At 36.1% G+C, this 269,046-nt stretch overlaps 1 protein-coding gene across 1 annotated transcript; it reads right to left on the minus strand.

Annotated features, from left to right (window-relative positions):
- Window positions 1-649: 649 nt before the first annotated feature.
- Window positions 650-233,118, minus strand: LOC150099065 (uncharacterized). The gene is made up of 8 exons (XM_090405542.1): window positions 232,924-233,118; window positions 199,370-199,467; window positions 173,252-173,330; window positions 161,042-161,107; window positions 154,894-154,923; window positions 67,510-67,569; window positions 11,623-11,724; window positions 650-1,045 (listed from the first exon to the last, which is right to left on the minus strand). Exons 1-8 carry the CDS (start codon window positions 232,945-232,947, stop codon window positions 935-937), a joined length of 570 nt encoding a protein of 189 aa, XP_090261668.1. The 5' UTR covers window positions 232,948-233,118; the 3' UTR covers window positions 650-934.
- Between the last annotated feature and the right edge of the window lie 35,928 nt (window positions 233,119-269,046).

The raw sequence follows: 269,046 nt of genomic DNA on the forward strand, positions 1-269,046 counted from the left end.
TATCTTACTATGCGACCTTAATCTCCACAACTCCAACTGGCTCCCCTTTAACACCACTCAACGAGATGCAACGACCTAACACAGACTGTACATGTACCTACCCTGTATTTCTGATAACCACCTTCACTATCCTAATATTTTTGATCTCTTCTTAACCATTTCTCCTTCCATAGGAATCATTTCTCCCAAATGGAGAAAGGCACCAAGTGGGACACCTTTGGAATTTCTACTCTTTCGACTTGAGCAAATCACAGAAATTATCCTCAATGGCATGAAGCCTTTCACTCCCCATTCTACCAAAAATTCTTGTTCACTTTTCAACCTAAAGAGATGAAGAAACAGACAGCTTACTGAGGTGGATAAGGTGATTGGATACTTCATATTAAGTCTAAAGCAAAATAGATGATGTTTTAGCCTGTTAATGAGAGATTTAGGAAAATAAGCCACTGTTCAGTCATTTCTTATTAAATACATAAAAGTTATGTTGCTTGTATATTAAAGCATATATATATATATATATGAATGAAGCTATTAGGGTCTGTATTTGAAAGGAATACAAGAAATGTAAATACAAAACCATCATGAATTGTTTTCATAAATACTTCATTTTCCTCTGAATGTTTTTAAGTTCTGAGCATAAACCAAATAATTAAAGAAAGTGTTAAATAATTTATTAAGTGCCTCAAACATTTAATGGCAATGTACATAATGGAATATTTCTGTGTCTTGATGGTACATCTTGTAGTCACTATAACTACAGACTAAGCAGCCAGTCCATAAAATTAAAAGTAAAATAATTCTGACAGTCTAATACAGATAAAACAATAGATCTTTTAACTGGAACAATGTATCATGAAAATATTCTGTACAAGATGGCAAAACAATGGATAATTTATCCATGTTGAATTCATTACAAGAAAATATATGAAGGCATTTAAGGACTTTCACTGTTGCCATTCATCTTTGATTCATATGAATGCTTTCTTTTTTTACTCTTCTTTTTCTTCTTCTTCTCTTTCTTTACTTTATGCCTTTTTTGTAATCCCTACAGAAAAATCAAATATTAATTCAACTAATATTGCTGCAAAGTCTGTATATATATATATATATATTTTTTTTTTTTTTTACTATCACAATTGATTCATGCAATATACTTATATAACTTCACTGCTAAGTTAAATTATTAAATGACTCACCAGTAATTAAATAATCAAACTTTCATTTTCATATCAAAAATAGCAAGATAAAAATCACTCCATCCCCACCCCCCTCAGATTTTCAAGACTGCAGCAGGTCTGACTGCAAGGAGAGCAGCCTCTGGTCAATAGGGTAATGTAGGTAAAGTAGATCCACAAGACAGGTCAAGGTAGGTATGACAACACTGTCTAGACAAGCATCGAAGCCTTCAGGTGGAATATCTCAGCTGCAAGGCATGCCAGATAGCCCGTCTGGCATGACCATTTCAGCTGGCAACTAACAGCCACAGACCAGGGAAATTCAATTGTCTAATTAATCCATTGCACTTGGTGTCTGTGTATAACTATAGGTCTGATGTCACATGTAAGATGAGATATTGGTACTAGCTCAGTTGCCTCATGGCCTAGAGCTTGAATAGCATCTCCCAGATTACATGCAATTCCTCTGTAACACATAGGACATCTGAGAGATAACAGTGGCACTAACAAAGAGTCAGACAATTTTTAAATTAAAAATGTCTATTTCATTGGTGATTCAAGAAAGAATGATTTATACATCTGATACAAAAGAAAACATTTTAAAAAAAGTACAGGTAACCCTCGTATAACGTGGATGTTAGGTTCCAAAGAAATGCCGCATTATGCAAGACTTAGATCACATAGAAAAAGTAGGGTTATGTTCCGATATCGTTTTTTTTTAATTATATAAACAACAAAAATATATTTTTATTTAATTCAGGTAAGTTAAGAAAACAAATACATAGTATAAAATTATAAAAATTGTACGTAAACTTCATTGCACATAATACATAAACGTTTTAAGCAAAAATAAAGTGCATATTTTAATTGTCATCATTTTCTTCAAAACTAACATTTCATAGATGTTTTTTATTTATGAGTGGCTGGGCATCGTCATCACTTGAAATCTTTGGATATCATTTGTATAATTCTCATTGCATACTGCGACTGGTTATCAAGAAGTCAGTAATAAGACCTTGCTTACCACTATGCTGCAATTTTTTATTAAGTTCATAATACGGAGCTAAACAAATATCCAACTTCTAGTGAATTTTCCAGAGTGCTCCATTGGGGGATCATTATCTGTAATATACCTTCTTTACTTTCTTGCCAAGTCCAACCCTTCTGCTAATTTCTTTAACAGATTCATCAGAACTTTCCCTGCCATGTGGTTTGACTTCATCTATTAACTGTACCAGTTTCTCCTCATTTAAATCTATTTCCCTAATTTCGTTTTTCAACCATATCACAAAAGCTCTCTAAGTGGCCATTACTATAAAAATTTATTTTTTTATAAAAAAAAGCATTACATATTAATTATGTATATAACTCACCAGAAAATAAAATGCTCAGCTTGAGATTCATGCACTTTCCCAGCAAAAAATTAAGACAATTTTCAACCATAAACACTATGGTTGAAAATTGTAAAGGGTACTTGCACTTATAACTACATGCATGATAGCAGACACAAATTTAAAATTTGATTTTTAAGTCGCACAGTGAAAAAAACATATGAAAAGATAAAGGGTTACTACAATTTGTAGACCATGTTGTATGAGTACTGCATTATATGAGGGTTACCTGTATACCAAAACATTTTTCCTTCTCTGAATAGTGGCCAAGCTGATGGGAATGCACAGCGCAGTAGCAACCCCCCAGAGATGTCAATCCAGCTCTAAGACCAGCCATTGAATACAATCCTAGAGGATGCGTCAGGACGTCATCCCTACAATGCAAGAAAGTGCAGAGGATTGCATTGCAATGGCCACTGAGAGATGTTGCTGCAATGTGATTCCTGCCCATTGTTGTGAATGTTTAAGTGAAAGAATATCAATCAAGATTGTGGGTGATTGGCAGGAGTGAACATGGCTCTCATTGAGGCACACACTATCAGACACTGGATGGAGATCTAGTTCTGTTGGTCAAATAAGCTAGCCAATTTACAAAAATTCTGAAAATCCTGTCTGAAAGGTAGGTCTAGCATGCATCCTTTTAATGGCACAGTAGGAAATTCAGTGTACAGTGGCTCCTTGCCACTGCACACTGAATGTAGAGGAATGCTATCTAGCAGTGACATTGTTAGAACTGCAAGGAGGCTGTGTCCATTCAAACTCTAACACCCTGCCCCAGTACAGTAATTGTTGGAAACCTTCTCTTCTGACTAACAATGGTGGACTCATTGAACTGGGTTGGTGGTCTCAATGGCACAGACCCAATGACTCTACCGATAAGTTGCAAGAACGGTCTCCTTTAGGTTATAGAATAATATCTAGTGCATGCTTGACAGGTATGAGAATAGAGCAGAGCTTAAGGTGTGACTGGCTAAATCTACAGCAGCCCTGATATGGCATCAGTGAGGTGCGGAACTCCATTGCTGCACATATGGCTGAATATACTAAGGTCACATTGGAGTGGCAGGATGCACTACCCTTAAACCCATGCGTCACATACAGTGAGGAATGAACACCTATAGATCCTTACTGTGGGAGGATGATGACTGAACACCTGTAAATGAGAATTCCATCTAGCCACTGCAACGATACTATTTGTTTCTCACACATTAAAAGGCACTAGCTGGAGTTGCTTTTGCACTGTTACAGTACGATCACTCTGACAAATGAGGCCACTAGAGCAGAAGCATTAAGGTAGCCGATTAGACTATTCAGCAGCTTCTTCCTACTATGCGGTGTCATATGCAGACATCAAATTGTCTGCAGACGACCTAGGTACTGCTCTGAGTGTTGGGCTTAGAAAAGTAGCCACCAAATGCTAGGATTTCAGCCACCATCTATTCAGACTCATCCTCTACCTGAGAACTTGTCTCCACCTGGACCCAATAGTTCTAATTAAAGATCCTAATAAGCTCAGGGAATAGAAGTAAGAATAGATAAGCTAGCTAAGGATAGAATAGAGGGGTTCAAGGCATAATCAGATAAAGGTGCAACATTTGAGCCTCATCCGTGTCCTAGAGTTAGCAAGGTTATGAATAATCTGAATTAATAGGCTTGTTTGTTGTAAAGGCTTTATCATAGCTAGTAGTGACCATTCTATCCAACTGCGACCATATATCTTGATCTAAAGTACTAGAAATATCGTCATAAAATCTGATAACAATCTAAATCTATTTGGCTTAAAAGAAATCTGGTATGCTGTATCCTTTCACGTAGAAGTGCCAAAGATGTTTTAAAATAAATGTTTCGCTCATCTTGAATGGAATTGTTCTTTTAAAAATAGAAACTTTGGAATAATCTTGTTATCTCTACATATGATAATGTCTTTCTTTTTCTTCAAACTGTACAATGTTCTTTTTTACAGTTTGAAGAAAAAGAAAGACATTATCATACTGGAAAAAAGAACATTGTACAGTTTGAAGAAAAAGAAAGACATTATCATATTGAAGGGAGATAAGGGAAATTCAACATTGATTTTAAACACCAGTGATTACGAAGATAAGATTAACAGCTTATTGTCGGATACATCAACCTACCGTGTCCTGTCACAAACCTAACACTAAAGAACCACAATGATACCAATGATTTAATATGTCATATGGAGAACTGGTCTATAGACTTAAAATGAAGATTGAAATCCATGCATCCATTAATAGGCTTGTATTACTATTAATAATAAATATAGTGTGAGTATGACTGATAGTATATGCATGAACTGAAATCTTTAGGTTACTATAAGTATTGAGGGCTTCATGCTCTTAATGCAGGATGATGACCCTAAGTCTACGTTGTCTCTTAATGTCTCTAATTCAGAATCCCATCTACCCGCTGCTTTGCATGTTGATAGACAAGGTTGGTCAGAGTTGTTTCATACTGTTATGGAAACATTAAGGCACCCACTGAGACTATGTGGCTACTATTTCCTGTGCCTCTGCAGACACAAAATAATCTACAGATGGTTGATAAACCACCTGTGCATGAACTATGTGACAATCATCTTACTATATGTCTTTTTGTATACAATTTTAAATAAAAAACAGGTTATGTGAAACCATTCATGTAAAATTTTTGTCTTAGTATCGAAAGAATCTTCAGTACAATGATGCTAGACAACAGAACACAATTAAATTACATATAATGGAAACATTTTAAAAGCATCATATAGTCCAAGGAAGCCAATCAATTCCCTAATTAATTAAAATGGTGTATACAGTCAGTCCTCGATTTACAACAGTTATCCATTAACATGTTCACCGAATATCAATCCCCCCCCCCCTTGCAACCCATTAATCAGGGTGCTATTGCTGCCCTCAACACATTTAAGAAATGCTTTTTCTCAGCTTACTGAGGATGAGAAAACCCTGAAACTTTTGAAATCTTGCATTGTACAAAGAATGTAAATGCTGAACGAGATGAGAGCAGAATGTATGAATGGTATATATATGTATGAACTGGAAGAAGCTGCTCAAAATATATGATACAAGATTGACAATGTAGAGAAGTTAGTGTAAGAGCTCAAAAATCAAGACCCTGCTGAGCTAAAAGCAGAAAAAATGAGGGAAAAAAAGCAGAACATGAAGCCAATTCCTCTCCATCCCCCCAAAAAAATAATAATAAATAAAATAAAGTTTTGTGTAAAAATTGCATTCAATAAAGCAACAGCAATGAAAAATTACTTTTGCTCAGTATGTTTCCAACTAATTTCCATGAAGGACCCCAGTCTTGGTTTCTCCAGATCACAAAGATGCCAACTTTCTCTATCCTGAGCCAGTCTCCTTCATTCCCTCCTACTGGTGTTAATATTGGGCTCTCCCCCCTCCCCAATCTCTTAGGTGGGTTACCAGGTTTTCTTTTTATGCCAGTCTGTTATTCTTTTAAGTACATCTATTGTCTTTCACATGTGCTGCATGTTCTGCCCACTTGTTTTTGCTGTTACAGATAACGTCTGCATCTTAGAATCCAGATATTTTCTTTATTTCAATATGTCATATATGTTCCTTCTTACTTATATTTCAGACTCTTCTTTCTATGGTTCTTTGGATTGTTATTAGGCTTTGTTCTTCTTTTTCTGTTGCATTTCATGTCTCATTGCTTGTAGAAGAACACTGTTCAAAAGGTTTGATCTCATTTTGATATCTGGTTACAAGCTTTCAAAGCAGCCTTTTTTTGCATCTATTTATTTCATCTGATATATCATTGTCTGTTTTTATTGCTTATCCTAATTAACTGTAGCTCTCCACTCTGCCTGACTTTATCTTGCAATTTGATTTTGGTAGTCATTTTTCACCCACATTGTCTTGTCATGCTACAGTGACATGTAGCATGTCTTACTCCTCTCCAATTGATTATTTTACTATTAGAGCACAGAAGCACTGTATATTTGTGTTTAATCATTTATTACGGTACAATAATATTAAATAATAAAATGATGTTTGATTCTTTAGATATAATACACACGAGCGTGCACACAGTAATGAACATTTATCCACAACTGGGGGGCTGGTTGCCATGTAAGAGTCGGATAAATGATAGATTACTGCATATATTAAAATATATAAATTTTATATATTTATAAATAAACCACCTTTTTAAAATTAATGAAAGATTAATACAATAATATTTCCCTTGGAAGGATAACCAAAGACCATCAGATCTGTTTAAATTCGAAGGACATAAAAAAGGTGTCAAAACTCTCCTTACATGTGCTGTATAATATATGTGTGGTGGAACTGTGCTCCAGGAAATTGACGAAGACAAAGACTTGGGAGTGTTAATGGATAGGGAGTTAAAGTTTAGGGAACACATAGCAAAAGTGACTAAAGCAGCTCATCAGATTACTTGGTTACTGAAGAATACTTTGATGAGCAGAGACAAGCAGGTTATTGCTCCTCTCTATCGAGCCTTGATAAGACCCAATCTTGACTACTGCACACCAGTTTCTTGCTGATAAGGAGGTGGAGAGGATCCAGAGGCAAGTGACCAAGATGGTAGCAGGTCTATGGAATGAACCTTATGAGAACAAGTCAAAGATCTGGTTGATAGGCAGAAAAGGGATTTATGATTGAAATATACAAATTACTGAGGGGTTTTTACAAGATTAATTCAGAGGAAATTTTTCAGAACAGGTGTGGTGGTGGGAGAACTAGAAGCCATCCATGGAAACTGAGCAAGAGTGTTAGAATTAGGTTGCCAGTCTGTTGTAGGTGCCATGATTGTGAATGAGTTCAAAGCAAAGTAAGATAGATACTGTGCAAATGTTGGATAGTTCTTGACGTGGTGTTTAGGGCCTCCCTCAATGAGTCTAAGGATTCCTTGGAGTTGCCAGTAATAATAATGATAAAAGTGTTCCATAAGGAATCAGAATCATAGGACCCTTACATCAAATTTGCCTTTCCAAAAAAAAAATTTTCAGCAAGTCCTTTTTCACCAAAGCATTCAACAGTTCTAGGTTCCCAGTCTTTATATATCAGGTATCATCTATGTATCAGAAATCTCTCAGATTCCTCTTTATTATGTTGCTTCTCAATATTATGGTTTCCTTTCATCCTGTCAGGAAGATTTCAACTTTCCTTTCTTTCTTCATGTAATGACAAAGCTTGCTCCACTTAAAATTTTCAAGGTGTCCACCAGACCACCAACAACTGGAGATATTTTCTACTGTCAAGAATATAAATCTTACATCCAGTACCATGAACATAAAAACTAAAAAATTAATGTTCCTTATGAAACATTAATATAAAGAGTTCTGAGACCTTTTTACATTTCCGAATTTAAATAGATCCGATGGCTTTTGGTTATCCTCTCTCTATAGGAAATGTGTATAGTGTATCAATCTTTTATTAATTTCTAATTCATTATTTTCTTTCTTTCTATATTTAAAAGCAGGTTCTTCGCGCCCTCTTCCATTCCATTGAAATTTCTTCCGCATTAACTGGTAACAACCACTGATCAACTTAACTGGATCAATCATATTCCCCTCTTCTCCTACTGCACATTTCAAAGACCAGTTTTATCATCTTTGTGATCTTCTCTGAAGCAAAGGAATCAGGTTTTATGCATGGAGAGTGGTTGTTGAAAGGATTGCATTGCCTAAGAGTGTGGTGAATGTGGATACAATGAATGAGTTTAAGGCATGGTTTGATTAGCTTTGTGTGATAGTGCAATGAGCCTAACTCCATGGAGGTCCAGAGTTATAACAGTAAGAACAGTTGATTTTTCCTACCATCTACAATAAACAGACTCAGCTTTTACTCTAAATACAAAAATAAAGTAATGCATATCAGCATAAATAATTATAATATAAGAATATTATATAATAATTATAATATATAAATTATATTCTTGATTTAATCCTTTATCCAAGTGCAGGCAAACAAATTTTGCAAGTGGAGCATCTTCACGACTGGGCTACTTGTATATATGTATGCATAACCATCAATGCGCATAAGCATATCAATCATTTAATTATTAAAGCATGATAAATTACACATCAGTTCAACGTTACTAACTTTTGACATTCAATACTGAACTGATCTGAAGAGAATATCTTCAAGTTCTAGCCTTTTAAGCAGTGTGATACAATGGTAGCACACAATGAAAGTTAATCACTTGGTGACTGCCTTTGTATCACACACACACACACTGCTTGGAAAGAAGTCAATGGACACAACAGTGTGAGGAACTAACAGCCATGTCACCCACCTTAATAAGATGTAGGACCTCCTTTCATTATAACGATTGCAGCAATCCAACAGGCCATACTTTCCACTGGCGTATGATAACAATTGATGGGCATTTTGGACAATTCTTCCTGTAGGCATGTAATGAGGGCCTTAATTGTTGTGTGGCGGATGTCCCTTGACCTCACCCAATGCTCCAATTCATACCACAGGTGTTCAATAGGGTTGCGATCAGGGCTCTTTGGAGGCCAGTCAAGTATGGTGAAAGAGACAGTGGTCAGTTCCATAGAAATGCCACAAAGTAAAAAGTGTGGTGACAGAATACCCCCCCCCCCAAATTCATACCAGCTACAAACATGGCACGATGCAACTTGCCCATTGGGGGCTCTTCTGATTTCTCGAGAACAAATGGTGGTTTTTACACACACACACACACACGTTATGTAGATTTGATAAACAAAAGATAATGCATAATCACAGAGAATTAAGAATAATAAAATGTATTGTGGAATATGGTTAATGTTTGTGAATTTATCAAAATCGGCAGTCCTTACGTAATTCTCCGATATTAGATGGTTACTTTGATTAAGGAATATGTTTTGCATTATTCAGAATGTTCAGATACCTCTGAATTCGATGTTCGTGGCACCACAAACAGAGGTCCAAGGCCAAACCAAAAAAAAAAAAGAAAAAATCATCACACCACCACCTTCGAATTTCATAGTTGGGGATATGCACTCTGCTAAGAAAGGTTCACCAAACATCCACTACACCCATCCATCTGCTCGGTAGAGTGTGTAGCACGATTCACCATTCCATAACACAGCTTTCCAAGCTTCCACTTCCCACTGTGCATGCTCTTTGCACTACTGAAGACAATGCTGCATGTTAGTCAGGTAATGTGGGGCTTGCATATTGTGGTCCTATCATGGAAACCTGTGTTGTTAGCCTTAGTTCTGAATGTTTTTGTACAGATTCGTGTTCCAGTCAATGCCCGGAACTTTGCATTTGATGTGTTGACCGACAAACAACGGTTTTAATATATCCTTTGTAGCATCCTACGGTCACGTTCAATGATTGGGGTGGGCTGTCCTCAGTTGACTGCAAGTGCTATCCTGCACTTCCATCTCAGTATGGTATCACTGTTTGTTGACCCGAAATAACCTATTTGTCAATAATTTGCCACCTGCAGCATGGCATCCTATCACAATGTCCCTTTTTCAAGCCCTGTCAGTTCAGTTCTCACAGCCATTTCACCTAGACTCAGTTGCACCATATTCCTCAGATTCATACTAGCTACAAACATGGCATGATGTATTTATTGCCTATTGGGGGCTCTGCTGATTTCTCACAAATAAATGGTGGTTTTTACACCCACCCACATACACGTTATGTAGAATTTGATAAACAGGAGATTATGAATAATCAAATGTATTGTGAAATATGGTTAATGTTTGTGAATTTATCAATATCACCAGTCCTTATGTAATTATCCAATATTAAATGTTTACTTTGATTAAGGAATATATTTTGACCAGCAAGTAGGGATTGGTCACATCATGTCCTGATTATGTCATGTCATGAATTTACCAGCAGATAGGGGATGGTCATGTGATATTGCATTATGTACATGTATCATAAGCTTGTTATCACGTAAAAAACTGAACTATGAACTAAGCTGTTATTCACTGAATGAAATTACTGCAAGTGTTGTATTATTAAGGTTAAAGGACTTAATAAGAAAAAGTAAAAACATCACACATTGAAGAAAGAAAGAAAACATAATTTAACAAAAAATCAAAAATATGGCAAAGTTTGATTTAGGAATGCAAGCCAATAAAATGATGGAAGGATCTTGTGAAAGATTTCCTCCAGCACAGGAAGGTGATACTATAGGATTGCAAATACTAGATGTTGATAAAGTAGAGGTGATTCAAGGAACCTTTTGGCTGTAGCTCAAAACAATGATTTTTATGTGCTGGTAATGAAACATGGAAAATTATGTCAGTTATATGCCAGAAATCAGTTTATTGTTTGTCATGAAGTATTTATAAAGCCTATAAATAATAAAATAATAAGTTTATGAGAATGCACAGTAACAGAAATTGTATATCAAACAAATGTAGCTGTAAAAGTGAAAATGAACAGTGAAATTCAAAATATCAAACATGTTACCATGCTTAAATAAGTAATTTGAATTTTTCTAATTAAAAAATGTTTAAACAGATATCTGAAATTTTGATAAATATTCTTATTTTTATGCAATATAATTTTCAATATAGAACTATTTTTTTTATGTCAGTCCACTGAGTTAATAAATTTTTATTGATTATTTGACATTTTATTAAATATTTAATATTAGGCCTCCATATTTTTTACCTTATTTGGATATAATTGAATTAATAACTTCATCTTGAATTTCAAGCTTTTTTTTGATTTTTTTTTATATGTATCATACCTGGATAATATGATAACCAATAATGATTGGAAATTATGCATAATCACTGGCAACTTTGATAAATAGTAAGCTTTTGTTTTATTAGTCAGATTTTCCAAAATATTAGATAATTATTCGTAATCCCTGATGATTACGCGTAATATCTGAATTAATAAAATCTCTCTCTCTCTCTCTCTCTCACACACACACACACACAGATGCACGTAAAAGCTGAATATATTCACAAAAACTTGAAGGATTTCAAAGATAATTCATAGGTGATTCAGTAACAATCAAAAGTGCAAGTGAAGCTTATGAGATTGAAAATTTAGAAAACTTACACACTCTTCAGTTTTATTTAGCCCTTCGCCTGAATCTTCTGTATCTGAGGGTTTCCCCTTTTTTGACTTGTGTCTAGAGCTTTTAAGATGATTACTATCATCCTAATGAAGGACATCCATCCAAGATACATAGTGTATTTGAAAGAAATAAAGAAACATTAACAAATTGAGAAGCTGACATTTCTATTTTATTTAATTACAATAAACCAAAAAACAAAGAAAAACCTTCTGAGCTTCATATGTTCCATCACATCATGAGTGTTCTCTTTAAGAAAAGTCAATAATGAAAAAACGAATTATAATTTCAAAATTACTTTTAGTTTTCAACATAATCTACCTTAAGACTAATACATTTACTCCAATGATGCTCCAGCACCATTATTCCATCCCTATAGGGGTTCTTAGAAAGATCTGCAAAATATCCCTCTACAGCTGCAATCACCTCTTGATTCGAAGAAAAGTTTTAGAGGAAGAGTTTAATTTTGGGAAGAGATAGAACTCAGAGGGAGCCAAATTTGGGGAATAGGGTGCATGTTCCAACAATTCATAGTGCAGATCCCTTAATTTTTATATTGCCAAAACACCTTTGTGGGCAGGTGCATTGTCCTGATGAAAGATGATTTTTTTTTCTTTTGCAAACCGGGTCTTTTCTCGTGAATTTTTTCATCTAGCCTGGTTAAAGGATCGGAATAATTTTCCTCCGGTTATTGTTTTATCCTTTTCAAGATAATTAATAAACAAAATGCCTTTAGCATCCCAAAACACTGATGCCACGACCTTTGCTGCTGATGGAACAGACTTTGTCTTCTTTGGTGCTTAACAACCGGCTTCTGTCCACTATTTTGACTGCTGATTGGATTCTGGAGTGTAATGGTGAATCCAAGTCTCATCCATAGTAATAAATCAATGCACAAAATCAGTTTTATTCTTGTCAAAATGCTCCAAGCACTGTTCAAAGATTTTCATGTGAGTGCGTTTTTGATCTGCTGTGAGCAAACGTGGTACCCATCTTGCACAAAGCTTTTTCATTTGCAATACTTCATGCAAAATATATCCTACATGTTCTTTTGAAATGCCTATAGTCTCAGCGGTCATCCAATACCATATCATGCGATTAGTGATTTCTGGTGTTGTTACACTTTTTGGATGTCTTTCACATGGATCATCTTCAAGGCTGGTACAGCCATGTTTAAACTCGGCAGCACATTTCTTAATTGTCGAAAATGAAGGAAAAGAGTGCCCATAAACTTTAATGAACTTTGAATGAATTTCTTTTGGCATTAAACCTTCTTTTACAAAGAATTTTATATCTGCACGATACTCACAATTTTATCCATTTCAAGGGATATAGACAACACTTTTGTTTCAGATAGCTGTATAAAACAAACTACTTGATAGAATGACTTGCAATTTCACATGGATACTTATGATACATGTACCAACTTAGGAAAAAAAAAAAAAAATCTTGCTGATAGTGTTGCCATCTATGGTTGAGGCCGAGAACTTTTCAGACCACCCACGTATTTATTGCCAATGACCATTAAACTTTCAAAAAAAATAACAATAATAACAACACATACTTGTTATTGTAGGTATCTATGAGTTGGCCTTATATTACAGCTAAAGTAAGTATTTTTGTTGATATTATATGTTGTCTGGCTGATGTACCTATTTTGCCAAATTTTTGAATTCAAAATTTCCAAGAGGGAAAACTGATGCCCCAATCTAACTCTTTGGCTAATCACTTTTGACCATTATAAGCCTTGCAAAAGATTGTTCCTCACATCCTACAGAGAATTCAAACAGGTCTTACAAATGAAATAGAAATGCTGCATCACTCTCACAGCTGTGCTAAAGAGATGACTAACTGTAATGGGAGCAGGTATATACCAAATTTATAACATAGACCAGCTTATTTATTAAGATCTACAAGTCTAAACCACTGACATTAAAAAAACACTCTAATTTTCAATACTAACAGATTCAGGAAGATGGCAAAATATTCTGGTGGCTGTTGAAAAAGTTCAGAAATGGAGGAAAGAGCACTGTGAAAGAGTGCCGAAAAATTTTAAATGAAACAAGCAGTGACAACATAGTGGTAAAAAAACAATCAACAGGAATGCAATCAGGAATATATATCCATACTTGAAGTAGAAAATGCCATCAAAAGCCTGAAATTTGGAAAGGCAGCTGGAGTAGATGATATTTGACCAGAAATGCTCAAGTATGGAGGTATAAAAGACTTGCAGTGGCTGCACTGCATAGTTCAGAAGGCCTGGACAGAGGGACGAATTCCAGATGATTGGAGTAGAGCTCTCATACTACCCATACATAAAAAGGGAAATAAAACTGAATGTGAAATTACAGAGGTATTTCCCTACTGAGTGTTCCTGGTAAGATTTATGCAAGTATACTTGAGAATAGTTGAGAGAAGAACAAGCTGGATTCAAGCCAAATAGAAGCTGTCAGGATCAGATTTTCACTTTACAACGAATAGTTGAGAAATTAAATTGTGGTTTTGGATTGTACATCCTATCTTTGAATCCGCCATCTTGTTAGAACGTAGTTTCTTATTTAAATTATCCGGTTTTATTTGTTAGATGCTGAATGATACTGATCTGAATATAGAGAAATTTATATTATCCTGCGCCACCCTATATTCAGACTAGTCTATATAATATAGAGGAATCAATCATCAATTAACTTTTTCAATCTCACTTTATACAGGCCGAGGTTAATATTATCATTTAAGGCTTCCGCAAGGTCCGATATTTTTTATGACCGGTGCAACGAAGGAGAATCAGGCAAACACCAAATTAGAATCAATAAAACAAAACATTTAATGCGGGGTGATATAACATGTACAATAAGTATAACTTTGAAAACAAGATAATGCAAATCAACTTAGTTCAGGTATTCATAACAAACATAAAACATTAGGCATCAGACATCCAGCTGTCAATTCTAAATTCTTCCGAATAATTAAAATGGTTCACAAGGTTCAATGTTACAGAATCTTACAGTAAATACTCTTATAGTAGAACTCTCTAATTCTCTCTTAGTCAACAAACAAACACTTAATTCTATTATGAGGCAGTTATCACTTCAAGGGGGAAACACTTTAAAGCTCCATACTTCGGCTAATTTTAGTAGAATGCCACAGTTAATGTTATGATATATCAGGTGGAGCTAACTCTTATTTCTTCACGCTGAAATATAAAAAAAATGGACTGCTCTTACCAGGTTACATCCTTTGCACATCGGATTCACTATAGGCACACTTAAAACTGAAGTTAACTATCACTTTGAAGTAACACTATTCAAAGGGAATCTTCACTATATAACTGAATTATTAAACATAGAGCTTCACAAGTCTTGATGCACTCGTTTTAGGTAATCTACTTATTCCTTGTTTTCTTCTATGCATTAAATTCAGCCTTGCACTATTCTTCCTCAAAACAATTGGAATTCGTCGTAATTTTAGAATTCCGTATAAATATTCCTAATTGCCTATTAATTTCCTGGTTCCTATCTAATCTATTTACAGCATATCCAAATCCCTTTGCTGCCACCCGTTACTTTACTCCTTGCTGTCCTGAATGCTTCTCTCCTTCTTTCTTTCGTTTTCCAAAAAAATACCTTCAATCTTCCTGCCAAAATCTGGCTCTAGCCAGTTCAGCTCGTATCAACTCCTTCTCCCTTCGAATACCATAGCTCATGTTCCACGCACGTACTATCTAAAACTAACTCCGTTTCCTTGAAAACAGCCAATCAAATGCATTCAGAAGAATTACTTTCTCTTTCAGTAATGTTAATAAAAAAAAATATATCACAGTTCATATAATATACATTTAAATTTACTTACAGTTTCTTACAACATTTACACAGGAATTAATAAAATAAACTGAATGATATTTAAATATAAAGAGATAATAAGCTTCATTTCGGCGATATAAACATTATTTAAATTAAGGGGATTTTAATACAGAGTCCTATCAGTACCAATACATATTTTAGATTAATTAATTAAACAATAATAAACAGACTCCAAGTAATTATATGAATAATAATTTACAAGTAAGAGACTAACAAATGATATTTACAAGTCTTGCTTATAACATGGGGGATTATGTTAAACGTGAATGAAGAATTAAAACATACAAAATAATTTCATTCACAATTTAACAGTGAAAATATAAAAAAAGATCTGTATTTAACTCTTATTTCTTCACGCTGAAATATAAAAAAAATGGACTGCTCTTACCAGGTTACATCCTTTGCACATCGGATTCACTATAGGCACACTTAAAACTGAAGTTAACTATCACTTTGAAGTAACACTATTCAAAGGGAATCCTTTGAATAGTGTTACTGTTTTGTATTTGTATTTTGTAGTGTTAAGTTTTGTATATCTGGAAAAGGCATATGACAAGGTGCCAAGAGAAAAGCTATTCAAAACGCTAGTTATATGGTGTCAATGGGGCATTATATCACGCAATATTTCGTCTTTATTTGAGTTAAAAGTCAGCAGTTAGAATTGAAGGAAGTACAGGAAGATTGTTTAATGTTAAATTTGTCAGACAAGGATGTACATTATTCCCTCTGCTATTCATTATCTATATGGATCACATTATGAAGGAAAGTGTTATTAAACCTGATATCAAAACTGGACATGTTAATCCCAGCTCTTTACTTTATGCAGATGATGTTATACTTTTAATTGAATAACTGTTGTAATAGATATGGTATGAAGGTCAGCAATAACAAGACAAAGACAATGAAAATAGGTAGAAACATTGAAAATATCAACTACATTCGTGAATGGAGAACCTATAGAACAAGTAAAACATTTCAGCTACTTAGGCAAAATTTTTAGTGAAGATGGAATTAAATATGGAAATACAAACAGAATCAACAAATATGGAATAAGAGAATAATTAGTCAAAACACTAAATTAGCTGTATACACACACAGTATTCAAACCAGTTTTAATCTTATGGATCTGAGAGCCAGGTTAAAACACTTGAGAAGTGTTTTATTACGCAATAGACTAGAGACCACAGATATGAGAGTCCTGAGAAAGATTGGGGGCATGAATAGATTGCATCAATGGCAACATCATATTAAAAATGAGAATATTAGGAAAGAACTTGATATTGTTAGCATCCAGGAATTTGTTAGCAGAGCTAATCTCAGGTGATATGATCACTTAAACAAAATAGCAAAACAATTGTTCTCTACCAGGATGGTAGGAAAAAGACGTAGGAAGACCAAGATATATGTGGATTGATACACTAAAAATTGCCTTAGAAGACAGAAACATAAGATCTGATAACGTTGGAGTCTTGACAGATAACAAATTGATTTGGAAGAAAATTGTTGATAGGAAGATAGTAATGATGTAAGTTCTTCATGTAGTCCTATCATAATATCCTGTACACTGCTTGAGGGTACAGGTCAGGAATTTTATGAATGAAGACAGATTCTTTTTCTGAAAATACTGTTATACTTTCAGGAAAAAGAGGGATGACAGCAATCATAGATGTGCCTAACACTAATTATTGGGTGTCATTATCTCTTTCTTAAGCTAGAAGCTGATGGTATTAGCTTCTATCTTATGATATCAGAATACTTCCTAATATCACCTGGCAAATAATTCTGTTGCCACTTACTATGCCACATCTTGTGTGAAGGGAGTCGTTCATATTTTGACGTGAGGAGGCTGGCATGCTCCTGACATCATGAAAGATTGCATTAAAGTAACAATGAAATGGCAATGAAGATAAAAAAAAATAAACCTTCATAAAAAAACATCAAAAATTAATGCCACAAAAATACTTCCACGTTATTTCTCCGATGTTCATGACCTTAACACAAACGTAAATAATATATACCTCACCTGTTATTTATTACCACATCTCTACTGATGAATCTCAACAATTTCCATGCATCTTAACTATTCACATCACAAGTCCTTCTGTAAGGATTGAACATGTGTATTTGTCAAATCTTGCATTGCATGCCAGAGACTACTAAACCTAGAATCCCCTCTTTGTAATATAATCTTACTCAAAATTTCCTTGCTACATTTTGTTGCACTCCTTTGCTATCTTTAGTGCTCTAAAATTATGATTCCACATAATTTTAGAGCTGATTTTCTTTTTGAAACCCAATTTTCTGCAGTCTAATTAATACAACAATTTCTTCTGTCTTTAAGATTTCTAATGTTCCCAGCTCAAACTTTATTTTCTCTAACATCATCAATCAACCTGAAAGACATGCCCAAGTACTGCCTATTAGTAATGATCTAACATAAATTGTCCATTTCCCCACCATATTAAAAGATAATCTTCATCATTCTCAAATATCCTAGCTCCTTTCATAACCAAGTCTCCTTTGAAGTATGGCAGGAGATACCAGCTTTCCTCTTGATACCTCAACACTGCATTTACTTTGCTACAGTATGACCATCATCCAAGCCAATCTTGGTTGTGTTCTTCACATTGCAATGCACCAAAACAGGAGGGGCTTACTGATTTCAATGAGTGATTCCTGGATCACTCATTTGGATTTGGAATCACTGATTTCAAACACCTGCTACAGTAAATAACTTTTATATATCTATGAGTAACTGAAACAATCACTACTATAATGAGGACCTTCAAATTCCACTCCATTCAAAACACCTGAATAGAGCTATTTTCATGGATACTGCTTCACTAAACTGTGACTACCTATCCTCCACTTTTTTAAGCCTTTAACAAAACACAAGTGGCTGTTGGTCAACATCAATATACAGTTCAGTTTGAAACTAATCAAACCAACTTATTCTTCTCTTTCATTACATCTACCTGTATTCTTTTAAACACCCTTTCTATTTTCCTCATGCAGTTAAAGAAAGATATCAACATATTTTTCCTTCTCCCTAACCATTTGCTCAAATATGGAACTGTTATTGTAGTTTTCTTCTCTCATGGATGGAGTTGATATATTAAAAATTAAAAAATTGTATATTACCATCATCACAGAACTCCAGGGAAATGAAGACTCATCCATGGAGGTCACTTATTGCTCTGTGAAAGAAAAATAACTCGCCTTTCTTAACTGCACACAAACTTCCACGAATGTCTCCTTGTCCATTCCTCACCTTCCTTTTGATGAAAAATTTCATCAACCAGTATCGCATAACAGACTTCAAATTCCTTCTTCAACATGCTGCTTGAGGAAGTTGTCTTGCACTAGCTCAATAAATTCTCCTTCAATCTTGAGTTTTTCTCTGCTATCCCTATGACTCACCATGATAATCTGGCAATGGCCTAACTAGTCCCTATTTCACTGTCACTAGCAACTGAACTCTCAGGGCTGTAACGCTACTCCCACTACATATTTCATCCTGTTGGCCTTCATTTCACACCAGATAGCTTCCAACTTTTCATTATAGTTAGATTATGAAAAGTTATTATTGCTATTATTTGCTTTATGAGTTACTACCCTAACTGGATATCATCTGATATCATTAGTAGTATTCCCTCTTCTCTTCTATCATCATTCTCAAAATAAAAAAAACACCCTACATTCGATTCCAGTTACTACATCTAACTATAAGATCCAGGTTTCAGTAATGCTAACAATATTGTGCTACAACATACTCACCAAAGCAACAAACTCAATCTCTCTGTTCCTGATGTTCTAGTATTTGTGTTTAGATATAACTAGTTACTTTTTTTTTGTATACTCATGTCAATAAGTGAATGGCTACACTATATTTACATCCTTATTCTTACATTATATTTGACTACTTTATTATCATTGTTCAGTGACATTAACTTCCATGCTCAGCTGTCGCTTATTTTTCTTATCCTGTCTGAGTTTGCCAGGCATTTCTCAATTTTCTAATTTCCACGTCCATTGTCTAATAATTTGTTTTAACCCAGAAATTAAAATTTCGCATGTCCAAATATTTTCTATATCTTCATTGGTATCATTAACATCCATGTTGTAATGATTTTTGTTCAGTGAGGCAAAGGTTCTTGTCACTAGCATTAACATTAGTCTTTGCTTTATCGTTCTGACAAATTTTTGTTGCTATTTTCACACACACAGAGCCTTAAATTAATAATACACCTACAGCTATACTGGCAATTAAAAAAAATTATTCAAAACACATCAGTGCAGGGTGAAGAGAGATGTTTATCGATGTTTTTATTTGAAGAGTTGCAGGTTGTAATTTTTGGAATACTTCATGAGGAAGGCTGTTCCAGAGAACAGTGGCAAACAAACTCAAAGACAAAGAGGATAAGCAGGTTTGGTGTGTTTGAAGCTTCACAGTAAAGGAATTTTGTATAGAGGTGCAACAGAAAGTGGGGGAATGATTGTTGCCAGTTCAGCAAAGCAATGACCTGTAGAACAAACACAGTGCTGAAACACTGCATCTGTGAGATAGAGAATCTGTATGAACCGAATTCCTCTCCTCTGGTCAGCAAGATTTTTAGGGAAAAGAAACTAAAAAAAAAAAAAAGATGAAGTACTAAAAATATACTAAATAATCTAAGCAAACATGCAATAAAAAAAAAAAAAAAAAAATCACCTATCTTAACCCTTTCTGACCTGAATTTTTTTTTCCAAGTGAAAAAAATTTTTCTTTCTATTTATTTGATCTTTAGTTCTAAAAATGCAAGAGTATCAAGTATTTTTCTGAAAAATACATTTCAGGATAGGAATTCTGACCAACTGATTCCATATGGAATCATTATATTCTGGTAGCAAATATTCAACATCTGAGCTTATACTCTATAATCCAATATATGCATTCTACTAAGTCATAAAAACCGATATTAGTAAGATTTATACATATAATACATACCTGTTATTATATTAAAAGAATGGAACTACGACGCACGATACCAATTGGAATCATTCGGGCAGAAAGGGTTAAGAAGCATTAAACAATTTGTCCTTAATCAAAGCCTCAAACCCAATCAAATGAATATGATATATCTAATGAAATGAAATTTTATAACATTTATTATTATATATTATTGTTTATAATGAAGTTAAACCATGATTTGAAGATGCAGGTCAATTATATCTGCATGATGCTCACTGAGGTTACCTCAGTTAATGACAAGGACTGAAAAATTAACTGAGGTTCTAATTATGGTCCTCAATACTTTGGGGATTAAAGAACCAATAATATAAGAACCATGAAAATGGAAAAAAAAAAAGAAATGTGACTAGAGGTGATAGACAAGATGAGCAACACTGATGGAAGCAGAGCTTTTATAAAATACAAGGGCAAGGAGCATGTAGAAGGAGATGGTAATTTTTTTTTTTTTTTTAATTTCAGACAGGATATTATTTTAGACACTGTGTATGTTATAGAAATAAGCTCAAATCACTCTTTATTAATATTAATTGCTTTAATGATAATATATTATCATTAAAGGTCATCTTTAATAAAGAATGACAATGGGTGATCTCTAGAACTTCCCCATAAACACCATCCAATCACTGTTTGATAGCACTTGGAGAAAGCTCCCCCCCCTTCTTCAGTGAAAAACTTCATCACAGCGCATTACTCAATTTCTAACATTACAGCCACTTAGCATGCCAAGTGTTAGTCAAATGAGTGCCTCCAACTGAATGACACAAGCAGAGAGTTGAAACTGGAACACAAGCTCCCCATAGATGGTGCTATCTGTCACATCACACATGACATTTTAAAATTGGTGCAAATTTTGTATGTCAGGCTGGAAACTTTTGTAACCTAGCTTGTAATATTACAAGAACAATGACAGGCAAGAAAAGAATAAGAGAGATATTATTAAAGACAAACAAAGAAATAAAATAAACAATAATAAAAAGAAAATAGAAAGATGAGTAGAATACTTCAAAAAAGATAATGCATAGAGAAAAACCTGAAAAAGAATTCTAATACAGAAACAAAAGAAAAAATATTAAAAATAGACACCAAAGAAATTTAAAAAAAAGTGAAAAACAAAAAGCATTAAAAGAATCTAAAAATGGAAAATCAGCTGATATACAAATGAACTATTAAAAGCAGATATAGATTTAACTATAATTTACAAATGGAGAGACAAGAAATGAAATTGATTTCATCCTAACAGACTGCAAAAGAATTGGAAAAACCTACTGCGACATTCATTCAGACCACCGTACAATAAGAACCACCCTCAAAACACACAAAAAAAATGAACGCATACGAACACAGTCCAACCATGAAAAACGCTCAAAACAGATAAACCCAGAAGAATTTAGAAAAAATGTGGAAGAAACTGACTGGAAATTAAAAAATTACATTGATGAAGATTTAACAAACTTTAACAATCAATTAATGAACTGCAAAGAAAGAACCTCGTATGAACTTCCTCCTAAGACCAGGGAACGCCTATCAACAACAACAATAGAACTATTGAAGAAAAGAGAATTCTGAAAGATACAGGAAAAGACCGTCTAGAATATAAAATTATTTGTAAACAACTGAGGCAGAATATCAAAGACGACTATAACATATATAGAACAACAAAATTGGCAGAAACAGCTAGGCTCCGCAGTAGTCTAAAAAAAGTAGAAAAAGAAATAAATCTAAAGCAACCACTACAGTCAGCCTTCATAGACAATCAAGGAAACAGACACACAAACAGAGGTGAAATGGAAAAAATAGTAAAATCGTTTTATGAGAACCTTTACTCATCTAAACAAGTAATTACAGCTCTAGTACCAGACGAAAATTTGGAAATACCATCTGTCCTACCTGAAGAAGTAAAAATGGCCATCCACCATATGAAAAATGACCGATCACCAGGAATTGACGGTATAAAATCTGATGAATTAAAAATGGGTGGACAAATGCTCTTTAAAGCTTTAGCAGAAAGGTTTACCCGATATATACAATTAAGGAAAGTACCTACTGAATGGAAAACATCAAAGACCATAATTCTGCATAAAAAAAAGGTAAAGAAGACATCAGTAACTACAGACCCATCTGTCTATTAGCACACACACACATAAAATATTCACCAGAGTCATCCTAAACCGAATACAAACCTTCCTCAACGAACAGGCTGGTTTCAAAAAAGGCTTTTCAACAATAGATCACATTCAAACTATTACTCAGCTAACAGAGAGATGCAGAGAATACCAGATCCCACTTTGTCTTCTTTTTATAGATTTTAAAAAGGCATTTGACACTGTTGAGCATAATGCAGTATTCCAAGCTTTAATAAAATAAGGTGTAGAAAACGCATACATCCAACCCATAAAAGATATCTACAAAGAAGGCACAACAAATATCACCCTTTTCAATCACCCTTTTCAATCACCCAATTAAAATTAACTAAGTAGAGGAGTACGTCAGGGTGATGTCTTATCACCTAATCTCTTCACATCTACTCTGGACAGCATCATTCGAAAAATTGACATGAAAGATGGAATAAACATTGATGGTGAAATGTTAAATATCCTATTATTCGCCGATGATGTGGTATTAATATCTCACTCACCCAAACCCTTAGAATCAATGCTGAATAACAGAAGCCAAAACTGCCAAAAAATTGGATTGGAAATACATCAGGACAAAACAAGATGGATGAAAAATCTCACACCATCGAAAAAGTTGAAGAATACATCTACCTCGGCCAGTCCTTAAAAATGAATAATGAAATAGCAAGGAGAAAAGAGCTGCTTGAATAGCCTTCAACAAAATAAAATCAATAATTACCAACCAAAACATAGAAATAAGAGCCCATCTTTTCAATAGTCACATCTTATCAGCATTAACTTATGGAAGTGAAACATGGAACACAACTTTAAAAGAAGAACAAAGTTTAATAACAACCTAACGTGCAATAGAAAGAAGAATGTGCAATATAAACAAAATAGACCACATAAGATACACAGAAATCAGGAAGTCTGGACTCACGGACGTAATAAAAGCAATCTACAACAGCAAAAGAAGATGGGCAGGACATCTTGCCAGAATAAGAGACAACAGATGGACAGTCAGAGTTACAAACTGGTATCTGAGAGATACCAAAAGAAAACCTGGAAGACCAGCCTTAAGGTGGGAAGACCCAATGATTAAGAAAGTTGGAAGAAAATGGAGAAGAAAGGCCCAAGACAGGAATAGCTGGACTCTTTACGACTTGCAGTCATGGAGAAATCCTGACTGAAATCAGAGGTCCATCAATGTAATCAAGGTATAGATTTAACGGTGAATATACTCCATTTGTTACCCACATATGGATGCAGGAAGAGTTACCTGGTGAATGGAATATTGGGTTACTCGTCAAAATACCAAATCAAAAGGAGATTTAACTAATTACGATAATTTGCAGAGTAATATCATTATTACACATAAAAAGTAAAATACTAACATGAATAATATTAGAAAGAATAAAAAAAGAAAAGTAAAGAAAGAAACCAATCAAATGCTAAGAGAAACACAAGCAGAATTTAGAGCCAACGGATCATGTGTAGATCAAATAGCAACACTAAAAATAATAATAGAACAGTCAATAGAATGGCAGTCAAATCCTTGTATCAACTTTGTTGGTTTCAAAAAGCTTTTGACAGACAGAGAATATTGTGGTATACCATAATATGACATTATGGTATACCACAATGTCATATTATGGTATACCATGTAAAACAACAGCTTGTCTACATTTTATATGGTATACCATAATTTTAAATTTTACAATTTTAAAAAAAAATAATGAAAAATATAAAATCATACACAATGGAGAACTTTCAGAAACGTTTGAAATTTAAACAGGAGTTAGACAAGGCTGCATTCTCTCCCCAACAATATTTCTTATTGCTGTAGATTGCTTTATGAGAAATGCCATATAAAACAAAAAAAGGAATACAGTGGAATTTAATAGAACGGCAACATGACAAATGTTGTCGTTCTATTGTAGATGATATATGTTTACTAGCATATACACAACAACATATGAAGCCGAAAACAATGAAGCTCAATGACGAAGCCTTGACTGTTGGATTGAGAATAAATAAAATGAAAACAAAAATAATGTTTAAGTAAAATAATTTTTACGACGATAAAAAAAAATGAATAATGAAAAATAAGAAATGCCATATAAAACAAAAAAAGGAATACAGTGGAATTTAATAGAACGGCAACATGACCTGGATTTTGTAGATGATATATGTTTACTAGCATATACACAACAACATATAAAGCCAAAAACAATGAAGCTCAATGACAAAGCCTTGACTGTTGGATTGAGAATAAATAAAATGAAAACAAAAATTATGAAAATAAGCGCCTCTGTAGCGCAATTGGAAGAACGATGGTAGTTGCGCCCTTCGATTAGAAAAGGCCTGAGTTTGATTCCCGCCGTGATGGGAGGAATCTTTATATGGACTTTTTTTCAATTGAAGGTGAGTTAGCTGATCTCATACGAAGGTAGCAGGGTTTTTTCTCTCCCAAAAACTCGGGTTTTTCATCCCGCATACAGACAAATCGGCCCTATAGAACACATGCAATTTACAGACAAAAAATACTTGTGGTGGTGGTGGGCGCTGATGTATTTGATTGGATAGAGGTTCGGTAGTGATGGAGACAGAGAGTTGTACAGTGGGTGTCCTCTCGTGATGAGTCTTTGGACTCCTTGGAGGTGTCACAAATAATCATCATAATAATAAAAAATAAATAATAAACAAAAAGAAGATATAGTACTGGATGGTCAAATTTTAGAAACAGTGGAGAACTTTAATTACCTAGGATCAATAATAAATAAACAGGAAGGAACAGAGGAAGATATAAAATTTAAGATACAGAGAGCACAGATAATTTTAACGTGTTAGAGAAAATATGGAGATCAAAACAAATAGACTTAAAAAAACAAAATCAGATTATTTAATACAAATATCAAATCAGTTCTACTCTATGCATCAGAAACATGGACAATAACAAAAGGAATTAGGAAAAAAAAAAAACTGAAAGCTTTGTAAATAAATGTTTAACCACCCAATTGACCGTTGTGTGTATACAAGTCAAAGTTACCATGGATGCAAAGTGCATATTAAAATTGCTATTACATTGAAATGTATGAGGAGTAATGTATTTCATTCAATATTGACATCGAGGTGGTCAAGAAGAATTCTACAAATAAAATGACCAGAAAAGATATCCAATAGAGTTACAGCAAAAAACTAAACAAAAACCAATAATGTAAGATGTCATTCAGAAAAACAGGACGTCATACAAGCATTAGAGTGGAATCAGTAAAGAAAGACGAAGAGAGGTAGACCAAAGATGAGATGGCAGAGAGTAGAAAATCGAAAGATTGGAAAGACCTGGACACAGATAAAGAGAGAAGTGGTTGAGGCCCTATGCTCCCAATGGAGTGAACAGGGATAGGTAAGTAATTCTGATATGATGGTCAGTTTTGACACTACTACTACTACTCTTCTTACCAATTTCCTCTCAAATGACACCTTAACACTTTATAAAAAAAAGTGTTTTTCCTCTTGATATTATACATCTTTTCTCTTCTGCCAGCCATTCTAGATACATCTCTTAGAAGAACAAAATTTCCAAGCAGATAGAGGGACCAATAATGGATCTCTCCCCCTGCCATGTTTTTCATGGCAAGTTCTGAAAAGCATGCTCTTGAATAAGTCTCCTGTCTGGCTACGATATGTTAAATGATGTGGTCACTATTTGGCCTAGATACATTACTCTTTCCTCTTTCACCCTGATAGTCAACTTCCTAGAATCTGTTTTTCCTAATGGTAACGATTCTTTTTACATTATACAGGAAACCTACTTCACACAGGCAAATATATTCACCCTCCACACACACCCACTTCTCCTAAACAGTATAGTGTTATTAAAACTAAACAATAAAGCCATCAATCTTTGTTTCACTGAGGCCTTGTTTACTAGTGAATAGATCATTGTGTCATACCTTCTTATCTAATGGCTACTATTCCAACAGAATCAACAAAATGCTTAATCCTTCAATTCTCTACCTTCTCTTCAGAAAGATTATAGTAATGCTATTACCATTCCCTATGTGCACTACTTTCAGGTCCCACATGAAACTGGTAGCTTTATTTTCTATCCTAAAGATGAACTCCATCTCTCAGTTCCTGATGTGCATAGTTTTTCCTTGTTCCTGCAAGCTGGACAGAGTGGAAATCAGTTGCTGTCTACTTGGAAGAACATAAAAAATACATCATGATCATGACTACAGTCAACCAGGTCTAGCGGACTGTGCCTTGGACACCTCACACAGAATTAAATGGAAAACAGCACTATGCTCCATTGCAACAAGTTCAGAAAATACTTTTTTCTTTTATTTTTTAGAATCTGCAGCTGTCCTTAAAAACACTTTAATTTAACCTTTATTAATTTTAATCAAAAACACTGTTAATTTAACCTACAGAAAAGCATACAACAGGGATCACCTTAGAAAACTGGTGTAGCACATTATCAAGCAACAGTGACTATATGGCATTTAATGATGTTCAGTGAATAGATGATGATGCTGGCAAATTTTCAAGTTGTGATGGTTGTGAGTACATGCTATGTTTTTATATCATAAAGATATTCCTTTTATATTTTCAGTGCTATATATTGCTTTTGATATAAAAGCTTATCAAAAATGAACCTACATTCAGCACATATTTGGTAGAGATAAAAATTTAATGACTGGTGTATTAAATACAGAAAAATATCAATTCAACAGCCAACTTCTTATTTAATAAACTTCAAAAAGAGACATTTACACCCTCTGTCCAAAAAGAAACCGAACTTTTCACAGGAAATAAAACACAGGCCAATTATAATTATTCAAATCATTTATTTCAATGAATATACTTTCTCTTAGCTTCAATACAGCGCTTGGCATGGTTAATTCGTTAAATGAGTTTTTATATCGGCTTTTGGGATACTGTTGAGGGTCGTGGTTACTCCTGCTTGAACGTTTTCAATGGTATCGTATCGCTTTCCTTTCATCGGCAAATGAAGTCGGGGGAAGAGAAAGAAGTCACAGGGTGCTAAATCAGGTGAATACGGCAAGTGATCCAATGCACAAACTTGGTTTTTGCTCAAAAGCTGTCTCACAATGTTCGAACGATGAGATGGTGCATTATTGTGCAAAAGTGATCAGCTGCCTGCATTAATATTCATGCCATACACGACAATTCTCACTATCAATCGCTTCAAAACTTCGAGATAAAACTCACCACTGACCGTTTGGCTGAGCAGAATGAATTCTTTGTGGGTAATGCCCTTGGAATTGTAGAAACAAATCAGCACTGTTTTTACTTTTGACTTCTCCAAGCGACTTTTTTTCGGATGCCCCTTTTCTGGTGGTCTCCACTCAGCACTTTGTTTCGGGTTTATACTCAAAACACCACGTTTTGTCACCAGTGACAATCGTTTCAAGGAAGTTTGAGTCCTTATGAGCGGTTTTAATGAGGTCCTTGCAGTGTTCAACTCGATACACTTTTTGGTCATCAGTCAACTTGTGGGGGAACAAATCGTGAATTCAATTTATGAAGGAACTCTCAGTTAAAATGTTGTTTATTTTGGAATCCTCAATTCATCTTCAATCAATCTCATGGACGATTTCAGGTTTTCATTGATGAAATCACAAACGATTTGGATGTTAACTTCGCTCAGTCCAGTTTTTGGACATCCTCAAGCATTTCATGACCACTTTAAAATCGCTTAAACCAATCGTAAACTTGAGTATGGGATAAGCATTCATCCCCATATGCTTTTTGAAGCATTTGATGCATTTCAGTAAAACTTTTACTAAGTTTAACACAAAAGTCAATAGCAGATCTCTGTTTGAAACTCATTTTCTAACCGTTCGGCAAAAGACACTGTCACTCGGCTAATGAAACAAATGTCATAAACAGTTGACACAACACTAATAAAGGTTAACGCTTTCGACAACAAAAATATACAACAGGTGGCGCCACTAGTTTCTTCTAATTTCGAAAAGTTTGGTTTCTTTTTTGGAGAGAGGATGTATTTTCCACAGTTTCATCTAATTTCTGAAATATTTTGAGTAATGCTAACAAATCAAAATGTAAAGTCAACAGTGAAACACTCGCCTGGCTTGAACACAGCTACTGAACAATAAAGGCAATTATGAGGTATGATGTCAAACATGGCTCACTGCAATGGTTTGTAGGTATGTTTAATGCAAATTTAACTGGCGTGAGGGGTTGGGGGTGGAAAGAATGTATTCATTTTCTTGTTGGTGAAACTACCACACCACAAAACCCCATACTGCAGAGAGGTTGAAGAATTAAGAATTTTTGAATTTATTGTTCAGAAATTCAAAAGATTTAATAATTTTCCTTTCATTATTTTAATTTGTATTTAGTCATAATGATCATCAATTTCTTGATATGAATTCTCAAGTTGCATACAGAATACTATGACAGCATTACTACACGATTAAGTTCACATTCAAGCTGCTTAACTTGAATTCTTTTTGAAACTTTCTTAGACGTTTTTCTTTTCAATAGGATATTTATTCTTATCTTTCTTAGAACTAAGTGCTGAGCACTTCAATTTCAAAGACTGCTATATACTCTTGTATCTTCAAACATGGTGATGACATTATTGTCAACAATAATGTAGTCAATAAAACGTTTCTTTCTTATTGTGAATTATGTCCACACAATACTTCCCTAGTTCTCCTTTACCAGTTAAATTTCTTTTCTGTTGCTGATGTTGGCCACAATCTTATCTGTTAAACTTCAATAAGAATAAAACAAATTAACTTTTTTGTATTTAATTTAAAATGCAGGCTGACTTAGGTAAGTTTCTCCATAATATCATTTAAAAACACATAATCTTATTTTAGATATAGTCATAAAAGAAGAAAAACGTTTTGTGTCAAGTTAATATTTTGATATGATCAAAAATTTTACTTATCACCAAATAAGGAAAAAACAGTGCTAAAAGAGAAAATGCATAGTTTTAAAATCCTTTTTATACTTACTTACCTAGATATTAGCTGATTTGCCCTAAGTGAAAATAGCACTTGAAAAACTTGTGTTTGTTAACTTACAGTCAAAGCCACAAAGCATATTTCCAACAATAACATATTCTAAATTGTTACTTTTAAAAAAGTGAACTTGCAATTTTTCATAGATGGGTATATGTAGGCTATTGTTTGCTAACAACAAATCCTGAGCCTCACTGAAACGAATCTATTCTAAAGAAAATTAACTAAAGCAAGCTATTTACTATAACAAACTGTTATTATGGTTCAGTATAGCAACTGAATTTTAAAAAAAAAAAAAAAAACGTTGAAAGGGCATTTTATATATATATATATATATATGTTAAAGATACCAAGCTATTTTAAACCTGGTTTTACTCCATTTCTCAAGTAAAAACCAGGTTTAAAATAGCTTGGTATCTTTAACATTTATTATACCCAAGGTAAAATACTTTCTATATATATACAGGGTGTTCGGGATAAATTTGACATATCTATAATTAATTATATTTTTCCGTAAGTTACATGTATTAACACACACTTCTCTTCATTTAAAAGTTTGGACCCTTCTTCATTCATATACAAGATGTCAGAAAGGATGGATAGCTGGAACCCACCTGAATCATGGAAGAAAATAACTTGTATCATGATGATTCGTGCCCGCCATCAAAATAAGGATATTACGACTGCTGCCCAATGCTCCCTGAATACAGTAAAAACAATCAGGCATGAACTAGAGACTTGCAATGGTGACTACGAGGATGTAGCAAGAAGAAAGATCCCTAGCAGACGATCTGATTGCGTTCGTACAGCAGAATTCCTCGCAAATCTGCAGGAACAGGTGTTGAAGAACCCTGGCATTGGAATTCGGGCTTTGTTCGTGGAGTTGCTAACTGTAGTCAAGCCCTGGATAACAAGGGTAGCTAATGGTAGGCCGTATGTATGGCAGCAGGATTCGGCCCCTTGCCACACCTCTGGGAAAAGTCAAAAATGGTTGTCTGAAAATTTCTACGACTTCACCAGTCCAAATGTTTGGCCTCCAAACTCCTCAGACCTTAACCCCATGGATTATTTTGTATGGGGCGCAGTTGAAAAAGACACCAATCGCACTTCCAGTAATACAAAAGCCCAGTTAATGGATAAAATTAAAACAGTTTTTGCGGCCCTTCCCAGGGAGACTGTAGCATCAGCTTGTTCGAGGTTCCGAAGCAGAATTGAAGCTGTGATCGATGCTAATGGTGGTTATTTTGAGTAAATCTTGTTGATAGTATTGTAATTAACTCTACCTGTAATGTTTTTTTGTCAATTCATTAAATTTAATAGATACAAAGAAGATTTTCTTTTTCCTTACGAAACTGTCAAATTTATCCCGAACACCCTGTATATATATATATTCAGCAGAACTATGTACCATGAGAATGGTTCCTAATGAATGGAAGAAAAACAAGATAATTCCATTTTAGCAGGACAGAGCAAAAAAAAGCAGCAACCAGTTACAGATGTTGGAGAGATCTACATCCAGAGATCAGTAGACAGCATTTTTATTCTCTATAGAGGTTTTCTTAAATATCCTGCTTTGGCAATTGTATCTTGTTTTATAATAACATGACTGCACAGTTGGAAAAATATAATATACCACAATACTTTTCGTATTTTCTTAGGCAGTGCTTCCCAACTGGTGTGCCATGACAGTGGGAAATGTGTGCAAGACATGATGAACAAATTAATGCATCCAATCAACGTCATATAACATGAGTGTTCTTCACCACACCAAATACACTCCGTTTGCCACCTGCAATAAATTTGAAGTTCTGTTCATTGTTTCTTTGCCTGCAAGTTGTACAATTCTAATTATTTATTTCTTCTTATGAGAGGGTATTTAATATTTTATCTATCTATCTATCTATATATATATATATATATATATATATATATATATATATATATATATATATATATATATATATATATATATACACACATACATACAATGGGAAAGTTTCTGAAAGGCACTGATAAACTGCCTGGTTCACAATACAATGCAAAAAAGAAGTTTAAAAGCATAAGTAAGCAATACCTTGATGAATATTTGAAAAGTGATTTTGTGTGTGTTCTCATTAATATTCCTTTTCTCAAATGAAATATCTTATTTGCCTCAATTGTTGTCGAATGGATGCTTGAAGGTTATGATACAGTATAAACTTCACTGCATCTGAATGCAAAACATCCATCTTACACTGATAGATATATTTTTTTAAATAACTGCAAAATGCAGACAAAAAAAACAAAAAAAAAACTTCTTTCATGACATTGCCCATAACAATATCAGAATAAACTCAGGAAGCCGGTTTTGAGGTTGCCAAACTAATAACTAGAGCAAAAAACCTCACCAACAAGCTTGGTAACATTAACATTCATTAATGTTACCAAGCTTGCTTTGAAGTTGTAAAGACTGACCAAATGCAGCAAAAGAAATATCAAAGGTACCATTTTCAGATAATACTATCAGTAGATCAAATAATACTATCAGTAGGATTGATGGCATGTCATTTGATATGAAATTGTACTCATCCAGAGAATAATCATTTCAAAAATGTATTTTGCTATAGAGTCACAGATGTCAGTAATTTAGCTCAGTTACTAGCCCTTATCTGGTGAGTTGCATTTCTACACAGTTATTACTAGCCTGCTAGCAAGTTGCATCTCAACAAGTGTGGGCCATAATAAGACATTCCAGAAGAAAAATGGTTTGTTATGGTCCAAGCCTGTCAAGATGCAACTTGCATCCACATTCTGTTGTTAGGCTATTATGAAAAAATTTTATTATGAAGTTAAGAGTTTGCAAGAACCGGTACATGTAATGATTCTTCAGTGTGCCACACAAATATGTTTTAATTTGATTAGTGTGGTGTGATGCAAAAAAAAAAAAAACAGGTTGAGAAGGATTTCACAGGATTCCATGTGAAAGGTTGTTATAGAAACTCAAATGGGTGAGAATGAAAAATATGCCTGCTATGGATAAGACGGACAGGTATCAGAGAGTAATGTATGGAAGTGCCAAGTGTACAAGTTCTCTGCTTGGGCCATTGATGTTTATCTTAAACTCAGCCTGTTTTCATGTGCCAGTTCCTTATGCCTGATATCATCTTAGTTACCTGCTGATGCTGTTGCATCTTTTTAGCAGCATCAGCAGTACATAAATATTTTAAGTTGACAATCGTTCTGTGGGAAAATGACAATAAATATCAATTCAATGTTGCTAAGGGCAAGGTTATGCATTTTGGATTGAGCCATTGAGGGTAGAGTATTTTATTAATAGTAATTTGCTTTAATTTGAGATTTTTTATATCATTAAGAAAATTATTCTTCAACATTGACTATAGATAAATAGAAGAATGAAATTATTAGTGCCAATGATAAAAAATGAAAAGTTATCACTTTAGAGCAAAAACTTGAATTAAGAGACTTGAGTGTGGTGATAAGAAAGCAAACATTTTGGACTGAATGAGGCAACAGTGCGAACTCTTGCCTCATTCAAGTAAATGTTAGGTAATTATTAAACTCTCATTCAGAAAAACGGTGATAATGACCTCATTAACATTGACAAACAATGTGCATGTGAAGGATAAGATGATTATGATGCAGAACACAACGCACCAACAAAGGACATAACTTCAAAAGACTTTGAATCATTGATTCGAGCTATTGAAACTTTAAAACAATTCATGGATAACCCTAATCTTGATCACAAGTATCAAGTCAGCCAGAATACAAAGCTATGAGCTGTTACTGTGATCAGCATGAAGTACCTTGTTCAAATATTTTTCATAATTTTCTTTTAAATACATTTTATTATTTTTAAAACATTTCAAAATATTTTATTATCCTTTATAGTTAGTTAGCAATAAAAATGGTAAAAACAAATGTATTCAAGATTTCCAAAGCCTATGGATGAGTTATAATTTTTTTCATTGCTTATCATATTCAATTTACATGGTTTCACTTAGCTGAGTGTTTCCATTGATTGTTTTGATTGATTAATCTCATCCATACCTTTAGGACGGGTAGAGTCCCCTAATGAGAGATTCACGACAAATTTAATACTGCTGGTTCGTCATTCCTTGCTACATCCCCTAAAAGCAATATGCATGACTGTAATCCATGTGTGTTCATGGGACCAGTTTGTCAATTCTGGGGGGACGAAAATCCCGAGTTTCAAGGTGAAGAAACCCACTACCTCCATTTGAGACTGGCTAACTCACCTTTCACCGAAAGAGGCCAGATAAAGGTTCCTCACATCACTGACAGGAATCAAACCCAGGTCTTTCCAACCGAAGATTTCGTCTATACTGAGTGAGCTACGGAGGCTCCTGTACATACGACCCAGGACATTACTGCTATGTGGGGTCAAAGTGGTTGAGAAGAGAGAAGGAACCTTCTAATGCATTTCTTAACCAATGGAGAGTAATCCTTGGGAACACATGTGAGGTAGACTGGTCCAGGGGATGAGGTACAAAGAATAAAAGAGTCAAGATATTCAGTTGAATAAGAAATCTGATGTTGACCAACAGATGCTTGTATTTTAAAAAGCTTGATCAGTAAAGAATGATGGAAGCCAGAAAAACAGCAACCATGAAAATGATTATCATCATCACATCAACCTCCATAGAGGCAGCAGCCTCATCAAGGCAAGGCAGGTTCATTCAACCAACAACATATTTATCATATTGAATCTCAACGCTCCTTGCATTCACAATGCCTATAGAAAAGGCATAAGGTGGAAAGAGAACTAATGATGAAGTAGTTGGATTAAACTCGGTAGACAGGAATAATCAATTAAATAGACATCCTTCTGGATAATGTCAAGAACTCCAAATATAGGAGATGCATTCAAAAGTTGGGCAGATTAAAAATTTTGTATAGCTAGCTGCTGTAGAGGTAAGAATTTATATCTTGAGGAGAGAATGACACTAAGACTGGAAAGATGAGAAGGCTACGGATATGAGGGGGGGGGGGGGGGGGGAAGGATTACTAAGTGGAAATGTGGCTGAAGCAATCAAGGCCACAAAAGACCAATATTTGCTTCTTTTTTTCTTTTTTTTTTTGAAGGGAACTCCCACCTCTCGATATAAGACCTTCTAACTCATCATCATATAAAAGCATTTTATAAAGGTCCCTTGCATTCTAAATGAGATCTGAGTCTAGGTTTATCAAATCAAAGACCTTCAACAGCAATAGAAAAGATGCAAATAATTAAGAATGTATCAGGATAGTGAAATATTAAAGATGAGGATGGAGAGACCATAACAAACATTTATTATATTTGGTGATGAGTCATCGCTAGAAGCTGTCTAAATGCACTGTGACCAAAGGTATGAAGTAGATTTTTTGTAGAGAGTGATGGTCACTTAAACAAGTTGATAGAGTAGAGTGTGCACTGACACAAAGTTCCAAATGATGACTGGATTTGGCTGGAATTATGGAAGAAGTAAGGTCACAAGGCTAGTATATTATCTATTATTATTTATTTTCTTACAGCTTGTTTTGCACAGATAAAAATCCTAATTTCTGGGAGATTTGGTTTTGGGTTTAATGAAGCAAGGTCATACTAGGCCAAAGACGTCTCATCGGTACAAGGTGATAAATAAAAGAGCATAAGCAGGTATAAAAATCTGTGCAGAAAAATAAGGTGGATAAAAACATATGCAACAAAAAAAAAAAAAAAATCATAAATACAAAAATACCAGGGGATAAAAGCGTATGTACAATCAGTTGAACTGATAAAATTAATATAAATTAAAGATACCAAGAAATTATATCCTTTATCCAAGTGAGCAAACAAAAGTTTGTGCTTGAACTATTTTCAGGACTGGGGCAACTCGTATATAGAAGCTTATGACTTCACATCACTTGCCTTAGTATCCCATAATGCAAAGCACATATCCTTACGGGTATGCATAATGCTATGCATTACATATACTACCTATAGTGACCCTTCCCATAATGCATAGCATTATACATACCTGTAAGGATATGTGCTTTGCATTATGGGATACTTATGCAAATGATGTGAAGTCATAAGCTTCTATATACGAGTTGCCCCAGTCCTAGTTCAGGAGCAAACTTGTTTGCTTACACTTGGACAAAGGATTAAACCAAGTATATAACTCACATAGGCATGTCATCATCCCTCAGAAGGAGTGTGCGTGCGAGATGACCATGATCTATGCAGAGCTGAGCAAGAAATGCCTGTCTGAAAAGACAGGAATATCTGCTCAGATCCACTAGAAGATTCCACTAGAGCTTGTGATTGGGAACCATATATGTAGACTAGCACACCCTCACAAAAAGAAACAGAACTTTTCGAAAATAGAAGAAACTAGAGGCGCCACCTGTTGTAACTTTTTATTGTCGAAAGCAGCAACCTTCATTAGCGTTGTGTCAACTGTTTATGACATTTGTTTCATTAGAAGCTGAGTTACAGTGCCAAGAGTGAGAGTATGTTTTGACGAACGGTCAGAAAATGAGTTTCAAACAGAGAGTTGCTATCGACTTTTGTGCTAAACTTGGTAAAAGTTTTACTGAAATGCATCAAATGCTTCAAAAAGCATACGGTGATGAATGCTTATCCCGTACTCGTTTACGAGTGGTTTAAGCAATTTCAAAGTGGTCGTGAGACATTTGAGGACGATGAAAAGCTGGGCCGTCCAAAAACTGGACTGAACGAAGTTAACATCCAAAAAGTGCATGATTTCGTCGAAGAAAACCCGAAATCGTCCGTGAGATTGATTGAAGATGAATTGAGGATTCCAAAATAAACTGTGCACAACATTTTGACCAAGAGTTTGGACCTATGTAAATTGAATTCGCAATTTGTTCCCCACAAGTTGACTGACGACCAAAAAATGTATTGAATTGAACACTGCAAGGACCTCATTAAAACCACTCATAAGGACAAACTTCCTTGAAAAGATCGTCACTGGTGAATATGACGAAACGTAGTGTTTTGAGTATGAGCCCGAAACAAAGTGCTGAGTGGAGACCACCAGAAGAGGGACATCCAAAAAAAAGTCACTTGGAGAAGTCAAAAGTAAAGACAATGCTGATTTGTTTCGACGATTCCAGGGGCATTATCCACAAAGAATTCATTCTGCCTGGCCAAACGATCAATGGTGAGTTTTATCTCGAAGTTTTGAAGCGATTGATAGTGAGAATTCATTGCGTATGGCATGAATATCGTGATGCAGGCAGTTGGTCACTTTTGCACGATAATGCACCATCTCATCGTTCGAACATTGTGAGACAGTTTTTGAGCAAAAACCAAGTTTGTGTGTTGGATTACTCATTGCATTCACCTGATTTAGCACCTGTGACTTCTTTCTCTTCCCCCGACTTCATTTGCCGATGAAAGGAAGCAATATGACACCACTGAAAACGTTCAAGTGGCAGTAACCATGACTCTCAACAGTATCCTAAAAATCGATATAAAAAACTCATTTAACGAATTAATTGACCGTGCCAAATGCTGTATTGAAGCTGAGGGAGAGTATATTGATTGAAATAAATGATTTGAATAATTATAATTGGCCTGTGTTTTATTTTCTATCAAAAGTTCAGTTTCTTTTTGGACAGAGGGTGTATTCAAGTCTGTGTGCTCATAAGAGCTGTACATAACATTAGAAATGCAATATTTGGATGCAGATCTCTATGATGATAGCCTGCAGAAAGATGAGTGTTGGTAAACAAATTCTCCCACCATGGACAAAAAAATAGTTGGCCAGGGGGGATGGTTTATCAAGGATTTTATATTCATAGCATATAGTAGAGACAGCTGTTGATGTTGAAGCAACAACGTTGGTTCTTTTGCCACAACATACAGACAGCAAGCGATTGGTGAACTTTGAAATGCTCCAGATTGCTCCTGAAATGCTTCTTGCAGCTTGATAGTGAGGGTCCAGCCATCAGAGGATAGGTATATTCTCTCTGGCAAAAGCATAGACTTTGGAACAATAATCAATTTTGATGTAATAAAGTGCCTGATATAGTCAAAGCAAAGAACTTCTGTCAGCACTCCAAGAGGTGTAAGATAGGATGCAAAGGTTGTTTATCATTTTACAGTACTTATCTCACAAATGGTCAAATATTATTATCATCATGGAGTCAGAAGATTCATCATGGGAGATCCATTTATTCACATACTAGCCATCATTCACATAATACCTATTGTACTTCTCATTAAACTCATTCACTAATGAACACCCTCTGGCAATCCATTCCACCCAATCACCACCCTCCAAAACCTAGTTCTAACCTATACCTATTTCAGAACTGCTGTCTGCACAGTTGCAAAACAAAAATGAACCCTCTCACTGGAATAGACTACAAACAGCTATCATAACATCTGCTGTTAAAAATCACATCAATAAACAAGAAGAAAGAAAAAACCATGTATAACTGAAGAGATAATCAACCTTATCATTGAAAGAAGAACATGGAAAAGAGGAGCAAATGAAGAAGAAAAGTTAAGATATAAAACTTTGGATAAAAGAATCAAACAGTTATGTAAAAAATTGAAAGAAAACTGGATCAATAGGCAGTGCACTGAGATAGAAGAATTACAAAATAGGAAGAAAACCAGAGAAGCATTCCTGAAAGTGAAAGAACTTAATGGAAAAGCAAATCATACACAGTCTAATAACATCAAGGACAAAGATGAAACATACTCATTGATAAGGAAAAGATAAATGGAAGATGGATGGAGTACTTATCAGATCTCTATGATGATGATGATGTTACCATCATCATCATCATAGAGATCTGATTGTGAATCATCATAGATGATTCACAACACCTTAAGTTAAATGTAACAACAGATATCACTCTACCCACAAGAAAGGAGGTAGAACACGTAATTAAGAATCTTCCTAATAATAGATCCCATGGGTGTGATAATATTCCGGCTGAGCTGCTGAAAGCTTTGACTGGCAATTATAACTATTTAGTGGAATCCATTCAGGACAGTTATAAAACAATACAATTACCTGAAGTTTTACAACATCTATCTGCATACCAATTCCAAAGAAACATAATGCACAAAATTGCAAGGATTACAGAACTCTGAGCCTAATAACCCATGCATCTAAAATTATTTTAACCATTGTTAACAAACAAATTGAAAGAGCCATAAGCGGTGAAATGAGTAAACAACAGAAAGGCTAGCATTAATGGTTCCCATTCTGAAGAGGAATGGGAACCATTAATGCTATCCTGGAACTAAAAATACTAATAGAAAGATCACTTGAAAGAAATAGGAATATTTACAAATGCTTCACAGACTTTCAGAAGGCTTTTGACCGGATAAAACATAATAAAATGTTCAATATATCAGATAAATTAGACATAGAAGATCATGTGCTTAAGATTATAAAAATGATTTACACCAAACAGAAAATGCAACTGTTTAACGATGAGACTTCTGCAGTGAAAATAAAAAGAGAAGTTAGACAAGAATCCTTTCACCAAATCTATTTAATATCTATTATTATTACTATTATTACGGGCGACTCCATGGAGTCCTTAAACATCATGTCCACACAACTATTTGACATGCTCACAGTATCTATCATACCTTGCCTTGAACTCGCTCACTGTCATAGCACCCACAACAGACTCTGGCAGCTTATTCCACTCATTTACCACTCTAAAAGTAAAGAACCCAGCTCTAACACCCCTGCTAACCACATTCTTGCCCAGCTTCCATAGGTGTCCCCTTGTTCTCCCACCACCAGTCCTGATCTCAAAAATATCCTCTGAATTAATCCTATAGAAACCCTTTAGCAATCTGAATGTCTCAATCATATCTTCCCTTTTCTGCCTATCAACTAATTTCTGCAACCCACAAATCTTTAACCTGTTCTCATATGGTTCATTCCATAGACCTGCTATCATCTTAGTCACTCGCCTCTGGATCCTCTCCACCTCCTCCCCATCAAGAAGGAACCTAGGTGACCAAATCTGGGCACAGTAGTTGAGATGAGGTCTTATCAAGGCTCGGTACAGAGGTAAAATAACTTGCTTGTCTCTGCTCGTCAAGGTATTTTTCAACAACCAAGTGAGTTGATGAGCTGATTTAGCTACTTTTGCAATGTGTCCCCTAAACTTCATCTCCCTATCCACCAACACTCCCAAGTCCCTGGCCTCATCAATCTCCTGGAGTACAGTTCCACCAATGTGGTATACATTTTCACCCCAAAATGCATAATCTTACATTTTGTCACATTAAATTGACATCCATTCTCATTAGCCCAGAACTCCAATCTATCCAAGTCGTCCTGCAAGATTTTGACATCCTCTGCATTCACTATTGCTCTACCCAACTTTGCATCATCAGCGAACAAATGAACTGTTCCTCTTAGATCCCTCCCTATATCTTTAATGAACAAATTAAACAGCAGTGGTACAAGAACAGAACCCTGTGGCACACCACTAGTCACAGGCCATCTTTTGGACTCTACTCCTGAATAAACTGCTCCTTGATATCTCTCCATCACCAACCCTATATCCATTCCCATATGTTGTAGTTTACGGATTAGAATTTCATGTGGTATCCTGTCAAATGCCTTAGTCTTGGATCCTCCTTTATGCAGTGGAACTATTTTCCCCTCTTTCCACACCTTCGGGACTAAACCAGACCCGAGACTCAGATTAAACAACATGGTCAAGGGCACTGATAATTCTTTAGCCGCTTCACGCAAGACGTATGTTGTGACGTATGTATACTTCATGCCAGTATACATACCATCCAATCCCAGATGTATTCACATTAAGGTTCTGTAATAGACTATTCACCTCCACTTCATTCATCATCATCTTCTTCTTCTTCTGCAGCTTCTCCCACTTAAGTGGGGTCACTGTTTGTTATAAGTCTCCTCCACACCTTCCTGTCTTGGGCTGTCACCACATCCAAGTTCTTCATCTTCAAGTCCTCTTCTACCAGCTCCCTCCATCTCTTCTTTGGCCGCCCACGCTTCCGCCTTCCTTGCACATCCATCTGCATGACCTTTTTCCCACATATTCGTCCTACCTCCTCATCACATGACCAAACCATCTCAACCTTGCCTCCTGTATTTTTGCTCCTAAGTTCGTAACTTTCACTGTTCCCCTGACATAGTCATTTCTCAGATGATCCTTTCTGGTCACACCGCACATCCACCTAAGCATTCTCATCTCTGCTACTTCCATCCTGCTGATGTTATTTTTCCTCAGGGCCACAGTTTCTATAGCATACGTCATAGCTGGCCTCACTACTGTCCTATAAATTTTGCCTTTCAGATTGATCTGCACCCTCTTATCGCATAACACTCCAGCCATCTCCCTCCAGTTCCTCCAACCCGCTTGTATCCTGCATCCCACTTCCTTCTCAGCTCCTCCATCTTCTTCCACTGTTGAGCCTAAGTATCTAAAGTCTCTCACCTTCCTGATAACATTTCCTTCCAGCTCCAGATCTGTCTCCTGGCCACCGCCCACTGCGCAACACATATACTCTGTCTTACTTCGGCTCAGTCTCACACCTCTCTTCCAGTACTTTTCTCCATCTTTCCAGTTTAGTTTCCACTTCTTCTCTTGAATCTACACACAGCAAGATGTCATCTGCATACAACATTGTCCAAGGTGCATCTTCTCTTACCACCTCCATCACAATATTAAACAGAAACGGACTTAATGCTGACCCTTGATGCAAGCCAACTGTTACTTGAAAACTTTCTGTCTGTCCCAAACAGGTCTGAACACTTGTCTTCACATTTCTGTACATTTCCTGCACCAACCTGACATATTTCTCCGGCACCTTCTTCTCCCTCAGACACCTCCAGACTTCTCGCCTTGGCACTCTATCGTATGCTTTCTCCAGATCAATAAATACTAGATGTAGCTCCCTTTGTTTCTCTCGATATTTTTCCATCATCTGTCGTAACCCAAAGATAGCATCTGTTGTTGATCTACCAGGCATGAAGCCAAATTGTTCCTTTGCAATCTCCACCTCCTCCCTCAATCTACCATCAAGAACCCTTTCTAGGATCTTCATTGTGTGGGACATCAACTTTATTCCTCTGTAATTTTTACAGTCTTGTGTATCCCCTTTACCCTTGTAGATGGGAACAAGAGTACTCTCCCTCCATTCCTCGGGTATATTTTCCTGTTGGCAAACATTCATGAACAGGTCCCACAGCAGGTCAATTCCCTCTTCCCCCCCAGTGCCTTCCATGTCTCCACTGGAATTCTGTCGGGGCCCACCACTTTTCCATTCCTCATCCTCTTCATGGCCTCCGTCACTTCCATTCTACTGATGTTCTGCACCATCCCCTCAGAAGGCTGCCCATCTCCTCTGTGAGTTCTTGCATTTTCCTCATTCAAAAGTCCCTCAAAGTATATTTTCCATCTGTTTCTTATGTCCACATCCCTCCATAATACTCTTCCTTCAGCATCTTTAATCTGCCTCATATGTAAGATGTCCTTAGCTGCTTTATTTCTACATTTCGCTAGTTGGTAAATTTTCCTCTGTCCTTCCGTTGTTTCTAATTGATCATACAGATCTTGATATGCCATGGCCTTCACCTGTGCCACAACTCTCTTGGCTTCTTGCTCTCTCTCTTTGTACACCTCTCTGTCCTCTTCCACTCTTGACTCATCCCACTTCTGCTTTGCCTTCCTCTTAGCTGTCACTGCCACTTGTACATCATTATTCCACCACCAACCCTCCTTCTGCTTTCTAATCTTTCCAGATGTCTCACCAAGCACCTCGATTGCACAGCTCAGGATTACTTTTGAATTATGTTTCCACCAATCTTGTACACTTTCCAGTCCATCCGAAATCCTCTCTAACACTCTCTCCCTAAAACGATTCCTCACACTCTCCTCTTTTAAGCGAAACCACTTAATTGTCTTCATCCCATGGCAACCAGAAGTTCTTATCTTCGATCTTATTTTAAAGTCTGTGCACAGCAGTCGGTGTTGTTGTGCTACTTGATCTGTTGGAATTACTTTACAATTTGTCACAACCTTAAGATGTTTTCTTCTAGTCAAAATGTAGTCAATTTGTGAGCTGTTGTTACCACTTCTAAATGTTATCAAATGTTCTTCCCTCTTGAAGAAAAACGAGTTCACAATTGCCAGATCAAATGCTACTGCAAAGTCCACAACCCTCTCTCCTTCCTGGTTCATCATTCATCATAATTCCCATATAAACTAATGGTTCCTTCATTTTTTCAATGTCACCACCTGGATGATATACTTTTGCAAAGTGCTCGCTCAGTAACTCCACTATATCGACTGATTCAGTGACCTCCTTACCATCGTCATTCCTTAAAATCATTTTGCCGTGTACAGTTTTTTTTTTTTTTTTGCTTGCAGCATATTGAAAGAACTGTTTGGGATTCTCTTTAGCTTGCATAGTTAGTTTCCTTTCATAATCCGCTTTTGCTTTTTTTACCACACTCGTTACCCTTCTGGCCTGCACTTTATACCGTTCGTGTGCCTGCAGGTCACCTCTTTCTTTAAATTCCCTCCACAGTTGTTTCTTTTTTTGCAGCTCAAGCTTAATGGTGTTATTCATCCATTTAACCCCTACTTGTTTTACTATTCGGACACTAGGTATACAATCAGCCATAACCTCCTGTAAATGCTCCTTGACCACTTCCTATGCTCTATCAACATCTAACCCTTGCAGTTGTACATGCCATGGCATTGATCCAAGCAATCTCCTAAGCTTGTCGTACTTGCCACCACGGTAATTCCACATATACCCTGTCTTAATCGAAAATTCCACACCTTCAGCCAACTCCCAGGTCAAGACCCTATGATCACTCTCACCAATAGGTGGCAACATGGTCATATTAATTACAGTCAAATTCTCAGATGCTATTACCAGGTCAAGCACTCTCACACCCCTCCCTATTATTTTCAATTACATGCTGCTCAGATAGTTATCCTTTAATAATTGAATAAAATCCAATTCCTTCCTCACGTGTCCTCTCCTCTTCCAATCAATGTTACCATAGTTGAAATCCCCCACAATAATTAACCTCCTTCCACTCATTTCATCAATTTGTTTATGCATACTATCTCCACCAACTATTCCATCACCTGGTCTATAACAGCACCCAACTGCATATTTTGTTCTGCCAGTCTCAATCTCACACCAAATAGCCTCAAATGAGCTCTTTTCACTATCCTGTGATACAACTTCAATTCTCCTTGGCTGCAGTTCATCAGCTATCATCAATAACACCCCTCCCCCCATTTTATTCTCTCTGTCCCTCCTAAACACACTATAACCTACATTCTATCCCACTAACTATATCATCTTCCGTCAGCCATGTTTCACTAATGCCAATAACCTGTGGCCAGGAAGAGCCAATCAAGGCCAAAAATTCTTCCTTCTTGTTCCTAATACTCCTGGCATTAGTATACATGAAATGCAGTGGTCCCTTTGTCCCACCCCTATCTTAATGTGTTATTCTAACTATCCCATTCCGATTTTTTGTCCTTAGTACTGGCTCGGGTACATTATATACATTCTTACACTCAACTGTCTCACTGATGTCCGCATATCCACTTCCCTCCCTCCTTGGTAGTTTTAGTTTCCCTGGTTCTGCACATCCATTTTCACTTCATTCAGCAACACTTTTTCCAGTCTCTGCACACAAAATCCATTCAAATGCAGACCATCCATCTTGTATAAATCCATTCGCCCATCAAACTCATTCCACACCACACTGTCTGCATAACCTGCACATAATGTCATTTGCGATTATGGCCCTCCTAAACTCCTCTCCGTCATACCGCGGCAACAGACCCGCCATTCTAACCCTGTCACTCTTTTCTTTCGCTACCTTTAACAATACTTTCAAGTCCTCTCTCATAAAAAATTTATCTCTTTTCAATTCATTCGTACCCGCCACAACTACCAATTCTTTCACCCTCTGTTTTTGCGCACTAATACTCTCACTTACATCCTTAAATTTTGCACCCGTCTATAGTGAGACAGTGATGAAAAAGATTGAAAAACAAAAAATAGGAATTAGCATCAATGGTATAAAATACAACAATCTTAGATATGCTGATGATACCATTCTAATAGCAGAAAACAGAAACAAATTAATCAAATTACTGCAACTACTAATTGAAGAAGGTAAAGAATTTGGATTAGATATAAATGCAAAAAAAGACCAAATTTATGAAAATCTCAAAAGAAAGCAGATCTGAGCCAGAAATATTCATGAACAATATGAAAATTGAACATACAACAGAATACAAATATTTAGGCACCTACTTTACTGCAGATGGAAAGCAAGATAAAGAAATAAAAATAAAAACAGCCATAGCTAAAGATGCATTCTGGAAAAATAAATATCTGCTAAGAAGTTCTGTGAGTATCGAGACAAAGAAAAGAATGATAAGAACATTAGTGTGGCCAATTTTCACATATGGAAATGAGACCTGGATATTCAAGAAGAGAGTAAGGCAACAGATAATGGCCTTTGAAATGTGGTGCTATAGGAGAGCTCTGAAAATCCCATGGACAGAACATGTGACAAATACAGATGTCTTACAGAGAATGAAAACACAGAGATCTTTATTACAGGAAATGATCCAGAGAAAGATGAGATTGGCAGGATACGTACTGAGAGGTTCAGCAGGACAGAGGATACTAACAGTTTTAGAAAGAAAAATTATGGGAAAAGGATCAAGAGGTAAAAAAATGAAGGACATGGCTTGAAGATATAAGATCAGGGACAGGATCACATGGCTATGCAGAAACAAAAAGGAAACCCACCAACAGAGAGAACCGGGAAGACATGGTGCTGCACCCTCTCACTGAGGAAGCTACATGAAGAAGAAGAATACCTATAATAACTAGTTCTAACCACACTTTTACAAAAAAAAAAGTCTTCCTATAAAGTGTCAATCCTATAAAACCCCTTTAATAACTTAAATACCTCTTTCATGTCTCCTCTTTATCATCTATCAGCTAATTTCTGAAGCCAACAGACTGTCAATCTATTCTCATAGGGAGCATTCCACAGACCTGCAACAATCTTTGTCACTTGCCTCTTGATCCACCCCACAGCTTCATCACCACAGAATCCAAGATCCAGATCTGTGTGCAGTAGTCCAATATGTGGCCTTATTAAAGCCTTATACAGGGTAACAATAACCTCTCTATCCCTGCTTGTTAGTGTGTTCTTCAACAATCATGTAATTTGATGTGCTGTTTTGGTTACCTTTGCAATATGTCCTCTTAATTTCAACTCCCTGTCTACACCCAAGTCCCTGACGTCATCAGTTTCCTGTAGTTCAGTTCCATCAATATGGTACACAACTTCTGATCTCTTCCCAAAATGTGTAACCACACAAAATGCTTGGCCACATTAAGCTGGCAACCATTTACCTTTTCCCATAACACTAGTTTATTTAAGTCTTCCTGCAAGATCTCTGCATCATATTCATTTACCGATGCTCCTCCCAGTTAACATCATTAACAAACCCTAAATATATCCTGTCAAATCATTTCCTATATCATGGATATACAAATTAAACAACAGAACACCAAGTACTGAGCCCTGTGATCAGGCCCGCTGGTGGCATGTGCAAAGTGTGCAATATACACAGGTGCCACAGAAGAAAAGGGGCCTAAAATATGTCAAAAAATATGAGATAAGAATTTAAACGAACAACGAATGGTACCCCTTCAGATCTTCTCGAAAATGAACAAACAAATTCTAAAATTGTATCTTGGACCCGATTATATCACTGTAATTTTTTATTAAAATTTACGAAAATATACCTAAAATAGTTCTTTATTTTTTGATGTATCATAAATCAACTTATGATTAATTGTTGAGTTACGTGTAAAAAAATTTGTATAAGCAGGACTAATCCATAGGTAACATTATACTGTAAAGTTTTCATTTGTTTTTCATTTCCTGTTCGTTTTATTCACACTTTATTCAAAAAAAACTTTATTGGAAAGGCACCAAACATTAATTGCACACACAAGAAAAATACTAGGTGGCGGTGCTGCCCATGATGCACCACTACTCATTTGCTTTCTCCTGTCATCTACATTCTACTGTATACCCCTCCACCCCCAAGATTATAGGTACAGACTATGATTCCCCAGGAATATTAGTCCAAAAAACTTGGTGTTTGGTGCAACTAGTATTAAAGTTTGTCCTAGCCTAAGTTCTGGGTTGGGATGGAGCGGGGGGGAGAAAAGCACACAAACTCTCCTCTGCAGGGAAAATATGAACCCATTTGCAAGCACCCAGATTGAAAGATGATCAATGGATTGCTACAGCTATCTTTCTATGACCCTTTTATTATGTGAATGACAAGATGGTCAAGTCATTCACACAGAGGGCATTACTCAGTAAGAAGTTGTTCATTTATTGAAATCACCTTGATTGCAAAAAGCATGACACTCCAAACTGAACCTTGTAGGACTTCCTCCTCTTGGGTATATTGTCAGGAGAGCAGTTGCCACTGAGACTTGGTTGAATAAAAAGTTCTCGATAAAAAGAGGGAGATTCCCTCTAAACCCAAAATTTTGCAGGTCTTTCAATATTCTAAATTTCCAACAGTCTTGTATGTTTTTTCCACATCAAAAGAAACTGATACCAACTGTCTGTTGGTATCAGTTTCTTTTGATGTGGAAAATAAAATACTGTGTATTTTAGGAAGGCATCTTGAATGGATGCTTCCAGTCAGACTAGATGAGCTGTTGTTTAACAATATTTGTGGAAGCCAGATTATGTTCTGATAAAAAGGTTGTTTCTCTTCAGAAAACAACAGACCACCAATTTTTTCATAATTTTTACACAAGGAGATGGTCAGAGCAACTGGCTCATTCAGAATTTTAGATTCTCCTGTGGTTTTTGAAAGGCTATGATAATCACCATGTGTCAGGTATCTGGTAAAACATTCTTGCAGAAAATTTGGTTGAACAGTTATAACAAGTGATCTGTAGCAGATGGTGAGAGCTGTTTGATCATTTCATAGCGGATGCTATCTGGTTCAACAGCAGTTGGGCAAAATTTAGGCAAAGCAGTCTTTATTTCTTCTTTTGTGAAAGGCCTGTTGAACTTCAGTGCAGCCTGTTGAACTTCAGTGCAACTCGAGAGAATAAAAGGATACTGCTGATGTTTTAGCAAAAATCTGAGTGTCAGCAATTGTGCATTCATTATGTTTAAAGATAGAGAGCTGGTTGGTGGTATACCTGCCCTTCGTCTTCCAGATTTTATTCAAGACTTCGCTACCATTTGTTTTGGGAATTGCAGTTGCAGCTTGTATAACACACTGCCATACAACTCACTGCAATGCTAAAAGGAGATGAGATGACTGTTGCAGAATCAAATTCTGCAAGGGAAGAGAAGGTGAGCTGGTCAGCTTGATCGATTCTCGATCGTGATATCTGCAATGCAATGCATGATTGCCCATGCAGAAAAAGTGGATATCATGGGAAAATGATCCCCCCACACATAACCACAAATTAGTCATAACTTAAAGAGGGAAAAGAGCATGTGAGCAGACTATTAAGTGAATGGCAGTGAATGTTTGGGTAGGAAATGGAAGAAAGGCATTGCTTCCTATGTTTAAGAGGGAGAGGTTATTGTCAAGTATTATGCTCCACAAATACTCTTATATTAGTTTAGGCACTATCTCACAGATCACTGCATCCATTTAAATCCTCTATTAAAAGTAAAGGAGATAGTAACTGCAATATGATGTCATCAAGATCTTCCTGAAAGAGGTATCTGCAGCAGGAGGTAAGTAGATGCAGCATACTGTTATAAGAGATCTGACTGAATCAAATGGCAACTGCCTCTACATTTGTGTTCATTGGGACTTGCTGTAAGAGCACTGCTCACAAAGATAGTGACTTCTCCATGGGAAGGCCCATCCCCTGCCCTGTTCTTACGAATAACAGTTACAGTTCACAATGCCAGATCATCACTGGGTTTTGGGTATGTTTCCTGCAGGTAGGAGAATATTAGTTTATACTTCTACAAGAGAGAGAGTCTTAATGTCATTGATGTTTTGACAGGATCCATAATAATTCCATTGTAGAATGTTTTCATTGTTATTTCATTTTGGTGGTACATCTGACTTTCTATGTTGAGAGGTTTATTTTCATTGGGCTTGCATTGTTTTTTTTCTTTTTGATACATGACCTCCCCACAATTGAGGCATTTTAGTTTTCTCATGTAGTCTTTTTTTTTTCTCGACCTTTACTGGCAATGCACTAAAAGACAGTTTGAGAATGGCTAACTTCTGACAATTAAAGCAACACAATGGGAAGTTCTGAGTTTTATGAGGAGTAACTGCAATTGGTGTTCCTCTGATAGATCTTGCACAAAGGAGTTGCTTCGATTGTGTCTGACTATAGTTTCTACAAATATATACCTAAACAGAGCTTGACTAACTGATTTTGGAGATCCTCCCAAAACCTTTTGGGTGAAGAAGGGGTTTTTTCTGAGTTGATGTTCTTCAGTTGAGTGTAGTATTTAAAAGGTTAATTGCTGACTGTGTTTTTGCTTCTTTTATTTTGTTTTCAGCTGATGTTTCAATGGCTTCTGGAAATGGTCGGGTCCCCCTGAAAAACTTGATCAAAAATAATCATTCTCAAAGGGAGTTTTGATTTAGTGCCAGGGTTCCCCATGCAACCAACAGGTGCCTCACACGGAGAGATTTCTGGAAGGAAAAATTCTGTCACCTCCATATGAGACACACCTTCAAATGAAAAAGCTTACAAAGGTGTCTCTCATTGAAGACAAATGTTGTATCGTTCATTTGGAAGGGAAAATAATGCATGATTTTTATACCAAGCAGACAATGCTTTACTTCATATAGAATAACATATTTAGAAATAAGCAAGGACTCCAGAAGTCAAAAACCACTGTGCTAAGTTCTCATACCTTTAGCTCTATCAAACCTTGCTTTAAACACATTCAGTATTAGTGCACTCACCACCCATTGTAGCAATGCATTCCACTTACCAATCACCATGAAAGAAATTCTTTCTTGACAAGACCCTTAAACAGTTTTTTTAGGAATGCACATTTATTCTCTGTCACCACTATCTATCTGAAAGGCTTCGCTCACCAACAAATCTTAGGCATGTCATTTCTGTATTGCTCTCTTATCTTCTATATGTCCATATGATCATATCTATGCATGCACAATAATTCATATGTAGCATGATCAATTCCTTGTGCAATGGCAATATCATATCCTTATCCACACATTAATCTTTCTCTTAATGGCAGTCATTCTTGAGTGACTCAAAACTTTTAACCCTTGATTCATTATCACTCCCAAATCCCTTAATTCCAAATCCTCTCTCCAACAAGCAATTATTTAAATTTCTTAAAGAGGCAACCTCAAGCAATATCGTGATGTTAAGCAAACCCAAATTCATTTAGTATGCAGGAGGTTGACCACCTCGAAATGCTGGATACTGCTGACTCACTGAACATCCTAGTGTCTCATTCCATGTATCTCAATTCTGTTGAACAGCCTTCCCAATGAAGTATTTCTCAAAGACCTTCAAACTCTTTAAGAGGAATATCAACAGCTACTTTGCTCTTGACCCAATCTACATATTCCATTTATTTGCTATAGGCATTGCAGCTGCTCATAGTGAAATAGTAAAATTTGCAATAGTATGTCCTTTCATTGAAAGAGTTGGTTCAAATGCTGTTTGGGGCATGAAGAACATTAGGGCTTTTCAACTGAAGGCAAGTCAGCTGGTCTCATATGGAAGTAGCAGGTTTTTAACCCCTGGAATCCCAGAGAAAACATGCATTTAAATTATATTTCTAGGAAAGATTAAGTTCCTTCTTCACAACAGGCTGATAGGCCTGCCAAGTTAAAGGGAAGATGCACCATTAAGTGTACTCCACACATCATCACCTAATCAACATTAATCCAATTCCAAGTTAGACAAGAAAAAAGCAACTGTGCTATTGCTTTGAAAAAGTTATCTTTATGGATATCCTATTGTACAGATAAAAAAATGTACCACTGCAGCTATAGACCCAGAACTATTTCAGATTAATATAATAAACCAAATAAGCTCTTGGATGATAGTCTTTAAAAAAAAAAATGTCAGTATGAACTATGTTAAGCTACAAAATATGGCTTACCCTATCATTAATGTTCCTATCAATCTATGGATAACTATATGTAAGACATGACTTGTAGATTGTCAAAACATCTGATATTTCTTTCTTACCCTTTTGTCATTCTTATCCCTTGATGGCAAATCACCTCACATTAAAAATTCAAAATAATCAGATTTGTGACCTTAAACCTAATTGAATCACTGATCAATAATTGATCAATGGTTCGGTGATGAAGATTGTTTAAGATAATAGTGACCTATGCAGAGCCCAGCACACACAACTTCCTGAACAACGGTATGTGACAAAATAAACAGCAGCTGCTACTTATTTAAATGCTTATTTTCACATGTGAATTATTCTAAATTGATTGGAAATGCAAATCAGCTTAGACCTTCCTCCATATATTCTAAAATGGTTTTCATTTTACAATCTACTAAGCATATGTCATATGTCAAAATAAGCAATTAAACAAGTACAGGCAGCCTTCTGTTTACGCCTCACTTCCGTTCCTGAAAAAATGGGTATAAACCGAATCGGCGTAAAATGAACCCAATTTTAATGGGAGGTACAAAGTTATGTTCTGCGCAGTCAAAAAATATGCACATGAAGTATGTGTAACATATTATATTTAAGTCTTTGATAATATATACATATATATTTGTTAAAATAAAATTATTAATAACAAAAACAAAACAAAATTATATACAAAAAATATAAAACTGTAAACGAACACTGTTAATTTCTTTTTATTTTAAGTATCTATAATTTTACTCTATACTTTCTATATTTTTATATGGCGTTATTCTAATTTAGCTGTGCATGCTTTCTCTCTCTGAATCTTTCTTGTTTATGTTATTACGTACTATGTTTATCTACCCATCGCACTACCAGTCTTATACCTGAGATACCAGAAAATTTATTTAATTGAGACTGTTCCACTAATATCATTTAAGTAGCATAAAACACAATAATATGGCTGACAGATTTCTCTCTCTAACACAAATTCCTTCAATAAAACTTTACACAAACAGTCGTGGTCTATTCTTTTACTTAACTTTACGCTTCGGCTATATCACTTAGTTTCCCGCTCACAAGTGCAATTTATTTAGGAACAGTGCAGTTGTAAAAATAAACAAACAGGCAGCACTCTTTTAACAAAAAGAGCAAAACAATTTATTTACATTACTATGAAACATACAAGAATTTAAACATTAGGAAGATTGCTTTCTCTATCCATTTATAAAATCTTTAGCATAAATTAACACCTATTTACTTTAACACTAATTAACTTCTTTAATTCACAATCTTATTTACTCTCTGCTTACAAATTCAACTTATTAAACTTCTAATTTACTTGCAAAGAGGTTAGCTAACTCTCTGTTAAGTTATCTTTATAAATTTTATATCAACTTCCAATATGCCAATCGATTCTCTTAATGACAATTCTAACTACTATTGAACGATCTCTTAAAAGTCAATCTATAACCTACTATGAGGAAATATACAAAAGGTTTTAACTTACAAAAGACTCTGCATCGCACATTCAATCAAAAGTCTTTCACTACAGTCTTATGGCATTTCTTTCATTCTCAGATCTTGAGCTTCCTCAGGAATGTCTGGCTTCAGTAATATATCTCAACTACGACCAGCAAAAGGTTGTTCTCCCACGGTGAAAAAGAAAATCTTCCAAGCAAAGTTGCTTCGGGTAATTTACATTGCCTTCTCTCCTCTGCTTTGGCTCGCTGATAATGCCTGGACGACTGCCATCTCAAGTAGCTTGAACACTCCTACCTCTAAGAAACTGTAATTGCCGCCAACTGTCTCTTTTGACTCTCAAATGGGATCTCTTTCTCTTCTCGGCGACTGGAAGCTCTTCCAAAAACTGAAACTGCCGCCAACTCTCTGCTTCAGGAATTTACATCGGTTTTTCTCCTCTGGCTTGGGATCGCCGAAATGCCTGGACGACTGGAAGCTCTCTGGCGACTGAACGCCTTCTGGCGACTCGAACTGGGCAGCCTACTCTCTCTCTAGCGACTTCTGGATCCGAGAAGCTCTTTATGCTTGGCTCTGTCCCTTTTTATTATGCCTTCTCAGAGACCTCGCACGAAGTTTGTAACTCCCGAAGAATTCGGCATGATTCTTTCATCTTAAATTTCGTGTTCGGTCAGCTCTTTGTTCTCTTCTGAGCTTTCTGTTGATTGTAATTTGCTGGCCATCGGAAAGTTGTTTGAACCTTTCTGACTGACTATGGAGGTGTATACGTGCAGAGCTTGTAAGCCTTTCTCATACACACAAAGTTTATAAACAACCTTTCTTATGCCGCCACGTAGATATATTACATACAGCTCCAGCGGCAAAACATTGCCTTTGTTTTTAACACTCTAACATATTCTTATTAAAGTAGTATACACAATTAATTTCTAGAGAGTTATTTACAATAATATCTAATACAAAATATACAGAGACAAAGAAGGTTATTTTTTTACAACATTCTTATGGGACTTGACCTAAGCAAAAATCCATGTAATGTGTTTTGGAATATTTAAGCTACAATCGAGTTTTTACAAAAATTCGAAAAGATATTACATACTTCTATGTTGAAGTTCCTGGTTTCGATCACCTGCATTTTTTTTTGCAAAAAAAGTATCCAGGATTAACTGCCTAGATTTTCTTTTTCTTTCTTTAAGGTGTTCAGTGTAAGGTCGAATAGATGCGATTACACTCCTTTTTATGTTCACACTCCGTTCCCAATCGTGGTCCATTTCACTGAGTTTATCAGTCAATGTTCTCCATGCTTGCAAGGATACGCTGTAAATCGGCTGTTTTTATATCTCTCAGAGGACCTTCTTCGTTTTCTTTCTCTTCCTTTGGATAGTGACTTAATTGTTCGGTTAATTTTTTTATGTCTTCATTGGAAAGCAGTTTATCATGGCTCTCTAAGAGTTCTGTCATATCTCCACCTGTAATATCATCCAATCCCACCTCTCGCGCAAACTTGGTAACGTCTTCAATAACATTCTCCTCTTGCTCTAATTCCTTGAAGTTATGCATAAATGCTGGAAGAAGTTTTTGCCATGCTCCTTTTAAACACTTTGCTGACACTTCGTTCCAAGCTGCCTTGATGTTGTTAATGCCCTTCAAAATATTGAATGACTGCCAATAGTTTTTTCTGAAGTGTTCAAGACTCTTACCATTTCCATAAATGTTATATGGAGGTAATAGGCTTTGAAGATTGATATAATCCTCTGATCCATCGGTTGCAAAAGTGATGTTCTGTTTAGGGGAATGAAAACAACCTTGACATCCAATGATGTTCTTACTTCAGCAAGGTTTTGAGGATGTCTAGGTGCATTATCCAAGAGAAGCTTGGCTGGCAAATCATTTTCTTTACAAAAGCGAAGCACGGTAGGACAAAAATAATTTGTGTACCAATCTATAAAAACATCTTGTATAACCCAAGATTTCTTGTTCTATTTCCAATAGACTGGCAGCATGGATTTTAGACCCTTGAAGGTGCATGGTATCTGTGAATGCTATACCAACATTGATTTAAGCTTCAAAGTTCCGGAGACAGTTGCACCCAACAAAAGCGTGTCTATCTTTTGCAGCTTTAAAACCTGGAGCGGAATGTTCTTCACAGGAAATGAAGGTGCGTGATGGCAATTTTTTCTAGTAGAGCCCAGTCTCATCAACATTAAAAATGAGATCAGGAGGATAACTTCCTTGTTCTACATAGTCTTGAAATTCTTTAGGAAAAGCAGCCACTGCCGCAACATCTGCACTTGCCGCCTCACTACATAATTTGACACTATGAGACTTAAATCTCATGAACCAACCTTTGCTTCCTAAAAATGTTTCTTCGCCTCCATCTCTTTTTAAGATCCTCAAAAATTGTTTTTGCTTTCTCAGTTATAACAGCCTGCATCAGAGGAATGTTTTTCTGATTCAAGTCATCCACCCATAATGATAATTCTTCCATTTTTTCATGAAGTTTCTTCTTCTTATGGTGCTATCTTCTATCGAAAGTCAGCGACCATCTTGGCGAACAAACTGCGTTCTTGCATCAATCGGAGCAGTTGTGTGCTGCTCTTTCCTGTCCACGTCTTGATGTTGTCAAACCATGATATTCTTTTTCTTCCTCTAGTTCCTTTGCCATCAGTTCTTTCTACCAAAATAGTTTGTAGAAGTTGGTATTTGCTGTTTCTCATGATGTGGCCAAGATATGTTTTTCATTTCTTGATTATTTGTACAAGATCTTTAGCTTTGCCAATGGATTTTAAGACATCTTCATTGATAATTTTTTCTGTCCATGATATCTTTAGCATTCTTCTGTATAGCCACATCTCAAAGGCTTCAATTTTCTTGATGGTTGTTGCCTTCAGTGTTCATGTTTCAAATACATAGAGCAGAATAGACCACACCAAGCATCTCAGCATCTGACGTCCATGTTCAGGTCTTTATTACAGAATAATGTTCTCATTTTCATGAAAGACTGCCGTGCAACTTCAATCCTTGTCTTTATATCTATTTCAGTTAAGTCAGCAACCAAGATATTTATATCTTGACACTTGATCAATATTTTTCCCATTGAGTGTCAGTTTCATTGATGAGGTTGGATTTTGCTGATGACCATGTAATTTGTCTTGTTGATGTTTATATTTATTCCTATTCTTTGGCTTTCTATGTATACTCTGTCAATGAGTTTTTGGAGATCCATAATGTTATCTGCATATCGTAGGTTGTTAACAATCTTTCCATTTATTGCGATTTCCTCTGGACATTCTTCCAATGCCTTTTTAAAGGTTACCTCTGTGTATATGTTGAACAAGAGTGGTGAGAGCACGCATCCTTGTCTCACTCCTCTTTTGATGTTAATATCACTGATGGTAATGTTGTCTAATTGAATGGTACCTGACTGATTCCAATACAGATTTCTTATTAGTCTTATGTCTTGTTCGTCTAGCCCTATTTGTTGAAGAACTTCTATTAAGTTAGTGTGTCTGACTTTGTCGAATGCTTTTTCAAAATCTATGAAACACATAAAGACAGATTTCTTTTTTTCTATGCATTTCTGTATCAATATTTGGGCACAGAAAAGGGCCTCCCTAGTACCAAAACCATTCTGAAAGCCGAATTGCGTTTCAAGAGTTTCTTCACTTTTTCTATAAATACAATTCTGAATTACTTTCAAAAATATTTTTAATGTTTGGCTCAGACTAATAAGTCGGAAGTCGCCACAGGAATTCGCTTTAGGTTTCTTTGGGATAGTGATAAATGTAGATTTGAGCCAATCTGATGGAAATCCATCACTTTCATATATTTTATTAAATAGTTTTTCAAGAAGCTTGATGTTATCTGGTTTCTATTAATTTTAAAAATTCCATTTGCACACCATCTGATCCACTTGCTTTTCCTGTTTTACTTGATCTTATAGCATTCTCTATTTCACATTTCATAATTGCTGGTCCTTGATGTTATCTTTTATATTTATAGGCTTCTGTCTAGATGTTAAGTTGAAAAGTTCTGTTACATATTTTATCCAAATCTGTGCTTTATTCTCTTCTTCTAGAACTATTTTTCCACTTTTGTCTCTCAGAGATGCTGCTTGCTTTTTTCTGAGTTTTTCGGAAATTTCGTTGATTTTCTTATACAGATTGAAATTAACACATTTCTTCTGAAGCAGTTCAATCTCAGTACATAAATTCTTCATCCAATTTTCCTTGGCTTCTTTTATTTTTTTCTTGATGATGTTATGTGTTTCTGTATATCTGGCTAGGTCTTTGTTTTTGTACATTCTTCTTGTATCAATAAGAGAAAGAATCTCATTTATCATCCATTCCTGTTGTTTTACATTATTCACATAACCTACTTCTTCAATACTTGTTGTTACGATGGCATTCTTTAAGCTATTCCAAAGAGATTTCACTCTTTTATTTTCTTCTATGTTAATCTGTGTCTTGGCACTTTTATTTATCTTTGGATCTTTTAGTTTTTCCTACATCAATTTTCTTTTTCTTTTGTGATTTTTTAGCTGATTTTAATCTAAGATGTATTTCTGCAACTATGGGATTGTGGTCTGATGAGAAATCTGCTCCAGGATAAGTCCTTGCACTCTTTATACTACTGTGGAATCTTTTATTTATCAGTATGTAATCAATTTCATTTCTGACAATGTTATGTCGGTTATCTTGAGGCGATTTCCAACTGTACAGTCTTCTGGGTGGAAGTTTAAATCAGGTGTTTGCTATTGTTAGATCTTCTTCCTGACAGAACTGGACAAGGCGATCTCCTCTATCATTTCTGGTTTCTAAGCCATGTTCTCCAATAATTTCTCCATCACCCCCTCTGCCCACTTTTGCAATGAAGTCACCCATCACTATGTTTATATTAAGTTTCTTTGTTAGGTTTTTAATCTCTTTTAGGTGTTCGGTGTTCGTAAAACTCTTCAACATCTTTTTCACTTTTGCCAGCTGTGGGTGCATAAGCATGGATGATATTTATATTAACGCGGTTTCCCTTAAGATGTAACAGCATTATCCTTTCAGAAAATGGGATCCAGTTTATTACTGATTTATTGATTTCTTCATCTACTATTACAGCTACACCATGTCGATGTTTGTTCTCGTCATTCCCAGAGTAATACATCGTCATATTATCTTGTTGACACTTTCCAGATCCTGGCCATCTTGTCTCGCAAATTCCCAAAATCTGGAAGCCCAGCCTCTTCATTTCTCTTGTGGCATTTCTTAATTTGCCAGCTTCATATAGAGTTCTGACATTCCAAGTTGCAATTTTAAAAGTGGACACCATTTTGAGCTCAGAGATTCTTCACACCCCTGTCCCATTTAAGGGACACCGGGAACTCGGGGCCAATTGCAAGAGTTTGCACGCCATGGTGGTTGTTCTGGAGATAATGTAGAGCAGTAGTTTCCCCATTTGCTTTCTGCTCCACAGTATTACAGACGTAACATATACAATCATATTGCCATCTGTAAATCTCTGATCACAAGCTTTTCCGTCATCATTTGTCTTCAACCTTGTGTCAGTACTGACAATGCTGCTTCCCACTGTCAAGGGCAGTGGCCCCAGCAGGTGCTTATTTAATGGCGGCACTACTCACCATGTCACCGAGTTGTCATTGGGCTTTGTGAGGTTTTAAGTGAGACAGAGTTGCCACCTGCTCCCCCATGCCCTGATAGCTCAGCCGCTGTTGGTCCACGGCTGCTTATATTGCAGCTAGCCTCCATATCTGAAGGCTGTTCCCCGATCCGCCACCTGGGGATGCACCCGGTAGTAGTCAGCTCTGCCCCATAACACATCGTGAAGTTTATCCCTGTTATAACTTACATGTTTTGCATTTAGTACTGCTGTAGATTGTTGAGCAGACTGTTTTATTCTATCTGCATTTTTCATAATTGTAGTAACAGTCGATGTAGGTAAGTTCATACTTCTACAGACATTAGCACGTGTCTGCCCATGTTCCATTCTTCGAATCACTTTGATCTTCTTTTCAAGTGCGATTGATTTCCGTGCCTTCTTAACTCCAAGTTCTGCTAACTTTTCTGCACTTCTTTTATCAGACATGGTATGTAATTACGTACTTGATCAATTTAAATACGTATGTATGTAAAAAAAAAATTAAATAGAACAATTAGATAGATTCAACAGTAAAATGAGGTTTGATACATATACGTCATGATAGCTCGGTAAACACTCAAACACTAGAGTGCCTACTAGTGTCGTTTCTCAGTCAGACCACACTACAGTAAGAAAGTACACACAAGCATCCTGCGTTATTGTGAACAGCATAAATTGAACCATCATAAACCAAGGGCTGCCTGTATATGGTTGTTGTGTACCTTCTTACATATAAACATTTAGGTTAAATTAACAAAATTGCAGTCTTGTCTATGCAATAACTGAGGAGAGGAAATTTTCTTACACATTTTTCTGATTGAAAGCTGATGACTCACTTGCCTACCCATACATCCTATTCTGATGGAGTGCCAATAGTATATTATTAGAGGCATTTCCATGGAGCCTGAAGACTCATTGCTCATGCTAGCCACGATGCCCATAACACATCTTAAACTCCTTCACCCAAAAAGCACTCATAAGCACCTCTAGCAACCATCCACTATGCTCAAGCAAAAAGAGTCCTCACACTCTTACTAATCATGTGTTTACACAACCTCCAGGAGTGACTCCTTGTTCTCTCCTATTTAGCCACATAATAAAAATTTTTTTCAGCACCTACTCTATGAAACTTCTTTAGCAACTTATGCATTTCTATCATATTCTGCTCTTTTGCACCTATCAGCTAATCTTTGTAGACCCAGACTTCCACCATTCTCATATTTATTTATTCGTATGGAGTTTTCCTCCCTTTTTCCTTTGCAAGCAGGCAAACCTTGGCCAGTTTGCCTGCTTGCGGGATGAAAAACGCCCGATAAACTGCCCACACCTGGCTAACTTGGCTATGGCTGAGGAAGATCCTCAAATGCCTCACGTCTTCGATGGGAATCAAACCTGGAACACTCCTTCCCCAGTCATATGGTTGCAAAGCGCAAAAGCCACTAGGCTAACCACGCGGTACCATTCTCATAGGGAGTACTCTACAAGCCAAGCACAATATTGGATATGTACACGCAAATCCTTTCCACCACTTCCACATCCAAGAAGTCAAGATGATGAAATCTGTGCTGATTTTGTGACCTGATCAAGCCTTATAAAGAGGGTTAATAACTTCCTCATCCCTACTTGTCAGTGTATGTCGTATGTGTTGATAATACATAGCCTGCAATCTTCCAGTCTGTAGTGCATAACCTTTCCACATTAAACAACTGTTATCTACATGCTGTCAGTCTGTTTAAATCATCCTCTGGGATCACTACTGCTTTCCTGAGTTTAGCATGATCAGCAAACAACCAGTTATTCCTCTTCAAATCATTCTCAGTATCACTCATGTGCAAACTGAATAACAGCAGCCCAAATACAGAGCCCTATGGCACAACCACTGGTCACCTGCCTTTTGCTTGATTTACTCACCAGCTCCAAATCCATCCCCATTTGCAACAAAGTTTAGAGTTCCATGTGGTATACTGTCAAATGCTTTTTTCAGTCAACCAAATATGGTGTTGCCATTTCTCTAATCTACTCAATTTTCACTTTGTGATGTAAAGTGAGTAAATTATTAAGACATGACCATTCAGAAAGCTATGCTGTTTATCATAGAGTATCATACTCGTATCCACACTCATCTTCTCCTTGCATGTTAAGTCCAATGGCCTATCACAACCAAGTAACTCAGAGTGACTGCCATAACCTACTGAATATTCTTTGCTGTTTAATCTCTTGGAGGTGGGGGGGGGGTGAAAATCCTATGTTTCCAGAAAGGGAAAATCCTGCTGCCTTCATACAAGACTGGCTAACTCAACACTGGATGAAGGCAGCAGGATTTTCCCTTCCTGGAAACATAGCCACATAATAAAAAATTTCTTCGGCACCTACTCGATGAAACTTCATAGAGTAGGTGACTACTATATGAAACTTAATATAAAGGTTCATAATTAGATTTAATGGAAAGAACAAAGTTATAAACACAAGTTTAATAAGTTCCAATATGTCAGAGAGGTAGCTTCTGAAATACAATATAAAAATTGTAATAACACACACACACGTCACAGAATAAGTGAAAGTTGTCAGGCTCAAAGGCTGAATCCTAAGAGTGGAACTCTCTATACATGCCAGTAGCTAGCCTTGGTTTTTATAGGCTCTTAGGACATCACACTTGTAGTTTAACATCTTCCACTTACAAGGGGGAAGGGGGTCTGGAAAACTCTGATAAATATGTAGAACAAAAATGATATTAAAGCAACTGATGTAACCACAAGAAAGAATATTCAAAAATATAAGAACATAAGTTATCTTCATAACTCTGCTTCTAGTGATTTCTTGTGATTATATCAGTTGCTTTAATAGCATTTTTGTTCTAGGTGTTTATCAGAACTTTCCAGGCCACCATCCCACCTCGTATTATGTATGTGGGTGTGTTATTACAATTTTTATACTGTATCCCAGAAGATGTCTCTATAACATGAAACACTGGCATTATTAAACCAGAGTATAATTATTTCTTTGTACTGTTTCCATTAAACCTAATTAAATCAATACCTAAGCTTCAATATGCATTTCCATATAAAGGCTTTTTGCATCCTAGGTAGGATTTGATCACCAGTCTTTCTGAGGATGGAGTTCATTACAAACATAGCAATAGATGTTCATTTCTATTCTGCCATTAAGCAACTTTTCCAATATCAGAATTACTCCTGAGATGGTAATTGATCTATAATTTTCCAACTCTGTCTTGGAGCCTCCTTTATGTAATAAGACTATCTTGCACTCCTTCCATTTCTTAGGACTCTGCCAGTACTGAAATTAAACACCCTGGTTAGATGCATTGCATTGTCGTGTCTTGTACTTTCCTGTAATACAAACGCTGTTATCTAATTCCTCAAAACTGTATCCTGAACACCTTCGTTTACATATCTATATTTTCATACTGATTCCTGACACATCAGTCACCGCATTATTTCTACACTTAGACAATCAATACATTCACGAAATTATCACTCAGTTATTCAACTATTTCTTCTTCTATTGACTCCTTATTATCAGCCCTTCCTTTTACCTATAGGAAATGAACTATTTGCAATTTCCTTTGACCTATTTAGCTATATGCCCTTCATGATCTGATTTTGCCCTCTACACCATACTGGTCAGCCTTCTGTACTGCTTGACCTGCTTGCTACTGCCTGTGTTCACCTTTCTCCTCCTATATCCATTCAAAACATTTTCTTTTTTAACAGCTTCTGCTTAATGATAGTACTTATTCATTTAACTCCCACCTATCGTGGGTGAGGTTGATGGTCATTTTTTTAAAAATATTTTTATTAAATTTATATATTTTATTATTCTTATTTTCTTATGTCATAGCACTGCTGAAAACTACCTCCTGAGTTTGTCATAATCACCAGCTTTGTAGTAATAGATATACCTTTCTTAATTGAAAATTCCATGCATATGCTCTTGCGCCAACAAAATCCAAGGCAAACAACCTTACAGGTTCAATTACAACCTATAATACAATTAGAGTGTCTGTGAGGTTAGCCTAGTGGCTGCGCACTTCACAACCATATGCCTGGAGAAGGAGTGTCCTGGGTTCAATTCCTGTCAGTGACGTGAGGAGCTGAAGGATCTTCCTCAGCCATAGCCAAGTTCGACAGTCTTGGGCATGGACAGTAGGATTTTCCCCCCAGTTTATCATCCCGCAAAGCAGGCAAACCAGCCTTGAGAACTCAACTACGGACATAGGATACACCGGGGCATCGGACCTCAAACCATTCACTTATCCTGTGAACGGTTTGAGGTCCGATGATTAATAAACCCTCGACACCGCAAGGTAAAAGAGGGAAAAAAGAAGATGAGATGAGATACAATTAGTTATATAATGCAATTATGTGGGTGTATAATATTATGTAATTGTTAGATTCTACAGATGCTCTGAAAGCTAGGTTGCTTAGATTTTTAAAAAAATAGTGATATTAGATTAAAATTGAAAGAGTTGATAGTTTTGGCTGGAATGAATGATTTAAAAGGAGAAAAGTATGAGGGAGGCCGTGAAAGAATTACTAGAAGTAGCAAAAGAAAAGACTAATAAAGATAGAGTCTGTTGCCGTGGTATGACAGAATAAAGCTGAAAAGCAAGACCATAATAGCAAGACTCAATATGTAGGTTATGCAGGAGGAATAATGTGGAGTTTGTGGATGTGTGGAGTGAGTTTCACAGGCAAAAGGCCTTATACAAGAAAGATGGTTTGCATCTGAATGGATTTTGTGTTCAGGGTCTGGAAAAAGTGTTGAATGAAGTGAAAGTGGATGTGCAAAATCAGAGAAACTAGAGCTTGGGGGTGGGGGAGGTTGAGTGAATATGCAGATATCAGTGAGGCAGATGAGTGTAAGAATGTGCATAACTAGAATGGGATAGTTAGTATAAAATGCCAGGATAGTGTGGGTCCAAGGGTACTTTTTCACTTTATGTACACAAGTGCCAGGAGCATTCGAAACAGTTGGGAGGGGATAGCATTGGGTAGTTCATCCTAGCCAAAGGTTATTGGCATTAGTGAGACATAGCTGATAAAGATAAAGGCAGGTAATTATTATTGAGGATTTCAACTATGGGAACATAGATTGGAAGGAGAAAAGGACACATGGGACATGATATAGTTAGTAGGATAAGTGAAGGGTATAGTGTGTTCAGGGAGGATAGAGAGAAAAGAATGGAGAAGAAGTGTTATTGATGACAGACAATGAACTGTAACTAAAGAGAGTAGAAGTTAAGCTACAAGCTAGAGAAAATAGCACATTTGAGTGATGTGAGAGAAAGACCAGCAGAACAAAATATACAGTTGGATTCTATAAGGATAGCAGGCATCAGCAAATAAGCTTAATGAGTGGAGGGCAGGTAATTATTATGGGAGATTTCGACTATGGGAACATAGATTGGGAGGGGACACATGGGAGAAAGGAAATGGAATTTATGCAGTTACTAAGGAACAATTACCTGAAGCATGTGATGGAATGTACTAGAGGTTCATGTTGCATCTGAGATTTCCCTTTTACCATGTTTCCACCATCTGGTAAAAGCAATCATATGGTCTTCACCTGGAAGGCAGCTACATGTGTGAAATTTTCAGCTAGAAAGGGATATATGTGGAATTACAGGCCTGGTAAGTATGACAAGCTTAGGAGATTGCTTGGATCAGTGTCTGGCATGTAAACATGAGAGGGCTGGATGTTGACAATGCACAGGAAGTGGTAAAGGAGGGTTTGAGGAAAGTAATGCCAGGACTGTATACTTAGCATCAGGAGAGTAAATCAAATAGGAGTTATATGGATATCATCATTCAGCTACAGTTACAAAAAAAGAAAAAATTGTGGAGAGAATTCAAGGAGAAAGGTGATCAGCAGGCACATGACTAGTACAAAGCACACAGGCCAGAAGGGCAACCATTGTGGTAAAAAAGGCAAAAGCAGAGAATGAAAGGAAATTAGCAGTGCAGACCAAAGATAATCCCAGACAATTCTTTTCATATATCGCAAGTAAAAGGAAGAATGTTTATGGCAGAATGATTTTAATAAATGCCGATGGGAGGGGCTAATTGAATCAGCTGAAATAGTAGAATTACTAAGTGAACACTTTGCAAGAGTATATCATCCAGATGGAGACATTGCAGTAATGAGAGAGGCAAACATACATGGAAAGTGAGGTAAATGAAATGGAGGTGCATAACATACCAGCTCAAGTTTTATGTGCCGGTGCTAGGGAAATGTTGGTGCCTTTAACGACACTGTTTAATCTAAGTCTCAGCTCTGGATTAGTCCCAAGGGTGGAAAGAGGGGAAAATAAATCCATTGCATAAAGAAGGCTAGAAAACTGATGAAGCAAATTACCGACCAATTGGCATATCAGGAGTTGGCAAAGAATTGAAGAAGTTAGACAAAAGAAAAATACTGGAATGGATAGACAGAAATAGGATACTGTATGGGGGGCAACATGGTTTTGTGAAGGGTAAGTCATACATCAGTAACTTGCTCACATTTTATAATACAGTGACAGCTGAGCTGGATAAAGATAATGGATATACAGTGATACTGCTAGACTTTGCAAAAGCCTTTGACAGAATACAGCATGGAATTCTAATCCATAAACTGGGGAATATGTGGATGGATACAGGGTTGGTGGGGTGGTTGATGTAGAGATATCAGACAGTAGTTTATCCATCAACCACCCCACCAACCCTGTATCCATCCACAAAAGAAGGCCTGTGACTAGTTTCATACCACAGGACTCTGTTCTTGGGCTGCTGCTGTTTAATTTGTAAATTAATGATATAGAAAACAATCTAAGAGGAACTGTTCAGATGTTTGTTGATGATGCCAAACCAGGTAGAGCAATAGTTAATACAGATCAACTATTGATGTTAAAATTTTGCAGGACGATTTGGATAGACTGGCAGTCTGGGCAAAGGAGAGCGGATGTCAGTTTAATGTGGCGAAGTATAAGGTTATGCATTTTGGGGTGAAAAGATTACCAGCTGTATACCACATTGACGGAACTTATTCCAGGAAATTGACGAAGCCAGAGATTTCGGCATGTTGGTGGATAGGGAGTTGAAGTTTAGAAGGCACATAGCAAATGTGGCTAAAGCAGCCCATCAGATTACTTGGTTACTGGAGAATACTTTGACGAGCAGAAACAAGAAGGCATCTTCTGACTAGATGACCAGATCTACTGTGTGCAGATATGGTCACCTAGGTTTATTGGTGATGAGGAAGAGGCGAAGAGGATCCAGAGGCGAGTGACCAAGGTAGTAGCAGGTCTATGGAATGATCCTTATGAAAGAGCTGAAGATTTGTGGGTTACAGAAATTGGTTGACAAGTGGAAAAGTGGTAATATGATTAAGACACAAATTACCAAAGGGTTTTTACAAGATTCATGTAGAGGAAATTTTCAGTTTAGTGTAGGAGAACTAGGGGCCATCCTTGGAAACTGAGCAAGAGTGTTAGAACTAGATTTTTTGCTTGGAGATTGGCGAATGAGTGGAATAGGCTGTCAGTCTGTTGTGGGTGCCATGACTGTGAATGAGTTCAAAGCAAAGTATGATAGATACTGCACAAATGTTGATGAGGTTTAGGGCCTCCCTCGATAAGTCTAAGGCCTCCATGGAGTAGCCTATAATAATAATAATAATAATAATAATAATAACAGATTCTACCTTAAAAGTAGTAATTTCTCCCATATCTAAATCATTACCTTTCTTTCTTTCTTAGATCTAATTATACTTAGCAAAGTAACAGTTCCCAATCACAGGAAGGTTGCTACATTGGTCAAATCATGATCAAAATCATGACCCAATGAATACAATAATATGTTCCATTGATAGCTTATCACAAAAAGAATTGCAGCTTATTAAATCAAGATATCTCTCCCATATTTACAACAGTCATCTCATAAACATCAGTGGTCAACATTTACAAGCATCTAACAATATCCATAAACCTAAAGATGTTTATTACCTAAAGATTTAGGTAATAAACATCAGTGGTCAACATTTACAAGCATCTAACAATATCCATAAGTGTGTATTTTCTTTGCAGGAATGTGCAAAGTATCATGTTTGTGTGGGCTCCTGTATTTTAGTCCAATTTAAAGATCAGTGAGCGTCAGCCTAGAATTACTTTATACCTACAGACCATGTTGCTCAATTTTCCTGAGTAGATTTATAATTATTTTGTATAATTTTATAGATGTTAACTGATTTTATCTTGTATTATGGTTTAACATACTTCTTACCACATAAAGAAATTATATATAACCAAGAAATTTATTTTTGTTAATAAGATTCACAAATCTAACAGACTTTGAAGTAATATAACAATAAGAGAAACTTTCAGGGATCATATTTTATTAATAAAAATGTAAAAGAAGTGGTTATATTCTTCTCCTTTGTGCATGTTAGGCCTACTGGCCTGTTACAGGGCTATCTTAAGCTCTTCTAAGCCCCTTGCTTTTAATGCATACATCTCCTCAAGGAGATGTGCTTTGCATTAAGGGTAAATACTAAGAATAGTGATCAGAGCTTATTCCACCTTTACCAAGAGCTGCCTTAGACTTGCACTACGTGCGGAGTCGCCCAGACTTGTACTATTTGCAAGGGCAAACTTGAATTACTTGTCTGTTTGCTTACTTGGGAAATGGATTAAAACCAACTTTATATTTATATACATATAAAATAGCTTGTTATCTTTAACAGAAAATCTTCTAAGTCATACCTGTCCCAAGGATAGGTGACTAGCCCTATGCCTCCCAGTATATTCTATGGCTGTAGCTGCATGCGTTCATAGGGCCAGTTTGCCTGCTTGCAGGAGGAAAAACCCCAGGTAAACTGGAGGAAAAAATCCTGCTATCCACGCCCAAGACCAGCTAACTTGGCCATGTCTGAGAAAGATCCTTAAGCTCTCACGTCGGCGACGGGAATCAAACCAAGGACACTCCTTTCCCAGGAATATGGTTGCAAAGTGCATAGCCATATTCCTAAGAAATTCTTTATGTCTGTGCAGTTAGCCTTTGCATTGCAAAGGCTAACTGCACAGACAAAAGTAATGGACGTATAATATTCATCAATTAAACTGATTACTATTTCCCTTACAAAAAGGCAGAAGTAAAAAAATACTGCTTTGTCCTGTCCTCCTTCACTGTAACTTCCTGTCTCTCTAAATGACTCTGAGAAAGCCAGACGTTATGAAACTTATCATTTCAGAATGGTCAAAAAATTTAACTTGACTAATTTTGCTATAAGAAAAATTTTCAATAAAAAATAAATAAATAAATAAAAAAGAGGGAGGGGTGGAATTCTCTTGTTAGTGTTTAACAGCTATGCACTACAGTGCAACAGTTGTGATCTTCTGAATACACATTACGCCTAATAAAGGATATATTTGGAATAAAATACACTGTACTATATGTTAAATATAATCAGCAAAAGTTTTACTTAAGAAACCAATTAATATAATTTAGCATATAAAATTGTATTATCTGAATATAAACTTATCACCTACTCACCTCCTTCATATCTGCAAGTGAACAACTGCTCCTACTGGATGAAGAAGAAGTGCTAGATGACTTGAGAAAAAATGCTGTGTTATGACTTGTTAAAACTGTTGGCACTTATTTTAAGTACTCTATTAGTATTAAAATACTAATCAAGTATAATGGATAACTTACATAAACAGGAAAATTATAAAATTTTTGCTTAGGTATAAAAGAGCATCCAAATTCAATATAAAATGAACTGGAACATAAATGAAGGAAACATTATCAAAGGCCTAATGTAGCTTGAAAAATTCCATGTTTGACCTCTAGAGCTAGGCAAAAAATGCAAAAAAGAAATTTCAAAAAATAATATAATTTTATAAAAAATATAAAATGCATTTTATATATAAAATTAATAAAAATAGAAAAAATTCTTAGTTCACCTGCATTCCTAATGCACTAATAGGTTTACAAAAAACCTTTCATGGGTCTGTCACAAAAAACATAACAGAAATCATTGGTTTTGGTTCAAAAACAGTACAGTGTGATTGTACAAAAATCTTAATGTAATTTTCAAAAAATTCATTAACAGAGACACTAGAATTAACATAATCCATTAAATCTACTGAGTTTAGAGCAATGTGACAATGATTCCCAGCTCTCATTATATAATCTTTCCACCAGCAAACACTATTCATATGCAGTCCCTTTCCAAAGAGACTATTAATATTCCTATTCATAGAAGTGATAGCATTCAATGAATGAACTGTTTCAGTTCATGGTCCTCATACTGCAGATCAACCAAAGTGAGTGATAAAGCACTCATTGCATGACATAAATAGCAAGGAAAGCCACTGCAGAAGCCTGTCCTTCTTTGAACCTAAAAATGTAGAAAATCAAATGAAAACAAAGAAATCAACCAAAGTATCTTCATACAATATATTCAGATATGCCATTAACACAAAGAATAATGGCTACACAGATGATTTCTCTTGAGAGGCTGAAGAAGGAGAAGTCCTATAGTTTATGGTGTTTTTGATGATAGGCTTGCTGAAATTATTAAAAAAGGAAGTGGATTCAATGTACTATATTTCTTGCTGCAGTAAGGTGAAGTAAAGGAAGTGAACTTGATATGAGTTCTCATGGAACTCATATCAAGAATATGAGTTCATATTCTTGATATCAATAATTCATACTCATTCTGGCAAGACTAAAATGAGTATGAATATATGTTTATGAATGTGTGTGTGTATAAAAGGGTCATAAGGGGGGCAATCATCTTGATTGTAAGGGAGGTGGCACTCCCATTTTCCCTTATCTGCTATAAGATCTTTCCTATAAGGCCTTATTAGCTAACTCTTCTTATTTTATGATCCTTATGCTATTAGAGTACTGAAGGGCTACAGGGTCTTTCAACTTCTGACCTATATTTATGATCCCTCTAAAATCTACTCTTTAAAGTAGATTTTAGAGGGGTCATACAATATACCGTATTTGCCGGCATATAAAATGCACTTTTTTTCTTTGAAAATAGGTCTGAAAAACAGGGTGCGTCTTATACGCCGATACTCAGTTTTTTATTACTTTCATTTATGGAAATTTTCTCTGTTCCGAGTTATGCGATTTCTTTCTTGCTTCCTTGTGGTGTGGGAGAACATTCCAGTTACGTAGAATTCAGATGATGCGAATGTTGTTGCGGTTGTTGAATGGTGTTCAATTTCTGCATTTAAATTTTCTCTAAATTTCTTGGCAAATTATGGCTGAAAAATGTAGGCAGTGCTACAATATTGCATACAAGTCACGTGTGATTGCGTATGCTAAAGAACATGGAAACAGGGCTGCAGAGAGGCATTTCGGGTCACTCCCAACTGAGAAAATGATAAGAACTTGGCAGAATCAGGAAGAGGATCTGAAAAAAGCAATTCACAGTAAACATAACCTACAAAGTGGAACTGCAAAATGAACAGAACTTGAGGCACCACTGAATACTTGGATTTTAGACCACAGAAAAGCAGGACTTTTAGTGTCTACAAAAATAATTATTCATCAAGCGAAAGTGATAGCCACTAACAGAGGGATCGCCAACTTTACTGGATCTACATCATGGTGTTCAAGATTCATGAAAAGAAACCAGCTATGTATGCGGACTAAAACAAAAATATCACAAAAGATGCCAGCTGAATATGAAGAAAAAATTATTAAATTGCATCGATTCGTCATTAAGGCAAGGAAACTAGAAAATTTTGAGTGCTTACGCAAATAGGAAACATGGACGAGGTTCTGCTAATTTTTGATGTGCCTTCAAACAAAACTGTAAATTCCAAGGGTACAAAAGATGTTACTGTTAAAATTTTGGGGCACGAAAAAACTCACTACATGGTTGTTTTATCCTGCTGTGCTGATGGGACAAAATTGCCGCCACTATTGATTTTTAAAAGGAAGACGCTACCCAAAGAAAAACTGCTCAAAGGAGTGTTTGTACATGTTCACGCTAAAGGCTGGATAGATGGAGGAGGAATGAAGTTATGGATAGTATAATTTGGTCTAGGCACCCTGTTGAAGAAGCCTGCCCTGCTAGTATGGGATCAGTTTCGTTCTCAGAGAACAGAAGATGTTAAAAATAAACTCAAGGAATTGTAAACTCAGTTAGCTGTAATTCCAGGAGGTCTAACTAGTTGGCTTCAACCTTTAGATGTCTGTATTAATAAACCATTTAAGAGATTTATGAAGAAGTGGAACAGCTAGATGCAGTCTTCAGATTTTAAGGTTATGCCACCAGAAAGAAGGAAGAGGTCTAGCATTTCGCAAGTTTGTCAGTGGATCAAAGCTTCACGGCATGCTGTGAAAACTGAGACAGTGGTTAAATCATTTAAGAAGTGTGGTATTAGTAATGCACTGGATGGTACAGAGGACAATTTGTTTTATGAGAACTCAAATTCTGATTTAGAAGAGGTTTCAAGTGTCTCTTCATTAGCTCTGGAGATAAATTTCTGGGTTTTGATGAAGAAGTAGATTAAAAGGTGGGTACTCTTTCCTAGTTAGATTAGGTATTTGCTGAAAGTAGACCTACTTATTACTTTATAATTGAAATACTGTAAATTCATTATAATATTCAGTGATAAAGTTTTTTCTTAAAAAATGTGTTCAAAAAAGGGGATGCATCTTATATGCCAGTAAATACGGTACTCTATTCCTCCCATGGATTTAAATTTGGAAGAAGGCAAGTTCAGAAGCCTTAAGTTAGCAGTCCTACCACTGGACTATCCATTGCCAGGCTAGTAATCTGAAAAACACTAATTCACTTCTAAGCCAATAGAGAAAGGTATTCGAAATGAATCTATGGAAAATGACCTTGGAATGGAAAAGGTGAAACGAAAAGGGAAACAACGACAAAATATAATACATATAGTGAACCAGAATGCAAGAGGAATAGCAAATAAAGAAATAGAATTAGATCAAATATTAAATGATAGAAATTTTCAAATAGCAGTAATCACTGAAACAAAAAAGAAATTAAAAGGAACCATGAGAAATGAAAATTTTAATGTAATATATAGTGAAGTCAACAAAGACCAAAGAGCACAAGCAGGTGTTGTGATTTCGACTGATAATTCCCTTTCAAAACAGGTAAAATATTATAAATTAAGGAATGAATGAATAATAGGAGCTAGAATAAAAACAGGAGCCTCCATAACTCAGTCAGTATAGACAAAGCCCTTTGGTCGGAAAGACCTGGGTTTGATTACCGTCCATGACATAAGAAACCTTTATCTGGTCTCTTTCAATTAAAGGTGAGTTAGCAGGTCTCATATGGAGTAGAGGGTTTTTTCCCCTCCCAGAAACTTGGGTTTTTCGTCTCTCAAAACAGACAAATCAGCCAGTAGAACACACGCATTTGGGCAGTTGCTTTATCCTCATATTACAGTTAGGAAATCCAAGGATACTTCGAAGGCCATGGGTACTTAGAAGAAGGAAGAGAAGATGATAATATTGCATTTTATAATCAATTACAAAATATATATAGTAAAATGAATAAAAATGATTATGTAATATTAGCAGGAGACAAATATAGGAAAGAAGAAAATTAATAATAATATAGGAATATATGGAGAACAAACTCTAAACATTTAGGAATGGCAAAAAAACTGACTGACTTTATAGTTTATAATAATCTTAAAATAATGAACTCTTTCTATAAACATAAAGACATACATAAATATACTTGGACAGCAAGAGGATGGAAATCAATATTAAATTACTTTATCTTAAATGAAAAGTTTTCATTGTTTCTATGTCAAAGTTTTCTATGGATGTTAGAGTCCACAGAGGATATGAAATAAGTAGTGATCACTTCCAGTAAAACAAAATTAAGATTACCACCTAAATGGCTACAAATAACAAGAACAGAAAGAAAATTTAAAACATTTTTTTATAAAACTAGATTATTAAATGACATAAATATACAATGGCTATATGAACAATGAATTAACCAATATTTAAATAAAATAAAACAAAATGAAGGAATAGAAATAGAATGGCTTAATATAAAAATGATACTAAATACAGCAGCAAATGAAAATCCGTTTCAATATTTATTTAAGTGAAATAATAATAAAATGGAATAAAAATTTTCATCAAGGTATTAAACTTTCTCCTGCTGTGAACTTCAACACTCTCCTTTTTGCTGATAATCAAATAATATAATAATTACAAATTCTGAAGATAACTTACAGAAAGATATTTTAAATTTAAATGAAATATCCAAAGATTATGGAATGATAATATCAACACAAAAATCAAAAACGATGGCCTTTAAAGGGCAAGATTCAATAAGAACTAAAATAGTAATAGAAAACAAGATTTTGGAACAGGTGAATTCATTTAACTACCTAGGATGCATGATTACATATGAAAATAAACCTCCTGTAAAATTAAAGAACTTATTCAGATTATAACATATTATAATTAAAGAACGAAAGATCAACTCCCTCCTCTCTCGCTGCCTGGAGTTTACTAAGTACCCTGTTCCTGTAAGCTGGCATACTTTGGACAGACAGGCAGATCAGCATCCATTAGCCTGGATGAACACAAGTCTTACATATGCAAACATAACTATGGCCATTCAGGCTTGGCTGACCATGTTTTGGACACCACCCACAGAGTATCATGGAAGAAAACCACCATGCTCCACCACAGCAAATTGAAGAAAGAGAGACTTTTCTTAGAAGCAGCAGCAGCTCTCAGAAACCAACCAAACCTTAACAAATACGGTTGTATTAAGCTTCCGAAGATTTGGGAAACTCTCATCACCAGAGGTCCCACCTTACATTCCAGGCCACCTACTACCGCCCTTAGAGGGCGCTCCACCTAGATAGGACTTTAGTGTCACCCACGTGGTTGGGCTTAGTATTGTAAGATTTGTGTGTGCATGTTACATTAATTGTTTTTGTAATCCCTGTAGATGTCCTAGTGACTAGGACGAAATATAGGAAGTATTAAATTCTATTTTAATTCTTTTTGAGTGTTGTAAAATATCCATTAAGCCTTCAACATGAAGCTTATATGTCTCAATCATATCCCCCCCCCTTCTTCCTCCTATTCACGAGGCTCTGCAACTTACATTCTCTCAATCTGTCCTTGTACTCCACATTCCAAAGACCACTGACTACTTTTGTGAATCTTCTCTGTACCCTTTCCAACATATCCTCCTCACCATGAAAACCTGGCGACCAAATCTGTGCATAATAATCCACGAGAGACCTGATCAAGGCCTTATAAAATGGAATCATAACTTCTCTATTTCTGCATGTCAGGGTTCTCCACATCATTGCCATTCAATGTGATATCTTCACAACTTGTGCAATGTGGCCCCTAAATTTCAAGTCCTTGTCCAACATTACTCCTAGATCTCTCATCTCCTCTACTTCTGTTAAAGTTTCTCCACCAAGTGTATACTTTGCATCCCATTGTTGCTTACCAAATCTCAAAACCTTACACTTGGCAAGAGTGAACTGACGGTTCCACTTACCTGCCCATTCATGCAATCTAGTCAAGTCCTCTTGTAAGGCATTAACATCAGCCTGACTGTGCATTGCTCTCCCCAGTTTTGCATCATCTGCAAACAGCTGGATATCACTAGTTAAACCCAACCCAATATCATTAACATACAAATTGAACAACAATGGTCCCAAAACTGACCCCTGCAGCACATCACTGGTGACCTTTGTTTTTTGAGATACTGCACCCCATATACAACTTTCTGATACCTATCTGACAGCCAGTCACTGATCCAACACAGAAGTCTGTTATCCAATCCCATCTGTTTCAATTTATTTAACAGCTTATCATGTGGAAGTCTATCAAAAGCCTTTGCAAAATCCAAGTACACCACTGTATATGCATCTCCTCTGTCCAAGGTATTTGTCACCTTGTTATAGTACATAAGTTAGTGAAGCATGATCTCCCCTTAACAAACCCATGCTGATAACCACAGAGAATACTGCTGTTATCAACCCATTTCTGTATCCCACTTCTCACCATCTCTCCAGGACCTTCACCCCAACTCCAGATATACAGACTGGCCTATAATTTGAAGCTAAAGCCTTATCACTGCCTTTATGCAGTGGAACAATTTTACCTTCCTTCCACTCTCATGGAACCTGTGCTGTTGCAAAACTCTTATTAAACAGGCATGCCAATGCTACTGCCAGTTCCCTGGAACATTCCTTAAGATGTGTGGTGATATGTCATCAAATCCTATTGCCTTATTAACATCAAGGTCATTTATTTCCTTAAATACCTCCTGCTCACTGACAATTAAGCTATCCTCTCCAATATCCTCTACACTTAAGTTCCTCATGATTCCACCCTGATCAGGATGAAACACACTTATAAATTGATCACTGAATACCTCAACAATGTCTTCTGCAGCAGTTACCATTCTACCACTTTCATCCCTTAACTTCATCTTTCTACGATCATTCTTCCTTCTACTTGCCACATATTTATAAAACTCTCTGGGGTTTTTCTTAGCCTGATTTGCCAATTTCTGCTCATACTCTACTTTTGTTTTCCTTACTGAGTCACTCTCCTGGCTTGTTCTTTATATTCTTCATGTGACCGATTACCATTCATCTTGTACTTCCTCCAAAGTACTTTCTTTTTCCAGATTTCATGCTTAAGCTCCACATTCGTCCATTTTACACCTACCTTATTCAGCCTTTTGGCCTTTGGGATACATTCGGACATTGATACTGTTATGTATTTCTTTGTAAGTTCCAATGCAGCGTTTATTTCCTTGCTGCTCAACTTCTCGTTCCATGTTATAGCTCGAAGTTGTCTCCTAAGCTTGTCATAATCACCAGCCTTATAATTCCACATATATCCTTTCCTCGCAAAGGCCTGCATATGACTAGCCACAACACAGGTGATTACTTCATGATCACCTTCACCATCAGGAGGAAAATGTGAAACCCCTCTAACATCCTCTGATGAAATGATCAGACCTAGAACTCTTGATCCTCACGTGCCTTCCTTTACGTGCTGCCTGAGATAGTTATATCTCAAGAACTCGAGAAATTCATTTTCCTTATTCCGAAATGCTATCTCTTCATTCCAATCTATACCACCATAATTAAAATCACCCATAATAATCACCCTTCCTTTGTTCACTAATCCAAGTTGTTTATACATTTCTTCATCACCACCTTCCACATTCAAAGGCCTATAGCAACATCCAAAAAACTAAATATGTCTTCCTCTCAACCTACACGTTACACCATACTGTCTCATAACCATTGCCACTATTTCCTCCTTTCATGTCTACCTTATGTGGACTTAATTCCCCTGATATCATCAGCAGCACCCCCCCCTCCCTTTGTGCCCTTTCTATCCTCACGAAAAATACTCTACCCTTCCATTTCTATTCCAGTTACGATATCATCTTCATTCAACTATGTTTCACATATTCCAATGATTTGGGGGCAAATAAACTCAATCACTAAAACCATTTCATTCCCTTTATTTCTGATACTTCTGGCATTTGTAAACAAACACAACAGTTCATTTTTAGCTCTAGAGCCAGTCTTATCTAAGCCATATGATGGTTGTGATTTTCTCACTACACCTGCAAAATCACCTTTATCACTACTTACCACATATACCTGCTCAGTCTCCACTTCTCCACCCACTTTGCAATATACTCCATCTTCATACACACATTCACTGCCACTTTCAACATTCACTCTCTCTGCCATGTCTCCCTGTCCATCCGAGCCCCCCCCCCCCCGTTTCCCTGTTCCTATTGTATTCCCATTCTCTCTTCCTCTCTCACACTACTACTGTTTCCACTGCCAAGCACTGCTGACTCTTCAGTACCACTCTTTTGATTTTTCTCTTCATCTCTTCCTTCTGATCTCTGGCATGCATCACACACTGTACTTTCATCCAGCAACACTCACTCCAAAGCCATTTAAATTAAACCCATCATGTTTGCATAATTACATTCTTCCCTCAAACACATGCCATACATCCACAAACTCCTCACACTGCTCCGCCAAAATACCATTCATGATTTTGGCTCTCCGTCGCAACTCATCATCATCATACCTAGATAACACACCGACAACCTTTTCTACTACACTGTTATCTTTCACTCTTCTCAATAGCCTCCTGATATTTGTCCTCACATCCCTCTTATGTCCAGTTAGGTCATTAGTCCCTACAATCACAACTAACTCTCTCGCTCGTTTCTTCCTCATGTCCAACGGCTTAATTATCGTACTCATTCTCCCACCCAGATAGTCCATAAGGTCTGCTATCCGGGTGGGAGAATGCCTAACATCACTCAACATATTCTTAATTTTATTTTTCACTTCCAATATCTGTTTCATTAAATCTTGCATTTCAACAACTTCACTCTCTATCTATAGGTGAAACAGGAAACGGTACATTAAATTTAATAACTATAGTAAATCCGGCCTTTCTGATCAAGCACTGAATACTTTACATAGAATTGACTGGATATGCACCTGTTGTTTACAACACCACAAAGACATGGTATGAATGTTTTAAGGCCTAAAATTCCCAAGAATATGGAAGGCAAATATTCTACTGACATAACCTTTTTGTCTGAGCGTTAATTATAAATAGGATTCTAAGTAATCCAGGATCTCATTATTAAATTCCTGCCATGTACTCTCAAGGGGTATACAGAATATGATAGTACTACATGAAAAATTTACATCATTACTAACTTCCTATCTACAATTTTCCTCCAAATCAGTCTGTTACTTTGTCAAGACTCCAACATCATCAGATCTTATATTTCTATCGTCTAAGGCACTTTTTACCGTATCAATCCAACTTGTTTTCCTGTTTTGGTTGTTTTCCTGCCAACCTGGCAGAGAACACTTGATTTGCTAATCTTTCCTCACCCATTCTGTTTAAGTGACCATACTACCTGAGATTAGCTCTGCTGATGCAGAGCAAATCTCAGATAGCATGGTCACTTAAACAGACTTTACATTGTCAGCATTCCTGGATGCTGACAACGTAAAGTTCTTTCCTAATATCCTCGTTTTTAATATGATATTGCCATTGATGCCATCTGTTCACACCTTTAATCTTGCTCAGCACTCTCATATGTGTGGTCTCTAGTCTTTGGTCAAGTGTTTTACTTCTAACCCAGCTCTCAGATCCATAAGTTAAAACTGTTTGAACACTGTCTTGTATATACAGCTAATTTAGTGTTCCAACTAATTTCTCTCTTATTCCATATGAATTTATTCAATTGACTTCCTACCATACCAACTTTGTTGATTCTGTTGTCTATTTACATATTTAATTTACCATCTTCACAAAAAATCATGCCTAAGTAACTGAAATGTTTTACTTGTTTCACAGGTTCTCCATTCACAACACAGTTGATATTTTCAACAATTCTGCCTATTTTCATTGTTTTTGTCTTTTTATTGTTGACCTTCATGCCATATCTATTACAACAGTTATTCAATTTAGTCAGGGAATCTTGTAGATTTGTAGCGGATTTATTTAGAAGTATAACATCATCCGCATAAAGCAAAGAGCTGACATTAACATCTCCAATTTTGATATGTTTAATACCACTTTCCTTCATAATGTGATCCATATAGATAATGAATAACAGAGGGGATAATGTACATACTTGTCTCACACCAGATTTAATATTAAACCATCATCCTATACTTCCTTCAATTCTAACTGCTGACTTACAACTCAAATAAAGACTAAGCATTGCTTGATATAATGCCCCATTGACACCACATAACTGTAGCGTATTGAATAGCTTCTCTCTTGGCACCTTGTCATATGCCTTTTCCAGTTCGACAAAACTTAAATACAGATGTTTGTTTTATTCCAATGATTTTTCAACTATTTGTCATAAAGTGAAGCGCTGATCCTGACAGCCTCTATTTGGCTTGAATCCAGCTTGTTCTTCACCAAGCTTTTCTTCCACAATTCTTCTCAACCGTTTCTCAAGTATACTTGCATAAATCTTACCAGGAACACACTCAGTAGGAAAATACCTCTGTAATTCTCACATTCAATTTTATTTCCCTTTATATATTTGGGTACTATAAGAGCTCTAGTCCAATCATCGGGAATTTGTGCCTCTATCCAGGCCTTCTGAACTATGCAGTGCAGCCACTGTAAGACTTTTATACCACCATACTTCAGCATTTCTGGTCAAATATCATCTACTCCTGCCTTTCTACATTTCAAGCCTTTGATGGCTTTTTCTATTTCAAGTATGGATATGTATTACTGACTGCATGCCTGGTCAATATTTTTTATCAATGTGCTGTCATCACTGCTTGTTTCATTTAGCAATTTTTCGAAGTAATTACTCCATACTTCAAGGATATCTTTTTCTCCAGTTTTCATGTCACCTTTATCATCTCTAACTCCTTTTACTCTTTCCTCCGTTTCTAAGCTTTTTCAATAACCTCAATAATATTTTGTCACCTTCTTGATATTTATTTTCTATGCTCTTGCCAAATTATTCCAAGACTTTTGTTTAGCTTCTTTTATCCCCATTCTGTATTCTCTAAGAGCACAAGCCGACTTATTTGCCAGGAACTTTTGATATGCTTTCTTCTTTTCCTTCACTGCCTCTTTACTTCCTGTGTCCACCATGGAGTTCTGATTTTTCTATCCTTGCAGACAACCTCACCAGATGCCTCTCTGGCTGAATCAATGAAGGTTTTCTTCAAGGCTTGCCACTGAATCTCCAAGGTATGGTTTCTGTTCTCAAACACTTTCATTTTTTTTTTTTTCAATAATCTTTGTGTATTTTAGACTACAGTTCACATCTGAGAGCTGCTCAACTTTTATTCGCTTTAAAACTTTCTTACATGTTATTCTTTTCAATATGAAATTCGATTTTATCCTGCTCAAGACTAAATGGTGATCACTTCCAATTTTAAATCCTCTGTACACTCTGGTGTCCTGCACCAGTGGGAAAAAATCACTATCAACAATAACATAGTCAATGAGACTTTTCTTATTCCTTGCCTCTTTTCTCCATGTGAATTTGTTCACATTTTTATGTTGGAACATTGTGTTAGTAATAACTAGTTCAACATTTGAGCAGAAATCCAACAGGTATTTGCCATTATTATTAGCTTTGCTCTTTTCTCCAAATTTTCCCAAAATATTTTAATATGTCTGACAATCATTTCCTACTCTGCTATTTAGATCCCCAACAAGGACCAACTTTTCCTTTTTCATTGTGTCAGTTGCTTTCTCTAAAGCCTCAAGAAATTCCTCCATATCTGCCTTAGCAGAACCATGTATGGGACCATAGGCAAAAATAAGTCTCATTGTCCAGTTACCCATTCTCATATTTGTCCTCATCACTTATTTTGTGATGCTTGAGATACTTTGTGATACTTGAGACTGCCTGCCATTCAAGAAGACTAGCCTCGTATTTAGTGTTGAATACTACGGCTACTCCTTTTCTTTGATTGTCATTGCCTGAATATAACATTTTGTATTTATTGCTCAGAAAGATCTCACCAGTTTTTGTCTTTTTTTGCTTCAGTCACCCCTATTATGTCGATCTGGTACTTATCTAATTCCTCAGCTAGCTCCATTTCTTTGCCATTCAGGCTTCTTATGTTGATAGAACCGATCTTCATCTCTGGTGATGTTGAGTTGGGGTGTGTTTTCAGATATGTTCCAGTAGCTGACTTTTCGCTGTTCACCCTGGTTCCCTAGTGAAAACAACGGGGGCCTTGTTTAACCAGGCGATGCCCAGCCAGCATGAAATTTTTCTTTCAAACCGCAGTTCGAATTGCTGGAGGGTTCGGACTAAAGAGGTTCGGATTAGTGAGATACCACTGCATATATATATATGTGTGTGTGTGTGAGTGTGTGTGTGTATATACTCCAGATGATGACCTTATTATGAAGGTCAAAACGTCGCATCGTTGTAGTCTCCATAATTTGTCTGAAATGGAAACAATCTCTCTAGACAACAAAAATAATCCACCTTCCTACTGTTATACCTTCTACTTTCTGGCAAAATCTGTTCTACCAGGTAAAATGGCCCAAATGAATTATGTAATCATAAAAATCAAACTATATCAGCATGGATATCTTTCTTCTAAAGCTAAGTTAATGAACAAGGAAACAGTTCAAAAAAAAAATGCTGAGATTTTATTTCTAAAATCTAAGGTTTTTTTTTTTTTTTAATGTAAAAAAAGAGGATTTCAAGATGAAGGTATATAGTAAAATGGGAAGTTGTTTGGGCAAGCTTAGATAGGATAAAATAACCAAGCTAGGATGCAGTCTATTACACATCTGAGTGAAATGTCCTTGTTGTGAATCTTGAGATGACACAACCTAGGAGGATGTCCTTAAAAATCATAATCCCAACAAGAGACTTTCTAAGGTTTGTCTCTAATCTACCTTGTGGTGCATCATAGGGAAGTGGATAGTATATGGATTTCATGGAGCAATAATATAAGCTTCCTGTGGTTTTATTCCATAACTTGGACCACCAATGCTCTTCCTCTGGTTCAGTTTTAGAATGACAAAATTAATATTCTTTTTTGGATAGTATATGGTTTTAAGGTTACAATAAGTTCAGTTTAGAAAATGAATATTTAAACTGTACAAGGAATTTAAAATGTTTCAAACCAACCTATTAGGATGTAATGAGGAATATAACAGAAGCTTCATCAATGAAGCTAAAGATATCCATAACTCTTTTTATGGGGCAATGATATATTCAGGACTGGCAAATAAAATGAGCAACTTTTCCTGATGATAAATCAGTACAAAACACTGCCACTAATTTTTTGATGTTTAAGAAGATCAAGGGAAACAGTTGACTGATGGATCAAATTTCCATTTTAACTTATATTAGCACAAATTTACATCAGAAATAGAAAAAAAGAAGAATACTTCATTTTTTTTAAATCACTTTGATAACGGACTTTGGTTCAATTTCTTCAAAAAGAAATGGAAACTACTTGTTCTAAGTTGAAAGTTTATTTTTCACTTGGTTAGACTATAATGAATTTAGTTTAATCGTTTATCCAAGTGTGAGCAAACAAAGTTTGTGCCTGAAAGTATCTTCAGGACTGGGGTAAGGTTACAACACCAGGCAACTCGTTGCAAAGATGGACCAAGCTAACATCACTCCTCTCAGTATCTCCCATAATGCAAAACACATCTCCTTGCAGATATGTATAATTTTATGCATTAAGGGAAGGACCACTACCGAGACTAGTTTCAACCTTTATTGAGGTCTCTTCAGTGGGAGCCAGGCCCAGAAGTGGAGATACCAGGCAGAAGCAATAGCGAGGTCATCTGTATCTATAGGAGTTTCCACACGGTGTGCCACCTTTTTATTAAATTACTCTGGATTTAGAGAAAGATGTTGAAAGTTTATTTTTTCACTTGGTTAGACTACAATAAATTTATGTAAAAAACGTTTAATTTTCTTGACCAAAAAGCTCTGAACATCTTCAGGGTACATAACTGATGTAAGGCACTGAAGAGACCTTAACAGGAACCAAGGATTAATCTTACCCGTGATCTGGAAGACCCTTATTAGATCTCTTAACTCGCCAGAACTGAATTGCAGTGCCAATTATAGTACTTTCCTAAATAACAAATAGTGAAATCATGCACAATCTATGCATGTATTGTGTGCGCTCTGTTCTTTGTTTGATATAATTGGAATTAGTTGATTATAGTTTGTAACAGTTTTTTGCTTTTTAGTGCCTTACATCAGTTATGTACCCTGAAGATGCCAACAGCCTTAGTTGGTGAAACTAGTTGGTATAACATAGTTGTTTATTATATGCACTTGATCAATATAATCCCATTAAAAGTCGTTTCATACAATAAATTTAGTTTAATCCTTTATCCAAGTGTGAGCAAACACAGTTTGCACCTGAAAGTATCTACCTTTGTACTAACTTACCCCAGTCCTGAAGATACTTTCAGGCACAAACTTTGTTTGCTCACACTTGGATAAAGGATTAAACTAAATTTATTATAGTCAAACCAAGTGAAAAATAAACTTTCAACATCTTTCTATAAATCCAGAGTAATTTAATAAAAAGATGGCACACCGTTTGGCAACTCCTATAGGTAAAGATGACCTCGCTATTGCTTCTGCCTGGTATCTCCACTTCTGGGCCTGGCTCCCACTGAAGAGACCTCAATAAAGGTCAAAACTAGTCTGGGTAGTGGTCCTTCCCTTAATGCATAACATTATACATATCCGCAAGAAGATGTGTTTTGCATTATGGGAGATACTGAGATAGGAGTGATGCTAGCTTGCTCCACCTTTGCAACGAGTTGCCTGGTGTTGTACTACCTTACCCCAGTCCTGAAGATACTTTCAGGTGCAAACTTTGTTTGCTCACACTTGGATAAAGGATTAAACTAAATTTATTATACTACTTGTTCTATTGAATACTGCATTATGGTTGTCAAAAAATCTCATTCTTTTTGCAATAATTCTACTCAGCTCTTAATTATCAAGTTGGAATAACTGAGGTTTCTTTAGGGGGGAAAAAGTCAAAAGTCCTGTGCTAAGAGGTGGCAGCATATTTAACAAGTCCCAGTTATTACGACTAATGCTGCTTGATAACTGAGACAGAAAAAATAATCAGAAACAGGTTGCTCTTACCTTATATAATATTTCCTCGTTGAAATATTATATAAGGAATAGCAACGAAGCATTATTTATACTGTTGTGATCTCAAAAGCTCTGAGTTATATGTTTATTCCCACTGCTGGATGTACTGCTCCTCTATTATTTATGCCTTATTTTTATTTAATTGCTTTTTATATATATATATATATATATATATATATGTATATAAAATATGAAAAACCAGCCTGACTGGCTGAGTGGTTAGTGTATCTGCTCTCCAGCCAATAGGCTGCTGGTTCGAATCCTGCATAGGCATGGATGTTTGCGATTATCCTCTCCCAATATGGACTGGGTCACCATGGGAGTAGTAAACCCAAAACCTGCCACAATGGGAGAGGCCTTCACCCTGCAGTGGGTAGAAAAATAGGCTGTTAATTTTATTTATTTTTTAATATGAAAACCACTACTCTTGAGACCACTTTTTCAAACTGCTCTTCAGAACTCCAATAAGCAAGGTAGTTAAATTAAACTTTCCAAGAAATTATACTGTTGTTTAATTCAAGTGAAAGCAAGTATAAGCAAACAATGTTTGCATGTGAAGTATCTTCATGACTAGGCTACTTGTATATAGAGGCTAATGACTTCACATCAAGAGGTTACCTCTATATAAAAGTAGCCTAGTCATGAAGAGATACTTCACATGCAAACTTTGGATAAAGGATTAAACAAAAATAATTGCTTGGCAAGTTTAATTTATATGCAAGTGAAAAAAAAAAAAAAAAACTTTCTAAAAGCAAGGCAGTTGTCTCACACAATTCGTCTTCCACTTTAATCCTGCTCATGTCAATCAAGATTTTTTTTTTCAAGTTGTCAGGCCTTTAATACAATCAGATACTGCACTATTCACACTGATGATTCATATTATACCCATTTCTGTTTTGCTTGCAATGCTTACATTCCAGTTCATTCATAATGAGAATGTCCTTCGTATCTAGAGAAAAATTCTATAATAAATAATTTCTCTTGCTTACTTAAGTTATCCATTGTTTATTCTTTTTAAACTATTATTTCTATTAGTAAAAGAACAGAAATTATTAATACTGAAAATCAAAATTATGAGTCTAAAAGTATCACAAAAGTAATAACAAAAATAAACGAACTTATCTGCAACACCTGCTAATGCAAAACTTCCTACACTGTGGCAATCTTACAAAAAATGATCTGCAATGCCTTGTTTCGTATTGTAGCTACTATTGTGACATTGGAAGGAAAAAAGGTTAAAAGTTGACTGGTTTTTGCGGAGTAATGATCTCAAACTCCCGTGCAACTGGGATGTCACATGCAAGCCAGACTAGTGAATCCAATAAAAAAAACTGTAGACTATATGAAGAAACAGATGTTCAAAATACTTGACATTATCATAAACTGATGAGGAATATCACTAGGAAGGTAGAAAGTGTGATTATGTCTAAAGGAATACACATCTGAGGCATATATATATATATGCACAATTTAGATTTCTAAGAAATGTAGCACTATTCCAATACTTATTGATAGCTTAATTCGCTACCAACACAAACACCACACACTATAATGAATGTCAATGAAATCATCAGTGGGGAAAAAAAAAAAAAAAAAAAAAAAATTACATATATCTTATTGGCAGGCATTATGTGCTTCTGGAGGAGAGCGTTATGCAGCACATATACTGGTACAACAAATAAAAAACAATGATTGTAGAGTGTCCCATGGCTGGTCAGAAGTTTAAAGACCCCCCTTTCTCTTGTTTACCAATGTCTGCAGTCCACATACTCATAATCCACATCCTATAACCCTGATAATAATTGTTACTCTTCTTTGCACCTTCTAAATCCAAGAGACCGCATCTGTGCACAGTAATCCAGGTGCAATCAAAACAAAAGGCCTAGTAAAGAGAAAATAGCTTCCTTATCTTGATATGTCAATGTTGATTTCACATCACAATCATCTAATGGGTTGCAATCACAATTTTTGATAAGTAACCTTTGAACTTCAAATTTCTATCCACCATAATTCCAAGATCCCTTGCCTTCACAGCATAACTCCATCCACCAATATAACATGCCATTGGAAATTTCATCAAAGTGCATAAGTTTGTAAAGTTATGACCAGCTATTCAAATCATTCTGTTAAGTCCTGAATATCAATCAGTAGCATTCCTGATTGCTACTGATTTCTTTTAAAATCAGTTGTCTTATTGACAAATGATTTTCATATTTTTCTGTTTGTTCATTAATGAAAGATTACTTGTCCTTAAAGATTTGTGAAAAGGGGATTCCAGGGGGCTGAAAGCTGAAGATCTGTGTAGGCTCTAATCCAAAGGTTTCTTACTTTCTGAAGAAATTGGCCAAATGCTCATCTTCTTTTAAGGATAAGCGATTTCTTGATTTTCAAAAAAATATATTGTAACATTTACAGAATACCTCTCAAAAATACAAGTCAAACTTACATTCAAAGGATTAAGAATACCTCATGTCAAAACCAAATATATTTACATAATACTCTCTCTCAACTTGCTTTTCAAAAATTTTAAAACTCCTACTTCCATAATCAAATGTAGTTTAATAAATATTACCATTTCAGTCATAAATAATATAGGAAATAACTAATCTAAGTAATAAAAAATTTCTGCCTAATGTGAAAGATATTACCTTCCTTCACCTTTTGATATAAAAGTGTATCTAACAAAAACAATTTCAATAGCATTTATGTCATGTACAAACTAAGTGTCACAAATCTGAAGAATCCAATATATAAGAACATCTACATCTAGCTTACTTTGTTTAGTGGCACAAGGTCAACTAGGGTCATAGCGTGCTAATACATATCCCAGCAGTACACAAGGTAATACACACATAGCACAATACATAAAGGAGCATAAACAGGTATAAAAACAAATGTGAAAACATTCATCAAAACATATAAATAAACCAGGAGTTAAAAGCTTACATACACAAAGTTGAACAAATAAAATTAATATATAGAATATGTGCATAATTTGTGTAAGATGATAATGATTAACAAAAAATTTTAAAACAGAAATAATAATAATATTATTATTAAGACACACCTCCAGGGAGTCAGAAACTCATAGAGGGAGGCCATACTATTTGCACCAGCTGTCATACCTGTTCTTGAATTCATTCACGATACTGGCAAACACAAGAATCAATAGCAATCTATTCCAATCACGCACTACACTATGAGAAAAATCTAACCCCCCCCCCCCTTCTTGACAGCATTCATTCTCAATTTCCATGGATGCTCTTGCATCCTTTCCCAACCCTCCATAAAATGAAAAATTCCATCTATCAAAATTCTGTATAACACCTTCAGAAGTTTGTAAGTCTCAATCATATCAAACCCTCGTTCTCCTGTTTGCTAGTGTCTGCAGCCTGCAAATTCTCAATCTGCCTTCAAAATCCTGATATCATTTTTGGGTTCACGGACAATTCGTCGCTGACAATTCATCACAGGGAAAAATTCACTGCAGGAACTATTCTTCGTGGAAAGAATTAGTTGAAAACATTATTTGCTAGAAAATTGAAATAATACTGCATTGATAATATATAAAAAGTAAATGCAGTGCAAGATAAATTTCACAAAATATAGGTGTTTTTTTTTTAATCTATTTATGTATTATTTGTTTAGATTTCAATTAGATTTTCATAATATTTTTATTCTCATAATGAAAGTAATATATTTATTGATCGGTGAGTTTCCTAATTTCAGTTTTGTTGTAATTTTTATTCATTTTAACCTAGTTCAGAAATCCTGCTCGAATTCCATGACCAAACATGGAAACCACTCGAGCCACTTCAGGCCTCCAATAAACAGGGCTGTGGTCTCACATCAGACAATGATATTCATCTCTTACCTAAAAACAATTACAAACATCTATGTCCATTGCAAGTTTCGAATCTACAGCTCATTGGTGGGAGAGGGTACACTATCTGGTTGGTTGTTAATGACATATTTCTGATTGTAGTTTAAACGTTTCACGAGAGAAGTAATTAATTACTTATTTCACTTTGTGAGCATATATATATATATATATATATATATATATATATATATACAGGGTGTTCGGGATAAATTTGACAGTTTCGTAAGGAAAAAGAAAATCTTCTTTGTATCTATTAAATTTAATGAATTGACAAAAAAACATTACAGGCAGAGTTAATTACAATACTATCAACAAGATTTACTCAAAATAACCACCATTAGCATCGATCACAGCTTCAATTCTGCTTCGGAACCTCGAACAAGCTGATGCTACAGTCTCCCTGGGAAGGGCCGCAAAAACTGTTTTAATTTTATCCATTAACTGGGCTTTTGTATTACTGGAAGTGCGATTGGTGTCTTTTTCAACTGCGCCCCATACAAAATAATCCATGGGGTTAAGGTCTGGGGAGTTTGGAGGCCAAACATTTGGACTGGTGAAGTCGTAGAAATTTTCAGACAACCATTTTTGACTTTTCCCAGAGGTGTGGCAAGGGGCCGAATCCTGCTGCCATACATACGGCCTACCATTGGCTACCCTTGTTATCCAGGGCTTGACTACAGTTAGCAACTCCACGAACAAAGCCCGAATTCCAATGCCAGGGTTCTTCAACACCTGTTCCTGCAGATTTGCGAGGAATTCTGCTGTACGAATGCAATCAGATCGTCTGCTAGGGATCTTTCTTCTTGCTACATCCTCGTAGTCACCATTGCAAGTCTCTAGTTCATGCCCGATTGTTTTTACTGTATTCAGGGAGCATTGGGCAGCAGTCGTAATATCCTTATTTTGATGGCGGGCACGAATCATCATGATACAAGTTATTCTCTTCCATGATTCAGGTGGGTTCCAGCTATCCATCCTTTCTGACATCTTGTATATGAATGAAGAAGGGTCCAAACTTTTAAATGAAGAGAAGTGTGTGTTAATACATGTAACTTACGGAAAAATATAATTAATTATAAATATGTCAAATTTATCCCGAACACCCTGTATATATTTTTTTTTTCCAGTAAAGAAGACTAAATATAAAATTTCTTTTGTTATAAAATACTAGTATGGGAGGAAAAGGTAAAGACTGGTATTGCACCTGCAGATGGCAATTTAGCTTATGCTGATTTACATAATGATAATAGCAATTAAGCAACTTTATTATAATTTGTTTATGTATTATTTGTTTAGATAATACATAAACAAATGTATTATCTAAAATTTGTTTTCTTTAATATAATTACTCAAAAGTGAACCTATGATCTTAAACTAGCTCTATAAATATTCTTAATGTCAATATTCTTAAATATTGTGCCCGTTCTTAACTATTCTTAAATATTTTACTCTCCTTAATAATTATTCTAACTATTAATAGTTAGAATAATAAGTAAGAAAGAATATTAATAACTTTGTATGGAATAAAAAATTTCAGAAAGTTAAATATAATCGAAATATTAAATAATATATAAAATATTTCTTAAATTTTTTAAAAATATTTTTAAAAAATTTTCTTATATGGGAAATATTTCTTTTTCACATATATCCACGAAGAATTTTCCTCACGATTAATTTTCGGCAATGAGTTGTCCCGACACGTCAATTTTCACACATACTCCTTTGAACTCTCTCCACTATTTGAATTACCAAGGAAATCAGGAGACTAGACCAATAGTCCAAGTGAGGTCCTATCAAGGCCTAGCAAAATGACTTATCTTTACATGTCAATATTTGTTTTGGCATTGCCATTATTCTCCGAGTTGTGTTTACAATTTCTTGCTATATGACCCTTGAACCTCAACTTCCTGTCTACTAACACTCCAAGATCCCTAGCCTCATCAGTTTCTTCAAACATAATTCCCCCAATATAATACGACACTGGATATCTAATCACAAAAAAAGTGCATAACTTTATTATCATTATTATGGGAGACTCCAAGGAATCCTTAGACTCATCGAAGGAGGCCCTAAACATCATGTCATCAACTATTTGACATTCACACAGTATCTATCATACCTTGCCTTCAACTCATTCACTATCATAGCACCCACAACAGATTCAGGCAGCTTATTCCATTCATTCACTACTCTAAAAGTAAAAAAACCAGCTCTAACACCCTTACTAACCACACTCTTGCCCAGCTTCCATGGATGTTCCCTAGTCCTCCCACCACCAGTTCTGTTCTCAAAAATATCCTCTGAATTAATCCTATAGAAACCCTTCAGCAATTTGAGTCTCAATCATATCTCCCCTTTTCTGCCTATCAACCAATTCCTGCAACCCAAAAATCTTCAACCTGTCTTCATAAAGTTCATTCCATAGACCTGCTATCATCTTGGTCACTCGTCTCTGGATCCTCTCAACCTGCTCCCCATCAAGAAGAAACCTAGGTGACCAGATCTGGGCACAGTAATCAAGATGGGGGTTTTATCAAGGCTCAATACAAAGGAACAATAACTTGCTTTTCTCTGTTCGTCAAAGGATTCTTCAGCATTCAAGTAATTTGATGAGCTGATGTAGCCACTTTTGCGATGTGCCCCCTAAACTTCAACTCCCTATCCACCAACACTCCCAAGTCCCTGGCCTCATCAATCTCCTGGAGTACAGTTCCACCAATGTGATATACTGCTGCTAATCTTTTCACCCCAAAATGCACAACCTTACATTTTGCCACATTAAATTGACATCCATTCTCCTTAGCCCAGACCTCCAATCTATCCAAATCATCCTGCAAAATTTTGATATCTTCTGCATTCACTATTGCCCTACCCAACTTAGCATCATCAGCGAACAAATGAACCGTTCCTCTCAGATACTTCCCTATATCGTTAGTGAACAAATTAAACAACAGTGGTCCAAGAACAGAACCCTACGACACACCACTAGTCACAGGCCATCTTTTGGACTCTACTCCTGAGTCAACTACTCTCTGGTATCTCTCCATCAACCACACTCCTATCCATCACACCAACCTTATATCCATTCCCATATGTTGTAGTTTACGGATTAGAATTCCATGTGGTTTCCTCTCAAAGGCCTTAGCCAGGTCCAGGAGTATCACTGTAAACCCATTACACTTATCTAGTTCAGCCGTCACTGTGTTATAAAACCTGAGCAAGTTACTGAGGCATGATCTACCCTTCACATAACCATGCTCTCCCCCATACAGTATCTTATTTTCATCAATCCATTCCTGTATTTTTCCCTTAACTACTTACTCCAAGCCCTTGACAACGACTCCTGATATGCTGATTGGTCGGTAATTTGCAACAGTAGTCTTGGATCCTCCTTTATGCAGTGGAACTATTTTCCCCTCTTTCCCGCTTCGGGACTAAACCAGACCCGAGACTCAGATTAAACAATAACATCAAGGGCACTGACAATTCTTTAGCCGCTTCACTTAAGACCCATGCTGATATACCATCCAATCCCACAGATGTATTCACATTAAGGTTCTGTGATAGACTATTCACCTCCACATCATTCACCACAATTCTCATATAAACTAATGGTTCCTTCATTCCTTCAACGTCACACTGGATGATATACTCTTGCAAGTCTCACTCAGTAATTCCACTATATCGATTGATTCAGTGACGTCCCTACCATCGGCGTTCCTTAAAATCATGCTGCAGTGTACAGTTTTTCTTTTACTAGCAGCATATTGAAAGAACTATTTGGGATTCTCTTTAGCTTGCCTGGCTAATTTCCTTTCATAGTCCGTTTTTGCTTTTCTCACCACACTCATTACCCTTCTGGCTTGCACTTTATACAGTTCATGTGCCTGCAGGTCACCTTTCTCCTTAAATTCCTTCCACAGTTGTTTCTTTTTTTGCAACTCAAGATTAATGGTGTTATTCATCCATTTAACCCCTACTTGATTTACTATTCGGACACTAGGTATACAGTCAGCCATAACAAATGCTCCTTGACCACTTCACATGCCCTATCAGCATCCAGCCCTTGCAGTTTTACATGCCATGGCACTGAACCAAGCAATCTCCTAAGCTTGTCATACTTGCCAGCATGGTAATTCCAAATGTACCCTGTCTTAATCTAAAATTTCACACATTTAGCCACCTCCCAGTTCAAGGTTCAAGACCCTATGATCATTCTCACCAATAGGTGGCAACATGGTCATATTCATTACAGTCAAATTCTAAGATGCTACTACTAGGTCAAGCACTCTCGAACCCCTAGTATTTTTCATTACATGCTGTCTCAGATGGTTATCCCTCAGTAGTTGAATAAAATCCAGTTCCTTCCTCACATGTGTCCTCTCCTCCTTCCACTCATTTCATCAATTTGCCTATGCATACTATCTCCACCATCTATTCAATCACTTGGTCTATAGCAGCACCCAACTGTACATTTTGTTCCGTTAGTCTCAATCTCACACCAAATAGCCTCAAATGAGCTCTTTTCACTATTCTGCAATACAACTTATATTCTCTAATAAATTTAGTTTAATCGTTTATCCAAGTGTGTGCAAACAAAGTTTGTGCCTGAAAGTATCTTCAGGACTGGGGTAAACTGGTACAACACCAGGCGACTCCTTGCAAAGGTGAAGCAAGCTACCAACACTCCTATCTCAGTATCTCCCATAATGCAAAACACATCTCCTTGCGGATATGTATAATATTGTGCATTAGGGGAAGGGCCACTACCCAGACTAGTTTCGACCTTCATTGAGGTCTCTTCAGTGGGAGCCAGGCCCAAGTGGAGATACCAAGGCAGAAGCATTAGCAAGGTCATCTCCTCCTATAGGAGCTGCCAAACGGTGTGCCACCTTTTTATTAATTTACTCTGGATTTAGAGAAAGTTTATTTTTCACTTCGTCAGACTATAATAAATTTAGTTTAATCCTTTATCCAAGTGTGTGCAAACAAAGTTTGCGCATGACAGTATCTTCAGGACTGGGGTAAAGTGGTACAACACCGGCCGACTCCTTGCAAAGGCGGAGCAAGCTACCAACAATCTGACCAAGTGAAAAATAAACTTTCAACATCTTTCTCTAAATCCAGAGTAAATTAATAAAAAGGTGGCACACCATTTGGCAGCTCCTATAATAGGAGATGACCTTGCTAATGCTTCTGCCTTGGTATCTCCAGTTGGGCCTGGCTCCCACTGAAGATACCTCAATAAAGGTCGAAACTAGTCTGGGTAGTGGCACTTCCCTTAATGCATAACATTATACATATCCACAAGGAGATGTGTTTTGCATTATGGAGATACTGAGATAGGAGTGTTGGTAGCTTGCTCCACCTTTGCAAGGAGTCGCCCGGTGTTGTACCACTTTACCTCAGTCCTGAAGATACTTTCAGGTGCAAACTTTGTTTGCACACACTTGGATAAAGGATTAAACTAAATTTATTATAGTCTGACCAAGTGAAAAATAAACTTTCAACTTATATTCTCCTTGGTTGCAGTTCATCAGCTATCATCAATAACACTCCTCTCCCCATTTTATTCTCTCTGTCCCTCCTGAACACACTATACCCTACACATTCTATCCCACTAACTATATCATCTTCTGTCAGCCATGTTTCACTAATGCCAATAACCTGTGGCCAGGAAGAGCCAACCACGGCCAAAAATTCTTCCTTCTTATTCCTAATACTCCTGGCATTAGTATACATGAAATGCAGAGGTCCATTTGTCCCACCCCTATCTTGATGCATTATACTAACTATCCCATTCTGATTTCTTGTCCTTCGTACTGGCTAGGGCACATTATAAAGATTCTTACACTCAACTGCCTCACTGATGTCTGCATATCCACTTCCTCCCCTCCTCAATAGTTTTAGTTTCCCTGATTTTGCACATCCACTCTCACTTCACTCAGCAACACTTTTTCCAGTCTTCGCACACCAAATACATTCAAATGTAAGCCATCCATCTTGCACAAATCCTTTCGCCCATCAATCTTACTCCACACCACACCGTCTGCATAACTTGCACATAAAGTCATTTGCGATTATGGCCCTCCTCCTAAACTCTTCTCTGTCATACTGCAGCAACAGACTCACTATCCTAACTCTGTCACTCTTTTCTTTCACTACCTCTAATAATTCCTTCATGTCCTCTCTCATATCAAATTTATCTCCTTTCAAATCATTCGTTCCCGCTACAACTATCATTTCTTTCACCTTCTGCTTCTGTGCTCTAATACTCTCACTTACATCCTTAATTTTTGCACCCGATAAGTACGATTTAGTTAAACACTCATCTATCACACTTCTTACTAACGAGTCACCATACAACACTCTTTCCTTCATTTCTGAAACACTCCCAATCATACGCTTATTATTCCCATCATACACTTGCTTATTTCTGTTTGCTGAGGTGCTCGGGAAAGAGTTTTGCAGTCTCTCCAACTGCCGCTTTGCCCTATATATTACTCTGCGTAAATGCGCGATCTCACTCATTACAGCTAATTTCTCATTTTTTTCATCATTCAAACCATTTTCTCTCTCTGTATAATTACTTCCACTCTCTCTTTCAAAACTTTACATTTATTGTTAATTTGAATGTTAATAAATTAACAGTCATTTTCACATACCCACAATTCCAGTCTATTCATATCATTGTGCAAGTACTGCATATCAGTAGTACTCCTGATTACCCTACCTATCTTTGCATCATCAGCAAATAGCTGTACGTCACATGTCAAATACTTCCCAATGTTGTTAATAGACAGACTGAATAGCAATGGACAAAGGGCACTGATTCTCGAGGAACACCACTGGTTACCTTGAATCTTGCAGATTTACACCCACTTATATATCACTTTTTGATATCTGTCAGTCAATTTATAATAAATCCCATATTCTCCAATTTATGCAATAGCATTCCATGCTGTATTCTGTCAAAGCCTTAGCAAAATCCAAAAGTATCATGGCGTATCCATTCCCCTTGTCTAACTCAGTGGTAACATTATTATAGAATGTGTGCAAGTTGCTAAAACATGATCTTCCCTTAGCAAACCCATGCTATTCATTGCATAGTAGAGATTCTCTGTCAATCCATTTCTGAATGCAAACGCTAACCAACTTTTCCAAAATCTTCACCACCACTTCAGAGATACTGATTCGTTGATAGCTGGATACATTGGTCTTTGCACCACCCTTGTGCAATGGGATTACCATAAATTCTTTCCACTCTTGTGGAACCTTCCCTGTTCTGAGACTCAAATTATATAGCCTAGTCAAAGGAATAGCTAGTTCAGCTGAACATTCTTTTAGCATCCATGCTGATATCCCATCAGTTCCTATTGCAGAATTCTTATTTAGTGTGTGCAACAGCTGTAGTATTTCTTCCTCATCCACGAGTTTCCTCATACAGTGAAGAGGTAGCAGAGAGTTCGGTGTTGCATATACCATGTTGATAGATTTTAGCAAAATGGCTACTCATCAGCTGAAGAATCACTTTCGCATCAGTCACACAGCATACCATCTGCATTCAGTAGAGTAATCCTTTCAGATTCATCCTTTCTTTTACTTGAAGCATAACAATAGAATTCTTTTGGGTTGTCTTTATCTTGCAGAGCCAGTTTCTTTTCATACTTGGACTTAGTTTTCCTTACAACATTTGCAACTATTCTGGTCTGCTGCTTATAATTATAATAACTGACTTCATCCTTATGCACACGACATTCCTTCCACATCATCTTTTTCTTACAAATCTCTTGCTTAATTAGATTACCAATCCATTTCACTGCTAGTCTATTTATTCTTTGAACTCTAGGGACACATTCTGATATCACATCATTTAAGTATATTTTAAACACCTCCCATGCACCACTGTCGATATCCTTCCCATCCAATAACTGATACCATGGCACAGAACCCAGCATACACCTCAGGTAGTCATAACTTCCTGCTTTATAGTTCAGCATGTAACCTTTTCCAAATGGAACATTCATACACTTAGCCACTTCTCAAGTGAGTACTGCATCACTGTCACCAACCAAAGGCAGAACAGTTACACCTTTAACTGAACCCCCCCCGACATTATAATCAGATCTAATACTCTTTGACCTTGAGTTCCTTCTGTCACATGCTGCTTGTAACAGCTCGTTTTACAATCAGTATGAAAGTACAAGAACAAGATCTTGTACTTTCATAGCTACCCAATCAATGTTCAGATAATTCAAGTCCTCCATTATGATTACTCTTTTTGCACCCATCATTATTTATTTGTTGATGCATTGATTTGTCACTAGCAAACGATTCACCAGGTCTGTAACAACATCCCACTGTGACATATTAGATGAATCTGATAAAATCTGTGAGAGTGTATAGGGCTCATACAGATTATGAATATCACTAAATTAGTGACTGCGCTCACTGACAAAATGAGGGCAGTCGATTAAAATATAAATGATGGTCAGTCCAGTAAATCACAACTCACTCATAGGCACATCATCACCCCTCAAATTGGAAGGAGTGTGTAAGATGACTATGACCTATGCAGAGCGAAGCAAGAACAACTTCCTCTATAGACTGGACTGCCACAATTTGATTTCAGGCTTGATTTGGTCTCTTTATTCCATGACAACTAGCAGTGGGATAAAAGTTTCTTCTGATGATCTGGCCATAATCGGATAAGGAATAGCCAGATGCTGAAAGCTCAAGAAATGATCTGAGCTACTGGTGGTGTCTACAGGCTCATTTCCTTTAATACAAATGTAGCCTGGGATCCAATAGCAATGCATAGCCAAATGTAGCATAGCTTCCATACCTGAGAGAGGATATGTTGGATGCAAAACAGCAGCAGCTATTTCTGTAGCTCTAGACTTCTTATTGCCTGCAGGGGGCTCTATGAATCAGTAGATAATGCACCTTTGGTAGCATTGCAATCTTATTTGCAAAGCAGTTTAAAGCAAGCTCCATAGCATACAGCTCAACAATAAGTTATATTCTAGTGAGATCCTATTGAAGAGACTGATTTTGAACCATATGTGTAGACTGGTACAAAATCAGACTATTCCATTCTGTGTACTTGAAAGAGCTGCTGGTAGACAACAGGAAGGGTGCAGTATTTGGTTGGCATACACAAAGAAAACTTTGTATTGGTAGGTATGCATGAATGCAATGACAGTAGTCCAACAGCATCTGAGCGACATTATCTACCCTAAAATCGAGCGCTTGTAAGAGTGCTTTTGTTCACAAACCAAAAGTTCATAAGGCAAAATGATGAGAGTTGTACAGATTCTCCCACCATGGGCATAAAATAGTTGGACAAGTGGGATGGTCTAGCAGGGATTCTATTTTCATGGCATATAATAGAGGCAGCTGTTAATGTTGAAGCAACAAGGGTGGTTCTTTGCCTCAACATACAGACCAGGTATTGGTAAAGTTCAAAATGTTCCAGTTGCAGCTCTTAGTGGTAAATAGGATCAGTCATTGCAGGCTACTCTCTTAAACAGAGGGATAGACTTGGGACCCATAATCAAGTTTTGGTCTAATCAGTGCATGCTAAGCAAAGTGCATTTGTCAGCCCCACAAGACGTGGAAGATAGGGCACAAAGGATGTTCAATGATTTACAGCACATTATTATTATTGCACAGGCTCCTCCATGGAGTCCTAAGACTCACTGTGAAAGACCCAATGCATAAATAGAGGCAGCTGTTAATGTTGAAGTAACAAGGGTGGTTCTTTGCTTCAACATACAGACCAGGTATTGGTCAAGTTCAAAATGTTCCAGTTGCGGTTCTTGGTGTTAAATAGGATCCATTATGTTTAGCCCATATTGTCAGCCTATTTAAATCATCTTGCAAGCTCTCTACATCACCTTGACTAACTATTACCCTACCCAACTTTTCATCATCAGCAAACAACTAAATATATCCCTTCAAATTATTCCCTATATCATTTATGTACAAATGTAGACTGTAAGAGGATATTGGCCAGTGTGGTCAAAGATAATTCACAAGAATTTTTCTGCTATGTGGCAAGCAAGAGGAAAAATAATTATGACAAGCTGACTGGTAAATAGCTATGATAGCAAAGTGATCACTGCAAATGACATAGTGGAATTATTTAATGAACACTTCATCAGTGTATATCATAGTGGTGTGAATGATGCTGTGCAACATATAAAAGAGAGGGAGAGAGCAGTTAAGAGAATTAAAGGAGAAAGAATCAGATGTATCACATGATTGATTGCTTGGGTTAAATGTCAACAAAGCTGTGGGAATGGAAAACATATCAGTGCATATTTTTAAAGAATGTGCAAGAGAGTTTGCCATGCTCTTGACCTGGTTATTTAATGCAAGTCTTGGGGAAGGTTCCTAAGGAGTAGAAAGAAAGTAAAATAACACCTCTCCACAAACATGGTTCTAGAACAGATGTTTCCAATTATAGGCTGGTCTGTGTATCTACAGTTGTAATCAAAGTGTTGGAAAAACTGGTTAGAAATAGAATACAGGATTAGGTTGATGGATATAAGATTCCCTATGATGGTCAATATGGGTTTGTGAAGAGTAGGTCTTGTTTTAGCTATCATCTTATGTTTTATGATAAGGTGATGAAAATGTTTGATAAGTGAGATTCATATACAGTGATTTTATGTGCAAAGGCATTTGATAGATTATTACCACATGACAGATTGGTTTATCAGCTGCAGAACATGGGACTGTTGCAATAGACTGATTAGATGGATTGAAGATTGGTTTTCTAAATGATACTAGCAAGTTGTGTATGATGGAAAAGTGTCTCGGAAAAGGAAGGCGAACAGTGGCATCCCTCAGTGTTCTGTTCTTGGGACACTGTTGTTTAACTTATTTGTTAATGATATTTCATGTGGATTGACTGGAGATTTCTTGATGATGCAAAGTTAGATAGATTAACAACAGTACTGATGTTGTTAATCTATTAACTATTAATATTAATAAATGCAGGGATATAAATACATCTACATACTGTATTGGTGGAGCTGATTTCAGGAATTATATACTGTCTACCATCACCCTAAGATCCCATATCTTGGGTTGATAGTAGATCAAACTTTGTATTACTGCTAGGATAAAAAGCACACAGACAAAGTACAAAGTATGAAGGATAAGGTGGTGGTGGTGCCTCTGTATCAAGCATTGTTCATACCACACAGGAACTACTGCGCTCAAATTTGGTCACCTGGTTTTCATTGTGATGTGGAAACACTAGAGAAGATTCACAGACACATGACCAAAGTGATATTGGGACTCAGGTGTTGGTTATGCAGCGTAGTTAAGGGAATGTAGATTACAGAGTTTGATGGATAGGAGGAAAAGAGGAGATATAGAGAACTTCTAAAAAGAGTGGATAGTAAGATGGGAAAAATTAAAGGCCATCCCTAGAAGTTGTATCAAGATGTAGTAAAGAAGAGTATAAGGAATATGGATGGTGGGTTGTTTGTGAGTGAAACGCATTGCCAGAGTGCATTGTGAAGAAATGATTCAAGGTTCAATATGATAGTCATGTTACTGATTGAGTGGACCTCCCACAACGAATCTACTGACTCCATGCAGGTTACTGTAATAAGAATGAATATATTTCTAATTACTTGTCAACTTCGTTAAGATCAATTTATCTTTTGTGTTATCAATTTCATATGAAATGATCCTATGGCAAATGCATGCTGTGCATGTGTAGATTTAAGGAGAGAAGAAATATATCGATATTCTGTTTGAACAGCTGGAGAATAGCTATGCTATTGCAGATAATGGCAGAGGAATGAAAGAAAAGAGGAAAGTTAGATTGGTGAGTCTATGTTTGAACTGTAAGAGTGTGAACCAGCTATGTTTTTGTTAGCATGACTAGTTACATAACAGTCCAATCTAGTTAGCCCAGCACTTCCCTAGTAAAAGCCAGTTAGCTTTTATTTGCAAAGTATTTTTAAGGAGGTTTTCCCTGCAGCATCCCAAAGACACACAGTGTTCTAAAGTTATGCAGCAATTTTCAGATGTGTAGCGTTAACAGCAATACAGGTGAGAAATGTACTAGGTTTCTTGGGGTATATGCATCGCATCAGCATACCCAAGATACCAAGCATCCTTGGGGCGTATGAAACTTCATGTGAAAAAATACCTCATCATTTTGGTGTGGTAGTTATATAAACAATCACGCCACTACTCTTCCCAACAGTATGGCATCTCCAGAACTCTTACTCACTGAGCCAGGCTATTTGTTCAAATGACACCGCTCTTGAAACTGAGCTCAGGGACCTTTGCAACACCATTTGAGCGAATGGCTACATCCCATATAAAATAGATAAAATATTACCTGCACCCCATCCCTCCTACACCCAACACAGGATCACAGCAAAACCATTTCCATATGTTAAGGGTACATCAGAAAAAATAACCAAAGTTCTTTGCAAATATTATATTGATACCATTTCAAACGTTTCATTTAACTAGCTACTTTTATACACTCTCCTAAATATAATTCTCATGGAAAGGCTTAGATGTTGGTTATGCATTTTTACTAAATGATTTAAGGAAATTACAATGTAAACTAGGATATACATTAAAATAAATTTTAATATACTTCAATATTTCGGCAACGTCACGTTGCCATTTTCAAGAAACTTAAGAACAAGACACATGCACGCAGGTACAACAAACAGTAAGTGAGGAAGAAGCAGGAAGCTATTATTTCTCCTAAAGTCCTGATGGTGCCCCCTAGCGGGCAATGTTGGTATTCTTGGGCGATTGGGCTGAAGGTCTTCTGATGTAGTTTTCCCAAATTTGAGGCAGTCTCATGCAGCCTAACAACTAAACATTTGGCCAAAGCTCTCTCACACTATCCCTAAGGATAGTGTGAGAGATTAATCCTTAGAGCTAATCTAAGCTGAATTTCCTCCCGATATAGCCCTATTTCAGTTCACAATGAACTCAGGCTATTTTGTTTGGCAAGGAAAATTCTACAAACAAATAGAGGGGACAGCCATGGGTTCTTCACTCTCCCGGCCAACTTTTATATGGAGACTTTTGAAGAGAAAGCCTTAAACTCTGCCCCACAAAAACCAACCATTTGGCTTCGCTATGTTGATGATGTATTTGCTATTTCGCCATATGGCTCTGATGCACTCCTCTCCTTCCTAACACACTTAAACAACCAACATCCCAGAATCAAATTCACCCTGGAAGAGGAAAAAAAACAACTGCCTTCCTTTCTTAGACACACTAGTCACCCACCAGCCTGATGGAACCTTGGTTTTCTCAGTCTATAGAAAACCCACCCATACAGGCAGATACATTCACCAACAATCCCACCACCCTCCTCGCAACAATATGGAGTCATTAAGACACTACACAACAGGGCTAAACTTATCTGTTCAAATGACAATGCCCTAACCACAGAACTAAACCACATTCTCAACGCTTTCTCAGCCAATGGTTACCCCCCAAAAAATATTGAAACCAGTAAACCACAACCCCCCCCTCTCACACCAAGGATTACTCTAAATCCATCACCATATCCTATATCCGAGGCACCTCAGAAAAAATTACAAAAATCCTAAAAAAAACATGACTTGTTACAGACCATATAAAAGATTGACATCCCTCATCCGCTCTACTAAAGACCACCCTAGACCTACCTGGTGTATACCAGGTCCCTTGCAGCTGTCAGCTGTCCAACTTTGGCCAAACAGCAAATATCAGAATTTCAGAACACAAGGACAACATCTGGTTTCACCAATACAGCCACTCTGGTCTTGCTGATCATGTGCTGGATACCTGCCACAGAATATGGTGGAAGAAAGCCATGATAATACACCGTAGTAAATACAAATATGAAAGGCTTTTCATGGAATCAGCTTCAGCCCTAAGAAACAATCCAAACCTCAACAAATTTGGCTGCATGAGACTGCCTCATGGGAAACCTACATCAGAAGACCTTCAGCCCAATCGCCCAAGAATACCAACACTGCCCACTAGGGGGCACCATCAGGACTTTAGGAGAAATAATAGCTTCCTGCTTCTTCCTCACTTATTGTTTGTTGTGCCTGCGTGCACGTCTTGTTCTTAAGTTCCTTGAAAATGACAACGTGACGTTGCCGAAATATTGAAGTATATTAAAATTTATTTTAATGTATATCCTAGTTTACGTTGTAATTTCCTTAAATCATTTAGTAAAAATCTCCTAAATATAAACTACATCCTCTTAAACATCCAGGAGTGTTAAAGTTCCTTGTGCCTGCAAGTTAGTTCACTTTGGATAGACTGGTAGATCAACTAACATCCACCTTGAAGAACATAAAAATTACACCCAAGATCATCTGTATGGCAAGTTGGGATTGACAGACCATGTTCTGGATACTCCTTCACATAGGATTGGATGAAGAAAAACATTTTTATTACATAGCAGTCATTACAGGTCTGAGAGGCTATTCTTAGAATCAGCATCAGCTATAAAGCACTCTCCCAACCTCAACAAGTATAGCTGAATGAAATTACCAAAGATCTGGGAGATGATTATTTTAAGACCTAATAGCAAGACTTCTCTGAATTAACTCTGTAGTTATGTGATCCATAGAGAGCACCACTTAAGGACATTAGGTGTCAGTTACAATTTAAACTGTTTTTACAATTACTTGGTTTAGTGCTGTGTGCCTGTCACAATTTCATTGTGCTCTGATGATGCTAGTAGAAAACCAGCAAAATATTAGTGAGTTTAATAAATATATTTTTTTTGCTCTATACCATTAAGCTTTATTATGTATAATGAACAACACTTAAACCTTTCTGTATGAGTGCCATACAGAAATTGTTACATGTCAGATAGACTATTTTTAGTCAGCAGTGACTATGATGCATTCTCCTAACCTCAACACACTATCATGGCTGCATTAATCTGGGAAACATCTAAAGACCAACTTCAACACATCTATAATATAAGATAAGATGGCACCAAATTAGGACTTCATCTTTTGTCCATTACAATTTGAATTGTTTCATTACTCATTTTCACTTTTTATAGTAGTTGTGCTTCAGAACATAATTACTGTAACAAGTAGTTGTGCTCTGAAGATGCTAATTTGAAATCTAATGAAATACTGAACTGAAATAATGAAATGAACAGACTGCAATGTCAGACCAAAGTTGCAGCTGCTTTGGCAAGAAACCAGAAAGTTTAACTGTCATTTGGCCATAATATATAACAGTGTTTCATAGTATAAACAACACTAAGAAGGAAAATATATAATTAATTGATTGAATGTAATAATATTTTGCTGTGTTTCAACCCATTATTGTCAGAGCACAATCACAACTATGGCAACCAGACAGCTGTAGAAACAATTCATAATGTAACTGAAAAGAAATGATGTCCTAGCAAGGTATCTAATAAAGAGAACTTTAAATTATTTTTAAGATTTTTTTTACTGTGCTTTGTTAGGATTCCAAGTTTTCTTATGCAATATAAATATTATAAAATGTGCCCTCAAACTGTAGAAGTAAATCATATTTCCTGATGAAGCTGTCCACATCTGTAATGCACAGTGAAATAAGAAACTGCCACATTTGAACAATAACTATTGTCGTAATTTTTCTTACAATAGCTTATAACCTGGTGTCAAAGCAATGTTTCTTTTAAAAAGGTTACAGGGAAGTTTATTTTCCTAAGTTTAATTCCTCACTTTCTAAGCCAGAGCACATTGATGTGTTTATCTTAATGTCTTATGAGAAAGGGGGAAAGGGGATGAGCAATATTCAGCTTCAAACATTTGAAGCTGAATACTGCTCCCTCAACCTTTAAAAATGTTAATCAAGCCTCTAGTAGCCACAGAACTCTTTAAAAACACACCTACCCTGTGGGTGAGTGTGTGCGTGCACACGTGCCAGTGGTGGTTAGGATATCCTATCACCAAGGCTTTAACTTGTAGTAATCTGAAAGTGTCCACGCGGTTAGCCTAGTGGCTTTGCGTTTCACAACCATATGCCTGGGGAAGGAGTGTCCTAGGTTCGCTTCCCGTCAATGATGTGAGGAGCTCACGCAGGTTTTTTTCCGCCAGTTTATCTGGTGTTTTTTCATCCCGCAAGCAGGCAAACCGGTCCGAGGACACACATGGATTACAGTCAGGAATACTGACCCAGCCATAGGTCTGATTTGTCAGCCTACGCCAGTTTCGGAGCCCGGATAAAATTGAGGGGGGGATAGCCTAGATGGTACCGTGAACTCCCGTAAAAAGGAGGAACACTGTATCATCACATGGAATTTAATTTATTTATCTGAAAGTAAGGAGTTCAGCATCACTAAAGGATACATGGTTTTGCTAGTTCTTACTTAAAGCATCACAAGGAATTCAATTCCTTCTCTTAGTTTGGGAGTTCAAACCTCAACAAATTTTATCTGAACAAAACAGAATTACCAAGCTAGTATATAGCTTACTCTTATTACAATGTAAAACATTGTGAAGGTTCAGTTTGGTACTAAATTCAACTCAAAATTTTATTTGAACAAAAACAACTACGATCACTGAATTTGATACACAACTTCCATTTAATGCGACTTAAAGACCTGGGAGACCAAAACAAAATAACTATAATTATCCAAATGGTATACAACCTACTCTTATGGCAACTTAACATTCCCCACAAAACCTCCAAGGATTTATCTACACAGGGAAAAACTAGTTATCAAATTTGGTATATGGCTTCACTTATAACTTAATGCATAGTACATTTTTTTATTCTCTCCTCTATACACTGGTGTACAACTGAAATCATGCAATTTTATCTAAACAAAGAGAACATGATTACAAATTTGAAAAGACATCTGTCTCTTATGATTATTCCTGATATGTACTCTTGTAGGGGGTTTACAAGATGCTATGAGAGTAGCACATGATTAACTTTATATTATTGCTAGATTCCTTTCAACAATTTTGTTCAGAATTAATCTGTTAACTTTCAGATCTTAAACATCAAATTCCTTATATGTACCATAAGGGGTGTGATACTATGATAATATTGATACTATTATTAAGTTTACATTATTATTAACTTCCTATCAATAATTTTCTTCCAAATTAACCAGCTATTTGCCACAACTTCAATATTTGCAGATCTTATATTTCAGTCTTCTAGGGCACTGCCAAACTGCATAAATCAATACACTTGGTATTTATTCCAAGTCTTTTTCCATCCATCTTGGTATCAAAGCTCTGTTTTGCTAACTTTTCCACTCCCATTCTTTTCCTTAACACACATTTCTGAAAGATAACAATATTAAGTTCCTTTCAATGTATCTCATTTTTTATTTGATGCTGCCATTGATGTCATCTGATCGCTCCTCTAAGTTTTCTTAGAAACTCTGATATCTATGGTCTCTTTGATCAACTGCTTTATCTCTAACTTATCCCTCAGATCCATAAGTTAAAATTGGTTCAAACACTAAAATATTGTCATATCTCCAGGAGAGTTACCTAGAACTTGGCTGCATCCTGTGTCTTTTCCAAGCCATCAAATTCTACTAATTAATTTAACATTAATTAGTAGAATTTGTCTTTTAACATTCAGTTCAAGCAATGCTACTTACTTTAGATAAGCTCTGCACACAAATTCTTGAATGCTGTGTTAAGTTCCTTTCTAATATCTCATCTTCCTTTTACCCTCTTTTCCCTTGCAGTGTTGAGGGTTTATTAATCATCGGACCTTAAACCTTTCACAGGATAAGGTAGTCAGCCCTATGCCCTGTTGTATCCTATGTCCTGTGGTGTTGAATTCTCAATGCTTTGCAGGATGAAAAACCCCAGGATAAACTGGGGAAAAAACCTTACTGCTCACACCCAAGACCGGCTAACCTGGCTATGGCTGAGGAAGATCCTTCAGCTCCTCATGTCACCAATGGGAATCGAATCTAGGACTCTCCTTTCCCAGGCATATGGTTGCAAAGCGCACAGCCACTAAGCTAACCGCACAGACCCTTTCTAATATTTTGTGTTTAAATATGATTCTGACGTTGACAATATCTGTTAAATATCCTAATTTTTCTCAGAATTCTGATATCTACAACCTCTAGTCGTGGGCAAACGGTTTTATTTCTAACCCAATTCTCAGATCAAAAAAATTAAAACTGCTTTGAACACCATCTTGTGCACCACTATATTAGCATTTTAGCTCGTTTCTCTCTTACTGAATATAAATTTATTAAACTGGATGCCCACCACAGTAGCTTTCATAATTATATTATCTATTTCTAAATTTAATTCGCCTCTTTACTAAAAACTGTACTTATTTTACTTGTTCTACAAGTTCTCATTTTGGACTCTAATGACCAGGTATTGGCAGTGGTGCAACCTATCAACTGGAGGATTAGAATAAATGCCTTTCCTAGTGCTAGTGTGAAGGCCAAGGTGCCACACCAGACTTACTTCATTTTGGCTGGTAACCAACTTGAGGAAAATCATATTACTTGAAAGTCTACAAGGAAATTTTATCGAACAGCCCTTTTGGATAAAGACCCAGGACCAGATAACAGTTTCCAAAAATGGATAAAAGGAAAAAATAGAGTTGCTACCTTACCTACTATGGCTCATGTGTTAGGAGTCTAACACATGAACCATATGCAAAACTAAAGGAAATAAAAGCTGATTTAGCAGTAATCATTAATAAAAATAAAATAAAAGGAAGAAAAAAATCACAACATTATGTACAGATATATTGGGGAGTTGGAGGAGAATAGAAAGCTAGATCAAGATTAAAGATATGGATTTAAAAAAAAAAAAAAAGATTGGAAAGAAAATATATGAAGTTACAGCTTTTGGAGTGAAAGATTACTAAAAATGAAAAAAGAAAAAAGAGGTGAGCTAATAATTATAGGAGCATATGCACCAATAGAACGTGAAGAAGAATTTTATAAGCCATTACAGGATATATTAGACAAAATAAACCCAAACCAACCCAACTCCCAATGCTCTCAAACCAACCAAATCCTCTAAAACATGGTTCACAAAAATAGCTAGCTCAGTTTTCAGCTATCCACATTTGATGGTGTTCTTATGAAACAGCCAGCACAGATTTTGTATCTTGCTGGCTTACCACACACACACACAACAGTTTTTTGTTCCTTTCTTTATTATCAATTCTTTCAAAATCCAAAACTTATATAATGCATCTTTTCAGTCATTTTACATTATTGGTTTTTACGTTTATGTTATTTCTATACTTAGTTGTTGGTATCTCGTACTCATCACTTTTAATTGCATACTACCTCAGCTCTAATCAAGTCTTGTGCCAAATTTTTTACCATCTTTACCTCCAAAAACTTTTGCACAGGTATGTAAATTAACGTGTTTTGATTTAAACCTCACCTGATTATAACCTTTTTTAGCCTTATTACAAAGATACTTCTCCATAGCCAAAATTATCTTAGCTTTTTCTTTCCAACTTTAAAATAAAATGATTTTATACTAATGGCAGGTGAAAAAACACAAGAATGGGTAATGAATCAATACTGTCCATGATGGGTAATTGTGGAGAAAATTGTCTTAATAAAAATGAAAAAAGTAATAGATTTTACATCATACAATAATTAAGAATAATGAATAGTTTATAGACATAAAGATGCTCAAAAATTTACCTGGTTAGCCAGAGATCAAAAATCAAATTGACTACTTGATAGCCAATATAATAAATTTAGTTTAATCCTTTATCCAAGTGTGAGCAAATAAAGTTTGCGCCTGAAAGTATCTTCAGGACTTGGGTAAGGTGGTACAACACCAGGGCGACTCCTTGCAAAGGTGGAGAAAGCTACCAACACTCCTATCTCAGTATCTCCCATAATGCAAAACACATCTCCTTGCAGATATGTCTAATGTTACGCATTAAGGGAAGGGCCACTACCCAGACTAGTTTCGACCTTTATTGAGGTCTCTTCAGTGGGAGTCAGGCCAAGTGGAGATACCAGCCAGAAGCATTAGCAAGGCCATCTCTACCTATAGGAGTTGCCAAATGGTGTGCCACCTTTTTAATAAATTACTCTGGATTTGGAGAAAGATGTTGAAAGTTTATTTTTCACTTGGTTAGAATATAATAAATTTAGTTTAATCCTTTATCCAAGTATGAGCAAACAAAGTTTGTGCCTGAAAGTATCTTCAGGACTTTCAGGTTAGAAAAACAGGTATCAGATACCTGTTTTTCTAACCTTTCTTCATCCATTCTGTTCACATGACCATATTATCTTAGACTATCTCTACTCTCATTCTTGAATGCTAACAATAAAGTTCATTCCTAATATCTTCATTTTTATTATAATTTTTCTCAGAACTCTCATATCTATGGTCTTTGATAAGCTACTGCTAGTATTGTGGTTAATTGCTTTCTTATTCCATATAAATTTATTCAACTGGCACATCAGCTAAACAGCTTTGTTTGCTCCATTGTATATTTTCATACTTTACTATCTTTAACAAAAAGTTGTGCCTAAATAGTGGAAATAAATTACTTCTACGGGTTTTCCATTGAGAATGCACTCGAGATTTTTCATGTCGAAAGTTTTTTTTAACTTGGTTTTAGATGATAAATTACAAATGCCAAGAAATTTTGCATGTGAACTATCTTCACGACTGGGATCCTTGTATACAGAGGCTAATGATGTGTATAATGATATGCATTATACATGTCCCAAAGGGGGAGATGATTTGAATTATGGGATACCAAGGCAATTAATGTGAAGTCAGCTTCTATATACAAGTATCCCAGTTGGGAAGATACTTCGCATGCAAACTTTGTTTGCTTACACCTGGATAAAGGATTAAACCAAGAATATCATTTCTTGGTATCTTTAATTTATAGTCTAATGAAGTGAGAAAACTCTCAACATCTATCTCTGATCCAGAATATTTTAATAATAAGGTGTTACATTTTTTCACTACTTGTGAAAATTCTAAGACTTCTACATTACTTCAACCTCGATATCTCTTCTGGGTCTAGCTCCCACTGATGACATTTAAATATTTGTCTATGTGTTTACTTACCTCCTGGTGAGCAGAAAGGCTCTGCTTGGTAGTGAGTTTTACCACTGCTAAATTTCCTGTACTGGAGTAATGAGTTTAGTAGTGGTCCTTGAGGATCACTCAGTGAGATTTAGAGTGGCCTTGTAGATCACTCAGTCTATGGAGAGGTACCCCTGCACTTGAACACACACCTCAACAAATATCGAAACCAGTCCAGGTAGTGACCCATTCCATGATACATTGCATTATACACGTCCGAAAAGGGGCATGCTCTGCATTATAGGATACCGTGGCAATTGATGTGAAGTCATTAGCCTCTATATACAAGTAGCCCAGTCAAAAAGATACTTCTTTCACAAATTTTGTTTGCTTCCACTTGGATAAAGGATTAATCCAAGAATATAATTTCTTGGCATCTTTAATTTGAAGTGTTTCATGTTCCTGCCTAGTTTTAGTTTGTCTTTTTATTTCTGATTTATCAAATCATATCATTTGATAAATTTGATCATATCAAATTTATTACCGCAGTTATTCAATTTAGTCAGATAATCCTGGAGACTTGAACTGGATTTGTTTAGGAGTATATTATAAAGTAAATATGTAAGTCAATAATCTCCGCTTCTGATATCAGCTTTAATGCCACTTCACAATGCCAGCCTGGTTGCAAAGTGGTCAGCATAACTGCTCTCTGTCCAACAGGCTGCAGGTTAAGATCACACTGTGGGCATGGATGTTTATGAATGTCCTTAAAGGGGAAATGCATTTCATCAATGTGAGACAAATGCTCTGCTTATTTGAGGCCTGAAGTGGCTGAAAAACTTTCATGTTTGGTCTGTAGAGCAGGGGTTTCTGGACTATGTAAATAAAAAATGCAAAATATTAATATTTCCTTGTTGCTGTACACTATCTCATATTTCCAATCCCCATTCCTATAATTAAATCTTCCATCAGGATCATCTTCCTTTTACTTGCTCAACTAATTTGTCTAAATTTCACAATCAGTGCTCTCCACATTTCCTGGCCTATAACAGCATCCCATTAGATATGCTATACTATTCTGCTGATTTCAACTTCACAACAAACAGCATCAAAATCTTCACACATACTACTATTTTCCACTTCAACTCTTGAAGGACACAATTCCTCTGCTACCATTGACAATACTCCCCCTCCTCTCTTCATCTTCCTATCCTTTTGGCAAATTTTATATCCCACCATTTCAAGTCTTGACAATATATCATCTTCAGTCAACCAAGTTTCACTTATGCCAATTATCTTTGGGCTTACTGATTCAATCAATGCTACAAATTCAGTCCTTTCATTTCTGGTACTCCATACATTAGTATACAAGAATAAAATTCTCCACTCTTTGAGGCCATCCCATCAACACAAATACTTCATACTCTCTCTCTCTCTCTCTCTCTCTCTCACTGTAGCAGAGAGAGTATGAAGTACAAATACTTCATACTCTCTCTGCTACAGTGCACTTCTCGCTTCGTCTTGACCATGCCTTTTCTACTGATCCTGACTCTGATTTTCATTTATATTCATATCATCCCCACAGTTTTGTATTATTTGCTCTGATATAATCACTTCCTCACCATATATATATATATATATATACATCCTCTTCCCATTCTTCCACAACCTGCTTCTCAACCTCTCTCTGACTTAGTGGTACTAATTTCATATGAATCCTGTGTACTCTTAGTAAACAACAATCATTAAAAAAAAAACAAAAAAACATTCAAATGCATCCCATGTGCTTTGAACCATTCTAACTTTGCTTTGAATTCATTCCATACATTCACAAACTGAACACTCTGCCTGACCCAATTCAGCCATCTTGTTATTTAGTATCATTGCTCTCCTTAGTTCACTACTGTCTTATTTGGGCAACAAACTAACAATTTTCCCAATGACACTATTATCCTTCACCTCCTGCAACAACCAAATTCCTTTCCACATTCTTTGTCTAACAATCCAAGTTGTTTGTGCCCACCACCACCACTAATTCTGACACCTATTCCTTCCCTTCTATACGAAGCATCTGATATTCATTTTATTATACCAACTGGAAAATGTCTTATGCATCTTATTTTTTTTACCACACTTTTAATGATTGAATAACCATATAAAGCAACCCTATCATCTTTAGATACATGCTTTTTCCTATTAACCTTTTCATTTACTTCAGTTATTCTTTTCTTTAAAAGTTCAAATTCCTCCTCCATACTTTTAACCTGACTTTTGATTTTCACTAACTCTTGCTTCCATCCATTTTCTGATTATTCCTGGTAATACCATTCTCTTTTTGGAATGTCCTAACCTTTTGCACACTATAATACATTCCTTTTTATCATTTAATCTAACTCCATAAATCTTTCAATGCTTTGGGGCACACACATAAAACAATTATGACATCATATCCACTGTGAAAAGTCCAAGGAAAAACTTGATCTCTGAGTTGAGACTTTCCTTGTATCTTCTTTACTGCCACTGCTGCCATTTTTGTAACATTAACTACAACTAAAGCAAACACTGAACACAGAACAATAACTACAACCAATCTGGCTATCACACAAAAGCACTATTATACAAATCTACATGATATAATTAAGAAAAAAAAAACTTTTCATACCATGGTAACACAATTTAATGCCGATTTCCGTCATAGTGTAATCCACATAGATGATGAATAACTGGAAATGATACGTACCCTTTTCTTACACCTAATTTAACAAATCATCTTCCTGTATCCCCTTCAAATCTAGCTGCTGACCTTAAAACTCAAATACAGACTATACATTGCTCATCATAATGTCTCAGTTACATCAAACAACTGTAGTTTTCTGAACAGCTTTCATCTGGCACCTGGGCATATTATGCCTTTTCCAAATTTAAAATTACAGATCCTTGTTATAAACCCGTGATTGCTCAAATATTTGTCTGAAAGTGAAAATGTGATCCTGACCTCTATCTGGCCTGAACCCAGCTTTATTCTCCAAGTTTCACAATTTTTTTCAACCTTTTCTCAAGTGTATTTGTATAAATCTTACCTGGCACACTTAATAGGGAAATTCCTCCATGATTCTTGTATTCAGTTTTATTTTATTTTTATTTTTTTAACAGCTGATATTTACTTCAATCATCTAAAATTTGATCCTCTGAACAGACCTTCTGAATGCAGTGCAGCTGCTGTCAAACTTTTATATTTGACATATTTGAGCATTTCTGGTCAAATATATCCTCCAACTGCCTTTCCATATTTCACATTTTTGATGGATTTTTCTACCTCAAGTACATGTACTTATGCACTCCTGATTGCATTCCTCTTGAATATTTTCTACCACAGTGCTGTCAATGCTTATTTCATTTAGCAATCTTTCAAAATTTCAGACATCCAGAATATGAATCTTCAATTTACAAGTCACATTTATCATCTGATTCCTTTTACTCTTTTCCCCATTTCTATGCTTTTCTACGTCCTCCAGAATATTTTGCCACCTTCCTGATATCTATTTTCTATGTTCTTACCAAAGTCTTCCTTTGCTAAGAACATAGAACATTTTCTATAAAGCTCTAAACAATGACTTGTTTAGAGCTTTATAGCTTCATTTGATTACATTGTTCTCGGTATTGTTGCAGAGCACAAGGTGACTTACTTGCCAGGAACTTTCAATAAAACATCAAGAATAAAAGTTTGTTCTGCTGCATTATTTTGGAGTAAAGTAAGATATCTGTTCAATTTGTTTGCTGTTCAATTAGTATATGGGCATTTTACCACCGTTGCAGTTTTTTAGCTATAATTCCATAGATGGGTTTGCTCATGATCAAACTGAATAATCTCAGATGTATTTCTGTAATGTTAATAAAGACTGAAAGGGGATATGAGATAGGAACAATTTACTGACTCACTGTTAATTGTTTCATAACTGCAACTTAGAGCAAGTGCTGCTGAAACCAATAAACACATTTTTCTTATAATATAGCTCTAATTTTAAATACAAATATTAGACAGATTAAATTGTGTACAATATATTTTATAGTTCTCATCCTTTTATCTTATAATTATGATTTGTTGTTATATAGTAGGCCAATGTAAGAGAAACTTCACCATAATTTTTTTTTTTTTAATATAAAAAGGGACCATGATAGTTAAATGCAAAAGTGTAACAACACAAGCAGATAAAATATGTGATTACATAAACATTACATCTACCTAGAAAAATTAATCTCATTTTTTTTTTTTTTGGTTAATTTTTGCTTTATTACACTTAACTGAAGGTGCATTTTTTGTTTCCCAACAAATTTCATTCCAGGTAAATCAAATTATGAAACTTTTTTTTTTTTTTTTTTGCCTCGAATTAATTGCATATGTCCAAGTTTTAAGAGGTTCACTGCTGGTTCTAATTAAAGTTTTATTTACTGTTAATTCATAATCCTAGTTAAAAATTACTTCACAGAATATAAAGTAACTAAAATTACTTCACAGAATGTAAAGTAACTAGGAATGCTTAGTTTCTGCACTCATTCAGCAGTTATTCTACAGAAAACAAAAGACATTTTTAGCTATACCACAACAGGACATTTATAATAATTTAAAATGTTAGAATTTTAGAGTCTTCTGATCTTTTCACATGAGTTTCATCCTTTGAAGCCAGCTGAGTGATAATGTGTATTTATGCTAGTCTGTTAACCACTCTACATAGCAGGCAGTACTGGGTATACTGAAAACATGCTTGTAGTTTCCGTACTGCAATGACAACATTAAAAGTTTCATTATGTGCTAGTTTTTACTTCAATGTCAGGTAATTGACTTACATTTTATTCTCAAAGTTTAGTGACTGACAGTTAAGTGTGTGTGTATACATTCCTTCAAGAATAATGAATTTTTCAATTTTTTTAGTGCAAAAGTGAAATGCATTTTACTACTTTCCTTATATTGATTAGGAAATAATAATAATTCAAAGTAATGCAAAAACAGCTACCATAGCATTAATACTTGCTGGCTCTGTGCAAACTAACTATTATTACAGGCATTCTTAAGTCATAATATGGATATATGTTTTTGTTTTGTTTTTTTAAATATGTAAATATAATCAAGCAGATAACATTTTTCTCTTTCAAGATACTTCTGAAATCATTCAAAAGTACTTTTCATTGTTTATAGTGACTATGCCACTTCATAATTCTGTACTGAGAAAGTTAACAGAAGTTCTACAACACTGAAAAATGCAACTAGTCACAAAAAACAGAATTAAACTTTTACTGTTGAAATTACACATTAGGTTATTTATGGATCATCTTTCTTATAAACAATTTCTTCTTCTGCAGTTAAGCAAAAGAGCTTTATTATCATAGTTCACAAGAAGGATGTATATTATTTATTTGATAAATAAATTCAATGGCAAGTATGTCAAATTTGTAAGGTTGGAATCCCCCCCCCCCCACACACACACACAATTTTAGTAAAAATAAAAAGTGAGTAATATTGGATGGATAGGTACAAATAGCATGTTTATTTTTAATTTTTATATTTTTATTATTTTTTTTAATATCCAACATTGGAGAACGGCTCTACCTCCCTACCGGCCGAGTGGATGAAATAGTGAAGCCAAACTGCGCAGAATCGTATCCAGATTTAGCTTAACGTCTATAGACGTCATGGCTGGTTGGGGAGGTAATAAGAATAAATAATGCATATTAAAAAATTAAATTAATGGTGGTGTGTGTGTGGGGAGGATATATTCCTGAATTGTATGACTGTTTGGAATGCGAAATATTAGCTTCTTAAACTTAAATAGAGAATGCTTACATCAAATGAATACGCATACAAAGAACAATCATTCACTCATATTTGGTTAAGAAATATTTATTATTTTATAAACTTCTGACAATTACACAATTTAAAATGAATTTAATTTGCAAAATTAAATTGACATATACAGCAAGTTGCTAGTGATAACTCATTTGTACATTGTGATGAATAGGTGCAAACTGTTTTTTTGTTATTTCATCAAATGCAAGATGAAAGCAACATGAATTTTGCACCTAAGTTTTCTCTATATGTACATACATACATACATATAACATATTTTGATGTGTAAAAATTTTGTATTAATTTTAAGAAAAACTAAGATTTCATATTCCAAACAAAAGTACAGTTTGGGCATCATTACTTTTTTTCTTTCACTTTTTGTCAGTAACTTCATTTTTCTATAGGAATTTTAAATTAATAGTGTTTATGAGATCTGTGATGATGCGACCAACAGCACCGACAATGCGATGATAAAAGTCACATATATCATACATGATGGCAGCACTTTAGCACACTCATGCATAATGGGAATGTTTCATTCTAAGAATCTCTATTATTGCAGGGAACTCAACTATACACAGATACTGTTTCCCAAGCTATTTGGATAACACAGAGTTCACTGTATTTCTTTAATTTACATTTCTAAAAGAACAGTGTGTATCAATTTATGATAGCTATATATCACTGGGTCACAATACAATAAGGAAGTCAATATTAACACAGTGACACACTGACTCTGTGTCAGTCACTTTTCCCCTCCTCTCAGACTGACTAATGTTCCCTTCCTCTGTAACTGGAGGTGACCAAGTTGACTGACAACGCACTTTTTTATGTTATTTTAATGTATTCTTCATGCACTTAGTTCATTATGAAGATTTTAGGTAAAGGACATTATCATCATTATCTGAGACCACCAGGAAGTCAAGGACTTATCGAAGGAGGCTATAAATCATCCAAACCAGCTGTCATACCTTCACAATAGACACACTCACTACCTCCTAAAGGCAAACTATTCCACTCACCCACTGCTCTCTGGGAGAAAAACCTAACTCTTATCCCTTTCTTCACTGTGAACAAACTTAACTTACATGGATATCCCGTGTTCTCTTCCCACCTTTCATATAACGAAAAATTTCATTAGATGATATCCTTTAATGCCCAAACAAAAGTTTATAGACCTCTATCATATCACCCCTCTTTCTCCTGTTAACCAGAGTCTGTAATCCACATACTTGCAATCTGTCCTCATAATCTAAATCCCATAATCCAGATATAATCTTTGTAATACTTCTTTGCACCCTTTCCACGGCTTCTTTATACTCTCGGAACTTGGGAGACCAAATCTGCACACAATAATCCAGGTGTGGTCTTATCAAAGCTTTATAAAATGCAAAATGTGATTAATGTACAGACTGACAATAATGACTAAAGGACTGAACCCTGTAGTAAAGGACTGAGGCACACCACTGATCACCATAAATCTGGAAGATTCACACCCACTGTATACTACTTTTTGATATCTGTCTATCAACCATCCTCTGATCCAAGTCAACAGTTTATATTCCAATCCCATATTCTTTTTTTATGCAACAGCCTTTTGTGTGATATCCTATCAAATGCCTTAAAAAATCCAACATTATCATAGTGTATCAATTCCCTTTATCCAACTCGGCCATAACATTGTGATAAAATATGAGCAAATTGCAAAAACATGACCTTCCCTTATTAAACCCATGTTGCTACTTACATAGTATAGCATGTTTGTCTACTCGTTTTTGCACCATCCTTGTACAATGGAATTATAATACATTCCTTCCATTCCTGTGGTATCATTCCTGAGTTGAGACTCCAGTTATACAAACATATGAAAGGCTTAGCCAATTTGGCTGAACACTGCTTTAGCAAACAGGCTGATATTCCATCTGGTCCAAACCCAAAGCATATTTTTACACTCCTTCGCCACATACATAACCATGTTTGAAGACATTCATATCTTTATCACGTTTGCATACCATAGCTGAACTTTCACACACATTTTCCCCGTTCCTCCTTTGATGATCTAGAGTCTCTGACTCTCTGCATTGGGTCTCATACCAAGAAGTAATTTCTCCAGGCTCCTGATGCCAAATGAATTCAAGTATACAGGCCATCCCTCTTATACAAATCTTTTCTGCCATTAAACACACTCCACACATCTAAAAACTCGCATCCATTTCTTCTACACAGCCTGCGCTTGAAATAATTTGCTAACATCACCCTCCTCCTTAATTCAGTACTGTCATATCTGGGTAGATTAATTTAAGCTAATGGAACATTTTGAAATTTAAGCATTAATTCTGCATTTTCATAATTTCATACTCTTCTAGTTGTTCCTTTATCTCCTGTTATTGCTTGCATTTATGCAATTACATGTTGTCATTGTATGAGCATTTATATGTTTCCTCCCAATCCTTTGTGTTCTTTTGTTTTCCCATTATTTCCTTTATTCTGTTACCTTAAATTTCTTTTCTTCTATTTATCACAATATTTTTACTATTTTCTTGCTTTCCTTTGTTCTGTTTCTGGAGATTTTTTTATTTCTTGCAAATTATTTTGTTATATTTCTGATAATTTCCTTTATTAAATCTTTTGAATTTGTTATGCATTATTTCCTGTGATTTCATTTATTTATTATTAAGAGAGACCTCCAGAAAGTCAGGGAGAGGAACCACATACTATATGCACTAGTTGTCATACTTGTTCTTGAATTCATTTACATTGATTGCACACACAACATCCAATGGCAATCCATTCCAATCATGCACCACTAAAGGAAAAAAAATCTAGATCTTACCTTTTCTTGATGGCATTCATTCTCAGCTTCAAGGTTATCATCTCATCTATATCCCATCCTCCATAAAGTGAAAATTTTCATCAACTGAAATTTAAATCCTGTACGATCCTTTTAGCAGTTTGTAAGTCTTAATCATATCATATCCCTTTTTCACCTGTTTGCTAGTGCCTGCAGTCTACAAATTTTCAATCTATCTTCATAATCCACAATCATGATATCATTTTTAACACTCTCCTTGTATCAGAATCACCATGAAAACCACACCTATGCACAATAGTCCAAGAGAGGTCTTATCAAGGACTTGTAAAGAGGCAACATGACATCCTTATCTTCATATGTCAAAGTTTATTTCAACATTGCAATTATTCTCTGAGTTGAATTTGCAATCTCTGCCATAAGGTGCTTGAACTTCAACTTCCTATCTACTAAAACTCCAAGATTGGTTTCTTCTAGCATAATCCCACCAATATAATATGACATTGGATATCTAATCTCAGTGCATAACTTTACATTTAATAACATTGAACAGCCATTTTCCCATGCCCACAATTCCAGCCTATTCAAATCAATTTGCAAGCACTGCATATCACCTGCATTCCTGATTACCCTGCCTATCTTTGTATCTCAACAAATAGCTGTATGTCGCCTGTCAGATCCTTCCCAATGTCATTAATCTACAGATTGAATAACAGTGGCCTAAGGATTGATCCTTGTGGTACACCACAGGTTACCTTAAATTTTGCAGACTCACATCCTTCATATTCCACCTTTTGATATGTCAGTCAGGCATCCATTATATCCATTCTAATATTTTATAACCCAAACCCATATTCTCAAATTTATGCAGCAGTCTTCCATGCTGTATTGTCATAAGCCTTAGCAAAATCCAAAAGTATCGTGGTGTATCCATTTCCCTTGTATAACTCAATGTTAACATTATAGAATGTGGGCAAGTTACTAAAACATGCCCTTCCCTTAGTAAACCCAATGTTCATTGCAAAGTAGAGATTCTCTGTAAACCCATTTATGAATGTGAACCCTAACCAACTTTTCTAAAATATTCACCACTCCATAACTGTTCACCACTCCATAACTGGTAATTAGTTTATGGAATTAACAACGCACATAAAGTATATTAATTAAAGGCAACTTTAATGAATAACTTCTATATTTCGGCAACGTCACGTTGCCATCTTCAGGAACATAAAGATGTGGTATGTGCATGCAGGCACTAACAAAAGCAAATGAGGAAGAAAGCAGGAAACTAATATTGTTCCTAAAGTCCTAATGTGCCCTCTGGCAGGCTAATTTGGTTGTCTTGGCAGTTGAGCTGAAGTTCTCATAATGTAAGTCTCCCAAATTTGGGGTAGTTTCATGCACCCAAATTTGTTGAGGTTAGGAACGTTTTTTAGAGCTGCTGATGATTCCTTGAATAATCTTCCCTACTTTGGCCAAACAGGCCGGACAGCAAATATCAGGATTTCAGAACACAAAGACTACATCCGGTTTCACCAGTACAGCCGCTCTGGGCTGGCAGACCATGCCTTAGATACCCACCATAGAATTCGTTGGAAGAAAACAAAAATAATACACCGCAGCAAGTTTAAATACAAAAGATTATTCAAGGAATCATCAGCAGCTCTAAAACACGTTCCTAACCTCAACAAATTTGGGTGCATGAAACTACCCCAAATTTGGGAGACTTACATTATGAGAACTTCCGCCCAACTGCTAAGACAACCAAATTAGCCTGCCAGAGGGCACCATTAGGACTTTAGGAACAATATTAGTTTCCTGCTTTCTTCCTCATTTGCTTTTGTTAGTGCCTGCGTGCACATATCATATCTTTATGTTCCTGAAGATGGCGTGACATTGCCGAAATATAGAAGTTATTCATTAAAGTTGCCTTTAATTAATATACTTTATATGCGTTGTTAATTCCGTAAACTAATTACCAGTAATGTATGACCAACGTATAAGCCCTGCTACTAAAATTCACCACTCCAGAAATACTAACAGGTCGATAGTTGGATACATCAGTCTTTGCAGCACTTTTTGTGCAACGGGATTACCATACTTTCTTTCCACTCTAGTCTGTGGAATTTTCCCTGTTCTAAGGCTGAAATTATATTGCCTGGTCAAAGAAATAGCCAGTTCAGCTCAACTTTCTTTTAGCATCAGTAGTGATATCCCATCAGTCATCCCATTACTGAATTCTTATTCTAGTTGTGCAACAGCTCTAATACCTCCTCCTCCTCATTCACCTGAGTTTCTTCATTTAGTGAAGAGGTAGCAGTGGGTATAATGTTGCAATTTCTTGCAATTTAGTTCATATTTGTGATATCTTGTTATTTCTGGTGATTTCTTTTGTTTCACAAGAATGAAGTGCAAGGATAAGGATTCTTACTCTAAATTCACTAGAGCAAACCATGCATCATAAACTATGTTGTTAGTCCCTAGGGACTCACTATACCAATCATTTGGTGTTCTCCCTTTTTATATATGCATTTACATATATAAAAAGGGAAATTGTTTAATGAGTGCTACTTCAATCATCTAGAATTCAATTCTAACCAAGCCTTCTAAATTATGCAGTTTATCCACTGTAAAACTTTTATACCTTTGAGCATTTCTTTGTGTGTGTGTCTCCTACCAAAGAAAGGTTGTAAACCTATAGTACATCAACACCAAGGTGGGAATTTTTTTATAATTTTATAAAATTATTTTACTTTTTTTTCTCATAATTTTTTATAGTTTTAATTTTTAATTAATAGTCATAATTTTCCAAGCCATTTAACTGAAATGGCTTGGAAAAAAAGATGAAATCCATCTCCCAGCTAAAACAATCACATCTATGCACATGGTGTGATTCACTCCTACAGAACTGTTGACTGAAGGGAGAGGAAAAAGAGAGTACATTAACAAATGGGCTAATGAGGTTGTCTGCATTCCTCTCGTAACATTTTAATAATATTTTCTACCATTTTTTGGAAACTGCTTGTTTCATTGAACAGCCTTTCAAAGTAAATACTTCAGATTTCAAGAATGTTTTCAGTTTCAATTTTCGTATCACCTCTGATTCCATTTACAAGCTTTTTTAACAGACTCCAGCATCTTCTTGATATTTATTTTCTATATTCTTACCATACTTTTCCCATTACTTTCATTTAGCTAATTATAGCTTAGCTCTTACATTTTTCTCTGTATTCTCTCAGAATGTCTGCCTACTTATTTGCTATGAACTTTTGATATGGTATTTTCTTTTCCAAGATTGCTTCTTTAACTTCTTGCATTCACCATGGAGGTCTCATATTTCGATTCTTGCATATTTTGCCAAATGCAGCCTAGACGAATCAATCAACATTTTCTTCAGAGTGAGCCTCCAATGTTTAGATCTTGTTTTTCAACTTTTTTGTCATTTCTTTAGCAACATTTGTATAAGTGAGGTCAACAGTTCACCTATAAAAGCTGAGTGACTAATTCTTTTTAAACTTTTAAAAATATCAATATAACATGTCGTTGTTCTTGTCAGCCTGTAGAATCCCACTGCTTGGTAAAGGCCTTCCTCATGTTATTCCATTTGGCTCTATTTGGGGTTGTTCTCGACCAAGTTGGTCTGCTATTAGAATAAGTTCATCTCTCCATCTGGTCTTTTGTCTACCTCTACTTCTCTTTCCCTCTCCAGGTATCCAATAAGTGGTGAGTTTATCCCATGTATCATCTTGTTTTCTCATCAGGTGTCCTGCCTATTTCCATTTTAGGGATTTTATTGTTCTTATGATACTAGTGACTTTTGTTGTCTGACTTATTTCTAGGGCTCTTATTTTATCTATCCTTTTGATGTTTAACATACTTCTTTCCATTGCTCTTTGGCATGTTCTTAGATTGGTCACTTGTTTAGTTGTTAGTGATCATGTTTGTGATCCATAGGTTAGAATGGGTAGTATGATCATATTATGAAGTTTGCATTTCAGGCCGATTGGAAGGTCTCCCTTCATCCATTCTTAAATTCCAATAGCTCCTCCAAGCATTGGTGCTTCTGGCATCTGTTTCTGTTTTTTTTTTTCATCCTATTTTTAAATGATATTATCAGGTCTATTTATTTAAAATCTTCGTAACTTATTATTCTGTTTTCAACAGTTATTGAAATTTCTGTGTGGTTAGTCATTAGTACAGATTTGCTGTAGTTTATGTTTAATCTATATGCTTTACTTTTACTACTTAGATCTCTAATCCTTGTTTCCAGTTCTGGGCTGTTTTTGGAGAAGAATGTTATGTCATCAGCAAATCTAAGATTGCTTAATTTTTTTCCTAAGATGTTTAAACCATAACTATCCCAGTTAAGTTCTCTAAATAACATTTCCAACAATGAAGTGAATAGTTTGGGTGCTACCAGGTCTCCCTGTTTGACTTCTCTTCCTAGGGTCTGAAATTTGATTTCTGCTATAGGGATTTTGTACTACTATTATAAATATTTTTTTATATTCTGATATATTTATTTTCTATACCCTGATTTTGGAGTCCCAGGAACAGTGGCTTGTGTTCTATCGAGTGGAAGTCTATGAATGCTATGTATAGAGGCTTATTATATTCCTGATATTTTTCAATAATTTGGTTGATAGCATGTAGATGATCAATAGTTGAGAAACCTTTTCCAAATTCTGCTTGTTCGTATGGTTGGTTCTGATCTAGTTGGCTTGTAATTTTATTTTGGATAATCCTAATAAATATTTTATAGTTATGTGAGATGAGACTTATGGGTCTGCAGTTGCTTATATTTGATCTATCACCTTTCTTATGAAGTAGTATTATTTCTAAATTTAACCACTACCTTGATAGTGTTTCTGTATGTAGGATGCCATTGTATAGTTGGCAAATTTCTGGTAATAGTTCCATGAGTCCTATTTTGAAGAATTCCTCTGGAATTTGATCACCACCATGTGTGCTTTGCAATTTTTTTTGTTTGACTGCCTGTTCTATTTCTTCTTTGGTGATTACCAATATAGATCATCACACGTTCTATTTGTTTGGTTGTCTGTTAGACTATTTGCTTGATTACTTGAATATAATTTTTGGTAATATTTTGAGAATTTCGGATCTGTTATTTGTTTTATGACAAAATTCATCTACTAAGGAAGGTACCCAGGATTTGCCATTTTTTGTTGTTTTTAAAGATGTGCCTTTTTCTAGTGTTTGTTTGATTTTATTTATGTTGAAATTTCTTAGATCTTTTCTAATTTCTCTTTTGACTAATTTGTTTAGTTCAACAAACTATTTTGTTTTGTACTGATTGGAACCTTTTTTTTTTTCCCCTTTAGTAGTTCTCTTTGTTTTATTAAGTTTATGGTGTTGTCAGTTATTTCTCTTGGTGCTAATTAGTGGTTGGTATACTTGCTTCATTACTTCCTCAATATTATCGCAAAGCTCAAGTATTATATAACAAAAATAACACTATGAACAATACCAATCATTGAGACAACTCTTTTTAATTGTGCTTTCTCTTCATATGAATTCGTGCACATCTTTATGTTGCAATGTGCTTTAAGTAATCACCAGTTTATGTCTGAACAGAAATCCAAAAAGGATTTACCATTATTAGTTTTGCCCTTTTATCTTCATATTTGCATTTATCTTCATGTCTAGTGTTGAAGCTATCACTACTCTTTCCTTTCCTCGATCATTATTACCTGTATATATCATCATCATCCTATATTTATCATTTAGCAGGCTAACAGTTTTTCCTCTCAGTAACATCAATCATTACACATGAGGCATCTCTAATTCTTCTGCCAGTTCAACTTCTTTTCCAGTGATATTTATGTTGATGGCAATTTGAAGTTTGTTCTCCCACTGGCAAGACCTTTCATTGCTGCTCCAGTTTTCTGATGAAAACAACATGGGAGGCCTTGAACCATGTAACATCCCAGACAGCATGAAATTTCCCATGTTGTACCATCATGTTTGTTCTGGGTTTAAGACAATGCAGAAGATAATTTGATCAGCTAAGTCCTAAACTCGCAACTTATCCTCATTCATTGAATATCAAGTGGATACCTATTAACTGGGTGTGTGTTTAGCACCTTCAAAATGGCTTAACTGTGAAAAACATGTTATTTTTTTTTTGTTAGTAGCTTGCATTTATTAAAACAGTAAATTCATCAGTATTTTAATAACCTTATAGTAATAAACGATCATTAATTTCCTGTTTTATCTTTTATTACCGTATAATCAAGCACTAATCATATTTAGATGAATTCGTAATGGAACTTGTGGCAAGATAACATTTATTAGACACACATATTCACAAGAGTATAGTAATTTTATAAATATATAAAAATATAGTAATAAAATTACTATATTCTTGTGAATACATGTATCTAATAAACTAATCATGTTTATTAACACTTTTCAACTTCATAAATGCATTATTATTCCATCCAGATAACTAAACAGAAACAAATATCAATCTTCACACAATTATAACTGATGAGTAACCATCTTATGTGAACAGAAAAAATAACCATGTGGATGTGGGAAAAATGAACAAGCATAAATATATATACCTAAGATGAAAATAAATGGAGATTTTTTTGGGTTGTTGTTGTTAAATTATAAGTTTTCTGTAGTAATTTTTACAAGTGTTTGCCATTGGCATTCTGTATACACCAACTTACTATTCCAAGATCTGTGATTGGAGACATTTAAAAACTGCACCAGGAAACCAAAGTACAACATGTTTAGATATCAACTTACCCTCTAAAAGCAAAGTATGTTCCATATGTCATTCACAAAGGAGATAGATGACATCCACCTACTGCATCAAATGCAGCCATGCTATGTATGCCGAACATAGAGCAAAAATTTGTGTGGAATATGAAAAAAAAAAAAAATTAATAAAAATTCCTGTTTTTTTTAATATGTACTTGAAATAAAAATTATAAATAGAGAAATTTGAAAAAAAAAAAGTGATTTTCAAAAGAAAAAAAAAAAGTAGTACTTTTGAGAAGTGTTTCCTAAATGTGTTCTGCTGCAACATATTAACATTTTGGGATTAGTTTCACGGAAAAATTTCTTTTCAATATAATACTCAATTTTATCGTCTTTAAATCTAGATAGCAATCAATTCCAATTTCACATGTGTGTGTTGCTATCTTGAACTAATCTGAGGATATCACTATGAACACTACAAACCAAAGTGTGTTTTCTCCTTGTGAATTTATTAACATCTTCATGTTAAAACATGGTATCAGTAATGACAGGTATATGTCCCTGGAAGAAATTCAACAAATCGGCATAGCCTTTTTCTCAAAGTTTTCCATAACATTTCTGTAGGTTTGAAATTGGTTTCCTACCCTGCTGTTTACGTCTCTACCAAAAATGGTGTTTTTATGTGAACTACCCTCTGATAACTCCTCCCTCCCCATCTACTTCATTACTTGTACCTTCAGAGTAACTATAGGCACAAATAAATCACATTTTCTATCCATTTTGAAATTTGCCAAATGCTTCTATTTGAAACTACCTTCCTATTCAAGAAGCTTATCTTTGCATTTCGTGTTAAATGCTTCAGCTAATCTTCCTTTTTCTGATTACTGTTGTCTGAATAAATTACTTATAAGTCCATATGACACTTCTCTAATTCTTCTTCTAGATCATATCGTAATGAAAATTGATGTCTCTACCATCCACTGGCCAAGACTGCTAACTAAGAACCCAGTAGGATTCTGGGATCAAGTCTACTGCCACTACTATTTTGATTTTAGTAGTATCTATTATTTTAAGATGCCTAATTTAACTTAGTTGAATTTATTTCTACTCAGCATGTTTCTATTTGCCAAGAAACATTCAGTACCATCTTATAAAACCAATATTACTATTGGTTGTAATTTATTTATTTATTTATTTATTTATTTTTGTATGTAAATTGTGTGTATGTTCTACTGGCCAGATGTGCCTTGCTGTGGGAGGAAAAACCCTACCACATCTGTATGATATGAGCTAATTTGCCTTCAGATGAAAAGTTCTGATAAAGGTTGTTTGTCTGCTAGACAGGAATCGAACCAAGGCATCTCCAACCAAGGGGCTTCTTCTATACTGATTGAGCTACAGTCGCTTACTGCAAATAATAAGTGTTACTAATACAGTTAAATCCTTAGGTCATTATCAAAAATTGCAATATCTCTTCCCTGCAAACTAATTCATCTTACACATCACATGCTACCAATCAGCAAAGCCATAATAATGAAAAGCACATTCAAATAAAATACAATAAAAAATTATATGGAAAATCTGCTCTAGTGGCCAAATATGGAACTTTGAAAAACCATTACAGTGAGCACAGTACAGTGATTTCACATACTACCTCAAGACATTTCCCACATATCTGCCCAGGGTAGGATCCAAATACTGCAGCATGTTGGTTGGAGAATGAGTATGCTACCCACTAGCCTGACCAGGAAAGCATGTAACTACATTATTTTTTGATTAATAATAATAACTTGTTTATCATCCAATAATATAAAAGATGACAAATTTATTTACTAGTCACATTCTAAAATTTATGGACTTATTTATAATATTTTGCTGTTAAATTCAGTCCATATTTATGTGAATTCATTAAGATGTAAGTGAAATGAAAGAGGCATACAAGGCTATAATTTAACATTACTATTCCAAGACAGCAGTTACAAAAATGTTTAAAAAAACAAATTTAATAAATTCCAAAATAGATACAAATGAAAAGAGTAAAGAAATTTCTAACATTAGTAATTATTTTGTAAGTTTACAAACATGCAGAATTTAACTACTTATTAGTTTTTTGTTTTTTTTATTCCCATTAGAGGATAAAATATCTAATGATGTTAATTAAACAAAATCTGTCATCACTTTCTATATCACATGAGTTGCTATACAAATTGAGGGCCTGTTTTGTTTCTAAAAATGGCTTGCAAAAGCTGCTTAATTTATCATTGTTGCAATTCAGACAGTCCCCACTCATTTCATGCTGCCTAAAAGTACACATTCTTCATTCCTCCTCTCCATCCACTCAAAAATAGTTAAACCAAGCTAGGAAATAAAGGCCAAAAAGTTTCATATTAAAGATTTTAAACTGATTTTGGCCTATGGTAAGAGTAGATTTGTGTGCAGCACAGGTTATACACAAAGCTTTTTTTTTTTTTTAAGGAAGTTCTTGTTAGTATTAAAAAAGACATTTTATGATTTCACAGCACACAGAGGAAAATGACAATCATGACATTGATTTTTCCTCCTCTAAAAATATTTAATGCAGCAGTGAAGTTCCAAAGCTTATGCTCCGTTTGCAGCACAGAAAGTAACAAACCAATAACTTATCATAGATTACTGTAGTAGTTTAGGACAGAAAATCCAATGAAGTAATTTCTTCACATTTCTACAGCTTGTTCATAAAAATGCTTGTCAGCAGATTACTCATTACACCTTCCTATAAAAGATGGTGATCACATTATGGTTGACAATAACATTTTCAAATGGGGGTAAGATAGAAGTGTTTAAGGGATTAGAAAGGGAAATTACTTATCATTTAGTTTTGAACAGGATAACAATGAGATCATCTTGAAAAGAAAAATGTACAAAAGTCTTGAAAGCATCAAAGCCAAACAATTTTTAGTTATAAATCACACTCAAATATATAAATTTCACTAGGGGAAAAATTAACAGATTACAAAAGCAAGAACCAAAATGGCAAAAAACAGAAAGGATTTCGAGGATAGAAATGAAAAAAAAGTATTTGAAAAGTACATTGTCTTAAGGTATCTTTAAGAGAACATAGATAAAATCTTAAGAATGGTAAGTTCTATTAAAATAACTAAACTGCTATGGGCAATAAACAAATGATCAATATAACAGCTCAGAGATTGTCTTGATGGCAGCATAAAAGTGGCTGAAGTAGTTCATATTTACACAATCTTCAACACTTAAATGTCAAATTAATACATATAATCTTCATTTTTCATATGATTCTGTTATTAATGCCATTTGTTCATTCCCTTAATTTTTTCTCAAAACTCCAGTATCTGTGATTTCTTGTTTTTGCGAATTATTTTATTTCTAACAAAACTCCCAGATCCATAACTTAAAATTCCTTGAGCATTCTCATATGTTGCTAGTTTAGTGTTTTGGCTAATTCTCTCTTATTATATATAAATTTGTGCTGCCACTATAAAACAGACACTACAATATGCAAAGTTGGCTCCTCACCATACCAGCTTTTGTGTGTGTGTGTGTGTGTGTGTGTGGATCCCACCCACAAAAAGTTATTAGTAAACCTATAGTACATTTATACAGTGGGTCGGCTAAGGATTTTTTTCACTATTTTTTTTTAACAATTTTATATATTTTTATAATTTTTTAAAATATATTTTTACATAGTCCAGAAACTCAGCTCTAGTGACCAAATGCAAAACTTTTTCAAGCCACTTCAGGCCTCCAATAAGCAGGGCGGTGTGGTGGTCTCACACCAGGCAGTGAAATTCATCTCCTACCTAAAAAAGTTTTGCTTACTCTATCGTCTATTTCAATATATAATTTAACATATTCACTAAAAATTGTGTCTGAAGAGCTGAAATGTTTGGCATATTCAACAGGTGTTCCTTTAGGAAAGCAGTTGATATTTCCCTTGTTCCTGCTTATTTTCATAATTTTTCTTTTTATTAATGCTTTTCATGTCAAATTTCTTACAGCAATTATTTAGTTTAGTTCAAAAAAACTTGACTTGTATTTAGGAATATAACATCATTGCCAAAAAGTAAAGAGCAGAGTTCAACATTGGGAATTTTGATATCATGTTTAATGCCACTTTTCTTCAAAATGTGATCCATATAAATGATAAATAAGAGTGGAGATAGCATACAACCTTTTCTTACACTTGATTTTATATCAAACCATCTGTCTTTAACTGCAATTCTAACTTCTGACCAACAACTTTCATATAAACTATGTATTGTTCTGTGCAATGTCTCTACCCCATACAGGAATCTTGAATAACGTTTCTTTTGACACATGTCATACTCTATTTTCCAAATCTTTTAATTTTTTTTAAAAAATGGGAATGGCATATAAACATCAAATAGAATAATTAGTCAGTATTTAAAAAAAAAAAATAAATATGCAAAAATTAATATTCATCAGAGTAATTTATTAAGATTTTCCCCAAGTAATATGGTTGTGAAAATAAATGTTCCTTTTTTTGGGTAATTGTTTTTTTTCAAGTGAAATATAAGCTGCCAATATATAAATGAACAAATACTGATTTCTTGCACAAAATTAAACTTATTACTTATAGAATTTTTTCCCCTTGTACATGGACATCTTCAGCATGAAATATGGAAATGAAATTACAAACAGAGGGGCAAGGTTTAATTATATGCGAGTTCCTAACAAGATTTAGCAAAAAAGTTCAAAAAGTCATGGGAATTAGTATTGCAAGTGTTATGCAACACTAATTCCCACATTGGAAATAAATACAATCTACTGGATCCATTCAGATTAGCAGGTCTGGACCAATATGCTCTCCTATGGTGAGTAGATATTACCAGCTTGCAAGCATCTACCAACTAGACAAAGTGTTTTCATCAATGTTAAAAATATTGTTGTAACATTCACTGAACGTTTATGAAACAATAGAATGTCAAAAAATGACAAACAATAACAACTACAATGGTGATAATCAATAAATATGCCACCAGATTCTATGGTGGTGCATACTGGTGGCTTATGGTCACATGAACTCCACTGTCACACCAGTCAGCAGTGAATGCTCATTTGCATGTACAGTAAGTATTATATGGTGTTTTGTATAATAGCAGTCTGTGCAATTTGCATTTAAGTAGTATTTTTCCTTATATCCCAAAACAGATCCACCCAGCAGAATTCTAGTTTAGAAAACTTCTTGACAATAAAAATTAACAATATACAGACAGCCAATCTATTCCAACCAGAATGCATTATTAATAATTCAATTTTTCAATGTGACACATAAAGAACCAAGAAAGGAATAAAAATTAAAACCATACAGCCTTAGTATTGTAGAACTTGAATACAATAAACTATATACTCAGAAATTAATATTATTTCTTCTTATTCTCATTATGAATTTTGCCATTAAAAAATATTAGGAGTGAGGAGGATTCACTTCTGTTTGCAAGTAGTGTTTTGCATAAATTTGTAAATTTCTTCAGGTCAGTACAACATACGAGGGTGGTCTGAAAAGTTATCAGCCCAACAATGAAAAAATTAATTTATAATTTCAAAATTATTTTTATTTTTCAATATAATCTCCCTTAAGACTAATACATTTATTCCAGCAATGCACCAGCACCATTATCCCATCCCTGTAATGGTTCTCAGTAAGATCTGCAAAATACCCCTCTACAGCAACATCACCTCTTGATTCAAAGAAAAACGCTGACCAGCGAGGAAGAGTTTTAGTTTTGGGAAGCGACAGAACTTAGAGAGAGCCAAATCTGGAGAATAGGGTGGATATTCCAACAATTCATAGTGCAGATCCCTTAATTTTCCCATTGCCAAAACAACTTTGTGAGCAGGCACATTGTCCTGATGAAAGATGATTTTTTTTTCTTCTGCAAACCAGGTCTTTTCTCACAAATTTTTTTCGTATAGTCTGGTTAAAAGATTGGAATAATATTCCCCAGTTATTGTTTTACCCTTTTTAAGATAATTAATAAACAAAATGCCTTTAGCATCCCAAAACACCAATCCCATGACCTTTCCTGCTGATGGAACTGACTTTGTCTTCTTTGGTGCTGAACAACCGGCTTCTGTCCACTGTTTTGACTGCTGTTTGGATTCTGGTGTGTAATGGTGAACCAAAGTCTCATCCATAGTAATAAATCGATGCACAAAATCAGTTTTATTCTTGTTAAAATGCTCCAAGCACTGTTCAGAGATTTTCATGCGAGCACATTTTTGATCTGATGTGAGCAAACATGGCACCCATCTTGTGCAAAGCCTTTTCATTTGCAATTCTTCATGCAAAATATAGCCTATGCATTCTTTTGAAATGCCTATAGTCTCAGCAATTTCATGCACTTTGACTCACCGGTCATCCAATAGCATATGGTGTACTTGTTCAATGATTTCTGGTGTTGTTACACCTTTTGGACATCCTTCGTGTGGATCATCTTCAAGGCTGGTACAAACTCGGCAGCCCATTTCTTAATTGTCGATAATGAAGGAGAGGAGTTCCCATAAACTTCTATGAACTTTGAATGAATTTCTTTTGGCATTAAACCTTCTTTTACAAAGAATTTTATAACTGCAAGATACTCAATTTTATCTATTTCAAAGGATACAGACAATACTTTTGCTTCAGACTTCTGTATAAAACAAACTACTTGATAGAATGACTTGCAATTTCACATGGATGCTTATGGCAGATGCTTATTACCGATAGTGTTGCCATCTATGGTCGAGGTGACAACTTCTCAGACCACCCTCATACTATCTTACAGATATTACATTACTAATACATATTATAACAATTATAAGATTTCCTTGATGACAAAGCACTCAAAGCAAAGATGACTTACAGAGAATGATATAGTTTAAATACAACAGCAAAAACAAGGAATGATAATGGAATGCAAGTCCTCAGTAGTATAGTGGTTAGTATCCCTGCCTTTCATGTGGGAGACTGGTCTCAATTCTGGGATAGTTAGTATAAAATGGCAGAATAGTGATGGGCCTAAGGGGCTTTTGCACTTTATGTACACTAATGCCAGGAGCATTCAGAACAAGCAAGAAGAATTTTTGGCACTGGTTTATTCATCCTGGCCACAGGTTATTGGCATCAGTGAGACATGAATGACAGAAAATGGTATAGTTAGTGTGATAGAATGTGAAGGGTATAGAATATTCAGGGAGGATAAAGAGAAAAGAATGGGGAAGGAGTGTTATTGATGACAGCTGATGAACTGTAACAAAGCGAGTACAAGTTAAACTGCAGGCGACTGAAATTAGCACATTTGAAGCTATCTGGTATGAGATAGGGGCCAGCAGAACAAAATACAGTTGGATGTTTCTATAGACCATGAGATGGAAAGGATGATGGGGATAGTATGCATTGGCAAATAAGCTCAATGAGTGGAGGGCAAGTAATTATTATGGATGATTGTCTGTGGAAATACTAGTGGATGTAGATGGTGTTGGTGTAGTAGTGGTCAGTGGTGGAGACAGAGTTGTAGAGCAGGTGCCCTCCCTCGATGAGGTCTTTGGACTCCCTGGAGGTGTCAAATAATAATTTCAACTGTGAGAACAGAGATTGGCAAAAAGATGCATGGGAGAAAGGAAATGGAATTTATGCAATTACTAAGGAACAATTACCTGCAGCATCGTGATTGCTAGTTTTTTTTTTTTTTTTTTTTTTTTGAATGTTGAACCCATACATGATAGGTATAGTACATTAGATCTGTATATGGGTAGTGGGTTGGGAAAGGAGGAACTACTTTTACATTTGATTTAAAAGTCTGTATACTGTATTCCTTGGGAAACACATCAGGGGGAAGAATGTTCCACAATACAGCAGGGATGAAGAAGAAGAAAAAGAAACTTGCTCTGTGAATTTCAAGGTGCACTGTAAAGGGATGTTCAGCAGCAGATGCATGTGTTCCAATGGGCTTAGTAATAAGTGAGAGAATTATTGATGCTATTTCAAATGAACATCTGTCATGGAAATATTTATAGAATACACATATTGCAGAAACCAAATGTCTGTGCAAAACTGGGAGGAGTGAGTTGGTAAGAGATAGATCATTAATCAAATCTAACTGCTCTCCTCTGTATTCAGTCAAGCATTTTGAGGGAGCTCTTAAGGGCCCCACTCCAAATGTGAGAGCAGTATTCAGTAGCTGGGCAGATTTGTGATTTGCATAAGTTTAACAGCTGTTCAGAGATGAAGTAATGTCTTGAATGAAAGAGAAATCCCAGTTTTTTAGACGCTGAGAATGTGATGTGTTTATGCCAGGAGAGGCTTGATGTTAGGGTAATTCCAAGAAGAGAAATCTCATCTTGTCTGGAAATTTGATGTTGTCAAAAATAATACTGGGAGAAAATGGTTCTTTTTTGTAGGAAATAAGACAGAACTGGGTTTTACTAGCACTGAATTTGACGAGGCTATCTGAACCCCATTGGAGGATGGCTTGGAGATCAGAATTGAGTGCAGTGGTGGTTGATGTGCTGTAGGTTGAGGTGAGTAGTTTAGAGTAAGATTTATTAAATGAAAGGTAGGAGTACAACATGCTGTCATATGCAAAACTGTGTATTTGCAAAACTGTGTATTGGGCTGCAGGTCAACTGAAGTTAGAAGAAAGAGGGTTGGTGAGAGAAGAGAACCTGGTGGAACCCCAGCATTAGTTGAATAATGGGAGGATAAGGAACCATCTACCATCAAGACAGACAGCTGGCAATCCAAATACAGAAGTCTTGAGAAAGACCAAATGATGGAAGTTTGCTTAGTAAACCTTTGTGCAAGACCTGGGCAAAAACTTTGGAGATATAAGTGCAACCACTCGAGATTCACTAAACTTCTCCATTGCATTTGACCAGAGAATGGTGATATATGTGAGTAAAGCTGTTGATTGCCAATGATGGAATCCACACCGGTGGTTGTTTATTAGCTGGTTGCCTTCAAGGTAGTGTAGGAGTTGGGAATTGATGGATTACTCCATTACTTTAGACAGGACTAAGGCGAGTGAGATAAGGCAATAGTTTTTCGGCAGTGATTTGTTGCCCTTTTTTGGAATGGGTTGAATATAGGCCAATTTCCAGGTTTTTGGATGTAGGATACCAGTGAAGTAAGAGAATATATATATATATATATATATATATATATATATATAGACGACATAGGAGTCAGTTCTGGTGCTCGAACCTTCAGAACAATTGGAGGAATGCCATCAGGACCAGGAGGCTTTTTTGTATCTAATTTGGACAATATTTTTCTGATCACTTTCTGGCAAAAGAATATAAGGGACATTGTATGTTTGGCATCTGGAATGGTTGGGGGTGATTTACCATTGCCAGTTATGCATGCATTGGAAGCAAAGTGTGAAGCCAGGAGATTGGCTTTTCTGTGGGTGACGATGCAATAGAGCCATCTGGATATGATAGGTTGGGAATAGTGTTGGGCAAAAGTTATGACCAATTGCTTTGGCAAGAGACAAAAGGCTCGACTGCCATTTGGACAGGCTGCAAGTTTCCTGCTTTTTGCTCTTTGAAACTCTATCCTGAAAGCATTGATAGCTTCCTTGCCTCCATTTTGGGCTTGAGTATAAGTAGTAAATGAGGATGGAGTGCTTGGTGTGAGCCAGTTATTATTATGGTTGATTTCTGATTTGTATAGCCTTGTCTCATCTTTTCAAGAGCCAGGGTTTAATTAGGGGAACATCAGTTCAGGGTAGTGTGGGAAATGTATGTTTCCATGCCAGTGAGGTGATACATTCGGTGCATATGTTTGGACTGGAAGACTGGAAACAATAGTCCAACCATGGGAATGTACAGTGATATTGCTAAACTTTGCAAAAGCCTTTGACAGGATACCACATGGAATCCTAATCAATAAACTGCAGCATATAAAGATGGATATGAAGTTGGTATATTGGCTAAGAGGGTTGTTGATGGAGAGATATCAGAGAGTAGTTTATTCAGGAGTAGAGTCCAGAAGAAGAGCTGTGACTACTGGCATGCCACAAGGTTGTTTTCTTGGGCCACTGTTATTCAATTTGTATATTAATGATATAGGAAATGATCTGAGAGGAACTATTCAGTTGTTTGCCAATGATGCAAAAATTAGGTAAGCAATAATTAATACAGATGATGTTAAAATTTTGCAGGATGATTTGGACAGACTGGCAGTCTGGGCAAAGGAGAATGAATGCTAGTTTAATGTGGCAAAGTTATGCATTTTGGGGTGAAAAGTTACGAGTTATATACCACACTGATGGAACTGTACTCCAGAAAATAGATGGAACTAGAGATTTGGGAGAGGAACCAGAGGCAAGTGACCAAGATGGAAGAAAGTCTATGGAATGAATCTTACGGAAACAATTGGAGATTTGTGAGTTACAGAAATTAGTTGACAGGTGAAAAAGGTATGAATGATTGAAACATCCAAATTATTGAAGGATTTTTACAAGATTAATTGAGAGGAAATTTTTCAGGTCTGGTGGTAGGAGAACTAACAACCATCCTTGGAAACTGAGCAAGAGTGTAGTTAGCAAGCATCTTAGAACTAGATTTTTTGCTTGGACAGTTGTGAATGGGTGGAATAGGTTACCAGAGTCTGTTCTGGGTGCATGACTGTAAATAAGTTCAAATCAAAGTATGATGGATGCTGTGCAAATGTTGGATAGTGCTTGGCATGATGTTTAGGGCCTCCTTCGATGAGTCTAAGGAATCCATGGAATAATAATAATAAATACCAAGACAGAAGCACATGGTAAAAACAAAGCTAAGTACTTGCATGGAAACAAATTCAAAAATAGCAAGGAGTGAAGCAGCATTCAAGCTAAGAAGTGGTTATTCACTACAACAAGTATGAAAGAGTTGTCAGAGAAGAGAATATTGAACTCCTACATATGAAATATAGCATAGCACCATAGTTGGAAAAAGGCAAGCACGAGGCATTCGAGACAATCATTGTCTCGAAACAATGATGCAGAAGATTTGAAAAGATGAGCTGGACAGAGAAAGGAATGAATTAAGAAGTTTCAGAAAAATCAGGAAAGAAAAATTCTAAACAACAATGAGATATGAAGATCGAAATGAACTGAAGGCATGACTATCTGCTCATAACAATAACTGAAGGGAAAAAATAACGAGGAGACCACAAAGACACTGAAGAAATACATTTTCTCTAGCAACTGAAAGACAACATGCAGTGGTGACTGAATGGTCTTTTGATCTTTGAGTAGGTTGTCTACTCAAAGATCGAAACAAATCTAATTGGTTAGAATTACAACCAGAACAATAATGCTATGAGACAAGTATATGATCTGTTAATTGCTTATATATGTTGTTCTAGTGAGTTTGCTGGTTTAAAGGATAAAAAAAAATTATTTCCAAGAGTAAACTAGGTATCATATAGCAAACCTTACTTGTAGAAGTGTTTATACAAGTTCAATGTTACTCTTCAGAGTATTTGATGTAATTTTTATATTCCTTACTTCCAGACTGACAAAAAAAAGTCAGATAAACTACAGGTGCAAGAAATCATTAGCATTTCTTGGTGTTTTTGAGATCTCTTGCACCTGTACTTTATCCAACTTTTTATTGTCTTTTTTTTAATATAATAATAACTTCATTAAAGTAAGTTTATCCTACAAATGAGGAAGCATTTCAGATATAATGTAATATATCTCAAATGGCAAAGCCTTCCTAACATGAATAGATATGATGGATTATGTTTTCCATTTGTGATGGAATGTACAAACATGGGACATGGAATCTTAATGGTAAGATGTTCACCTTGTCATAATTTATATTTATGATATTAATGCAAAGAATTGTTATTCTTCCCATTAATATATAAATAAAATCTTGCTGTTCATGCTAAGATTTTCACTGCGTATGCTACGATGCTATTATCATCGTAGTTATCGTTATAGTAAAATATATCAGTGCTGTATCAATAGATGCTATTGTCATCGTAGTTATCATTATAGTAAAATATATCAGTGCTGTATCAATGGATGCTATTGTCATCATAGTTATCGTTATAGTAAAATATATCAGTGCTCTATCAGTGGACTCGACGGGTTCTCCTACCTCTCAATGCGACCCATCAACACGAACAGTGCAGCATGCTCTTCGTGAGATGGGATTTTTCAGGTGAACTGTGAAGAGGAAGCCTTTCATCTCAGAGGCAAATGCTCAGCAGAGCCTGCAGTGGTGTCAAGAGCATCAGCACTGGGCCAGTGAACCAGTGGGCAAAAGTGATGTGCAGTGATGAGAGTTGCTTTACTCTCTACCAAATGGGTCTGGAAGCATCCTCACAAAGTTATGACCAAGACTTTCTAGTGTCCACAGTGAAGAACTGTAATAGTGGAGTCATGGTATGGATAATGTTCTGTTTTGCAGGTGCGAGGCCCATATGTGTGGTGTGATGTGAGTACGAGATTCAATACCTCTAAGTACCAGGACAATGCGCCGTGCCATGCTGTACATACAACACAAAGGTAGTTCACAGAGATCATCTGGAGCGTACATAAGTATACAGAACAAGCTGAGTTACATCATTAACTGTAAGCTAGAGAAACAATGATTTGATCACATGTTATTCTACTGACATGACCTCTGGTGAAAAAATAAAAAATAAAATAAAATAAAATAAAATAAATAAATAAATAAATAAAATAAAAATAAAATAAATAATAAATAAATAATAAAATAAAATAAAAATTAATTTTTATATCAAGCTAAATTCTATTTTTACAATGACAGGGATAAACATTCTTTTAGATGGTTTTCTTTCAGAAACAATTGGTGTCCTATTTTTAGTATTACAATTCTTATTTTTTGATTTACAATACTGGATTTTCTACAGTCCTGTTTATAGTTGTTCTTGGTGAGGAAGGTCGAATATATACCTTCCAAATGTTTGGGATTTTTAAACCATCATTGTTGTTCAGATTGGGGTGGTTGCTGATAATCTCCCAGGCTTCCTTGAATTTCCGTTCATACCATGTTCTAGTGTGATGTAGACAGCTGGTGGTTTTCCAGTCAATTCTGTGTAAGGTATTCAGGGCATGATCAGAAAGGCCAGCTTCACCATAATTATTATATTTAATGTGTCGTTTATGTTCTTTTTGTCTAATAGGAATAGTGCATCCTGTTTCTCCTATATATGGTATGTTGCAAGTACAATAGATCCGGTATACTCCAGGGCGAGCTAGTGGAGGGAGTGGGTCTTTGGATGAGTTGAGTAAGTTTTTTAATTTTGCAGAAGGTTTAAAGGTGGCTTTGAGGTTGTACTTTTGTAGTACTCTGTTTTTTTTTCTGATATTCCTTTAATATAGGGAATGGTTATAGTTTTACTGTAGTCTGGTTTTTCTTTGTTTTTTATTGTGGTTTTGTAGAGAATTTTATTTATAGTATTTTGGCTGTTTCCGTTTTTTTGTAGGTTATTACTGATAATTTTAAACTCGTCTTTCAGTGCCTGTTCACTGGAACAAATCGTCTGAGCTCTGTTTTTTAGCGTGTTGATGACACCTAGTTTTTGTGTTGGGTAGTGGTATGAGTTTATGTGTCGGTTTTCGGTAAACAGTGAAAGAAAGATTGCCCGAGGGAAGACGTGTGACAAGTATATCTAGAAATGGAAGTGTGTTGTGTTTTTCAATTTCAATTGTGAACTGTATGCGTTTGTGTTGTTTGTTTAGGTGGCTAAGGAATGTGTCTAATGTCTGGCGGCCATGGGACCAGATCGCGAAAACATCGTCAACGTTTCATTTTTATTTATTTTATTTTATTTTTTTATTTTTTCACCAGAGGTCACGTCAGTAGAATAACATGTGATCAAATCATTGTTTCTCTAGCTTACAGTTAATGATGTAACTCAGCTTGTTCTGTATACTTATGTACGCTCCAGATGATGATCTTGATGTGAAGATCGAAACGTTGGGATAATAAAAAAAGTTTTTTTAACATGGTTGTAAATTCCATAAAATTTTTAAAATGAATGCTGATCACCGTGTAACCCTAAAAGAAAGGAGTAGTTCACAGAGGTTGGCATTAACCTGTTGACTTGGCCAACCCAGAGTACCAATTTGAACCCGATTGAAGTGATGTGGGATGTTCTGAAGCAGTGTATACGTCTGTGTGCACTGCTTCAGAATATCCATCACCATCACAAATCACCAACTGTTGGAGCATTTGAAAGCTGAATGACAATGTATCCCCCACTAGATCAGTCTCAGCAACTTGTAGACAACCTTCCATGATGTGTTGTAGCACTTAATGCTGCAAAGGGTGGCCCTACATGTTATTGACTGCATCCATCATGTATGGCCTGCCAGACAAGTAGTGTCAGGCTACTTTTGGCAGGGCAGTGTACATATGTGTGTGCATGTGTAAAATACACACGCGCGCACACAGTCTTGACATAAATACTGTTACAACTTACGTATACCCCAAAATGCCAAAAGAACTGCATGAGCCCAGTTCTGTTAGTGGTGCTGTGCACAGTCAACATTTGAGTGTTTTATCAATAGATAGTTCTCTAGCTGTACAGGTTAACATGCAGTGGGGAATTTATGAGAATCATGTAGCTGTAATAGCACTTCACAAGGTTGGAATGCAGCCACCTACCATTTTCAGCAAGCTAAAAAAACACTTGGGATCAGTGCTGTTTGTATTTGGACTATTAACCGTTTATGACACTACAAAGGACATATCTGACTACCTAAGAACAGGTCGACCATGATGCATTAGGGCCAAACAGCTTGTGAGGGCTGTGCTGCAAAGGCATGCCTCTGCTGTAATCCTAGGAGAATGCAAGTGATGTCGCAAGAACATTTTGCAGAGAATGATGGCACATGTACAAACTGATGACCCAGGGGTGAGAGCCTATCGTTGTACTGAACACTTTCTAACACCACAACTTATGCGACAGAAGGTGATAAAATCAAAGGCACTTCCAGCAGTATGTAAACAACAGACACAGAGATATCCTCTTCACAGATGAGATTTTCATCATTGAAAAATTCATTTAACAGCCAAAACAATCGGGAATATGCCCATGGTTGCACAGCATGCACCATAGCACCCAGGATTCAGAAAGGTCATCACCCCACATCATTAATGGTTTGGCGAGAGGGTCGCCATATGAGAGATATCCAAATTGCATTTCTGTGAGAAAGGAGTCAAAACCTCTGCCAAAGTATATCAAGACTTTGGCAGAGGTTTTTTGCTGGAACCTGTGGTACAGTCCCTGAACAACACTTTATTTCACGGTAGGCAGTAGACTTTCAAATAGGACTCAGCCCCTTCACAGAAGGCAAGAACCACACAACAGTGGTTGGAGGCAAATGTGCCCAACCACATATCACCAACTGAGTGGCCATCTGGAAGTGCCGATCTGAATCCATTGAGCTTCAAATTGTGATCAGAGCTTGAGAGAGTAGCCTGCAAGAAATGACACCCCAGGATTGACAGCCTTAAGGTAGATTTGGAACAAGCAGTTGCAGTGTTTCCATTGGATGTTGTACATGCCACCATCGATATGTGGCCTCACAGACTTCAGCTGGGCATGAAGGCAAATGGGGGACATTTTGAACATTGGGTGCTGTTATACGTGTGGTTTCTATGTGATGAAAGTTGTAAATAATTTACTGATAGATTTAAGGTTTATGCACTGTTCAAGTTGTAACAGTATTTATAGCTAGACTAGGTGTGTGTGTGTGTGTGTGTGTGTAATATTTAAGCACCATCATAGCACATTGGAAGAACATGACATTGCATCCTTTGACAGGAAAAGACCTCAATTCGATCCTTGCTGTCACGAGAGGAATCTTTATATAGACTTTTTCAATTGAAGATGAGTTAAACGATCGCATATAGACGTAGCAGGGATTTTTTTTCCCTAGAAAACTGGTTTTTCATCTTGCATAGGCAAACTGGCCTCGAGTATACACACAATTTACAGACAAAAAATACCACTGAAGATGGTGTGCAGCCGGTGGAACTGTTTGATGGCAGTGTAGTCATGAGTAGTTGGAAGATTAAAAAATTCCAAATTTTAAATTGGCTAATAATTCTACTGATTCTTGTAAGACTTTTCAGAATCAGTAGCAGATTTAAAAAAACCAACCTAATCTTAATAAATATGATTCTGTTAAACTTCCCAAGATTTGGGAAACTTTACTTCTTAGGTCTCCCACCCAACAACTAAGACTAGCCAACAGCACCTATAGAGGGTGCCCTTTATAACACTGTATTTTTGTGTGTGTTATTACAATTTTAACATTGGATTCCTGAAGATGTCTCTGTGACAGAGACGAAATATTGAAACAATTAAACCTGCTGTTTAATTATTTCTCTTTGTACTGTAGTTATTCCATTAAATTGTATTATATAGCTATTTCAATATTTATACTTATGTCATGCAGTATAAGAATTATTCTTCACAAAAAATGCATAGGAGCTGCTATTCAATCAACAATAGTTCTTCCCAAAATTAAACAGAAAATCCTGTGAGAATGTCCCATTTGCAAATAATATGTCAATTCATTTCATTTGACTATTATGCCTGTATACTTAATAAAACATAATGATTAATTTATTCTTTACAGCATTTATTTCCAATCAAAGTATGGAAATCAAAATGCTCACAGTGAACTTTTGTCAGTCACATAGGACACTTCATGTCTAGGCTTGTTAATAATCTTCTTAACAATATCCCTTTCTTAGATGTCAATAATTCCTTTGTGTTTACTAAAAGATTTGTATTTCTATATTTTTCATCAGTATACTCTTGTTTCACGTCTACTATCTATATTCTTGTGTCACATTTACTATCTATACATGGCAAGAATAAAATTAATGTTGTGCAGAAATAATATTCTCTTTTGGATTCTTTCTGCCATAATGTTTTAAATAAGAGGAAGCATTAACACACTTTGCTCCAAATCATTCAAATATAATTCCTGGACAATTTTATATTATGAATTACAATATTAGAATACTTCCAAATACAATACTGATATTAACAATAAAACTCATTACAACATTTATACATTGAAATTATGTTTAAGTTTAATTATAATTTTTATAATTATAATTAAATTATAATTTAAGAACAAAATGATATACATTGTACTTAAAAACAGAGTAATAAAATTTAGTTTTCATGAATAATCAATCGTGTATTTATTTTGAATATGTATTCAAGATATGCAGAACCTGCTATCCACATTTCAAGGTTTTGATGATTTTTTTCCTACTTTAAGTATTGACATGTTCTCATTATTAAATTCCTCTTTGGTATTTTCTAGCAATTTTCTATCATTTCATACTTCATTGAATAATTTTTCAAATTACTCTATGCATCAAAAATATCCCTTTCTTCAGATGTTTCTTTGATTCCTTGCTTAATTACCTAAATTTTCTTAGCCTTTAAAACATTTTACCATCTTCATAATATATAATATCTTCCACAGATGGCTTTCAGAGCGAACTTAACATCTGGAGAAGTTAAGTTTGCTATAGTGAACTTATTTTAGAACAGCATTCTGCTTATGAGAGTGTTAGTTAGGACTTTTCATTAGTTCATTATAGTGATGGATTTGTGTTTTCTATAGTGAAACTGACTGTATATTCTTTCCAAGAGTTTTCTGTGACTTGTTTGGCTATTTTTACACGTAGATTTCCTATACATTTTTCTTTATGTTCTCTAAGAACATACACTGGCTTATCAGCCAAGAAATTTCCATATTCTCTCTCTCTTTATAGGAACTTTCACCATAAAATTCTTATTTTTCTTTCTCAGAAAACAACTTTACTACATGCTTTCCTGGCTGAGGTAATCAATGTTTTCTTCAGATTCTGTTACTCAGTCTCCAAGATTTGGCTCTTCTATCCACACTCTTCTTCAGCTTTCCTTAATATTTGCATATCTGAGTTAATATCTGGGTGTTTTTCCCCAGGGATTCTTTTCAAACCCCTTAGTGACCGAATGTTGAAGAGTGACCAAGCATTGAAGAGAATAACAATGAATATCATTCTTATCCTCTTCAACACCAGGCACATGCTATTTGAAATCCCCTATACAAAATCTTCTGTCTTGGACAGAAGATTCTCTCCACATGAATTTTTATGCACAAATTTATGTTGAAACATAGTGTTTAGTAATGATCAGTCCAAGTTCTGAGCAAAAATAAATTCAGCAAGTACTTGCCCATTATTAATAGTGCTGCTATTTTCTTCCAAAACATTTCTATATGTCACAATTTCCTTTCCTATTCTGCTATTTCAATCTTTGACAAGGACCAACTATTCTTTATGTCAGTTGCATGACAAAAATTATCCTGCTACTTCCATTCTATGGACTACAAATGAAATTGCTTGACTTTCATGTTTACCTTCCTTTCTATGTAATATCATCTGTTTTAGTCTTGATGCTGCTGAGATGAAGACTAAAACAGATGATATTAGTCTTCATCTGTTTCAGTCTTCATCTCAGCAGCATCAATAATGTTGATATGGTATGTTTCCAGTTCTGCTAGTTTCACTTCTTTTATGCCAATACTTCTTACAGTAATGATGCCTACCTTCAGTTCTGCTTGAGGTAGGAACCATTCAGCAGAATATTGAATTTGTTCCAGTTTTCACTGTTCAGCATGGCATAAACAGAAGATTGTCAGAATTAACAGGGCAATATTCTTATCAAGATGGCATTTACTCATGTTGGCATCATTTTTGTAGTGATTTAAGCTAATATGTGATGCAATTTGGCCAGCTAATTCTGAAAATGCTAGCCCATCCTTATTCATTTAGTAACCAGGTTGATGCTGAATTAAGAGAATCAGAAGCCTTCATTGGTATTCCATATTCTCTGATGTGGAGATCTCCTCAGTGTAAATGTTTGTATCAGATGGCTAGAAACAACAATCCACCCAAGAAAATAAAACGTACAAATTATATCCTCCTGTTTGGTATTCTTATGACAGAAAACATGTGGATGAGAATGTTTGTGAAGCAATACTTGACCAAAGAAAATCAATTAATCAATTATAGATTGTGACCTGAATTGTCTAGAGGACAAAATACCAACGGTATACTTAGAAGGGTCATTGGTTAGACACACATCAAGAACATTAGAATTAGGAGAGTTGTCATTTTTATCAGGTACTCTCATAGCCACTTGAACAATGGAAGTGCTTCTGTAGCTCAGTTGGTATAGAAAAATCCCTTTGGTTGGAAAAACCTGGATTCAAATCCTGTATAGGACACAAAGAACCTTTATCAGAACTTTTCAACTGAAAGGGAGTTAGCTGGTCTCATACAGAGGTAGAGGGTGTTTTCCTCCCCTCAGAACAGGCAAACTGGCCATTAGAACACATGAAGTTAACATACATAATACACTGTCTGTAGGAAATAACCCTGCCGAGGAGGCAAGAAACCAATGGACAAATAGTTCATTGGTTTATAGAGACAACAAATGAATTCTGGTAAACTGGGAAGTGACCTGGATAGTTGAATTTCTTTTAAGAAAAGTAGATGTGATTTGGCAGAATGGAAATTAAATCCTGCATCTCTCCATTTCGATATACAGGGGCTGGAAAAAATAATTTGTTATACACACATATTTCTTTATTAATATGGTATTGGGCCACTTGCCTTCAGTACAGCCTGAATTCTTCTTGGAATGGACTCAAGTTTTGAATAGTATCTGGTGGAATTTTGTACTATTCTTCTTGAAAAACATCAAGTTGTTTTAAAGACATTGGAAGTTGGAATCTGTTTCTTATTCTAGTCTCCAAAATTGACCACAGCGGTTCAATAATATTCAAATCTAGTGATTGTGCTGGCCAGAGAAGATGCTGAAGTTCACCTTCATGCTTTTCAAACCACAACTGTACAGTACACACTGTATGAATGGGGACATCATCATCTTGGAATACTGCATTGTTGTTTGGAAATAATGTTTGGATCACGGGATGCTCGATTACCCAAAATGTCCAAATAATCCCTTACAGTAATTCTACCATGAAAAGTAATAATGGAACCAACAGCATACCACGATACTGCTGCCCAGACCATCGTAGAACCACCCCCATTCTTTACTGTTGGAAACCACACATTCTAGATTGTAGGCTTCCTTGAGTATTGTCCAAACATAAACTCATCCAAACATAAACTGGAAATGTGTGATATGGTCAGATGAGGCAACCTTCAAGCTGTGTCCTAGAAGGTTGACTCATCTGACCATATCACACAATTTCCAGTTTTCTAATGTCCAGGTTTGACATTAGAGTTGTTACACCATATGAGCATTCTTCACAGTCTCTCATTTTATGTTTTTATTTAACACAAATTATCACTCAGTACAATCACTAATGTGCTTGCATGAGAACTGCAAAATGTAAACAAAAAAAAAAAAAAAAAAACAAGAACATTCAGTGCTGTCTCCTCAAGTTTTTTCAATGTAGCCTACACAAACAAATTTTATTCCTAAATATATTAGTGTTTCCATTATTTTGTCCAACCCTTGTAACTCTGAAAACATTACTCATATTACATGACAAAAGAAGTAACAGAAAGTAAACAAGAATTTGTTCTGGAGTCCTACTGTAATTTTTGGCCACTTCAACCACTAATAAGCAAAGTAGCATTAAACTGGGTGCTTAGAAATTAGTTCACTCCCAGATAGTTCCTTTCAGACCAATGGTTTTCTGCATGCTCATTAGCCAAAAGCTCTGCACAAATCCAGCATTTAAGGGAATTTTCCACTGTTTGTTATGGTGACCCAGCACAGTGCACAGGTTGCTATGGGAACCACACAACTTGCATGCCTTGCCACTTCTCAATTATATGGTGAAATGAAGCATGAATGAATGTAGTGTTACATATTGCAATGGTAATAGTGATATTTTAAGTGAATTAAACCTGTGAGCATAATCAACTGTGCTTATGCAGAGTTAATTATGCTCAAAGTATATAAATATGTAATATATACATGAAAACACAAGGTAAAAGTATTATTTATTAAATATACTGCCATATATTTCCATCTGAAATGAACAGACCATTGTCAGCGGCTTAACCCTTTCAGGACCATGGGACATATGTGTCCCCACATAAAATTTTAATTTATTTGTAACCTTTATGTCCATTGGGACATGTGTCCCATGAAATTCTATAAAACCTATAATTTTTTCCTACATAATGATGATGTTTTATGTTAAATAGATACCTAATAAAGTCATTTTAATACCTAAAAACTTTGTATTACTTCATAAGTCCTTCTGTTCCTGAAAGGATTAAAAGCAGTTGTTACAAGGTAGAATGCAAACAACTGATTTATTCAAAACAGAATGAGCTACGTGATGTTAAATCACCAAATCACCAACAGTGCTATGCTTTAACTTAAGAAAAGGTTAATCATAACAGTGTAAAAATAAATTATACACACACGTGGCCGAGTATATATATATATATGGCCGAGTGGTTAACGTATCTGCTCTCCAGCCAAGAGGCTGCAGGTTCAAATCCCACATGGGCATGGATGTTTGTGATTATCCACTCTCCCAATATGGACTGGGTCACCATGGGAGTATTAGACCCGAAACCTCCCACAATGGGAGAGGCCTTCATCCTGCAGTGGTAGAAATATAGGCTGCACACACATATATATAATACTTTTAATATCATACTCCTCAACAGATCATCAGATAGATGTAGTATCCAGTTGGTTTCTTAAGACCTTATGTCTATATAAAAGACCATCCTTGATTTTAATAGTAATTGAAAAAAAAAAAAAAGTATGAGTATTATATTATAAGTTATATCATATATATGCAATTTATTTTTACACTGTTATGACTAACCTTTTCTTCAGTTAAAGCATAGCGCTATTGGTAATTTAACATCACGCGGCTCATTCTATTTCAAATAAATTAACTGTTTCATTCTACCTTGTAACAAATGTTTTATAAGCCAATGACAGTGGTTTGTTAATTTCAGACTGAAATAATATGGCAGTATATTTAATAAATAATACTTTTACCTTATGTTTTCGTGTATATATTGTACAGAACTATGGCACAAGTCTCTCTATAAACAAGAAAGTATATAAAAGAAAGTAAAATATGGCTAGCAGTATGGAAAGTTGGTACAAAGATGGCAAAAAAGAAGTCATTCAAGACCATCAGTTTAGAAAGAAATAAAAAACAAGAACAAAGGCTGAATTTTATTACACTTTTATTATTCTATTTGATTTTTCTAGTTTATTTATATACATTAATAACATAGTTTTCTATGTTAATGGTTGCTTAAATAAAATAACAGGCAGACCTCCACATAACCTTTTAATGAATGCATAGAACAAATCAGGACTTCTGACCTAGCATCCAATCCTCATCTTCTCATGGTGTATCCCAGAAATAGGTTACACCAAAATATGAAATGATGGTACAACATGAGAGAATTTTATGCTGGTGGGGTATCGCACAGTCAAACAAGGACACCTTACGCACACACTGCTTTAGTCAGAAAACCAGGGAGAATAACAAATAAGCCAACTACTGGAACTAACTCCAGCTCAACATCTGCAGAGTTCAAGATTGTACCATCAGCAAAAGAAGCATGAATGGAAAAGAAATGTAGCTAGCAGAAGAACAAGATAAGTACCAGATTGACATAGTACTGAAGCAAAGGAGACAAAAACAAGTAGGATTCTTCTAAGCAACAAATGCAAGATGTGATATTTATGCAACAATGATCAAGTAAAATGAGTAACTATAGTATTCAACACTAAATATGAGCATAATCTTGAATGATAAGCGATATCAATTATCGATTTGGACAAATATCAGAATAGGAAACTCGACAATGCAATTTATTTGTGCCTATGATCCCACAGAAGATTCTACTAAGGAAGAAGAGGAAGAGAGGAATATCTAGAGGCATCAAAGAAGACAGGTAAAAGATAAAGTTGGTCCACGTTGGAAATCTAAACAGCAAAGTTGGAAATGATCAGCAAACATACAGAAATGCTTTATAAAAATCTGGAAAAAAAGAGCAAACCTAATAATAGCAACTGATTGATTTCTAAGCAACATTCCAAAATAAATATGTACACAAATTGACATGGAGAAAAAACACAAGAAATACTTCACTATGTTATTTTTGACAGTGTTGTCTTCATGCTAATTCAGAATACAAGAGTATACACAGAGGATTGATAAGTGATCACCATTTAATTTTGAGAGAACCATAAAACAAAATATTATATTGAAATATTTTGTTTTATGGTTCTTATAAAATATTTATAAGAGTTTTAAAAAGAATCAAAGTTGGACACCTTTTATGGATGAACTACAGACTCAAATACACAAATATTATTAAAGAAAGGATGAAAGATCATTAAAACAAGAAACAAAGATTGGAGATTCAGTGACAAACACTAAAGAAAACATGAATGTTTCAGTCAGAAAGACATATGGCGAGATTGTTTGCAAGGACTGAAAAATTCAATACTACATTGTGGATTCACAAAAAAGCATATCAAAAGTTCCTGGCAAGAAAGTCAGTATGTGCTCTGAGAGGGGAAAAAAAAAATCTCAGGAAGCAAAATGTGTCATCATCATCAAATTCTGCCGTGTACCCTCAAGGGGTGTACAGGATATGATAGTACTACATGAAAAATATTACATCATTACTAACTTCCTATCTACAATTTTCCTATAAATCAGTCTGTTGCTTGTCAAGACTCCAACATTATCAGATCTTATATTTCTATCATCTAAGGCACTTTGTACCGTATCAATCCACCTATATCTTGGTCTTCCTCTGGGTCGTTTTGCTGCCAACCTGGCAGAGAACACTTGTTTTACTAATCTTTCTTCGCCCATTCTGTTTAAGTGATCATACCACCTGAGATTAACTCTGCTAATGCATTCCTGGATGCTGACAATGTCAAGTTCTTTCCTAATATCCTCGTTTTTAATATGATATTGCCATTGATATCATCTGTTCACGCCTATAATCTTTCTCAGAACTCTCATATCTGCAGTCAATAGTCTTTGGTCAAGTGTTTTACTTCTCACCCAGCTCTCAGATCCATAAGTTAAAACTAGTTTGAACACTGCCTTGTATACAGCTAATTTAGTGTTCCGACTAATTTCTCTCTTATTCCATATGAATTTATTCAATTGACTTCCCACCATACCAGCTTTGCTGATTCTGTTGTCTATTACTATATTTAATTTACCATCTTCAGTAAAAATCGTGCCTAAGTAGCCGAAATGTTTTACTTCTTCCACAGGGTCTCCATTCACAACACAGTTAACATTTTCAATGATTCTGCCTATTTTCATTGTCTTTGTCTTTTTAATGCTGACCTTCATACCATGTCTATTACAACAGCTATTCAATTTAGTCAGAGAATCTTGCAGACTTGAAGCGGATTTATTTAGAAGTATAACATCATCTGCATAAAGCAAAGAGCTGACATTAACATTTCCAATTTTGATATCATGTTTAATACCACTTTCCTTCATAATGTGATCCATATAGATAATGAATAACAGAGGGGATAATGTACATCCTTGTCTCACACCAGATTTAACATTAAACCATCTTCCTGTACTTCCTTCAATTCTAACTGCTGACTTATAACTCAAATAAAGACTAAGTATTGCTTGATATAATGCCCCATTGACACCATATAACTGCAGCGTATTGAATAGCTTCTCTCTTCGCACCTTGTCATATGCCTTTTCCAAATCGACAAAACTTAAATACAGATCTCTGTTATATTTCCATACATTCTCGACTATTTGTCGTAAAATGAAGATCTGATACTGACAGTCTCTGTTTGGCCTGAATCCAGCTTGTTCTTCCCCAAGCTTTTCTTCCACAATTCTTCTCAACCATTTCTCAAGTATACTTGCATAGATCTTGCCAGGAACACTCAGTAGGGAAATACCTCTGTAATTCTCACATTCAGTTTTATTTCCCTTTTTATATATGGGTACTATGAGAGCCCTACTCCAATCATCGGGAATTCGTCCCTCTGTCCAGGCTTTCTGAACTATGCAGTGCAGCCACTGCAAGACTCTTATACCACCATACTTCAACATTTCCAGTTGAATATCATCTACTCCTGCTGCCTTTCCACATTTCAACCCTTTGATGGTTTTTTTCTACTTCAAGTATGAAAAACACTGACTGCATGCCCGGTCAGTGTTCTTTACCAGTGTGCTGTCATCACTGCTTGTTTCATTTAGCAGTTTTTCAAAGTAATTACCCCATACTTCAAGGATATCTTTTTCTCCCATCTTCATATCACCTTTATCATCTCTAACTCCTTTTACAGCAATCTTTCCTCCATTCCTAAGCTTCTTCAACAACCTCCGGAATATTTTCCCACCCTCTTGATATTTATTTTCTATATTCTTGCCAAAGTCCTCCCATGACTTTTGTTTAGGTAGTTTTACACAGTGTTTAGCATTCTTGCATTTGTCTCTGTATTCTCTAAGAGCACAAGCTGACTTATTTGCCAGGAACTTTTGATATGCTTTCTTCTTTTCCTTCACTGCCTCTTTAACTTCCTGTGTCCACCAGGGAGTTCTGATTTTTTTATCCTTGCATACAACCTCACCACATGCTTCTCTGGCAGAATCAATCAATGTTTTCTTCAGAGCTTACCACTGAATCTCCAAGGTTTGATTCCTGTTCTCAAACTCTTTCATTTTTTCTTCAACATCTTTGTGCATTTTAGTCTACAGGTCACATCTGCGAGATGCTCAACTTTTATTCGCTTTAAAACTTTCTTGCATGTTATTCTTTTCAATATGAAATTCAATTTTATCCTGCTCAAGACTAAATAGTGATCACTTCCAATTTCAAATCCTCTGTACACTCTGGTATCCTGCACCAGGGAGAAAACATCACTATCAACAATAACATAGTCAATGAGACTTTTCTTATTCTTTGCCTCTTCTCTCCATGTGAATTTGTGCACATTTTTATGTTGGAACATGGTGTTAGTAATAACCAGTCCATGTCCTGAGCAGAAATCCAACAGATATTTGCCAATATTATTAGCTTTGCTCTTTTCTCCAAATTTTCCCAAAATATTTTTGTATGTCTCACAATCATTTCCTACTCTGCTATTTAGATCCCCAACAAGGACCAACTTCTCCTTTTTCATTGTGTCAGTTGCTTTTTCTAAAGCCTCAAAAAATTCCTCCACTTCTACCTTAGTAGAACCTTCTGTGGGACCATAGGCACAAATAAGTCTCATTGTCCAGTTCCCTATTCACATATTTGCCCACGTTACTCTAATTGAGACTGACCGCCATTCAAGAAATTATCCTCGTATTTTGTGTTGAATACTATGGCTACTCCTTTTCCTTGATTGTCACTGCCTGAATATAACATTTTGTATTTATTGCTCAAAAAGATCTCACCAGTTTTTGTCTTTTTTGTTTCAGTCATCCCTATTATGTCGATCTGGTACTTATCTAATTCCTCAGCTAGCTCCATTTCTTTGCCATTCAGGCTTCTTATGTTGATAGTACCGATCTTCATCTCTGGTGATGTTGAGTTGGGGTTTGTATTCAGATTTGTTCCAGTAGCTGAATTTTTGCTGTTCGCCCTGGTTCCCTGGTGAAAACAACGGGGGCCTTGTTTAACCGGGCGACGCCCCAGCCGGCATGAAATTTTGTCATGTTGTACCATCATTTTTTATTTTGGTTTAACCAATAAGAATACAATTTGGTCGGCTAAATCCCAGATTGCCAGCCCATCCTCGTTCGTTCAGTATCCAAGTAGATACCCAACAGGATGCACCACGAGAATGTGAGGATTGGACATTAGGTCAGAAGCCCTGGTTGGTTCTCCGCATTCCTTTAAAGGCTATGTGGAGGTCTCCTCTCAGTTATACAGCTTTGATCCTTAAGCACCCTGCAAAAAACTAGCTCAAAAAATTCATGGGAAGCTTTTGGTTAGAATAAAGAAAATAAATATTAACAAGGCTATAAATATTCTGTAGGCTTTTGAAAAACTGCAAAAATGGAAGAAAGAATACTGTAAAAGGAATCAGATATGATAATGTGACATGAAAACTAAAGATATTCTAGACGTCTGGAGTAATTACTTTCAAAGATTGCTGAATGAAACAAGCTGTGACAACACATAGGTAGTCAAGTGGAATGCAATGAGAAATACATATCAATACTTGAAGATAAAGCCATCAAAAACCTGTAATGTATTTGACCAGAAATGCTCAAATACAAAGGTAATATAAAAGGCTTTACAGTGGATACACTGCATAATTCAGATAACCTGGTCAGAAGGTTGAATTCCACATGACTGGAGCAAAGTTTTCATGCTATCTATCTATAAAAAAGAGAAATGAAACCAAAAGTGAGAATTACACAGGAATATCCATATTGAATGTTGCTGGTAAGATTTAGGAAAGTATACCTGAAATAAGGAAAAACTATAAAGGGAAACTTGGAGAAGAACAATGTGGGTTCAGACCAAACAGAGATTCAGATTTTCACTCTAACACAAATATTTTAGATATCATAGGGATATAGCAAGGATCTACAGTTTTCTAGATCTGGAAAAGGCATATGTGGTGCCTAGAGAAAACTGTTCAAAACAGTGATAGGACATTATGCCAAGCGACACACAGCCTATATCTGAGTTGCAAGTTAGCAGTTAGAATTGGAGGAGGTAGAGGAATGAGGTGATGTTATACTTCTAAATAAATCAAGCATAAATCTGCTGGATTCCCAGACTAAACTGAATAACTGCTATAATAAATTTGGTAAGAAAATCAGCAACATAAAGACCAAAAGAATAGAATCAGGAAGAAATGCTGACAACTGCATCCTGAATAAGAATAAAAAAAAAACCTATGGAACAATAAAATATTTCAGTTTTTAGGCACAACTGTTAGTGAACATGGCAACACATAAAGGAAGTATGAAAACATCTAAAAGAATTGCAAAGCTAGTATGGTAGAAAGTCAAGTAAATAAATTTATATGGAATAAGAGAAAAATTAGTCAAAATATTTAGATAAATACAAGATAGTGTTTAAACCAATTTTAACTTATGAATCGGAAAGCTGGGTCAGAAATCAAACACTTGATTAGACTGGAGACAACAGATATGAGAGAGTTCTGAACAAGATTAGGAGAGCGAACAGCTGGCAACCATTACAGCATCGTATTAAAGAGAATATTAGAAAGAAATTAATCTTGTTAGTATTCTGAAGTGTTTGAGCAATGCTAATCTCATGTGCTATTGTATGGTCACTGGAACAGAATGGAAGATTTGATTTTTATGGCACAAAGACATCAAAGGTCATACTGCGCCAAAACACAGGTTACAGCAGTGCATATAGTAAAGGTTTAGTAGGATAATCACAAACACCCATGTCCTTGGCAGAATTCGAATCTGCAGCTCCTTGGCTGGAGAGTGAATACACTATTCACATGGCCACCAAAGCCAGCAGAATGGGAGAGGAAAGATGAATAAAACAATCTTCTTTTTTTTTTTTTTTTTTTTTTTGCCAATACAATGGGAAAAAGACCCACAGAACAACCAGGATCAAAGTGGATTGATATAGTAAGAAGTGCCTCAGATGACCAAAATGCTAGATTCGACAATGTCTTGGACAGATAGCAGATTAATTGAGGGGGGGAGGGATTGCTATTCATAAGTTAGTAATGATATAAAGTTTTCATGTAGTACTATCACAATATCCTATATACTTTGTGAGGGTACACATCAGGAATGTGATTATGATGTGCTATTTTTTTCCCCATTTTAATTTTCAGGATGTTTTTTTTTCTTTGTGAAATGGAAAAGAAAATGGTATCTGATCCTCTATGACAGATGGAGATCAAAAATGTCCAAAAGAAAAATGGTATTTTTTAATTATGATGATCTCTGATAGCAGCCAAGCAACATGCTGTGTGCGCAAATACCACTGTAGGAATGGATGTTTATGAATGTCTTTAAAGTACATGATACTGTGCGCTTTGATTAAATTAAGAAATTTTGTCTCTTAGTTAGGCTTTACTGATCTTAAAGTATTTGACTACGTAGTGAATATGTAATATTCAGCAACATAATGAATGATATCCTTCTTAGGAAGTCAAATCATACTCTCTGTGCAAATGCCTTCCCATCTACATATAAAAATGTACACTATATTCCATTTAAAATAATTAGCTAGTGTAGAGAAGGCTATGCTGATGACAAGTCAGGTACTTTGGCAGTGGATTTCGTGACTAGCAGATATGTTGCTATCACTACCAATTATGCAAGTATACTTTTATTTTATTTTTTTTAAAGTGTTAGAGTGGGGGAGATTTGATAAGATGACTTTTTAAACGTGCACAGCATCAATTTTCCAAAAACACAGGTCTGAGCAAATACCACAGGCTATGTGACCATTTCATTAATACCAGTCTGCAGGATTTTTTTCTGCCTGCTATTCCAATATGACAAGGAAATGAACAAAGGAACTATTTGAGGGTGGTGCTATTCAAATCTGTTTAATTCCAAGGTGATGATTTCTGATCCCTTAGTCTTCAAATTAAGATTCACTTAATATATGATGTCCTATGTTTTTTTTTTCTTAAATATATCACCATTTAAAAATGACTAACTACTAACTGAAGAAAACTAGTCTTCACAGAAATGAGAACTCAAATAAGTTTTAATAAATAAAATCTCAATCTTATGTTGTTTTTTCTCTTCCTCCCTTACTAAATTTTATTTCAATTTATATTTCAGAAATAATAAGATAATTTCTGTTAAGCTCTTACTTTTTTCCAATTGGTAAAATTACTTTTAATTAATTTTATGGTTATAGTTTATAATGGTAAGATATACCCTGGGATACAAATCTGAGCGCATTATAAAAAATTAATTTCTACTGACCAGCATTGCAATACTTGAAGTATGTGCAATATAGTTCTTTATATAAGTTAGTTCTTAAAAGTAGGTTTTCTATAAGACATGTACTATGAAAGACCTTGCCAATGTATGGATTTTATATTTACTCCTTTATATTTACTGGACTACCAAGGATACACTTGTAGTGGATTACTAAAATTTGGGAAATTTCTATATCTGCAAGAAAACTTTGTAATTCTATCACTATAAGTTTATGAAACATCTCATGTTATTGGTCAAACACTGTAGTTTGAACAGCATTAAGAGAGTTGCAGTGCATCTTGCATTTCTCCTCCCCCCTTTGTACTTTTTTTCCCTTCCATAATCATAATTCTAATACAAAGACTTTATACAGTTAATATGAATAAATAAATCACTGAAAAAGATAATGCACTTTTTGATTTTAGCAAATACAAAAAGAAATTCAGAACACAATATGTTCTGAATTATTTAAATTAAATTACTATACCATGATATTGCTAGTCTGCAAAGGCATTTGACAGGATACCAATTATGTAAGCTGAAGCAAATACAGATGGACACCAAGCAAGTAACATATGTAATAATAATAATATATTGAACTCTACCCTATTCTACTTTTCTAATGTCTGTCCATCAGACATTAGAAAAATAGAATATGGTAAAGCTCAACAGAGGTCACCTGGAACGTGTCAAAGTATAAGTTATGCAATTTGAAATGAAAAACAACAACAACTGAATATTGCACAGATGAAACAACACATGAAATTGATGAGGATGGTGATTTCAGAGTAATAGTGAACAGAGAGATTAAGTTCAGAAGACATATTGCAAAAGTAGGTAAAATAACTGAAAGGATCACTTGGGTGTTAAGAAACACACTGAACAAGCAGGAATAAGGAGATTTTCATTCCTCTTTATAAGGCTTTGATATGACCACATCTTGGCTAATGCACACATACTTAGTCATCTGGGTTTCTTGGGATATGGAAGCAATGAGGATTCACAGAAAACTGAACAAAATGATAACTAGCCTGGAGAGTGCTCCAAATGAGGATGGGTATGAACCTATAGTATGAAAGTCTGCAGAGTTAATAGGTGGAAAAGAGAGAGAGAAAGATGGTAGAAACATAAGTTACTAAAAGGGGTTTACAGAAGAGGCCACCCATAAAAATTATATACGAGTGCAAATAACAAAAATGACTAGTTTAAGATCTGTAAATAAGTAGAATAAGTTGCTAAAAGCAGTTGTGGGTGCATTGTAAGTGAATGACTTAACAAGGAGCAATATAATGGGAATTGAGTCAATAATGGTTAGTGTAGGCCTGCAATGGTGAGTGAATCTGGACTCCATAGATATACCTATGTAGGTAATAATATTTGCTTGCACCTTAGATGTCTGTAAAACAGCTAAAAGTTGAATTAAGAACTTGACACTGATTAGTACATGTGAACTGCTTTAAGATCTCTGCTTAATAAAAATAAAAGCAAATTTTTCTAAAGGAGACAGCAACATATTTATAAGAACATAATTCAATATTCAAATCAGTTAATGAGAATAAGATTGTGCACAGAAATCATACTTTTGCAAACCATGTTCAAACACTAATTAAATAAAATAATCTAACATCTTCTAAGCAAAACTCAAAAAATTTAGACTAAAAAAAACAAAAAACATACGATTAATACTGTGACAAACCATAACAAATACATTAATAGGACAGCAAGGTTATTTAGAGTAGTCTGTGCAACATTTATATTAAATTAAAAAGATAAAATTGGGTTGTAATCTTTGCAGCAATAGGAACAAATGATTCTGATCAGGACCCGCTGCTTTTTTAAAATTATATATATGGTGTTGCAAGCCACTCTGACTAAACAATCTTGCTAGTCTGAAAAACATATATCATTCTTTAAAAAAAATGAGTTTACAATAGCATTTAAGAAGTTTTCTTACCCTTTCCTTTCTCTTCTTTGATTTTTTTGTCTGGGGGAAGAGAAAAAAATGAATATATCACTAAAAATCATTTTTCGAGACTGCAAAACTTGTTACACTTTACATATTTATTAATTATTTTTATATTTATCCCACACACAAAAGACAGAAGAGCCTATAGCAAGTGGGTGCCATGTGAGGGCAGGGTTAGGAACAGAGTAATCTGTTGATATTCTTCTTAAAACTGTTGAAGATTACAGTCCTTTGAAATGACTGTTCCACAGAATTGAGGTGAAACGAATGAAAGATGACTGCGAGTAGTAGGTTCGGTAAGTATGCAGTTCGAATGTAAAAGGATGTTTAATAGCTGTAATAAGAGTTCATGTAGATCAGGCAGAAATAGGAAGCATAATGGATACTAGTTCTGCTGAACAATGGCCATAGAAATACCCACTGAAGAGACATAATGCAGAAACTGATCTTCTATGAGAAAGTGGCTGAAGAATCTGTGAGAGAAGTGTCGTTTATCAACCAGACTGCTGTTAGATCTGAAATAGGCGACTTCAATTTTACATGATGTCACCATTCCAGAATCTAACAATCAACAAAAAAAAATATATGTATACTTATCTTTTAGCGCAGTGTAATAACCATGTTTTTTTTGTAACAACATCTTGTATGATAAACTGTGAATTATGTGAATTTAAATTAATGTATCTATATGTCTAGCATGAATGTAAGTCAGCAAGAAGGGGCAGATATGAGAGAAATCATTAGTGAAATATTATAAATGAAAGAATGTGTATTATTCAGCAACATAGGGCAAAGATCGCCCTAATACTATAAGAGCAGCGTAAACACCCGCAGGCATCACATCTGAGAAGACATCATGACGCAAACGTTCCCGGAAACAAGAAGTCCCGTATGTTGATCGGTTAAGTCACCCAGCCTGAGACCAATGGGTGAGACGATAAGAGAAATTCAAACTTGGAAAGGTGGTGTTCTAGGGGAGCGTATAAAACCCACGACACGGAAGTAAATCACCCCCGTTTTTTCTTGTTCCTGCATTTCTCTTCGTGTGCTCCAAGAGTTCATCGCAGTTCAGCTCTCATTTTTGAGGGCTGACTTACGAAAAGTTCCGGCATGACACCACAGCAGATTTCAGCAAGATCAACCGTAGGCCGTCAATGAGAAGGTCATCGACGTAAAACCTTAGCAGAGAGATAGCGCCCAGCTCAGGCGAGCACGTGTAACCCACGTGGCGATAAGATTGAGACAACCAGAGTCGTAACAAAGAAGGAAGGACAGAAGAAAACCGATAAAGAATAGATAAGTACTCTCACTTGTTCTAGCCCCTTATGAGAATTGACTAACAGTGTTAAGAGAATGCCTCTTAAAATTTGTAATGGAAGAAAGAGTGAAGAACTAAGATTTATGTAAATGACTATGCTTTTGAAATGAACTTTAAGAACTTTCAGTTAGATAGAGATTCTGTCGTAATTAATCCGAGAGAGATTATTTATGTGCTAAAATGCCTAAATGTCCAATTGAGCTGTAATTAAGAATGTATTATATGTTGAGTTATTGAATTTGCTAACATTTTGAAATCAATGCATAATGGTTTTAAGAGTGAGAGAGTGAAAGAATGGTAGAAGTTTAAATTAGATTTGATAACCACTTTAACTTGTATGGCATTATATAATGAGTTTAATAAATATTTTGATTCCTTACTTACATGTGTTTCTGATCATGATGACTGACCCTTCATAAAACATCCAACCTGTGATCGTGTGTGTGTGCGGGGATACCCCAATTGAAAATAGTAGGGCATGACTGCAAATAAAATAAGCCAGAGAACCCAAGGCTTCTAAGAATTCAATTAACATTATTAGTGGCACCTGATATTCTATGATTACCCTAAAGGCTGAGTTTATCTCTAACCTTAAGGCCCAGGCTGGTGCAGAAAAAAAAAAAATTTTGCCTGAGTGACCAAGATAACTCATGGAATTCAGGGAACAGGTAATTTCTGGTGGCCCTTAAACGGTTAAATTACGTAAGAAAAGGTATAAGAGAAGCGAGACTTAACGTTAAGATTAATATTAATGAAGATCACATAACAATGGCGCAACTGACTTAGCAAAGAGGTACATGCGATAGAATTTGATGTAGCGGCTGAAGTAGGAAAGGATACAGTTAAATATATTGCTTCGATATATCAATATCAGAGATATACGACGCAACACTGCTCTTTTCTGAACAGCATCAAGAATTTTTAGGGAAGTTTTAGGTGCACCGTCCCATACATGAGAGCAGTATTCCAAAGTTGATCAGATTTGGGATTTATACAGAGTAAGTAACTGTTGAACAGAGAAGTATCATCTTGACTAGACAAGGATGTCAAGTTTTTTGGAAGCTGCTGATGTGCCAAGAAACATTTGGAGTAAGAGTCAGTCTGAGAAGAGAAATTTGAAATTGACTGTTGAGCTTAGCATTATAAAAAGCAAGCAGAGAAGATCTGAAGCTTTTTTATGGGAAACAAAACTGCATTTTGTAAGCATTGAAGTTGACCAGGTTGTTTTCACCCCTGTCAAGAATATTTTCACCCTGTGGAGATTGGTGTTTAGAGCACTTGTTATAGGTGATCTTGAAGCTTCAGATGTCTGAAGTTCATATGCCTCACGTTGAGAAACACTGTCATATGAGTAGGATGAGTAAAGTCTGCTATCATCAGCAAAATTATGAATAGGACTTGCAGTCACAATGAGAGCAGGTCATTTTTATAAGTATTGGAAGAAGGTGAGTGAAATGAAGGAGGCCTGATGGACACTGACATGGACAGGAAAGTCTGAGGAGAGAATGCAATCCACCATTACACACAGGGATTGACCTGAAAATGGATCTGGTGATCCATTTACACAAGAACGAAGGCAGTCCAAATGATGGTAACTTGTTGAGAAGCCCTCGATGCCAGACCTATTAAAAGCCTTGCAGATGTAAAGAGCAACATGTCGGGTTATACTGTTCAATTTAATAAACCTGTTTTATGTTTAGAAATGTGGTCTCACTAACAGAAATTAAATGAAGATTTGCTAAATTGTAGAAATATTTGCATTCCTACCAGATTCATTTTCCTGCCTTGTTGATCAGCAGCTTGATTAGCTAATCTTAGATGGCCGCAGCCGAATCTCAACATTTTAACCGATTTGAACATGCTTTTTCTGTATATACAACCAATTTCCAAAAAAAGGCGATAAATGATTTACCATCAAGCTATCGACATTTTAATGATTTTAACATACTTTTTCTGTATATACAACCAGTTTCCAAACTGGTTGTATATACATCCACACACCAGGTTTCTCTAAACCTTCCCATGAAATGTGTCCAAATGTGAGTGATATAGGCCACGAGATCTTCTGTGGATCTGGAGTGGCAAAATCCATACTGGTGGCCACTAATTGAATAGTAGTTCTCAAAATGTTTAAAATGACTTAAAACACCTTGAGAATCTTCTACATTACTTTAGAAAAAACTGATGTGAGTACAATTGTCGATAGCTTGATGGTAAATCATTTATCACCTTTTTTTGGAAACTGGTTGTATATACAGAAAAAGTATGTTAAAATCAGAGATGCAAGTTGTTCAAGTTTGTGGAGTGATCCCCTTGAACCAAAATTTCAGGGAGAATTAAGATTCGGCTGCGGCCATCTAAGATTAGCTAATCAAGCTGCAGATCAACAAGGCAGGAAAATGAATCTGGTAGGAATTCGAATATTTCTACAATTTAGCAAATCTTCATTTAATTTCTGCTAGTGAGACCACATTTCTAAACATAAAACAGGTTTATTAAATTGAACAATATAACCCAACAAGTTTTGTAAATCATCAGGGTTACATCATCAGAAGTGCAAAACATGTATAAAAGACTATCAGAAATTAAGTACACATGCAGATGTTATCAGAAGTTCAAAACGAGCATATGCAAGCACTGACCAGAAAAAACTGGTGTGTTAATTACGATGTACATGTCGGAACAATGCTAGTTATTTCTGTTATGTACCAGGTTCGAAGTTATTAGATTTTTGATGAAGCAGATCAAAAACTTGTGTAGAATTAAACCTTGGTTTTAATAACAAGCCATAGTTTAATCTGGGGATACGGAGCATTTCTGAGGATTCTTTAAACTTTCTTGTAAAACAATTATAATCCATACATATGTCATTCTGTTTCTTGCCCAACTACTTGGTAGCTAGTTAAAATAACATTCCACTATGTTTAACACCTGATGTAACATCAAACTGTCTCCTGGTGCCTCCTCCTATTCTAACCGCTGCCTAAAAATTCAAATACAGTCTATATATTGCTCAATATAATGTCTCAGTTACATCATACAACTGTAGCATTCTGAACAGTTTTCTCTTGGCACATGGGCATATGCCTATTCAGATTTAAACTTAAATACATATCCTTGTTATATTCCCATGATTTCTCAACTGTCTAAAAGTGAAAATCTGATCCTGACACCCTCTATTTGGCCTGAATCCAGCAAGTTCTTCTTGCATGCTTGCATAACTCTTACCTGGAACACTCAATAAGAAAATTCCTCTATAATTCTCATCCCTTTTTTCATAGATAGGTATTATGAGCTCTCTACTCCAATCACCTGAACTTCCAAACAGACGTTCTGAATTATACAATGCAGCCATTGTCGAACTTTTATACCTCCATAGTTCAGCATTTCTAGTAAAATACCATCTACTCCAACTCTACATTTCAAGTTTTTGATTTTTTTTTTTTTCCTACCACATGTATTGATATGTCTTCCTGATTGCATTCCTCTGAAATATTTTCTACCACTTCTTGCTTCTAGTTTCATTTAACAATCTTTCAAATTACTTCTGATTCTGATTAAGCTAATCTTGGAAACAACTTTGAAACATGCCTCTCTTGAAGAATCATTCAATATTTTATTTAGTCTACACTGAATCTCCATGGTTTGGTTCTTGTTTTCAAACTTTTTCATTTTTCTTGAATAAAATTTATTTTTGAATCTACAGTTCACCTCTTTCTTTGTTTCAAATTTATCCTGCTAAAAATTAAATGACAGTCGTTTCAAATCCCTATCATGAACTATTGTGAACTCTTGGTATCAACAACAACATACTCAATGAAACTTATTTCTCGTGTCTTCTTTCCATGTGAATTTGTGCCCATTTTTATGTTAGAACATGTTTTTAATAATGACTAGCCCATGTTCTGAAAAAAAATCCAGCACTTAACACAATTTATTAGCTTTGATCTTTTCTTCAAATTTTCTCAAAACGTAAAGATTTTTGTATGTCTAGCCACCATTTCCTACTCTGCCATTCAGATCTCCAATATGGATCAACTTTTCTATCTTTAATTGTGTCAGTGGCCTTATCTAATGCCTTGAAAAATTCCTCTTCATTAAGAATCCTCTATGGGAACATAAGCACAAATAAGTTTTACTGTACAATTTCTTATTTAGAAGACATTTATCTCCCAAATCAGCTGAGTGGTAATGGATCCACTCTACAACCAACAGGTTCAAATCTTGCTGTGAATACTGATGTTTGTGATTGTCTTTGGGCAGATGAATTTGATTCCTCATTCCTGGTGTAGGATCACTACCTTCTTTAATGAATGAATGAAGTGGAAAGAAATAATGCTATGTTTTGTCTCTAGAGCACGATTTCCAAATTACATTCAAAAAAAGAAAATATATATCTACCCTATGTATATAATGATAAGCCTTTTTATTAAACGTTTTTATGTAATCGAGTCATCAGAATTCAAGGAGAACCAGCCTACCAGCCCGAAATTCGGGCTGGTAGGCTGGTTCTCCTTGAATTTCTTGAGTTTCTCGACACTCAGGGGCTACCCTGGATGTTGAGTCTTCGAAATTCGAGTAATCAGAATTCAAGGAGAACCGGCCTACCAGTTAGGAACACTGGGGGAGGCCTAGTAAATTAATAAAAACAGGAAAAAAAAATCCTTAATTCATCCACAATACTAATGTAATATAGGTATATAACTTTCTGTAGTGGGAGTCACATAAAAACATTATAGTACAATGAAAGAGTTAAAATAATAACATTCTAAATCTACATAATGAATAAAAAGGATGCTAATTAATTATGACACAAACCACATTTTCCCTGGAAGATTCTCCCATTACTTTTTCTCTATTTCTCCTGAGGTCTTCTCTGAACCGCTATAAACAAAATAAAAAAAGTCTGACTAAATAGCTGGATAAATACACTTAGATACTATGCAGAGAGAGAGAGAATGCTATCAGAAAAATAAAAATTAAGCAAAAAAATTCAGTTAGTTTATTCTTTACTAAGAATCTGAATGTTGGAAAGGAAATAATAGTTTTTTTGTTGTTGTTATCAACAACATACCTAGTTTGCTAAGGAAGGAAAAACAAGTTCTTGCCTATTTGCATTGCAACACTTTTAGCATTTTATCAACTTCATGACCTTTGTATTCATATTTGTTTTGATGTGTCTAGCCCTGAAGAAGCCACACCACCATTTCTCTTTTAGATGGCAAAACTAGTTGATGTAATTTGTTTATTTAGGTAACAACTAATAAATTCCTGTTTTCTATGTATCATTTTTAGTCATAAAACATCATTTCTTTAAAATAAATCAGTTTTTCAATCTACTGGTTACGTTTCATTTATATATATATCTATATATAGATATATACACACACACACATACAATATATGTGCACCCAGAGACTACATTATAAACAGATGTGACCATATATTTTTTATAACTGAAACTTTGACACCGGTCATTACAATATTGTGCTATTATATACCATGTTTCGTACTACAATAAAACTTTTTTTGCTTAGTGCATGCATTATAGTGTCTGTTGAGGGAGAAGAGGGGTAGTTTTTCATCATGCAAGGTTTCATTCCATCTGTCTCCAATTTACATTAATTATCACTGCAAAATTGCTAATGACTTTATGTGCAGATTATGCAGGAAGAGTAGTGTGGAATTTGTGGATGTGTGGAGTGAGTTCGATGGGCGAAAGGATTTGCATAAGATGGATGGTTTACATTTGAATGGATTTGGTGTACAGACTTGAAAAGGTGTTGTTGAATGAAGTGGGTGTGCAGAATCAGGAAAACTAGAGTTATTAAGGGGGGGGGGAGTAGAATATGCAGACTTTAGGGAGACAGTTGAGTGTATGAATGTGTGTAATATGCCCGAGTGAGTACGAAGGACATCAAATCAGAATGGGATAGTTAGTATAAGGCATTAAAATAGGGATGGGACACATGGGCTTCTGCAATTCATGTATACTTGGAACATTTTACATGGAACATTTTGAGCAAACGTGCTCTTGATTCCTCTCCTTTAAAACCCAAAGTCTGGCTTAGATACATTGACGATATTTTCGCTATCTGGCCCCATGGTCACCAGACAGACACTTTCCTCAGTCACCTAAAGAAACAACACAAACTCATACAATCCACAATTGAGATTGAAAAGCAGAACACACTTCCGTTCCTAGATACACTTGTCACACATCTTCCATCTGGCAGTCTTTCCTTCACTGTTTACCAGAAACCAACACATACTGACTAATAAACACACAAAAACTCCTACCACCACCCAACACAAAAACTAGGGGGCAATAATACACTAAAAAATGGGGCTTTGAAGATTTGCTCCAATGAACAAGCATTTAAAGATGAATTAAAAGTTATCAGCAATACCTTCCTAAAAAATGGTTACAGCCAACCTTAAAGCCACCTTTAAACCTCCTGCAAAATTAAAGAACTTACTCAACTCATCCAAGGATCCACTCCCTCTGCTGGCCCACCCTGGAGCATGCCATATTCATTGCACCTGTAATTTGCCCTAAATAAGGGAAACAGGACGCACAATTCCTATCAGAAAAAAGGAACACAAATGACACATTAAACATAATAACTGTGGTCAAGCTGGTCTTTCTGATCATGCCCTGACCACTTTACGTAGAACTGACTGGAAAAGCACCTGTTGTTTACATCACACCAAAACATGGTATGAATGTAAATTTAAGGAGGCCTGTGAGATTCTTATCAATCCCTAATCTTAACAATAATCATCATCATCATCATCATATGTATAGAGGATTTAGGCCTAGCATGGCCTGTTCCGGCCTTAGAAGTCATCGTTGAACTGCTTAACAATAATAATAGTCTAAAAATCCTAAGCATATAGAAAGCACATATTCTACCCCCATTTAACCTTTCACCCTAAGAGTTAATTATAAATAGGACCATAGGTAATCCAAGATCCCAAACCTAATATAACAATTGTCATATCTTTAGAGGTACCTGTGGCATAGTATATTTAATAATAAAACACGTAAAAACCAGAGTAATAACTTTTAATTAATAAAGGTACAAATATTTCATACTGAAATTAACAGTACATCTTCAGTGTCATACAAACAGTTAAAAAAATGGAATACAAAGTAAAGAACAGTCGGTGGATCACCAATTAACATAGTTGTAGCGTGCTAGGAGATTAATTACTAAATATTATTAAATAATCCTTTAAAGATAATTAATTTTTATTGATGGTTGCATAAAATAAAAGTCTCCCAGATTTTTGAGAGAGTGAGACAGTCATTTCGATTTAGATTCGGCCGATGTAAAATAGCTTCACAACTTTCTTTAAAGAGGCGTTCATATTTGAACCTGCATCTATGGAGGAGAAGAGCTTTATCCCACTGGATATTATGAGTAGTGTCAATGCTGTGTTGTGCTAGACCAGACTTATGAGGTTTCATGTATTCAATATAATATTGATGTTATTTAATTCTTTTTTCCACAGAACGGCCTGTTTGTCCAAAATAAAATCAAATGGTTACAACCCCAATCAAATCCAGCAGATAATCGAGTCCTATGATCCAATACCTCAGGTTTTGTCAACAGACCGCAGAGTTCCAATCCCTTACATTCCAGGCATCTCAGAACCGATAGGCAGAATTTTGAAGAAGTATCATCTGATTCCCATGTACACATTCCTATCAACAAAATTTCTTATTTATTGCCTTCTACAAAAGATAAACTGTCACCTCTATCTTTGGCGAGTGTTTACCAAATACCATGTGAATGCAATGTATCTTATCTTGGACAAACAGGCCGTTCTGTGGAAAAAAGAATTAAGGAACATCAATATTATATTGAATACATGAAACCTCATAAGTCTAGTCTAGCACAACATCGCATTGACACTACTCATAATACCCAGTGGGATAAAGCTCTTCTCCTCCATAGATGTAGGTTCAAATATGAACGCCTCTTTAAAGAAAGTTGTGAAGCTATTTTACATCGGCCGAATCTAAATCGAAATGACTGTCTCACTCTCTCAAAAATCTCGGAGACTCTTATTTTATGCGACCATCAGTAAAAATTAATTATCTTTAAAGGATTATTTAATAATATTTAGTAATTAATCTCCTAGCATGCTGCAACTATATTAATTGGTGATCCACCGACTGTTCTTTACTTTGTATTCCATTTTTTTAACTGTTTGTATGACACTGAAGATGTACTGTTAATTTCAGCATGAAATATTTGTACCTTTATTAACTAAAAGTTATTACTGTGGTTTTTAGGTGTTTAATTATTAAATAACAATTGTCATGTTAAATTAGGACATCATTTTCACTGTAACAAAACTATCTATATGAAAGAATGTTTCTCTGATGTTGTCATAAACAGAATATAGCTTTGATTTAGTTAATTTATTTTCTTTCATTTATTTATTGTTTTTTTTTAATTTTTATTTTCACTAGAGGTCAGGCCAGTAGAATAACCATTGATCAAATCAGTCTTTTCAATATACTATGTGAAATGTAATTTAGCTTGTCTCTGTATACATATGTGTATACTCCAGATGATGACCTTAATATGAAGGTCGAAACACCGGGAAATTAATATAATTATTTATAACACAGTTGTAGAGTCCATAATTTTTGTAAAATGTATGCTGATCACTGTGTAACACTAAAGAAAAGGATCCTGGTACACATGGAGAAATAATGAATGGATTATAAATGTATTAGAAGGGAACATACCAGGAAAGAGAAGAAGAGGCCAGCTGAAATATACATTCTTAGAGGAGGTGTTTAGATTATCTGGAAAAGGTTACTACTAAAGAGGAAAGCCAGAAATAGGATGACCTGGAAGAGAGAAAAACTCTCCATAGCAACTGGGACTGACCCTTAAAATGAAGAGGACAGCTGACTGACACATGAAAAAATGGTATATAGAAGGTGTCAGACTGGAAGATTTAAGGTTACCAGAAGTGTACCATAGGGATCAGTCCTTGGTCCACTGTTATTTTTCCACTGAATGACACTGAGAAGGATTTGGCAGGTGACATCTAGCTGTTTGCTGATGATGCATAGATAGGCAGGTAATCAGGAAAGAAGCTAATACGCATTACTTGAATGAATTGAATATGATGGAACTATGAGCAAAGCCTCCGTAGCTCATCAGTATAGATGAAACCCATTGGTCAGAAAGACCTGGGTTCGATTCCTGTCAGTGATGTGAGGAACCTTTATCTGGTCTCTTTCAACTAAACGTGAGTTAGCCGGTCTCATAGAGAGGTAGGAGGTTTTTTCACCCGGAAACTCGGGTTTTTCGTCCACAAAACAGGCAAACTGGTCCAGCGAAGAACACGCAAGGATTGCAATCATAGATACGTTTCGGCCATATGCTGGTCCCGAGCCGGGATAAAATGGGGGTGGGGTGGGGGGGACAATGGTGAACTATACAACTGTAGGTGACTTTGTGGGCAATGCCTACAAAGTCACCTACAGTCAAAAATGTGGAACTACAAGGGGGGGTGATGATTATGAAGAACTCATGAGACAGCTTGCGGGTGTAGCGCAGAATGAGGAGTTAGCTGGAAAAGAGATCAATGCAGCATGGGGGATTTTCAAAAACTATCTAGTAGATGCAATGTCTAAATGTATTCCAAGGGTGAGAAGGTTAAATAAAGGAGGTGTGAGATGGATGAATAAAGAGATTAAGCATGTGATACAGAGAAAAAGGGCATTGTGGAGGCAGCATAAGAGAAGTGGAAATAATCAATTTCTGAGGTCTACAAAGACCAGGCAAGGAGGGTGACTTGGTTGGTGAGAGTAGCTAAAGAGAGGTATGAAAAGCAGTTAGCTAATGAAGCTAAAAAGAATCCTAGGGAGTTCTTTCGATATGTAGCCAGCAAAAGAAAGAATGATTATGGAAGGATGACATTGATTGGAGAAAATGGTATAAAGACAGCTGTTGCAGAATGTGTGGTGGATTTTATGAACTGCTCAATACTTAATGAGCAGTTCATAAAGATCTTTCAATCTTGTGTATGTGACTTCATGGAGAGATTGAGAGCAGATGATGATAGGGAGGAGAGACTGACTGTAGGTGAGCAAGAGGTGTTTGGGGAGTTGAGTAAACTAGATGTAAATAAGGCTGTGGGACTTAATAATATATCACCACGTAGTCTGAAGGAATGTGCCAGGGAGTTGACACCTGCCTTGACATATTTTTTTAATATGAGTCTTGCACTTGGTCAAGTTCCTAAGGAGTGGAAGGAGGGCAAGATTGTGCCACTTCATAAAGGAGGTGATCGAACTCAAGCATCAAACTATAGGCTATCTCTGTGTCAGGTGTTGTGGTTAAGTTGTTGGAGAAGCCTGTGAGAACTAGGATCCAGAGTTAGGTTGACAACAATGGTATTATCTTTGATGGATAGCATGGATTTTCTAAAGGGAGGTCATGTTTTAGTAATCTACTTACTTATTACAATAAAGTGACTGCTTCCTTGGACAGAGGAGAAGGATACACAGTAATATACTTGGATTTCGCAAAGGCTTTTGATAGAGTACCTCATGATAAGTTGACAAACTAGAGCAGATGGGGTTGGATATTAGATTAGCGCATTGGATTGGAGACTGGCTATCTGATAGGTATCAACAAGTTGTGTATGTTGGTGCGATATCCAGGAAAAGGAAAGTCACTAGTGGAGTGCCTCAGGGGTTTGTTTTAGCACCATTACTGTTTAACTTGTATATTAATGATATTGGCGAAGATTTGGATGGAGATATTCAGTTGTTTGCAGATGATGCAAAGTTGGGACGAACCATAAAGAGTAGTGAAGATGTTGTGGCATTACAAGAAGATTTGAATAAATTGAGTGATTGGGCATGGAAATGGGGATGCGAGTTCAATGTTGGAAAATGTAAGGTTTTAAAATTTGGAAAACAAAGATGGGATGCAAAATTTATGCTTGGTGAGAATATATTGTTGGAGGTAGAGGAAATAAGAGATCTGGGGGTGATAGTGGATAAGGATCTAAAATTTAGAGGACACAATGCCAAAATTGTGAAGACAACACAAAGGCTTCTGGGAATGATGTGGAGGACACTGACTTGTAGAAATAGGGAGATTCTTGTTCCGTTGTATAAGGCTTTGATTAGGCCACACATGAACTATTGTGCCCAGATTTGGTCACCGGGTTTTCAGAAAGGATGAAGAGATGTTGGAAAGGGTCCAAAGGTGACTGACTGACTGTCGAGTAGAAGGAAAGATTGAGAAGATGTAATTTGCAGAGTCTGGTGGACAGGAGGAAGAGGGGAGATATGATAGAGACCTACAAGTTGGTAAGGGGTTGTTTTAGGATCAATGCTGGAGAAGTTTTACAGCAAATTGTGAGAGATCAGGGGAGAACCAGAGGTCATCCCTAAAAACTGTATAAAGAGGGTGCAAGTATTCTGAAGCAGGTTTTTTTCGTGCAGAGTTGTGAATGATTGGAATGCCTTGCCTGAGAGTGTGGTGTCTGCAAGGAGTTTGAGTGTGTTTAAGACACGGTATGATGAGATGTGTGTGTATGATAAAAGGACCTCCCAGATGAGTCTTTGACTCCATGAGGTCTTGGGGTAATAATAATAATAAAATTACTGAAGGGAAAAACCAGTCAGGAACTGTGAGCATATGAAAATGGCTGTCAGTTCAAGGTTAGTAAATGTAAAGTTATGCACTTTGATGTGATGAGATATCCAATGTCATATTATATTGTTGAGATTATGCTAAAAGAAACCAATCAGGCTAGAGATCTTTATCTAGGTTATCTTTATCTTTATTTGCTACATAGCCCTTGCTACAAGGGCTATGTAGCAAAGATTGCAAATACAACTCAGAGGATACTTGTAATGCTGAAACAAAACCTGACATGCAAGTGTAAGGAATTCATGTTGCCCTTCACAACGCCTTGATACACCCTGACTTGTACTATTGTACACAGGTCTAGTCTCTTAATTCCCATGATTGCAAAGGACTGATGATGTCAGTAGAGGAATACAGATTACGAAGAAAGAGTGAGAATTTGGACTACAGACAGTAGTAAACAGGAGAAAGAGAAGTGATATAATTGAGACTTCAACTTCTGAAAGGGTCATACAGGATACCAGTAGCTGGAATATTTAATTTTAAGGATACTCAGGAGAGGATGAGAGGTAGATTTTTCTCTTATAGTGATGTGTGATTGGAATAGATTATCTCTGGAGCTTGTGAGTGCAGGCAGCATGAATGAATGAATTCAAGAAATGACACCTGTTACAGGTGATATGTGGCTTCCCTTAATGAGTTCCAAACTCCCAGGATTATTATAATGTTGACAGAAGCTCTATGAGTAGCCATTTTTAAATCAATGGAAATAACAGCAGTTAAAATGATTGTTGAAAATTTCACAAGTATTCCCATAAGCAATGCATTTGTAGAGAATACTCGAATCAGTATGGCATGGGAATAGAAAACTTATGCATCAAACTCTTAAGTAAAAGATGTGCACTCATGTGAACTTTAATATCGAATTCAAATAATTCATCGACAAGGATTGTGATTTGTACGGATCTTAATTGATCCATACAAATCACAATCCTTGCAGGTTATGCAAGGCCGCCAACATAGATATCAAAATATAATATTTACTTTTAATAGTCAGTTTTGTTTATTGAAATAAAAATAATTCAGTGTTTCTCTTATATACTTTATATGTTATATCTCTTTGGTGTGGATGTGTTTTGTTTATCGAAATAAAAATTTTTTTTAAAAAATTAAGAAATTTTTTGTTACACTCCCTCCCCCAGCCTGGAATTAAATCTCCAGCCAACACTATAGAAAAAGTTGGTAAGTTGGGAACCCTACGCAGAAGAAACTAAAAAAAAAACTGGAAAAGAATTTTGGGAATAAAGGGAGAAATTAGCGAAGAACAAACTGAGTTCAAGTAAAACAGGGGTTTGGATAAAATTTTTACTTTAAGCCAAATAATCAAGAAATAATGGAATCTCTGTAGTAATGGAACCACACCTACAAAATGGAATTTTTGTAGATGTGGAAAAGAGACAACAGTACTAAGAGAAAAGCTGTTCAAAACTACAATTATATAATGTAAATGGAACATTATATAAAACAATATTTAGCTATCTATATATACTGCTTTTTTGTATAAATCATCCTATTAAAGTAAATTAGGTACAGGAAGGAATTGGACTGGTGTGGTATTAACAAAAGATCGCACGAACCAAAGACAAAGGCAAGCCAACAATTGAGTTAAAATGCTAATTCTCTTCAACCGAATTCCATAATATCTGAAACACATTCACTATTTATTTCTTAGTTTTAACCCGTTCACGACAGGGTGGTGTCAAGCAAAACCATACATTGCACGGGCAACATATGGTTTTGCTTGAGTCTATACAGCAGTTTCTGTTGGAGGAGAGATGTGATTAATCAGTTAGCTGTTTTTAACCCAGTTGTCTCTGCACTATTTGTTAAGAAATATATTACACAGATTGCAAATGTCTCTGTTCCTTATTCAGTGATACAATAAAACTACTTGTTTTTCGCAATTTGAGTAGGAGAATTCATATATAATATATAATTTATTGAGAAATATATATGTTTAAAATGATTCTTTTATTCTTAATAATGATTCCACGTTAATGATGCACAGCTGAAAATTGCTTTTATAAAACTGTTTTTATACAGATGAGTTAATGGCTATGTTTACTGTTTCCCACAGGTTTCTAACAGTATCATGAGACTGGATACAAAGAAAGAAAGAAATCTGTAACATCCATTGTCATTCCATTCTTGCTTCATGCAACTGAGCATTATTTCCGTGTTCATTCTGATGATGTGATGAGATACTCTTCACATTTTATATTAAATGTTCCCCAACTGAGAGGCTGCAGGTTTAATCCTGCCATAGACATGGATGTTAGCGAGTGTCTTTAAGCAGGGAGATGAATATCTTCACCTGGAGTGGGACCACTTTCCCACTTGTTGGAGGCCTGAAGTGGCTTGAAAGAGTTCCATGTTTGGTCTCTAGAGCAGGGTTTCCAGATGATGTAAAAATAAATAAAAATCACAAAAAAATATATACAATTCATAAAAATAGAAAAAATCCTTAGTCCACCCATGCTACTAATGTACTAGAGGCTTACACAAAAACCTTTAGTGGGTGGGACCTACATGAAAAAGTGATTAATAATCAAATTCCTGACATGTGCCTCAGGGGCTGTACGGGATGCGATAGTACATGAAAAAGTTACATCATTACTAGGGATGTGCTGAAGCACTGAATACCAAATATCTGGCCAAAGAATACTGAATTAAATTTTATAAACAATATTTTAAAAAAAAAATACACATTAAAAAAAAATTTAATGTGTATTTTTCTTCTTTCAAAACATTTGTTTATTGAATATAATTCGCAATGCTTAAAATTTAATTATGCTTCGGCCAAATTCCAAAATGAAGAAATATTAAAATGTGTAATAATACTTCATCTAACTATTAATTTTTCAGGAAATAACAATGTTTACTAAAATATTAATTTTAGTAAAGATTGCCTTTATCTGCCTTTTATTGGTTTTTTTGAGTGAAGTTTCACTGGCCTGACAGCTGTTTCGAACTGCTAGTTTTCATCAGAGATCAGACAAAAACCTTAAAATAACAAGAATTCTCATTCAATACCAGAGCAATTCTTTTTTAGAGAATTGTATTTTTCATAAGGAAACAGTAGTCAGTGCTTAAGAGTAATTATCAAAGAGCCAAAATGTATTCATCAATTCATATTTCACTTGGTACTTAAGAAACTTGGAAAGTTTTAAGTAGAGCAAGCTAAGGCAACTCCAATTCTGAAGGATTGCATTCTCATAAGCTATGTTCATTATTCTAAACTCTCCAAGTTTATATATGTATATATATATTCGGCTACAAAATAAGCATGTATCTTTAATATCTTCTATTTCTGTTTATTTTATATTACCAAAATGAAGACTTTTAGGATCTTCTATGATAAAAAAAGGGAAACAAAATTTTTATTTCTCTAAATATAACACCTGTCAAATTTTTAAAGCATAAAACAAAAATACTTCGATATGAAGTAAGTGAGATACTGTAATGGAGGATATTATGGATCTACCCATATTTTATAGCCAAATGTACAAAAGAAATTAAGAAAACCTTTGAAAATTTACAGAGGATTTGTAAGAACATAATCTTCTCATAAGTTTTATAATAATTTTTCAAAATTACAAAAATTTTTTCTACATTTCTTACTTTCCAATACAACATAAAAATATTGCACTTATTGTTTCAAATAGCAAAAATATTAACAGAATTTATTTTATATGTAAAATAGAGAATAATTATGAATTTAATAATCTAAATGAATTCACAATAAATTATGACATAGAAAAATGAATTTTTCAGCATTTTGTGGAGCACCTAGTGACAAAAGAAATTTTCTGAGAAATTGTAATACAGAATAAGTTTACTCATTAGCCTTGGAAACCTTTCTATTTGAACAGTTGTGCAATATAAGGAGAGGCTTTTCCCACTTGGTTGTGTTTGTTATGACACAAGTAATAGGAATTTTTTGTGTTTCATAAAAAATTCAGCTAGCCAAATACAAATCTTTCTACTGATTCAGCCAAAGCCAAATATCTGAAAAACATGATCAATTGCCCGAATACTGAATATTCAATGCATCCCTAATCATTACTAACTTCTTATTAAAAATTAATTAATCCAAATTAATCTGCTATCTGTCAAGACTCCAATATTATTAGATCTTATATTTCTGTTTTCTAAAGCACTTCCTACTATATTAATCCACCTAAATTTTGGTTTTCTGGGATTTTTTTTGCTGCCATCCTGGCAAAGAACACTTGTTTGGCTAACCTTCCCCATTCTATTCTGTTTAAATGACCATTCCACCTCAGATTAGTTCTGCTAACACATTCTTGAATGCTATTAATTTCAAGTTCTTTCCTAATATTCTCAATTTTAAATAAAATGCTGCCATTCATGCCATCTGTTCACTCCCTCAATATTTCTCAGAACTCTCATTTTTGTAGATCAGCAAGTATTTTATTTCAAACCCAGCTCTCATATTTATAAGCTGAACTACAGCTATATAATAATATAGTTAGTCAAGTGCTTTGACTAATTTCTCTCTTCTTCACATAGTCATTCGACTCCCTACTCCTACCATTCCAGCTTCGCTAATGCTGTTGTCTATTTCCATATTTAATTTTGCTATCTTCTAAATCTGATTCTTCACTAAAAATTGTGCCTAAACAGCCAAAATGTTTTACTTGTTCTATAGGTATTTACATAATTTACATAATTTAAGGGTATACTTTAATTGTTAACGTAATGCTCACCAATTAATGGCCCAGTTGGTCACGTAGATACAGTACAAGCTCCCCAACTAATGGGCTATTAGTTTGAATAATCCTATCATTGCATGGATGTTTGTGCATAGGCATGAGACCAAAACCTTGCTTACATGTGGCATGAAGTACGTTGAAACATTATAGGTTTGGTCTGTACAATAGGTTTTCCGATTATATAATCTTCAGCTCACCTATGGCACTAATACCAAGTACTACAGATGCTTTCATTGTAGAATTCACATAAAAACAACAAAAATTGAAATTAGTTGGAAGCTCATTAGCAATTATCTTCACTCTATAAATATTTACTGAACAATTCCCATATAGTTTCATGATAGCAGAAATATTTTGAAAGAAAATATGGCATAAATTATAATAGTCTACTATTTCTTGAATCCTGCATATTTACAAAACAAAAAAAAATTATTATGATGATGTTGTATATATCAGAATTTAGTTTCTTAATGAAACCATTAAGAAACTAAAACAATGAAAACAAAGAGATTTATAATATTTCTGTTACACAAAACATCTTATAATTAGAAAAACAAAAAATATTAGAAATTTTCAATCCTCAGTTTCATTACCTCATTCATTTTCTCTTCCCAAGCAGCCAAAGTGCTTGAGCCTTCCTTTTTCTTGCGAAGAATCTCTTTAACTTCTTCCCTAAAAGTGCAGGAAATTAACTATTAGAATAGGATGGTTTTCAAATCCTGTAAGTTATAAAAACTACAGTAGAAGAAAAAATTGGTGCAAATTTTAATCTTATAATTAAAATTTAGATTTAAGGTTAGTGAAATTAACCATACAAAAATCAGTTATGATTATTTTAAGTCAAGACAAAGCTAAATCATTTAGGAAAGTTTTAAATGTAAAATGTGTGTGATGTTCAATACCCAATAATAAAGTGCTGATGTTCAATACCCAGTTGCATTTTTATAGGAGAGGATTGGAGAAGTAACCAAATTTCTAGGATTTCAAAAAAAAAAAAATGTAACTGATGTACATGAGTCTTAACTCACCTACAGTTGAAAATTTCTCATGAAAATGTCTCGTGTTGTACATGGGATCAGAGCCAGGTCTTTATAACCAGTTTTCAACCCAAAGTTATTCTTTCAAACATACACTAAATAATGTGCATATATCAAAAATCAGTAAACCGCTACATTTTACTTAATGATACTATTATTAGTACAGTTACTTTCTTTTATTTTCTCTACATATCTGTGCCTAGTCATTTCACATCATAATCTCCATGGATAAAAAAAAAAAAAAAAAAAAAAAAAGATTCAAATCCCATTTGTAATCACAGGAATTCTTTATATATGGTTTTATATTTGAATCATCAAAAAATTTCTCATATGTGTCCTCAGAGAAGTGTACAGGATACCATTACTACCATAAGAAAAGTTTACATCATTACTAACTTCCTACTGAAAAGTTTCCAGCAAATTAGTCTTATCAATCAGGACTCCGTTATTGTCAGATATCATATTTTGGTCATCTAAGACCCTATCAACTGCATCAAACCATGTATGCTAAGTATTCTAATAATAATGGTCTTCCTCAGAGTCTTTCCTGTCATCTTGTCATTAAAAAAAACCTATTTTGTTAGCCAATAATACTCTCTCATTCTGTTTAAGTAACCAAACCACCTAAGAGCAGCTCTTATCACACATTCTGAAATACAAAGTTAAGTTCATCTTCATTTTTAATATGATTTTGCCATTATTACCATTATCCAGTCTTTGATCAACTGTTAAATATCTTAATCCAGCCAGATTCTGGGTTAAGATATTTGATATATACATAATCAAAACTCGGGTGCTTAAGGGTCAAAGCTGTATAACTGAGAGGAGACCTAAACATAGCCTTTAAAGGAATGCGGAGACCCGACCAGGGCTTCTGACCTAATGTCCAATCCTCACCTTCTTGTGATGCACCGTGTTGGGTATCTACTCGGATACTGAATGAACGAGGATGGGCTGGCAATTTGGGATTTAGCCGACTAAAGTGTATTCTTATTGGTTAATCAAAATAAAAAATGATGGTACGACATGACAAAATTTCATGCCGGCTGGGGCATCGCCCGGTTAAACAAGGCCCCTGTTGTTTTCGCCAGGGAACCAGGGCGAACAGCGAAAAGTAAGCTACTGGAACAAATCTGAAAACAAACCCCAACTCAACATCACCAGAGTTAAAGATCGGTGATGTTGACATAAGAAGCCTCAATGGCAAAGAAATGGAGCTAGCTGAGGAATTAGATAAGTACCAGATCGACAAAACAGGGGTGACTGAAACAAAAATGACAAAAACTGGTAAGATCTTTTTGAGCAATAAATACAAAATGTTATATTCAGGCAATGACAATCAAGGAAAAGAAGGAGTAGCCATAGTATTCAACACAAAATACGAGGCTAATCTTCTTGAATGGCAGTCAGTCTCAAGTAGAGTAACGTGGGCAAATATGAGAATGGGGAACTGGACAATGAGACTTATTTGTGCCTATGGTCCCACAGAAGGTTCTACTAAGGTAGAAGTGGAGGAATTTTTTGATGCTTTAGAAAAAGCACCTGACACAATGAAAAAGGAACAGTTGGTCCTTGTTGGGGATCTAAATAGCAGAGTAGGAAATGATTGTGAGACATACAAAAATATTTTGGGAAAATTTGGAGAAAAGAGCAAAGCTAATAATAATGGCAAATATCTGTTGGACTGGTCATTACTAACACCATGTTCCAACATAAAAATGTGCACAAATTCACATGGAGAGAAGAGGCTAGGAATAAGAAAAGTCTCATTGACTATGTTATTGTTAATAGTGATGTTTTCTCCCTGGTGCAGGACACCAGAGTGTACAGAGGATTTGAAATTGGAAGTGATCACTATTTAGTCTTGAGCAGGATAAAATTGAATTTCATATTGAAAAGAATAACATGTAAGAAAGTTTTAAAGCGAATAAAAGTTGAGCAGCTCTCAGATGTGAACTGTAGACTAAAATACAGAAAGATTATTGAAAAGAAAATGAAAAAGTTTGAGAACAGGAATCAAACCTTGGAGATTCAGTGGCAAACTCTGAAGAAAACATTGATTGATTCTGCCAGAGAGGCATGTGGTGAGGTTGTGTGCAAGGATAAAAAAATCAGAACTCCCTGGTGGACACAGGAAGTTAAAGAGGCAGTGAAGGAAAAGAAGAAAGCATATCAAAAGTTCCTGGCAAATAAGTCAGCTTGTGTTCTTAGAGAATACAGAGACAAATGCAAGAATGCTAAACACTGTCATGGGAGGACTTTGGCAAGAATATAGAAAATAAATATCAAGGAGGTGGTAAGATATTCTGGAGGTTGTTGAAGAAGCTTAGAAATGGAGGAAAGGGTGCTGTAAAAGGAGTTAGAGATGAGAAAAGTGACATGAAAACAGGAGAAAAAGATATCCTTGAAGTATGGAGTAATTACTTCGAAAAATTACTAAATGAAACAAGCAGTGAGAGCACAGTGGTAAAAAACACTCAACAGGCATACAGTCAGGAATACATATCCATACTTGAAGTAGAAAAAGCCATCAAAGGGTTGAAATGTGGAAAGGCAGCAGGAGTAGATGATATTCGACTAGAAATGCTGAAGTATGGTGGTATAAGAGTCTGAACTATGCAGTGGCTGCACTGCATAGTTCAGAAAGCCTGGACAGAGGGACGAATTCCCGATGATTGGAGTAGGGCTCTCATAGTACCCATATATAAAAAGGGAAATAAAACTGAATGTGAGAATTACAGAGGTATTTCCCTACTGAGTGTTCCTGGCAAGATCTATGCAAGTATACTTCAGAAATGGTTGAGAAGAATTGTGGAAGAAAAGCTTGGTGAAGAACAAGCTGGATTCCGGCCAAACAGAGACTGTCAGAATCATATCTTCACTTTACGACAAATAGTCGAGAAAGCATTGGAATATAACAGAGATCTGTATTTAAGTTTTGTCGATTTCGAAAAGGCATATGACAAGGTGCCAAGAGAAGCTATTCAATACGCTACAGTTATATGGTGTCAATGGGGCATTATATCAAGCAATACTTAGTCTTTATTTGAGTTATAAGTCAGCAGTTAGAATTGAAGGAAGTACAGGAAGATGGTTTAATGTTAAATCTGGTGTGAGACAAGGATGTACATTATCCCCTCTGTTATTCATTATCTATATGGATCACATTATGAAGGAAAGTGGTATTAAACATGATATCAAAATTGGAGATGTTAATGTCAGCTCTTTGCTTTATGCAGATGATGTTATACTTCTAAATAAATCCGCTACAAGTCTGCAAGATTCTCTGACTAAATTGAATAGCTGTTGTAATAGATATGGTATGAAGGTCAGCAATAAAAAGACAAAGACAATGAAAATAGGCAGAATCATTGAAAATATTAACTGTGTTGTGAATGGAGAACCTGTGGATCAAATGAAACATTTCAGGTACTTAAGCACGATTTTTACTGAAGATGGTGAATTAAATATAGAAATAGACAACAGAATCAGCAAATCTGGTATGGTAGGAAGTCAATTAAATAAATTCATATGAAATAAGAGAGAAATTAGTTGGAACACTAAATTAGCTGTATACAAGACAGTGTTGAAACCAGTTTTAACTTATGGATCTGAGAGCTGGGTCAGAAGTAAAACACTTGACCAAAGACTAGAGACCGCAGATATGAGAGTCCTTAGAAAGATTATAGGTGTGAACAGATGGCATCGATGGCAATATCATATTAAAAATGAGGATATTAGGAAAGAACTTGACATTGTCATCATCCAGGAATGCGTTAGCAGAGCTAATCTCAGGTGGTATGGTCACTTCAACAGAATGGGCGAAGAAAGATTAGCAAAACAAGTGTTCTCTGCCAGGTTGGTAGCAAAACGACCCAGAGGAAGACCAAGATATAGGTGGATTGATACAGTACAAAGTGCCTTAGACGATAGAAAAAGAAGATCTGATAATGTTGGAGGAAAATTGTAGATAGGAAGTTAGTAATGATGTAAATTTTTCATGTATTACTATCATATCCTGTACACCCCTTGAGGGTACATGACAGGAATTTGATGATGATGATAATCAAAACTGGTTTGAACACTGTCTTGCATACTGCTACATTATTATTGTGAGCATTTCTTCTTATTCTATAAAAATCTACTGATTCCCAATCATACCAGCTTTTTTTAATTCTGTTTATTCTCATATTTAATTTGTCATCTTCACTAAAAACTGTGCCAAAATAGCTTAAATATATTTGTTCCATATGCTCTCCATTAAGGATGCAATTAATGTTTTCAATATTGTTGCCTATTTTTGAAATCTGCTATTTTATTGCTGATTTTCATACCAAGTTCATTACAGTAATTAGGAAATCCTGCAAACTTATACTAGATTTATTTAGAAGATTAACATCATAGGCATAAAGTAAAAAGCTGAAATTAACATCTCCAATTTTTATATGAGGTTTAATGCTACTTTCCTTCATAATGTGATCCATGTAAATGAATAATAATCAAGATAATTTTCGCCCATGTCTCATACCTGATTTAACATCCAACTGTCTTCCTGTATCTCCTTCAAATCTAACTGCTAACTAAAAATCAAATGTAGTATGTATCGTTCAATATATGTCCAATTTACACCCAATGACCATAGCATTTTTAATAGCTTTTCTCCTAGCACCTTGTCAATGTCTTTTCCCAATTTAAACTTAACAGAACTTGTTGTATTCTTATAATTTTTAAACTATTTATCAAAAGTAAAACTCTAATCCTGATCACCACTATTTGTCTTGAATACCACTTGTTCATCAAGTTTGCCCTTCCATAATTATTTTTAAATTCTTCTCAAATAAGTTTGGATAAGTCTTTCCTAGAACACCAATACAGAATTCCTCTATAATTCTCACATTGTGTTTAATTTCTCTTTATTTATAGATGGGAAATATGCGAGTTCTAATCATCATTCAGTATTCAACCCTATGAGCAGGCATTCTGAATTATGTAGTGTAGCAACTATAAAACTTTTATATATTTTGATAATTGAGTATTCTTTGTTGAATATCATATACTCCAGATTAGTGTAATAACAGTAAATTAGTTTATCAGTAAATGGTGCAAAAATCTTTTAAAAACTGACTGATAATTTGGTGTTTTCTACCAGTATTTCAATAAATGAAAAACATGTTTAATGCACATTGAAATATTGTTGTTGAATAATTTTGTAATATATGATTCCTTGCTTGAATAAACCACTTGGACCTTAATGAGTCATCAGTTTCAATAATGAAATACTGTGAGTTGGCATAATCAAAAGAAATGTAAAAAATGTTTTGCAATTTCTCCCAATAAGGTACCGCTTATGAACTTTTTTTCATAGCATAGATCCTTATCTCTAGCACTTCAATTCTTATCTCTAAATTCCTATTATACATTGTTTCCTTATTTAGCACATATTCCATTCATCCTCACCGTTGCACTGGAGTATCAGGAATATAGAATGCTGTAAATAGGGAATGTCAACCTTTATGTGCATGAAGTCTGGAATGGACAAGATGGCAGAAGAATCAACACTGACTGATCAATGGCATCAAGAGCATGACAGCAAGATGTGCGACACATCGAGGGCACACTCCTGACATCTAAGGGACTTGTGGCCAGCTGCTGTGGAAGAGATTGGAGCCTCACCACGTATTTATCCATTGTCAACCATGAAACACACAATGTCACAATATGAAGTTAGAGATGTGGTTGAGACCCCTGCAACCATCAGCTCTTATAGCTACAGGGAAGAAGAGCTTAAAACCAGGAATTGTAAGTCAAGAACTACTACGGTAGTTTGGGATATTATATAGATAATATCCCAAACCCTCCAGGGAGGATATTCTCAGATGTCCCTTTGTCTGAAAACCAGGAGCAATCTCTTGCTCCTGGTTTTCAGACAAATAAGACAAATAAATAAGGAAACATTGGATAATAGGAATTTCGAGATAAGAATTGAAGTGATAGAGATAAGGATCTATGCTATGAAAAAAAGTAATATGGAACATCAGAACACTCTACAAGGCAGGCAAATTAGACAACCTATTCCAGGAATTAGAAATGATGAAGGCTGATATTGCACGTATCAGTGAAGTAAGGTGGACAGATACAGGCATAATAAGAGGGAAAAAAATCACACTATAATCTACTCTGGCAGTGACTTACACCTTAATGGAGTAGCACTCGTCCTAAGTAATAGAATTGCAAAATCGCTACATGGATATTGGCCCATAAATGACAGAATCATAACAGCCAAAATAATTGCACAACCATTCAACCTGTATATTATCCAAGCATATGCACTAACCCAAGACCACCCAGATGAAGAGTTGGAACAATTTTATGAAGACATCCAAACTGCAATCTCTTGTGCTAAGTCAGATGATATTATTATAATGATGAGCAACCTAAATGCACATGTGAGCTCAGAAAAAAATCTCATTTTGCATGGGAAACCAGGGGCTTGGAATCAGAGATGAAAGGGGTGAAAGATTAGTTCAATTCTGTGAAACCAATGACCTAATAATTGCCAACACGCTGTTTAAACATCCTCCCAGAAGACTATATACATGGAAAAATCCCTGGGGACATCTATAGAAACCAAATTGATTATATAATAATAAGCAAAAGATTCCAAAATGCAATAACACAAACAAAAACATATCCTAAAGCAGACATAGGATCGGACCACAACCCAGTGATTGCAAAAATCAAAATAAAACTTAAGATACCAAACCAACCATTCATAAGAGAAACTTATAATTCAGACTCACTTAACAACCAAGAAGTTAAAGACTGCTTTATAAAAGAATTCACAAAATCCCTTAACAAGTCTGACACCACAACTCACATAGAAAATAGAACACCAATTGATGAAATTAACATGAACTGGCAAACATTCAAGAATAGCATCAATGAAGCAGACAAAAATACACTCCCACAATTAAAAAGGAAAAGCAATAAACCTTGGATAAATGAAAAAATATTAACGTTGATGAAACAAAGAAAAAAGTTAAAAAGCAAACCTGAATATAAAAGCATGAATAAAGAAATAAAAGAATGCAGGAAAGCCAAAGAGGAATGGATTAAGAATAAATGTATATACATAGAAAACCTTGATAGAAAACACAGAAGCAGAGAAATGTATGAAAAGATCAGAGAAATGACAAGCAATACAAATACAGTAAATCATGCAAGTGTCATTAGAGACTCAAGAAACCATATTCTAATGGATAAAAAAGAAATCATGGAAAGATGGACTGAATACAAGGAAATTATACGAACAACAAAGAAATGATATTCCTGAACAGACTGATTTAGAAGGACTATCCATTTTACTCTGTGAAGTTGAAAATGCCATCAGAAAACCACATAAAGCTGCAGGAATAGATAATATTTTGGCAGAATGGTTGAGGGCTCTCGATGAAGGAAGACTGAAATTTCTAACAAAATTATGCAATAAAATATGCGAGACTGGATTTCTACCCAAAGACATTAATCACTCAATTTTCATTCCAATTCCCAAAAAAACAAAAGCTACAAGATGTGAAGGGTTCAGGACAATCAGCCTCATCAGTCAAGTATCAAAAGTCCTCCTATACATTATTCTTGAAAGAAATAAAAGAAAAATAAACATAGAAATAAATGCTACACAAAGTGGCTTCAAGGAAAATGTAGGTACAAGAGAAGGCATTTTCAACGTCAGAACCATCATCGAAAGATATCTAGAAAAACAAAAAGATGTGTACCTCTGCTTCATAGATTACAAAAAGGCATTCGACAATGCTCAACATGAACAATTTAATTGAAATCCTTTCAAAAATAGGCATGGATGGAAAAGACATCAGACTAATAACTAATCTTTACTGGGAACAGACTGCATCTTTGAGAATAAGTAGAGATACCTCAGAAGAATTCATAGTTCAGAAAGGTGTGAGACAAGGCTGTGTCTTTTCTCCAATTCTCTTTCACCTGTACACAGAAGAAATATTTAATAAAATTAGTAACCTCAAAGGAATCACTGTAGGGGGCAGAAATATTAATAACCTAAGATATGCAGATGACACAGTTCTTCTAGCTGAAAACAAATATGACCTCAAAACTCTTATAGATGAAACCCTCAAGTATAGCAAACAGTATGGCCTCAGTTTCAACTTTAAAAAGACAAAAATCATGATAATTTCAAGAGAAACAGAAATACCAAAAATATGCATCAATATAAAAAGAAATAAATTAGAACAGGTGCAAACATGCATATACCTTGAACATTTGATCACAGAGAATGGCAGGACAGAAGATGAAATTAAAAAAAGGATTGAAATTGCAAGATCAACTTTCAACAGAATAGAAAATCTACTGACATCTAGAGAATTAAATCTGAAAACAAGACTAATAATCTCCAAATGCTACATATGGTTTATATTATTACACAGAGTAGAGACATGGACACTCTCCAATCTGAATGTAAAAAAACTGGAGGCCTTTGAAATGTGGATGCTGCGAAGAATTATGAGGATATCATGGAAAGACAAATGAAGAAGTACTAGAGATGGTAGGCATAAACAGGAGCCTGATGAAAGAAATTAAAAAGAGAAAAGTCAACTATTTTGGACATATTCTGAGACATAACTGCCTACAAAGGACACTTCTTGAAGGAACTGTTGAGGTAAAGAGAAGAAGAGGAAGATAAAGACTGGAGTGGATGAAAAATATAGAAGACTGGGCTATCTCATATGAGGAATGCAGCAGAGAGGTGCAGAATAGGACATGGTGGAGACACATGGTAGTCAATCTCCTAGAGGGAGAAGACACCTGACAGGACAGGACACTTTCATCATCATCAAATTCCTGCCATGTACCCTCAAGGAGTGAGTGTACAGGATATGCTAGTACTACATGAAAAATTTACATCATTATAACTTTCTATCTACAATTTTCCTCCAAATCAGTCTGCTACTTGTCAAGACTCCAACATTATCAGATCTTATATTTCTATCATCAAAAGGACTTTTTACATTTTATCAATCCACATATATCTTGGTCATCCTCGTTTTCCTGCAAACCTAGCAGAGAACACTTGTTTTGCTAATCTTTCCTCACCCATTCTGTTTAAGTGACCATACCACCTGAGATATGCTTTGGTAACACATTCCTCGATCATGACAATGTCAAGTTCTTTCCTAATATCCTCATTTTTAATATGATATTGCCATTGATGCCATCTGTTCATGCCCCTAATCTTTCTCAGGACTCTCATATCTGCAGTCTCTTTTCTTTGGTCAAGAAAGTCTCTTTTCTTCTGACCCAGCACTCAGATCCATAAGTTAAAATTGGCTTGAAATACTGTCTTGTATACAGCTAATTTAGTATTTTGGCTAATTTCTCTCTTATTCCATATAAATTTATTCATTTGACTTCCTACCATACCAGCTTTGTTGATTCTGTTGTCTATTTACATATTTAATTTACCATCTTCACTAAAAATCGTGCCTAAGTAGCTGAAATGTTTTACTTGTTCCACAGGTTCTCCATTCACAATACAGTTAATATTTTCAATGTTTCTGCCTATTTTCATTCTTTGTCTTTTTAATGCTGACCTTCATACCATATCTATTACAACAGTTATTCACGTTTGTCAGGGAATCTTGCAGACTTGTAGCAGATTTATTTAGAAATATAACATCATCTGCATAACCATCGAAACCGGTCTGGATAGTGGCCCTTCCCTTAATACATAGCATTATACATGTCAGCAAGGAGATGTGCTTTGCATTATGGGTGATACTGAGACAAGGAGTGATGAGAGCTTGGTCCACCTTTACCATGAGTTGACTTAGTCCTGAAGATACTTCAGGCGCAAACTTGTTTGCTTACACTCGGATAAAGGATTAAACTAAATTTATTATAGTCTAACCAAGTGGGAAAAAACTTCCAATATCTTGAATCTACTAGTTACAAAATAATTCTACTTGCCCAAGGCTAAATTTGTTTCTTTTTTTTTTTCTCTTTTTTTTTTTTTTTTTTTTTTTTTTAATAGCACAACCTATATAAACTGTGCAATTGTTAATTTACTAAGGGTCTATTGTATGTATATAAATATACATTTTCCCCTTTTACATTTGACAAATATTCCCCTTAAACAAAACAGGTGTTTTCCCCAGGCATTATATATTTGGTTAACAGTGTCACATACATGAAAACTTTTTTGTTTTTATATATTTTATTAAAAAAGCATACATAGCATATATATAAACATAGCATATAAAATAAATCTGTATTAAAATAGTAGTGACCCTTTTACTAACTCACACACACATTCATAACCTTAAAGCATTGGGTCTTCTGGCATTAAATACAAGATATCAGCAAAGGTAGAAGTTAATATATCTTAGACTCTAAAAAAAAAAAAGACATTCACAAAAATCTTGGCAAATATTGCTCTGAAATATAAAAGCACAATTTTCTCAACATTCCTTAAGTTCATTAATGAAAACAGCAGCAACAAATGCAGACAATCACACAGGAAAAATGACAACTCATTCTTGTGTACTCAACATATGCAGTTAGCACTTAAAACAAGTACTAAAAGTATCAAGTATTCTTCATAAAACTCAGTACAGAAATAGAAAACAACACATATGGAATGTTCCAGCATTTTTAACTTGACAACTGTCAGTTCCACACAAATAATAGCTTTTTATCAAATCTTCACTCAAAAAAATCCAAAATCACAACAGTGAAGATATATAAACTTTTCAATAGGAGCTTGAACATAAGGAATCCAATAAATACAGCCATTCATTCCTTATACTTTTCCTTATTATTATTAAACCTCCATGGAGTCAAAAGACTCATTGGGAACAATGTGTCTCTGTGGGACAGGAGGTCCCACTGTCTCTCTCACACACAGAGTTTATCATAACATGCATTAAATATGATCACCATCTATGCACTCACAACACTCCTAGGTAATGCATTCCTATCACTCACCACTCTCCATGCAAAAAAACCTGCTCCTCACACCCTTCTTATACAACTTCCAGGGATGACCTCTTGCTCCCTACCTGTCTTCATCCATTCTATGCAAAACCTGCCCCACATTAATCTGGCAATAACCCCATAACTTATGTCTCAATCATATCCCCCCCCCTCCTCCTCGTATCCACCAATTTCTGCAAACTACATTTTCTCAAATTAGTCTTCATACTCAATTCTAGTCCAGAAATAATCTTAGTCTATTGTCTCTGACCTTTTCCAATATATCTTCATCTTTTTGTGTGTTCAACTCTCCCTTATTATATTCTTCCATGTGTTTTCATTTTTTATGCCTCTTTCTACATATATATATATATAAAATCTCTCTTCTCTCTCATGTGTGTACATCATCTTTCTGTTTTTCATATCACAGTCAAACATATGCCGTATTCTTTCAATTGTGACTGTGTGAAATGATGTCACAATAGCCAGGTATAACAAACAGTAAAGAGAAGTTTTTTCAGTAATGGCAGACTGGATATAATAAATTTAGTTTAATCCTTTATCCAAGTGTGAGCAAACAAAGTTTGCGTCTGAAAGTATCTTCAGGACTGGGGTAAGGTAGTACAACACCGGGCAACTCGTTGCAAAGGTGGAGCAAGCTAACATCATTCCTATCTCAGTATCTCCCATAATGCAAAACACATCACCTTGCAGATATGTATAATGTTATGCATTAAGGGAAAGGCCACTACCCAGACCAGTTTCGACCTTTACTGAGGTCTCTTCAGTGGGAGCCAGGCCCAGAAGTGGAGATACCAGGCAGAAGCATTAGCAAGGTCATCTCTACCTATAGGAATTGCCAAACGGTGTGCCACCTTTTTATTAAATTACTCTAGATTTAGAGAAAGATGTTGAAAGTCTATTTTTCACTTGGTTAGACTATAATAAATTTAATTTAATCCTTTATCCAAGTGTGAGCAAACAAAGTTTGTGCCTGAAAGTATCTTCAGGACTGGGGGGTAAGGTAGTACAGCACCAGGCAAGACAGGAGTTTATCCAGTTTGCTGAATGAACTTTCAGCAGACTGGATATGTTTGTTTGCAAAGCCCATCAAACTGTGCCTTAAACTCATTCAATGTACCTGCATTCACCACAATGTTAGGCAATGCATTCCACTCACCACCATGCAAAGAACTTGCTCCTTATATAGCTTCCAGGAATGTCAACTTGTTCTATCCCCTTCTCCCATTCTATGAAAATTTTTTCCACATTAACTCGATAACAACCCTTTACCAATTTAAATGTCTTGATTATATTCCTCTCTCTCTCTGTCCTATTCACAAGGCTTTGCAAACAACATTCCCTCAATCCATCGTCATATCCCACAACCCAAAGACCAGTTACCATCTTAGTCAGTCTTCCCTGAAACCTTTCCAGTATATCCTCATCACCATGAAAATCCACAGGACCAAATCTGTGCACATTAATCCATATGAGCCCTGATCAAGGCCTTATACAATGGAACCAGATCCTCTATTCCTGCATTGAGGTCCTCTGTATCATTGCCATAATATGATGTGATGACTTCCCAAATTGTGCAATGTGACCTCAACTTCAGATCCCTAACCAACACCACTCCAAGGTCTCTTTTCTCCTGAACTTCTTCCGAAAGTTCTCCACAAGTGTATACTTTGCATCCCGTTGTTGCCTACTAAATTTCAGAACCTCACATTTTGCAGCATTGAACTGACAGTTTAATATTGTAGCCTACTCATATAATCTATTGATTCCTCATCACTCTCTCCAGTTTTGCATCATTTGCAAACAAATGTATATAACTAGTTATGCTTATCCCAATATCATTAATATACAAATTAAATAACAATGATCTCAAAACAGATCCCTATGGCACACCGCTAGTGACTTTCTTCTTTCAAGATATGCCCTCCTCTATATTCAACCTGCTGATACCTAACTGATAGCTAGTCAACTATCCAACTCACTAGTTTATTATCCATCTCCATCTGCTTCAGTTTACTTAACTTATGATGTGGCAATCTATCAAAAGCCTCTGCAAAATCTAATTATACTACAGTATATGCATCTCTTTTGTCTAATGCAGGGGTTCTCAACCTTTTCCAGTGGTATACCACTATATTTAATTCAAGATATTAGATGTACCAGTAAGGCGGTGGCTCACGTACCACCAGTGGTACGCGTACCATAGGTTGAGAATCCCTGGTCTAATGCATTCATCACCTTATCATAGTATACATAAGTTGGTAAAACACAACCTTCCTTTAACAAACCCATGCTGACAAGCACAAAGAATCCCACTGTGATCAACCCACTTTTGTATCCTATTTATTATCAACATCTCCAATATTTAACTACAACTCAGATATATAGCTCAGCTTGTAATTTGTAGCCTTATCATCACCTTTGTGAAGTGGAACAATTTTCATTTCCTTTCACTCCTTTGGGACTTGTACTATTGCAAGACTCTTGTTAAACAGGTAGGCCAAAACTGATGCTAACTCCTAGGAACATTCCCTTAAGACATGTGGTGATATGTCATCAAGTCCTATTGCCTTATTGATATCTAGCTTACTTAACCCTTCATAATACCTCTTGCTTGCTCACCATTAAGTCTCCTCTGAATTCATTCTCTACACTTGAACTTCTGATTTCACACTGAGGACGAAATACCCTGATGAACTGCTCACTGAATACATCAACTATGTCTTCTGCAGTATTACAATCTCCCATTTTCATCTATTAACATAATCTTTCCATACATATTCATTCTTCTTTCTACTACTTTTCACATATTGAAAAAACTCACGGGGGGCTCTTGGCCTGATTTACTAATTTCAGCTCGTATTGCACTTTTGTTGCCCTTACCAACTGAGTCACTCTCCTGGCTGACTCTTTATACAACTGATTATTACCATTATTCATCTTCTACTTCTTCCAAAGTACCTTCTTCTTTCATACTTAATCCTCTCATTTATCCATTTTCCTTATTCAGCCTTTTGACCTTCAGAATATATTCACACATTAAAGCAGCATTTATTTCCTTACCACTCAACTCCTCATTCCATGTTATAGCTCCAAGCTGTCTCCTAAGCTTATCATAATCACCAGCCTTGTACTTCCACATATATCCTTCCTCACAAAAGGCTTCATATGACTATCCACAACCCAGGTTATCACTTGTGCAATGTGATAACCTGCAAAGTTGTCTCTGAAGAACTCTAGAAATTCATTTTCCATATTCCAAAATGCTATCTCTTCATTCCAATCTATAATGCCATAATTAAAATCACCCTTTCCTTGTTCGCTAACCAAAGTTGCTTATACATTTCTTCATCACCACCTATCCCTGGCCTGTAGCAAAACCCACTAAAATATCCCATTCTATCAACCTCCAGCTCACAAAACCATTGTCACACTTTCCCTCTTTCATATCTACCTTATGTGGACATAATTCCTCTGCTATCATCAGCAGCACTCCCCCCCCCCTCTCTTCTTGTCCCTTCTATCAAAAATCACCATACCCTTCCATTGCTATTCCCATTAAGATATCACCTTTATGCAACATGTTTCACTTATTCCAGCAATTTAGTGGTGAATAAACTCAATCTGTGAAGCAAATCCATCTCCCTTATTTCTGATATCCCTGGCATTTCTAAATAAACACATCAATTCACGATTAGCTCTATAACCAGCCCTACTCAAGCGACTTGTTAGTTGTGATTTCCCCACCACATCTGCTCTTGCCCAATGAATGCAATGACTTGATTAAAAATTTGTTTATTGGAAAACGATAACAATACTTTAATATAAATGTATTTATAATATGAAAAACACTTGTTTTGCTATGAAAAACTTACCTATTTTCTAGCACACTTTGAAAATTAAAATTATCAGTAGTATTATTATAACATGAATTAAAAAAAAAATACAAATATGTGGATCGCTGTGAACACAGTATATCAATAAAACAGCTGCAAACCCAAGTCAGCTGGCTTTAACAGAACTGAGATTAATGAATTAAAACTTTGAATCATTATATGTAAGCAAATGATTATATCATAAACTCAGTATGAAGAAGTGTGCAAGATTTAGTGTTTTCAAGCAAAGCACCATACGTAAAACATGTAATGGCAGCTCATTTTTCACACTTCATGAATGAAATGAAAACCAGAAGTGTGATGCATAGGAATGTCAGCGATAAACAACAAACTAAAGGACATTTTTCTCCAGTTGAGCATATGTGCTTGCCTGATTTAACCTTTGCCCAGAGAGAGAACAAAGATGCCAACTCAGAAGACAACTAGAAGAAAAATGCCAAAATGTAGACAACGGTTGGATGATAGACTACAAACAAACCAAATTAGTGCAAAAACCAAGTGACTCCACTAGTAGCCACCAAGGAGACTAGTATGCAGGTACTGCATAGGAAACGTGCAAGACCCTTGCACGCAAATTCATGCCTCACAGAACCTTGCATATCTACTTCACCAACATTCGTGGCCTCAATTCCAACCTTAATAGCATTCACTACCATCTGCAGTCTCATCTCAACCTCCCTAACTATACACTATTTAACTCCTTTCGACCCAAGTGTGGCACATCTGTGCATATATCCACTCTGACATACTCTACCAGAGAGAACCTAACCTAGAATCATCCAACTTCGACTTTCTTTGGCTAAAGCTATCCCTCCCCAACTCAGTCAAATTCATCTGCTGTCTCTATCGCTCTCCTAATACCACCAATCATTCTGAGCTCTTTCATTTCCTCTTCCTAAAAGTGGATTTTCTCCAGTCCCATTCTCCTAACAGTGAAATCATCCTCCTAGGAGATTTTAATGTCCACAACACCAACTAGCTTTCCTCTTCCAGTTGTACAGATCCTGCAGGCAGAGATGCTGAAACATTTGCCATGACTAATGACCTTACACAAATTGTTCAAAAGTCGACCAGAATACCAGATAACTTGAACCACTCCCCAAATATCCTAGATCTCTTCCTTACTAATGACCCCTCCAAATATGCAGTGAATGTAGTGAGCCCCCTTGGGTAATTCTGACCACAACCTAGTGCTCATCTTTTCCCCCATGCTACAACACTTACAATCACTTCCACACAAGAGTAGTTTGGTATCATAACAGTGCCAAATGGGACAGTCTCCGAAACTAGTATGCTACGTTCCCATGATTGGATTATTGTTTCCAATCTTCCAGTCCAAACATATGCACCAAACATATCACCAAAGTAATCTTCACTGGCATGAAAAACATACATTCCCCACACTACTCTGATCTTCCGTCCCCTAACTAAACCCTGGTTCTCCAAAAGATGTGATAAGGCGGTACAAATGAAAAATCAGGCATAACATAACTGGCTCAAATCAAGAACCCCATCCTCCTTCAATGCCTATACTGAAGCCCAAACAGATGCAAGAAAATTATCAATGCTTCTAAAACAGAATCTGAAGGCAAAAAAGCAGGAAGCTTGCAGCCTGTCCAAATGGCAGCCATGCCTTTTGGTCTCTTGCCAAGGCAATTGGTCGTAATTTTTGCCCTACACTACTCCCACCTCTATCTTACCCAGATGGCTCAATTGCAACATCACCCAGAAAAAGCTAACCTCCTGGCTTCACACTTTGCCTCCAATGCACACGTAACTGACAATGGCAAATGCCCTCCAGTCATTCCAACTGCCCAACATGCAATGTCCCCCACATCCTTTTGCCAAAAAGATATCATAAACCTGTTATTTAAATTAAGCACAAAAAAGTCTCCTTGCCCTGATGGCATTCCTCCAATTGTCCTGAAAGTCTGTGCAAGATAACTGACTCCTATCCTATGCTGTCTGTACACACTCTCTTACTCCACTAGTATATATCCCAAAGCCTGGAAACTGGCCCACATTCGACCCATTCCTAAAATGGATGACAAATCACTACCATCTAACTACCGCCTTATCTCATTCACTTCAGTCCTATCTAAAGTGATGGAGAAAACCATCAACTCTCAACTCCTACTCTACCTTGAAGGTGCCCAACTATTAAGCGACCACCAGTACGGATTCCGTCGAAGCCGATCAACAGGAGATCTACTCTCATACATCACCCATCGCAGGACAAATGCCATGGAAAAATTCGGCGAATTCCATGTAGTTGCACTTGATATCTCTAAAGCCTTTAACTGGGTCTGGCTTACTAAACAAACTCCCATCATTTAGACTGTCTCAAGACTTCTGCAGATGGATTACCAGCTTCTTGTCTGGACGAACACTATGTGTGATGGTAGATGGTTCCCTATCCTCTCACCATCCAACTAATGCTGGGGTCCCACAAGGTTCAGTTCTATCACCGACCCTCTTCCTTCTATATATCAATGACCTACTTCAGTTGACCTCTAACCCAATACACAGTTTTTCAGATGACAGCACATTACACTCCTCCCTCTCATTTGACAAACCCTACTCTACACAACCCACTTCAACCCACAGAACATCAACTACTGCCCTTAATTCTGACCTCCAAGCCATCCTCCAATGGGGCTCAGATAACCTCGTCAACTTCAACGCTAGCAAAACCCAATTCTGTCTTATTTCTCACAAAAAAGAACCATTTTCCCCCAACATTGTTTTTGATAACACTCAAATTCCCAGACAAGATGAGATCTCTCTTCTCGGAATTACCCTGACATCAAGCCTCTCCTGGCACAAACACATCGCAACCATTGCATCCTCAGCTTCCAAAAAACTAGGTTTTCTCTTTTGCTCAAGACGCTACTTCACCTCTAAACAGCTGTTAACATTATACAAATCACAAATCTGCCCAGCTATCGAATACTGCTCTCACATTTGGAGTGGGGCTCCTAAAAGCTCCCTCAAAATACTTGACTCAATACAGAGGAGAGCAATTACATTGATAAATGAACCATCCCTCACCAACTCACTCCCCTCACTTTCACATAGACACTTGGTCTCTGCGATTTGTATATTCTATAAATATTTCCATGGAAAATGTTTATTTTTTTAACAGTATATATTAGAACCCAGAATAATAAGTAAATAATTAATTATTAACTTATTGCCGATATTCTGCTGGTGTTATAACCAGCATCTTCAGAGCACAAAAGCACAGTTTGTCACAGTTTATACCATGTTGTTATAGTCTCGCGTATTGTGACAAACTGTGTTTTTGTGCTCTGAAGATGCTGGTTATAACACCAGCGAAATATCAGCAATAAGTTAATAAATAATTATTTACGTATTATTCTGGGTTCTAATATATACCGTTAAAAAATAAACATGTACGACGAACACATGTCTGTCCACACATTCCATGGAATATGTTCATCCAAAACAGCATCAGTAATTCCCCCACTCTGTACTAAGCCCATTGAAACATGTACAGCTGCTGCCCAACATCCTTTTCACAGTACACCTTGAAACCCACAGAACAAGTTTCTTTCCTCCTCCTCCTTCATCCCTGCTACTGCGATACTGTGGAATAGTCTTCCCCCTGACGTATTTCCCAAGGAATACAACATACAGGCTTTTAAATCAAATGTAAACAAGTTTCTTCTTTCCCAACCCACTACCCATATACGGTACTAACGTACTATAGGTTGACCAGCCAACCTCTCGTATATGGGCCCAACATATATATATATATATATATATATATATATATAAAAAAAAAAAAAAAAAAAGGAAAGGGGATTTTTGTAACGTGCAGATATTTAGGAAGTCTTTCATAAAGAAAGAAAACTGTTTAACTTTTATTAATTGTTATGCCAATATAATCACGACAGAACAACTATTGCGAAAAGAACATATGCCAGTTCAAGTTTTTAATGACTCTTCGTTTTTTCATAGTCTTTCTTAAAGAAAAAAAAAATAGTTCTGAATCTTAAAGGAGATAAAAGAATAGAAGCAAGCAAGTTGATCTTATGACTTTTAGAGAAAACCAACAAAATAAAATTGCAAGTATTTTTGCGATTCTTTAAAAGGGCATTATGTAGTGTTTGAAAGGATTTCGAATTGAAAAGTTTTATTTCCAGCCATCTAGAAGTAAAATTTCTTTAATATATTCGTCAGTAGCCACCTGTCATTAGTAACTTGAGAGTGAATAAGATGTTTTAAAATGGGGGGGGGGGTGTAAATTATGCAATGAAAATAATATAATTTTAATGCATTTAGAACAAGACTCTCACTCACTGCTTATCTCTGATCACTTGCTACAGGTAAGTGGATTTCTGAAGTCCCGACAATGACAAACTTTTTTTCTTCTTTTTTTGTATCAGATACCTTCTTATAAAGAGAAAAAACCACTTCTACCACTTCTTTCTGAGTAGTTTTCCTGCAAGAAAATTGTAAGTCTCAAATGTCCAATTCTCCGTTTTGATATTTGCCCCATCATGCTACTTGATATTCCCTGCATTTCAAGATCATCCTCAATGTTTGGTGTTGAATACTATAGCTATTCCTTCTTTTTCCTGATCACCACTGCCTGAATATATGATCTTTTATTTGTTATTAAGAAGACTCTCAACTATTTCTGTCTTCTTTGTTTCCAAATATCAACCTCGTACTTCCTTAATTCGTCTACTATTCCAACTTCTTTTCCATCTTGCAGTGATGATGCCTCACTTGAATTCTCGTGATGCCGAGTTGGAGTTTGTTCTACCACATGATCTTCACCATTCACCTTTGTTCCTTGAAAAAAAATAAAAAGCACAACCTTGAAATGCCAACATGGGTATGAAATTCCATCATGTTGTATCACTATTTTTGTTTTGGTTCATTTTTTTCTATTTTATTTTCATTTGAAGACCTGTGCATTATAATCTTTGAGAAAACACTGGTGAGAGGCTGTTCTGCAGTGCAGCAGCAAAAGGAATTAAGGAGGAGGCAAAGAAACTTGTTTTGTGAGTTTGGAATTGAACTATGTAGGGATGCTAGGTGGTAGCTATATATATTTCAATGAATCTGGTAAAGAGAGAGAGAGTGCTGATGCAAGTTCTGATGAACCCTTACCATGAAAATATTTACAGAAGATGACATAGTAGAAATTAAATGCCTATGTGAAAGTGTGTGAAGCGAACTGGTAAAAGACTAGGATCATTAATCAATATGACTGCTGTCTTTTATATTGAGTTAAATATTTTTAGAGAGCTATTGGGGAATTACCCAAAATGTGGAGGCAATACAGCAATCCCTCGATTAATGCATCTCCTATTAGTGCATCATTTTTTTTCTATACCCAAATTCAATTAATTTGCCTCTAAAATTATTAGTGTGCATCTATACAGTACTACACTAGATCCATGTACAGTGCACTATGTTCCAAATTTACTGCCAAAATTTATGTCGTCTGCTAATTACGTAGCATTTTGCTGATCATATCTCATGCCTCCTTTTCAACTGTTTCCTTACTTTTTTTTATTTTAAAGTATTTCCCCAACCTTTAATCATGAGTAAAAGAATTAGTGGGAAAAAAAGTGAAAGTGTGAAAAAGATTCGAAAAGTAACTTAATTGGAAGAAAAACTTGAAATCAAAGAAAAATGAACAAGGCGAGTCCAGGGCAACGATAGGACAAGAACACAATTTTAAGCAAAAGCTGCTGAATACAAAAAGAAAGGTAAGGCTTCTTCAAGTTCATCATGGAGGAGACTACTCGAAATCAAAGTATTATAATGATTGAATTAGATATTTCATTCTACATGGATCAAAGACTGTAACCAAAAACAGATCCCGCTAAGAACTGACCTTGTTAAATCAAAAGCATTAAGTCTCTTTACAACCTTGAAAGAAAGGGCTATCAATGATGGAAAAGAAGAATTCCACACTAGTGCTAGGTGGTTTGAGCGTTTCAAAAAGAAAAATAGCCTACATAATGTTCGAATCACAGGCAAAGTAGCAAGTGCAGGTAAGGAGGCAGCCACAAATAATCCAGAGATTTTGAAGAATATTGTGGAAGGAGCTGTGATCAACAAATATTTATAATGTCGATGAAACACCCCTTTTTTGGAAGAAGCAAATGCCTTACAAAAATTTTGGAGAGCCACATTTGGAGATAATTCTATGACGTTAGTAGAATTCTAGAAGAAATTTAATGTTAAATCTGATATTGAAAATATTCATCAATCATGGAATGAAATTACTGCTAGCAATATGCAAGCAGTTTGGAAGCACATTCTTCCACGTTGTGCAAATGATTTTAGAGGCTTTTCAAATGAAATGGATAATGTTGTTGAGGAAATTGCCAACATTGGGCATGAACTGGGTTTTGATGAGATTGACAATGCTAATGTCCAAGAGTTAATTAAATCTCACTCTGAAGAATTGAGTAAGTCTGACCTGCTAAATTTAGATGCACAGTGGGAAGATCCTGAAGAATATGAATAAACTTTAACCACTGACAATCAGCCAAAAGACTTCACATACACAATTTGAAAATATTTTTTGCACAATCAAAGTTTTTAAGCAGCAGTGCTTTGAGGATGACCCTGATGAAGAGAAAAGCCAGTAAAATTTGCAGAAGAGTAGAAAAGGCAATAGGGCCATACCATCAGTTGTATGAAAAAAAAAAAAAAAAAAAAAAAAAAAGAAACAGAATGCCCGCCAAACTAAGTTAGCTCAATTCTTTGTTAAGAAGTAGAATAGTAAATTTATATTTTGAATATGTTTTATTGTCTTTCAGCTTCATAGTTTTCCTTTAACTAGGCCCTGAGACATACCCTAATTCTTTTATGAAAAAATTAAGGGTCAAAAAAAGAAATTTGAGGAACGAAGTATACTTTTCCCCATAGGTTATTATATTTGATTAGTGCGTTTTTGATTAATGTGCCCATTTTAAAGAACGCATTAATTGAGGGATTGCTGTATTCAGAATTATACATAATTTAATAGAACGAATACAGCACAGATAAATAATTCAACACAAGTTCAATCATTCCTATATTTCGTCTCTGTCACAGAGACATCTTCTGGGATACAATATTAAAACCTACAATAACACACACAAAAACACACAAAACAGCAAGTGAAAGAACTTTGACTAGAAGCAAAATGTCCTATGATGAGAACACTATGAGCACTGATGGCGACTCTTAGCCGTTGGTGAGGAAGAAGGTCTGAGAATTAATGTTTCCTAAATTTTGGAAAGTTTAACAGAACCGTATTCAAAAACTCTTCCTCCACACTATTTCTCCAATGAGTATAACCTCCAGCTGTTTAAATAATTGATCACAACATATCCCTTCTTATACCTGCTAATCATTTATCCACACACACTGCATTGTTGTTATAGGTTTGCAACATGTCATATATAAAATTAATGTAAAAACAAAATAGGAACAATCACATATGTAGAGTTGATGTAAAAAGATAATATTAACCATCAAATATGATGACAAGGAGAGCAAACGGAAAAATGGGGATAATCTTGAATGGCAAGCAATATCAAGTAGAGTGATGTGGGCTAATCCCGTATTTACTCGAATATAACTTGCACTTTTTTCCCCAAAATTAAATTTAAAAAATCTTGGTGTGAGATATATGCAGGGATTTTCAAAAACTAAAGTTTTTCAGGAAAAAACTAAATCGACATTTATAATCAAATCCTCAATATTCATTATAATTTAAAATTGCTCAATTATTTATAAAATTAATGCATTTAAATTTTAATTATCAACGTTATTTAAGTGATCAGCCACCCACCTTCATCACATGATATATTTGAATATTTTTTTTAGCTATAATGCTTCTGCAATTAAATTAATTATTTCTGGCAAAATCACGTCCCAAGCTCTCAAAATCCAGTTGCATAGCAGTTCTAATGATGGTCTCTTAATCTTAACATCCCTGAGCAATCCAAGATCAAGCAGAAGTCAATGCTCTCACTCCCACATTTCCTCTACTGGTTCCTTCCATCTCTATATATATATGATTTGCACAGTATTAACAAAAGATCATGTGACTGCAAAAAGGCCCACCGACGATTGTTGAGTTGAAATGCTGATTCTCTTAAACCAAATTCCAAAATATCTGAAACTGTCATAACATTCACTATCTATTTCTTAAAGTTTGAAACTTTTTTGTGTGCAAACTATATACAAAACTTTTTAATTTTTTTTTTTTTTTTTTTTTTATAAAGTAAAATCAGGGATGCAAGATATATGTGAGGGCGAGTTATATTCGAGTAAATACAGTATCAGAATGGAGAACTGGACAACAAGACTTATTCGTGCTTCTGGTCCCAAAGAAGGTTCTACAAAAGAAGAATTGGAGGAATTTTTCGAGGTATTAGAGAAAGCAGCTGACACAATGAAAAAGAAGTCAGTCCAGGTTGGAGATCTAAACAGCAGAGTAGGAAATGATTACCAGACATATAAGAACGTTTTGGGAAAATTTGGAGAAAAGGGGAAAGCTAATAATAATAGTAAGCATGTGCTAGATTTCTTCTAAGGACATGGACTAGTATTTACTAACACCATGTTCCAACATAAAAGTGTGAACAAATTCACATGGAGAGAAGTTGCAAGAAATAAGAAAAGTCTCATGGTCTATGTTGCTGTCAATAGTGATATTTTCCCACCGGTTCAAGACACAAGAGTATACAGAGAATTTGAAATAGGAAGTTATCACCATTTAGTGTTGAGCAGAATAAAATTGAACTTCATTTTGAAAAGATGGGTTTGTAAGAAAGTTTTGAAACAAATCAAAATTGGACAGCTATCAGATGTGAACTATAGTCTCAAATAGACAAACATTATTCAAGAAAAGCTGAAAGAGTTTGAAAACAAGAACCAAACCTTGAAAATTCAGTGGCAAAAAAAAAGGCATGTGATAAGGTGCCAAGAGGAAAGTGTTCAAAATGCTCCAGTTACATGGTGTAAATGGGACATTATATCAAGCAATACATAGTCTCTATTTGAGTTTAAATGAGCAGTTAGAACTGAAGGAGGTACAGGAAGATGGTTTGATGTTAAGTCAGGTGTGTGCAACAAGGGTGTGTGTACATTATCTCCACTGTTATTCATCATCTATACAGATCACATTATGAAGGAAAGTGGTATTAAACCTGATATCAAAATTAGATATGGTTAATCTCAGCTCTTTATTTTATGCAGATGATGTTATACTCCTAAATAAATCCAGGACAAGTCTGCAGGATTCCTTGACCAACCTAAATAACTGCTGTAATAAATTTGGTATGAAAATCAGCATTAAAAAAGACAAAGACAATGAAAGTACGCAGAAACATTGAAAACATCAACTGCATCTTGAATGGAAGATTTTTAATAAAGATGGCAAATTAAATTTGGAAATAGCAGAATTACAAAGCTGGTACAGTAGGACGTCAAGTGAATAAATTTATATGGAATAAGAGAGAGATTAGTCAAAACACTAAACTAGCTGTATATAATACAATGTTCAAACCAATTTTAACTTATAGATCTGATGGCTGGGTTAGAAATAAACCTCTCAATCAAAGACTGAAGACCACAGATATGAGAGTCCTAGAAATATTAGGGAACTGAATAGATGGAAGACCAAGATGTATGTGGATTGATACAATAAAAAGTGTCTTAGGAGACAGAAATATAAGATCTGATAATATTGGAATGTTAACAAATAACAGGCTAATATGAAGGAAAATTGTTAATAGGAAGTTAGTAATGATGTAACTTTTCATGTAGTACTATAATAAGATCTTGTACACCAATGAGGTTATATGTCACGAATTTGAAGAGATTGCCTGCATATAATAAATGCAATGTCACACTCCTAAATAAATCCCAGTGCAAATCTTCAATACTTTGAACTAAATAAATGCTGTAACACACTAAGTACGAAAATAATAAATAAAGATAAAAAGAAGCAGGGAAAACAATGACATTCTCAATAGAGAACCTACAGAAAAATAAAATAGCCAGCTATTCAAGTACAAATTCTTAGTGAAGATGTAAAATTAAAATTTGGAAATAAACAATGCTTACATCTAATCATTATTTTAAAGCCGAATACGAAACTCCAAATCTAAGAGTTTCATGCCTTTCTTAGGCATGAAACTCTTAGATTTCAATCTTCATATTCGGCTTTAAAATAATGAGGGATTTATTATCCCCTTAACTTAATTTACATCGCCGAAAAAAATAGCCTCTTGGCTCTTTATTGAATGCTTACATCTATTTCTGTTCTTTGAAACAGTTCCTCCACACTATGTCTCCAATGAATATAACCTCCAGCTGATTAAATAACTCATCACAACATATCCCTTCTTTTACTCTCTAATCATTTGTCTACACACACACACACAGCACTGTGTTTATAAGTTTGCAACAAGTCATATGTAGAGTTAATGTAAAAAATGTAAAAACAAAATATGAACAATCAAATGTGATGATAAGGAGAACAAACAGAAAAATGGCAACAGTACAACTCATAAGTCAAATGTTAATGAGTTCAGTTGTAAATGAACTATCTAATCTATTCATATTTGGTCTTTAATACCACAGCAACTGTTTTTTTTTTTTATAAGTATCATTTCATACGGTAACACAAAAACAACTCAAACAGATATTAAGATTTATATTTTAAACTAGTCCTTGAAAGGAACCTAAATTAAAACTGCCTTACCAAGTAGGTCTTTCTCTGCTGAGGTAGTCTCTAATTGTAGGCCCACTAACTGGAGGAGGTCCACGAGCACGTGCCATAGCGATGGGATTCATGAAAGCCTAAGAAAGGAGAGAAGAAAAAGTTAACCATGTAAGAGTTCCCAATGGTAATGAAGCATGTTTCCCTCCTCCCCACACACCAAATAAATATTTATATTACAAAAACAGAAGGAGAAATAAGAAATGCACATGTAATGCATAAAAAAAAAAATTAAATATTATTATGATGATTCATCTCTATAGAGTACTAAGACTCAGTGTGGGTGGCCTACCTTAACTATTATTCAAATACCTATCATTCTTCTCCTTAAACTCATTCACAATGATGCACTTACAATCTCTTCCAACAATCGATTTGAACTCATTCATCACTTTCAAGCAAAAAATCTCATCCCTCATATCTTAGGCTTTCATGAATCCCATGTTAATAACACTCTTACTTAACTTTTTCTCCTTTTTCTCTGTCACACAGTGAAAATTTTTTTTTACATATATTCTACTCCTTCAGTAACTTAAATGTTTCTGTCATGTCCTCTTATACTTATTGAACATTTGTTGAAAATTAGAACCTTAAACCTCTTCTCACAAGAAGTCCACAAATCTGATACCATCTTGATCACTTATCTCTAAATCCTCTTCACCACTTCCTCATCATTTCATCTCATCTTCCTTTTATCCTGTGGTGTTGAGGGTTTTATTAATCATCAGACCTCAAACCGTTCACAGGATAAGGTCGTCAGCCCTATGCCCCGGTGTATCCTATGTCCTGTAGTGTTGAGTTCTCAAAAATCCACAAATAAAAATGCAGGAAACAAAATATACATTCTAAAAGTCTATCTTAGGTTATATCAGTCAGTATACATAAATCAAATACTGAAAATGTTAAAATAGTGTATAGTATGACCATCATAAATGCTTTAAGTCGACATAGCAATAGCATCAGAATGGGCAGCATTGTTCAATACAGAGAATTATGTACTGCCAGTAAAGAAGAATGTCATTACAAAGATTCATCATTCTTAGCATGTCAAGTATGATGTTTTGAATCAGTGTATCAATGTTCTGTTTGACATACTTGTTTGTTAACATCCTATTTGATCATACCAATAGTGTGTAATCAGAGGTTAAAAGGTTTGTGAAAATGCCAGCAAATCAAATGGTTTATAGATAATTAGATTATTCAACTGTGTAATAAACCAATCAAAATACATCTGCAAGTAACTTCGTTGCTTCACCAATTCAATGATGAAACCCTATTAAGTGCAAGAGCCTTACGCTTATACACTTAGATGATTCTCATCATCTAACATGGGACCCCCGTCCCCACCTGCTTACTAGAAACCTGAAGTCATGTGAATAGGTTTAATCTCTGGCCTTGTAGATTAATTAACCATTAGCCTGCCCATGATACTAATGTATTATGGATTTGTAACCTTTTGTGGGTGAGATACAGATTTTAAAAAAATAAATAAAATAAACTTCCATGTACTAAATACTTTCATGAGATGTGGAGGATAATTCTCATTTCTTGAAAAACCTACTTTCTTTACACTAAAAAGTATAATGTGTCTGCTGGCCTATATTACACATTCATCACTCAAAAATACTTTACTGCTTGAAGACAACGTGAAAAATGTCTAAAACAAATTTTTAAAAACCTTGTCTTCTATGGATATCAAGATCACACAGCTCATTTACAAACTCAGTAAGATGGTAAGAATCAAAGTGCACATTTTTCTCTAAAGGAGAAATTGAATATTAGGATTTAATTTGATATTTTCAGTTATGTGGAACATTTTTCTCTTGATTTATAGAATAAAGATGCCAAGAAGTTATATTCTTGGTTTAATCCTTTATCCAATTGTAAGCAAACATAGTTTTCACATGAAATCACTTCACAACTAGGCTACTTCTATATAGCAGATAATTGGGTAGTGGCCCTTCCCATAATGCAAAACATTATACATGTCTGTAAAGATATGTGCATTACATTATGAGATACACATATCCTTACAGACATTTATAATGTTTTGCATTATGAGAAGGGCCACTACCCAGACTGGTTTCAACCTTAAGTGAGGTTTCATCAGTGGAAGCCAGACCCAGAAGTGATAGCAAGGTTGAAGTAATGCAGAAGTCATATTTCCATATACACGTAGTCAAAAGATGTCACACTTTATTACAAAAATACTCTGGATTAGAGATAGATGTTGAAAGTTTTTCCACTTGCTTATACTTCACTTTGTTTGCTTACACTTGGATAAAGGATTAAACCAAGAATACAACTTCTTGGCATTTTTAATTTATAGTATAACAAAGCAGAAAAAATTTCAACATCTATTTCTAATCCAGAGTATTTTAGTAATAAGGTTTGACATCTTTTCACTACTTGTATATGGAAATACGACTTCTGGGTCTGGTCCTGCTGATGAGACTTAACTAAAGGTTGAAACTGGGTAGTAGATCTTTCCATAATGAAAGCATTATACGTGTGAATAAGGATATATGCATTATATCATGGGATACCAAGGCAATTAATGTGAACTCATTAGTTGGTTGATAGTTTATAGTTTGGCACAAAAACTATGAAGGTCATACTGTGCCATACTAAAAGGTTACAACATTAGCATTTAGAGAAAATTGTAAACAATGTCTGTACAAGAATCTAGTTTCACAAAGCAGCGTCTCCAGGTAAACAGAACTGCTGCAGAGGGCACAGCAACACACAAGGTCAGAGGTTATTACAGTAGTGCAAAAATAGTTAAATATAAATTAATACATAATATATGAAACACTATTCAAGAAATTCAAGAAAGAGAGACTATTCTTAGAAGCAGCAGCTCTCAAAAATCAACCAAATCTTAATAAATACAGCTGAATTAAGCTTCTGAAGATTTGGGAAACACTCATCACCAGAGGTCCCACCTTACATTAAGGGGCCACCTACAACCACCACTAGAGGGCACTCCACCTATATAGGACTTTAGTGTCGCCCACGTGATTGGGCTTAGTATTGTATGATATTCGTGTTCTTGTTACATTAGTTGTTTTTGTAATCCCCGAAGATGTCCTGGTGACTAGGACGAAATATAGGAAGTATTAAACCTATGTTAATTCCTTTCTGAGAGCTGTATACATTACATTAAGCCTCCAACATGATGAAACACTAAGCCAAGGAATGCAGTATCTACAGTATATGTAAAATTATAATAGATGCCTTTATAGCAGTACAAAAATAGGCAAAAAGGGATAATTATACAATATGCATGGATGAAAATTAAATTTAGCAATACATCATCATCATCATCAAATTCCTGCCATGCACCCTCAAGGGGTGTACAGGATATAACAGTACTACATGAAAAAATTACATCATTACTAACTTCCTATCTACAATTTTCCTCCAAATCAGTCTGTTACTTGTCAAGACTCCAACATTATCAGATCTTATATTTCTATCGTCTAAGGCACTTTGTACCATATCAATCCACCTATATCTTGGTCTTCCTCTGGGTCGTTTTCTTGCCAACCTGGCAGAGATCACTTGTTTTGCTAATCTTTCCTCTCCCATTCTATTTAAGTGACCATACCACCTGAGATTAGCTCTGCTAATGCATTCCTGGATGCTGACAATGTCAAGTTCTTTCCTAATATCCTCATTTTTAATATGATATTTCCATTCATGCCATCTGTTCACGCCTCTAATCTTTCTCAGGACTCTCATATCTGCGGTCTCTAGTCTTTGGTCAAGTGTTTTACTTCTGACCCAGCTCTCAGATCCATAAGTTAAAACTGGTTTGAACACTGTCTTGTATACAGCTAATTTAATGTTCTGACTAATTTCTCCCTTATTCCATATGAATTTATTCAATTGACTTCCCACCATACCAGCTTTGCTGATTCTGTTGTCTATTTCTATATTTAATTTACCATCTTCAGTAAAACTTGTGCCTAAGTAGCTGAAATGTTTTACTTGTTCCACAGGTTCTCCATTCACAACACAGTTGACATTTTCAATGATTCTGCCTATTTTCATTGTCTTTGTCTTTTTATTGCTGACCTTCATACCATATCTATTACAACAGCTATTCAATTTAGACAGAGAGTCTTGCAGACTTGTAGCGGATTTATTTAGAAGTATAACATCATCCGCATAAAGCAAAGAGCTGACATTAACATTCCAATTTTGATATAAGGTTTAATACCACTTTCCTTCATAATGTGATCCATATAGATAATGAATAACAGAGGGGATAATGTACATCCTTATCTCACACCAGATTTAACATTAAACCATCTTCCTGTACTTCCTTCAATTCTAACTGCTGACTTACAACTCAAATAAAGACTAAGTATTGCTTGATATAATGCCCCATTGACACCATATAACTGCGGCGTATTGAATAGCTTCTCTCTTGGCACCTTGTCATATGCCTTTTCCAAATCGACAAAACTTAAATACAGATCTTTGTTATATTCCCATGCTTTCTCGACTATTTGTCGTAAAGTGAAGATCTGATCCTGACAGCCTCTATTTGGCCTGAATCCAGCTTGTTCTTCACCAAGCTTTTCTTCCACAGTTCTTCTCAACCGTTTCTCAAGTATACTTGAGAAACGGTTGAGAAGAGAGTCCAGAGACGAGTGACCAAGATGATAGCAGGTCTGTGGAATGAACCTTATGAGAATAGGTTGAAGATTTGTGGGTTGCAGAAATTGGACGATAGGCGAAGGAGGGGTGATATGATTGAGACATTCAAATTACTGAAGGGTTTTTATAAGATTGATCCAGAAGACATTTTTGAAAATATGACTGGTGGTGGGAGGACTAGGGGCCATGCATGGAAGCTGGGCAAGAACGTGGTTGACAAGGGTGTTAGAGCTAGGTTCTTTACTTGGAGAGTGGTAAATGAGTGGAATAAGCTTCCAGAGTCTGTTGTGGGTGCTACGACCGTGAATGAGTTCAAGGCAAGGTATGATAGATACTGTGTGAATGTTGAATAGTTGTTCTTGACATGATGTTAGGGCCTCCCTCGATGAGTCTGTCGACTCCTTGGAGTTTCCCGGAACAACAATAATAATAATAATAATAATAATACTTGCATAGATCTTGCAAGGAACACTCAGTAGGGAAATACCTCTGTAATTCTCACATTCAGTTTTATTTCTCTTTTTATACATGGGTACTATGAGAGCTCTACTTCAATCATCGGGAATTCGTCCCTCTGTCCAGGCTTTCTGAACTATGCAGTGCAGCCACTGTAAGACTTTTATACCACCATACTTCAGCATTTCTGGTCGAATATCATCTACTCCTGCTGCCTTTCCACATTTCAAGCCATTCATGGCATTTTCTACTTCAGGTATGGATATGTATTCCTGACTGCATGCCTGGTCAGTGTTTTTTATCACTGTGCTGTCATCGCTGCTTGTTTCATTTAGCAGTTTTTCAAAGTAATTACTCCATACTTCAAGGATATCTTTTTCTCCTGTTTTCATGTCACCTTTATCATTTCTAACTCCTTTTACAGCACTCTTTCCTCCATTCCTAAGCTTCTTTGACAACCTCCAGAATATTTTGCCACCTTCTTGATATTTATTTTCTATATTCTTGCCAAAGTCCTCCCATGACTTTTGTTTAGCTAGTTTTACACACTGTTTAGCTTTCTTACATTTGTCTCTGTATTCTGTAAGAGTGAAAGCTGACTTATTTGCCAGGAACTTTTGATATGCTTTCATCTTTTCCTTCACTGCCTCTTTAACTTCCTGTGTCCACCAGGGAGTTCTGATTTTTCTATCCTTACACACAACCTCACCACATGCCTCTCTGGCAGAATCAATCAATGTTTTCTTCAGAGTTTGCCACTGAATCTCCAAGGTTTGATTCCTGTTCTCAAACTCTTTTATTTTATTTTCAATAATCTTTCTGTATTTTAGTCTACAGTTCACATCTGAGAGCTGCTCAACTTTAATTCGCTTTAAAACTTTCTTACATGTTATTCTTTTCAATATGAAATTCAATTTTATCCTGCTCAAGACTAAATAGTGATCGCTTCAATTTCAAATCCTCTGTACACTCTGGTGTCCTGCACCAGGGAGAAAACATCACTATCAACAATAACATAGTCAATGAGACTTTTCTTATTCCTAGCCTCTTCTCTCCATGTGAATTTGTGCACATTTTTATGTTGGAACATGGTGTTAGTAATAACCAGTCCATGTCCTGAGCAGAAATCCAACAGATATTTGCCATTATTATTAGCTTTGCTCTTTTCTCCAAATTTTCCTGAAATATTTTTGTATGTCTCACAATCATTTCCTACTCTGCTATTTAGATCCCCAACAAGGACCAACTTTTCATTTTTCATTGTGTCAGTTGCTTTTTCTAAAGCCTCAAAAAATTCCTCCACTTCTACCTTAGTAGAACCTTCTGTGGGACCATAGGCACAAATAAGTCTCATTGTCCAGTTCCCCATTCTCATATTTGCCCACATTACTCTACTTGAGACTGACTGCCATTCAAGAAGATTAGCCTCGTATTTTGTGTTGAATACTATGGCTACTCCTGCTTTTCCTTGATTGTCATTGTCTGAATATAACATTTTGTATTTATTGCTCAGAAAGATCTCACCAGTTTTGGTCTTTTTTGTTTCAGTCACCCCTATTATATCGATCTGGTACTTATCTAATTCCTCAGCTAGCTCCATTTCTTTGCCATTCAGGCTTCTTACGTTGATAGTACCGATCTTTAACTCTGGTGATGTTGAGTTGAGGTTTGTTTTCAGATTTGTTCCAGTAGCTTACTTTTCGCTGTTCGCCCTGGTTCCCTGGCGAAAACAACGGGGGCCTTGTTTAGCCGGGCGACGCCCCAGCCGGCATGAAATTTTGTCATGTTGTACCATCATTTTTTATTTTGGTTTAACCAATAAGAATACAATTTGGTCGGCTAAATCCCAAATTGCCAGCCCATCCTCGTTCATTCAGTGTCAAAGTAGATACCCAACAGGGTGCACCACGAGAAGGTGGGGATTGGACATTAGGTCAGAAGCCCTGGTCGGTTCTCCGCATTCCTTTAAAGGCTATGTGGAGGTCTCCTCTCAGTTATACAGCTTTGACCCTTAAGCACCCCTTAGCACCATTTAGCAATACATATAAACAGAATTACTAGAAAGTACACAAATAGGCAAGATGTCCTACAGCACTACATGATTATTCGAAAAATATAGTAGTAAATGTGAACTCATTAGCTTTCTATATACAAGTAGCCCAGCCATGAAGTTACTTCACAGTTACATCCTTTATCCAAGTGTAAGCACTTTGTTTGCTTACACTTGGATAAAGGATTAAACCAATAATATAACTTCCTGGCATCTTTAATTTATAGTACAATCAAGTGGAAAAAAATTTCAATATCTTTCTCTTGATTTCTTTGCTTAATCACTCAAGATGAAGGATTACATCACTAACTATTTATTCTTTGTAGCATGTACAGCTTTCTATAATGAAAGCATTATACGTGTGAATAAGGATATATGCATTACATCATGGGATACCAAGGCAATTAATGTCAACTCATTAGCTTCTATATACAAGTAGCCCAGCCATGAAGTGACTTCACATGCAAGCTTTGTTTGCTTACACTTGGATAAAGGTATTCAAGATACCAAGTAATTTTATATGAACTTGGTTTTTAATCCTATTTCCAAAGTGAGCAAACAGACAAGTAAGTCAAGTTTGCACCTGCACGTAGTGCAAGTTTGAGGCAACTCATGGTAAAGGTGGATTAAGCTCTGATCACTTTCCTTAGTATTTTTCCCTTAATGTCAAGCACATCCCCTTGCGGAGATGTATGCTGCTATGTATTAAAGGCAATGGTCACTACCCATACCGGTTTCAACCTTTATTGAGGTCTCGTCAGTGGGAGCCAGACCTGACAATGCTAAGGTTGAAGTAAAGCAGAGCTTATGAATTTTACCTAAACAAGTTGCCACAAGGTGCTTTGACCTTTTTAAATAAAATCTCAGGATGAGAGATAGATGTAGAAAGTTTTTTTAACTTGAGTATATTATGTATTCTAATGGAAATCCTCTTTTTTTCAGGCTATAATTGTAACATCATCAGCATATGCTGTCAGGGTTATGGTTTGGTAGGAAAGTTTAGGACGGGATGCCCTAAGCAGCATGCTTAATCTACACAAAAAGGGCTGAACGGCAATTGTGTAAAGGGGACCAGAAAGTGGACAGCCTTATTTAATACCTCTGCTGTATGGTACAGTTATAGTAAGTCTGCTGTTTATTTTCATGCAAAAGTGTGCTTTGGCATACAACATCTTAATAGCGTGAATGATGCCTGATCCAAAGTCAAAGGCTTTCAAGCAGCTGAATAGGTATAGGTGTTCAATGCAGTCAAACGCTTTTACTTGGTCTAGTCTTACAAGACCCATTGTTTCACTGTTGTTGTTGGCTATGCTTATGAGGTGTAGGTTTTCGTGGATAGATCATCCAGGGATGGAATAGCTCTGATGCCTATTTATTATTTCATTCAGGGCGGGTTTTAATTTGTTAGCAATGGCTTTTGATATAATTTTACAGTCGGTGTTTATGATGGAGATGGGTCTCCAGTTTCCCAATTTCGTCGCGTCTCCTTTCTTCGGAATAAGTTTAATGACAAATGTTGCCATATTAGGTGGGAAGACATTGTTATTGGCGTTGACATATACTCTGTAGAGGATAGGTCCAAGCTGTTCCCAGAAAGACTGGTAATACTCAGTGGTGAGCCCGTCTATACCAGGAGATTTATCTCTAGATAAGGAGGTGCAGGCAGTTGTCAAATCGTGTAGTATGATTGGGAGTTCTATGTTACGCCTAGTTGCTGGTGAGAGCCTTTTCACAACGGAGAGAATTATATTCGTGGCATCCACAGATGTTGAATTTGCTTGGTATAAATTCTCATAGTACAGCAAGGTATGTAAGAGGATTTTGTCATGATTTTCTATGATGTTTCCACTATCTGTTGTTATAGCAGATATAGTGGTGCACTCTTGTTGTTTTTTCCAGTGAGAAGAAATATTTTGTGGGTGCATCTGCAAAGTTAATGTGTTTGCATCATGCTCTTATTAGTGCTCCTCTTGCAGAGTGCTCTAGGTGTGAGCATATGGTGACTTCTAGGGATTGGTATTCCTCAGATTCCGGATGATGCAATTGCTGCTGTTGTTGCAGATTTTTAAGGACTGAATGCTTATTCAAATTCCTCTGGTAACTATATTTTTGGGTAAATACCCTAAGTTTGGATTTAAAGAGTGACCACTACTCGGAAATTGATTGGGAAGTAGGTATATCACTGAAGAAAGTTTTGATGTAGACTTTGGAGGTTCTGAGATATTCTGTATCCAGTAGTAGGCTGTTGTTAAATATCCAGTATGCTCCTCCTTTGTGTCCAGGAATGCAAATGCTCAGAAGGATGGAATCATGGTCTGATGCATGAGATGGATGGTATGTGACTCTTCTGACGTAGGGTATCGTGTGCATAGATGTGTAGTATCTATCGAGCTGTATTTGGCCCTCCAGGAGAACACTTTCTCATGTGGGTGCAAGTGTCTGAAGGTATCAGTCAGCTCGTAGTCATTTATTATATCCTGGAGAAGCTGAGCTAGTGAGTGTCGATGTTCTTGGCATTGTTGTCTGTTCATTGCAGGATCCAGAGTGCAGTTGAAATTCCCTGCCAGTACGAGGTGGTTTCAGACAAACTCTAGTACCTGAACTGCAAGCTGTTCGCTTTGTGGCATGTATATATTAATAATATGTATTTCCTTTCCTGTCTGAGTTGTAATGAATGCATATATTGCACACCCAGAAAAGGTATCGATTATTCCTAATTTTAAGGGGCTGTTTTAATGAATTCCAATGCTGACTCCTGATCCATGAAGTTGTATGGCAGGACAGTGTTGCATGGTATAAGGCCAGTTCTTCCAGTGTTGATCTGAAGCATTGCTGTTGCAATGGAAGTTAGTTTCCTGCAGCATAACTATTTCTGGCCAGTGGGCAAGGACATCAAGACAGATAGATACTATGAGGTCTCTATGCTAATCATCTGGAATTCAACTTTACCTCTTTGTCATTTTGCCTCTTTAGAAGGCCTTGGTAAGACCTCACTTGGACTACTGTGCGGAAGTCTGATCTCCGTTATGATTCTGATATATAGGAGAGTATTCCTATATATCAGAATCATAGGACTGTATTCCACAATTCTGATATTAAAAATGATATCAGAATTATGGAATACAGATTGAAAATTTATAGACTGCAGACACTAGCAAACAGCAGAAAGAGGGATATGATTGAGTCTTACAAACTTCTGAAAGGGTCATACAAGATTTCAATTGATGTAATTTTTCAGTTTATGGAGGGTGGGGAAAGGACAAGAGGGCATCCTTGGAAGCTGAGGATGAATGCTGCTAAGGGGATGAGGGCTAGATTTTTATCTCATGGGATGTGTGTGATTGGAATGGATTGCCAATGGATGTTGTGAGTGCAAGCAGTGTGAATAAATTCAAGAATAAGTATGATAGCTGGTGCTTATAGTATGTGGCCTCTCTTGACGAGTACCTGACTCCCTGGAGGTCATCATGATCAAATTCCTGATATATACCTTCAAGGGGTGTACAGGATATGATAGTACCACATGAAAAATGACATCATTACTAACTTCCTATCTACAATTTTTCTCCAAATCAGTCTGTTACCTGTAAGATTCCAACATTATCAGATTTTATATTTCTATAGTCTAAGGCACTTTGTACTGTATCAATCCACCTATAGCTTGGTATTCCTCTAGGTCGTTTTCCTGTCAACCTGGCAGAGAACACTTGTTTTGCTAATCTTTCCTCTCCCATTCTATTTATGTGACCATACCACCTGAGATTAGCTCTGCTAATGCATTCCTGAATGCAGACAATGTCAAGTTCTTTCCTAATATACTCGTTTTTAATATGATACTGCCATTGATACCATCTGTTCATGCCCCTAATCTTTCTTAGGACTCTCATATCTGCAGTCTCTAGTCTTTGGTCAAGTGTTTTACTTCTGACCCAGCTCTCAGATCCATAAGTTAAAACTAGTTTGAACACTGTCTTGTATACAGCTAATTTAGTGTTCCAACTAATTTCTCTCTTATTCCATATGAATTTATTCAGTTGACTTCCTACCATACCAGCTTTATTGATTCTGTTGTCTATTTCCATATTTAATTTACCATCTTCACTAAAAATCGTGCCTAAGTAGGTGAAATGTTTTACTTGTTCAGTAGGTTCTCCATTTACAATGCAGTTGATATTTTCAATGTTTCTGCCTATTTTCAAGTCCGCACTGTTAGCCTAGTGGCTGTGTGCATCACAACCATATGCCTGGGGAAGGAGTGTCCTAGGTTCGATTGCTGTCGGAGACGTGAGGAGCTGAAGGATCTTCCTCAGCCATAGCCAAGTTAGCCAGTCTTGGATGTGGACAGTAGAGTTTTTTCCCCAGTTTATCCTGGGGTTTTTCATCCTGCAAAATGGGCAAACCGGCATTTTGCCTATTTTGCAGGATGAGGTTTGAGGCCCGATGATTAATAAACCCTCGACACTGCAAGGTAAGAGAAAGATGAGATGAGACTAGCCCTTTTGAATTAAGCAGTACAGAAATTTTGGAATGGCTACCACTGCAAAATGTTTATACCTCCATATTTGAGTATTTCTGGTCGAATATCTACTCTAGCTGCCTTTCCAAATTTCAAATTTTTACTAGCTTCTTTACATTCCTGTTGAAAATTTTCTACTACTGTTCTGTTATTGCCTGGTTTAATAATCTTTTATATTACTCCAGACATCTAGGAAATCCTTATCTTTAGTTTTCATGTGACCTTTATCATCTCTGATCCCTTTTACAGTACTCTTTCCCTCATTTTTAAGCCTTTTCAATAACTTCCAGAACATTTTGCCATCTTCCTGATATTTACCTACTATATTCTTATCGAAATCTTCCCATTACTTGATTAACTACTTTTACACATCACTTTGCTCTTACATTTTTCTCTGTATTCTTTTAAGACATTTGCCGATTTATTTACTAGGCACTTTCGGGATGCTTTCTTCTTCTTCTTCACAAGTGCTTCTTTAACTTCTTGTGTTCACAGTGGTGTTTTTATTTTTCTATTCTTGCAAAACTTCACCACATGCCTCTTTGGGTTTGTTTTCAAACTGTTTCATTTTTTCTTCAATAATGTCTGTATAGTTGAGTCTACAGTGTACATGTAAAAGCAGCTCAACTTTAATTCTTTTCAATACTGTTCTTTTCATTATAATAAATTTAGTTTAATCTTTATCCAAGTGTGAGCAAACAAAGTTTGCACCTGAAAGTATCTTCAGGACTGGGGTAAGGTGGTACAACACCGGGCAACTCGTTGCAAAGGTGGAGCAAGCTAACATCACTCCTATCTCAGTATCTCCCATAATGCAAAACACATCTCCTTGCAGATATGTATAATGTTATGCATTAAGGGAAGGGCCACTACCCAGACTAGTTTCGACCTTTATTGAAGTCTCTTCAGTGGGAGCCAGGCCCAAGTGGAGATACCAGGCAGAAGCATTAGCAAGGTCATCTCTACCTATAGGAGTTGCCAAATGGTGTGCCACCTTTTTATTAAATTACTCCGGTGTTGTACCACCTTACCCCAGTCCTGAAGATACTTTCAGGTGCAAACTTTGTTTGCTCACACTTGGATAAAGGATTAAACTAAATTTATTATAGTCTAACTAAGTGAAAATTAAACTTTCAACATCTTTCTCTAAATCCAGAGTAATTTAATAAAAAGGTGGCACACCATTTGGGAACTCCTATAGGTAAAGATGACCTTGCTACTGCTTCTGCCTGGTATCTCCACTTGGGCCTGGTTCCCACTGAAGAGACCTAAATAAAGGTCGAAACTAGTCTGGATAGTGACCCTTCCCTTAATGCATAACATTATACATATCCGCAAGGAGATGTACTTTGCATTATGGGAGATACTGAGATAGGAGTGATGTTAGCTTTCTCCGCCTTTGCAACGAGTTTCCCAGTGCTGTACCACCTTACCCCAGTCCTGAAGATACTTTCAGGCGCAAACTTTGTTTGCTCATACTTAGATAAAGGATTAAACTAAATTTATTATAGTCTAACCAAGTGAAAAATAAACTTTCAACACTGTTTATCCTACTTAAAACTAAGTGATGATCAATTGCAAATCCTCTGTACAGTCTTGTATCTTGAACCAGCATGAAAATATCACAGTCCACAATGACAATTAATAAGGCTTTTCTTATTTCTTGTCTTCTCTCCACATAAACTTGTGCATATCCTTATGTCTGAACATCATATTAGTAATGGCTAGTCAATATTCTGAGCAGAAATCCAGGTTTGGATTTAGAGAAAGATGATGAAAGTTTATTTTTCACTTGGTTAGACTATAATAAATTTAGTTTAATCCTTTATCCAAGTGTGAGCAAACAAAGTTTGCACCTTAAAGTATCTTCAGGACTGGGGTAAGGTGGTACAACTTTTAGCCTTGTCCTTTTCTTCATATTTTCTCAAAATATTTCTATATGCCTGATTAGATTCACTTTCTACTGTGCTGTTTAGTCCATTTTCTTTATGTCAGCTGCTTGCTGTAGTGATTCAAAAAATTCTTCCACTTATTCCTTAGGAGAACCTTCAGTAGCACCATAAGTACAAATAAGTTTCATTGCCATTTCCCCATTTTAAAGTTTACCCACATAAATCTACTTGAAACTTCCTTCCAATAAAGAAGTTTATCTTCATAATTGGAGTTGAACGCTATTGCTACTCCTTCCTTTTCTTAATCATTATTTCATGAATATAACATCCTATACTTATTACTCAGTAAGATCTCACATGTTTTTGCCTTTTTTGTATCAGTAATGTTAATTTTGTTCACACGATATGTTTCCAATTCTTCTGCAAGTTTGACGTCCTTTCCATTAATACTTCCTTATACTGATGGTTCTTATTTTCAGTTCTTCTGATGGTGGATTTATTCTTCATCTTCTAGATGCTAAGTTGGAATTTGTTCCAGGAGCAGACTTTTTTGATTTCCATATGTCACTTAATACCAGTCCTTGGTTTTTATTCATTGATTTATGTGAATGGATGGTGGTAAATAATCCTTCGGAAGTATGGAATAAAAATTTTCTTTTACATAATGAACAATTGAAATATTTGCATGGTTCGTATTATAAGTATGGTTTGGCCAGACCAATTTTTTTATTTTTTATTTTTTTTTTTATGCTCGACATCTGCAGCGTTCCTTGTTTCCCAACTCAAATCCACTGTCTGTCCTATTTAGGCAAAACCACAAGAACATGGAACTCTACACGGTCTTGTCATAAATACTGTTACAACTTCCACACTGCCCACAGGAATTGCATAAGCCCATTCTGCTAGTGGTATTGTGCACAGCCAACATTCGTGTGTCTATCAGTAGCGATCTAGCTGTACAGAAACTCATAATCTTCCCACATGCAGTGGGAAGATTATGAATACTATGTAGCTGTAATAGCACTTCACTAGGTTGGAATACAGCTACCTGTTATTTTCAACATGCTAAAAACACTCAGGATCAGTAGGATGTTTGCATATTGGATTATTAACCATTATAACAATACAGAATACATATCTGACCACCAAATAACAGGTCAATCACTGTGTTAGGAAGCAACAATTTGTGAGGCCTGTGAAGGCATGCCTCTGCCGTAATTCTGTGAGAATGCAGAAAGGGATGTCACAAAAGATGAACGTTTCACAGAGAATGATGTCGTGTCTATCATCGTTCTATGGAAAACTTCCAAACACCACAACTTATGCAGCAGAGAGTAATAAAATCAAAGGCACTTCTCTGGTGGCATGAACAACTGACACAAAGATGAGAAGGTTTTCACCACTAAAGAGTCACTTAACCACCAAAACGATCAGATATATGCCCGAGATGGTCGCACATCACTTGGCATAGCATCCAGGATTCAGAGATCATCACTCCGTGCCATGATGGTTTAGTGCGTGGGAGGAGATGACATATTAGGGTATCCAAGTTGCATTTCTGTGAGAAAGTGGTCAAAACCCCACCAAAGTGTATTAAGACATCATGCTGAAACCTGTGATAAGGTCCTGAAGAACACCTTGTTTCATTGTAGGCAGTGGACCTTTCAACAGGACTCAGCCCCTGCACACAAGGCAAGGACCACACAATAGTGGTTAGAGGCAAATGTGTCCGACCACAAAGTACTAATTGGTTCGCTATCTGGAAGTCCTGATCTGAATTTGTTGGACTTCAAATTGTGGTCAGAGCTTGAGAAAGTAGCCTGCATGAAATGATACTCCAGCATTGCCAGCCTAAGGTGAATTTGGAGCAAACAGTGGCAGTGTTTCCATTGGATGCTGTGCATGCCGCCATCGATATGTGGCCTCACAGACTTCAGTGTGCATGAAAGCAAAAAGGGGACATTTCGAATATTGAGCTGCTATATGCATGTTATACAAGTTTTTAATGATTTACTGATATAAAGGTTTATGCACTGTTCACGTAACAGTATTTATAGTTATACTAGGTATGCATGCCTGGGTATTTGTAGAAAGATGTGGTATCTTTAGATCACAGGAGGCTGTGAATAGTTTGAATTGGTTTAAAAGTTTTGATGTCGTGAACTATGAAAAGAGATGATATTTTAATCAGTAGGCTGCCAATATATGGAATTGTTTCGCGTCTCTATATTCTGGCTATTGAGAGAGGAAGGATTTGAAAATAAAATCTGCCAAATGTTACTGTCTTATTTGAACAATATCTCCAATCCAATTTATTTTCAGTGGAATATATATATTTTTTTTAATATTTATCCCACACACAAGAGGTACAAGAACCTATAGCACACCAGTGCCATGTGTGAGGTGTAGATAAGGGCTGAGAGAGGAGAAACCTATTGACATTCTTTTTAAAGAACTGTAGGTTGAAAGTGTTGGGAAACACATCACGATGGAATAAATGAGGAAGAGGAGAAGTAGTTTCAATGAGTTTGCAGTTGTACTATAAAGGGATGTTGGACAGGCTTCTCTTGTTTTAACAGACCCAACAGCAAGTGGAAGAGTGATGATTTTCAATTCACTGGAACAGTGACTATGGAAGTACTTGTAGAAGAGAGACAGAGCTGAAACATTGTGTCTGTGAGATAGAGGATGAAACGAGCCTGTGAGAGGAAGGGTCATCTATGAGCTAAATTGCTCTCCTCTGGAACGCATCAAGAATTTTTAAGGCGGTTATAGGGGTACCACACCAAATATGTGCACAGTATTCTAAGGATGGGCAGATCTGGGATTTATATGGGTTAGTGTAAGCTGGATGGGTGTAAAATAGCTTCTTGAGTAGAAAAGAATGCCTAGCTTTTTGGAAGCTGAGGAAGATATCAATGTGATGTTTTGTTTTATGAGCAATAATTTGGACTTGCAATGGGCAGCTCCCTCTCCTCCTTCATGAGTATATGAGTATAAAATGTAAATGAGTATAAAACCATTGGTTTGGTGGAGAGATGTGGATGATATTTATTATTTGGAAATATGACCTCCCAAGTCTGCAACAATTTCTTCATTCCCTTAACTCTTACAAACCTATGAAATTTACATTAGGATTTTTAAAAAATGGAAAACTTCCTTTGCTTGATTTTCTCATCACTAAAATGTCCGACATTGGTGGTACTGTTCAGGTATATCATAAGTTTGCACATACAGGATGTTATCTTCAAACTCGTCCCTTCATCATTATCCTCAAAAATTAGACAGAATCCAGACCCTAAAGCATTAAGCAGTTTCTATTATAAAAAATGAGGAACCAACTCAAGAATGAACTTCAGACTCAAAATTTTTCTTATTCTCAATGGTTATTGCAAATAAAAAAATAAATAAATAAAAAAGTTAACAGATTTTATTTGCCAACAATCACCTTCTGTCATTAACTGCAGACAGCTTATGCATAACACATGATTTTGCATTTGTTAACATGAATTCATTTTTCCTTGTAACCATTTTTCAGCATTTAGTTAACTTTGTAATCTATTTATACATTTTTACTGTTTATTAAGGGCCTGTTGGTAGTGAAGAAGCACTGTCAATGATGTTGATAGAGGAACATGTCCCCATGACTTTGATGGTATTGAGATGGGGACATTAGTTTGATGGCTGACTTATAACAGACTGGATAAAAGTTTTCCTCCATGATATTGGATAGATACCAGATGAGTAGGACAGCTTGTAAGTGCAATATAAGAAAGATATTAATTAATTCTGGGGCACAAGCTCTTAGTACAAATGAAAGATATTATCTTGATCAGAGGACTTATTAGTGTCATGGCAAATAAGAATTTTTCAGATGCTGTTCTGAGGGAAGCATACTCAGGTGGTTTGTGGAATAGTAAGGGGAAATTTACCTCCATTGTCTAAATAACTGTTGGGGAAGAACACTGATGCAAAGAACCTTTATATGTCCTTTTTTCCATTAGTATGATAAAGAGAGAGAGAGGTGTGGAAACATTGTAGGGCACAATTTTTCCCAACAGCATGGCAAAGGACCAGGCTCAAGTGCCATTTTAGCAAGAGACAAGTTAGTGCATTTGACCCTTAAAAAATTTTGGCTGGAACCAATGACCTGAGAAGTGAGAAATATTGTATGAGGGAAGATGTGAAAGAGTTATTGGAAGAAGCGAAAAGAGTGGGGGAGGGAGAGTGAAGTTTGTGAGTCTGCTGCCACACTACTAAACAGACGAACTGAGGAGGGTGATAACTAATTAAGTTATAATACAGGTTGTGCAGAAAGAATGATATAGAGTTTATGGACCTATGACCTCAGTTTAACAGACAGAAAAATTTGTACAATGCAGATGGACTGCACTTAACCCAGCATTAGTAAGGTGGGAAAATGTAACAAAAGTGGTAAGGTGGGGTCCCACTTGCTTGCACACAACAGCCTGTCATCTATGGCGTCGAGTAGTGGGTTACGGGAAGGGAAGCTATACTGAGGCATGACTCACTGCCATGCATTGTTAAAAAGTTATAGTCAATTTAAAATCTTTGGGGTCTGTGACACTCCACCTTACTAACACTGGGTTAAATGAATTTCAAGTCAGTGTATAGAGAGCTTTGTTCACTGAGTGTGTGAAAGGGCAGAGTCACAAAAAATTAAGGAAATTACAGTAGATGCAGATGAGTGTGTGTGTGTGAAGGCATCTATGAAGAAAATGAACGTGTGAATGAACAAAAAATGCAGAATCTAGTCTCTCAGGCAACAATATTGAATGGAGTAGTCAATTCAAGATGGATGCAAAAGTGGTTGGGGGGGGGGGCCTAAGGGGATGCTACAGTTTCTATATACTAATGCTAGAAGCATCAGGAATAAGAGGGAAGAATTTTTGGCATTTATTATTGCAACCTTGCCTAACGTTATAGGCATAAGTGAGACTTTCTAACAGAAGATGATATAGTTAGAGGAATAGAATGTGATGAATTTAGTATTTTCAGGGAGGATAGAATAGATAAGATGGGATAGGGAAGGGAACTGCTGATGACAGGAGATCAATTGCAGCCAACAACAGTAGGAGTCAGTCAGGCGGATGGCAGTTTTTTTTGAGTCAATCGAGTGTCAGATTGAGACCAATGGGTCAAAATATAAAACTGGTTGCTGTTATAGACCAAGGGATGCCAAGGATGATGGGGAAGTGCATCAACAGATTAGTACAACGAATGTAAGTCGAGTAATTATTATGGGGGAACTTCAACCTCGGAGACAGACTCAATGGAAGAAAAATAACATGGCAGGAAGGAAGGAAGGAAATGGAATTTATACACTTACTGAGAAATAATTACTTGAAGAATGTGACAGAGGGGATTTTTCTTTTTCTTTTTTGCAGATCATACTTAATGATACTACTCATCCATCTAACTCCTGTGTGATTTACCTTCCTGACCTTGAGTATACACATTGTGATATTGCTTCCTCCAGATACCCACTGCCTATTTCCCCATGCACTGTGAACATTTTTCCCTTATAAATCTTTATGTCATGGTACTGCTTCAAGCTGCCTCCTAACTGTATCCTAATCACCTGCTTGTAATTCCACATATACCCTTTATTAACTTGAATTTACACATCTTTTGCTACATCCCAAGTCAAGACCATATAATCTCTTACCAATTTGGAAACAATGCTGCCACCTTAGATATGGACAAGTTTTCTGATTTTGTTACCAGATCCAACACTCTTACATCCCAAGTCCCCTCCATCACATGCTGCTTCAAGCTACAGACAGGTCTTCTGAACCGATAACAAGATCCTACACTCTCGGGATACAATCGGTATCTCAGGAGTGGTGGTACAAGAAAAGTTGGTCAAAAAGAGAATTCAGAAATGGGTGAATAAGAATATACTCTATAATGGACAGCATGGCTTTGTGAGGGGTCAGTTATGCCTTAGTAATCTACTAACTTTTTAAAAGAATGACTGCTGAGTTGGATAAAGGGAATGGATACATGATGATATTGCTGGGCAAAAGTATTTGACAGGATCTACATGGATCTGTTATGCAAACTGCAACAAATGAGAATGGATATGAAACTGGTGATATGGATAAAAAAGTGGCTGATGGACTGATACCAAAAAGTAGTATATGGATGAACAGAATCCATCAGAAGGTAGGTGACGAGTGGTATACTGTAGGGCTCTGCACTTGGACCACTACTGTTCAATTTATATATAAATGATATAATAAATAATCTGAATGGAGATATTTAGTTGTTTGTTTATGATGCAAAGTTGGGTAGGATAATAGTTAATCAGAGTGATGTAGAAAGCTTGCAGGATTATTTAAATAGGCTGACAGTATGGTCAAAACACAATACATGTCAATTTAATGTGGAAAAGTGTAAAGTTATGCATTTTAGGATACAAAGATTACAGCTGTGTATCACATTCAGAGAACTATAATCCAGGAAATTGATGAAGCCAGGGATTTCAGAGTAGTAGATAGAGTGTTGAAGTTCAGAGGGCATATTGCTAAAGTAGTCAGGGTAGCTCACAGGATTATTTGGTTATTGAAGAATATACTAACAAGCAGAGATAAGGGAGTTATCATTCCACTTTATAAAGCCTCGACACAACCACATCCGAATTACTGTGGTCAAGTCTGTTCACCTGGGTTTCTTGGGAATGAGGAAGTAGTGGAGAGGATCCAGAGGCAAGTGACCAAGATAGTAAGTAGTCTGTGGAATGCTCCCTATGAGAATAGGTTGAAGGTTTGTGGATTGCAAAAGTTAGTTCTTCAAGAATAGTGAATGGATAGGATGGGTTGCTGAGTCAGTTGCAAGTTTTTCTATGGTAACAGTTTCAAGGAGAGATACAATAGATATTGTGCTGATAGCTTGGGTCTTCCCCAGTGAGTCTTAAAAGTCCATGGAGGTTCCAGTGCAATAATAATAATAATATAAAAAATCTGCTTTAGATTTCCTGATTTTTGCAGTTTTTATGAGCTGTAGTGTAAGTTGAGTGAGGAGCTAGAGTCTTTAGTTTAGACTGCTATGGCACATTTATTGGAAAACCAATGCTTGAATAAGAGTCAAGCATTTTCAGTAGAATGGGGAAATCCCAAACGTCATCCCAATTAGCACCAGTGTAGGGCCAAAGAATACAAGGTTGAAATTGGCTGGGAGAAGGAGAAGAAGGATTAACTGCAGAAAAGGACAAAAGTTATATCACACTTGCCAAGAGGAAAGCTAACATCAACAGTGCATTTGGAGGGAAAACTAGATAAGAAAAGGTCCATGGTGTTGGGAGAATGATGAAAATTATCTGAAATTCTGATGGGTTGATAAACAACTTGTGTCAAATTGTTACTTACACCAAACAGTTTGGATTCTTTTCCAGATAGGCCTAAAAAGATGGAGAAGAGAAGTCAGTCTAAACTGTGGATGCTGAATCACCAAGAAAGATTAACTCACTGTTAGGGTAATCATACTATTATTATTATTATTCAGGCTTCCATGGAGTCAAAAGACTCATTGTGGAAGGACCTTCCTAGGAAACACAAAGTCTATCAAGACTCATTGAGGGGAGGTCCCCCCCAAGAAACACAAAGTCTATTATACCACTCCTTAAACTGATTGACCATTCTTGCTCGCACCACTCTATTAGGCAATGCATTCCATGATTCAACCACCCTCCATGCAAAGAAACCACTTCTCACCCTCTTGCTCACAGTTTCCTTTCGTAACTTCCAGGAATAGCCTCTTGTCATCACTCCTTCCCGATGTTCAACCAAGCAAAAGAACTCCCCAGTGTCAACCCTGTAACCACCTCTCAACAGTTTAAAACTCTCAATCATATCACTTCTCCTTCTTCTATCCACAAACTCTGCAGTCCACACTCCCTCAGCCAATCTTCATAACTAACATTGTACAGTCCTGAAACCATCTTTGTTATCTGCCTTTGTACCCTTTCCACAGTTAATTTATCCCCTTCATATCCTGGAGACCAAATATGAGAACAATAGTATAAGTATGGTCTGATCAGGGTCTTATACAACAGAATGATAACTCTTTTATCTCTGCAGGTCAGCGTCCTTCTCATTATTGCAGCAATCCTCTGTGTTACCTTCACCACCATTGCAATATCTCCCCTAAATTTCAGGTTTCTATCAATCATCAACCCCAGATCTCATCTCCCCTACTTCCTCCAGTATAGCTCCTCCAATAGAGTATGCAGCATCCCAAACCTCAAGACCTTACATTTTGCTGCATTAAACTGACACCCCCATTCATTTGCCATCTATCTAGCTTATTCAAATCCTCTTGCTGGGATACCAAATCTGCACTATTACTAATAACCCTTCCCAGCTTCACATCATCTGCAAACAACTGAATATCCCCCTGCAATCCACTGACAATATCATTGATATAAAGGTTAAACAATATAGGTCCCAGTACTGTAGGACCCCACTTGTAACCCTCTGCCTCCTTGAAACAGCCCCACCATACACAACTCTCTGATACCTATCGGACAGCCAATCCTGAATCCAGTTGACCAACCTGACATCCAAACCCATGTGCTGCAAGTTAAATATCAGCTTACCATGTGGCACCCTGTGAAATGCCTTCGCTAAATCCAAGAAAATGGCAGTATATGCCTTTCCCTCATCTACTGCTCTTGTAACTTTATTATTAAAAGCTAGCATATTGCTAAAACAAGAGTGCCCCTTCACAAATCTATGTTGACTCTCACAGATAACATTATCCTCATCTGCCCAATGCTGTATACAGTCCCTCACTACTTTCTCCAAGATCTTGACAACTACTGATGACACACAAACTGGCCTATAATTATACACTTCCAGTCTGCTACCGCCCTTATGCAATGACACTATCTTACCTTCCTTCCATTCCCTGGGCACTTTTCCTGTAGCCAGACTTTCATTGAAAAGCCTGGTCAAAGGAGCTGTCAGTTCTTTAGCACATTCTCTCAAAACTCATGGTGAAATACCATCCAGTCCCACAGCTTTAATGACATCCAGAGTACTCAGTATTTGAAACACGCTCTCCTCCTGCACCTCTAAACCTCGAACCTGCCCTATCCCTCTAGTATTAAAATTTACTCTTCCAGGATGAAATACTCTAATAAAGTGTTCATTGAACAATTCCACTAAGTCATCAGCATCAGTCACTCTATTCCCATTTTTATCAGACAATGTCATTCTTCCACAATCATTTCTCCTCCTACTGGCCACATAGTTAAAAAAATTCCCTAGGATTTTCTTTAGATTTTAGGGCCAATCTCTTCTCATATTCCAGTTTTACCTTCCTTACCATACTAGTCATTCTCATGGCCCGTGTCTTATAATCTTCATGCATCTGCTCTTCACCTGTCTCCTTATATCTCTTCCATAGCCACTTTTTCGTATGCAATTCCTCTTTAATATTGTTTGTCATCCACTTTACTCCAAATTGTGTCCTCTTATTCACTTGTGGAATACAGCTTACTATTGCTGCTAACAAATATTCTTTCACAATGTCCCAAGCACTAATGATATCCCAGCCTTCCAATTCCTCCCTCCATGAAACTTCTCCAAGTTGACATCTAAGACTATTATAATCACCTGCCATATAATTCCACATACGTTCCCGTGTCTTTGATACTCTTCTATGTCTATTCACCTTCCAAGTCAAAATCACATGGCCACCCTCTCCAACTGGTGGGAGAGATGTCATCTCGGTTATTATCAACTCTTCTGATACCATGACCAAATCCAAAACTCTTGAACCTCTTATTCCCTCCATTACATGTTGCTTAAGACATTTGTCCCTCAAGAATTCTAGAAATTCTATTCCTTTATTGCTACATGCATCTTCCTCTCCCCAATTTATACTGCTGTAGTTAAAATCTCCCATAACAATCATTCTTCTTGCACTTGCCAAGCTCAACTGTCTAAACATCTCCTGGTCCCCAGCCTCTGTGCTCCTTGGTTTGTATCAACACCCAACTAAATATCCTGTCTTCCCAACCTCTGCCTCACACCATATGCTTTCAAAATCATTAGTGTCACTGCCTTCCAAAGCCTCCACTCTTAAGAGGACATAACTCATCACTTATCATAAGCAGTACTCTACCACCACGCTTTCCCTTCATATCCTGCGAAAAATGCTGTAACCAGGCTGATGCTATCAGTGCCATCAATTCCTCTCCTTTATTCTGGATACTCCTGGCATTAGTATAAAGCATAAAAATGCCACTGTTTCTATACCCAGCATTATCCACTCTAAATTCCACTGGGTTAAGCGTTACCTGATGTCTTCCCCCTTCTCCCAAGTACCCATTCCCACAAGAGGCACTCCTGCTACCATCTACCCTGGGCATTCTAGTTTCACTGCATTGCCACACCGACTCGTTCAGAACAGCAATCTCTCCAGATACCTATTTCCTTCCTCATTCAAATGCAAGCAATCTCTCACATACAATTCCTTTCTGTCCTCAAATGCCCTCCATGCATCCACATATTCCAATCCTCTCTTCTGACACATTCTAGCTATTATGTAATTCAATATTACTGCTCTTCTGCTCAGCTCGTCACTATCATACCTAGGTAACACACACAGTATCTTTCCTCTCGGGGTCTTCTTTCATACAACCTCTAACAAGAATCTCATATCTCTCGCTGCCCAATTTACATTACCTCTCAAGTCATTTGTTCCTACCATCACAATCACCTCATCCACCCTTTCACCCCTCTTAATTGCCATAGCCACACTTTCTATCATTCCTCCTGGCAAACACTACTCATGCATCCTATCTTGAACACCACGTATCACTGAGTCCCCATACATTACACCTCTTACCACCCTGTTCCTCGATTGCTCCTATGCATCCCTCTCTCTCTCTCACTCTCTCCTCTAACACTTTCTCTCTGTGTTCCCCTACTTACTCTGGTTTTAGTGCTCCTTGCATTCTTCTCATTCCCTCTTTCCTCTTCTATCATTCCCATAATTCTCTCTCATTCCCTCTCTTCTGCTGTTCCTATTCTCTCCTCTTCTATCATTCCCATAATTCTCTCTCATTCCCTCTCTTCCATTGTTCCTATTCTCTCCTCTTCTATCATTCCCATAATTCTCTCTCATTCCCTCTCTTCTACTGTTCCTATTCTCTCCTCTTCTACCATTCCCATAACTCTCTCTTCGACTATTCCTATTCTCTCCTCTATCATTCCCATAACTCTCTCTCACTCCTACTCTGGTTTGCCTTGCATTCGTCTCTTCCATTCAATCATTCCACTTCAATCATTCCCATAACTTTCTCTCATTCCCTCTTTCTACGGTTTCCAATTCTCTCCTCTTCTACCATTCCCATAACTCTCTCTCATTCCCTCTCTTCTACTGTTCCTATTCTCTCCACTTTGATCATTCCCATAATTCTCTCTCATTCCCTCTCTTCTACTGTTTCCTATTCTCTCCTCTTCTACCATTCCCATAACTCTCTCTCATTCCCTCTCTTCTACTGTTTCCTATTCTCTCCTCTTCTACCATTCCCATAACTCTCTCTCATTCCCTCTCTTCTACTATTCCTATTCTCTCCTCTATCATTCCCATAACTCTCTCTCACTCCTACTCTGATTTGCCTTGCATTCGTCTCTTCCATTCGCCCACTTCGATCATTCCCATAACTTTCTCTCATTCCCTCTCTTCTACGGTTTCCTATTCTCTCCTCTATTACCATTCCCATAACTCTCTCTCATTCCCTCTCTTCTACTATTCCTATTCTCTCCTCTATCATTCCCATAACTCTCTCTCACTCCTACTCTGATTTGCCTTGCATTCGTCTCTTCCATTTGCCCAATCTCATCTTTCACATTTCTCATCTCATTCCCTAGACCTTGACAGCACACTGTTTCTCAAACTTCTGATATATGCATACCCCTTCTTAAATTTTCATTATTACCAAGTACCGCCTTATCAAATATTAAATAAATAAAGTGTGTTTCATTGTAAATGTCTATTTTATTTGAATTTATGTGTTCATTTAAACAAAAAATATGATTTATTTTTAATAGAACAAAATTTGGAATAGGTTCCTCTTCATTTCCCATCCATGAAAATCCACATTTCAAGTAATTTATATCATACGAAGATTTTCATTTTCTTCTTAGGTGGTTCTCTACAGATGTCAGATGAAACACCCTTATCAATTTCATTTAATCCAGATGCAATATCAACGTTTTCTTGTTGCTTACACCTATTTGTATTTGCTATATTGCTCTCTTCTGTGGTTTATAAATCCAATCTTTAACCAATGATCCATACTTAAGAATTTGAAAGCTAAAAAAATTACCATAAATTTATCTACTCGAATATAACTCACACTTTTTTCCCAAAATTAAAGCTAAAAAATCGTGGTGCGAGATATATGCAGGGATTTTCGGAAACTAAAGTTTTCAGGAAAAAAACTGCAAATGGTGCAACTTAGCAAGAAGCTTCTACTCGCTATCGCTACTTTAGGCATCGAGAACAGTTTCCTTGTGTGCATCAAAGTCATCTACCCAAATAGCTTCATCTTCTTTCCCATTATTTCAAGCAAAAATTACCAGTAATTTACAAGACTTGAGATATATAGAGCAGCTATGAAGAAGTGCATATGATTGGTGCGGTATTAACAAAAGATCGCACAAACCAAAGACAAATTAGAAATTTGAAATGCTAATTCTCTTCAACCGAATTGCATAATATTTGAAACACATTCACTATATATTTCTTAGTTTTAACACGTTCACGACGGGGTGGTGTCAACCGGCAACATATGGTTTTGCTTGAGAAACTGAATCTATACAGCAGTTTCTGTTGGAGGGGGAGATGTGATTCATTAGTTAGTGCTGTTTTTATCTCAGTTGTCTCTAATTGCACGATTTGTTGAGAAATATAACGATTCCATGCATTAACGATGCATAGTCGAAAATTGCCATATCCCCCTGAAGACCTTTCGCATCCCCCCCCCTGGGGTACGCATACCATACTTTGAGAAACACTGCCCTAGACATTCCACCTGATCTTTCAGCTCATCTATCTCTCTCCACAAGTCAGCCACTCTATTTGCCATTCATTCTCCCAACTGAGACCATCTCCAAAAACTTCACAATCCTTCAACCTTTCCACACTTCCTACTCTCATTATTTTATATTTTTCTCGCCCTCTATCATACCACTCATCTCTCTACATGAAGAATCTCCTGCCTCTGACTCAATGAGGTCAGTTATAGTCTCAACGAGTCAGTCATCTCTGACTCACCAAGTTCCTCCCATTGCCTGCCTTTTGCTAGATAGTTATTTTAATTTTAACTTAGTATAAAAGTGATCTGTTCTTACTTGACAGCCTCTGTTTACACTAATATCAAAAGGCCTTACAAGAAGACTTGAATAAACTAAGTGAATGGGCACGGAAATGGGGATACGAGTTCAATGTTGCAAAATTTGAGAAACAAGATGGGATGTAGAATTTTTGCTTGGTGAAGATATATTGTTGGAGGTGGAGGAATGTCGAGTATGAGGAAAGATTGAGAAGATGCAACTTGCTGAGTCTGGTGGACAGGAGGAAGAGGGGAGATATGATAGAGACCTACAAGTTGGTAAGGGGTTGTTTTAGGATCAATGCTGGAGAAGTTTTACAGCAAATTGTGCGAGATCAGGGTAGAACCAGAGGTCATCCCTGAAAACTGTATAAAGAGAGTGTGAGTAGGGGAGTGAGAGGCAGGTTTTTTTCGTGCAGAGTTGTGAATGATTGGAATGCCTTGCCTGAGAGTGTGGTGTCTGCAAGGAGTTTGAGTGTGTTTAAGACACGGTATGATGAGATGTGTGTGTGATAAAAGGACCTCCCAGATGAGTCTTTGACTCCATGAGGTCTTGGGGTAATAATAATAATAATAGAATCCACGAAAAGAGTCACTAACTTCATGAAGGTCGGATGTTAATAATAATAAAACTATGCCTTTTTCATTAAAAAAAAATATTATATATATATATATATTTTAAAGGGGTGCTTAAGGGTCAAAGCTGTATAACTTAGAGGAAATTCCACGCAGCCTTTAGAGGAATGCGGAGAACCGACCAGGGCTTCTGACCTAATGTCCAATCTTCAACATATCGTGGTGCACCCTGTTGGGTATCCACTTGGATACTGAACGAAAGAGGATGGGCTGGCAATTTGGAATTTAGCCGAGCAACTTGTAATCTTATTGGTTAATCCAAAATAAAAAATGATGGTACAACATGACAAAATTTCATGCCGGCTAGGGCATCACCCGGTTAAACAAGACACCCATTGTTTTCGCCAGGGAACCAGGGTGAACAGCGAAAAGTCAGCTACTGGAACAAATCTGAAAACAAACCCCAACTCAACATCACCAGAGTTAAAGATCGGTACTATCAACGTTAGAAGCCTGAATGGCAAAGAAATGGAGCTAGTTAAAGAATTAGATAAGTAGCAGATCGACATAATAGGGATGACAGAAACAAAAAAGACAAAAAACTGGCGAGATCTTTCTGAGCAATAAATACAAAATGTTATATTCAGGCAATGACAATCAAGGAAAAGAAGGTGTAGCCATAGTATTCAACACAAAATATGAGGCTAAATCTTCTTGAATGGCAGGCAGTCTCAAGTAGAGTGATGTGCGCAAATATCAGAATGGGGAACTGGACAATGAGACTTATTTGTGCCTATGGTCCCACAGAAGGTTCTACTAAGGTAGAAGTGGAGGAATTTTTTGAGGCTTTAGAAAAAGCAACTGACACAATGAAAAATGAAAAGTTGGTCCTTGTTGGGGATCTAAATAGCAGAGTAGGAAATGATTGTGAGACATACAAAAATATTTCAGGGAAATTTGGAGAAAAGAGCAAAGCTAATAATAATGGCAAATATCTGTTGGATTTCTGCTCAGGACATGGACTGGTTATTACTAACACCATGTTCCAACATAAAAATGTGCACAAATTCACATGGAGAGAGGAGGCTAGGAATAAGAAAAGTCTCATTGACTATGTTATTGTTGATAGTGATGTTTTATCCCTGGTGCAGGACACCAGAGTCTACAGAGGATTTGAAATTAGAAGTGATCACTATTTAGTCTTGAGCAGGATAAAATTTGATTTCATATTGAAAAGAATAACATTTAAGAAAGTTTTAAAGCGAATAAAAGTTGAGCAGCTTTCAGATGTGAACTGTAGACTAAAATACACAAAGATTATTGAATATTATTGAAAAGAAGAAAGCATATCAAAAGTTCCTGTCAAATAAGTCAGCTTGTGCTCTTAGAGAATATAGAGACAAATGCAAGAATGATAAATACTGTGTAAAACTAGCTAAACAAAAGTCATGGGAGGACTTTGGCAAGAATATAGAAAATAAATATCAAGAAGGTGGCAAAATATTCTGGAGGTTGTTGAAGAAGCTTAGGAATGGAGGAAAGAGTGCTGTAAAAAGAGTTAGAGATGATAAAGGTGACATGAAAATGGGAGAAAAAGATATCCTTGAAGTATATGGAGTAATTACTTTGAAAAACTGCTAAATGAAACAAGCAGTGATGACAGCACACTGGTAAAAAACACTGACCAGGCATGCAGTCACGAATACATATCCATACTTGAAGTAGAAAAAGCGATCAAAGGCTTGAAATGTGGAAAGGCAGCAGGAGTAGATGATATTCGACCAGAAATGCTGAAGTATGGTGGTATAAGAGTCTTACAGTGGCTGCACTGCATAGTTCAGAAAGCCAGGACAGAGGGACGAATTCCCGATGATTGGAGTAGAGCTCTCATAGTACCCATATATAAAAAGGGGAAAAAAATGATTGTGAGAATTACAGAGGTATTTCCCTACTGAGTGTTACTGGCAAGATCTATGCAAGTATACTTGAGAAAAGGTTGAGAAGAACTGTGGAAGAAAAGCTTGGTAAAGAACAAACTGGATTCAGGCCAAACATAGGCTGTCAGGATCAGATCTTCACTTTACGACAAATAGTTGAGAAAGCATGGGAATATAACAAAGATCTGTATTTAAGTTTTGTCGATCTGGAAAAGGCATATGAAAAGGTTCCAAGAGAGAGAAGCTATTCAATACGCTACAGTTATATGGTGTCAATGGGGCATTATATCCAGCAATACTTAGCCTGTATTTGAGTTGTAAGTCAGCAGTTAGAATTGAAGGAAGTATGGTTTAATGTTAAATTTGGTGTGAGACAAGGATGTACATTATCCCCTCTGTTATTCATTATCTATATATTGATCACATTATGAAGGAATGTGGTATTAAACATGATATCTGAATTGGAGATGTTAATGTCAGCTCTTTGCTTTATGCGGGCGATGTTATACTTCTAAATAAATCTGCTACAAGTCTGCAAGATTCTCTGACTAAATTGAATAGCTGTTGTAATAGATATGGTATGAAGGTCAGCATTAAAAAGACAAAGACAATGAAAATAGGTAGAATTGTTGAAAATGTCAACTGCGTTGTGAACAGGGAACCTGTGGAATAAGTAAAACATTTCATCTACTTAGGCACAATGTTTACTGAAGATGGTAAATTAAATAAAGAAATAGACAACAGAATCAACAAAGCCGGTATGGTGGGAAGTCAATTGAATAAATTCATATGGAATAAGAGAGAAATTAGTCAGAACACTAAATTAGCTGTATACAAGAGAGTTTTCAAACCAATTTTAACTTATGAATCTGAGAGCTGGATCAGAAGTAAAATGATTGATCAAAATTGATCAAAGACTGGAGACCACAGATATCAGAGTCCGGAGAAAGATTACAGGCATGAACAGATAGCATCAATGGCAATATCATATTAAAAACAGGGATATTAAGAAAGAACTTGACATTGTCAGCATCTAGGAATGCGTTAGCAGAGCTACTCTCAGGTGGTATGGTCACTTAAACAGAATGGACAAAGAAAAATTAGCAAAACAAGTGTTCTCTGCCAGGTTGGTAGGAAAAAGACCCACAGAAAGACCAAGATATAGGTGGATTGATATGGTACAATGTGCCTTAGACAATAGAAATATAAGATCTGATAATGATAATATTGAAGTCTTGACAAGTAACAGACTAATTTGGAGGAAAATTGTAGATAGGAAGTTAGTAATGATGTAAATTTTTCATGTAGTACTCTCATATCCTGTACACCCCTTGAGGGCACATGTCAGGAATTTGATGATGATGATGACGATGTATTCCAAAGGAATGTGCCAAGGAGTTGACACCGACCTTGAACATATGTTTTTAATACGAGTCTTGCGCCAGGTCAAGTTCCTAAGGAGTGCAAGATTGAGCCACTATATAAAGGAGGTGATAGTACTCAAGCATCAAACTATAGGCCTATCTGTGTATCAGGTGTTATAGTTAAGTTGTTGGAGAAGCTTGTAAGAACTAGGATTCAGAATTGGGTTGACAACAATGGTATTATCTTTCATGAACAGCATGGATTTACTACAGGGAGGTCATGTTTTAGTAATCTACTTACTTATTACAATAAGGTGACTACTTCCATGGACAGAGGAGAAGGATATACAGTAATATACTTATATTTTGCAAAGGCTTTTGACAGATTACCGCATGATAAGTTGATAGTAAAACTGGAGTGGATGGGGTTGGATATTAAATTGGTGCATTAGATTGGGCTATCTGATAGGAATCAACAAGTTGTGTATGGGGGAGCAATATCCAGGAAAAGGAAAGTTACTAGTGGTGTGCCTCAGAGGTCTGTTTTGGGGCCATTTCTGTTTAACTTTTATATTAATGATATTGGTGAAGATTTGGATGGAAATATTCAGTTGTTTTGCAGATGATGCAAAGTTGGGATGACCCATATAGAGTAGAGAAGATGTTGTGGCCTTACAAGAAGACTTGAATAAATTGAGTGATTGGGCACAGGAATGGGAATGCGAGTTCAATGTTGGAAAATGTAAGGTTTTAAAATTTGGAAAACAAAAATGGGATGCAGAATTTATGCTTCGTGGGGATACATTGTTGGAGGTGGAGGAAATGAGAGATCTGAGGGTAACAGTGGATAAGGATCTGAAATTTAGGGGGACACATAGCCAGAATTATGAAGACAACACAAAGGCTTCTGGGAATGATGTGGAGGACACTGACTTGTAGAAGTAGGGAGATTCTTGTTCCATTGTATAAGGCTTTGATTAGGCCACACATGGACTATTGTGACCAGATTTGGTCACGCAATTTTCAGAAGGATGAGATGTTGGAATGGGTCCAGTGGCGACTGACTAAGGTAGTTTCTAACCTCTGGAATTTCGTGTATGAGGAAAGATTGAGAAGATGCAACTTGCAGAGTCTGGTGGAGGAGGAAAAGGGGAGATATGATACAGACCTACAAGTTGGTAAAGGGTTGATATAGGATCAATGATGGAGAGGTTCTAGAGAAAATAGTGGGAGATCAGGGGAGAACCAGAGGACATCCCTGGAAACTCTATAAAGAGGGTCTGAGTAGGGGAGTGAGAAGCCTTGATAGGACCTCACTTGCCTAATGCATGCAAGTCTGGTCTCCTGGCTTCCATAGTAATTCTGATACAGTGGAGAGTACAAAGGAGAGTGAAATACAAATTATGAAAACAGATTGAAAATTTGTCGACTGCAGACACTAGCAAACAGGAGAAAGAGGGATATGATTGAGACTAACAAACTTCTGAAAGGGTTATATAAGATTTCAGTATATGGAATTTTCATTTTATACAGGATGGAAAAGGAACAAGAGTAGAGTCTTGGAAGTTGAGAAGGAATGCTATCAAGAAGGAAGTGAGGGGTTACATTTTTCTCTCACAGTGGTCATGACTGGAAGGGATTGCCACTGGATGTGGTGTATACAAGTAGTGTGAATGAATTCAAGAACAGTTATGAGAGCTGGCACAGATAGTATAGCTTCCCTTGATGAGTTCATGACTCCCTGGAGGTCTGTCTTAATGTTTTGTAACTGTTCATAGATTCAATCATTGCTTTCTCTTCCCACTTCTGAAACATATAATGCTATTTTATATGGTTATTCCCCCACAATCAGTCCTTGGAGGTATCACATAATAATAATATTTCTATTCACAATTTTACAAAGTTACTCAAGGCTTGGAGAATTACTTGATGAACAAAATCCTTAGTATGAACAATTTCTGAGACCTAGAATAGACTTTCTGCATTTTCAACTCCATAACAGTCATATTATAATGATGATAATCAATTTCACTAGATCATCTAGGGAATGATAGAACTTTTTACACTTTGCACCTCCAATAAGCAGGGAAGTGGCCTCACAATAGGCAATACAATTCACCTTCAAACTGAACATTTACAAACATTTTACACATGGTAGGATTCAAATTAGTCCAACAGCATGTTGGTTTGAAAGTCGGTATGCTATCCACCAGGTCAGCATAGTTATCTAAATGTGACTATCAAAATAAAAACACTGCTCTTTCTTTTTGAATGTGACTCATGCATGGCAATGATGTGATTCACATTTCTAATGTGATAACACATTAGAATTCTGTTGCCCAAATGCGCGACTATCCAAATGTGTGGCTACTGATGTAAAAAAAAAAAAAAAAAAGCTCATCTGAGCGTATAATAAAAGCGGTGTTTATATTTTTAGAAAATTTGTTGGCATTTAAGGAGTTCGTAATATAATTATTTGAAAACTTCAAAATATTCATCATTCAAAGATGGTGATAATCATGTCCTAAGAATTAAAAAAAAAAAAAAAACTGATAGCAAATTCAAATCTATTACTGTTCAGCAACTAGTTACAAACATTTGTTCAAATTTCAAATGAGGTCTGCAAATTTTTTGAAGTGACAATTTAGCTAAAACATATGAGTGAGGTAGGATATGTCGCATTTAAAAATAAACGTTTCACTTACGTATCGTGTATCCCTTTTGCCCATTGCACAGTTCAATACTTTTCATAAAGACAGATTTACAATTAAAAGCACCTTTAATTCTGAAAAATAATTTCTAAAAAAAATTCCCACAAATAGCTATTGCAAATAAAATAAATACCACTCAAATAATACATTCTAAACGAATCCACAATCCATCAGTTAGCACCTATACACAACCTGCACAAACACAAGCGACACCTTACGTTCATCATCATTATCATTATCAGCCATTGCAGATCCGCTGCTGGATGAAGGCCTTTCCAAGAGTACTCCAAAACTGTCTGTCCATGGCTCTCCTTTTCCATGTCACTCCTGCAAATCTGATGATATCATCAAACCACAGTGATTTGGGTCGGCGTCACGGTCGTTTTTCCTCTCGTAGAATCCAACCCAGTACTTACCCCTTTTGTCCATCGTTGATCTTGTCTTCGAGCAATACGCGATCACATTGATTCAGATGTTTCACTCTTCCTATGATGTCAGAGACTTTGGTTTGATTTCTAATCCATGTATTCCTTTTGTGATTTAATCTTCTGATACCAAGCATAGTTGAGTGTAAGAATGTGTATAATATGCCCGAGCTAGTACGAAGGACAACAAATCAGAATGGGACAGTTAGTATAAGGCATCAAAATAGGAGTGGGACTAACGAGCTTCTGCATTTCATGTATACTAATGCCAGGAGTATTAGGAACAAGAAAGAAGAATTTTTGGCCTTGATTGGCTCTTCCTGCCTACAGATTATTGGCATTAGTGAAACATGGCTGACAGAAGATGATATAGCTAGTGGGATTGAATGTGAAGGGTATAGTGTGTTCAGGGGACAGAGAGATAAAACGGGGGGAGGAGCATTATTGATGAAAACTGATGAACTGCAGCCAAGGAGAATAGAAGTTGAACTGTAGGATAGAGAAAATAGCACATTTGAGGCTATTTGGTATGAGATTGAGACTAGCAGAACAAAATATACAGTTGGGTGCTGCTATTGACAGGTGATGGAATAGATGATGGAGACAGTATGCATAAGCAAATAGAAGAAATGAGTGGAAGGAGGGTGATTATTATGGGGGATCTCAACTATGGTGATATTGATTGGAAAGAGGAGAGGTCACATGGGAGGAGGAAGGAATTGGATTTTATGCAGTTATTAAGGGATAACAATCTGAGACAGCATGTAATAGAAAACACTAGGGATTGGAGAGCGCTTAACCTAGTAATTGCATCTGAGAATTTGACTGTAATGAATATGACCATGTTTCCACCAATTGGTGAGAGTGATCACAAGGTCTTGACCTGTGAGGTGGCTAAATGTGTGGAATTTTCAATTAAGACAGGATACATGTGGAATTACCTGGCTGGTAAGTATGACAAGCTTAGGAGAATGCTTGGTTCAGTGCCATGGCATGTAAGCAAGGGCTGGTAGTGCATGGGAACTGGTTAAGGGAGGTAATGGCAGAGTGTATACCTAGAATCCGAATAGTAAATCAAGTAGGGATTAACTAAATCTGCAAAAAAGAAACAACTGTGGAGGGAATTTAAGGAGAAATGTGACCTGCAGGCACACGAACGGTATAATGCTCAGGCGAGAAGGGGTACGAGTATGGTAAGAAAAGCAAAAGCTGATTATGAAAGATAATTAGCCATTAGATAATTGACCAAAGCGAATACGGGTCTTACGTGAAGCGGCTAAAGAATTGTGAGTGCCCTTGACCATTTTGTTTAATTTGAGTCTCCGGTCTGAGTTAGTCCCGAGGGGGATGGAGAGAGGGGCAAATATTTCCACTGCATAAAGGAGGTTCCAAGACTGCTGTTACAAATTACCGACCGATTAGCATTTCAGGAGTCGTTGTCAAGGTCTTGGAGAAAGTACTCAACAAAAAAATACAGGAATGGATAGATGAAAATGGGATACTGTATGGGGGAAAGCATGGTTTTGTGAAGGGTAGATCATGCCTCAGTAACTTGCTGACGTTTTATAACACAGTGAAGGCTGAACTGGATAAGGGAATGGGTTAACAGTGATACAGCTGGTATTTGAGTGCCTTCGTAGCGCAATTAGAACAACGATGGTACAATGCGCCCTTCGATTGGAAGAGGCCTGAGTTCGATTACCATCGTGACGGGAGATATCTTTATATGGACTTTTTCAATTGAAGGTTAGTTAGCCGATCTCATACGGAGGTAGCAGGTTTTTTTCTCCCGGAAACTCGGGTTTTTCATCCCGCATACAGATAAATCGGTCCTTCAGAAAGCAATTTACAGACAAAAAATACTTCTTGTTGTTGTGGTGGTAGTGGTGGTGGGCGGTGGATGGCGCTGATGTAGTTGATTGATAGTGGTGGAGACGGAGAGTTGTACAGTGGGTGTCCTCCCGCGATGATTCTTCGTACTCCTTGGAGGTGCCACGAATAATAATAATAATGTAGGGGTTGTGAGATGGATAGGAGGGTGGTTGATGGAGAGATATCAGTGAGTAGTTTATTCAGGAGTAGAGTTCAAAAGAAGGCTAGTGGTGTGCCGCAGGATTCTGTTCTTGGACCACTACTATTTAATTTGTTCATTAACGATATAGGAAAAGATCTGAGAAGAACTGTTCATTTGTTTGCTGATGACGATGATGCAAAGTTTGGTAGGACAATAGAAAATGCACATGATGTCAAAATTTTGCAGGATGATTTGGATAGATTGGGGTACTGGGCTAAGGAGAATGGATGTCGATTTAATGTGGCAAAATGTAAGGTTATGCATTTCGGGGTGAAAAGTTTAGCAGCAGTATACCACATTGGTGGAACTGTACTCCAGGAGATTGAAGAGGCCAGGGATTTGGGAGTGTTAGTGGATAGGGAGTTGAAGTTAAGGGGCACATCGCAAAAGTGGCAAAATCAGCTCATCAAATCACTTGGTTGCCGAAAAACACTTTAACGAGCAGAGACAAACAGGTTATTGTTCCTCTATATCGAGCCTTGATAAGACTACTGTGCCCAGATATGGGCGCCAGTGTTTCTTCTCGATGGGGAGGAGGAGGAGGAGGAGGAGAGGATCCAGAGACGAGTGACCAAGATAATAGTAGGACTATGGAATGAACCTTATGAGAACAGGTTGAAGATTTGTGGGCTGCAGAAATTAGTTCATAGGTGGGAAAGGGGTGATATGATTCAGACATTCAAATTACTGAAGGGTTTCTATACGAGTAATTCAGAGGATATTTTTTAGGACAGGACTGATGGTGGTGGTGGTGGGAGGACTATGGATCATCCATGCAAACTGGGCAAGAGTGTGGTTAGCAGAGGTGTTAGAGCTAGGTTTTTTACTTGAAAAGTGTTGAATGAGTGGAATAAGCTGCCAGAGTCTACTGTGCATGTCATGACTGTGAATGATTTCAAGGCAAGGTATGATAGATACTGTGTGAATGTCCAATAGTTGTTCTTGACATGATGTTAGGGCCTCCCTCGATGAGTCTAAGGACTCCTTGGATTTGCCCGTAATAATAATAATGATAATAATAATATTTCTTCTTTCCATAGTAAATGGTGTTGTTCTAAATTTTTGTATTTCCTTTGCATTCAGTGTACATGTTTCACAGCCATATGTCAGTATAGGATGAATACATTGGTTAAAAATCTTTCTCTTCAGACATAATGGTAGTTGCTTTTTGAATATTGAATGTAATTTTCCAAATGCTTTCCACCCAAGCATCGTGCGCCTTTTAATTTTGTTAAATTGATATCTGTTGTCCTAGGTATATGTAATTATCTACTTGTTTAATTTGCTCATTATTGATTTTTATTATTTTTGGTTGGACCTAGCTATTGAACATAACTTGGGTCTTCCTTAGTTTATCTTTAGGCCAGCTGTTTTGCTAGCACTTTGGAGTTCATGGATACAAGTCTGTAATTGATGCATAGTTGAAGTAAAGACAACTATATCATCTGGAAAGCGTAAATGGCTTAAATATCGTCTTATATTATCTTAAATATCTATTTATCTTCAGACTTTCCCTTCCCAATCAAGAAGTTTGAACATTTCTTCTAGGCACGCTGTGAAAAATTTTGGAAATATTGTGTCACCCTGTCTTATACCGCTCTGTATTCCCACAGCAGATATGTTTCCATTGAAATGAATTGCTGCTGTGGCACTGGTGTATGCTGATTTGGTGGTTCTGATGTATGGCTCCTCCACTTGTTGGTTTTGTAATGCTTTAAGTATTGCACAAGTTTTAAATGAATCAATGGCTTTCTCATAGTCAATAAAACCAAGTCCTAGTGGTAATTGATATTCATTACACCGTTAAATAATCTACTGTACAACTTGAATATGGTTCGTTGTACTAAAGTGCCTTCGAAAGCCAGCCCGTTCTTTTGGTTGTGCTAGATCTAGAGTCGCAGGAAGCTTGTGAGCTAAGACTTTTGTAAACATTTTGTAAACCACTGATAGTAGACTGAGAGGTCAGTAGTTCGTCAAGTCTTCTATCTCATCTTTTTATGTATTAGTTTTAGGTTGGCTTTCTTCAATGTTAATGCTACATCAATTATCTTTAATCTTCTTCTTTAGAAGACCCAAGATAAATATGTAAGAGTTTTAGATTATTTTTCGACCTGTTTTTAGAAATTTCAGCTATAACTCCATCCTCACCTGCAACTTTTCCATTTTGCAAGCTTTGGATGCTCTCATAACTTTTGCTAGAATCTGTAGTACTTCAGCTGTATTCTTCTTCGTTTAATTCATCATCCTGATGTAATCATCAACTTTACGTTATATAGAACGAAATGGGAAGATTAATGAAAGCGCTATTTTCACCATGCAGGTGAATTGACGGTTTCATAGCATGCCAAATAATAGTTGTTTTGTATTACGACCTGAATAACTAAAGCTATGGGTATCTTATGCATGTTGATTAAGTGCTTCCCTTTGAGCGATTTTCAGCAAGATAAAAACCGAAAGAAGTGGAAATAAGTGAAAGTGATAGAATTATGATAAATTACACAGAGTGCATAAACTTTTTTCTGAGCATTTTTAGGTGGTTCCTGAGTTAGTCGATCTTTGGCACAAGCAAGTAATTTCAATACCGCATCTCAAAACAACCCACCTTAAAACTAAAATTCTTTTACAAATATAATCCCTATATATATATTAGGATTTATGGCCATCCTTGCCTTCACTTGCTTGCTGTAATCTTTCGGGAAGGCTTGATTCAGTCACATCCTAGGATTGGCTTAATTAGTAAGAGTTGAAGAACAGAGACCATCTGCCCATAGTAATTCAAAAAAATAAAAAATAAAAAAGATATGAGTGAAAAGGAGCTCCATTTACTCTAACTGGAACAATATGAGTTACGGGTTACAGACGTAGCAATTTGTTTAGCATCAATATGTTTTTCGTAAACACAATCGCTTTGTTTATCTACGAAGGATTTCTTATTCCCGTCGATGTTTCATGTGCACCAAGTACATTGAATTTTAGTTCCGGTATCATTTTGTTTATCTCAGGACTAAACCCCGATGAAAGGGCATCGTGAATTAGATTCCAATCGTCGACTAAAGAAACTTTTATTAAGCCTTTTTTCCCTACCGGTTACCGAGTTAGTCGATCTCTGGCATGAGCAAACGAGTTTTTTCTCCTGAAAACTCGGGTTTTTCGTCCTGTGAACTCAAGAAAATCGACTGTAGAACCCAATCTATTTCACAATAAAAATGTTGAGTTCTGAATCACGAGATGGCAGCACTTGTTAGCCGTCTCTTCACTGCATGCCGCTAAAAACAGTGATAGCCTTGCGCCAGCTATCTGGGACTGCCTACCAGTAGAGATTGAAATGTCCACTCATTCTCCAAAAGTTAGATAGAGCTTTAAAAAACTGCCTCGGCTACTCCCTATAACGGAATAAAAAGCGTGAGCTGATTTTTTTTACATTATTTTGCTTAAAACATCATGTCAAATAAATTAGAGCTGATCATATTTTTGAAAGTGTACCTTTACTTGAATTCTGGAATCTTTTATTAAGCATCATCATTTTTATCATCAAAATCTTTCTTAATTCCACTTTTGGAGAAATTTCTCTTCATATTTCATCCAAGATCTTGTGCATTTCTTCATCATAAATGTCCATAACATCTTGATATCTCACAGGTTTCCAATAACCAGTTCTTGGCGTGCAGTCTGTTGTTCTATTTGTCCATCTGTTGTGAGACATTCTCATCACATGTCCTACCCAGAGCCATTTGTTGCCTTTTATTAGTAATGCAATGTCCATTGCCTTCGTTTGCTTCCTAATTCAAATATTATTTTTATCTAACCGGTTTATGCCCAAACTGGCGATTTCCATATTTCTTTGTGTTGTTTTCAATTTACGTAGGTTTTTTAGTCAAACTGCTAGTTTTGTTATTATTATTTGACACCTCCAGGGAGTCCCAAGGCTCTTCGAGGGAGGGAAACTACTCAACGACTCTCCGTCTCCATCACTCAACCTCATCCACAAACCACCTCATCTACACCAACGCCCTCTACTGTCCACCATCACCACTATTATTTTTACAGACAATCACAAATATCTATGCCCACAGCGGGATTAGAACCCGAATGGATACGCTAACCACTCGGCCAACCAGGCTGGCAACATAAGTCATTCTTGGTTGCACAGACTGGTTGCAGATTTTTCTTTTAATGAAGTTCAGTAAATTGTTTATAATGGTTAAAAACTTTCAATCCTACTGTAATTCTAGTTGAAATTTCATTATCAAATTTATGGTTGTTTGTAATCCTTTGTCCAAAATATTTGTGTGAACTCACTATTTCATTGTCTTTGATTTATTTCAATATGTTTCCGTTCTGGAGTATTTCCTCTAATATTTTATTTTTGATTTATCCACATTTATTTGCAGGCCCATCTTCAGACTTACTTTATTTAATTTAATAATCCTGGGATCTATTTCTTTTGGTGATGTTGATATTAGCACGATATCATCAGCGAATAATATATTAAGTATTATAAGTGTTATTAGTATTACTAAAGTAGTACTTAGCATATTTTCGAAAGTGTATCTTTGGCTTGCGTTCTAGAATCGTTTATTAATATTATTATTACTATTAATATAAAGTCTGATGATATTGATATGAATATTAATACTATTATTAATATTATTACGCGACACCTTCAAGAAATGTAAGAATTCATCGTGGGAGGGCATATTACTCCATTAAGCACAACTCCTTATCTCTCCTACTTAATCCTCCAATTACAGATCTACGATCAACTCATAACGCAGTCTACCACCCACCACCAAAACTGGTATTATTTTAATTAATTGATTAATTAATTTTTTCTATGAAATATAAGTTCTCTTCGCGAATTTTTTTTTTTTTTTTTTTTTTTTTTTTTTTTTTTTTTTTTTTTTTGTTTTGGACGAAAAACCAGAGTTTAGGGAGAATACCCCTGCAACCTTTGTATGAGATCAGATAACTCACGTTCAACTAAGCGTCTCCATAGTGCAATTGGAAGAACAACGGTACATTGCGCCCTTCGATTGGAATAGGTCTAAGTTCGATTCTCGTCGCGACGGGAGGAATCTTTATCTGGACGATTTCAATCGAAGGTGAGTTTGCTGATCTCATACGGAGGCAGCAGGGTTTTTTCTCCCGGAAACTCGGGTATTTCATCCCCTTCAGAACACACGCAATTTACAGACAAAAAAAAATAGTTGTGGTGGATGTGGGCGGTAGATGGCGTTGATGGAGATGATTCGTAGTAGAGGTTCGGTATAGTGGTTGAGATTGTTGTAGGTGTCCTCCTGCGATGAGTCTTCGGACTCCTTGGAGGTGTCAGGAATAATAATAATAATAATAACTGAATCTGTCTATTTAGAGATTCCCCTCGTCACGAAAAGAATCGATCTGAGGTCTTTTTCAATCTAAGGAAGTAATATCCTATTTTTTCTTCAAATTGCGCGACGAAGGCGCTTATCATCAACGATTTCTCAAAGAGCATTGAATCCTATTTCTAAATGAATCTTAGTAGCAACATACGTGATAAGAAACAAGATCTGATGGTTTCAAATTGGTGATTGGTAACTGTGTTTTTCAATACATTTTTCACAAAAACGTAATTGTATGGTCATGGAGGATAAATTAATTGGCTGAAGACCTTTTTGCTGATGTTTTTCACTACTAAGTTTAAAAGTGCTCCAACAGCAATTATGCAGAATTTTTTTATAATTTTCTGCTGACATCTATTAGGGTTTCCACTCATATCCGATGCGGTATGGTATCCAGGACTTCACAAATTATTTTGTCTAGTTTAAGTTTTTGTAAATAGTCTTCTAGAATGGTTAATAATCTTTCTTTGGTAGCCTCCTCTATTAGATAGAGGAGATTAAAATCGAAAAAAAAGTACAAGAATCGAAAGGCTTGTATGTTGCAATTCTTTCTTTTCTACATTAGTCACATCAGGGAATTTTCGAAAACAATCGAGTAATATTTAGAATATCGTAACCCACTAAAACTTATATGATGCTTCATTTCTACTATTCATTTAATTCACACTTTCTCCCCTAAATAATATGTAATTCTTTGATGTTCATGTTCATGTTCTTAAATGTTTTGCACTAATAGATACTATTTCTAGAAATTTTCCATGTTACTCCTCTAATTAATATTAATTTATATGGATATTTCGCCTACTTTTCTTTAAGATTTTTAAAAGGGGTACTCTTAAAAAAAGTAGACAAAATAGCCGTAAAAATTAATAATTTTTCACTAATGTTATGAAAGTTTGTGAGGGTTCCTGCCAAGTATAGAAAAAAATCCCATTTTGTGCTCATAACGTTTCTTGGATGACGTCTGGAAATTAATATAATTGTCTATAACATGGTTGTAGAGTCCATAATTTGTTTTAGAGTCCACAAACGAATGTGGTCTCTTCTCACAGCAATAGAGGGCTCACAGCGATGTTTCATACTGTTTATAATTGTGTCCAGGAGCTTAGTTGGTAATAACAGCCGTTTCTCCTGCAAGGTTCTCTCAGTCTCTCGAGGTTCTGAGGAGTTGAGGGCAGTAACACCTCTATTTAGAGTATTCCAGATATCAATAGGTTAGAGGTCAGGAGACCTGACTGGATAGACCATGTGTGTTAGTCTCTTTTAAATGTGTTGGCCCATGTGCTTCACTCAATGAGGACGACCATTATCATCTTTTAGGATAAATTTTTTTCCTAATGCATCTGCATACGTGTGAATATATGGTTCCAGCATCTCTTAATTTGGGTGTAGGCATGGCTGTTTTACCTACACCTAAACTCTGGAGACTGAGGAGGGATAAGTTGAATCTGTCGCTAATTGTAACTAACATTAATTATAAACTGCATCAGATATCCGGTGAAGAGAATCAGACAAGTGCAGCCATCTAGTGATCTCTGATGCAGTATATTATTTGTCTGAAATAGTGTGGATTCTATGATCGATTTATTTCAGTTTAAGGGACGAAAAACCCGCTTGACTTACCTGATATCCAGTGATTCGGAAACCTGCCAATGAATGGGTCTGAAAAAACCATACACTCTGCACCCAGAATCGAACTCAGAATGGCCTAGTGCTATGGATGCAAACGCCACTTCTCCAGGGCTACACACGTTTTGTTATATATATATTATTTAATCTTTTTTAAATATTACTTATATATTATCTTCCTCTTTTCGTTTTCAAAAAAAAAAAAAAAAAAGGAAGATAAAAAAATCCAATGTAATCTATGCATTTTTTGGCAATACATACAGAGATGAACTCAATTACATTTTACACAATATGCTGAAGAGACAATGATGGTGGTGGTGGTGGGCGGTAGATGGCGTTGATGGATATGATGCGTAGTAGAGGTTCAGTGTAGTGGTTGAGACATCGCGGAAGGACACCATAGGTGTCCTCCCGCTAAGAGTCTTCGGACTCCTTGGAGGTATCAGAAATAATAATAATAATAATAATAATAATAATAATAATAATAATGATTTGACAAACGGTTATTTTACTGGCCTGAACTCTAGTGATAATAAAATAAAATTACAATAAATAAATAAAATAAAATAAAATAACTACATCAACACTGTATTCTATTTAAGACAATATCAGAGAGACATTCTTTCACATAGGTATTTTTTTAGAGTAAAAATGATGTCTTAAATTAACATGACAATTGTTATATTAGATTTAAGATCCTGGATTACCTATGGTCCTATTTCTAATTAGCTGTTAGGGGAAAAGTTTAAGTGGGTAGAATATGTGCCCTCCATATTCGTGGGATTTTTAGACCATCGTTATTGTTAAGAATAGGTTGGTTGAATGCTACATTCTAGAATACCACAGAAATAACAACTTAATATATATATATATACATATCATGAAATTCGCCACTCACATATACGATGGTTTATATGCACTTGTTTATATGAAAAAGGTATGGAAGTGTTATGGCAAATTATTAACGGAATTTATGAGGGACAAGAATTGCCAGAGGAGTTTAGAAGATCAATTTTTATTCCCATTCCAAAAAAAAAGACAGGAGTTTTAGACTAACAATTTTAGAACGATAAGTCTTATAACTCACACAGCAAAAATTCTGGTGCAAATAATTTTAAAGAGAATTAGGAATAAAATAGAAAAAGAAATGAATGAGGAACAGTTTGGATTCCGAATCAACAGAGGAACTAGAGAGGCTATAACTTGTCTAAGAATTATTGGGGGGGAGGAACACTAAACCATGGTGGAAAGCAGTTTTTGGGATTTCTAGATTTTGAAAAGGCATTTGATACAGTGAAACTTAAAAATCTTTTTGACGTTCTAGAAAATATTGATATTGACTGCTATGACTTGAAAATTTTAAAGAGATTATATTGGTCATAAACAGCGTCAGCATGTGAAATGGAAAGGAAACAAGAGAATTCCTGGTGAAGAGAGGAGTTAGACAAGGATGCAAGTTACAACCATCATTGTTTAACCTTTATAGTGAACAAATGCTTAAAGAGGCACTTGAGGATGTAGAAGAAGGAATAAAAATAAATGGAAGAATAATTAATAACTTAAGATATGCGGAGGATGTAGTGGTGATGACAGAAAGTGAAAATGGATTAAAACAAATTGTTCAAATAATTGAAAACTCTTGTAAAGAGTACGGACTGAGAATTAACACAAAGAAGACCAAGATAATGATAATAGGCAGAAAAATGGGAGATAATGTAAAGATAAGATGTGGAGGAAAGATTTTAGAAGTGGAAAGATTTCAGTATTTAGGTAGCTGGATCTCAGAGAAAGGAACTTCAGAGTTGTACATTAGAAATACAATAGGCAAAGCTAAATCGGTATTTATAGAAATGAAGAGAATTTTAATAAACAAGAACACTAAAATAGATGTTAGAATTGGAATAGTAAAAGCAACAGTTTGGAGTGTTGCAAGTTATGGAAGTGAGTCATAGACACTCAGAAAGAGAGATATGGAAAGAATTAATGCATTGGAAATGTGGTGTTCTAGAAAGATGGAAAAGATTAGCTATATAGAGAGAATATCAAATCAAGAAGTTTTAAGACGAGTTGGGATGGACAGAACACTGCTCAAGAATATTATGCAAAGAAAGACCAGATTTTCAGGACATCTTCTGAGAGGTTCTTTGGGACACCGGACAAGAACTATATTACAAGGGAAAGTTGAGGGGAAGAGAAGACGTGGAAGACCAACTAGAGAGTGGTTCAATGACATCATGGAATGGACTGGTTTAAGAATGACGGAAGCGACAGACAGAGAGAAATGGAGAAGAGCTGCTCATCTGCTGCAACCCTCTTGCTAGAGGATGCTATGGGAGGACGACAACAACCGTGTATATATGTATATATATATATATATATATAAATCAGCTAATGCCTTTTTATTTTCCCGTATAGGGAGTAGTCGAGGCCGTTTTTTCCCCTATCTAACTTTTGGAGACCGAGTGGGCAGTTCAATCTCCACTGGTAGCCAATCAGAAATAGCTGGCCCAAGGCTATCACTAATTTTAATATCTGAAAATAGTGTGGGTTCGACGGCCGATTTTCTCGAGTTTCCAGGAGGAAAAACCCACTAGCTAGTGCCAGCGATCGACTAACTCTGGAACCTGTCGAGAAAAGGCTTAGAAAAAGTTCCTCTAGCCGGCGTCTAGATTCGAACGCTTTTCATCGTGCGATCAAGTGCTGTAGAAACGCCACTTCTACTGAGCTACACCCTATACAGGAATAAAAAGGCGTTAACCTCCAGCCGTAGCAATTAACAAGTTTTGTCTGAAAGTTATTTAAAGTCACCCCACTTCTATAACCTATCGATGAAGGTCATTATACGTTTTCTACCCTAATAATGAATATTTGCTTTCTTTTTATTTATTAGGAATTCGCATTCTTCTTATTCTGCTTTTATCATGAATTCTCTTTCTTTTTTTATTATGCTTTTTAATAGAGACTGATTTAGCCAAATGCAGCCGACTGGTATCATATACGATATAAGAAGAATTTATAGAATCTCAATTTCTCATTAGTCACGACTGATCACAACCATCTGATACTCATAAGTATCATACCGTTCGTCTATATTTATTCAATCTGTTCCGAATACCGTCAATTTTTTCAACATCCAGCAATAACATAGGGAGCGAAATGTTTAGTCTATCAGACGTCGACACACCTAGGCAAATATTTACATGCTACTTCACAAGACCATCCTACCCAAAAATTGGAATATTCAAATCTTTAGCCTCTCTAGCGGGGCAGTGCGAATTTTGTCCTTAGGACATGCAATGCATCTAGTACAATAGATTCTGCTTACATTTTTTTAACTGCCTGGTCACAACAACAACAAAAAAACCTCAGTAAACTTCTAAAAAAGAATATTCCCTGCTTGACTATATATATACCATATCCTTACTGTACATCACTGGTACAACAGATAAACTGGTCTCACTCCTGAAACACAAAACCTGGACTGTTTAGAACTCTCTAGACAAAGTCTCTGCTTTATTCGAACAAATTATCCCTGAGATATTTTACTCTCGCGTCTTCCCAGGTGTCTACAGTATCACTGTCAATGTGATATTCAGTATTTTGGAACAACAAACCAGACCATCTCTACCAGAAGAAAAAAACAAAAAATATATTCTGTATGAACATCCAAAGGTGAACTATTCCCACTTGCCTTAGATGATCATTTCATCAGGTGAAAAAAAAAGCTACTTTATAAATCCTGGTTTAAATCACAGACTTTCCTAGAAGGGACTCATGTGCAACAAATCCATTTGAACTGTAATGCATGGTGTAATTCTGCATAAATTTTGGGGCACTCCATATCAGCCCATCGTTTGGCAATACCCAAAACATTACTGTAGAGGGCGCTACTGTTGTCACAAATGCACATAACTGTTCTTGTTCTGGAAGCCACTGTAAGGTCTCTGTTAAGAGTGCTAACGAAACGTCAGGTTGTAATATGTAATTCATTTATTAAAATTTGTTGTGAAGTGAAAATGACTACTTAGCTGCAGCAGTTGCCTGATTTTTTTAAAAAATACACAGCAAAGTCATTTAGCCTGCTGTACATAATTACCTAAATCTGATTCTCTTGAGATTTTAGGTTGATTTAATAATTGCTGTTTATTTTGGTTATACATATCACCATTATCATATCAAATTTCAGGACGCATATCAAATTTCTGATATGCGTCCTGAATATTCCATAATACATGCAAAGTTTCTATTATTACTCATTTCCAATTGACAATTTTCCTACAAATTAGTGTCTGTAAGCATTCCAATATTGTCAAGCATATATTTCAGTCTTCTAAGGCACTTCGATCTGTACCAATTCTCCTTGATGTTGGTTTTTTTAGTCATACAAACCTGTTTTGTAAACATTTCCTTTCCCATTCCAGTTGTCACCATATCAGAGTTCATATCATACATTCCTACAATGTTAGCGATGTCAAGTTCCTTCGAAAAAAAAAAGGATTAAGTATTCCTGTAAGCTCTCTGGTCAATTTATATTATGAACTTTCATAGTTTCTACATTCGGTTTTGAAATAATGCTGGATCTAATATCCATTGTTATGTAACTTTGCATCGCAGAAATGAAGCCTTTTGCCTCTTTATTTTATATTTATTATTATTATTTAAATTAAGGGGATATTAAATCCCACATTATTTCAAAGCCGAATAAGAAATTCAAAGATCGGAATCAAAAAGTTTCATGCCGAATATAGTAAACTATAAAAATTTCGGCGGATTGTAGCGTGAGCTAAAACACATAGTTCAACACGTTGTCCACAGGCTTTGTCGGCTTTAAAATAATGTGGGATTTAATTTCCCCTTAATTTAAATAATGTTACATCGCCGAAGTGAAGCCTATTGGCTCTTTTATTTAAGTAAGTATTATTATTGTTATTGTGACGCCTCTAGGAAGTCCAAGAACTCATCGTCAGGGGGGGGGGGGGGCACTCTACTCTATTTCGCTTAATACATCTCATCCTCTCCATTACTACTTCATTTTCCAACCACGACACTGCTACCATCAACGCCATCTATTGCCCATTATTTATATTATTTTTTTGAAAAAAGTATCGGTTATTTTAAAATTATTGACAGTACAAAAGATAGTTCTTGACTATTGGTATTCATGCAAATTTCTCCATATTTTTCTAAGACATTTGGGAGTGGATTATATCCAACTCTAGAATTAAGATGTCCTGCTATTAACATAGTCATTTTTATTACATTTATTTAACTGTTTTTTGTAGTTTTTCATAATTTTTTTGGAAGTCTCTTCCTTCTTCTTCAGCATATATTCCTATATTTAAGTAGCTTCTATTTGTTTTTAACTGTTATAATACGATCATTTACAGAACCACTTTCATAATCTATTTTTCCATTTATTATCAATTAAAACAAGCTCTGATATGTTGGTCCACTCCAGTATATAGTATAGTAAAACCATCTATATCTTTTGTTCCCTTTAATTTCTTTTTTGTTTCTGTTATCATGGCTATATTAATATTTTTAGTTGTTTTACCACTTCTAATTCCTTTGTTGTTATGCTTCGCACATTCATGTGGCTACTTTTCAAATGCCCGAGATTCCTAATTGTTTACCTTTGTTCTCTCTTGGTCAATTTCCGTTGTTTCAGTCTGATGAATTTTCTAATTTCAGCGTCTGAGTGATAGAAATTTTTTATTTGGTTAGGTAACCAGCCTTATGCAAAACCCCCAACTTGGAGGACCAGGGTATCTCTGTTAGTCTTCCCCCTACCTCTCAATCTGTCCAAGCTAGTGAGGCCCTACCAGTAGCTTAGCTACTGCTGGAATAACTCTTGAGGTCATTGGTGTGCACAAGCCTCCTTACTGCATCAAGGTGGAGATGCTATTAAGGACTATAGTATTCAAAAAGTATATACATATATGCCACATATCACTTACACACAGCAGCCATCACACAGTTCCTTAAATTCATTCATCCTACCTGTACTCACAACATTAAAAGCTGGACATTTTAAACATGCTCTATGAGAAAAAAAAAAATCCAAACTTTTATCTCCTTTTCTTGACTGCATTCATTATCAACTTCTATGGATGCAATTTTGTGTACTTCCCACCCTTCATAATAAAATGAAAAATTCCATCTTATAGCATCCTATATTATTATTACTATTACTATTATTACGGGCAACTCCAGGGAGTCATTAGACTCATCGAGGGAGGCCCTAAATCATATTCATCACAACTATTCGACATTCATACAGTATCTATCTTACCTCGCCTTAAACTCATTCACTGTCACAGCATCCACCACAGACTCAGGGAGTGCATTCCACTCATTCACTACTCTAAAAGTAAAGAACCCAGCTCTAACACCTTTACTAACCACACTTTTGTCCAGTTTCCATGGATGTCCCCTAGTCCTCCCACAACCAGCCCTGTTCTCAAAAATATCTTCTAAATTAATTTTATAGAAACCCTTCAGTAATTTGAATGTCTCAATCATATCTCCCCTCTGCCTATCAACCAATTTTTGCAACCCACAAATCCTCAACCTGTTCTCATACGATTCATTCCACAGACCTGCTATCATCTTGGTCACTCGCCTCTGGATCCTCTCCACCTCCTCCCCATCAAGAAGAAACCTAGGTGACCAAATCTGAGCACAGTAGTCTAGATGGGGTCTTATCAAGGCTCGATAGAGAGGAACAATAACCTGCTTGTCTCTGCTTGTCAACGTATTCTTCAGCAACCAAGTGATTTGATGAGCTGATTTGGCCACTTTTGCGATGTGTCTCCTAAATTTCAATTCCTTATCCACCAACACTCCTAAATCTCGTGCCTCATCAATTTCCTGGAGCACGGTTCCACCAATGCAGTAAACTGCCGCCAATCTTTTCACCCCAAAATGCATAACCTTACATTTTGCCACATTAAATTGACATCCATTCTCCCTAGCCCAGACCTCCAATCTATCCAAATCATCCTGCAAAATTCTGACGTCATCTGCATTCACTATTGCCCTACCCAACTTCGCATCATCCGCAAACAAATGAACTGTTCCTCTCAGATCCTTTCCTATATCATTTATGAACAAATTAAACAGCAGTGGTCCAAGAACAGATCCTTGTATCACACCACTAGTCACAGGCCGTCTTGTGGACTCTACTCCTGAGTAAACCACTCTGATATCTCTCCGTCAACCACCCTCCAATCCATCTCACCAACCCTATGTCCATTCCCATATGCTGCAATTTACTGATTAGAATTCCATGTGGTATCCTGTCAAAGGTCTTAGCAAGGTCCAGTAGAATCACTGTAAACCCATTACCCTTATCCAGTTCAGCCGTCACTGTGTTATAATACGTGAGCAAGTTACTGAGGCATGACCTATCCTTCACAAAACCATGCTGTCCCCGATACAGTATCCCATTTTCTTCTATCCAATCTTGTATTTTCCTCTTGACTATTTTCTCTAAGACCTTGATAATGATTCCTGTCATGCTGATTGGCCGTAATTTTCAACAGCAGCCTTGGAACCACCTTTGTGCAGTGGAACTATTTTCCCCTCTTTCCACCCCCCTTGGGACTGACCCAGTCCTGAGGCTCAAATTAAAAAAATGGTCAAGGGCACTGACAATTCTTTGGCAGCTTCACGTACGACACGAGCTGGTATACCATCCAATCCCACAGATGTATTGACATTGAGGTTCTGTAATAGACTAGTTACCTTTACTTCATTCATCACAATTCCAGTATAAGCTGTTGGTTCTACCATTTCTGCAAAGTCACCACCTGGATGATATATTCTTGCAAAGTGCTCGCTCAGTAATTCCACAACATCGACTGATTCGGTTACCTCCCTACCCTCAGCATTTTTTAAGATCATTCTACCATGAGCATTTTTCCTTTTACTTGCAACATATTGAAAAAACTGTTTGGGATTCTCTTTAGCCTGCATGGCCAATTTCCTTTCGTAATCTGCTTTTGCTTTTCTTACCACCCTTGTTACCATCCTGGCCTGAGCTTTATACTGTTCCTGCACCTGATGGTCACCCTTCTCCTTAAATTACCTCCACAATTGTTTCTTTTTTTGCAGCTCAAGCTTAATAGTGTTATTCATCCATTTAACCCCTACTTGATTTATTATTCGGACTCTTGGTATACAGTCAACCATTGCCTCCTGCAAATAGTTCTTAACCACCTCCCATGCACTATCAACATCCAACCCTTGCAGTTTTACATACCATGGCATTAAGCCAAGCACACACCTAAGCTTGTCATACTTACCAGCCCGGTAATTCCACATGTACCCTGTCTTAATTGTAAATTCGACTCCTTTAGCCACCTCCCAAGTCATGACCTTATGGTCCCTCTCACCAATTGGTGGCAACATGGTCATGTTCGTTACAGCTACATTCTCAGTTGCAATTACTAGGTCCAGCACGCTCTGCCCCCTGGTATTTTCCAATACATGTTGCCGTAGATAGTTGTCCCTTAATAACTGCATAAAATCCAATTCCTTCCTCCCATATGCCCTCTCTTCTTTCCAGTCAATGTTACCATAATTGAAATCACTCATAATAATTACCCTCCTTCCACTCATTTCTTATATTTGCTTATGCATACTATCCCCACTATCAACTCCATCACCCGGTCTATAGCAGCACCCAATTGTATATTTTGTTCGGCTAGATTCTATCTCACACCAAACAGCCTCAAATGTGCTTTTTTCCCCATCCTGCAGTTCAACTTCTATACTCTTTGGCTGAAGCTCATCAGCTATCATCAATAACACTCCTCCCCCCTTTTTATTCACCCTGTCACTCCTGAACACGCTATACCCATCGCATTCAATCCCACTAGCTTTATCATCTTCTGTCAGCCATGTTTCACTATTACCGACAACCTGTGGCCTGGAAGTGCCAACCATGCCCCAAAACTCTTCCTTCTTGTTCCTAATACTCCCGGCATTAGTGTACATGAATCGCAGAAGCCCATTTGTCCCATCCCTACTTTGATGCCTTATACTAACTATCCCATTCTGATTTGTTGTCCGTCGTACTCGCCCGGGCATAATATACTCATTCATACACTTAACTGCCCCCCACAAAGTCTGCATATCTACTCCCCCCTCATAATAAATCTAGTTTCCCTGAGTCTGTACGTCCACTTCCACATCGTTCATCAACACTCTTTCAATTCTCGTAGACAGGCTTATACGTTGGTTATGCATTTCTAAATCACTTAGGGAATTGAAACAACGTAGATCCGAATATAAATTAAATAATACTTTAATAGATATTTCCGATATTTTGGAAATGTGACAACGCCATTTTCTAAAGGAACTTACAAAAAGGCAGGTGCACACAGGCACTAACAATACAGTAACTGAGAATGAAGATATGAAGCTATCGTTCTCCTAGAAGTCCTGATGGTGCCCTCTGGCGGGCTAAGTAGGCGTTCTTTGCCGTTGGGCTGAAGGTCTGCTGATGTCTGCCTCCCAAATTTGGGGCAGTCGCATACAACCAAATTTGTTGAGGTTTGGAGAGTTTCTTAGGGCAGAGGCTGATTCCATAAATAATCTTTCGAATTTATATTTGCTCCGGTGTATTATTGTTGCTTTCTTCCACCGTATTCTGTGGCGAGTATCCAGAGCATGGTCTGCAAGACCAGAATGGCTATACTTGTAAAACCGGATGTAGTCCTTGTGTTCAGAAATTCTGATATTCGCTGTCCTGCCTGTTTGGCCAAAGTACGACAGTTTACAACTGCAAGGGATCTGGTATACACCAGGTAGGTCTAGGGGAAGTGGTTGGTCTTTGGTAGAACGGATAAGGGATGCCAATTTTCTGTAAAGCCTGTAACAGGAGGTGAGGTCATGTTTTTTTAGAATTTGGTAATTTTTCTGAGGTGTCTTGGATGCAGGGAATGGTGATGGATTTAGAGTAATCTTTTTTGTGGAAGGGGGCTGTGGTTTGTAGGTTTTAATATTTTTTGGATTTTTTTTGGGGCGGGTAGCCATTGGCTGAGAAAGTGTTGAGGATGTGATTTAGTTCAGTGTTAAGGGCTATGTCGTTAGAACAGATTAGTTTAGCCCTGTTGTAGTGTTTTTACCACTCCATATTGTTGTGAGGGGGGAGGTGGGATTGTTGGTGGATGTATCTGCCTGTATGGGTGGGTTTTCTGTAAACTGAGAAAACCAAAGTTCCATCAGGCTGGCGGGTGACTAGTGTGTCTAGGAAAGGGAGGCAGTTGTTTTCCTCTTTTTCCAGGGTGAACTTGATTCTGGCGTGTTGGTTGTTTAAGTAGGAAGGAGAGGAGTGTTTCAGAGCCATGTGGCCAAATAGCGAACACATCATCAACGTAGCGAAGCCATATGGTTGGTTTTTGTGGGGCAGAGGCTAAGGCTTTTTCCTCAAAGGTCTCCATAAAGAAATTGGCCAAGGGTGGGGAGAGTGGTGAGCCCATGGCTGTCCCCTCTATTTGTTTGTAGAATTTTCCCTGCCAAACGAAATAGCCCGACTTCATTGTGAACTGAAATAGGGCTGAGATATCGGGGGAAAATTTAGCTTGGATTATCTCTAAAGTTTCCTTGAGTGGGACATTTATGAATAAGGAGGAGACGTCTGACCATTATGTCAGTATGTTGGAGTGTAAGGTTTTCTATGCTGGCTTTGAAGTGGGCTGAGTTTGTTATGTGTGATGGTGTGTTGCCAGTATAGTGTGTGAGTTCTTTGACCAAATGTTTAGCTAATTTGTATGTGGGGAATCAATGCCATCCACTATGGGACGTAATGGCACATTTTCTTTATGTATTTTTGGGAGTCCGTAAATACGGATTGTAATTGATAGGGAGGTAAGTAGCCCGATCTAATAGAAGAGCATTCAGCTTACCTTTGTAGTCCTTTTGGTTAAGTACTACAGTTGCATTTCCTTTATCCGCTTTGGTGATAACTAATTCTTTATTATTTCTCAATTCCTGTAGGGCTTTAAATTCCTTGTTGGATATATTGGTTTTGGGTGGTTTTGCTATGGAAAGGACACAAGCTACATCCAGTCTTACACTGTTGGCGATTTGATGTGGAAGGTGGCGGATTCCTCTTTCAATCTGGATCATAATATCCTCACTTGGTATTTTTTTCGGAGCAATGGCGAAGTTGTGGCCACGTGAAAGCACGTTGAGAGCTTCAGGCTTCAGGGTGACTGAAGAAAGGTTGATTACGGTGTTGGTAGCAAGTTTTGGATTGACGGTAGAATTCTTTTTTAATTTATCGAATTTCTTCATCTGTCGGCCTCGTATCTTTTCAAACTCTTTGTCTGCGGCGGTACACGAGATGTCATGTAAAATTGACCAAAGTTCGTGATTCAAAGTGTACGAAAGTTCATCTTCGAGGGTACGAATAGCTTCATTAATTTCGGCTAAGCCTAACCGCGTGGCGGTGATTTGTTCGCGAAGTAACGCGTAGCTAGCGCGGTTGTATATACGGAGCGCTTTTTGCGAAACAAAACGGTGCTTCAATTTTACACAGTTCGGGATTACCTTGTTATCCCGGCAGCGTTTCAGGAAAGTTAGACGTACTTTGGCCAAACAGGCAGGACAGCGAATATCAGAATTTCTGAACACAAGGACTACATCCGGTTTTACAAGTATAGCCATTCTGGTCTTGCAGACCATGCTCTGGATACTCGCCACAGAATACGGTGGAAGAAAGCAACAATAATACACCGGAGCAAATATAAATTCGAAAGATTATTTATGGAATCAGCCTCTGCCCTAAGAAACTCTCCAAACCTCAACAAATTTGGTTGTATGCGACTGCCCCAAATTTGGGAGGCATACATCAGCAGACCTTCAGCCCAACGGCAAAGAACGCCTACTTAGCCCGCCAGAGGGCACCATCAGGACTTCTAGGAGAACGATAGCTTCATATCTTCATTCTCAGTTACTGTATTGTTAGTGCCTGTGTGCACCTGCCTTTTTGTAAGTTCCTTTAGAAAATGGCATTGTGACATTGCCGAAATATCGGAAATATCTATTAAAGTATTATTTAATTTATATTCGGATCTACGTTGTTTCAATTCCCTAAGTGATTTAGAAACACTCTTTCAAGTCTCCGTACACTCCATTCAAATGTAACCCATCCATCTTATATAAGTCCTTTCGCCCATCGAACTCATTCCACACCACTCTCCATGCATAACCCACGCATAAAGTCATTGGCAATTATGGCCCTCCTTCTAAACACTTCGCTGTCATACCGCGGTAAGATACTCACCATCCTAACTCTCTCACTCTTCTCTTTTGCTACCTCAAACAACTCCCTCACATCCTCTATCATTTCCATTTTGTCCTCTTTCAAATCATTCGTTCCTGCCACGATTATCATCTCTTTCACCCTCTGTTTTTGCAGTCGAATAGATTCGCTGACGTCCTTTATGTTCGCACCCGGCTGGTACGACTTCGTTAAACTCTCAATTATTACGCTTCTTAATAGCGAATCCCCATACAGCACTCGCTCCTTCATTTTATTGACGTTTACGAACATTCTATTATTTGCCGTCACAGACTTCCGCCGGTTATTTGTCGGTACGTTCAACACACATTTTTCCATACGCTCCGGTTGTCTTTTGGCTCTGTGTATCGCGCCATTCAAACGGGCAATTTCGCTACTCGCATTTATCTCACCATTTTCATTATCGATCAAATCATCCATTCTTTCTGTGTTTCTACCTTCATTTACACTTTCAGCGACGTTCTCACACCTATCTGGCACTACCACGCAATTCTCTAGCACACCGCCATTTTCTACATTCTGACTATCGTTAACGATATCAGTCTCGACACACGAAACACGCTTGAAGTCCTCATTCTCTTTACACTTTCTACACATATTAATTCCACTATCACTTTCTAACCATACTCCCACTGCTCTTCGCAAGGCATACATCTCACAGACAGCACATTGCATAAATTCGCTTACATCAAAACTCTTAAACAAACATGGCGACCTGGCCGCCATTTTTTTCTTTATCGGTGCCAATGTGTACGCTATCTTTTCTTAAAAATAATAATGAAAATAACAGAAAACACGCAAAAATTGCACAGACACACCAAGAAACAAAAAGCAAACAATACTACTTAAGATTCTAGTAAAATATCTAATGTTAACACAAAATAATACTAATCTTTTCAGGAGCTCTCGACAAGACGACGATCTAATCAGTGCGACACCAAGCGACCTCATTATCCTTTAAAAGCTTGTAGTTCTCTATCATATCATCCCTTTCACTCCTGCTTGCTTGCTAGTTTTATAGTCTATACATTCTCAATGTCTTTAGTAATCTAAATTCAACTATGCTAATAAACAAAGTATATATATACACACACCGTATTTTTCCGTGTAAAAGATGCCCCATGTATAAGACAAACCCTACTTTTTCGAAGCCAATATTAAGAAATCAATATTTTAAACATAAAACAAAACACATTTGATATTTTTTTAAATATTCAAAGCATACTTAGTAATTACATAATATTTTTAAGATACATACTAAGAAATTATGCATCACTCTCAGTTCTGGGCATATCATTTTCTTCATCACTGTTAGTTCCAGACATATCACTTTCTTCAACTTCTACTTCACGACTGCAGTCTTCTGGGTCACTGTCTATGTATATATGTGTATATATATATATATATATATATATATATATATATATATATATATGAGATCATCCTCAGTTCCGCCCATGGCATTGCTGATTCCACATTTCTTGAAGGACTTCACAACCACCTCTTGCTTAACTCCATTCCGTGAATTTGGGACCAATTTGCATACCTCATAATAGTTGGTTTTTTTCACTCTTCTTGTCGGTGTCAAGTTATTACCTGCTTTTTGCATCCATTTATTCCATTCTTCTTTTACCAGAGCTTTGAAGGGCTTGTTGATAGAAATATCTAGTGGCTGTAGCTGACCTGTAAGTCCACCAGGAATAACTGCTAGCTGTGTTCGCAAATCCGCTGCAGCCCTTTTTGTCTTTTCTGTTAAATGTGCTTGGAACTGATCAAACATGAGCAGAGCTGGCCTCGTTGAGAGCCCTCCAGGTATTCTGGACCAAATCTTTGCAAACCAAATAGCCATGATCTGTTCATTCATCCAGCCATTCTCATGAACTTGGACAAGAATGCCAGGTGGTATGCTCTCTTTAGGATACATTTTCCTCTTTAAAACGAGCATAGGAGGCAGTTTTGTACCATCTGCAGAGCATGAAAGGGCAGCAGTTTAGTGTCTTTTTTATGACTACTTGTTTTGATTGCCACTGTTTTGCCCCATTTCATACCAAGTTCTGTTGGAAGGCACATCAAAATTGAGAAACACCTCATCCATGTTTGCAATTTGATTTGGTTCAAAAGCATATTTTGTCCATAGTTTTATGACATGAGTAAAACTGTTGAAAGCTGATGACATTCTCTGGGCTAACGTGGTTCATGTTTTCATGGGCAACCCTTCTTTTCTAATGAAGTTGAAGCACCATTTTGCCTTTCCTGTGAAATCAACAATGTTCACTTCTTGCAAACCTTTTTGCCTCATATTGAATAAACTTAGTTGACACACACATCCCACCCTGGCGCTGCTCCAAGTTTGGCCATTTTGCTGGCTTTCCTCTTAAGGCCTTTTTTTTTTTTTTTTTGGCATTTGTTCGATTTGTTTTCTCCAGTCTAATCATACACTCAGTGGGAGGAGGTCCAAACTGTCTTTCTGAAGCTTTATTTCCATGTTCTTTTGCGTAATTGATGACTTTTAACTTGAATTTTGAAGAATATGACAATCGTTTTTTTACTTTTGGACATTTTTATCAGCTAGTGCTCAAAATATTTTAATGCATTTCAGTAGTTAATGATGTCAACTGACAGAGTTAACAAAGGCTAGTGATTGGCGGAAACCTGTCCGCAGGGAGAAAGTATTGGCAGTTTCGCCATGCCAACCGCAGGTCTCTCAAACAGTTACCCCCATGTATAAGACGTATATACTTTTATTTATATACTTTTTCGAAAAAAGTATCGTCTTACACACGGAAAAATACAGAATATATATATATATACATGTATACATGTTGATGTTTTTTTTGGCTGACTGAAACCGAGAAACAGACAAGTTAATTTAATGAAGCACACAACATGTTTTGTCAAAAATGACTTCTTCAGGTGTGGGAACACTTAAAGCAAATGAAAAAAACCATAAAAACACTGTGCCATTATAATAACATACTTGTAAACTGAAGTTAAGTTTGAATTGTCGTTTATTTTTGACGAAACATGTGTGCTTCATTAAATTAACTTGTCTGCTTCTCGGTTTCGGTCAGTCAAAAAAACATCAACACATCTACTCACCGAGTAAATATAACTGATGATCATATATATTATATAAAATAATAATGCAAAGGAGTGGGGTCTTTGAGATCTCCCTCCTTTGCACTATCCACTGTATCTGCATTATTTCCAGGTAGTCATATAAAGGCTTTGTGAAGAGAAAAAATAGATCTAATCCTTACACATCAATTTTTATTTCAGCACTGCATATTCTCTGAGTTGTATTCACAATCTTTGTTATATGCAATTAAAATTCCAGGATCTTTAGTTTGATCAGTTTCTTGTAACATAGCATGTCACTGGACATCTCATCACACCAAAGTACACAAATTTACATTTACTAACACTAAAATATTTTCACATGGCCACAATTCCAAGCTCTTCAAATCATTCTGCAAGTGCTGCATACAGTTGCATTTCTGATTATGCAGTTCATCTTTGCATCATCAGCAAGCAGCTGTTCTCTCCTGTCATCAGTGCAAAGTTCTGATACCTGGGGTACAACCCTGGTCACCTTAAATATCTTGCAGACTCACATTCCCCATACACCATCAGCAAGCTATCCTCTTATCCAGACTAATAATTTATAATGTAATCCCATATCCTTCACCACGAGACAGCCCTCTAATTCTGCATTCCCATCAAAAGCCTAGCAAATTCCAAAATGATAACAATGTATACTTTCCCTTGTCTAACTCAACAATACCATTATTTAACATGCAAATTACTAAAACATAACTTACCCACAGTAATTCCATGCTGTCAACCCATTTCTATATATGAATTTAACCAACATTTCAAAAATTATCACCCCACTTCAGACCAACAGGTCAGTAGTTAGACACAACACTTTTCTGCACCACCCTTTTGCAATGGAATTATCACACATTCTTTCCACTCCTGTGCTGACTCAATTTATATAACCAGATTAACGGTACAGAGAATGTGGCTGAACACTCTTTTAGCATCTGCTAATATCCCATTAGTCACTCTTATTAAACTGTTATTCAATTTATTTAACAGCTCTAGTACCTCCTCATACACCACACTGATAGCAAAATAGGCACTCATTAGTAAAGCAATATCTTCTGTATCTGCTACCCACATTCAATCTGCATTCAGCAGTTATTCTTGTACATTCATTCTTTTTACTTCCAGCAAAATAACAAAAAATTTTTGAGGTGATTTCAGCTTGCCAAGCCAGGTTCTTTTCATACTCAATCAGCTTTCCATACAATGCTTTTAATTGTTCTGGCCTGCATCTTATACCTATCAGACAACTGATAGTATGGGAGAGTACCTAGTATTCTCCTCAAATGGTCATAATTTCCTGATTTTTTATTTTATTTTAATAGTTCTGCATATAACCTTCTCTGAATGGATAAACAGCTGTCACATTTTTAACAGAAACCCATCTCTGACACTAGAATTAGATCTAGCACTCTCTGACCTGAAATTCCTTCAATCACATGTTGTGTGAGGGAGTTATTTAGCAACAGCTCAATAAATTCAGCTTTATTCTTCTCCTGAGATTTCACCAAATTCCAATCAATGTTTGATTAATTTATGTCACTCATGATGATTACTCATTTAGCACCAATCAGAATGATTTTCCAATGCATTTCATTGTCAGTAGCAACTGATCCACTAAGTTTGTTGTGAAAACACCGTGCCATATATCTGATCTTGTTAGACTCCACCTCATACGAGACAGCAATGAAACTTGCTGCTAAATGGATAATTTTTTATTAGTATTGCAATCATAGCTTTATCATTTGGATTCAAGTCACCCAATATCATTAGCAGCACACACACACCCCTTCCTCTCCTATCCTTCCTAAAAATACTACACCTCTTACATGTGATTCAAGCTAATATCATGTGAGAGCAAAGGATTGATGATTACAATCTTAGGCCAGAGGCCACAACATATTCACTAAGGCAAAACACTACTTTATTGTTCTTGACATTTGTGCACAGACATAAGCTACCACCACACTTTTTTTCTTTTTTTTTTTTTTCTGTATACTCATCTATAGTCTGCACGACCCAGATAGATAAACTTGATCACCATTCCTATCTAATGCTTCACTCCTGTATATATCCTTGCACATACTTTAAGTCCTAACTGGGTAGACACACAATCATCCTATCATCATAATCATATCCATGATTATGCACATTCATATCATTAAGACAGTTGCATAACTTATTTGCTCTTAAACATAGATCATCATCATTCCTCCTATCATGATCTGTTTTCTCTGCCTCTCCAATATTAGGTCTTACAACAATAAATCATTTCTTTAGACTCTCCAATATTTATATATACATGTTTCAGCTAGTTACTTATATATACATGTTTCAGCTGAGAGGAGACCTCCACATAGCCTTTAAAGGAATGCGGTGAACCGACCAGGGCTTCTGACCTAATGTCCAATCCTCACCTTCTCGTAGTGTATACCCAAAGTAGATACTGTTGGGTATCTACTTTGATACTGAACGAACGAGGATGGGCTGGCAATCTGGGATTTAGCCAACCAAATTTTATTCTTATTGGTTAAACCAAAATAAAAAATGATAGTACAACGTGACAAAATTTCATGTCGGCTGGGGCGTCGCCAGTTAAACAAGCCCCCCCCGTTGTTTTCGCCAGGGAACCAGGGCGAACAGCGAAAAGTCAGCTACTGGAACAAATCTGAAAACAAACCCCAAATCAATATCACCAGAGTTAAAGATCGGTACTATCAACGTAAGAAGCCTGAATGGCAAAGAAATGGAGCTAGTTGAGGAATTAGATAAGTACCAGATCGACATAATAGGGGTGATTGAAACAAAAAAGACCAAAACAGGTGAGATCTTTCTGAGCAATAAATACAAAATGTTATATTCAGGCAATGACAATCAAGGAAAAGAAGGAGTAGCCATAGTATTCAACACAAAATAAGAGGCTAATCTTCTTGAATGGCAGTCAGTCTCAAGTAGAGTAATGTGGGCAAATATGAGAATGGGGAACTGGACAATGAGACTTATTTGTGCCTATGGTCCCACAGAAGGTTCTACTAAGGTAAAAGTGGAGGAATTTTTTGAGGCTTTAGAAAAAGCAACTGACACAATGAAAAAGGAAAAGTTGGTCCTTGTTGGGGATCTAAATAGCAGAGTAGGAAATGATTGTGAGACATACAAAAATATTTTGGGAAAATTTGGAGAAAAGAGCAAAGCTAATAATAATGGCAAATATCTGTTGGATTTCTGCTCAGGACATGGACTGGTTATTACTAACACCATGTTCCAACATAAAAATGTGCACAAATTCACATGGAGAGAAGACGCAAGGAATAAGAAAAGTCTCATTGACTATGTTATTGTTGATAGTGATATTTTCTCCCTGGTGCAGGTTACCAGAGTGTACAGAGGATTTGAAATTGGAAGTGATCACTATTTAGTCTCGAGCAGGATAAAATTGAATTTCAAATCGAAAAGAATAACATCTAAGAAAGTTTTAAAGCGAATAAAAGTTGAGCAGCTCTCAGATGTGAACTGTAGACTAAAATACAGAAAGATTATTGAAAAGAAAATGAAAGAGTGTAAGAACAGGAATCAAACCTTGAAGATTCAGTGGCAAACTCTGAAGAAAACATTGATTGATTCTGCCGGAGAGGCATGTGGTGAGGTTGTGTGCAAGGATAAAAAAATCAGAACTCCCTGGTGGACACAGGAAGTTACAGAGGCAGTGAAGGAAAAGATGAAAGCATATCAAAAGTTCCTGACAAATAAGTCAGCTTTTACTCTTACAGAATACAGAGACAAATGTAAGAAAGCTAAACAGTGTGTAAAACTAGCTAAACAAAAGTCATGGGAGGACTTTGGCAAGAATATAGAAAATAAATATCAAGAAGGTGGCAAAATATTCTGGAGGCTGTTGAAGAAGCTTAGGAATGGAGGAAAGAGTGCTGTAAAAGGAATTAGAGATGATAAAGGTGACATGAAAACAGGAGAAAAAGATATCCTTGAAGTATGGAGTAATTACTTTGAAAAACTACTAAATGAAACAAGTAGTGATGACAGCACAGTGATAAAAAACACTGACCAGGCATGCAGTCAGGAATACATATCCATACTTGAAGTAGAAAAAACAATCAAAGGCTTGAAATGTGGAAAGGCAGCAGGAGTAGATGATATTCGACCAGAAATGCTGAAGTATGGTGGCATAAGAGTCTTACAGTGGCTGCACTGCATAGTTCAGGAAGCCTGGACGGAGGGACGAATTCCCGATGATTGGAGTAGAGCTCTCATAGTACCCATATATAAAAAGGAAAATAAAACTGAATGTGAGAATTACAGAGGTATTTCCCTACTGAGTGTTCCTGGCAAGATCTATGCAAGTATACTTGAGAAACGGTTGAGAAGAATTGTGGAAGAAAAGTTTGGTGAAGAACAAACTGGATTCAGGCCAAATAGAGGCTGTCAGGATCAGATCTTCACTTTATGACAAATAGTCGAGAAAGCCTGGGAATATAACAAAGATCTGTATTTAAGTTTTGTCGATTTGGAAAAGGCATATGACAAGGTGCCAAGAGAGAAGCTATTCAATACGCTGCAGTTATATGGTGTCAATGGGGCATTATATCAAGCAATACTTAGTCTTTATTTGAGTTGTAAGTCAGCAGTTAGAATTGAAGGAAGTACAGGAAGATGGTTTAATGTTAAATCTGGTGTGAGACAAGGATGTACATTATCACCTCTGTTATTCATTATCTATATGGATCACATTATGAAGGAATGTGGTATTAAACCTGATATCAAAATTGGAGATGTTAATGTCAGCTCTTTGCTTTATGCGGATGATGTTATACTTCTAAATAAATCCGCTACAAGTCTGCAAGATTCTCTGACTAAATTGAATAGCTGTTGTAATAGATATGGTATGAAGGTCAGCAATAAAAAGACAAAGACAATGAAAACAGGCAGAATCATTGAAAATGTCAACTGTGTTGTGAATGGAGAACCTGTGGAACAAGTAAAACATTTCAGCTACTTAGGCATGATTTTTACTGAAGATGGTAAATTAAATATAGAAATAGACAACAGAATCAACAAAGCTGGTATGGTGGGAAGTCAATTGAATAAATTCATATGGAATAAGAAAGAAATTAGTCGTAACAGTAAATTAGCTGTATACAAGACAGTGTGCAAACCAGTTTTAACTTATGGATCTGAGAGCTGGGTCAGAAGTAAAACACTTGACCAAAGACTAGAGACCGCAGATATGAGAGTCCTGAGAAAGATTAGAGGCGTGAACAGATGGCATCAATGGCAATATCATATTAAAAATGAGGATATTAGGAAAGAACTTGACATTGTCAGCATCCAGAGCTAATCTCAGGTGGTATGGTCACTTAAATAGAATGGGAGAGGAAAGATTAGCAAAACAAGTGTTCTCTGCCAGGTTGGCAGGAAAACGACCCAGAGGAAGACCAAGATATAGGTGGATTGATACGGTACAAAGTGCCTTAGACGATAGAAATATAAGATCTGATAATGTTGGAGTCTTGACAAGTAACAGACTGATTTGGAGGAAAATTGTAGATAGGAAGTTAGTAATGATGTAATTTTTTCATGTATTACTGTCATATCCTGTACACCCATTGAGGATACATGGCAGGAATTTGATGATGATGTTTCAGCTATATATTTTAATAAACCTTTAAATGTAAAGGTTTGATCAATTTGCATTCTATACATATGCCATCATACACCAGTGTCATTACATTTATTTTTTATATTATGTGAATCTTCTGAACAAAATTAAAAAAAAAAATGTTGCAACCTGTTACACAGCAGTGCTGAGGGTGTACTAAGAGTTAGATAATATGGAAATCCTGCTCTAGAAACCAAACATGTAACTTTTCAAGTTTCATGCCTCCAGTAAGCACGGTGGTAGTATCGAATCAGGCAATGAAATCATCTACCCAAGACCATTCATTTATTAACACCAATGGTTACACTAGGATTCAAACTCAATGGTGACCTACTGGTTATCAAGCAGAAGTGCTATGCATCCAACCAATCCAGCCAGCAACATTAATTGAAAATATTACTCAGAAGATTTTTAATTTAAGTGGATGTCTTAAGATTTGATTTCTTACAATCATAAATAATTGTATAGCAGTGTATCCATTATTTTTATGAGATAGCCATGATAATACACAGAGACACAAGCTGACTTGTTTCACAGTTTTGTCTAGCATTCTCTGGTTTGATTGAGTTGGCAGTTTTATGGTGCAAAGACTGCAAAGGTCATACTGCACCAGGATACAGGTTACAGCAGTACACAAGGTATTGATAGGTAAATAAATAGTTACAAGGAGATAAATTAGTGAAGTAATATAAAGTATATGTACAAAGTTATAAGATGATAATTGAGTAAATAATGTCTTGGATCCAATCTAAAAACGTAATGCCATCTGTCCAAGTCTGATAATATCTGCCTGAGTGTATACAGCTCAGGATCCGGAAAAGTCGGCCCCTGTAGATAATGAGTAAGCTATAAAAATGTAACTAATACACCTAATTTTTTAATAATTCAAATTTATTTTGTTTTAATAGAATAAATGCACATTATCATTGTTTAAAACTCGAAGTTGTATTCAATGCCTCTAAGATATAGTTTGCCCACCGATCAAAGGTCCCTCGACACTTCTGCGCATGTCAGAAAATGGAGAATCCATTCCGATAATAGGGTAATCAGTCTGTCTTCTGGGATGAGTTTGTTTATTATTACAGGTGGGAAAATTTAGCTTTTCTTTTACGAACATTGCTGTTTTTAAAGTGTAACTATTTTGCTTGTATAACAGTTGGAAAAATGTATGTTGAGTGTTAACAAAATTAAAAAAGGTAAAGCATAAAACAAAAATGTAACTAAGTTTATTTTTAAGAAAGTTTTCTATAAAATAAAAATAATTATACAGAAATACAGAAATTATTTCAAATGAACTTAGGTATTCTAAACTTACAGTTGAGAGAACTGAGACACTTTAATGTCCTAAACCGATTAATTATTTATGACTTGTTGTGACTCTTTTAACAAACCCATGCAAAAAAATACCACTGTTCAATTCTTTTAATCTTCAGAGTCATCTGAATCGGTGTCCGAATCGCCATCACTTTCACTTAAACTGATCACCAAAGGTTCGCATAATTATTCAATAATTCCATCTCTGTCCCAATATATATTTTCCAATGAGGTGACATGAAAGCAATATTTTCCCCAGTTTTGAACTGTAATACTTTCAATCACCTGTTCTGAAAGCTTAAAAAGTTTCGACATGTCAACCCCAGTTATATTGCGATGGCAACTGAAACTTTTCACTTCTGCCCAAACATACTCAATACCATTAATATCGCAATGATATGGTGGTAGCCTCAAAGCTAGAAATCCATGCTCTTTGAGCATCGTGGCAAATTTAAATAGTTTAGTTGTGGGCGAGTTTCTTTTGACCAAATTAGGCAATTCAATTTTTCGCATATCTGGGGAATGAGAAATGTTATTTGCAGAGAACCAATCCATAAGAACTTGCTTCTTATTAGACCAATTTGGAACTTCGTTTAATCGAATAGAATGATATGAAGCGTTATCAATTATAACAACAGCATTTTTAGGAAGGTTTGGAATCAGTTTTTCTTCTGCCCACTCTTCGAAGATCTTAGAATTCATTTGCCCATGGTAATCTCCAATAGTTGAACTGGCTTTGTATAGTAAGTTTGAATTCGCTAAAAAACCCATTTCTCCACCCGCACACAAAATTATTATGTGCCGCGAGGCATTTCCGGTTTGTAGCACTCCACATTCTTCTTTAGACTGCCAACATTTTCCATACGTTAAATTACTATCAATCCAAGTTTCATCTAGATACACAATCAGTCTTTTCTCCTCCCTGAAACGTCTTATTGCTCTCAAATACTGCGTTCTAGATAAAACAATGTCACTTCGCTCCATGATAAGTTTCCTTTTATTGTGGGACTTTTTAAAACAAAATCTGATTTCATGAAGTGTTTTCCTTAAAGTTTCTCTTTTCCAAAGAAAATTAATTTTTTCTTTAAGCAGAGGAATCGATTTTGAAACAGTTGGCACTCTTTTCTCGACCATGTAAAATTCATGAATAGTTCTTCTTATAACGTCTACATCAAAAATCATTCAAAGCTATGGTTTTGATGGTTTTCTTTCTCTGGCGCTTTTTTTTTTTAGGAGATTTAAATTTTGGCTTACCTTCACCTTTTGATTCCCTACGAATTCTTTTAACAGTCGACCCCGATATGCCCGCAATTGCACTTGCACGTTTTATGACTTGAGAAAGTGGAACAAGAAGACGGCCTTCTGATGATTCTTTTTCGCAGAATGTCAGCACATTATTCAATATTCTTTTGCAAGAGCTACTGAAATCATACAAATTAATAATAAAAAAATAATGCTAAAAAGCGACAACAAAAATCAAGCTAGTACTAATACAACGACAGACAAGAAAGCACATGATTTCGCATGTTGGCAACCAATTCGTACATCCTTCATTTCTTTCTCCCCTTCAGCATGAATCGACTATTCTTGGCTAAATGCCAAGAAGGGATCTACAAATGGTGGGCGAACTATAATCAATTACATTACAATTTTGAAAATCTTGGACTATTGTTTTGATTGTAGCAGAAATTGCAGCATACCTCGTTTCTTTAACTGAATTACCGGCAATTAGTTGTACGAAATTGTGCAGCCCGTGTTGTTCCTTTAAAAAATCAATGAATCGATAAATATTTGGGAATAAAGTAGCACAAGTTTCCTGAAATCCCCTGTGCCACCCCTCCACGCTGTTGTTGGTACACTGCTGATCATTCAGTGTTCGTGCATAAACATTCCACAATTCGATGGCAAAAATGGGTAATTGTCGGCCTCTCCGTTGTCTTCTCCCAATATATGTATAAAGTAGTTTGCAATCACCATAGCTTCAATGGGGAAGTCATCAGCTTCAACTAAATCTTCACATGCTTGAATAACATTGGCAGGAGGAATAAATGCCAATGCCGGAATCATTTGAATCCAACGAGCAAATTCATGGTCTTGTTCGTATTGGGCTTTTAAACCTTCATTCTGTACCTTTTGCCAAACGCTTTGGGAAAGATGAAAAAAACAACCAGTATTTACAATACTAGGAAATTCTTGTTGAAAGGCTTGCACGGCACTTTGTTCGAAATCTGTCATAAGTCGCGGGGGGTTGGAGACCCGGCTGTAGATTTTTAACTTCTTGAAGCAACTTGACGTATGTGGCATGAGTTTCGTTTGGCAGAAGCGCGTAGACCACTGGAATAACTGCATTGAATTGAACCACATGAATTGTATAAAGCTGTTGGAAATGCGTGGGTACTGTGCTAAAAGATGCATCAGAAAACCAATCTTGGCTACACGCTAATAACTGAAGATTGTTACTAGTGGAAAAAATAAGCATGCAACCTGGGAGCAGTTCGTCCTGAGAATCATACATCAAAAACTGTTGGACATTGCCATCGATAATAATTTCTTGATAATTTTGTGGAATTACTAGGTCATGGAGATTGCTCGGTAAAGTAGGAGTACCATTGTTGCATTGAACATTTAAATCCTTTTTAGGAAGTAATGCTGCGACATTGGCACGAGCCTCTGCAATTACTGATGCAACAATTTGCTGTGGCCATTCATTCGTGGTTGTTGCATGTTGCTGTATTTGACCAATCAATAGTAATGCTTCCGACCTTGCAGCTTGAGCTGCATGGTCATGTTTAGTTACGACTTTCACAACTGGGCCTTAAATATGCCCTTTGCAAGTGGAATGTTTTTCACAAACCCAGATTCCATGTTGTTCATCTACAGTTCTCTTTGAAAACACGTGAATGTGGTTGTCATCATCTACCAATTTTCTTTTGCCTCTTATTGACGGAACACTTTTTGCCACTGTACACACAGGATTAATCAATCAAGATGCAAAAACAATATGTAGATATTGCACTGCCTGCAATGCTCAGCTTGTTCACACAATGTACAGCCGATAATGAGGCGGCTAAAACAGCAAACACGTGCTGTCCACTGTTCTCCCCCCCATGTCCATCACTAACCACGTGACTATCGCCCTCATGATCGAGTATGTATTCTTTCCATTGTGAAAGGATTAACAGTTCTAGTTAATACTTTCACAATAGAAAGAGAACCCTGAAGACATACAAAAGGAGAGAAATTAGTTTAAAAGCTACGTGACGATTTGTACACAAATGTAATTTTAAAAATTTGTTCGGAAAAGTTAGAGTTAGAGAGAGTTTAACATTGAATATCCACTAAAGGGGCTGGGACTTCATTAAAAATTCGAGTTATTGAGAGTTGACTGCATTTATATTTTTGTAACCTACTCATTATCTACAGGGTGCGAAATGTTGGGGGCGACTTTTCTGTAAACCATAGGGCTCGGCCAGATAAGTGAAAATGTTTCTCTCTCAAGTGAAGTGCTAACACTCCACCCGACTAATGGTAAGATAGGCATTGTATTTCCCACACATAGGTCTGTCATCAGCCTTGGTAAAAATATGAATGCACAAGATGATTGTGACCTATGCAGAGCCTAGCAAGAACAACTTCCTCTCTTATGTTCCTAACATTGACTAGACTACCAGTGCTTAATTTCATATAATTTGTTCATCAGTGCTTCCTGCCAGTGGGCAATTAACTCTGATTTTAAAACCTGTGTATGTGTATAGTTGGTATAGGAGACTGTTAAACAGTATGTTGAAAATGTATGAGCTGATCTAGCATCTGCAATGTCATTTCCCTTAATTCCAAAGTGGCTAGGAATCCAACACAACCAAACATTAAAACTGAAGGTCTTTATTTTGTAAAAGAACTGAAGCAATTCACAAAGGACTGGATGTGGATTATATACTAGAGAGGAGATAGCCTGTAAAGAACTCAGAGTCTATAAATTATACACTTTTGGTAGGAATTTTCTTTGATATGCACAAGTGCAAGGTGAATGGCATGCAACTCTACTGTGTAGTGACTACAATCATGTGGGATCTGGATAGAGATTGTAATATTAGGAAACACAGCAGCACAGATATATCTTGAACCATCAGTATAGATGGGAAAGAAATCAGAGCGGGCTGCTCTGTGTGCATTGAACAATTGAAGGTAAACATGACGGTGTA

The sequence above is a fragment of the Typopeltis vanoorti genome, chromosome 15 (assembly GCF_054136105.1).
Source record: "Typopeltis vanoorti isolate ZY-2024b chromosome 15, IOZ_Tvanoo_1.0, whole genome shotgun sequence".
Lineage (NCBI taxonomy): Eukaryota > Metazoa > Arthropoda > Arachnida > Uropygi > Thelyphonidae > Typopeltis > Typopeltis vanoorti.

What these genes read in the sequence shown, in the direction of transcription:
- LOC150099065 (XM_090405542.1), bottom strand. Translation starts at nt 232,947, where the DNA reads ATGGGCAAAAGGGATACACGATAC. An exon ending in GCAAAAGGGATACACGATAC is followed by an intron (nt 199,468 to 232,923) that starts GTAAGTGAAACG and finishes CTCCTTTCTTAG; the next exon opens with GCTTTCATGAATCCCATCGC. An exon ending in GGGAAGAGAAAATGAATGAG is followed by an intron (nt 161,108 to 173,251) that starts GTAATGAAACTG and finishes TTTTGTTTATAG; the next exon opens with CGGTTCAGAGAAGACCTCAG.